The sequence below is a fragment of the Coturnix japonica genome, chromosome 20 (genome assembly GCF_001577835.2).
Source record: "Coturnix japonica isolate 7356 chromosome 20, Coturnix japonica 2.1, whole genome shotgun sequence".
In the NCBI taxonomy this organism is placed as follows: domain Eukaryota; kingdom Metazoa; phylum Chordata; class Aves; order Galliformes; family Phasianidae; genus Coturnix; species Coturnix japonica.
In genome coordinates, this window is record NC_029535.1 from 9,795,056 (window position 1) to 10,071,564 (window position 276,509).

At 43.0% G+C, this 276,509-nt stretch overlaps 9 protein-coding genes and 3 long non-coding RNA genes across 28 annotated transcripts; 5 read left to right on the top strand and 7 right to left on the bottom strand.

Moving 5' to 3' along the window:
• Positions 1–2,829: 2,829 nt before the first annotated feature.
• On the bottom strand, positions 2,830–21,498 carry ZNF831 (zinc finger protein 831). 4 transcript variants are annotated; one of them, XM_015881740.2, is made up of 8 exons: positions 21,122–21,498; positions 20,082–20,151; positions 14,107–14,153; positions 7,781–12,026; positions 6,810–6,952; positions 6,396–6,562; positions 5,579–5,730; positions 2,830–4,523 (listed from the first exon to the last, which is right to left on the bottom strand). In XM_015881740.2, the coding sequence occupies exons 4-8, from the start codon at positions 11,993–11,995 to the stop codon at positions 3,675–3,677; spliced, it is 5,526 nt and encodes a 1,841-aa protein (XP_015737226.1). In that variant the 5' UTR covers positions 11,996–12,026; positions 14,107–14,153; positions 20,082–20,151; positions 21,122–21,498; the 3' UTR covers positions 2,830–3,674. The 4 variants fall into 4 exon arrangements, with proteins under 4 accessions (XP_015737226.1, XP_015737224.1, XP_015737225.1 ...); XM_015881738.2 differs by having other exon boundaries at positions 14,107–14,244; XM_015881739.2 differs by lacking the exons at positions 20,082–20,151; positions 21,122–21,498 and adding an exon at positions 17,006–19,942.
• A 5,668-nt stretch (positions 21,499–27,166) lies between these two features.
• On the top strand, positions 27,167–31,822 carry PRELID3B (PRELI domain containing 3B). The gene is made up of 6 exons (XM_015881750.2): positions 27,167–27,345; positions 27,626–27,794; positions 28,117–28,206; positions 28,543–28,613; positions 29,065–29,167; positions 29,772–31,822. Exons 1-6 carry the CDS (start codon positions 27,314–27,316, stop codon positions 29,889–29,891), a joined length of 585 nt encoding a protein of 194 aa, XP_015737236.1. The 5' UTR covers positions 27,167–27,313; the 3' UTR covers positions 29,892–31,822.
• An 86-nt stretch (positions 31,823–31,908) lies between these two features.
• Positions 31,909–35,598, bottom strand: LOC107323055. The gene is made up of 4 exons (XR_001559141.1): positions 35,516–35,598; positions 34,350–34,427; positions 33,518–33,713; positions 31,909–32,787 (listed from the first exon to the last, which is right to left on the bottom strand). It is a non-coding gene; the product is annotated as an uncharacterized LOC107323055 (long non-coding RNA).
• Positions 35,599–39,138: 3,540 nt separating this feature from the next.
• Positions 39,139–40,488, top strand: ATP5F1E (ATP synthase F1 subunit epsilon). The gene is made up of 3 exons (XM_015881751.2): positions 39,139–39,270; positions 39,352–39,494; positions 40,351–40,488. The coding sequence occupies exons 1-2, from the start codon at positions 39,239–39,241 to the stop codon at positions 39,473–39,475; spliced, it is 156 nt and encodes a 51-aa protein (XP_015737237.1). The 5' UTR covers positions 39,139–39,238; the 3' UTR covers positions 39,476–39,494; positions 40,351–40,488.
• Positions 40,489–40,673: 185 nt separating this feature from the next.
• On the bottom strand, positions 40,674–47,153 carry TUBB1 (tubulin beta 1 class VI). Of its 3 annotated transcripts, XM_015881743.2 has the most exons (5): positions 44,207–44,592; positions 42,920–43,028; positions 42,635–42,745; positions 41,417–42,509; positions 40,674–40,866 (listed from the first exon to the last, which is right to left on the bottom strand). In XM_015881743.2, the coding sequence occupies exons 1-4, from the start codon at positions 44,261–44,263 to the stop codon at positions 41,446–41,448; spliced, it is 1,341 nt and encodes a 446-aa protein (XP_015737229.1). In that variant the 5' UTR covers positions 44,264–44,592; the 3' UTR covers positions 40,674–40,866; positions 41,417–41,445. The 3 variants fall into 3 exon arrangements, with proteins under 3 accessions (XP_015737229.1, XP_015737231.1, XP_015737228.1); XM_015881745.2 differs by lacking the exon at positions 44,207–44,592 and adding an exon at positions 46,779–47,153 and having other exon boundaries at positions 40,674–42,509; XM_015881742.1 differs by having other exon boundaries at positions 40,674–42,509; positions 44,207–44,588.
• Positions 47,154–47,212: 59 nt separating this feature from the next.
• CTSZ (cathepsin Z) lies at positions 47,213–51,843 on the top strand. The gene is made up of 6 exons (XM_015881749.2): positions 47,213–47,390; positions 47,625–47,788; positions 49,070–49,249; positions 49,837–49,987; positions 50,278–50,440; positions 50,944–51,843. Exons 1-6 carry the CDS (start codon positions 47,254–47,256, stop codon positions 51,055–51,057), a joined length of 909 nt encoding a protein of 302 aa, XP_015737235.1. The 5' UTR covers positions 47,213–47,253; the 3' UTR covers positions 51,058–51,843.
• Positions 51,844–53,513: 1,670 nt separating this feature from the next.
• NELFCD (negative elongation factor complex member C/D) lies at positions 53,514–60,768 on the bottom strand. The gene is made up of 15 exons (XM_015881741.2): positions 60,620–60,768; positions 60,226–60,341; positions 60,012–60,121; positions 59,732–59,841; positions 59,306–59,413; positions 58,616–58,768; positions 58,212–58,342; positions 57,609–57,774; positions 57,169–57,303; positions 56,669–56,808; positions 55,922–56,036; positions 55,561–55,656; positions 55,188–55,328; positions 54,792–54,921; positions 53,514–54,423 (listed from the first exon to the last, which is right to left on the bottom strand). The coding sequence occupies exons 1-15, from the start codon at positions 60,683–60,685 to the stop codon at positions 54,389–54,391; spliced, it is 1,752 nt and encodes a 583-aa protein (XP_015737227.1). The 5' UTR covers positions 60,686–60,768; the 3' UTR covers positions 53,514–54,388.
• Positions 60,769–62,432: 1,664 nt separating this feature from the next.
• GNAS (GNAS complex locus) lies at positions 62,433–185,077 on the bottom strand. Of its 7 annotated transcripts, none has more exons than XM_015881746.2 (12): positions 184,743–185,077; positions 138,227–138,299; positions 107,820–107,874; positions 107,619–107,738; positions 93,473–93,570; positions 70,936–70,990; positions 69,484–69,557; positions 69,049–69,107; positions 68,242–68,362; positions 67,598–67,728; positions 66,960–67,027; positions 62,433–66,283 (listed from the first exon to the last, which is right to left on the bottom strand). In XM_015881746.2, exons 1-12 carry the CDS (start codon positions 184,999–185,001, stop codon positions 66,137–66,139), a joined length of 1,260 nt encoding a protein of 419 aa, XP_015737232.1. In that variant the 5' UTR covers positions 185,002–185,077; the 3' UTR covers positions 62,433–66,136. The 7 variants fall into 7 exon arrangements, with proteins under 7 accessions (XP_015737232.1, XP_015737233.1, XP_032304478.1 ...); XM_015881747.2 differs by lacking the exon at positions 184,743–185,077 and adding an exon at positions 141,627–142,854; XM_032448587.1 differs by lacking the exon at positions 184,743–185,077 and adding an exon at positions 141,391–141,611.
• Positions 69,140–74,968, top strand: LOC107323057. 3 transcript variants are annotated; one of them, XR_004309397.1, is made up of 4 exons: positions 69,144–70,528; positions 71,609–72,124; positions 72,257–72,354; positions 73,150–74,968. It is a non-coding gene; the product is annotated as an uncharacterized LOC107323057 (long non-coding RNA). The 3 variants fall into 3 exon arrangements; XR_004309396.1 differs by having other exon boundaries at positions 69,140–70,528; positions 72,257–74,968; XR_004309398.1 differs by having other exon boundaries at positions 69,156–70,528; positions 71,973–72,124; positions 72,257–74,968.
• A 14,708-nt stretch (positions 185,078–199,785) lies between the features above and the next one.
• On the bottom strand, positions 199,786–208,943 carry NPEPL1 (aminopeptidase like 1). The gene is made up of 12 exons (XM_015882037.1): positions 208,748–208,943; positions 207,831–208,016; positions 206,600–206,770; positions 206,047–206,136; positions 205,304–205,385; positions 204,970–205,112; positions 204,387–204,464; positions 202,624–202,724; positions 202,123–202,246; positions 201,522–201,698; positions 200,983–201,093; positions 199,786–200,698 (listed from the first exon to the last, which is right to left on the bottom strand). Exons 1-12 carry the CDS (start codon positions 208,895–208,897, stop codon positions 200,540–200,542), a joined length of 1,572 nt encoding a protein of 523 aa, XP_015737523.1. The 5' UTR covers positions 208,898–208,943; the 3' UTR covers positions 199,786–200,539.
• Positions 208,944–210,149: 1,206 nt separating this feature from the next.
• Positions 210,150–219,006, bottom strand: STX16 (syntaxin 16). 4 transcript variants are annotated; one of them, XM_015882039.2, is made up of 9 exons: positions 218,723–219,006; positions 216,349–216,393; positions 215,409–215,516; positions 214,898–215,038; positions 214,470–214,632; positions 213,479–213,570; positions 213,121–213,264; positions 212,556–212,636; positions 210,150–212,192 (listed from the first exon to the last, which is right to left on the bottom strand). In XM_015882039.2, the coding sequence occupies exons 1-9, from the start codon at positions 218,801–218,803 to the stop codon at positions 212,088–212,090; spliced, it is 960 nt and encodes a 319-aa protein (XP_015737525.1). In that variant the 5' UTR covers positions 218,804–219,006; the 3' UTR covers positions 210,150–212,087. The 4 variants fall into 4 exon arrangements, with proteins under 4 accessions (XP_015737525.1, XP_015737524.1, XP_015737526.1 ...); XM_015882038.2 differs by having other exon boundaries at positions 216,349–216,360; positions 218,669–219,006; XM_015882040.2 differs by having other exon boundaries at positions 216,349–216,360; positions 218,723–219,005.
• A 25,155-nt stretch (positions 219,007–244,161) lies between these two features.
• Positions 244,162–245,961, top strand: LOC107323045. Its single transcript, XR_001559140.2, has 2 exons — positions 244,162–244,911; positions 245,725–245,961. It is a non-coding gene; the product is annotated as an uncharacterized LOC107323045 (long non-coding RNA).
• Positions 245,962–276,509: the final 30,548 nt, after the last annotated feature.

The following is a 276,509-nucleotide window of genomic DNA, read 5'->3' on the forward strand; positions in this document are numbered from 1 at the left end:
AAAAAATACGTTCTTGTCATCCAAGCTACTATTAAGAAAGACACAGAGAAAATTTGCAAATAAAGGTGGGAATAGGTCTGAAGTGAAATCACCTGAAACTAGGTGATATCATGAAACTCCTTTACCTTATTGATCTATCGTTATTCAGTGATTTCTCATGTCTTTATATAAGACTTTGCTCTTTAGCTGTTTTTTTTTTTAATGTAAAACATTTGATTGTCGTCAGTTTACTTGAAGTATGGACATCCTCATTGCAACTTTGTAAATGTTTGTACGAGACTATTGCTATCCAGTGGATCTAGAAAGGAGACACAATATTCAAGTGATTTGTATTAGTTTTTCTCAGCACAATAAAGTAGCAGCTAAAATCTGGTTGGGATCAGATTTGGAGAATACTTTTAACTGTAAGACCATGATACTTCAATACTGTATCTGGTGTTGTAGTGCAAGGAATCTCTTTTCTTGAGGTTAATTTATTTATATGTGTACATCAGTGTGACTCCTCTGAATTGAAATTGCTTCATTAGTAAGGATGCTTAACATTTTTGAGTGAGGAGTGGCCGTAAATACACTTGTTTCTTCACAGAAAGTAGAGCGTGTTCCTTTCATCTTTAGTTTGAGTTAAAACAGAAATATTGGCTGCACCGAATCTCAGGTATGCACTGCAGCTTGTCAGTCACAAGCAGAATCTGTTAAACATGATAAATGAAGATTTGTCACACCTCTGTTATTTATGGGATGCATAAATAGTGGGGGCCTGTTAGTTCAGTGTGGTTTTCCAGCCTCTATTTTTGAACTGAGTTTACTCCATCTGAATCTCAACAGAACTTTTTGTATTCTGTGTGTTTGCAGTTGGTACCTTTTTGGATAGCGAACATCCTTTTTTTTTTTCTTTTTTTCTGTTTATATTTGCTGTTGTGACATAAAGCTTTCTGGATTACTTTAATACCATTTCAACCTCTCTGAAATAAAAAAGACAGGGATTGCATCCTTAATTTACTATTCTAGTTTATGGATGGCAACCATCGCATTCTTCAGTCAGTTGGAGTGACTGGATTTTCTCCTTCTAAATCACGTTTGTTCCTTTGTATTTACTGATGAGGTACTTGAGCAACTTCTTCTATTCTGTGTATTATCACAAGATTTTTGGCAGTCTTTATGTTGACATCTCTTCCTTCTCCCTCTTCTCCCTTCTTTCCTCTCTTTCTTCTCCCAGTTGGATTAACATTGTATTTTTTTGAGCTCACAATATTCTCAGTACCAAAGATTCAATGCGAAACTCCCTACTATTTACAGAACACTGATGCTGAACAGAGCAAGAACAGTTTAGTTTTTTCTTTGATCTTTCTTGTCCTGGTAATACCAAACTTAGTGAAACTCAGCAAATTACGATGTTGTCAACAACATTCTCTAAGAGGTTTCCAGATTAACACATTAGTTCTCATGTTAAATTTTGATGTAGACTGAGAAACGTAACACAGTTAAGACTAAAAATGATTGAAATTCAGTATGCTTGAACTTGAGTAGTAATGGTGTTTTTATTAAAATGTTAGATTTTGTGTAGGGTCTTTGGTAAGCTACTCTGAGTTTCTACCAACAATTAGAAACAGGAACTGGCAACTCATTGGTTATGTCCATGTTTGTAGTTAAGAAAAGATTTGCTTGTGAAATTCTATGGATAGCAGAGCGCTTAGTATGTACTCTGAGAATAGTGACATTCTTGAGCTCCCATCTCTGTGGTTGATTCTATAAATTGCCCTTAGTAACTAACAGAAAATTAGTGATATTTTGATCTTAGTGTTTTATTTTAAGATTAAACAACTTAGCAGTATAAAGACAAAATTCTAACAATACAAAAACAATCTAGAGCTGTATCAAGTCTTCTTCAGCTGCATCACTCTAAATTAAATGGTATTTTCATACTGTTTCTCTGGACAACAAAACACACCATTTACAGGGCCATACCACTGCTGATGCCATTCATTCTTCAGATACACACCCGTGCTTGCTAAGCTCTGAATCCAAGGCTTACCAAGTTAGGTAAGATGTGATGTCATCCTGTGCTCTCGTTGTGTGGCACATGGAAATACAACTGAGGTTTACAGAAATTTACACTAACGTAGGGCAAGAGAACAAACTGGTTCACTGTATTTCTGTGCTGCAAATTGTGAGGTTTTACATCCTCAGCACTGAGAAAATGAGAAGTAAAGGAGGAAACTGAAAATTCATAATTCCTTAAAGTAATATTCCTCGATTCCATTCTGTGTAGTTTTGGCATCAATTATTTATGTAATGCTGTTGAAAATTCTGTGTTAATTCTCTTGTGACATTTTTAAAAGGGGAGGAAACTTTTGTGGCTCATTCTCAGTTCCAAAAGAGTAGATTTTTTTTCCTAACTTTTTTTACATTAGAAGTAGGAATTGGTGCAATGCTTTGTCGCTGTTTTTACTTTCTGTACCGGTATGCATTTATCAACACAAATTGTGACTACCTGTTAAGTTCTTGTGGATATTTTCAAGAACTGTCCCAATTATAAGACAGGAATTTCATGGGACTCAAACCTTGGTTTTGTCTCTGTTAGCCGATGCCATGGGATGTTTGGCATCCTTTTTCACCTGTAGTATTCTAGATCTGTTTGTGAGTAGGATCTATGTAAGTTCAGTCCTGCATAACTAAAGTAAAAGCTACTCCACGTATTCCACATAGGTTTATCTATAAAACCCTATATGTGATTCACAGTGTTGAAACTGGTAAATGTTTAAGTAAAGAATTTGACTATGGTGTAGAAGTGGGGAATGCTTATTGGTTTCATCAAGTGAATACGCCTGGTCAAGTTTGAATTATCTGATTATTTATTCACATAAAAAACAGTAAACTGGGGGGTTGGTCACACAATATATGGTACAGCTTTTTTTATAGGTATATATAGTTTCTTTGCTGTCAATAAAATAGCATCATTGCAGTTACATCTAAGAGCCTGTCAGATGTTTTACCACAAGGAAATACTAATAGCAAACATCCATGTTTTCCAACTAGAAATCAAGAATATTTGAGTAGATATTGGCATAAAAGGCACAGAACACAAACCAAAGCGTGCTTGTGTCATTTGTCACAACAAAGCATTGATGTTTGTGCAACATGGGGGAAGATCGGCGTTTTTGCAGACTTTTTCAGTATCACATACACTCAGGGAATGTATTTTCCCCTCAATGCCAGTTTGCCACTCCCAGAACAAATAGCAGTGACTACAAAAAGAGAGAGTATATTAGGAGTATGTCCATAACCTTCCAGGCAATCTTAGCTGCTGCTACTGTTGGTGTGTGTATTTACATAAATACACTGCAGGCTTTTAATAATACAGCCGCTGGCAGCTAGTGCTTCTAGATGAGACCGGTAATAAGGTTAACGGTGCTGGAAACCCGTCGTAAACACAAGCTTAATATTTGCATTGAAGTATACAATGCCAGCTTCCCCTCCACCCCCCCTTTTTTTTTCAGTTAAGTTTTACTTTTAAAGTTTTGTGTCCTTGGAATAAAGGACTCTCTTGAGAAGGGAACGCTGTGTGTTGCACAGGGGAATGGCTTTTCTGATCCTGAAGTGCTTCAGAAATACAAACATACCTGATATTTCCTTATGTAATAGGCCATCATGCAAGCGTGTAACTAGCAGCCTATTTATATTTCTATAACAAGCCTATCTTCATCATCGCTACTGGTGTCATCATATTCAACTCTGGTTTGCTTCCTCATCATCTCTAAACCTCTCTTTTTGTATGACTTGGAAGGTGTTTCTGAGTAATTATTGAATTCAGGGGACCTGAGTGTTACCGAGGGCTTTTTAAATGTAGAAGAAGCTGTTTCATGCTGCCTCCCATAGGTCTCTGTCTGCTGGTGGGCCCCATTCTTGTCTGCAGCTCCATGAAGGTGAAGGACTTTTTGTGAGTTCTCCTGCTCTGTGCATTCTGTATGGGATAGTTTAGCCATAGAGACTGACTCAAGATGAGATGCTGCTTTCGATCCCAGTGAATGCAAACATCCAGCTTGGGAACTGTGGGTTGAGTTTTCCTTGGAAGATGAGCATGTATTTTCTTCAGTTTGCTCTTCTGCTCTTTCTGAAGCCTGAATCATTGAGTCTAACGTACCAATGCTTTGATTCCCTAACTCTACATTCGGTCCATTTTCTTGGCTTGCCTCTAGACCTAAGGAAAGAGGACAAGTAGTCTCTGAGCTTGTGCCAACGGATTGGTCACCTTTGATTGTATTTGTGAGACTGAAAGGACAAGACCAAAGAGAAGATGCCATTGACTCTGGCTGAACGTTTGCATGTGACTCCTCTGGAGCTGATCGTTGAAGCACAAGTGGTTGTGTCACTAAACGGCACAGTTCCACATCACTGCTGACCTCCTGCATGGCTGTATTTACTGAGAATGGAAAGGGTTGAGCTGCCATAGGTACTTCCGGAGGTGCAACGTTCTGAAAAGAGAAACTTGTTCTTGTGTGTTCCCTGATTTTCCCAGAAATGTCCTGTAGATATTTGGGAGGGGAAGAAATTTGCATAAGACATTTTCAATCCAAAGCAATGCTGTCCTTTAACAGAGTATGATAATAATGTCAAGTATGTCAGCAGAAGGCTTTTAGCTGTGCAATAACTTGTATCAACCGAGTAGCTAAGGATAGTATCAACCTTTATTTATATAACTCTGATTATATTTGCACTCATTACTGCATAGCAAGTTACTCATCCCTCTTTTGATGAGAACACTTTTTTTTTCCTCACAGTATGTGAGGGAGGTGTACTAAGAGATGTATTTCTTTCCTAAGGTGTGGTTAGGTGACAAATATGCTAATAATTTTCAGGTAATGGGGCCAAACATTTCCTGCTATGTGTACTGTGTAGGGATAGCATTTTGTTCATTAAGATATTTGAATAAATATATTTTGAAGATGTTTGTGCAACATTGAGGGAAAGTTTTAGGATGAGTCTTTAAGAAATTTGATGTCTGTGATTGTAAGATAGGAAATAAAATTATTTCCTACATATAAAGAAGTCATCAGAGTTTGGTTCCTAAATGTTTATGCCATGTGAGGAACTAGTGCTCCTGCTACTCAAAACCAATCTGGCTCTGTCAGTAGAGCCTAGCCTCATCTGTCTTTGATTGAGGCTAGTCTATGGAAAAGTACAACAGTTATCACAAGGATATGGACTGTTTCTCCTGGAGGCTCTGCTGACACTGCATACAACAGCATTGTTTGCAGCATGCACAGATGTGTCTAAAGCCCCATTGAGCTAATGCAGCTTTTGGTACTACTGAAACTATAGTCACACAGACTTACCCAGAGGGCTGAAGAAGACGTGATGCCATGCTGGATGCACATGCTTTTCACTGCATGTGTCCCTTAGCATCCTCCCAACTTTCCCAGTGATAAGCTATTAATTTTAATGCATTTTTAATCAAAATCTGTGATATAAAGTACTCTCAAGTTGAATTATATATAGCAGTTTTAAACTTCAAGTTTTAATTGCTAGTACGTTTGGTTTTCCTCTCATAATAATCAGTCAGATAAGGTACAAAACCTACTTGTTTATCCTCCGTGTTGTTTTGCTTAACGTGTTTAAGGTTTTCAATATGGGAAAATATTCCTGAGTTATTTTTTCCTCCTTTCTTCCTTACGCAAAGCAGCTTCTCTGAGGCAGAACAAGATGAGTCCTTTTGCTGGTGTAGATAATTTTCTGTTGGAAAAAGGTCTGAATAAGCTTTTACTTCGACTGTTGTTCCCCCACGTGCTGGAACTCAGTAAATTTCTCATCATTTCGCTGAGCTAACTTCCATGTATTTACTGCTTTCTTTAAACTTTTATCCTAAACCTTACACATTTTCCCAGCTACCTTTTCTCACCTTTCTGTTTTTAATGGTAATTAAGGTGCCTTGCATAGTAACAGCTCTTTGTATCTGCTATGAAAAAATACAGGATAATGTCTCTGCTTCAAAGGTGGTCGCAGCACAAACATTTCCATTATTACCACTCATTTAAATCAAGGGAGCAGAATATTTTCAACAAGTTACTGAAACCAAGTCCAGACACCAGACTCACTTCATACAGCAAACATACAATCTTGCTTCAGAAAATGATAAATATTGATCCTAAATTGTGCAGACTCCTAATGGAAGGTTATTTTGTGTCATTTGTTTTTAAAATGACCTCCTAATTTGCAAGTTCACTTATCTAAGTAGGTGTATGAAAGTCATGTGTTTATCTTTTTATTTGCAGAAGATACTGAAAGCCAAAAGCATTTTCACAGCTCATGTGAAGCAGGTACATATCAGAAATACTGCAGACGTTCAACCTGTTCAAAGCCAAACATTCAATGCACTCAGAAATATTTGAAATGCTTACCTTGTACCTTTGACTGAGCAGAATGACACTTGTTCTGGTTAAGTTTGCAGGCTCGTGATGAATAGCCCTTTTTCAAAACATCCAGTGTTCTATTTGGAAACCAAAGTCTCTTGTTCAGTCGGTTCATTTTCAGCTGAGTATATCCATGTATGTGCCTTCCTCCGTACCTATATTGCAAATGGCATTGAAAGGCTGAACAAATACATGCTCTTTAAAACTGGCCATGGGAGAATAAGAATAATACCACCCTGTGTCAGTACAGGGAACAGATCTTTCAATAAGATTTATTTTTTCCCCCAGTTTTGACAGGGTTGAGCTTTGGGAGTGGCTTTCTGTGGACATTATTACACCCATCACAGCAAAGTGATGTTTGTGTCCAGGGAAGGTGAAACCATATGGAACCGCATTCCTTACCATTTGGGGGGGACTTTGATTTTGTTCTGTTTGTGGCTCCTCTTCAGTTTATTTGTTGCTGGTTTTTCCTTTTTGCAAACTGATGATTTCTTCTTTTTCTCTGATACGTTTTTGAAAGCACAACCAGGAGCTGCTGAGCAGGACTGTTAGAAACATGGAAATAATTGAAAGCACGGCAAAAATTGTGAACCACATTAACTGAGATGGTAGGAATCTACACTCATAACATAGTTGATAGGATTCTCTGATATTTTTTCTTAGAATTTTCCTGTTAGATTTTCCAATTTCTTTGTCCATCTGATTTTATAAAGTTTAAGCAACCCATTGCTTTTGTCAACCTGTATAGAAAGTAGTGTGTGTTCTTTGTCATTCTTCTCCCTGCATAAAAAAAACAAGCTGAGTCCTATAGAGCTGTTCTAGGCTCTGTACAGACCAGTCTGTCTTCACTTACTTAAAACTGAAAAGCTTTCAGGCTTTAAACACTTACGGGATATTAATGCAATTTGATTTTGTTGATGTTTGTCTCTTACCAGGAAGCATCTAGTACATAGCCTGCCTTTAAATCAAAATATCTCCTAGTAAAATAAACCCCTGAACTTGACCATCTCATAAGTCCTACTCTAATTCAAATATTAATTTAAAATGAAAATTGTGAAATACAAATACTGTCACAAAAGAAAATGAGAAATACCCCAAGGGGAAAAACTGAGAAACAAATTATGGTCTTCTCACTAGACAGCATTCCTACTGAAATTCTCAAGTGGAAGGTATGTACACAGAATTATGTATGTTTTAGGCACCAAACAAATAGCACTTATCTTGTAATGATATAACTGATAAATTCTGCATCCACAAATGCCTGCAAATATCTGTAAGCATTTTGTTTCTTAATTCTCTTGTTCTACCATACAGAATGTCCTTGTAAACAAATTACATCCTTTTGAGAAAGGGAATAGGATCCTTAGTCTTACCTCCTGCATCTGTTGTCCTTGAGAGAAGGACGAAGGCAGTGCTTTTAAGCTCTTGTTTGTTAAGCCATAGGCCACAGTCTTGCTAATATTTTTCATTTTGAAAATGGAAATATCGCACTTTGACAGAGTACGCTCGCTGCTGGATTCCTTGTGGGTGTGCATGGAGGAATAAGCAGAGTCTGCATTCCCTTTCTGCTCAGCAGGCAAAGGAAGGCTCTTTGTTAAACAGCACCAGGTTAATTGAGTTTCAGCATTTAGTGATGGGAAGGTGCTCTTGGTGCTCAGTACTGTAAAACTTTCAGAGTAGGAGGTCGGGCTATTGCTGCATAGCGCCGGGAATCCTTCGCAGTGAGTGGTGAGAGCGTGGCAATAAAATGTGCCAAAGGAATGGCACAAATAAGTGAAGCCATCTTTTGAGCTCTGAGACTGCTCCATATCCTCTGATGTTGGTGACATGTCCCTAAGAATACGTGGGCTTCCACCTGTGTCCCATCCCATGGCTGTTGACTCTGCATCCTTGCTAGAAGCTTCCCTCTGGCCTGATGTTGTCATCAAAGAGTCACCTCCTGAGCAAAGTTGATGTAAAACTTTTTCTTCTTTGATGTTGGCTGATATGACAAAACCACTCGAATACATAGAAGTAAAGCATATCTTCTTCTTTGGGGTCTGTGCTGATGAAGTAGTTACGCTTATCCACTTTCCTTCTGTTTGTTTTTGATAATTTAATTTGTTTTTGTTCTGTTTGTTTTTCCAAGCCCCTCTCATAATCTCCTCCTTACAAAAGGTGCCATCTGCTGTTGTTAAGATACTTGTTTCTGAACTGACTGGTGAGCACAGTACTGGAGTTTTCCAGTTTGCACGTACATTCCATCGTAGTTCTCCTTTGCTGCCTTTTGGTCTCACTTCAAACTTTAAAGGGGACCAAAGCACATCATAGGAATGAGAACAGGGTGATCTGCTGTTGGAAGAGCAGGGTGGGCTGGTTAAGGAATCTGTCACAGAAGTACAAGGTGTAATCTGTTCGGATTGGAGCAGAATTGACATGTCAGTGTTTCTCTTGTCTTGTGGCAATTTAAGGATATATTTTGGAGAAAAGGCATTTTTGGATGGGACTGGAGTTAACTGACCAGATTGCATCTTCCAAAATCCATCATCTGCATTAGCAGCGTTGTCACTGAAAAGTTGTACTCCTGTTTTCACAGGACGTGTTTTGACATCTTTGTCTGTTGTGTTGTGCAAAGCAAAAGTATCGCAATCGCTTCCCCTCAATTCAGGCCTCAGAAATCCCACAGATGAAGCTTTTGAGATCCCTGCTGAATGTGAAAAAGGGTTAACTTCACCATAAGGAGCAACTTTAGCGGGGAGTCTGGTTGTTTTTGTACAATCCACGTCCTCAGCACCTCCAGCTGATTCATTAATTCTTGTGCTTAATTTTTGCTCCTCTGCTTTACTGGAGAGTTTCACTGGTGCCGTGGAAAGACACGGAGTGATAGTGCAGCAGGCATGCTCTGCTTCTTTTACTGCACTGCTTTCACTACAGGGGCTAGGGCAGCACTTGGAAATAATGTTTTCTTTCTTCTCCACTTCAACTTTCAGCTTTTTTCTTTCTGATGGTAAATTCTGGGATTTCCCTGCGGATTCTCTGTTGCTGCAGTGGACCCACAGGGGCATCAGGGCATGCCGGCCAGTTTCCTGATTCCTGTTATGGTTTCCATAATTGTTTGAAGTGCTTTTATAATCTGATTCAAATGTACTGGATTCTTTCCCAGGACTTGATTCCTCCCATTTGCTACTCAGTACTGGCAAGCAGTTATCCTTCATTCTGTTAGTGTTGGGTTGACACTGAGTATTTTGCAGCCTGCACTCAGAACTGTTTGGAGCTGGTAACGTGTTGTTGTTGCCACCCATGTGTTTGTCTGTGTTGCTGCCACGGAAATCTTGGGACGTTTTGCTCACTGCAATATGTGCGCTCACATTTACTGAATGTGATGTCTCCATTCCATAGGTTAAACTGTCTGTGGTTTCCTCTGAGGACTTGTTGTGTGGAATATGGTTACCATTAGCACCGGTTTCTGATTTAACAGTGTTTAATTTTGTTGTCACAAGGGAGGAAGGGCTGTCACTTACAGAGCTCCTGACATCTTTTTCTTCAACAATGTGAGTACTGCTGACTGACTCCTTTGAATCAGAACTGGAGCCTGTAATATCTGTAACATTATTCCCCTTTTCTTTGACTTTCCTGGCATGTTGACTGCTTTTCATTTTTTGGTAGATTTTCTTAAAGGTTTCATCTCCGTACATTTGCCATTTTTCCTCCGAGAACATCTTTAGCTTCCTTTGACCGTGTTTCTTGTTTTTAGTGCTGACTGTTTCTCCCGTCCCAAGCCTTGTACTCATCTGCAGCTCCTCTGAGAGAGGATGATCAGCCACGTTACCTAGTGGCAAATCATCCACTGCTGTCTGTCTGACCAGAGCTCGAGGATGGCTGCTGGGAAAATCCACCGAATTCACCACGAGATTGTTGCTAGGCAGCAAAGCAGCAGCACCTGCATTTACAGACTGCTTAGTAAGAGACAGGGGTTTTGAGCAGCCTGCTTTGTCATGCCCTGCTCTTGTGCCTTCCACAAATGGCAGAGAGTTGCTTCGTGTGACAGGCACAGCATCGATCGTTGTGGAGAACTGTGTGGGGACTGAATGAAAAAACATTGGCTTGCATTTCTCTACGGGTGCTAAGGTAGATTTTGCTGAACAAAGAGAGATGTTCTTTTTCCTGTTGGTGTCGGAAGTCCTGATGTCGAAATGGAAGGAGTCTTTGTATGTATAAGGCATTGGCAGATCTATGCTTCCCTGTTTAGAAAGGACAGTTTTTCTGGGCCTGACGTTGTCTAACTGTGTGTCATCCACCACAATTTTGTTATGGGAAATAAGTTTTGCAATGTGTTCCTCCAGCCTCTTTTTCTCTAGCATCGAGGCTGTAGCTTTCTCAGCTGGCTCAGACTTTGCACTGCTTCCGGCCATGCACCTTGAGCTGCTGAAGGCAGTTTCATTTTCCAGCTCAGCGCTGTGCTCACAGAGGCTGTGCAGCGGGCTGGAGGATGCCAACTGTTGTTCCGTGCTATCAGAGCGTGACAGATACCCTGAGTCAGTGCTCTCACACTTCTTTAGCTTGCAGTCAAATGGCTTGTAATCCCACTGTTTTTCTGAAGAGGTTGCTTGCTGCCTTTGCAACTGAACATGTTTGTTGGCAGCTGGAGCTCTTTGCTCCTGCATCTTCTTTACGTGGCACTGACCATTTGGCAAGGCTGGAAATGATAAACTTGGAGGTTCTCTTTCAGAAACTTCCTGATCTGTCTTTAAACTGAAGGACTGATGAGCTCTGTCTTGACTTTCTGAAACTACCAATGCATTGCTTGTTGTCAGCACTGAAAGGTCAAGTTTCTTACTGTCTTTTACAGTGCTGGTCTCCAAAGTCACCTGTTTCATCTGCATCCCTCGGTCTTCACAGCTGCTGCCATGTCCTTTGGTGCCTTGCTGTGACGTGGTGCTCTCTATTGCTTTCTCACTTTGCTCTGCTGTACCAGTGTTGTCAGAGTCTGAGGGAAGTTTCGTGTTGTTGACGTGTGTTTGAGTTCTTCTGTGTTTGTACAAATTACTTTGAGTTTTAAATGCAATACCACAAGTGATGCATGGGAAAGGTCTCTCTCCTGTGTGAGAGCGAATATGTTTCTCAAGGACACTTGGCTTCAAACAGTCTCGACCACAGTGTTTACAGATATATTTCCCAGCGTTTTTTGACTTTCCTGGGCTTCCAATAGGTGCGTTGACAGAAGAATTTGGTGATGATAAAACTGGTAAAGTGCTCACTATGTTCAGTGTTAGAGTTTGCCCGAGTTGTTTCTGAAACACTGACTGGGGCTGATCTGTGCCTTCGGAAGGAACAAGTGGGTTCAGGATCAGAGGTATGTTACTGCAGTCCAGGTTGCTGCAGCTCCTGCCGGCCAAGAGCTGACTGCTTGGCTGGAAGCATCCTGGCTGGACAGGCTGGTACAAGGGTATGGTGAGGGCTTTTAGATACACAGGTTGAGACAGTGCTTGTTCCTGTGGAGGAACCGCGCTGCTTTGGCTGAGAGCTGAAGGACCCTGTGCAGGCTGGTGAGAAGAGTTTGGAAGTGGCTGGTCTGCAGCTGTCAGACCAGGATGCTTCTGGGCCTCCATTTCAAAGGTTATCTGTCAGGTACTCATGTATCTGTAGGGAAGGGGAAACAAAACCAGTAGGAGTCTTCAGATGGCTAAATAAAATAAACATGTTTTTATTGGTATATATAAGTAAGTCAACCACTGGACTTGGAATGCTAGCAAACAATAATATAACAAATCATATATAGTAGTGATAGTCTGTGTAATGCCTATATTTTCCAGTTAAAATTCATTCATCTTCCCCTGCTAAGCTAGAAATGAAAGAGTTCTGCATAGTGTGAAGAGCAATAAAGAATGCACTTAAAACCTACAATAGACACACAAAATATTAGAAATAAATCTGAGTATCAGATCTCAGCCAAATACAGCCAAGCTGGCTGAGCTCTGAGGTGCAATGAGGTCACTCTGTGTTATTGAGGCTGGATTGGAAAACCATTGAGGGTAAAATGACTTTGGGCAACTCATTCCAAACACAGGGCATTAAGCACGGCTGTATCATCCGAGTCTAACCAGATATGGCTAAAATTGAACCGATGTTCTGTTACACCAATGAGGTTTACATAAATACGCACAAAGTAGAAAAGATGGTATCACAGCAAAATAGAAGGATAAATTAAAGCTGTCGTGTGTAGCCCACATTCACTTTAACTAATTAAAGGGAATAGGATGGTACACTGTTTATTTTCAGATGTTGTCTATAAAATATTTTCAGCTGGAATTAAAAAAGGTTTTGGATGAAGTGAAGCCATTCTGATGAAAATCTGTCTAAATATTCTCAGGGTTGGGGCTGCTCCAGACTAAGCTTTTTCTAAACAAAAAATTTTCTTTCCTTTTTTCTTCCCCCTCTTAGAAATAAACTGTTTGAAACAAGCTATCTGACAATTATTGTTAGAAAACATGGTAGACATCAGCCTCATCTCATTTTGCTTTGGGTAACAATTAGAAAGTGATCTTTGAATGCTTATTCAAATTATTACTCTGCCATATTCACAGCTACGTATTTATTGCTTGTTATGAATGTAACTGCTCTTGTGCAAACAATCACTGTTAACAAACACTTAAAATAACATCAGTGGCTAAATGTGAAATATGCAACCTGTTGTCTTACTGGATAGTCTGTAACAGCACTGCAGTACCCTCTTTATATAGTTTTGATAGTTAACTACTACGGGAAAGAGTAATAAATCCTTACCCCAGACATGTTCTCTGATTGGTGCCATACAATGTGCAGGATGTTAGCATTATTCAAAACAAAATCTCTTTTGCATGTAGTTATTGTGAATTTTCTGAATGATTCATATGTAGAAATGGAAAACTCAGTACAATTGTTTTCAAGTATTCCTCATTTACTGTTTGATCTCTTGATAGAGCTGGTAAATTGACAGCTGGATGAAAATCCAAGAGAAGTCCCACTACTTCGTAGCTGAAAATGGTAGCATCTCACACCACATGAAATAATGGGAAAATAACTTTCTATTAATTATTAATTACAATTAATTACAACCTGGAAAGTCCTTGCTGACTTTCAGGTATGTGCTGTAGGTAGGTCTGGAACACTACAAAGTCAAAAACTGGGGTATTTTCATATGACAAATCAGCATAACAGAAGTTGCTTTATCATATTAACAGGTAGAAAAGAAGACTAAATAGATGTGTTCCCTCTTTCTGTATACTTTTTTTCCTAATTCCAAATAGAGTTTATAAAACCTGCCTCTTTTATCAGCAGTGTTATAATAATCTTGGATTATGCAACCAAGTGATGTTTCTTATCTGCATGCCACACATGCACTGTCAGTTGTCCATTAGAGTTAATGACATTAAATGAACTTGTAACTGCTTTCTTCCTGTATCTATATGTTACTTCTTGGTACACCATTAAGAGGAGCATTATAGTCCTTGAGTCCAGATGCAGTGTTAGTTCCCTGGCTTGGTACAGACTGTAGACATAATAATTAGGTTATTTTTTTTACCAGACAGATTTTCAACACTGAACAAACAGAATGGCCTGCACTGTCCAAGGAATCCTTGCATTTTTTAAAGCTTTTGATGATCCCTACTTTAAATATAATATCATAAAGCATACAGAAGAGGAATCCTCTTTAGTTTGTAAATAGTTTTAGCTTGCATACCTGTTATTGGGGCATACATCTCAGCAGAAGTCTCACGTCTGTCAATACTTCGTACAAGCAGAGAGAAACAAGGACAAAGACTTGAAACAGATTAGAAGTAGGAAGTATTTTTTTTTACATCGGTGTCACAGTAACAACCTTCAGAAAACAGGAAGAGATGAAGCAAAAGAAAATGAAGTAGCGTTTCGATCTGCTCTTATCATTTATTCACACAGGAGCCCATAAACAGAAGCAGCTGCCTCTGAGTACAGGCATTTGGTACCCTGCTTTCAGTGGCAGCACTCTGTGAAACACACTGGCACAGTGATAGAAATATTTCTTATTTGAACCATTTTTCCAGTTCTATCGCACGTATGAAGCCAGTTATATTTTATTCCACTGTGAGTCTGACTATCACTTGTAGTAAGGACTCTAAAAGCTTTTAAAATTAGTTATTTTGAGCAGTCAGTAGTGTATCAGATTCTAAACGGTAAACTTGGAAACTACTTATCCTGAGTCTAAGGATAGTTAAATAGAGCAAGTTACAACTAAAGCAAGCGGCTGACTGAATTCAGCCCCTCTCACATGGTTTCAGGGCTTAGCAGAGACTTTTGAAGCTTTATCTGATATTCCTAACACTAATACAACTGAGCCTGGAATCAGTGATGCCACCAGTGTGATGATCCTCATGTATATGAGTGAACAGACTACTCTAAGGGCTAAATGTCAACTGAATGCTTACTGACAACTAGATACTATATTAATTCTCTTTGAAATTTATTTGAAACTAATTATTTTTGTTTTCTATTTTTAGCCACTCTCTGTAGGTGTTACTAACTCAGAATCTCTGTGCAAGAACGCTTCTGTTCATTTAAGTTCAAACCATTATCCTGCTCAAGGAAACCCAACTAATTTCAATTGGCCAATATAGAGCAAAGTAGCTGGTTTAGCTCTGTGTGAGGATAAGCCTACTGCCAGGGACAGGGCGGGGTATGTGTGGTGCTTACAAACTCATTTCATACTTAATTCTAGTCTTAATCAGGAATACTAGAGAGAAATCCACATGCCATTGGTGTGCATTTTAAGTGTGGAAAGGGCTTCTTGACGGGCATTTATAGCCTGCATCTGTCAAGGATACCTGCAGGAGTTTAGTCAAAGGTGTGACCGAGTGAAAGTGGCAATAAGCCTGCTTCCTGTTGTAACAACAGCCTATCAACCACGTTTTAAAGCTGAAAATGAAGAAAGTGTCTTAAAAATTGTTAACTATTCATTTTGTTTGTGAAGACAGTAGTGCTGAGAGCAGCACATGGTATCTGTGCATAAGAGGCAGGTGCTGTAATTATCATTCCCAGCTGCTAGGCTACCACTGATGGCTAGCAGGAGGTGTCCATGTTTACAAAGAGCTGTCTTAATTGACTAGACAAAACTATTTAAATAGAAATATAATGAAGTAATAGTGAACTATAGAGCCAGAAATAAATGTCACACAGGTACATCAAACACTGCTACTTTAATGGAAAATAGATGTTTACGAGTTCACCCTAATGCTGGAGCTTTCTAGATCTCAATTCAAGTTTGCAAGCGGAACTGATACCTCTTCTGATTAGCACAGAAATGAAGTCCTGTTTGGCTTACTTGAAAACTGCTTCCTGCCTTTATTCTTTTCTCAGTTTGACTTCGTACCTCGAAATGTCTCATAACAGAAGTTCTGACTTCACCTTTTTGCTTGTTTTTAAGGGATGTCTCTGATCTCACAGAACTGCAAACTGTACCAGCAGCCTGCAGACTGTGTGTAACTTTATTAACAAAGTAGGGAGCCTCAGTTCCATGAGGGATTAGGATGAAAGTATGTTATTTCCTGATCATCTCAAACTATTATCATCTTTCATCATTTCTTGCTCCAATTCTGACTTTTGGAAATCTTGCTGCTCATTAAGAAATAATTATTCCTGAAGTTTTGCCCTGCTTTGTCTGCTGTAAGAGTACAAAGCAATTAGAGAACACTCTTAATGAACTTTGAAGGTCTGGTGCTTTTTTTTGTGGACAAACGTTTTTGATACTTTACTCCACTGTGTTAAATCAGCTGTTTTATGTGTTTTATTAAACACAGAATATGGCATTAAAGCCTTCTAGGAAGAATATGATCTGCAGTACCTTTCCTTCATTCTGAAATAGCACCAACTGTTCTGATCATTATTAAATATATGGTTTTCTATAATTCCAAACACACAATGTTCATAGTAACATTGTTAGCTAAAATTTTAGTGTATAAATAGATGTTATTTTGGCCCTTTGGAGCTCTTAATGCAATTAGTGTCAGTGAATATTTCCTGTTCTACTTCTTATGTTTCTGCTCTTCCCAGCTCCAGTAATAAGAAATGCTTTCCAGTTTATTATATGCCTTTATTTCAAATCTACCACTGCTTGCTTAAAAATAAAACAATCAAATCTAAACCATCTGTTGGTTTTGTAACACTGTTAGTGACTTCACAGTGAAAAAAAAAAAAGGATTGCTAGGGCTTAAAAAACAAATGCACCCAAAAGCCTCAGAGAATTTCCATCCTTTTATCCTTTTATCACATTTGCTGCTGTGCATTTCTCTGGTGAAGAAAGAGTTAAACCTCCAGCCAGCAGTCTGCAATCAACAGGTTGTTCTCACAGCAAAATAATAACCCCTACCCATCTTTTAAAGTTTAGAAGGTTGGACTAAATGGCGAAAAAATACTGATTAAATCCCCTTAAAAACAGAAGTGGGGCCAGAACTAAAATGAAAGGCTTTCTGTTTGAGTAAAAAATCCTCCTCGTTCCCAAGTGAAAGAACCGTTACATTAAAACAGATATAACTTAAAAATATACCTCATCATCCCCAGAACTTCATTAATCTCTGTCAATATAGAATGATAACAAAACACTTGCTAACCTTTAGGTGGCCAATTCACAGGCAGGTGGAGAGGTTCAGGTCTCCCTGGAATAGCGTTGGAACAAAAGCAGCATCCTGTTTCCTTTTTTCAGTGTCTTTCTCTTCTTTTTTTTTTTTTTTTTTTTTTTTTTAAGCATTTGAAAATGGAAGGGTGGGTGGCGAGGAGGGGGCGAAGGCAGCCCACGCCTGGGGTGGGAAGAGTTTTAATGGCCGATGCTGGTAATATGGTTTGCCTGCTACAGTGTCTGCACTACTGCAGCTCTGTGTGTGGGCGTAAAGAAATGACACGACTGGGTTTCAAACCATTACACTGAAGATTTGCAAACAGTTAAAAAAAAAAGAAAAAAACAACGCAAAAAAATGCACAAAAAAACCCCCCATGCACAAAACCACCAGGCACCAATGAAAAACTGTCACTTTATTTCTTTTTCCCTATTCCTCGGTTGGGGTTGTTGGTTTTTGTGCTTTTTAACTGAATAGGTTTAACCTAGCCAGGTTTCCTCATCGGCCTTTAAAATAAAAAAGGTAAATTAAGTATTTAAAGAAGGTTCTTTTATTTGACGTAGTGAGAACATTTTGGTATCGTTTTTGCAGCTGAATTTTGATTAACCAAATAAGTGCCCATATTCCAAAAGGTGTCTGAGGTTTCATGGTAGAAGTCTCCAAAGCACGCCTGTATTTCTGCCTCTGAAGATTCTAAATCCTGGTAGCACGAGGCAGAATGGGGCTATAGACATAGCAGCTGCCCCACAGCCAGAAAGGCACAGCATCTTAAACCATGATTATTGCCTTGAACGTTCCACAAAACACAGCCAAGACAAAAAGGGATGTTCTGGCAACCCATTTCTGTTCAGTGCTCTTGCAATGTGTCAGGATTACTGATCCAAATCCAATTCAGACAGAAAACAATCTGAATGTTTGGTGTAAGTACTTAACAAAACGGGGGCCAACAGCAAGGAGACAAAGGGATTGCTCTGTATAATACCATGGGGAAGTAGAGGAAAATGTTATTTATGCTAGAACACAATTGCTGGCACAAATGGGAATGAATACATGTGGGTATGAACACAGCACTGTTGGGAAGGACAGGGAAATTTTCTGTGAGATGAGTGAGAGCAATTTACAAGAGTATTGTTGACCCCCCAAAAAATGAAACAGAAACAAAACACTTTCAGAAAGGAGACTGAAAATTTTGAGGAACCTTTGTGATTCATCTGCTCTATGGCAGTGAGGGACCAGCACTTGTTAAATGTATTTATTCGTATATGTATGAGACGAGGCATCTAGACTGAAAATTGTATGCTTGTACCCAGAACATACGCATTATTTACTGCAATGTTTCAGATGTGTATTTTAGTACTCAGATGAGTCCCAGATGCTTCCAGGTGCATTTGGTGGGTTTTTTTGCTATTAAAGAGCAAGACGCCTCAGCAAAGCGGGATGGCAAAGAGAGGATACCCAAAGTGCTACATAGCGCATAGTGTCACTGACAGTTCTTCACCCCATCCTGGCCACTGTGGTTCCAGAGCTGAATACAAAATCAGTGTGTTTGAAATTGAAATTGCTTGAATCAATTCAGTAAAGCTTCAGGAAAAGTAAAGTTTTCCTGGCACTGTGATATTTTTGTGTGTAAATAAGAAGATGGGTTTTTATCTCCTTTCTTTTTTGTGACTTTCTCTAAACTATAAGTTAATTATGTGCACTGTGTGCTCTGTGATAACAGTTTTGGTCAGATACACATTGTGTATTATGCATAAGTCCTTTAAATTGCAACTTTCATGACAGTTTGAAAGAGTAGCAACAAAATGCAATGCTTGAAGCAGTATCTTTGACAGGGTCCCATTGCTCACGTTGTATCTCATGGGCACTGTGCAGTGACTTTGTCAGCTGTAGCACTTCTGTAGCAATCGTCGTTTCTGCCATGGTATCATCAGCCACTGAGCTGCAGATAAAGTGGCATCTGAAATGTCTGAATGCACCTCGTCCCCCTCTGAGGACTAATCCACATGAACAATTATTGTGTAATAATTCTATCAGTTATCACAAATAGCCACATTTACACGTGTGAACTCTGAAGTTTAAATGTACAGAACTTGATTGCCTACAGAGCTCCCATTTGACCAAAGGAACACTTAGAATATGGTGCTTCACGTGATGTATTTCCCCACAGAACACAGCTCTATAAATTGACAGTCTCTTAAAGCAAGTATTAAAAATTTGGAAGTATTTGATCATAACAAAAAAAATGGAAAGCAGGATTAATGAGGGCATTCCAGTAAATAGGAGGGCTAAATATTACCCTAATAGCAGTAATGAATAATGGCTACTGATGTTAATGTGGCACTTTTGTATGTTTTTGCTAGACAGCAAGAACTGCCACCCTGAACACGAGTGTGATCCTCACGTATGTCAGGCCAAAAAAAAAGAAAGAAGTCCAGGAGAAAAGAACTTGAAGACAAAAATGTGCTTGAACAGCAAAAGGGAGAAACACTTTCATTAGGAGCAAACGTGGTTCTGCTTGCCAAAGAAATGCCAGTACAGGGAAAAGAACTAAAACACAAGGCATAAGTAATAGATCCCATAGGGAAGAGAGTCAAGGGCTGCTGAGAAAACACTGAGGCAATCATGACCAAAGTGTAGCTGGTTATGCATGCAACCAAAGTGTTTCACTAAGGACTGAATTTCTGCTTTAAAGTGCTCGTGTGCTTTTCATACCTCAGCAGCAGGGCTGTGCATGTAGGCACTCACCTGAGGAAAGGTGCATATGTATACAGGATAGTCGTAGCCTCAAGCTGTCTCCCATTAAAAGTTACAGACATTTTCTTTTTCTATAGCATTATATTTAATGTGCTTTAGGTAAGGTTGTAAGTGCTGAATCATCGTACAGAGTTGACTTGGGGCTCCACTTCATTTATACTTTTTAGTATTAATTCAGCATGAGCAGTTCTGGCAAATGACTGATTTATGCATTAATTCATAAGGATATTTCACAAACATCCCCCCCCCCCCCCCACAAACAAAACTTAATACTGAGAGAAACAACAGGCCAGCAAGTTGAGAATTGGTCCTAACGTACCTGGAGATAAGGTGGGAATGAAGGGAGCTTCATTTACTCCTCCATGCTCAAGTCATTCTTTTCCTGATAGCTGAAAGGATAAAAAGTGGAGGACGTTAATGCTGCATCTTCTATGAAATAAATGTTTTGCAGGAGGAGTATGAAGAATCTTTCCAGGTTTTTTAGATTGCTGCAGTAATGAGCTATAGTGTTTTCAGGCATATCATAAAAATGAGTAATTACAATTATGATGCATTTAAAAGCCATGTAGCTTTCAGAGGAACAGTTGCTTCGACTCAGAAAGTCAGGAAGGTTAGTTTTTTTTTACATATGCACAGACTACTCATACCAATTCCTCCATCTGTTTCTTGTTTGTCATAGAAAACAGATAACTTCAGAACTGCTGATGATATTCAGAAATGTTCTAAAAACCAACAGCTACATTAACTTAAACGTACTTTGCACAAAACAAGACTGGAATTTGACAGGGTCGTTCATCACGTAAATCAACTTTCGGATCAATGTCATAAACAATAAAGGAAAACATCAGTAACTGGAACTGTAGAAGCACATCACTGATTCCATGCCAGTACCACTCACATGGCTAAATCCATGTTCCACACCATTCTGCCAACTCAACTATATTTTTTTCTTATTTTCTCCATAAGCTTTTATGTAGTTGTGTTTTTTCTCAACACGTTGTCAAGGAAGCCCTACATTCTTGTAGCTCAGTATCCAACTCTTTATTGCTATAAACACAGCACGATGTAGGATTTTGGACTGATTGATGTACTTTCCAGTATGAAGAGATTCTTCTATAAGTTCAACAGGTTCAGAGAAAGATTTAAAGATTTGTTCCTACCAAGATATCAGGGTTTGCCAATTAACTTGACCTCTTATTTACCTCTGTCACAATTCCTCTCGCATTTTGTTGTCTTTGAGCAATTCTGAATTCCTCTAACAAAAATACTTTGAATTGTGTGAGAGGCTGCCAGCTAATGTTTCAGTGGTGATAATAAGGTTGAACACTACTTGTGTCCTTTCCCGTGCCATAAACTTACCTTTATCATTTTTACATGCCTTCTTGCTGGGATAGGAGGTACTATATGTGCTCAGAATTTACGACGCACTCCAAAGAACAACTATTCTTCAGCTCTCTGATGAGAGTCAGTGTCTGCTCAGCCCAGGGCTAGTTCTCTCTAGAGTGCAGCAGTCACATCCACACTGCACGGCACTTGATCTGTCTCAGGTTTGGCGCTTACTGCTGACGTGACGTGACCACTGTCCAAGTAGTTCTTTCATGGTTGTGTCTTCCTGGCAGAGCGCTTTCACCTTTCCAAGTGGTGTATGTTATTGGAACGGACGTGAATTTCGTATGTGTATCATGGTTAAAAGTATTCCTGTCATTATCTCCTTTGGGTTTCATGGAGCTATGCTTTCCTTCTGTTGTCAAGGAAACACCAGTTTTTTCCCCCCTTGCTCATTAATGTCTGCGTTTTTGTTTCCATAGCTACAAAGGATCCTTAGTGTTTTAAAATAGCAGTAATTGGATTACCTTAATTTTTTTAATTTGTTGGCACCATTAATGGCTCCAATTTTCAACAGCAGGTACCAAAACTGGATCAGTGGTTTTTCAGCTACTGATGTTGAGTGTCCCCTTGTCCTGAAATACTGGGTATGTGCTGAGAGAAATCCTCAGCATCCAACCTCAGGCTCTACACATGGTACACTGGTTTAAGTCATTGAATTCTCAATCTCTTGTTGTATTCAAATATAGTTTTCTACATGTACTAATAAGGTATATGCAAAACTGCAGAGATTTTGCTTATTTCTTCTCTTGTTACTAGTTGCTTAATATTCCCTCAATAACTATGTTGAAATGCGACCATTATTGTTTAATTAAAGTTTCCCTCACCATGTCTGTACCTAATGACCATCTATCTGGAATTGGCTGAATTTCCCAAAACCTGTTTGGCACAAAATACGAGCTGAAATTACTGAAAATAGTCTTTTCTTTGCTCTGATTTCTGATAGGAGCCTTCTGATATAAGTTCTATGCTGAATTTTCTAGGCATGAACCCCAGCATTTCACATATTCCTGAACCTTTGTATATTTGACTTTCCTTTCCTTTTTCCTTTTCCTTTTTCCTTTTCCTTTTTCCTTTTCCTTTTTCCTTTTCCTCTTCCTTTTCCTTTTCTTTCCTCTTCCCTTCCCTTTCCTTTTTTTTTTTTTTTTTTTTTTTTTAAATAAGAACACAAGCTAAAGAGGGTCTCCAGCCTAAAAGTAGTTACAAGCAAGCTGTAAGGAAAATGTGACAGAAAGGAGCTAGATGCTGATCACTATAAACAGGGAATTCCCATTAACTTAAAATACTAGTTCCTGCTTTTCATCATGGATTTTCTTGCATCCTTGAGGCAAAGAAACAGTATTACCATAGAAACAGTATCCCGTGTCATTGTGGGCCTTTCTGGTGCTGTGTGCTGTTATGGAAACAGACATCTTAACTGCTGTCCATGTGTTATCTATTTCAATCATTGTGTTTGTAAAGATATGTTATTAAACTATAATTTCAGGATCCATTTTAATAACAATGAAGTCTCTGAAGTCTTCAGCAATTTACAAAGCACCTCAAGGCTTCCCCATGTTAAAAACAGCATTAAAACAAAATGTACAGTAACAGTGCTCTCACAGCAGTTACAGGCCTGTCCAAATTTCTATCGTGTCCAGCCCTCCAATCACTTGTAAAACTACTTTGGGTAAGCAGATCCTTAACCTATATGATCTGTGAAGGGACACGTCCTTCCTGCATGTGTACGTGGAAATGAAAGGCAGAAAATTCAGTGAGAAATTGTGACTTATTTGGCTGAGCTGGGAACCATGAATTCTGAAATGTTAATCCCTATTGAACCATTCTTTTGTCTTGGGAAAGACATCTTTGATCCTGATCTTGGGCTTATTCCTGAGCATTGAGTCCTTAGAGCTTTGAGAAAATCTCCTCAACCTTTTTGTCTCCATAATATCTGACATACAACTTATTTCCCTAGAGTCTGGCAAGCGACATTATTTCTTAATTCTCTGGAACAAAACCCTTTAAAAATCTGTGACACAATTACAAGTTTTTATGGCCATTCATCATTTAACTTGTCAGTTTTAAGTGGCTTCCTGGCCAATTATATTAATTATACTTTTTAATTACTGTAATTCAAGAAGTCTTAGTGTGCCCTTTTTAAACTTCATCTTTTATCTCTTTATCTTTTATCTGATTATAATCATAATCATCTGTACCAGGAAGGTGATACGCTGCCTCTTTTCCTTGCAGTTATTATGGCTTGTAATGGGAGTATTTCCTAACATTGAAAAACTGAAAAGATGTCAACTACAGATAGGATTGGAACACGTAAAGTGAAAACAGCCAAACATAATGAATTCTTTGGTAAAATTCAGGTGCCTCCACTGCGCTTCAGGGAAACAGAAAAACAACATGGAAATATGTCAGTTTTGAAAGTTGTCTAATTTTCCTCTTAAGGCCAGTGATGCAATGATGCCTCAACAATATTTGTATCATTTAAATGGAGCAATGTTTTATGAAGAGCTTCTAATTTAGCATTGGTTCAACTCCTTAAATGTTTTCCCAAACCAAACTACTGAAGATGGTGTTCTTGTATTCAGCTTACAAAAAGAACAAGTTAAGGCAGCCCATCAAAACTCCCCAAAAAAAGGCTTTCAAATTGGAACTGTGAGCTCATTTCTTGTATTCATCTCACACCCGAAAAGAACCACAAAAAAACAACAACAACCCCCCTGTTTCACTCTATACTGTCCATAAAATTGCAAAATTTTAAAAAATGTAAATAATTTAAATATATATATATATATTATATATATATATAATTATTATATATATATATAATTATATATATATATATATATATATATATAAATGCTGCACCTTCAGGGCTACAGTATCTTGCAAAAACTGCTCCTTATTAAATCTCTTTGCTTACCACAAAAAACAAAGTGACCTCAGAGGTCTCCAAATTACTTATTCTGATTAACTTTAAAAAGTCTTGTAATTCATTTAATGAATGTTACAACTTCTTTTGCAACTACAAGACCAAGACCTTCTTGTTATACCGTGCTCTGAGTGGGACAAGACACCTGGTTACTCCCATCTCCGAGACGTGCAGTGACCTGCAGTGATCTCCATAGGCTCCAGCCCTGTGCTGAGTTGAGTTGGTTGATGCTCCTGGCTCAGAACATCATTTTCCACAGGAAATATAAATCCTGATTCCTTATCAAGGACTTACAGGCCAGGGCAAAGCGACCCTTGTCTCAGCATATGGGAAGAGCCTGATGGGAGGATGCCGCCACCCAGGTCCCACCAGTGGTAATGCACTGGCTGGAATAGGGGATCCTGAACACTGAATATAGTAGAAAAAGAAGCAAGTGTGGAGCAAATGTCTTTGCTCCATGCCTCCAGTTTCGTGTGCTGATATGGTGAGATGTGGAAGTGTCCCAGAAAGCCAAGTAAGAACCAGCCAAGATGGCGCTGTGCTGTGCTGCCAGGCGCGCTCAAAATGGCGGCAGTGTGTGGAAGACACGGCCTTGGGCCGGGGGGCTCTACTGCCACAGGGTTCCAACCTCACCAAATAGCATCCCTTGGTGCAGGGAAGCTGTCTGCAGAGGGCTGATGTAGTCAGGGGTGTGCTGTAATGAAGGTGATGGCACAGGAGCACATCACATGGAGACCTGCAATGCTGCAGGTGCCTCAGAAATGCACGTATCTGTGGTCTGAGGCTGTGGTCACCCATGAAAACAAAGGGGCTCTCTTCCAGGCAGCTGTAGGTATCTTGTTTTTGTTTGGATCCGTTCAGGTCCCTTAACGTGTGTTCAGATCCTTTTGAAAGTGCTCCTTTCATTTTGAACATTAATGGTAGATCTGTACGGTGCACTGGAATACATGTTTATAACAGTAGCAAACACCAATGTGGAAATAACTATATTAAGTACGATTTTGGGGTGTTTCTTTTACTTCTTTATTTTAGCACATCTGAAGGTTCTGTGTTTACTGAAGCTGTGTGGGGGCTTCTTATTAATATCATTTTTTACTTAGACCTCCCTACGCCTGCTGATTCCATCTCTAATGTCTCTGGCAGCACCAGAACCTGTTTGAGTCCATATGCACAGGGAAACTTTCAGCTGTTCAGGCAGTATTTGTTTGTTCTGTTCCTATGGTACCCATACCATCGCACATTTGGGAGTCCCTTATTTAGAAGACACATGGTATTCATATCTTGGTTAAAAAGAAAAGCAGCTGTAGCTCCTACTTGCTTCATTTTACCTTTTTATAGGCTTCAATTTCTAGCAATTATTGATTTACAGTGTTTAATGTATTGCAGAGTAGTGTATCCCCTGAATTAGCCGCAGAATATATAATAGAGCAATTCTTCTTTCTGAGCATTAAAGCCATACACTGACATTAACCAAGAACTCCAGTTTTGCCATCTCATTGGTCATCATCTCGCTGACAGTGATGTATTTCCTCCTGACTTAGTGCTGTAGAACTGACGTGGATATTAAGATTCCTTATTAGAATCTTAGGTTTAAAGGACAATAATAAAGTGAAGCAGTTAGTAAGAAAATACATTAATGATTGCTCTTTGAGAATACTAAGTCACTGCTAAATCTACTTTGTACAAATAGATATGCAATTAATTTGTATTTTTCACATGTTTAATAGCCTGGTGTGCTCTTATAGGAGATGCTGTGGTCTTTAGAATTAAACAAGGATCAGATATAGGGAAGGAGCACAATTATTTCCAAACAACAGCAGATGATCAGAAGCTTTAAAGTACTTTAAAGCATCTTTAATTGTGCAGTTATTGTGCTTGCTCATGAGTTGTGGGTGATAACGTGAATTATCACCTGCCCACCTGATCACGCGCACATTTGTGATGCCTGCAAGTAGAAACACTGTCTGGCTGGTAGTTGTCATATTGCACAGAGTCCAAGGGACTGTTTCCCATATAACAGCAGAGTTGTGCTACATCCACAAACTGCACATCGTTGTGTATCTGCGCTTCAGTCAAACACCCGGTGGCAGCTGCTGCTCCCACTGATGGCACGGACAAGATGCAGCTCTTTATATAGGCAGATACAAACCCTTTGATCTACGCAGGTCAAAGAAGCTGTTGGTTCATAGACGTGTTGTTTATTTCTCAGACCACGTTCTACCACCTGAATTTGCTTGGACAAGAATTTGGTGTTGGTGAAGTGTCATTTTTAGCCTTTCTGGGTTTCCCAATGCCAATGTACTGACACAGGAAGCAGTGATGAGAGCTGTGTTTGTGTAGGAGGTGACTGCATGCAGCACAAGGGTTTGTTAGCGTGCAAATAGTGAGCAAAGGAGGCTGGTGTGACTTAGTGCAGGACAGGCACCTATTGGAAATGCTGACTGTCACTGTAAGTGATGAGCATTAGTATTATAGAACTAATGTACTATAGAACTAATGTACTATGTACTTCTATATTATATATAGAAGTATTACTTTTCGGAAAGAGTAGTCAGGCACTGGAATGCACTGCCCAGGGAGGTGGTGGAGTCACCGACCATGGGATGGAATGCACTGCCCAGGGAGGTGGTGGAGTCACCGGCCATGGGAGTGTTCAAGAAACGCTTGGATGTGGTGCTGAGGAATATGATTTAGCCTGGAAGTATTGGTGATGGTTGGACTAGATGACCTTCTAGGTCTTTTCCAACCTTGATAATTCTGTGATTCTGTGATTCTGTGAGCACACAGAGATGCTGCGGGATGGTTCTTTATGTCCGTGTCATGTGAACACTTGTTTCTCCTCTCTCCTATTGCAGGAAGGTGCTTCGGAACAGCCCAACCGGCCGCAGTTTTGTAACGGGCTGTTATAAAATCGCTCTCGTGCTGCCCACGCGTTACAAAACGCTCGTGCCGCTCCGTTATCTAATAACAGCGCTGCCCCCTGGCGGCCGAACCGGGCGGGTCGGGACCGCGTCCAGCCCTCCGTGACTCCCAAGGGCTCCGCGACCTCCGCGTCACCAACGCCATGTGCCGCCATTGGGCGCCGCTCGGCCCCGCCCCGCTGCGCAGGCGCTGCTGCTGCCGGCGGCCCGTCCGCGGTACGGTACGGTACGGTACGGTACGGTACGGTACGGTACGGAGCGGAGCGGAGCGGCACCGGTCCCGGAGAGCAGCGGCGGTGCCGCCCCGTGTGCGCAGCCATGAAGATCTGGACCTCGGAGCACGTGTTTGAGTGAGTCCCGGGGCGGGGGCGGTGGGAGCGGGGCGGCTTCTTCCTTCTCTTCTTCCTTCTCTTCTTCCTCCTCTTCTGTTGGGACGGGGCCTAAAGCGGCTCTTTCCCCCTGTCCCGGTTCGGTGCCGGTTCCGCTTTGTGCTGGGGGTGTTTGTAGTTAAGGGTCACACACTGAACTGCTTTAGAAGCCCACCCTGACCGCTGTGTTGGTTCAGCTTTAATACAGCTCCTGTTCCAAAGCTCCACTATTCAGCCCTGTGCTTTGGCTCTGTTCTCACAGCCACCCCTGGGAAACGGTAACAACAGCCGCCATGCAGAAATACCCGAACCCCATGAACCCCAGCGTGGTGGGAGTGGACGTCCTGCACAGACACATTGACAGCAATGGGAAGCTGCACAGCCACAGACTGCTCAGCACCGAGTGGGGAATCCCATCCATCGTGAAATCGGTGTGTGCTGCCGGGGAGGGGCAGGGAGGGGAGATGGTGAAGCAGGATGTTGTATAGAAACGTGTGACTCTTAATGAGCTCATGCAGGTGTGTATGAGGAAGTCTGTAACACTGAATGCCATCAGCCGACAATTGGCCAGGTCTTAAATTGCTTCCAGGTGCAAAAATGACATCTGCCCCAACTGAGTAGCTTTAATTTTAACTAAGCCTCACTTGTCAGCATCTGTTGGATACAACAGCTGCTACCGGTGCATTTAAAAGCACTGAAGGCCATGGCAGTTGTTGAGTATAATTAACTGTGTGTATCCGTGTCTATCTCCAGCTCATTGGCACGAGCAGAACGAAGACGTATGTACAGGAGCACTCCATCGTTGACCCGCTGAGAAAAACAATGGAGCTGAACTCCAGTAACGTGAGTACTCCGGTTCTGGTTCTGCAGTTTAAGTAGATTGCAGCTTATAGTGATGCCTTAGAAATGATCTGCAGGGTGCATTAGAACAGTGTGTTACACCTTTAAGTATCACATTCATGGCTGACCAGTTCTTCTCCAAACAATCTAAGATTGTCTAAGATCCAAACAGTCTGAGAAGACCATGAGATCAGCAAATGCCGAACGTGGAGATTTACTTATTGAGTTTTACGACCTCAATGCTTGTTTAAATCTCATCTGTGTTAGTTTAGTACCTGCAGTTTAATGTAGCATTTCTGCACTGTTTTAACTGAGGGAATCTTGATTCGTGTTCTGCAGATTTCATTTACAAACCTGGTGTCAGTAGATGAGAGGCTGGTCTACAAACCACACCCTCATGAACCAGACAAGTGAGTACCTTGTGCTTCTGAGGCTGCCCTGAGGGAGGACAGGCCTTGGCTCTGTAAGACGCAGTGATGGGTTGGTGTGACTTCTCTTGTGCTGCCTTGTGTGAATAGAGACAGTGCGCTGCCACCTCAGGACTGCCTGAAAACCTGAAGTGTTCCACTGTGCTATGGCAGCTCTGGCAGTCACATTCCCTGCAGTGCTCTGTAGGAGCAGCGTTGCAGTGCTGTGTGTGCTCCAACTGCAGGCTGCTGGTGTTGGAAATAGCCGAGTGCCACAAGGGGTCACTTGGACCTGCTGGGACTCTTGGGTTTTGTTTCATGTGTAGAAGCAACTGCGACAGTCGTTGTGTTACCAGCAAAGGTGATGACCGTGTCCTTGCTGGGGGGAGCAGGAAGCTTCTGGGAAATGCAGTTTTAACCTACTCTGGACAATTTATTTTCTGTTCTGTTTCAGAACCGTTTTGACACAAGAAGCAATAATTTCTGTGAAAGGCGTCAGTCTCAGCAGTTACCTGGAGGGATTAATGGCAAACACCATTTCCTCCAACGCTAATAAAGTAAGTGTGACCTCTGTGTAACGTGTGACCCCTGGCTACATGGCAGTACAAATCTCTGTATTACTTTCTGGCTCTGACAGCAGTCTTAGGGTACATGGAGTTCTGCTGTCTGTACTGTAGACTTCTGAAGGCTTAGCTTGTTGAACTTGCACTTTTTTTCTCCTTCCAATGTGGATAATAAATACTATTGGCCAGTGCTCTGAATCTTCATTGGGAAAACATTTCTATTTGCTTAAGTCTGTCCTTCCTTTGCTGCCCTCTTGATGCCATCTGTTTGCTATTGGAGCAGTACACACCGGGGCACATCTGCAGCAGTGCTGTGGAGCAGTGAAGTGGTGTTTGAAGGGTCGGTCCTCGTGAGTCTTTTCAGAGTTTACCCCTTGAGTTCAGCCTCGACTCATAAAACACAAACTGAATAAAAAACCACTTAGTGCTTTGTAACACAGCGCTGTTGGCACAAGGAATCTTGTGGTGTGTGAGCCAGCACATCTTTCTGTTAATTGGGTTTTTGAAGTAAAGAATGCCACAGAGCTGTGTATTTCTGTACCTCTGCTTGGATCATTGCTAGGATTCATATGCTAAAACTTACATTTGTAACCCGCAGGGCCGTGAAGCATTGGAATGGGTAATTAATAGACTCAACGCTGAAATTGAGGAGTTCAAAGCTACAGCAAGAGGAACGATGAGGAATTCAATGGCGGCAGCAGCATTTGTAGAGAAATGATAGTAAATTATATTAGTGTTATTAACAAGGTTTAGCAATCTTAAAGCTTCTCTCCAAAAATAAATATATATATTTGTTATTTAAGGTCATACCTATGTATTAGGTATGTTCCAAATTTAATTTGGAGAAAAGCTAAGCTCTTACTAATGAGGCTGATTGGCAAAACTTAATTAATATATTGGTTCAGCTGGACCGAACTTCAGTTGCAGATGATGGAATAATTTTCAAGCGTAGTTCCTGTATTTACATGAACACCAACCTGACTTAAATCCTTTCAGACGTGAAATGGCCTCTAGAGATGAGGCTGCATGTGTTGGAGGACACTGGCATGTTTGGTTGACTTCTGTGGAACTTTTGTTCTTGTGACTCTGGACTACCTCCTGGGACCAAGCCCAAAATTAAGCAGAATGGTTTCTTCCAGCATTGTCCTATTAGTTAAGTATTGACAGTTGTACGATACAACTTGGTTTAACAGAAACTTTATTACTTGAAGCTTGAAAAACAAAAGAATGTAGAAGATATTTTTGATATGCTTTTTAAGTAGCTTGACTAGTTGAGCTAACCTGGTACAACACTCTTATTCATTCACTATAGGTAAAACTTTCTGAGGTGTCTCTTGTCTGTTAACACCTGAATTCTGTTCCTAAGTTTGGCGCTGCTGGGCTGGGCAGACAGAAATGAGATCAAAGTTAACCTGATGGAATAACTCCATTTCTAAGAGCCCATTAAATAAAGGGGTACAATATGCACAGAGCCTTAAAGCTTCATAAGCTGCTGGCACTTCTGACAGTAGTAACTGTTCACTCCAGAATTTCAAAGAATCATGTAAAGGACTAAAAAATATTGCTGAAGCTGGATAGAAAGATAGCTGAACATAAAAGGAAGTAATATTAAGAATACTAACGATATACTCATTAACTTGATCATGCTTTGGATGTAACTTGTTATACATTTTGTTGTCCTTTAAATTCAACACAGTGTTCTAAATTCCACGAAGGTCCTTTACATTTTAGGCATATTTGCTCACAAAACGAGGCTCTTTAAATGAAAACCTCAAGTTTTCTACACTTTTGTTTCCTGGTACTTAGTACAGCTTCTTGGTACTGCCCTCAGTGATTCACTGTGGGAACTTCAAGCTCAAACCCTGACATCCATACTTAAATAGTTTGCTGGTAGTCCTGTTGGCTTCAGCAGAGATTGCCTGTCCCATCTGACTCCTTCAGGGTAAAGAAATAATGGGAAAATACAGCCCTGAGTCAGCTTGACCTTCGTTCTGATGCCAGAGACATTTCCTACAGCTTTGGTTCTAAGCTTCCAAGTAATCTCCAGACACTCGTAGCCTTCAAGAACTGCACTGTCACCTCTTCCAGTGTATTTTCTATTGCATGCCATTTCTGTTATATGGAACTGCCCATTGAATAGCATCTGCTATCTAAACAGCTTATTTTAAGTGGGAAGCTTAGAGGGGGAAAATAATGAATAGGGGGGAAAAAAAGAGCTGTATATATGCACCTTTTAAAAGTGTAACTAATCTAAATATTTTTCTAAAAGAAACGATTTGAAAATACCTTTATAAACAAAAGATTGGGGTTTGTTGTGCTTTTAGATTATTGCAGCTGAAATAAATAAATAGCATTTCAACTGCAGTGCATTTGAAACATCTGCAAAGCTGTACTGTAACTTCTGATTGACAAATGCAGTGCTTGAAAGTGACTTCAGACGTTTGTTCAGCCTTCAGCATCACTTGCCATTTTAAAGTCAGTTTGATCTTTTCCTAATCGAGGGCCTATGCAGTATGAATTCAGTTTGTCCTTGCACTGAAAAGCCTTTGTGAAAGATGATGCTTTTCTTTGTTGTATTTTATTTATATGCCTGCACTCTCATTATTCCAAGGGATATTGCGTTTTTAAATAAAACATCATGTGAGTTCTGCCTGGCTCCTCAAACTGTGTTCTGTTCCTTTAATTGCTAGGTCAGTAATCTGGGTGGTGTGTGGAGATGAAGGAATAGTCGAGAGTTGAATTAATAGCTTATTTTATTCAGATGTGCATTTTCTAGTGTACATTTTTAAGTAGCAATAAATCAAACCTATTTGCAGCTGCTGTCTTTCTTGCTCTCTAACAACTCCCTGTTTTTTTCCACAAACCTGACACATTAACTTGAAACCAGACTTCAGTTTGCTAGATCCCATGGGAAGGTTTTTCTCTGCTTAGACCGAGATTTGTGTACTACACTTCAACTGTTAAGGTGTGTTTCTCTCTGTGCAACCCGGTACTCATTGTTAAGAGCAGAAGGGCACTTTTGGAGCCTGTATATTCACAGAACAGTTTGTTTGTTTACCCACAGTGGTCATAATAGGAGACCTCACCCCAAGAAACTTTGTTTCTTTTGGCGTGGTGGGCTGTGCAGCAACTAGAAGCTGTGTTCTGTGTCATAAAAGGAAGTGCATGCACTGCTAGCAGTATGCATGCATGTTCAGATGGTTTATTTGCCAGCTGCCTGCATAGCTGTGTCTCAGCTGGCAGCGCTCAGATGAACACAGTGTGCTATGGCTGAATGCTTGGATGCTGCAGTGAATGGGATGTACACTTGTGCAGAGCAGCCGTGTGTTCTGCTGGACAGAACAAAGGAGGCAGATGGGAAATAAAATGGGAGTTACAGTTAGAGGGACAAAATTTAAGGATGAGAAAGAAAGGGGCTGGGGGGAGGGATAGAGAAATATGATAAGAACAAATCAGCAGTGGGGGCTGGTGAAAACTCTTTCAGCTTACCTAAGCAGACTTGATCTTCACCTCACCTGCAGACGCAGGCCATTAAACTGGACAAACTTCAAATTCACCTGAACTTCTTCTCCAAGAAATAGAAGCGAGTAAGCTTTGAGCCAGAGCTCCATGGCCTGGAGAAGGTAAGATGACTTATTACACTGTTAAAACTTTCATTCTTTTATTGTAACATTCATTGCATTATTTCATCCTTTTATTTATTGTAACAGTAAATGACTTGTGTCTGTGCGTACACTAAAAATAATGGACTTTTCTGTTAATGACTGAAGTCTAAGAAAACAAAAGGCTTTGTTTAGCCAAAAATATTTCTTCTTGCTAACAATGGGTGACAGCACCTGTTTGTTGACATAGCAGTTAGCAACTGATTTACAGCTTACTGGGGGGAGAGGCAGAATTAACCACAATTGCCTACACATCCCTGCTTCGTCTGCTGTGGTCTGTATTTGCAGTTAAAGCATACAGTGAGTTTCTTTCCAGTAAGGTAAAGCTAAACGCCCACTGTCTGCGCTCCCTTTGCACCAACAGACACTGGGTTCAAAGTAAAAGATCAGCATCCTGTTGAGGTTCAAAAGTGAACAGATGAACTCAAGAATGCTGATAACACAAGTTCGTCTGAAAGCTCTGAGTCATTTTAGAACGCCTGTGTTCTTCAGGGTGTGAAGTTTGTTCTTTCACTTGCGCAGGACTTGTGGCAAGATCTAGTAGACATTGTGAAATTAGGAGTAAAGAAACTGTAACACCATAATATGATGGAAAATACAGCAATAATAGCAGGCGGCAAAGCCTGTAGCTGCAGCAAATGAGAACAATGAGAACATAAACAAAGGAAGAAAATTTGCTTACCTTCAGATAGGCCACAGATACGCAGAGATCTCCAGCAAGACCCCCTCACTTCCACTGCCAGCCCTTAAATAAGGGGTGGATCCTGGCTGCAGCCCTTCCATCACTCAGACACATTGCTTACACCTGAGCTGCCCTGGGCTGGCCCTGCCTTCCCACCAGGTGCTCCATCACTGCTTCAGGCCTTGACTCAGCATTTCTGCAATGCAAACTGTGTGTCAGAACCTGTACTTGGGACTTAAGTCATATTTTATAGCCACCTTGTATTCTAAATTATCTAGCTGAAGAAGCAGAAACATTTAACTTTCTTAGCCTGATATTCCATCCAGTTTTATTTTCTGGTTTTAATCCTCAGTTTTGAGAGGCATTCAGGAAGCTGCATGATTTCCCTGCTTATTTCTTCTGGGCAGGGGGGAGTGGAGTATTGCACAGATTATTTCCTAGTCTGTAAAGTGAAGTGCAGTAACTTCTTTAACTAGTATCACAAAATCACAGAATCAGAGGGGCTGGAAGGGACCCCCAGGGATCAGAGAGTGCAGCCCCCCTGCAGAGCAGGTCCCCTACAGCAGGATCCTGAGTCAACCTTACCTTTCAGAGAAATACAAGCACCTCTAAGACTTGAAACCCCTGTTAAAGTGCCCCAGCCCTTGCTGCCACCTGAGCACTTCTAAAGTTTTGTTCAACATTATAACCGACTGTGACAGAAAGTTTTAGGTTATCATGCTATTTTATTAGAATACTTAAGAAATAATATAGGTAACATAAAAGAAAAAGCTATTAAACACATCAAAACATGTACGAAATCATGCACAACATTCTCAGACCTTGAATGTACCTGAATTCTCCTCTGCTGATCCTGGGCTCCTCCAGAGGCTATTTATTCCCAGATGGGCAGCTGAGAACTTGGCAGACCCTGCAAAATATTTTCTACTTGAATCCAGGTGTCCAAAAGTTAAAAATAAGTTTCCTCATCTGCTTCACCAAATAACCTTCAAAATGTAATAGAAAACAACACAGAAGTGCTGCTTTATTTTAAGATTAGAGCTGATTTTGGAGCATGTTTTCTGCTGGTGCTCTGTGCTTAGTGCTGTGTTTAGACAAAGAGGAGATTTAATAGGAGATGACCTTTATTGTCATCAGCATGCCATGATTTCCAGTAGCTGTGGAACAGATTAGGGTCATCAGCAGAGAGACCAGCAGAGCATTAGCAGCATAGCCCAATACGGCTTACACAAGCAGAGAAAGGAGATAAATCCACAGCTATCAAAGGTAGGAAGTATGACTACTGATCTGTATATTTTATACAATAATAACCGTAATTCCATATTTCTTGACAGTGTTATTTCATAGGAAAATAGGCAATAACCTTATGGAGCTAAGGCAGAAAGAATGCAGTGAAGGGATAAAGGCTCTTATAGCTGCTGGAAATCGTGTCGATACTGGCTTTTCTTTCTACTCTAACATTCCTTCTGTACAATTATTTTTTGTTCCCTGTATGATGAACTTGAGGAATTTTATAAGATTAGAGATGAAGTCGGTCATGAAGTGATGCAGTTGTTAAATAACAAGGGCTTGTTTTAAGGGATTACTTAATGTTTTCCTGTGAGTACAGGACAGCATCATAGGATGCATCAAGAAAGATTTGTCTGCTCTGCCTTCTCATCGGCAAATATTGAACTTTTGAGCTCTATGATTACAGATACATTATGAATACACATTCAGGTGCATTCATGAACTATTTCAGATCTTATCACTGGTACATTTCAGCTCTTTCCCCCCTCCCCCTCCCCACAGTAATTTTTGTCTTATGTTAAATCCCCCTGTTTAATATTTACACAGTAAAACATTATTCCTGTCACCTTCAGTCTGTGTTCAGCAGACACCTGCTGCAGCTAAAAGGTGACCTCGGTGGGAGTGCTATGCCTGGTGATTATGCTAAATCCATTATACATGCATCAGGACATCAGTTGTGTAATCACAGCAGAGCCTGGATGTATTCACCTGAGAAAAGGCAGCCTCCTGTTGCGTATATCCTCTTCCTTGGCCCATAATATACTCATGGGATGACTTTCTGAAGATGACTGGAAAAATAACAGGATTCAACCACTGTTTTACAACACAGACTTGGGATGAGAAGGCAGCAGCTGCAGATCAGCCTCTTGATCCACTCGTACTATAATTAGGTGTACCTTTTTGAACTAAAACATAAGCTGTTCCATTTCCTTTTTAATTAATGCCTCCATTCTATCTCTGTAGTGTCATTCATCAATTCAAACTAACCACAACCTAAAAACTACTGTTGTTACAGTTCAAGTTTTATGCCCAGAGGCATGATATGAAAATAATAAAATAAGACCTCGCATTACCTACATCCAAGCAGAACTGATATCACTGCATATTTCTCTACCGCACCATCACTTTAGCATAATACTGGCATTCAAAAATAAATCCCTGTACTTGCTGTGGAAAAAAATCAGTTATTTATTTGCTATTTTGTTAGCATCATCAGGAAGATCCGCAGTTTTAAGTTAGATATTATGAATGAGAAGGAAGGAATCAATCACACCTTTATAGTGAGAGGCTGGGTTTGACTTGAAGCTGTTGTGTACACCTGTGCATCTTTCATTTTAACCTCTGTCCATAAGCAGTAAGCAGCCCGGTGTCTGAATATCCCATGGTATCATCTTAATTTCCATTCCATTGCAGCTGTTTTATTTCAGACCTCCAGAGGGTACCCTTTGTCAGGCTGTCATAGATGCTAAAATCTCACTGAACAGGGAGAGCCAAGACACAAAGATGGCTGCTGCTGTAGATACTCCCCTGGATGTGAACTTCTACACTGCTCCCCTGGGAAGGAGCAATATTCTAAATAACAATGTGAGCTCTCACTATTCAACTTTCCTGCATAAAATCAGCAGCAGTGAGAGAGACAAGGATTAGAACTGTATGTTTAGTTATTTTCAAAACTGCTACTTTTTGAGTTTCACAGTATCTTTTCAAGTTGTTCTGATGTCATTAGAGATCTTTAGTTACAAATATTTCTGATTTAAAATGGGTCATGTTGTGAATTTACTTGGCTTTTCAGTTTCGCCTCTCACCTGGACCTTCCCGGTCTCACTTTCTGGGCTCCCTGGACCCCTCCAGTGTAAAGACTTCAGCCTCCTCGGAACTCTTAAAAAAAATCCCCTTTTCAGATTCTTTGGATCTCTCCAGTCTGAGCTCTTCATCCTCCGTGGAATTTTCCAGTCTCACTTCTTCATCTTCTCTGGACCTTTCCAGTCTCACATCTTCAGCCTCTTCAGACTTCTCCAGTACATCCTCTTCAGTCTCCTTAGAGCTCTCCAGTATCACCTCTTCAGATTCTTGGGAGCGCTCCAGTTTCACCTCATCCATTTCTCTGGACCTATCAAGTCTCACCTCCTCAGGCTCCCTGAACTTCTCTGGCGACAGTTCCTCAGTCTCCTTAGATCTCTCAAGTCTCACCTCAGCACCTTCTCCAGATTTCTCCAGTCCAACCTCTTCATCCTCTTTAGACCTCTCCAGTCTCACTTCCTCTCCTTCCCTAGATGCCTCTGCTCACACCTCTTCAGCTTCCTTAGATGATTCCTGCGAAATCCCTTCGACTCCAACATACATCTCAGAGCAAACCTCAACCTCTTCAGAATCACTAGATCTCACTGATTTTAATTACTTCATGCTTCCGGGATCCTCTGAGTTCCCCTCATCGGCTGCTGGGGATGTTTCTACCCTCATCTCTACACCCTTCACAGATGTCTCCAACGTCTCCTTCCAGGATTCTCCGTCCCTCACTCCCTCGGTACCTTTGGACATTTCTAACCTCACAACTTTAGTTCCCACAGATGTATCCACTCTGACATTTCTGGATGTTGCTAATCGCAGCTCTTCAGCTTCTCTTGATCTCTGTATTTAACTCTTTTAATATATCCTTCCTTCTCTCTGTGAACTCACTGTACCCTTCTAAGCTTCCCTCCTCTTTAAGTTGTTTCCTATGCCTCTACAAGGTTTTATCTGCAGGGAGATCCGGTACAAATACATTCTAGCATTTAAACAAATTGAACAGGGCTTGAAAACAGTTTGTAAACTCTGTAATGGTGCCTTGTTTACAGCTTTATAAACATCAACGTATACCCAGGAATTTTTGTAGAGCTCAATTTCAGACATTAATTTAATTTCCATTCTGTCTCTCCAAACGATTTAACTTTTAATTCATTCTGAGAATTCGTCTTTCAAAATCTACACATAGTAAATAAAGCAAAATGTGCAAATAATCGCACCCACATCGTGTATCTCCAAAACAGACTGAAACCTGAGTGCACAGAACTGCAGAGCCATTTCACATGGAGAAACAGGGAGAGAAGATGTGGTGGGGGGAAAAAACAGCTGATTAAAAGGAGGAGCGGGTGAGTTCAGGTGGGGAGAGGGAGCAGAGGGACTTACAGCAGGAACCTGGTGTCAGTTTCAGCTACGAGAACTTCTGTTCAGCTGAGCCACGTTTATGGCCTGGGCAGCTCACGAGGCTTGAATTGCTGGTCCAGACGGAAGGAACTGCTGTAGGAAACACTGATTTCAGCACAACAATGAGTGAGATCTCAGCAGAGACAGCAACTGGCGAATAAGGACAGGAAGTTCTGCCTTCTACTCTCCCTTCCTGATTGCTGTTCCTATTAATTACACTAATAAAGTCATCTCCTCTTACTGGCTTATTGTATCCTGGAGACAGATGACAATGAACCTGGTGAAAAACTGTATTTTTTTTTCCCTGTAAATCTATACTGTCATCATTATTGTACAGACTGATAGTTGCAATGGCCCTGAGCTGAGATCTCTAATAAAGAAAATTAATCTGTGCTTTAAATCATTACCATCAGTCCAACCATCACCGTGCAGTGATGGCAGCACGCTGTGATCCCAAAGGAGGCTGCACAGAGGACAAAGTCAGCCCAGGACCCACAAAGCTGCCCAGGAGCCCAGCAATGTGACGGGGTTTGGCTTTAGAAAGGAGATGTAGGGAAAGAGAATGAGACGTGTAACCTCTTACCTGAACTCCTGGATCACACAGAGCAGAGCTCACATGGAACCGACACACGGACTCTGTGACCAGCAGGACAAGCCCTGTGCCCGTATCACACAGAATCACAGAATGATCAAGGTTGGAAAAGACCTAGAAGCTCATCCAGTCCAACCATCACCAATATTTCCCAGTTAAATCATATCCCCCAACACAACAACACATAGGACCCCAAAAGGACCCCATAAAAACCCTATAAAACCCCATAGAAACCCCATAAACCCAGAAAGGACCCCATAAAGACCCTATAAAACCCCATAAAAACCACTAAGGACCCCATAAAGACCACATAGGACCCCAAAAGGACCACAAAGGACCCATAAGGAATCACAGAACGATCAGGTAAATCCCTGTACCCGTATCACTGATGGCGCCCGGAGGCCTCCGCCCCGGGTCACGCACACGCGTATTCGCGCTCTCCGTCCAGCCTGCTGATTGGTCGCTACCAGAGGGCGGTGACTGGAACTAGCGCAAACTACCAGTTACCATTGGCCAGTTTCCATGAGGTAACTCGAATTCCGATTGGAATAAAGATCACTCTTGGTTGCTGATTGGCTAGCGGGCAGCAGGGCGGTGTTTCCTGTTCCTGTGGGCTCTGACCTCGGTAGCGCAGTGTCGGTCCGTCCATTGCAGCCATGGTGGCGTACTGGAGGCAGGCCGGGCTCAGGTACGGCCGCGGTCACTGAGGGCAGATCGCTGCCGTTACATTGTCCGCTTCATTCTCCTCCTTTTTCCCTTCTGTTTGCAGCTACATCCGCTACTCCCAGATCTGCGCTCAGGTTGTCAGAGCGGCCATGAAGCCTCAGTACAAAGCTGAGGCCGAGAGGGCGGCGACGGCGTCCGTGAAAACAGTGAAGGTCAAGAAGGAATAACGGGAGGAACCGGCGGAGGGTGAGGAAGGGACGGGGCTGGGCCGGGATCAGTGCGGGGCTGTGGAGGCCTTACAGTGATGGGGCTGCCCATAAAGCACAGCCCGGTACCTGTCCTGCAGCTCATCCAGCTGGCAGCAGCTCTTGGTTTTATACAAGTTGTTTTAATTATGATCAGGAATGATGGTGTTACACAGCCAGAAAGAAAGAAGTGGTGATAATTTGTGGAGCCCTCAGTATAAAAAAGACATGGAGATTTTGGAAAGGGCCACAAAGATGATCAGGGGGCTGGAGCAGCTCCCCTATGAGGACAGGCTGAGGGAGTTGGGTTTGTTCAGCCTGGAGAAGAGAAGGTTGCGGGGTGACCTCATTGCAGCCTTTCAATACCTGAAGGGAACTTACTGCCAGGAGGGGAGTAAACTCTTGGAAAGGGCTGACAATAGCAGGACACGGGGAAATGGTTTTAAGTTAAAAGAGGGAAGATTTAGGTTGGATGTTAGGGGGAAGTTCTTCACTAGGAGAGTGGTCAGGCCCTGGAACAGGCTGCACAGGGAGGTTGTGGATGCCCCGTCCTTGGAGGTGTTCAAGGCCAGGTTGGACGGGGCCATGGGCAACCTGATCTATGGGGTCTCTATGGGGATCTATGGGGTCTCCTGGGCAACCTGATCTAGTAAATGTGTATGTTTGGTGGCCCTGCCAGGCAGGGGGTTGGAACTACATGATCCTTGAGGTCCCTTCCAACCCGGGTCATTCTGTGATTCTGTGAACTTTAAATGTTGGACAGATCTATTGTTGATGTGAGAATAAGTTTTGTGCTGCTTGAAGTCTGCCTGCGTGTGTTCTCTCTTGAATTAATTTGTATTTTAAATCTCTCATAGGAACTGCTCTGGATGCTGAACAGCAGAGTGCAGGCTGCAGGCAAGCTCAAGGCTGCAGTATAACATCAATGTTAACTGTAAAGTTTGCCCTTGTATATAAATCAGCATGTGAATAAACTTCATTGCTGAATAAACAAATGAATGTGTGGCAGCTGTTGTTCCTTTTGAAACAAAGTCCTCCCTTATGCTTATCTTTCATGTGTGTTAAAATAGATGACTTTTATCACACTACCATTTGTTAGCAACAGATATTTACTGTCAAGGCAGATCTTGGATTTCATGCTGATGTTTCAGGTCTATTAATAAAAGAGATAGAACTTCTGTTTAAATTTTTCAAGTGTTGCAGTATTTTACAGAACGCCATATATTTTTATTTCAAGGAATATTATAAACGCACTGTTCAGTCGGTGGCTGTGGAAGGCATGTTTTTCTTCCTCGAGGTGTTTTTCTCGTTTAGTGATTGCCATTGAACTCACATCACTTATTGAGCTGCAAACCACTCCATCTGTTGCTGTACTGAGTAACAGGGAGGAAATTTACAATAGTTACTACATAGAAAGAGGGAAACAAAACCCAGAACACCACACCAGAACTGTTAAACACTGTTTGCAATGTGGAATGCGAGTATAACTGAAGCTATAGTTTGAAACTGAAATAAACCATAAAATGAGTACAAGCTCTGCAGTAATGCAAACCAGCAGCGTGACAGGGCTGCTAACATAGAAAAATAATAATAGAAAATAAGGAAATTCAATGAGTTTATAACATCATCTGCTATTGTTTGTGATCCCAATAGACACACACAGGCTGTATAGTACATGCAGCATCTAGCAATAATATTCCAGAAGAGAATACATTTACAAGACTGTTACAAGGGAACCTGTCTTCATAGTGGATCTTTTCTGGGAGTGATTTAATGTCGACAGGGAAGTAGAGCACACCTGCTGTTCATTTCCAAAGCACTGTACTGTAATTTTGGAGAGGAAAACTATCTTAAGGAAGGTGTTACTTCTGATATGCGGCTTGTGGCTAATGCTTTTCCTTTAGTGCATGACAACAGGCTTACTTGGAGAATGTTCTATACTGCCATTGTTTTTATGTTTCCTTTTCTGGGCTTGCTTCCACTTCTTCATATTCCTCAACATCTGCAGTGGCATCTTGGTACTGCTGGTACTCAGAAACAAGGTCATTGGTGTTTCCCTCTGCTTCAGAAAACTCCATCTCATCCATGCCTTCCCCAGTGTACCAATGGAGAAACGCTTTTCTTCTGAACATAGCTGAAAACTGTTCGGAAACCCTGATGAAGAGCTCCTGAATGGCCGTGTTATTGCCAATAAAGGTAGCTGCCATCTTCAGTCCTCGTGGCGGTATGTCACACACAGCCACTTTGACATTGTTAGGGATCCACTCCACAAAGTAGGAGCTGTTCTTGGTCTGGACGGACAGCAACTGTTCATCCACTTCTCTGGTAGACATCCGGCCTCTGAAGATGCACGCCACAGTCAAATAACGCCCACGACGGGGGTCACAGGCTGCCATCATGTTGCGTGCATCAAACATCTGTTGAGTAAGCTCTGGCACTGAGAGGGCTCTGTACTGCTGGCTACCTCGCGCTGTTAGTGGAGCAAAGCCTGGCATAAAGAAATGCAGGCGAGGAAAGGGCACCATGTTAACAGCCAGCTTCCTCAGGTCTGCATTCAGCTGACCGGGAAAACGGAGTGAGGTGGTAACACCGCTCATGGTCAGGGACACCAAGTGATTGAGGTCCCCATAGGTGGGATTGGTGAGCTTTAAAGTTCTAAAACATATGTCGTATAGTGCTTCGTTGTCGATGCAAAAGGTTTCATCTGTATTCTCTATTAGTTGATGGATGGAGAGGATGGCATTATAGGGCTCTACAACTGTGTCGGATACTTTGGGTGAAGGAACAACGCTGAAAGTGTTCATAATTCTGTCGGGATATTCCTCTCGGATTTTGTTGATGAGGAGCGTGCCCATACCTGAGCCTGTACCACCACCAAGCGAATGGATCAGCTGGAATCCCTGCAGGCAGTCACAGCTCTCACACTCATTCCTGACCACATCCATGACATTTTCAATCAGTTCAGCTCCTTCTGTGTAATGGCCCTTAGCCCAGTTGTTTCCAGCACCTGAATTACCTGGAAGCAGAATTACAGAAAGGACAACCACATTAACAAGAGTAGGCTTTTTTCTTTTTAAGAGAGGTAAAGGCAAGTTGGGACCGTTAGCCTCGGTTTGTTTGCTAACAGCATGCTGTACATACCATGGATAAAATTGTCAGGTCGAAATAGTGGGCCTATTTTGCTAGATCGTACGCTGTCCATTGTCCCAGGCTCCAGGTCCACCAAGATAGAACGGGGCACAAATTTATGGGCTAGAAAAAAGAAAACAAACAACTACTGTTACAAATAAGAGACAGGATTATAATGTATTCCAAAGAATCCAACCCACCCACAGGTTTTGGGGAAGGAATCTCTTTAATTCTATTAATTTTTTAACCTCCCTGTTGGCCCTGCAAATTGCTGACTCCCCATTGCTGTGCACTTACAATAAGCCTCGTTGAAGTACACGTTAATTCGCTCAAGCTGCAGCGATGCATTCCCACAGTAGTTTCCAGCAATATCGATTCCATGTTCATCACTTATCACCTCCCAGAACTGGAAAAAGAAAGAGGTTCAAAGTCATAATTAATACATTTTTTCAGGGCAATGTGTGCAGCAGGGGTGTCTGTCATGTATGAGTGGGGCTGTGGCATGGCCAAGCTGCCTCAGGCAAGTACTTTTTATCTTGACGTTCATATGGCTGCCCTGTGCTGGGGCTCTTATCTTGGAGCTGCCATAGCGGTAATGTAGACCCACCCAGTGACTATAATGACCCAGCTATTCTAACTTTAAAGGTCTTTTGGTTTAACTTCCAGTCTCATTTTAACCATACAAACACAACACTGCCAACATGTGCCTGGTATGTTTTTGTATTGTGTGCTTTCATATAGGTCTTGTTAGACCTAAGTGGTTCCCAGGGCAAATACAACAGAAAAATGATTAACTGTTCAAAATGGCTGCACTTAAACTGTCTAGCATTACGTTTCCTGGCCATCCACAGCTTCATGTGTCAATAAAAGAAACCAAGGTGAGATTTGTGAGAGCAAGAAGTGGAGGAAGAACACAATGGAACAACACTTCAACTACCACGCTACCACCATAAGATGCTTTAGACATCAAACAGCACAAAGCAACGTTTGGGCTTTTTTCCTCCTTGTACATAAAGTCAGCAGTGACTGACCTCTCTAAACCCCTGTTTCACCTACAAAAATGCACTCCAAATGGCACAGCTGTCTCTCTAAGCAGGCAGGAACCCTTCACTTAGCAAAGCCTCATTGTACACTGATAGCACAGGTCACTCTGCAGAATAATACAGTCCCACACCAATGATCATAATGTGGCAGTCAGTGCTGTGCACCTGAACTAAAGTACTGCCAGGGCAAATTTACAGTCCAGAAATCACTGGCTCCTTCACTTGTCCTGGTCATTTGCAGGCTGGATTAATGCTCCTGGGAGCACAGTCCCAGCAGTAACACTCTGGAGCACTTACAAACACTGTACTGCAGTTATTGCAGATGTTTCACTCTTTGAGTTTCAACCTTTGCATGAAGAGCAAGTCCACCTTACTGTGTTTACATCAAAATACTCATGATCACGGCTGGCATTTTCTTCATCCTATCCCTGAGTCAACAAAGTAACTGTCCCTCCTTCAAAATCCCCATCTGTAACAATGTTTGACTTGGTAGCAATGATAGCACTTATTCCTAATTAGTAATATTGAAAGGAGACCATACCTTAGCTCCAATTTGGTTTCCACACTGGCCAATCTGAAGGTGCACGATCTCACGCATTTTGTGCAGTTTAACTGTTGGTAGCTACAACTCAGCACAGGTTTTCTATCCGCAGGCCCTGGGAGAAGCCCTCGTTCTGCTGCTGTATCAGCTGCACCCAGCACAGTCTGCCCCTCAGGGCCCTTTTATACTGCGGGGACTGTCACTCAGCCAGCAAGGGGTGTAGCTGACTCCGCACAAGTGGCTCATCAGATGTTTCACAAGGAGGCAAAGCACCTACTCACTGCTTGGAAGAGACCGTTGTCACATACACACAACACTGAAGTCCAGTTCTTTGTGCAGCAGCGTGACTCAAGGCTGTGCACACCGTATTTGTGCATAAATACTTTATGCATATCATACGTAGAAATACATATTCATGCAGAAAGAGTACAGCCCAAAACGAACAGCGCTAAGTACCTCAGCTCTACCACATAAACTGTACACATAATGAAAGTCACACTGTGCAACATCCATAATAAAAACAATAACAGCTCCCGAGCATTAACTCCCTATAACGACAACACCAGCACACTGCCTGGCAAACCTGCAGTTCACTTTGAAGCATTATTTGCAGTGCACAACTGCATGAAGAAGAGGAACACAGCCAGCAAGAAAAAGTACCTTGTAAGACCTGAACATCACAGCACACTCCCAGTTCCCCACATGCTGCTCAAACATTTAATAAGAATCCATAATTTTCAGCCAATCTGAGAAGTGGATCAACCAGTGATTAACTCGCAGACGCTCTCTCTGTTCTCACTCCTCCCTCCCACCACTAAGAAGGCCAATATTGCTTATAGAACTTTTCTTATTTCTTTGTATCTGAGGGGTAGCATCGGAATTTTCCAGGAAAACACTAGAGTGAAACACCAGTTCCAGTGCAATTATAATGCCCACAGTGCAAAATGCTTTGCTGCACTTGAGGAAATAATACAAGGCTGAGTGAAACGTTACAGGTTGCCTGCTGATAAACAGGGCCAATATCATCGAGCAGCAGAAGCCCAGGATGGACTGTCTTCTGGAAACACAGCACTTTGTTTGTGTCATCTGACTGCCGCTGCTTTGCAAGTGTTATTTTTAAGGACAGGAGGAAGAACTATAATTAGGAAAAGCACTTTGGGTTATTTTGAAGAGATGGCACTGGAAGGACTGGGCTTTTTGAAAGTAACTTTTACCACATTATGGGTTCCCCGTGATAAGGAATCCACGAGCTTTCATTTTGTTACAAGAGAAAAATCAATGGGCTGCAGACTTCCCCACCACAGCTGACTTCCACTTTTCCCACCAGCCAATGCAGGAGCAGATAACTACTGCTAAGACAAAGTTTAGCACCACAAAAAGGAGCTAGGAAATGCCCTGTCACCCCCTGCCAAGCTATAAATTGTCTTCATTAAAAGCAAGATCTATAACTGAGGTCAAGGCTGTGCCCACCGCCCTTTGGTGCAGAGGCTTTTCCCAACATGCAGCCTGACCCCACCCCAGCTCCGTGCCCTTCTGTTGGGTTCTGACTGGGGGCTGCAAGGACCCAAGTGGTCAGACAGCAACTAAAATATCCAATGTATTAATTTATAATAGCTACAAGTAATGAAGATGCCAAAGACCCCAATTCTTTGTCCAAAATGTTTGGCAACATAATTTCATCAGCGCTCACTGGTGGCATTTCACAAGCACAGAGGAAGAAAAAAAAAAGGAAGTGAAAAAAATATGCAATATACAATCACGAAACATTGCTTTCTGTCTCTTGCTAATAATAGCTCCTGGGAGTCATGTTCCTCCTCTGAAGCAATTCCTAACGCAGTCTTTATGATTACTGTATGTGACACGAGGTTCCCCAGTGCTTTGAAGTGGTTTTGTGCCTCTTTTCTGGCTCTTCCCTAGGAGAGAGAGTCCCTATGCGGCCCCGCATCTCTCTTCATACCAAACCTGTATGAAAAGCATGTTCCTGTGTAGGTTTGTTTGTTTGCAGGTCTGCCATGCTTCACTGCAGAGAAGCCCCAAGCCTGTCAGCTGCACAAACACACACTTCCCAGGGACAGCCATGTGAACGCGTGCTGCTGCAGATTAGCAGCGTGTGTCACAAGGGAAAGAGCAGGACGTGGTGGTAGGGTTGGTTCTGAGCAACTTTTGGCACAGCAGAGATTAGGGGCAGCTCGGCACCGAGCCCAGCTGTTACAGCCTGTCCCACAGCTCCCGTTATCAGCCTGACCAGCAGAGCGGGCCCAAGATACCACAGCGTGGTGATGGGCGTAAGGAAGGACCACAACCAACCCATGTTTGTGGTTGCTGGGTTGGGTGGCAGTTTTTGTTTTGTTTTGTATTTTTCTGGCTTATTTTTTTCACTTTCCACCACTCCAGCACACATTAGCAACAAACCCCCCACACAGGGGGCATTCTATGATTCTGGGATGCCTTTTTGTTTGTTTTTTTTTTACAGAGTTTCCTTACAAGGAACCAGTTTTTTCACGGTAGCAGAGATTATGTTTTAAATTTGAAATGAAGAGCCACAAACGACATCCTCAGCGCTGTAACTCACCTTATCCCTGTCCCAGCCGGTCCGTCCTTCCCTGGGGCTCTCTCAGACCTGGCTCCATTGCTGGGCAGGCAGTCACGGCTCAGTCACACAGACCCGGCTTTGGGCTGCAGGGGGGGTTCAGAGACCCGGCTCCTCCTGCCACAGCCCCGCTCTCGCTCTGCTCTTGGTTTTGTCCCCTTTCTCCTCAGCGCCTCCGTTTCTCTGACCATTAAATGAGGATGATCGTCCTCGGACCTTTTGCAAAACGCGCTGAGGACTGAGGAGGAGCTGCCTGTGAGCTACTAACCATACTAACTAAGCACAGCGGGTCAGCTGGAGGCCCCCAGCAGCACAGCCTCACATCTCAGCCCATCTCACGACCACCCCCCCAGCCCTACACAGCCCATGTAACCGAGCGGCTCCGCCCCGCCCCGCCCCGCCCCGTCTCTCCGCCCCTCCTGCCGGCGCTGCGCTTGGTTCCGTGGTGCCGCTCATCATGGCCGGTCCGGCGCGGCGCCTCGCGGCCTTTGTGCTGCTGCTGTGCGGCTGCCTGAGCTCCTGCCGGGCCGGGCTGTACGTCAAGGAGGGGCAGCACTGCTACAAGCCGACCCCGCGCAGGACGCCGGGGCTGAGGTGAGCTCTGCCGAACCGGCGGTACCGGGACCGAGCGGCACCGAGGCGCTGCCGGAGCTGCGGTGTCACGGGGCTGAGGGAAGGTCAGCGCCGGGCCGGGCCGTTACGAAATGCTGTGAAGTGCCGAGTTGGGGTTTTGTTCTGGTGTTTTTGTTGTTTGTTTTTGGTCTCTGAATCCCTTTAGTTTACACGAGGATACGATCAGCCAGAGCCGCGCTTCTTGTCTCCGTACAGAACATACCCCCGGCCTCACGAGTACCTGGACATCGCCAAACTCCCGCAGAGCTGGGACTGGAGGAACGTCAATGGCATCAACTACGCCAGCACCACCCGCAACCAGCACATCCCGCAGTACTGCGGGTCCTGCTGGGCACACGGCAGCACCAGCGCACTGGCAGGTCCTGACACCAGCCAACACCCTGCCCTGAGCAAAGGCCGCTTGGTTTGAGCTTAGAAAATAGCTGATAGCAGAGCAACCAGAGATTGTGTGAGGGGGGAACACCGGGATGGTTCAAAAGCTGTTTGCAGAAGGATTGTATCCGTAGTGCCTGCAGAGCTGCTATCTAGAGTAGGAATCTAGTGTTCTGCTGAAGGAAGCTTATAAACAGGAGGGAGACTGTTTACATGGCCTTTAGAGTAAAAAGACAAGGGGGAATGGTTTTAAAGTAGAAGAGGAGAGATTCAGGTTAGATGTTAGGGGAGGAATTTTCACTCGGAGCAGTGAGGCTGTGACAGTCCTGCCCAAAGATCTGGGTGCCCCATCACTGGGGACTCCCTGGGGACTCCCAGAGCCAGGCTGATATGGTGGGTTGGAATTGGATGGGCTTTAAAGTCCCTTCCAACCCAACCTGTTCTGTTATTCTTCTTGGAGGGGCACCGAGGGTAGAAGCAGGTACAAAAGCAGTCAGTGTGTCCCCATCCCTTTGTTGGTAGCTCAGCTAAGGCAGCAAAGGGCCCTGCTGTGCTGCTCTGAGACATGAGGAAATGAAAGAAGTTTCCACTTCTGGGAAGGGCCCTGTTATTCAAATGAACTGACTACCAGAGCATGCAGACAGAGCTCTGTCAAAGTGTAGCTAAATGTCACAGGTCTAATAGGGTTAGAAAAGCTGCAACAGTTGTGTCAGTTGAGATTGTTAATGCCCTGTGGAAAGCACCTTGTAAATACTGATTAGGAAGCCTTTCTGCCAGGTAAGTGGCTATTTCAGACAAAATAAGGCAGCAGGATGGCAGTACCCATCTGAGACAGCAGAATGGTGAGATGTTTACACAGCAGCTTCTTCTGGAAGTTACTTCTGGGAGTTCTTGAACTGCTTTAAGCTCGTGACTGCTGTTACCTGGAGCCAGACAACTGGGCTGCATGGGCTTATGACTAGCACGCTGGTTCCATGATTTGTATTTTGATTTGAATTAAGAGCTCCAGGGCACTTCAAGGGTTTGAACAGATCTTATTATCTGCATATTTTTGCTGAGCTTCTAATGGAAAAGGCTTGTAATGAAAGCCCACAATCACTCAGCCTGCCCTGTGCTATGTGCCTTGCTGCAGTTGAGCCTTTTCCAACCACAAACACTGCTGCCTACAAGTAGTTACAGGTTCGGTGAAGGAGACTGTTTTAACACTAGATGCAACGTGTAACAGCCCACATGCTCCACTAACAACTACCTACTGCTTATACTTGCAGATCGAATCAACATAAAGAGAAAAGGTGCGTGGCCTTCTGCCTATCTCTCAGTGCAGAATGTGATTGACTGTGCTAACGCAGGATCCTGTGAAGGTGGAGACCACACGGGTGTCTGGATGTACGCCCACGACCACGGGATTCCAGACGAGACCTGTAACAACTACCAGGCTAAGAACCAAAGTAAGATGCCTGTTTGCTTTGTGGTGGGGTTTCAGGCTGAATGTAGAAGATCCTGATCATTTCCTGGCTTTTCCATTACTTGTCCCTGCCTTTCAGCATAGCACCTGCTGCCTGACTAACAGAACAGGTTTCTGTGCCTTCTACTCTAGTTAGACAGCATAACATGAACCGTGTCCAAACAAGCTAAACCACCTAAACTGTCTAAATTTAATCTCTTCAGTCTGTGATACATAATCTCTAATGTACCAAGAGACGTAGCAGTCCCTTCTCAGCCTAAAAAAAGAAGAAATTAAATGTTTGTTCTAGTATTACTGGAGTGGTTTCTGTTTCTATAGAGAAGCACACTTCATCATCAAAGCACTTGTGCCTATTTGGAAAAGAACAGTAACTGATGATGATAAAGGCTCCAAGTATAATTACCAGAAAAACAATTAGTTCATTAGAGACACGTATCAGCAATTTTTCCTTATAGGATCTTCCTCAAATTAAGCATAAAAGGGAAAAAAATAAACGAATCTTAGTATGGTATCATTAATTCACTTGAAGAGAATAATTCTCTTGTGGCCATTCTCTCTTTTACTTTGCAGAGTGCAAGAAGTTTAACCAGTGTGGAACATGTGTCACGTTTGGAGAATGCCACGTGATTAAGAACTACACCCTCTGGAAAGTTGCTGACTACGGTGCTGTCAGCGGAAGGGAAAAAATGAAGGCAGAAATCTATGCTAATGGACCAATTAGGTAAATAAATACATGTCTATTAAAAGGTAGAAATAAATAAGGAAAATGTTCATGTGTTAGTAATATTGGACTGAAATATCTGGAACTCGGTCTAATGACTGAAGTGAATTTCTGCCCTCTAGCAGTTGGTAGCAGCTCTGCACTGATGCTCACTGCAGCTCGTTTGTAGATAAACTGAGCTCTGGAGTCAAAATGCAAAATAAAAAGGGGTGATTTCTTTGTTTTTCCTTTTTAGCCAGGCCTCCAACCTGCTTCCTGTCTATAAAGGTGTTTGCTCTGTTTCATTGCAGCTGTGGTATAATGGCTACTGAGAAGCTGGATGCTTACACTGGAGGACTCTATATGGAGTACAACCCCTCACCCACAGTGAATCACATTGTATCCGTGGCTGGCTGGGGTGTAGAAAATGGAACAGAATACTGGATTGTTCGTAACTCGTGGGGTGAACCCTGGGTAAGGAAACACGGGGAGAAAGATGCTTGCAGAATTACCTTAGAGGAACAGTGGAGTTTTCTCCTCTCACAGAGGTAGTTTTTCTACTTGCAAAAGCAATTTGTAGCTACATAAAACAAAACTTTCTTTGAACTCCATTTTCAGTTAATTAAAAATGGGAACTACCTGAGCTGAGGGCTGAGATACTTGGCCAAAGGCACTTAGCTAACATCTGCTCAATCTCAAGCACTGCCCCTTGTTGGGCATTCGCCATCTGTTACAGGCAGCTGTATAGGTTGGCTGTAAGCAAAAATCAAGTCTTGTATATAGGATATTTATCTGAAAGGGATATCAATTCACCTTGAACAAGATTGTCCTGTGAACCTACTGCAGTGCTTCTTTAGTTAATTTCTAGGTTCGCTTCTAGATCATTCCCATTTAGAAAACAGAACAGATTCAGTAGCATAACTGTGTTTTCAAAGTGAGTATCTCTGCTTATACTGATGCAAATTAATTCTCTACAGGGTGAAAGAGGGTGGCTGAGAATTGTGACAAGTGCATATAAAGGTGGAAGAGGAGCAGAGTACAATCTTGCTGTTGAAGAGGACTGTGCGTACGGAGATGTTATACTTCCTTGATTCTACACTCCACATCTTCCTTTTTTTTTCCCCAATAACTTTGGAATCATCCCAACAAAACCCTGATCTGCTTAAAGAATAGCCCCAAACTTCCACAGCACAACCCCATCATGCTGTTATGCAAAACTAGTCCAGGTAATACCACACTGAGTCTCCAAAGTAAAACCAATACAAAGCTGCCTTCAGATAATTACTCAGAATTTAAAAATTAAAGAAGTAATTCACCTATGAAGGTTCTCTGCCTTGTTGCACAGTATTGTAACCATGCTCTCTTCCAGAAGCTGTATGTAAATCCTGGTGTGTGTATATATACTTTTAAATAAATACAAATTATGTAGTGTACTGGGACAGGAAAAGGGTACACAGTATTTGGGTCTAGAGCTTATACCAAAGTAACAATTGCATGGTATTTGCTTAATACTTTGTTTTTAAATCTGCATAAACTGAAGTCTGGACATGATATACTCAAAAACTAAATCCTCCCAGTGAGAAAATGTTTCTGTAAGTCTCATTGCTTTTATCCAGCCAAGGCAATAACAGGGCTTAAATCTTATATTTGCTCTAATTCCTTGCCTTAATTTATGACTGGCTCTGGTATTTTGTTTCTAGAGAGGCAAAGCATAAATTGCTACAAGCCAGAGCTCTCCTCCTGTTCACTAATATGAGGAAAGGCCATAAATTCTATTCCCTAAAACTGAGTCAATTACTAAGTGGCAATCAGTGCCGTATCAAGCATCACTAACTGGCATTGTTAATTGTATGTAATAAAATGACAGTATTACCTTATGTGATTGTATGTAATTTTAAGAGTTTCTTAATACTTGTTTATTGCTGTACCTAACAAGAAGTCTTACGCGGCAGACTAATTAGCTGAGGTGCTAATTAGTACTGCTTTAATTGAACTTGTGAGACGGCCACAGTATGCGGTGACTATGATGTTTTGTAAAACACCTCAAGTGAAGTTATATTACACACACTGGAGCTTGAGCTACAGCTGAGGAGGAAACTGCCAAGGGATAACCACGGAACAAAGAAACATTCTGCTGGTGTACAAGACAACTCAGTAACTGATCTCAAAAAAATACTGTGAATCAAACTAACCTATGAATTATGCCTCACTCAGGCCTACAGGTAAGTTACAGCTTTTTACTCATCTAGACAAGAAGCAAAACAGTTTCCGCCATCTGTTACCTCTCAGTGGGTAATTTCTGCAACTTACCTTGGCTTTATCTGTCAAACCAGAGGAGTCTGCTCATCATCAGAAGTCAGGGCTGGCAGAGTGGTGAAGACCCACAGATGAATAAGGCTGCTCTAGAGTCAAGGGTGAAATTAAGATTGTTTTGCTGTTCCGATTCTCTTTGGTATCTAAGAACATGTTTTAGGCTAGAGATTAGGCCATGTTCCATCAGGCTGGGATACTTCAAAGCCTGTCTCTTTCCTACATATAAGAACTGTACTCAAAACATCAGGTGCTGATCACCCACCATTCAACTCTTCAGCATTAAAGATCTGGGATAGACATTTTAACTCTAGACAAAAAGACAACCAAGAATCTCACAAAGTGTGTTGGTTAGTTCCACCTGCCTCTTTGCTTTACCTTAGTAAAGCGACTTCAGAGTGCCACTAAGGATTAAAGCTGTTGAACTGTAGTGCCTATTGTAAGTTAATTCTCAACCAGCAGAAGAACAAGGGAGCGTAACAGTACTGACAATAGCATAGTTAAGTATTAACTAACCAAATACACTTAAGTGAATCCAGAAGAATTCAGATGTTTAGCGGAAGTGATATTAAGCTTAAACACTGAGAAAAGCAGAAGTACGATTTGTTTGAACAGCTGGCAAATTTACAATGGAGGTAGGAACAAACGGCTCTTCATTATCACTAAGAAAATATATGAGGCAGGGCTACAGCCTAAAATGAAGATCTGTAGCGTAAGTTGTTTCTGCAGCTGTTAATTCAATTAAGAGAGGAAGTCAGGAACCAAGTATGTACGATCATTCCATGTAAATATTATGAAGAGAAGATCTAATGCAAGTTTAAGCGCTTAGATGTCTACTCAAAGATGTGTGCAGAAAGGAAAGCTTGAAGCTGTGCCTAGGAAACCTGCCAGCAATGGGAGGGAAGGGCTGAAGAAAGGAAGGATGCACTGCTTTTACGGAGGAGCAAAGAATCTGTACAACCAACTTCTGTCTCAAGCTGCCATGGTAGCCTGGAGTTTCCACTCATAAATCACTGACAGCAAAAAAGAGCAAAATGATTCAGTTTCTAAGTTTATAAGCACTTGGACTTAAAAGTACCACCTTTGTTTTTTGGAAAACAGGTTTTTCAGGAAGCAGGTGTGCTTGTAAGGCTCACCCAGGCTTTTCTGTGCCCCTTTTAAACACTTTACATCTCCATCTACATCTGGAGAAATCCAGGCAGGTGAGCAGAAACAAAGAGTGGACTCTGAAACTTGGTAAGAAGTCTCTGGAAAAGAACAGACCTTTATTTAAAGGTACATTAAAATCTTGGGTGTAATCCCCCATTTTTTAGTATCGACCAGGACAGAGCAGAGATAAATATTAAAAACAACAAACCAAGCCACATCACAGTAACAAAGTTTTTGCACGCATTTTTTAGACAGCAACACAACTCTGATGTGGTAATGAAACTTACCAGTAACAATTAATGCATCTGTTTAACAAAAATAGATTCTGAAGGATACCACACTCACATCAGAGTCACGTGTCAATACAAAACTAACCTCGATTGTTACAGCTCCATCTGTATGACATAAAAGGTGTTTTTTTTCATAGCAGTACTTGTGTAGGATATTTAGAATTGTAATATAATGCAGAGGTGAGGGAGAGGTGTCACAGATTCTCTGCAGCACAGAACTAAGTACAACAGTTTTTTCCTTTTTTAGACTCACAAGATGAAATCCTACAGCATTCACGATTTAATTGTCAGAGAACTGTCTGAACAATGTTTGTAGTGGGAACTACCTGCCCGTTCTTCAGCTTCATATATACGTATATATTACACAGAGTCAGAGACAAGTTCTGCAAGTAACTGAAAAGAACTCCCTTTGAGACAAGTCTGCCTCCTGCTGCCCTCTTCAGAATGTTCAGATTTATACTGTTTATACTATTTGTTTAACATTAAAAATTCCTTCAGTATTATTTCATCTTCCAAATTACATTAATGATCCTCCGACAGAAGGCTCAAGGTCACCACGCAAGTCAATCAGTCCTTTCTTCCTTCTTTTTTTGTAGCTGAGTTGCCCAGCTACAGAACCTCACTGGTGGAGAATATGTCAGAGCAGTGACCATGTTCTTGACTCTTCCGCTGTTTAGTTCATCACAATAAAGTTAGATTTGCAGTGAGCTTAAAAGAAGAAATGAAATAAAGTGTTCAGTACATTACTCCGATTTACTTGCTTGCACGTGGATTTCTCCATGGTGTTATTAAGTAGGATTTTAAGAAACAGATCATTTTAGTCCAGGAAATGGGTGTACTATGAGAGACTACTTCCTTCCTTTACTTTTCTAAGACAGGAGCACCTCTTCAGAAACAGCATTTGTCTTTAAGCTCCTCACTACTACTCAGATTCCTAATTAAAGAAAAATTGTAAAGCGCAGGCCCATAAAAATGAAATAACCTATTGCAATATCTGGCAGGCATTCCTGTTTTAGCAATCCTGCTCCTAAGCACGTTTAGGAATTGTAACAAATACACAAAGAAGCACGACTTACCTATGAACTCAGTGACGGGATCATGTTCACCTTCTGTTTTAATAGTACCTGCAATACTGTCGTTCTCCAGGATTGGAAGAAAAAGCTGTACGAAGTCTGAGGTATATGGAGGAGCAATCACATCCAGCACCTGAAATGGCAGACAAAACAGGATCATTATTCCAGGTAGACAAGGCAGTATTTAATTCACAGTCCTCTCAAAGGCATTCAAGTAGTAGCACTTTTAAGACCTTTCTTCTCCACACAAGTAATCAATTACATATTCTTCTGAGCACATACATTGCTCAGAATCTGCTTTCTCACCATCAAGGATTTCTGATTTGAGGCAAATCCAAACATAAACATCAAATATTAAAGCTTATTTCTATACGTTAACAAACAATTGTTGCTGCTGACCTCTGTAACAAAGTATCTGATGAGAGAGATATCCGTGTCTAACTTCTCTAGGCATTTGCGGATATAGCTGACAACAGGTAGGACGTATCCTCGACTCAGTAAGTGCACCATTCTATCCAAGAGAGTCTTCTTCAGTTCCAGCTGATAAGGAGGGAAGGGTTGGAGGGGGAAAGAAAACCAACAGGTCAGGATTTATTCTTAAAATGGTACTATTTTCATCACTCTTTTCCATGGATTCAGTATCTACTATGATGCTTGTTATCTGTGATCATATCCTAAATTAAACTCTTAAAGCTTCTGTGATAACAACTGTTATTCTAAGCAATCATATATAGTACAAAGGAACATAAAAAAGGCATTCTCTGAGAATCACCTGCTCCATTACGTCAAGCTGCGAATGCTCTGTTTCAAAGAGCTTGACGAGAAGTTGTAGAACTTGTGGATGAAGCAGCTGATGGCACGTACTGATCTGCAAACAAGATGAGAAAGTACGTTCATCAAAACTTCACTTTAAAACCAACGTGCCGGTCCTAGTAGAAAAGTCTGCACTCATTCACTGACAGAGGTAAATTCTTTATTAAAAAGTTATTCCACTACACAGAGCTGACAAATCCAAATAACTCTGAATAGAAACAGATTCATCTTTGTACATTTACTGACCATGAACTGGATGTCATTGTAGTTACAAGGATAAGAACTGCTTTTGCTCTCAACAGGACTTTGTGCCTTTTTACCTCATCCAGTAATGCCAGATGAACTGGAGTGTGATCAGTCTGTAGCTGGAAGTACCGGGGCTCTGACACTGTCCAATCCACCCACTTTAATACACCCATTGCCACCACTGGAAACCTGCAGAGGAAGAGATTACTTTAGAAGAGGACAATCCAAACAACCACCTGCCATCTTCCAGCATATTCTACTGATTGCTAGAATGTCATAGTTTAACTTAGGCCAGAATTAATAAAATTTGAAAAGCTTTGATTGAAAAGTTGTCATCACATCAAGGCAAGTCTTGTCACAAAAGAAGAAAATAGAATGGAGAAAAATTCTTTTTATAAGACACTTCTTGCTCAGCACAGAATGCTAAAAGCAGTCAACATAATTAACATACACCCAGAGTTTGTTCCAGTTTGTTCAATATCTGCTATTCCATAACGTTAAGAAGAGATGATATATCTATTGCTAAGAAGGCTTTGTTAGAAAGACAAAGCAATCTGTCATCCTTTCCCAAAGGCAGAGCCAAACGTGCTCTGCAATGTGAGAGGGGCAACTTGTCAACGTCAGCCAGAATTTATGTCCTCGTGTAAAGATTCAAGAAGTCAAATGTATAATTTTGAAAGCTGCTTTCATACCTCATCTCATTTGTTCTGAACTAAGGATGTTCTCACAGAGCTGCCCACAAAGGCACTTCCCTGTAACATTATTCATAAGTAGCAATCTCCTTCCAACAAAGGAAAGTTGGGACCGGTTTCTCTGCTCACCTGATACACTGATAAAGAGTGCTCAGCTCTGCAACCAACTCTGATGCGCCTTTGTTCTCATTGCAACACAGATTGTGAACAGTTTCAATGGCTTTTGAAGTTGATTTCAGCTCATCCTTGTTGATGCTCACTCTCTTGTTCTGAAAAATGCGGAGTTTGAATACAAAACCCACAAACATACAGGGAGTTTCTGGTTATTTAAGCAAAGGAATTGTAGCTTGCCATAACCCCAAGATCACTTTGTATGTCTCAAAAGTCTCATAGGCAAGCTTTAGAAGAAAAAAGTAACTATGAACTGAAATAAAAGGATACTTGATTTATAATCCTAGATCACTGGTACTTTTTTCTTCTAAAAAGTTGCCTATGGATCCTGAAACATTTCTCACTAAAATAAACAAACCACGGCATTTTAAAGTGATCAACTTAACGACTATGCATTTCTTCAGCACAGTTAGACCATAGGGTGAAAAGGATACGTTATGATCAGGACTGAACTTTACCTTTTTCCACATCTCTACTACACTAGCTGCATATGCCAGTATGTGAATGTATTTATGCTTGTGGTCCTGGTTGATCTTAGCACCTGGTTTAAACAATGACTGCATGAAGAGGTCCAGAAAGGCAGGTACTCGGATCTGAAGAAAACAAACATCTTATTAAAGTCTGAGAATTAAGAGAAAAATGTACAGTTTTAAAAATTAATTTATTCTGCATAAAAAGACAGCTTGAAATAATTTAAAAAGTAAGAAATGCAAGGAGCCAATGCAAAATATAATATAAATAAGTCACACATTTTGACATCACTTAAAATGACAGAGGGATGAGCCACAGTATTAACTTCTGTTCTGTGGCAATACATTTAGCACAATAAGATCTCAGAATTTTGAGTGCTACTGTAATAGAAGAAGTTTACAGATGTGATGAAGAGACAACCACTGACCAGTTCTACTGGAGGCGGGTCCATGCTCGTAAACATTTTGAACAAGACAGTAATATCTGCTGGATTCAGAGCTCCTTTGGACAGCATTGCACCGAGAGCCTGACAGGCACGAGGGTAGGAGGCTGCAGTACCCAGTGCTAAAGTGATCTGACTGGCATCGTGGCCTCTAGGTGAGCAACACAAACATACAAAGCAGCTTATTTTCTTCATTTAGACATCTTGGCTGTAGCCCCGCTGCATCAACAGGGCACATGTGATGCAGTGTATCCTTTACCATGGCTAGTTACAGAAACAAGCCTGTATTTCCCATGTTTGATTCTAAAATGTGCATCAAATAACAAAAATGATTATTTTTAACAGAACACCAAGAGCTGATGATTCTATTTCATATCTCCTAATACTTGATATGGAATGTATCTCATTCTATGGACTTTAAGTCTACTGAAAAAAGTGCTCTATTGCAAGTGATTTCACTCTACCACAGTGTGAATAAAAAGCTAAGAACTCTCCTTTTGCTGGTCTAAATTAAGCGTGAATGACTAAAAGAAGCAGTTTACAAATTATGGTGACCTATATTTGACTAATAGACAAACAAGCACTTACTTCTCATGAGCATATCGCTGAACCTCCTGAGCGATCCGCCGCACAGCAGAGCCTCCTTGCTCTTCTTGAGCTAATATAGACATCATGGATTGAGCAAAAAGGTAGGTGTGCTCTCCATGGCATACCATCTTCTGTGAACACATACATTGAAAACGTTATCAGACAATGAGAAATACATCTCTGTGGTTATACTGCCTTAACAGCAAAGCCAACCGATTAGACTGACCTTGAGATCTTGCATTAATGTAAAAGACGACAGTACTGCTTTTTATGAGGGCTGTTCTGAAAGTAATACCCCCTATTTTATGATGTCAGCCCACCCACCTGAGGCAGATGCTGAGACATCCTACCTGGACAGGATCAGAAAACATTTTTCCCCACCTAAAAAGGAATCGAGGACTTACAGCGAACTCTGGGAGGTTTTTTTCAAGGTTCTCTTCTCCTCCATCTAAAATCGTTGCCAAAGACGTACGCAGAACTCTGGAAAACACCTCCAGCTGCTGACAGGCTGTTGAAACGCTGGTTATTTCTCCTTGATATCCAGCATCAGATATAAGCTGTAACAAAAATAACAACAACAAAAAGTCACAGAAGACGTATTACATAATATTTCAGGTATCTCAGTGAGTCTAGAACACACAGAACATGAGATTTTCATCTGCATGCATTTCTTAGACTTCATGTTCATTAGTAAGAAAGAAAGTAAACCATAATGTGCTGTTCTGAAATAGACACAGTCTAACATTTCCCTATCCCAGAGAGGTAAGAAGCTGAAGCGTTCCATTAAAGCACAGACTGACAGGGATTTGTGGTTTGCATAGGAAACTACATGAATTATACATTCCATATGAGGTAAGACTATCTTCTGACACGAGAGTTTGTGCCAACAGTGTCAATAAGGCAGGATAAGAACTAGTATATTTTGTACTATTTTGTATATTTTGTAAGGCAATTCCTCCCACCAATACGTGCTCATCCTGCTGTGACCTTTTAATAAGCAGTATCAACAGGAACACATGTGAATTACAGGTAACACTGCAGCCAACAATAAACCTGTTAAATATATTCTTATGTGTTACACTTCAGTGTATTACCTTCACAGTAAAATTAAGCATCAAACAGTCTGGATGGGCTTCTGCCAACTTGTAGAAGAGATCTCTCCATGTTGTATGTGCTATCATTTGCTCAAGCCAAGCTGGAGTCTGACAGATCAAAGCAATAGAAACAACTGTAAGAATTTCAACTTGTGAAGATGGCTAAAAGTAAGCTTTTTGTTTCTGAAGAATCCAATGAGTTGCTATGAAGGACTTTATTATACCTGTATAACTTTCTCAAATTATCAAAACCTCTCAAGGGTCCAGCAAAATACAGACAGTTTCCCAAATGCAGTTATTTGTTAAGTAAAGCGCTTAGAAGACGCAGTTCCTTCACCCACCACCTCCTGGTCCATCACACAAAGTCATCTGCATAGGCACAAGTGGATACTCACATAAAGGTGAAGAGACAGATTTCATACACACCTCTCCTTCCTCTGTAAAGATGGAATCTGCTTTCCGAGGGTCGAAATGCTTGATAAGTAAGCTCTTTAAATGGTTTTCTACTGTCTCCTGAACTTGCACTGGCTCAACACCTGTATAGAAGAGGTGGAGGGGGAGGAGGAAAAAAGCTTTGTCAGAGCAATCTGATCAAACTTCTTACATTTTCCAATAACATTCTGTTATGAGAACAGGAGGAACTCAACAATTTAACATTAGGCAGGAGATGGGAATAGAGCCAAGTTACACCACATCACCCCCGTACCCGTCTGAATGAGCCACTCTGCCAGCAGGTTCACTGTCTGCGCCACCGCCGTGTAGTTTTCAGACAGAAGCTGGATAACGTTTTCTGGAGAACCTCCTGCCTGGAAATACCTGAGGGGAAGATCAGGGAAAATTATGTTATTTTCTATTAAAAAAAAGCAAAATTCCCACATTTCAATATAAACCATCAGCACCGCACACTGAGCTGCACCCACCTTTTCAGCGTGTTAAATATCGACGGCTCCATGATGTAGTCAGGGGTTGAAAACTTCTTCAGACACTCCTGCTGGACTTCAGCATCATCCTCTCCCTCTCCATCCTCATCATCTTGCTAGTTGCAAACACAACATCAGCCACCTCTGGTACTTCAGGTGCACCCCCTGTATTTCCACACCCAGGCCATTTTTGGGCTCACACACAGAGCAGCACACGACCCGTTACCCAGAACAATATGTTTTAATGCATCATGCACAATCCCAGCCCCATTTCGCTGCTGTTTCCTTCCTTTTGACGCCCCTCCGAGCCCCCGTCCCGCACCAGGGGAGGCTCCCACCCGCCCGCTCCGCCTCAGGCCCGACACCGCTCCGCCTCACGCCCCCCAGCTCTCACCGCTCCTCCGTCCGCCTCGTTGCCCCACTCCGCCGCGCTGCCCTCGAAGTAATCCGCATCCTCCATGGCTCTGCGGCCCAAAGAACCGCGGCTCCAGCCGGAACCAGGCCGCGGGCCGCCCCTGGGCGGAGCGGAGCGGAATGGCGGGCCGGGCTGCGGGGCGGCGCTGAGGGCGGGGCGGGGCGGGGCGGCCACACAACGCACCTCCCACCCAGCACATCACATCACATCGCACCGAGCTGCTCTTCCCGAGGCGCTGGGGAGCACTGAGTAACGTTACAGCAGCCGCTGCCTGCACAGCAGCGGGCATTGGGACTCTCAGACAGACCTTCATAGCCCAGCAAAGCTATGGGAAACAGAAGTCTACAGAGACTACAAACACTGAGATACACACAGATCATCACACACACTTCACGAGAGACATGCGGCCTCCTGTGGCTCCAGGCCAATTCAAAACACCTTTCATTAACACCAATGAGTTTCACATGGACACGTATTTGGTCTCCATCCAAACTGGAGTAATAATAGATTATGAACAGAAGCATCGCCCGCTCATTTAATACCACAACAGGGTGAATTAAAGTGAGGAGATACATTCACATGTTAATTCGCTCCCATTTGTTTACTGGTTCCTCAGTGTTACACAGAGTATTCCTGGAGTTGGCATCCATCCTCTCCCTCCATGTTTCCTGTTCCCTCTGGGCTGAGGATGGTGCCTAAAGCCTTTATTTTTTCCTGTCATTAAAGGTTTTTGAGGCCAAATTCCTAAATGGAAAAAGCTGTTGTTTCTATGTTAACTTGTTCTGTAAAATCAAAGTCATGTATCTGGCTGGTTGCCCTTGTCATTCAGGTATTATGCCCACCGCACTGAGCTCACTGCTTATGACTGGGATTCCATCAATTCCCTCTTGGAATCTGTCCCGTCATTCAGCAGAGATTTCCCAGTGAAAGGCTTCCATCAGTGGAGCTCCAGAACCCCCTTTGCAGCTCATTTATCTCCTCACAGCTTGTCAGAAAGGCTTCTGCCAGCACTTCTATTGCTAACAAACCATCCTGCTTTGTAGGCACAAGGAGCTGCTCGGGTTGGTTTCCACTGACAGCTGCCTGTGACCCTGATGCTGCTCCTTGCTGTTCTGCTATCACCGAGGTGCTGGACTGGTACTGACCACATGGGTTGACCTCATCTGCAGTCAATTTCCTCTGCAATCATACTCACAACCTTTGTTTTTCCTGGTACATCATTTTTGACACCTGAAAACAGAATACAATAGAAAATATCCCAGTCGTTCACAGGAGCACTGTGCCACAATAATTACAAGGTGCTCAAACTTTAAAGCAATGGCTGTTAATATTTCCATGCATAGATTTGCTGGGAAAAGCAAATCATGCTGCAGGTATCAATTATGTGCAACACACTGAAGCACAACTAGCTTCAGCCCCTCCAAAGGCAATGGTATATGAAGGTTAAATCCTGTCCTCAATGCTGCCATTCAAAATACATCCCAAATGCAGATACTCCCTTAGGGCCGCTATCTGGCAACTGATGCAGCTCACCGTCTTGCTTTTGCACCAAATCCTGCTTCCAACAGCTTACAGAGCTCAGTCTGAGCCTCTAACAGAGCCGGTTTGTGATGCTTTCAGAAGCTGCTGAACGTTTTTTGTTGGCTTTGTAAGCCTACAGTCCACTTCTGTCTCCACATCATTCAAGGCCTTCAGGAGGTATCGCTAATCTGATGCATCACGTTGGGAGCACTGATACACAAACCACTACAAATTCTTACATCGAAATAAGTTACTGCGAATGCACAGCAGCTGATTTTGAAACCACAACATCTCTACAATTTATTATTATTTTGTACAAAATTCCCAAGGTGATCAGAGCACTGTGTAGGTTACTGGCTTGCCAAAGGTTGTGTTTTGAAATCAAAACCATTTCTGAGTTACAGAAGTGCCAAAAACAATCTTGAACCAGTATTATTTTTTTGCCAACCAACCCCCATCCAACGGAACAGCTGTAGAACTTAAAGCAGAAACAAGAGTTTGTGTTGGAAACTGTTTAAAAACCAACCCACCAAATCATGCTCCAGCAGGAGCCTCTATGGCGAATTAGTTTAGGGCCGTTTAGTGCCAAGATATAGACCCTTTATAATGGAAATACTGACACAACCTCAACTATAGTGATGCAAATATGCCCTAAAACACTGTATTTGCTTTTATTAATAAAAGTGGTAGTGTTTACATTTGCAGGTATCTTACACTTCAGCATCACAACGAATACTGAGTAGAATGAGTTCAAATTTTGGCTGTAAGGTCAGAAGTTTCCAAACAGATGAATGAGACAGAAGCGAAAAGTCCTCAATTATGAAAACAAGAAGTTCAAATAAATAAATAAAACAAAACTAGGAAATATGGGTAAGCATTAGGTTGGAATGGTTCAATTAACTGCAAATTATGGCCACTAAATTAGAGAGACAGAAGAAAACACAGTAACTTATTAAATAGCGAGCATTAAAGCTTTATGGTTTTGTATTTAAAAAAGAAAAAGAAGCTGTTAAAAATAAGACTTGCATTTACCAGGCCACCAAACTGCATGGACTAATAAAGAGACTAACAAAGGCAATACTGAGACATTAAGACGCACACACACACACACTCCGTACTTGTGCAACTCAACTCTATTCAAACAATTGCCATCCCCTAAACAATTCTGTTCACGTAAAGCTTTACAGGAAGGTTTCTCAAACTGTTACTGCCTTCTGTAGCTCACTGTCATGATGAACCCTTCTCCTTATCGGAAGGAGTCGGTTTATTTGTTGGTTGCTTTAAATGGAGGAGCTTTGCTTCTCTCAGGTGAGAGATTCCATTCCTTACACCACGGCAGCTTCTCCCCTTTTATAAACTTGCTGTTCACACCAACTCCTCCCGGGCTCAAGAAGATGAAGGGTTGGCACTAAATTAAACGTTTTGGCTCCTGTAACTAAAATTAAGGCTCACAATGGATTTCCTTTTCCCTCTGCATGTCCCATTTTTACCTCCCTTAACCTACAGGCACTGGATACATTCTGAAGTGACCGAGGGCCATTTTCAGTCACGTTCTCCCACGGTTCTGCCAAGTTCAGGTGACAACTTTCTAAATGCATGAGCAGGAAAGATAGTTCTCAAAAATGAAGGTCAACTGCAGCTGACATTTTTAGATGTTTTAGTGTCTTCTGAAATGTCAACGGTAACTCTGAATTACGTGGAGCGACTGGGACGTGAACTCCATCGGATCCCAGCTCTTCACATACGTGAACATGGACTAGGCCATCCATTGCCTTTTACAAGTTCAGCCACAAACACAATGCGAACTCGCAATCCTGAACAGCTGCAGTCTGAGCACTGAAGGCATCTGATACCTGAAACAAATGCAGCTGCACAGACATCGCTGAGCACAGCCTCATTTTAATTGAAACTGGACCTTCTCCCAAAAAAGAGTCGCGGGATCTCAGATGAAGGGAAGCTACTGTGAAAGGCAAAGAGGCAAATGTCTGTTTTCCTTTTGTTTTCCTTTTAAAGTCACTGCATTAAGATCCAGATCAGATTAGGGGTGTAAATGAAAGGGAATGGGGGTGTTTGAGTAATATAAGCTAACACTGTTCTAGATGTGTTATTACAGTTGTAATTTCTGACTCTGTACAAATTGTACACGTAGGTTTAGACACATGAAAAAGTAACACACTCACAGAGACATAAAACACCTAGGTATAAAATATAAAGCAGTGTAGTAGTTACTAAAATTACATGCTCTCTTATTGCTACAGTGATTTTTGCTCTTTTTCTTTTTACTGTACCACATGTTGTTCTAAGCATATAATTTGCATAAATTATTCAAGTTTAAGAAAAATCCACACATCTTCACTTTAAGCTACTTATATAGTTAATATAAAACAAAAAGGTTCTAAAGTATCTCTTTATTAAAAGAGAAATAAAAATGTCATTTGAAACTGGAATTCAGTGGCCAAATCCAAGGGCAGTGCACACCTTGTCGCTCTGGTAGTATTATGCCCACGCAGTGGAAGTGGAGGTTGGTGGGGTATTTGGCCCAGTCTAGAGATGGTCACCAGACCTGCATGATGCCCTACGTGTCCGTTATTGTTCTGGTTTTGTCTTTAGCAAAAAAGGACTATGAATGACCAAAGACTAACATTTATAATTTGTAGCAAAATTTGGTTTATGTAGAAACAAGCCATGTTTTGCATTTGGATAGAGATTTAAATGAATTAAAGCTAAAATTAAAAAGCATGATGCTGCAACATCTGGTCACTTGTTGAAGACCTCACTTTTAAAGTGGTTAAGTTTGCACAATTTATACTTTTTTCTTTTTTTTTTTCCTTTTTATCTTTTTTTTTTCTTTTTTTTTTTTACTAAACAGTATTTTTCCTTCTTTTATAAACCAGAAAAACTAAACTACAGATAAATTTTCCCTACCTTGAGCTAATGCTGCAGATAGGGTTGACAAAGCTGTACAGCGCAATCAAACATACTTACATCTTAGCTCATTGTACAGGTACAGCCATAATCAAGGCACAAAGATCTTCTACAAGTTATTTTTTTTTTTTTCAATAAAGTTGTACAAAATAATACATTTTACAGTCTGTACAAGAATAATAATCCAGCAGTAAAATAAAAAAATGAGGGGAGGGAAGAAGAAAAAGAAGGGAAAGACTGTGAGGATTACAGTCCGGATAATGATTTTTATAGCAGACGGGATCATCAGTGGACAAACTGAAAACAGTGTGTGGTTAACTCTTTCTGCGATCACAGGCCATATGCAGTTCAATTCATAAATGTCCGTGGTTGTCTTAAGACCACCAAGACTGGTTTTAAAAATACCCTTCTGAAAGGTAGCAGTTGGTTTTTGCACTGTCTAGGTCTGTTGGAGAATTGTCAGTATTTCCGTTCAAAGCCACAGTTCAGTCAGAGCCAAACTCAAGTGTCTGTCTTCAAACTTGGTCTGTGACTTGGCACCTTCTTTAGTCTGATGCAGTGAATGGTACAACGTGGAGATCACGGGTTATATGATTATGCCCACAACAGTGCTAAATTACCTAAAGTATTCTCTCCCCAATTTTTGTTTTATGCTTTGAATTTTAACCCCCAATTCTTTCAGGTGCTCCACATTCAGGGCTTTCAATTCATTCCTTTCTTTCTTCCTTTCTTTTTTTTTTTTTTTCCTTTTCTCTCTCTCTCTCTCTCTTTTTTTTTTTTTTTTTTTTTTTTTTTTTTTTGTTGTTAATAACAGTGTTAGGGAGTCCTCATGGAAATGGCCTTTAAGTGTTAGGGGCCATCTCAAACTGTCCGAGGGGTACAGAAGCAAGCTTAGAAGTGCTGCTATTGTCCAGCAAGGAGAAAAAGTTGAGGGGTGCAAATCAACGGGAGATTCAAACAGTTTTCTTCCATCCCTTGTGGGCAAGGGTGTTTTTTTTTCTTTTCTAATAAGGAATAAGGAGTCCAAAACACAGAAAAAAGTGCTGTCCATCACAACAACTCGTATTGGCGAAGGTGCATGCGCTGAATAATGTCCCGACAGTCATTGAAAACCCTCCGGATGTTCTCTGTATCCACTGCACATGTGAAGTGAGGATAGCAATAGTGCCTTCCATCTCCACTTGCTGTGCTGATTCTCTGTTAGAAGTAAGAGAGAGAAACAGCGGGTTACAATAAAACTGGAGAAAACAAAGAGCAGTCTCAGACCTCAGGTGAATGAAGGTTACGGTAGGTGTGTGTTAGCAAATCACTGCACATAGAAGTGGGGATGTGTCTCACAGTACAAACCTCTTTAGCCCCATTTTACACTTAAAAAAGCCTCCCTCAAAATTTTTTCTTGTTCCAATATAAAATGAGCCCACAACTTGATTGCCACACCATTACAACTGAATTTAATAATATATTAAACCCCCTGTGTCTAGTATAGCTTTAGCTGACTAGTAATGGAAAAAAGTACATGAAAACATATCAGTATTTTGCAGATGGTGCATCTTTTCATCAGTCTTTGTCTTTAGAAGTGATGAACAAAAGCCTGGCCCCACTAACAGCAGCAGGATTTCACTTGTTATTCTCCATTTGAGGTTTCTTATTTCTCATCAGTGCTTTTGCTATTTAATTATAGTCTGTGTCAATAAACATACCTTCAAGAGCAACTAATAAAGTGCTGAGCTGTAAAACGTATCTGTTTTGTGCAGTGCAGACATCAAATATAAACTACACAAGAACCGGTAGCACTTTTCAGTATTAATAAGTGCCTAAAACCTGAATTTAAGAAGAACCACATAATTCATATTGAATGAAAGAAAATACTTACAAGAAACTCGTCTCTAATAAAATACTTGGCCCTTGTAACTCTGGGATCCTCACCAGGCTCTGGTGTTGCTGATTAATAACAAAATAAGCATTTCATTAAAACACATTTTTTTTCCTGATAACTCCTAAAAATCGTAACTTGTCCTGTTTTCTGTTCACATATGATAGAAACAAATGTATTTTACAAACCTGACTAAGAAATAAAACAAAACATAATATTTATTATTTATTTATTGAATAGTTCATTTGGAAGGGACCTACAAAGATCATCTATCTACTCCAACTACCTGACCCTTTCAGAGCTAAGCCAGAGCTAAAGCATGTTAGAGCATTATCCAAATGCCTCTGACTACAGACAGGCATGGGGCTTCAGCCACCTCTTTAGGAGACCTGCTCAGGTGTTTGATCACTCTCACGCTAAAGAAATTTTCCAATTTTCCCCAGTGTTCAGTTATAACCTCCTCTACCACAGCTTTCTGCTGATCCCTTCTGTTCTAATTCTAACATTACTGCTTGGCTGAGAAACAACAAGAATTATTTATCCTTGTGATTTTCAAATCTTACTTGAAATTAACAAAAACACTGCAAATGCGATTAATAACAACATTATAAATAGCTGATAGAATTTTAAAACCTTACCATCATCTGGTGTAGTGTAGCGAGCAAATTCTGGGAAGTAGTCTTCAATTTTAGATTTCCCTGCCAAAACTTTCTCTGCTAGCAAATCTTGTTTATTCAGGAAGAGAATTACTGAAATGGTCCGTAGCCACCTATAAGAAATTGAAGCTGGATAACTTGAGATGGCACAGCAAGGATCATTTAGTAAAAAGTAACATAGTCTAGTTCTGAAGACAGCATGTCACTATGATGAAATACAATAATTGAGAAAGGTGAGTTTTACACGTGAATTCAGCAGTGCAATTCAGACTGCACACACCCTGAGGGCTGGTTTATGTGGTTTCAACACAGGCGATGAAATTTACCCTCCTTTCTACTGTGAATCCAAACACAACAAATCAGTGAGGTTACAGCAGTAAATTAAGAAGTGGTTATCACTGCTTTAATTACTTAACCCTCAGCACAGCAACTACCAGTTTAGTTTGTAACTCTCTGAAGTGTTCTTCAAGCAGCTGAGTGCATGAGACATTAATGTAACAAGAAGGCAGCAAAGGCCAGCTTAAACAGGGCCATGAGAAGCAAATCATACAGGTTACTCTCTAACAAGTCTTCACCAGGACTACTTGTTAATTCCATATTTAACAATGAAACTCCAACTCACAGACCTGTTGTTCCAGATACTCTTGAAGAGATTTAGCGCTTCTTGAAGCCGATTGGTCTGATTGTCCTCTCGTATGACCATGTTGTAGCTACTGCTGGCCACCACAAATATGATAGCGGTCACATCTAAATCAAGAAATACTCATCAGTTAAAACCAACTTTTGGAAGAAACATCCAAGAATTTAAGAGTTCACAAAAAAGTTGCCAAAGTTTCAGCTTCATTAGGAGATAAGGCTAGAATGCTATTATTCACAGCTTTCTAAGTACCAGAAATCAAGGAAGGCCTGGAGATACTCATAGGATTACAGAATTCAGATTTCCGTGTTTCTGTGTGGCTGTGCTGCTCCATAACACTACGCTGACTTCTAAGATCATCTGCCTCAGACACCAAGAGCAGAAGAGATGAGTCAGATCATGCGGTAACAGGAAGAGGAAGGAGCAGAGGTAAAAACCAAACAAATCTGTTATAAATAGCACAGAAGAAAATACTGCACAGTAGTCTCACATATATCAACAGTGTTCAGCTGATCCTCCTGTGACAGCAACTGCAGTGAAGTGAGATCTAAACTGCATTCTAACTCATCTCTTCTGTAGGATCTCACTACAACTCCTTTAAAAAGAGACAGACTTCTGCATGGATTCATAAATATCTTGTCCAAAGAACAAGAGGAAAATATTTTCATCAACTTTAAGGAAACTTGTGCGGAGAAAGGTTTCACATCTTAATACAGAAGTGAAATAAATGGCTTTAGTGAAGTGAATATTAAAATGATACGGGTGACTATTTTATAAGAACAAATTCTAATCATACCATTAAAACACTGGATCCATTTTCGGCGTTCATCTCGTTGCCCTCCAACATCAAACATACTGGGGGGAAAAACAAAGTGAGTCACAGTACTTCTCAGGCAAATGAAAACAGCACATGTAAGAAACTTTAGGACTTCCATAACAAAGAAACTAAACGAAAGCAAGCATTATGAGAACCTTAGCAGGTATCTACTGACATATGCAAGCAGGGCTTTCCCGACAAAACAGAACTGTGTGCTCTTGCTATTGCCTATAAAGAGTAGGAAATTCTGGTGTATGCACACTGCAGGTTCATTTTCATCCTTACAAAGACAACACTGAATGAGGCCCTGCAACAAGTCATTCGGAGGTATTACTTCCTCCCACTTATCCTGGTTCTTCTGCCCCGTATTAAAGAACTGGGGAGGAGGGGGGAAGCAGAAGAGAGGACACTTACTGAAAATTTACTTTGTCCACTTGAAACTTGGTTTCAAAAATTCCTGATGTCAAAACTCTGCATCTGAGAAGATCCTAGAGCAAAAAGGAGAGCAACTGATTCAACATATACTTTATAATTCTTCATGTATCCACCAAGAAAAAGAAAACTTTTTACTTTGTTACATCATTTATCATAAATCTCAGCTACAAAACACAATGTTTTTAGTCATCACCGTAAGCTATGTGTATTTGCCAGTGATAAAACATAGCACGCATGCTATGGTTGTATAAATCTGCACCAGTGGAGGTGAGCACTGTTTCATAGGTGCTACGCTGGCACTGTTGCTAGGAAAATATTGTCCACATAGTCCATCTTTCATCTGTATGAACAGATGGAAGTTGGACAGTGTCAAATCCAACCTATATAGTGGGTGTGACAGGACAGTCCAGCCAAGACTGACAGCACGCTCCATGGTCCTCAGACTGGTATGGAATGGAGTCTGCTATTATTGCGTTGCATAGTAAAGGCTGTCTTCTTCAGATGCAGTTCAATGGTAAAATACCACTCTGAATTCACTTGAAGACTTTATAACTTAGGACTTAAAGTTTGGTGTTCTCCACAGCAGATCCGAACAGCCAAACTGTAATATCTGGAGTACGTAGGCAAGATTGTAAAATAGAACAGATTATACAAAAATGTATGTGCACAATACAAGCTCTGTTCTTAGCACACAGGGATCAGACTGGTTAGTCAAAGTCAAAACCACACAAAATCCAAAGGTTATACAACACTGTTAAATCATTAAACAAAGTGGCTACATTTTAACATCAGTAGTAAATTATTGTTGTCTGGCTATTTTAATACTCATATTGAAATACATATATTTAAATATTGCTCTCTCTTGATCCCTGGGTTTCAAATAGTTTGAAAATTCTAATGCTGTAAGACACAGAAACAAGTTTGGAAAAGCGCATTCTCTGGAGTTCTGCACCACTAGAAACCAAAACAAGTGTGACAGGAAAACAGCCAACCAAAATCCACTGCGTACCTCAGGAACAAAAAGGTAAGGAAGCCATTTAATTATTAATTGCACTCAGTAGTTATTAGAACAAACACGTAACGTCCCAGAGGAAAATGCACATGGCCCTGTTTTACTATAAGCTTGCATGGAGTTTGGACGCAGCCAGTGATCCCAAACAAGGGCCATAAGTAGTTGTTCTCACCGTTATTTACCTGCGCAGTACTTACATACTTACCCATAAGCAATTACTCCAAGTGGATAATAAGAAATGTGCTTAGTTCGAGACTCAAACGACATAGTTTATATTTACTGGAATACTGACTATGTACAGTACATGGTAACGACTACGTTAGTGCCAGAAATGGGAACTGGAAAATTAATAAGAGAGAGTCCCAAAAAGACAGAGTGTGCAGATACGCTGTGTAATCCCTTAATGAAACTGTCCTTACCTGGTCAGATGGTGTATACTCATTTTGTTTGACTATGTCAATCTTGTCTAGAAAACTGGGGAAAAAAAAGAAAAAAAAAATCTTTTAATTCGCAGGAAAATTAGATGCATTTATTAACCAAGGAGCGCCATATATCAGTAGATAAGCTTTAATGCACTCAGATGCACAAAGTGCTGAATACAAGGAAAATGCTCAGCACCCCCATGTCAGCACTGGGAGCACACAGCCCTGCAGCAGCCAGCAGAGGGCTGCAGCCACAGCTGCACACAGCGGGCGCTGCCTTTGGGTAATGCTGCCCCACCACCTGAGCAATGTGAGCTGCTCCTGCTGGTGGTAACACAATGACTCCAATAAATTACCTGCATGCAATAATCCCCAAAGTTATATTTATATGTATGTTGTCATCAAGTCATTCAGTAAATGAAACGCCTAAAGAGATTTCATTACAAGTTCAGTTAAGTGCGAGAGAATGCTGTATTTGCTGTCAGCTGAAGAGAAAGGTTTCTCAGTTGACTTTCTGGAGAAGCAGTACTAGTAGATACAGATATAAATTAGGTATAGAAAGATTTTTCTTCTTCCAATTTATTAGAATTTAAATAAAAGCAGGTATTGAGTCTTTTTATTTTTTAACCAACAAACTTTAACCTCTTAATTATCTTTCACCTTAACAAAGAGCAAAAATCTCTAGGAACCCATGGGTGAAGTTTGACTGCAGTGTTGGCACAAGACTCAGACACCACAAACCAGACTTCAGAACTCAGCCCTGATGCTTCCAGGCACCTTCATCACCTGCCCCGTGCCAAGTATGAGGCAGTATGACACAGGCCCCAGACACCTTTTATTTTCATATTAATAGGAGAGTAGCTGGAAATGCTTTCAGTTAACTTCACGGATAACATTAATGATTAATGAGTCTTCAAACGAATATATTTTAGTTTCCTTTTCAATTCCTGTGCATTTGTTTTATGAAGCAGAAATGACAGTGAAAGGGGAGTTTTTCCTCCTAATCTCCATACAAAGTACTTTGTTAACACCAGTTTCAGAATCATGTGGAGATTTCAGAAGTTGGATGATGCCTCAAAAATTTCACACAGAACATTTCACACTCATAAAGATGTGGAGGTGATCACTGCAACTTCTTGTACTGAACTCACCTATGCATAACACTTCATGCAAGCTTCCACAAAAGGTTGGTTTCTCTTTTGTTTTTAAAGATGCTGCTAATCAGCTTAATGGATTTTGGAAACTAACAGAAAATAACAACACGATATTGCTACAACCTGGAACTGAAAGTACAAACCTCTTACTGTTGTTTATGCAGACTATTTTTAGGCCTATGATTTCCTTGAAAAAACATCAGCCGTGTAGGAGAAGCAGTGCTGCACTTGAGATGAAATCCAACAGCAACGTTCATGCCAGGTAAAACAAGTTGGAATGGAATAAATGTATCTTCTTCCCCCCAGAAATGAGCTCCAACACTCACTAACATCTGATGCTTGTGACAATACAAGTTCAAAAAGGAAGTCTTTCACCATGTGATAGTTACCAGTGAACCTACACGGCTCCTCAGTAGCATTTGAAGGAAACTAAGCAAAGTAATAATGCTAAACGAACATTTCCTCCTGTGTGTATCCCTTTTAATTAAAAAATAATCTGCTCTATCAACTTTAGAATGGGATAAAGACATTAAAAAGTTTGATTTTTCTTTGCACGAACATTATAAAGAAGCATCATTCTCTCAGTTGAGCAACTGGAACAATAAATACAGTCTAAAATAAGCAGCAGTAGTGGAGCACAAGAGTTCAGAAGAGTTCAATACACTCTGTTCAGAGATGTTTGTGTCATTGTTAGTCAGGAGCGAATAACTTATCCAGTAAATGAAACTAATAATCAAGTGAGGTGAGAACAAAAGCTTAATTCAAAATGAAAACAAATTCGGCATCATTAATTTTTATTTTTAGCTCTTATTATGCTCTACCCAAAACAGAAGTACTACCTTGTGTGCTGAGTTCACTGCTGTCAGATTGTGCTAAGCCTGCTGGAGAAATGCCCATCCACTGTGTCAGCAACGAATTCACAGTGAGAAACATGCAAGTGACCTTGGTGAAATAACTCACACAAAACTACCAAACCATGAAACCCAATTTTATACTGAGAGTAACTTTTGCACCAAGATACAAAGTCCCATTTTTTCTTCTTGGATTTTTTTTGCAGAAATTCTATGGGAAAGCCGTTTTCCAGAACGCAAATCAATCATTCAGCACTGCTGCCAATTCTCACTTAGGGCCAGATTCTGAACGTGACTAAGTAACAGTTACTACCCTGCAAAACCCTGACACGCAGGATGGGAGCTTCTGTCTGTACCACTTATTAAAAGAAAATACAATTACTGCTATGCTGCCAAGAGATGTGTTAATAAAAGAGATTCCAGGTCATCTGTAGCCAGCAACGCTGCCGAGGAAGCAGCGCTAGGACAGCAGCAGATGCGTCCCTGGGATATTAAAATGCAAGATATTAATAAAAATGTAAACAACCCGAAATTAAAGCCACATTTTATTTTTGGATCCTTTTCCTCATCTCAGGGAGAGAAACAGACAAATGAGACTTTGGACAATGAGACTTTGGACACACAGCTTTGTAAGAATCCAGTTCTGCTAATTGCACGGGATGTGCTCGGAAAGCAGGACTCACACGGGCACACAGAAGCTTTCTTTAGCTCCCCCGTAATGTAATTAAGTCATACTCATACCACCAATTATTTCAAATTTTTAGCAAGTTTATTACGCCAAAACTGCATCCCAGTTTTCCCTTCAGTTATGGAGCTTTTCTCATATAGGAACAAGTGCCCCGGTTTTGCTTTATTCCTCTTTGGGGGGAGCTTCCTGAACCACCAATGCTGCCGCAAGACCAAGAGCTGCAGCGTGCGCTGGAAAGGCTCGTAACACATTGAAACCTCAGCCTCTGGAAACAGCAAACTTCCCCACACGGGGAAGAACGGGGAAGGGGAAATCAGAGCACCTTTCCTTGTGCATTTCCTGACAGTCTTCTCAATACAGAATAACCCGACGTTCCAGCCTTTGTGATTTGATGAAATGGTTGACAGGCAAAAACAAAACTTGCTCTGTCAGGATGGGGTTTTGTTTTCAGCCTACGGTAACAACAGAAATGTCTCTTCAATCTGACAACACACCTATACTCAAAAAGCTGCATTTCCATCAGCTTCTTTTTTCTGTCAACATAACCTGAATTTGTATACAAAACGTCTCTTCTGAGACATACTAAGATCCCATCTTTAGTGCTGGTAGACGCTGCACATAAATTCAGATTCTCAAAGCCAACTAAACAGAACATTTGTTTGTAAGTTCCTTCCCCCCGCAGCAGTACGGAATGCTGCCTTTGTGAAGCTTCTTGCCTCTGACAGCCTTGAGATACTCTACAGACAGGAAATCACACTCACAAGTTCTGCCAGCCTTAATTCCCACTGCACTTTCTGCATCTACCATTGCATCCCAAAATGCACATCTTAGATTCATCTCATCTTAAAGACAGAGGAAAGGGGTGGGGAAAAAAAGACCAACAAAAAAACCCAAGGCACACGTGGAGTCTGTCAGTTGCCCAGAGTCCCTCAAGTCAGTGGAAATGGAATTTTCACTTCCTCTGAGTCATGCGTTTCTATCAAGATATTACTAAGAATTACCCGCACTCACATCTACCCTGATCACCTTTAAAGCAGCCTTTACAACTCACACTTCTACTTCTGAAAATAAATTGGTATTTGTTCACTGATCTTCCTAAAGAACCAACTGTACAAACGAGGGGCAGATTTTTATTATTTATTTACACTCTCTCAGGGGCTCCAGAACGGATCCCAAGCTCTCTCAAAGCTGAAGTTTACCTCAATATTAATAGTGTTTATAAAACAAGAGCACATTTTTAATTTCTCAGAACAGAACATGCTTAGTTCTACTACACTCCCTTTTTAGTCTTTGCCATACTCCACGATGTGCCTAGAGAACGGCTTTCTAAATGCTCAACAGCCAACTATCTGATAAAGCCTTTTGTCTGTGCAGAAACCAGCCACAGGATCAGCACAAAGATGCAACGCGCTCTTTAAAATGGGGATTCAGGCTCAGAAATATATCACGTACGTACTGTAACTTTAACACTGTCAAAAATAAAAAATAAAACACAGAGGGGTTTTCCAAACCCTGGAAAGTCAGCTCTGTTACAGTGTGAAACCACAGCTGCCCATCAGGCCAACGCACTGACAGCAAATCCAGGGCACAGCATTTACTTTCTGTTGCAAGTGTGTATATCCACATCGGCTGCCCCTCAGCTCGTTCTGTTCCTGCTGTTCTTAGGAGCAAGCAGGAGACTGGGGGTGTGGGGGGGACAGTCCCTCTTAAATCAATGATAAAGATTTCTGTGACATTTCAGCCAGTTTATTTTGTAAGCGATGCAGAAAAGCAGGCAAAGTTTCAGGCACGGCATAAATACAACAAACAAACATTTGATCTGCTGGTATTTACGGTATCCTGCAATGCCATATCCGTCCATGAAACCAAACCTGCCATATTTTCTCTCAAAGTGCAGTTAAAATTAAAATTGAGGCATGAGTGGATTTTTGTGTTGTTCTTAAGGCTACGCTGCTATTTTCTATGATTTGCAAAGCTGGAAGTTCTACTGCTAATGTGGTCACAAACATCCTCCCGGGTCATTTACAGCACTCAGAAAGGCAATACTCCTCCAATACTCCTCTTCCCCTAAACAAAGCTAGACATGGAAATAAAAGCAAATAAAGCATCTCAAAACCTTTGGGTGACTTTGACTACCCCCAAAATTCAGGAGTAATTAGAGAGAAGCACATTTGGACAGCACAGTAGCAAATACGACTGGCAGCTCTGTAGCACACATCCAAGCCCTCAGACACGCTGCTCTTGTACCAACGTTCGGCTGTCAGGTCTCAGACGCGACACCTCCCAAAGCCACATTTATGTCACGCATGAACTCGGATATGCAGCCTAAGGCTCAAACAGCTACAAACCCAAAGGCAACTCGTTAAGGAAACTTCCCCCCAAAGCTGCAGATCTGTTTTATCTCCAGCTGGAAGCCAACTGCTCACTGTGACCTCCTGGCAGCGGCGGAGGCCGAGCGGGTGAGGCTGAGGCCTGTCCGTGTGCACGTGGCCGGCCGTGCCGCGTTCCAGCCGCTTGGAGGCGGAGGGGCACCGTGGCTCTGGTTTTGTAGCAAATAATGAGAAAGCTGAAAAGTATGACTCCATATATTTGGAATCGTCTTGTGGTAATCAAGGTTACAGTTCCTTATATGGCGTGGAGAACATGAAGCACGCATTAAAAAATAGAATATTAAAACTATGGAGCATAAAGAAGTGCAACTGATGCAAAAACCCCTGAGCGTACCCAGCCAACCAACCCGCGGAGCCCCGTCTTTCCGAGCTGCCATGGAACACAAACCTGGCTGGTTGCACGCCCTGCTTCCCAACCTGCTCCATTATTAGTGCACAGCTCTCCCGAGGCCATGAGGCATGAATGGATTTTGGGCAAGTGGGGCTGGATGCAAACCCTGCTTTCAAAAATCGCTAGCGACTGTAAAGCACAAATGGGGAAAAGGCAGGAGAAAAGGAAAATCTATTTAAAGAAATGGTGGTTGTCTCTTTTTTTTCTCCCTGCCTGTCTAAAGTTAGTCTGGCTCAGAGGATGCACTAACTTTCCCAATCAGTTTTACATTACAGCACGAGGCCAGAAATAGCTCCCAGCCGCCTTGGCCTCCAGCATGGTTGCCATGACAATGGAACCACAGCTCTATAAATAGCTCGGCAGCACCAAATCTTGTGAGACACATCTGGAAGGGGGCCAGCCCGGCCCCAGCTCTGCAAATAAAAATAGGCACAGGCACATTCAAAGGCTGCAAAGGTACAGTGCACCTCGCTGGGGCAGGGAGCGATCCCCACTGCTTGTTAGCACAGGGTTTATTTGATAGCTGACTTAGAGAAGTATAAAAGTTACTTTATTGCGCACTAAACCGTCGGCTTTTCTCTAACATCCAGTTCCCCTCCTTTTCCCCCAGCCTGTAGCAAAGCCGCACCACTTATGAAACCGTAACAATGAAGCGTTCTGCCTACAAGATCATTAAAGTAAGGAAAAACAGAAGGAAAAGCATCGACAAAGCTCTCCCCGCTAACTATCGCTGTAGATTTTTAGCTTCATGATATTTAAGCGTTTATGTGAGCGTGACAGTGCCTGGCTGGGGCCCTGGGAGGGCTGAGGCCTCGCACAGCTCCAGCGGGTGCCCCGGCTTCCGCCTGCAGCCCTGCACCAACCCACAGCTCAGCACCAGCACAGCCGGGGCCGCGCTCAGACTGTGCCCATAACCCAAAGTCAGAGCTGAGCCGTGCCTGGATCAGCGAGGCCCAGCACAAAGCCTGCTGCTCCACGGCTCTGCTCAACAAAACTGCCTTTTCAACAGGCATTTTCTTTCACCCTCAGTGGGTGAGAAAATGTTGTATTTTTAGCACGGACTCTTCATCAACCCATTCAATTACATCCAAATTATCTGTGTGGGAACAGAATGTTATGTCAAAAATGTTATTCAGTGTATTTGTCAATATTACCCAACAGTAGACATTTGTATAATCAGGAGACTCAATATTTTCTGCAGCATAATGAAAGCAGCGGTTCAGGAGTAAGACTGAAGTTGTACAGCTTTGCCTTCAGATATGGGCAATAGCAGCCCGTGTGATATAACACAGCAAACACGACTCTCCAAACATACATTCTGTGCTGCTCTATCAAAAGCCAATAGTGACTACAGATGGTAATCAAAATACTGCAACTATAATAAGCACTAAAGCCATGGTGAAATATCTTCCGTATGCCATAAAGACCCCAGAGCACGCGTTGAACACAGACCGCACCATCAGCCCACAGGATTCCTTTAGGTCCCTCCACAGATATTTTCACTTCCAAAAATTGTAGAGCAGTTCCCATCCAGGCTTAAATCTGGATGTAAACCTCCCTCCCCCCCTTTCACCACTCCCAGCTCACTCCTTCGCTGTTTGAACAACGCAGACTTCAGAAAAAAAAGCAGTTTTCACAGAAATATTTTTGCAAAGTGTACTTTATACCATGCGGCGTCATGCAATCCCGAACGGATTGTTTTTCATCAGGGTACTTCAAGATCATTTAAGAGCCCATAATCAATGGTAAGTTTTCATTTAAATAACATAAACAGCCCTAACATGCAGATATTTCTTGCTACAGAAAGCAAAGTCACAAATAAATACAAGACCCAACTTGCACAACACACACACGCTCCCAGCTCGGTGCTGCAGAGGGCCGCAGCTCCTGGGCTTGGCCTCCCCTCTGCAGCAGCTTTGGAAGGATGTTCCCCCATTTGCTGCTGCTCTGCTCCCCTGACCGAGGGCACGTTTTAGCCCAAACACCACTGATCGCTGTTTTTCAAGTGAAACCCTCTCCGAAAGCTTCCCCTATCGATGCACAAAACAAGGCCCAACGCTCCAGGTTTTTCCAGCTGCCTTCACTTGGACTTTTAATCCTTGTAAAAAGGTACTTTCGCACCCTCACAACCACCAAACCAGGATGATTAAAAACAACTTCCTACCATATGCCTCCAAGGCACACCCCACAATACAAGCCTGTATATGTTAAATAACTCCAGAACGGCCCCTCACCCCACCCCAGAAACCTTGCCAGGAGGAAACTTAAGCTGATCTAAGGCTAAGGTTGGGTGGAGAAATGAAAGGTAACGGAATGAATGAGATCACTGTGCTGTGATTTGATTCCAGGGCAAGCCTGAGGCAGGAACACTGTGCTAGGGAGTAGGAACGTGGTGCAATACCTATTAAAAGACGACAAAAATGACATGGGAAAAGAAGCAGCAATTAAACATTCATGCAACTAAATTTCTCAGCTCGCTTTCCTTTCTCTTCTCCCCCTAACCTCTCTTCCCAAATTTCTGCAGGCCAAAGCAATGAGAGATTCAGAACTAGCTAACGATTCTGTTTGCTGCAGAACACTACTCATCTGTTGCTTCAGATATGGGATACAATCTCTTCTCCACAATTTAAAACGAATTTGTTTGCTTGTCATGCTTAACTCCATTTGTGAATTAGCGTTTAAAATAAAACAAGAACTGAACTAATTGGAAGTCAAATATGAGACATTTCTGAGTAATTCATGTATTATTGGAAGCAGAATGAAGGTAAATGGCGTGCTCAGCCAGGGAAAACCATACCCCACAGTATTGGGGTTATCAGGAGTGGTGGATGTGAGAACTGCTGAGGCAATCTGCACCTCCAGGTTCCCAATGCTACAAAGCTGCTTCTGTGCGTTACCTGAAGAATTTTCTGCCTTTCCTGCTGTTTAAAATAGTTTTAGCCATGCATGACTCTCAAAGACTGTCACCTTAAAGAACTGAACTCCTCAGCACTCCATCGAGTTCTGTACTTTCACAGTTATTTCAGTAGCAGCCACGAACAAAGACTACAATTTTTTATTTGTATAAGGAATTAAAGCTGAAAGGTTATATCCAATGATAAGAAAATAACAAATTCTGTTTCCATGGTCTTTGCTGTAACTAAAGCCAGCAAGCTGGAATAATGAGAACTCCAACAAGGCTGATTGTTACTAACCCTCCTATACCTCCTTCACATGAAACGTCCATAGTCTAAATATGTTTTTGTTATGCCTGCTTTCTGGAAGGTAGAAAAGGTGCATGGCTACAAACAAGGCTGGTGATTTTCTGTTGTAAAGATGTTTTGAACTGTAGATTAAGGTCACAGACCAAGACCACATACAGCAGAAGATGCCAACACAACAGCATCACATGCTGCGTTACTCCTGCAACTGAACCTGAAGGGAAACTTCAAATTCAATTACTATTAAAAGAAACCAAAACAGTCTGGTATGGCACAGAACAGATCACTCATACAGGTTTGGAAACAATGAGGTAAAAATCATCATTCACAGAATCACAGATTCGAGCTGTGACTTCACAGTACGAGATACAGGCATTCACGATTCAGATGCTGCAAGATCTAAGGCACTAACCCTCTGTGCTTGTTTCCCCATTTAAAGAAATGGAGGTATCTTCAAAAAGACAAATCAAACCAGACCATACCTATGTTTTTCTGCTTGTGTGCACAGTCAGTGTAAGTAACACTGTAGCTTTACTACTCAGCCTAAGAGCTGAAAATGCAGAACCAGGCACTTCCCCAACTGGTATCTAAAAATAGGCATCACCATTTTTAACAGAAACTTTACAAAAGGAGGTAGGGGGAAAAGATTTATCTTACACGATGGAGCAGGAATTCTGCTCCCAGGATCGAGCTCCCGCAGGAACCGGGGAAGCAGTTGTGAGGCAGAGGATGAATATGGACCCCAGATGAGCACAAACAATAGGAGGACCAGCAACTGCTCTGCTTTGTGAGCGGTGAGAGGGATGAATTTATTGCCTTACTTAAATATACTTGTACAAAGGTCTTCAGAGAAACAGCTCACTTATATTTAACATGTAAGAATATAAATCCAAAAATTCTGCCTACTTTAGCACCAAAACAATTGAGAGATTTTTGCTCTATATTTTAGGTTCTTCTGAAAAATGCAGTAATTTTGACAGCTCTCTTGCTCACTGAAAGCTCCACTCTTTCATCTCTTTGATGCCAGCATCACACGTGATGATTGCTCCAGGCACTCCTGGCTGGTACGGCAGGCAGCTTCTTCACAGAGCTACCTGTCAATACCTGCTCTGAGCCGACAGTTTAAGCAATTCACAGCAGCTCACATTTCAGTTTTTCCTTTTTCTCAGGGGCAATTTTTTTTAAATTATTTTTAAATACATTCTTCTTTTTCAAACTTGGGGAAAACAACTCTAGGCCTCTGTAAAAGGAGGCAGACAAACTGGCATCTGCAAAGCGCACACCTCCTCGTACTGAAGGGAGCTGGAATATAAAGTTACTCTTCTTTCTTCTTGAAAACATTCATTTGATCGTGGAATTTAATACCACACATACGTTTAAAAATTGATTTTAAAACAAGCAACCGATACAGAACTGCAACAGCAATTTCAGACCTTTAACTTTGAGGACTACAGGCTACTGTGAAAATCATTCCCTGCAAGTGTTTGTTCCTGCATTCTTCAGCCATAGAACAAAATGAAGAAGTCAGATGTGAGTGGTTATCTCTCACTGGTATATATTGCATTCAGGCAGATAAAAGGAACAAGAAATCAAGCTGGAAGCCAAATTTAAAGGAAAACAATAATGGTGGAGATACCACTTCTGTGGGAAAGCCATTCACAGGGAGAGACCACATTGCTGAAGAAGTTCAGCCCGTGTTTATTTTCATATAAATTTCACACATCAAACAAAAAGAACCTCAGTCATCCTGTTTCATGATTCCATTCTGCTTGGATGTTCAGAATCCTTTTTCACTACTTCTAAAAGGAAAACCAAATACAGACCCTTCAGCTTCACTCACTGAAATGCAGTTTGTGGTAACATCAGCACACGGACATTGACTATGGAATATCTCCTCAAACTACTTTTAAATATTTATTGTTCTTAAGTCCCAAATTCAGTGGAAATCTCACAGAATATCCTGGCTTTAAAAAGGCTCAGGAACTGCCTGTCATGATATGCCACCAGAGAATGATTTAAATAGAATGTTGTGGCCCTTCCCCTTTTTTTCCCCACAGAGCTGCTATCTCTGCTCAACTTATCCTAAAGCACAATTGTAATTAAGAAAAATACAAACTCCTTCAAGTCTCATCTTTCCAGACCAGAGGATAACAACGAGACCCTACAAATGATGTTAAAAGCTCTACCCTTAAAGTGTCTGCAAAGCAGAAAGTAGACTATTCCTTATATTTACAAAACCTATTTTAACACTTTCAAACATTTTTTAACGTGAACTTCTCCAGGCCATGTGCTTTTCAGACTAAAGAAGCAGAGAATGTAGAACTGAAGTGTATGCAGGAAAACTAAAAGTCCTGACACGGCACAACTTCAGCCTATTTTCTCCCTTAGCCAAAAGCCATGTCTGCTGGTTTTGGCACAGAGAGGATTTCTACTGTAGTTTAAGTGACTGCTCAGGTATCAGGAGCTGCAAGAAGTGGAACAAAGAAAGGCCTGGAGTGAGAGCATGGAGATGGGGGGTGATGGCTGCGTATGTGCAAAAATGAGTGCTCAGGGAAAAGGAGGTGAAGGGAAAATCTGGATGGACTCTAAAAACAGCTTCTAACTTAAGACAATGCTATCATGAGGAAGTGATAACACAGTTGCTTCAGGTAAAGTTTGTTCTTTTACACTAGCTTTACTGAATCTAGTTATTACAGCTATATAAAACTCTTTTAATTACCTAAATGATTACTAAACATATTACTCATAGAGCATAACTATTTAAGCATTACGACTCTAAAAACCACCAACAGCAGAATGACTACCTCTATCTTGAAACTGAACCTTACAGTGAGGAGAACAGGGAAGGCTGGGCAGGTGCTAAGGGTGCTGCTTTGGTGACACCTGTGAACCGCAGCTGCAGACTCATCATCCAAACGGAATCCTTTCGGACAGGCTTCAGAGGGGCCACGGAGTCAGAAAGGCCCAGGCAATGAGTTTTTCCATCCTCCTCCTCTAAAGTTCTCTGCAAATTCAGGCAGTGCAGAATAAAATTCATCCTCCCTTGCTCTATGGTGTACTATACAAAATTCTGCCTAATTGCTGCCCATTTCCCAGTGTTAGCCACTCTTTTCTCAGGAAGTGGGAGCAAAGGGGAGGGCGAGGATTTGAGCCATGGTGGTCATGAATCAATACAACACAGTGCTGTGAAGCCTACCTATACAGGTAGTGTGAAACAAACACATCTGAGATGTGGAAAACAATTTCATCTCAGCAAGCACTAATTCTGAAACTCCACTGATGCTGTGCATGCTGACATCATTAATTACCTTATTACCCTGGAAAAAAGCCTCACAAAGCTCAGAATAACAGCTCAGTGCAGCACCACGGGTGGGCGGCCGCCCCTCCCCACCTCAGCCCTGCCACCGCGGGCAGCAGCAACACAGGGAGAGGAAGGCCAAGCTGCAGGTCATGCTGGGCATCCATGTTCCACAAACTGCTCATCCCAGATCCCACAGGACAACTTAAAGCCGTTTCAGTAGAGAACACGCACGTACCTTGACAGTCACTTTGTCTGCAGAGGGCAGTGTCTCATGTTTGCATTTTAAATGGCTGAAATCTTAAACCTAAATTATTTATTATCAGATTAAAAAATTTCTCTTCTGCATGAAAGGAAAGTTTCTCAAGGGAAGAAGTGAACAAAAGCAGATACTAAAAACCATGGGCTGAATTGCTGCAGGAGAGATGAGACTAAGAAGGTTTCTCTTATTTCTCTTAATTCTCTTCCCCACATGGAGTGTGTGTTCCCACATCAACATACAAGAGGGGCTGTGAACCCAGCCAGGACTTTGGCTGTGCATAATAATTGACTCCATTATTTTGCATAAAAGACATTCAAACAAGAATCCTCTTATAATGTCTTATTGCAGGGAAGCACTGAAAGACTTTGCAGCCTTGGCTCAAATATCTGCCCAACGCTTAGAAGGCATCTTACTCTTAGAACCTGCATATCTAGCAAGAAATATACAGTTCAAAACTGCTAGGAAGCACGGGCACATAGCAGTGGTACCGAAATGCTCATGACCCAGCTATAGTCTGTGCTGCTCACCTACAGCTCTGATACCTGTAACTAGATGCTATGCAACTTGAAATGCACAAGACAATTGCAGGATTTCCATTTGTTCTGCATTACTATAATTAGAGTTCCGGCTCACGGCTTACACTAAGAACAGCAGCAAGAACTGGGAGGTGGAAGAGACTGAAATCAGGTGGGGCAGAATGGGAGAAAGTCTAGAGAGAAAGCTCACTGTTCCTGGAGAAAAAACAGGCGTGGTCTTCCATGACTTGCAGTGTATCAGCTGCTGACACATGGCCATCATGATTAGAGACTGTGTCTGTGTGAAAGACAGCTTTTATCGCGCTGCAGCACTGTAACTCCACTTCCTCTACCCAGCTGTGAATTACTAGATTCACCACAAGAAAGGGTACCTAAGTGCAGCAATTGGTACGTTGTACAATAGCTAATAACACGCAACTACTAAAAATAGCAATTTCCTGTTCATTCTTCTGTATTTGCCAAAGACATTTTCACCATGTCCTGAACACACCAGCTGCCCTGTGCTTACTGGTGTGGCCAGAACCAGCGGCAGGGCTCTCACACGGCATTTCTCCCTTGTGCCACCCAGGTTTAGACCCTACAGCTTCAGCCTGTAGAACTACAGCTACCTTCTTCCTATGAATGCACAGCAAGGCCAAGGAGCAGAACGCCAACAAGCAGGTGAGAAAATGTAAAAGATCGTGACACTGTTCAATCATAATCACATTCAATCACTGTTCAATCAATTTACAGTGCATGTAAATACAGCTTCTAAGGGAACACAACTGGAGTAATTCTGCAGACAAGCATATCCTGCACTTCAAAAGATTCCCTCCTTTGATTGAGTCTACTTCAATTAGAGAGACCTACATTTAATTAACACATCTTAAGTTTTCTACTTCTCTGTTTAAAGACAATAGAGTGGTGAGGAAGGCTGATATAATTGACATTCCGGTCACTAACTCTCTTGATTGTGGCTCCAAACACACCAAGCCTTTATAAACAGGAGAAAAACCACCACCACAACCCCAGACTGCTCTGCAGCACAGCTCCCTCTTGTTACCTACCTTACCTTACTAAGTGTGAGTTACACACGTTTAGTGGAGTTACAAAGAGCATCCCAAGGAAGAAAAGAAACAACCACAGCTGACACGATGACAGAAGAATGACATTTTTCTAATGCAGGGCTGATTTCCAGGAAGTGACTGTTCAGGGAAAACATGTCAGCACAGACATACCTGCATCTAACTCCAACCCATCTTGGCTTTCTGCACATCCAGCATTACACTGTGGATGTTAGGAATACATGTGAAACAACTCAGATTTTAGAACATACACTGCTTAAGGAGGGATACCAGAACCTTATTTGCCCTCTAATCCATGTACGTATAAAAGCAACAAGTGCTTGTATAGATCTGGATAATTACAGAGCTCTGTTTCAAAAAAAAACACACAAAGTTTCATACAATATAAACACAGTAATTGTCACTTTATCTCACAATCTACACTGTGATTTTCATTACATACAACAAAGGAGCTACTCATGAGAACCAAACTAAGAGGGTAAACTGCACCCCTCATTACTGTTTGTTTTTAAAGGTATTTGTTGAATTATTACAAACAACTCTTGCAGTTTGATGAAAGAATAGAACCATACTGGGCGCAGCACTGATCTTTCATTTGTCTTGAGGGAAATCAGTTTCATACTCTTTACCAGCACACGGCTTTATCAGAAAACCACATCGCACAGGTTTGGGGTAATTAGCAGGACCTTCTAAAACAGCCCAGAAGAAAGCTCTGAGGGAAACAAACACACTTCACATCATTAGGAGCTGAAATGGAAGTACAGTACCAGCAGCCCCTGCTCGCAACCACAGAAATCCTACCTATTTTTAGTTCACAATTCCAATAAGAAAACAGCTGGGAGTCCAGTAAAAATATCTTGGTGACAAATTTAATGGACTGAATGCTAAAGTTACTATTTTAAAATAAAGTTCCTAATTATCTTTCAAAACAAGAAGCAATTAAGCAGCGGTGGAGCTACAGCTTCACAAGAGTCTGGTAAGGCTTGGTTCCAATCAGACAAACTGGGAAACGGTTCAACACCTTTCTGATCCTATGAACTGGTTGAGGGCCAGGATTCTATTTTTAGGGTGGATTTTTATATATTTATTTACTTATTTTAATAAAAGCCATGCTGCTCTGACCCGTCCAGCCCTGCTGTGCCCCGTCCTTCCCTGCCTGTCCCCAGTCACCCTTTCTTACAGGCAAGGGACACTCCTTGCTCAGCATCCCACACACAACAGGAGAATGCTGGAAGGGAAGCACAGAGCTCGTGGTACCTGAAGAGAGCTTGGGAAAATGCTCTTTGCTAACAGAGTGCATGGATCCTGGAGTAACTCAGCTCCATGGAGCACAGGTGGACAGTGCAGCACTCCAAAGGCAAAGGCCAAGGATCTCACTCTGTGAGAGGGAATCCACAACACGAAGCATATGGATATTCATACATTTACAGGATGATTCACATAAATCACAATAAAATGAGTTACAACCTGACATGTTCTTCTCCAAAACTCTCTCTAAATAGGTCTCTAAACAACATGACATTTTAAGTACTGGATCCCTTCATAAAACACTGAGATAATAATGAACACATTATACCTGTAAGACACAAGGCCACCTCACGCTCCACTCATACAGCACATGGTAGTTTCAAAGCAAACTGTATTTAGCAGGATCCCAGCATCAGGAAGGCCCAGCTGGGGAATGTATCATCCACACTGCTAAGACAGGAGGAAAGACCTCCAGGTTTTCCTCTCACACCTTCAGCAAAACCATTTAACTGTACCAAGACACTTGATGATACCACAGTACTTCTTCATTATCACAAAAGCCTGAACAACAACATTCTTCTCTCATTTAATACTTCACACTCTCCAAAATCATCCAAGGATTCGTTGATAGGAGCTTCTATACTCTTCCTCAAGAAAAAAAGCTGCACCAATTAACAAGTGGGGAAATGAAGCTGCATCAGGTCTGCTCTCCTGTAACAGAACACATGGATCCTAAAGCAGCTGGGCTCGGGGGAAGAGGTGAGTGGTGAAGTTCTCCAGCAGTAGCAGTGGGCAGAGGCCATTAAGGGCAAAGACAGGAAAAGAACTGAGACTTAACGCCTTAAATGCAACATCTGTTCTTCACCGAGCACATTGTGACAGGCAGAGCAAATGAACAGATCACAATACAGCAGTCAGCAGACTCAACAGGATAAAGCTCAGCTCACTGCTGGGGCTCTGTGTGAGGAACAAATACCAAAGAAAAACAGTCAAGCTATTTACAAAGAGAAGAGCTCACCTCCCAGACATGAGGCTTACAAGGCACCTAACTCTTTCTGACAGTCACTGATTTTAGAGCATAAATAAGCATAGCTCAGCTGAGGTGCCTTAGCAGCAGATGTGGTGGACAGGGCAATCCAGACATGATCTTTAACAACTTCTCAAGCACTACCTGCATCGGCAATATATAGTAATATAGCAGTTAACACTATTCACATCTAAATCTCTATTTTCTTTCATTTATAAAACTCACATGGGCCTAAGCAGTTGTTGTTCTTATTACAAGGACGCAAATCTACCCATCAGGCCCACACAAAGCCATGCAGCCCTCCGGAATGCCCCCTTCTGCCCCAGCTGCAGCCCCTCGCTACAAACAGTGCTCTGCTGCTTGTGGTAATGGGGCTGTAGTTTATAAAAGTACTTCAGGTGGATGGGAATCTTGCAGAGTATCCAAGGCACTTAACAGCCTTGACCAAAAACTTACTGGGCAGCCAATATGTTTCAAAGTGTAAATTACAGTTCAGATACTGGAAACCCTTCACTTGCATGATGAGAGCACTGTAATTTAGCCTCATCTGCAGATATCCTTGAAGACTTCACTGGTGTACCATAACACAAATATGATTCCTTGTTAACTGTATTTAAGTATGATTAAATGTAAGTATAACATGTTCCAGATACAAAAAATCAATGTATAACATGTAACGGAGCAATCAGTTCAAAAGCAGCGTTTTAAATCTCAAAACCTATCAGTGAGAGCCTGCCTACAAAACTGTCCTTAGTCACACCTGAAATCAGTCGGTGATTTCTTGGAGTTCATTTAGGACTCAGTCACACACTGTAAGAAATACTTCATATGATTTAAAGGAAATCTGATTTAGTTTGCAGCACAGGCAGTGCAGTAAACAGCACTATAACAAATTACACTGTGATATTTTAAATCCAGCTTCAGTTTGATAAACCCACTCACCTAACATGAGTTTAATCCATGTTCTCATTCTCCGCCAGCCCCTTTGGCAGTAAAGCCTTTACAACCATGTTCTCCGCATGCAAGCACATGGCCTCAATAAAGTTCTCAGCCCGCTGCTACTTTTCTACCCAACGCAATGCAGACATTGTTGTCAGGGATCTATCAAAGACAATAAATTCAGCAACACCTGCAAATGCAGGCAGGCACTCAGACAAAAGTGTCTTATGGTCTTTCTGCCAAAATAGATCATTAATTCCAACATTTTAATTATTAATGTACCTAGTTCTTAAGACTCAAGCAAGCTACCCCACAACACCTTTCACTTTATCTGGCTTCATACTGTGATGTAATTTGTTTCAGAGACAGAGAATTTTGTTTGGGGTTGAGTGTAGGTTGAAATTGTGAATTTATGATTAGCTGTGACAACAGTGGGAACGTGTTGGATTCATAATCCATTTATTGGCTAAATTTAGGTAATCCTGTCTTCAGAGCACTTGCCAGCAGACACATCCCTGCTACAGACAGGCAGCAAGAACAGGCAGATGCTTGGAGTAGTTGATATAAACCAACCTAAATATTCAGGCTCCTTTTGTTGGTAATGACTTGCTAAAGCCATACAAACTCAGGAGGTACCGTGCTTCCCATCATCTACAGCAATCACTTTCTGCACGTAACATCCCAGTGGACTGTGGAAAAAGTTTAACTCAGGCTGTATTTTCTTCTACCTGAATTTAACTTCATTTAGAACATGAACGTCTGTTCCCTCAGGATAAAGAGGAACAGGGACCCTACTTCAGTGACTGGCCAGTGTTCTGGAACAGTGGGTTTTACAAGAGCAGGAATGAGGAATCAGGGTCTACTCTTTGGCTTGCCAAAGAATTCGTGCAGTGGGAGGCAAGCTCATCAGTGAGAGGGGACATAGATATTATTCTTCATCACAACAATGTTCAACAATTTAACTGTTAATGTCCATAGGAAGCTCATATGTGCCAGAATTGCAGGCCAGGGAAATCACTGTCCTGTTGAACAGAAGCACTCAGAGGCAGCACTCAGAGCTGGAGAATACGAGGGGAACAGCTCTGCCAAAAACACATTGAGTGGAGAGAAAGTAAAAAGAAAAAATAAGTAATAAATAGGAATAAGAACCCAGACTAACAGCACTACTGATAAATCAGCCACTATTTAAAAGGTGAGACTTTCAGCAAACACATTTTACTGCACGTTCCCTGAAAGGAACTTTGTTGTGAAGTGAAATCAACGTGGAAGAAAATCATTAAGTACTCAGATCGGGGCTCTTAATTGCTCTTACAAGTCAGCAAATCCAGAACCAAAACACACCATAAATCTTAATAAAAACATAAAAAATTTACAGCCCTTAACAAATCAGATATTAAGAAAACAGGACGTCCACATCTGCTGATCCTTTAGGAGCGCTGCACGGCAGTCAGCTAATAGCTGCACTCTCCCCTTTCTTTGATAAGCATTTTAAAAACAAACATCTTAAAAAATACTTCTCATAAAGCTCTTCTGGAGCAGCCTGGCACAGTTTCAAGCTATCAGAGTGGCTCTGCTGGTGTTGAAGTTCAAGAAATACAGCTCGCTGCACCTCTACCAGCAGCCTGCCCGTGTTTCCTCCGTCCATGAAATGGCAGACGGCAAGAGAAAGCACGGCGAGGCTTTCCAGCAGGAAATAGCATGAGAATAGGCTCCCAACTGCTACTTCCAGCCCTTCCTGATAGCGCAGGGTGTGAAATGGGTTGCAAATGCTGTCTCTCACATTATTTCCTTTTCCACTCCAGCCAAAACCAGGAAGCGTCAGCTGGGAGATACAAAGCGAAAGCAGTGTAAAACAAAGTGAAAAATCAAACTGGGGGCCAATGAAACAAGCTCAGCCAAGGCCAGATAAAGCAAAAAAATCAAGTATTTGTGGGTACGGCTTAATAGCTGCAAGACTAGAGAAGAGCCCTAGGAGGCTTATGCATCCAAGCTTTGTTCACGACTCACTACAAACAGTGTTAATTGAAAGGCTACCGACATCAAAGCAATCTTCTTCAGGACATCCACAGATGTTGCACCAGGCCCCACAGGACTGTGCTGGCACCCTTCAAACCTCCGTACCACCAACAGCCCATTGGTATGGGAGAGATCCTGCTTATTCCAACTGTAGCTCCTGCAGAGTGTTTGGGAGGCTTTAAAAACAAAGATCCTCCAATGAAAACTGAGGCTGAAATATAGCAATGACAGCACTTCAAAGAGTTCGTGTTTGTTTATACTTGACAGAAGGCATAGATCTGACATGCAGGTTTTGGCACACTGCAGTGGAGATGACTCCTAAATTCTTAATATTAAGTAACATGTTCAGAATAAAATGAAATCCTGCACCTGCAGGAAAAAAATACGAAGGACGGTACATCACTTACTACCACTCGGGGGTTTCTGCATTCTAGACACTTCTGTGTTCTTCTGTTTATTATTAGTCAAGAGGAGTATCACATGGCAGCTTCAGTAAAAACATTTGTTCTCTTCTATACACATCCCCAAAACACACAAGAGCAATGAAATCTGCTCTCTTCTCAGATGCTGCTCCCTCTTCACAGTTAATATATTCCCCACAGACAGAAAATGGTGACAGTCTCCCAGAGCATGCTGCTCTAGAAGCAGAATTGAAACTAATTACTTAGTAAGTTGAGCTAAGAAAGGGAAACAGCCTCCTTTCCTTTCTCTCGAGACCATACAATATGCCCCGGCAGGAAGTACAGTAAAGCTCACGACAAGCAGAGGCAGCTCTTCTTCAAAATGAACAGAGTTCCTTAGGAGTGACATTTTCATTAAGCCAATAAGCTTGAGGATAAGGGGTGAGATACCAGAAGGGCTCTCCAATAGATGGGGCTACTGCTCAGGTCTCCCAGCTTTACACCTGTGATGATCACAGATGCAATCAAGCAGCCAGGCTGGTACCTGTAGCTGTCTGACAGCTTTCAGTGTGAGCCACTTCAGGCAGGACTGCAGGGAGTAACAGAAAGTGCAGACAATGCTACTGCCAACTTCATGTGAGGAAGCACTGCAAAGCTGCAGCAGGGCATCATGAAGAACTGTAGTTACTGCTGGGCAACAGGTAAACAATACCATTGCTGAATGGCTAGAATCTTAATAACAACATCAGTGTCACAGAGATACAACACACTATGTTGGGAATTATCTTCATTCCCACTTCTCTGCCGAAGGACAAGTAGCCAGAAGTGACATTTCCCCCTTGCATTCATCTAAGAGAATTCCTGACTTGCTCCCTGTGTTAAATGACTCCTGAACAAGACAGGCTTCACACTAAGAAATCACCCTTCAAAATTAAATAAAAGAAAGAAATAGATACAATTACAAAGAGCAATAAAAAGAAACACTGCTTAGAATTTAAAGCTGTTCTCCAGACTAAGAATCCTTTCGCATTTAACTATTTAATCAATTTTTAAGAGCAAGACAGGATTTTTTGGAAGCTGACTGATTTTGAAAGAGAAAAGATATTTTTCTGTTTTCCATTTTAAGCCGGCTTTGCTTGTTCCAAACAGGCACCTTCAAAAGTGGAAAATGCTGAGGACAAAGGGCTCTGAAGGAGCTGACTGACTCCAACACTTGCTCCGCTTTCTCTCTTAACTCCTATGAGCCCTAATACGGCAGTTTGCACATCCCAATTAAAAGCCCGCACTCCATACATCTCAGTAATGTTTCACATTTTGCCTCTGCTGCATTTTTTAGAACGAGCTCCCGAGGTTCGTTTCAAAGGATCAATCACAGCTGGTTTAACTGGAAGCAATTTTTGTCAGGTCTCTTGAAAATTTAATATGATAAAAACAAGCACAGAATTTCAAAGCACTTCACCTCCAAGCAAACATTCTGCCATTACAACACTCTGCATAACAGAACACGCAAATTAAGAACAGCAGCAGTGCAAGGCCAGAAGTGCCAGAAAGTGCACAAACTACCAACAAAAATGACAAGAAATGGCCTTCTGCTTCCTCCCAAGGAGCCAATGCCTTAAATTTACAACCAAACTGAATAAATATGACATATAATGACATATTTAGAAGACAGCAGTGGAATCTTAGGTAAAAAACCAAAGTACTGTCAGCAGTACAACATTTAATTTTGGTTCTACGGATCGTGATGTATCATCCAATGTTCCACTAGATGGAGCAGGATGGTAAAACCATCCTAAAGGCCATATCCCTCGCTGATCCATGAGAAAGTCAGCATCCAGCAATCAAAAATGGCAGCAACTTCAGCTTTTAGGGAAGACCAAAATTGGATCTTCTTCTAAAAACAGAGCAATGCAACCAAACCTTGGTGCTTAGCAAGACTTACAACTGTGAAAAAAACACCTGCTAGAAACACTAAGAGATAACCAAACACTGACAGAAACAACGTGATCTGTTTCTAACTTCTGTCAGCTTATAAAGACTAAATTTAGTGGACAGTTGACAGAAAACAAAGACCTTGTAATATTTTTTCATTTAGTAGCAAATGAACTTGAGAGGAGATCCATGCCAAATGATCAAACATTAGTCACCTAATGGAAAAGACACTGCTACACATCAAACAAATTCACACTAGAAACAATGGCAAAACTTCAAAGGGCCTTTGAAAGACCTGGAGCTGAGCAAGTCATAGACAAATGATCTCCCTGGTATCTTCAAACAGAGCTAATTGCTGATTTACCTCGAAGTCTACATACCCAAACAAAAAGTGAACCTTACAAACTTTATTTCACCAAGTGTTCCTTATGATACTCAGCAGCAGACAAACCACAGTCCTCCCTCATCATGTGAAATGAGGAAGCTTCTACTTCCTTGACCATTACAACTTATTTCCATATCTCCAAAAGAAACGGAGTGTAACCCAATAAAGTGCAGTCTTAGCAATTAATTTTATAATTTGCAATTAAAAAAAATAAATCTGAACCATACTGTGCTGCTGTATGTAATAAATAACTGCAAACATGCAGCAGTCCCTCTCGGGACAATATTAATTATCACAGAGGTGGAAATAATAGAAAGGAATAAATCACGTTCAGATATGCGCACCAAGGTACACAAGCAGAAGTCTTGGTGACTCTTCACAGGTTGCTTCCTATGAATGTTGCTGTCATTTTTGTTTTCAGATAAAGAAGCTGCATCGAAAGCAAAACCTACACTGTATTTTCCAAGACATTAAAATTTGCTGCAGGATCTGAAGTTGACTGTCACGTGGTATGAATGGGAAATCTGATGTCAGCCTATGTCAAAGTACTGGCAAGGTTTTCAATGTAGACATTACCATTGAACTGAACACCAGCTGGCTAGATCTCTGAACGGCTGACTAGTAGGAATGCACTCATTGCACCCAATCCTGATTTTCCAACACATGGAAAAGGAAGCATCAGGATAATCCAAAGGAGTTTGAAACAAATTGTATCTCAGAGTCAATATATAGCAGAACAGAACAATACTTACTACTGTGCACAATCAATCAGCTGATATTCATTAGATCTCTCATAGCAGGCTTTCACACCGTCATCTTGCCAAAGCGTTTTTGTGTGTTCATAAAACTCCTAAAGGGGAAAAAAATATATATATATTTATTATCAGGGGAAAAAAAATGGTTATACGTGAGGAGAATAAGCAATGATAATGCATCTTTACCACATTTCAACACACACACAAAAAAGCATTAAACATCTTCTAGAAGATGACAGGTTTTCTTAGCTTCTTAGACTTCAAAAACTGCCTATCAAGTACTCTAAGTCCAACTGTGTTTTGAAGCCTTGGAAGAGGGGTGAGCTTTTTATTAATGACAACTCTGTTGGCATTTTTAGTAATCCATATCATTTGGTAACAGTTGCTCTTTAGCTCCAGACTTCACAGGATATTATGTTTCTTTGGCTGTCAACATTGCTTTCTTCTTCAGCGAAACACTGGGTCTCAGTAATTCTTACTTAAATCTAGAAAACGATCCTTAGTTTTACACTGTTTTCCATTTTCCAAGTTAGTGGGGCTCTGTGGGGACCACACAGACACGTGAGTGGCACTGCTTCTATCAAGAAATTTGTTCCTTCACAGTGCAACTGCAGAAAGAAACTACAGATAAAATACATTGGCACAAAGCTCGTACTGTGATGGCATTAACCTTAACAATTATAAACAAACCATGAATTTGATCTTACTTTCATTGCTACTGAATGTGCACAAACAACAGCAAATGCAATATTAACCCCTGTCCTCAGTTCTCTTTCTCCCACTTCTAAAACCACGGTTATGGGATGCTTTGAAAGCTTCCTATTTTTTGGTAGTCTGGGAAGCCTTCAACCTCTGACTGTATCAGAGTACAAAGAGGGAAATACCTTTCCTAAGCAAAAATCAGTAGGGAGAGAAAGTGAGGGAGAGGGAATGGTTTGGAATTTCACGTGTTTAAACCAAAACCAGTTTGAGCCCAGAATCACCCGTATTCCAGGCCCATTCTCACACATTCTCTGCCAATGGCCAAGACCAGCAGCCACTCTGAGTTCTGCTGCTGAGGTTGACATCGCAAACATCACATCAGGCACAAACGCAACATAAAAATGTTCAGATCTTAAGTTGGGGAGTTGAACCATCTGACAATCCCTCAGCTTTAATGACCCAACACTCTGTAGAATACCCAGCCTTTGAACTGCCACAAAAATGAGGCTCAGAAGTCCTTATTCTCTTCTGGTTTTTACTACAGCTACAATATTCCATTAGAGAACTAGAATAAAGCAATTATTCCAAACAGCTTATCAACTCTGTCATAACTCATGAAAAAAATATTTGGAGTAGTTTCTGCAATCAGACTCTTAAGTGGGATGAAAAGTAAATCCAGTTCCTGGTCCTCCCATAAACACATCGATAATAAAAAGTCTGGGATTTAGTTTAACAGAACACTTATATAGTTCCACAAGGTCCTCTTGTGCTGCAAGGACAGCTTGGAACTTCCAAAAAGAACATGGATTACAATAATCAGTGTTCCTGCCTTGTTCGGCCCCATCAGTAATAAAATTCTCAGTACTGCCTGGATGTCTGTCCTGCTAATCTGAGCTACAACCAGCAGCACTCAGACAAGTCCTCTAACATGGCTGTTAACTGCCCATGCAGGCTGGGAAAAGAATTCAAGTCCACATTCTTTGAACTTTATATTGGCATTTCAAAACCAACATCTACAGAAAGTAACGGGCAACAGGTTATACCAAGAAGCAGTATGGTTATTATTACTTCATTTCGGAGAGATCTATATGACTTGTGATGGCCAAATATGAGATGCCTTGTTAAGCAACATTTTGTCTTTAGGCCACACCAAAAACATCTTCACGTAATTAGGGACTGCTGCTGACCCAACTTACACATCTGTAGATGAGAGAGGTGCTCAGCAATGAAAAGCTGGAACCAGATATACCGAGTTCAACTTTGTACTTGTTATACCAAAGTTGTTGCTTTATACTAGTTATGCTAGATTAGTGATTTTGAAAGTAAGACACATTAGCTAGTCACAAAAACAAAGCAAAACAGAAAACCCAACCAAATAAAGAAGACCCAAACCGGATTCCCTGCCCTCCCCCCCCCACCAAAGGAAAAAAAAAAATGTACACCTACACTAACCACAATTCTGAAATAATATTTAAGAAAAAGAATAACAAAAGGAACCCTCAACATCCCATCTGAGTCATGGAATGTGGCCTAGGGGTTCTCTCAGGGAAGATGAGCAAAACCACAAGATTTGTAAAGTATTTAGGTGGAAAAAGGGCTTCAGACGCCACCAGAAAAATCAAGTCAGTAACAAGGTTCTAGGGTTGTTTTTTTTTGAGTTAAAGAGGTCTAATTTGTACGAGTTCTCTAGAAATAATGAGTTAGGAAACAAATTAACCAAAAATTGCAGGCAAATTTCCTGAAAAGAAATAGCCAGAAAACGAGTCCTTACATGTCTGCTGCTTGTTTCCTCAACACTGATTCACTTGCTGGCACTTTCTAATACAGACTCTACAGCCACATTAACACGGGTTTCTTTTGCACTAATAATGGAATTCCTAATAAAACAGCTAAAATAAACAAGTAACACTAAATAACATTTTGGTTTGAGATGATATTCCACAATAAGCGGGATTTAAACATTAGGTCAAAAACAATCTACAGCATTTGACAAATACAGTCCTATTATCCAGTCTTGCCCAGTATGTATTTAGAACAACAAAAAAAAGCCAACGATTCCAGTTATGTCATTTGCCATTTAAAAAATGCTGCGGTAACATAATACACACCCACAATCCTGTTTAAACTACAGCTGAAGCTGTGCAAAGCAACAAGAGTCAACACAACCAATGACAGCCAGCACGGTGTCACCAACCAAAGTGAGAAGTGAATTCCTACGAAGAATTTACACTCTTGGAAGCACTAATATCACCCTAAACAGGGAAAAATCCTTGCATAGAACACTTGGGGAAAGTTATGCCAACATAATGCAAATCTGAACAGAACAAGCAGGGCTTGAGACTGAATGTGTTCAAACCAGGCAGGGGCACAGTCTGAATTCCAGGCACAAGCTGCACCTACCAGGTACAAAAAACAGTCTGGGAAACCTTCCCTACTCTTACACAACTGAATTATGAAGGATGATGATTTGCTGATTGTAGGAAACCTGCAATCTCACTACAGCTTAACACCATAAAGCTTCAACATGCGCATGTGAAAAGAAACGTGTTGAAGTGCTAATGTTTTATTTAGTAGAGGAGCCTCCTCCACCTTCTGAAAGTTTCCCCACACAGTGAATCAAAAGGTAACACTTGTGACCTGTCCATATGCATTTACAGGAATGCAATCAGACCTCAGGAGGGAACACCAGTGGAAATTGTCATGTAAAACAGATGCCTGGAAAACAGCTCTTTGTTCCAGAAAGATCACACAACGCAATCCTGGTGCAGGAAAAGGGCGATGCACAGCCTGACCGAGTTAAAATCCTACTGTGTTAGAAACCTTCAATGAATTTAATACATGGCAGCAGGTAATGAGTGGTTTTTAAAAGTCAACCAGAGAAGGCGTTAAAGAACTCAAACATTTTAAGAATTTGGGGTTGATTAATAATAATAATAATAATAATAATAATAATCCTCAAGAGATAAAGTCCAGGCCTGGGAAAAATAAGGAACCAAGATTCATTTTTGAGAGATATTCTAAAAGGATAAAATATTAGCAGAAAACGAAAGAGAAAAACTGGACATACTGTCTACATGGTTTTGTTCCCTCCAAATATATAAAAGCTCAAGAGACTTTTAAAATATGTTTATGAAGCAATGTTTTATAGGCATTAGGATGTTGGCAGGGAAAAGCACTGGCACAGCTATTGCAACTGTGATACCACGTCCACAGGAACCTTAGCACGGACATGCAACGCTACCTTTTCTTTGTAAAATATAGGGTGGATCTGTCAGCAGAGCAGCTTATTTACTGCCTTCAGTTAAAGTCAATGCCACTGAAAAAACCTACCTGCTAAAAGGTGTGTGCAACCATTACACAATGTTGTGGTTAAAACTGGGATTCAGTTCCTGGGCAAAGTTCAGTGTCCCATGAAGTTACTCATTTCATAATAAGAGTTTTAAATATGTCATCCACTTAAAACCTAATGATTAAAGGTCAAACTACATCAGCTTCTAAATGTAAAATTGTATCTTGGACAACATCTGCTTTACTTTCAGGACAGATGGATGGTTCTGCATTCCCTATGAACTGTATTGGAGCAACACAAGGCCACAGTGCTGCATTCCACTACAAACTGAACAGGTTGATTTTCTCCTTCCAGGATAAATACGTAACAAATAGATTTGTTTTTCATTGTTCATAACTGAAAACAAGCACTTACGGCTGACTCTAAGGCCACTCAGCTAAGGAAGCCAATGGTGTCCTGCCATTCTCCCTGTGTTTGGGCATGGATTCTACAGTGTGTTAAAAATGTGTCAAAGAGGACAGTTTAATAAGCCACTTACTCGAACAGGGAAACATCTGCATTCCTGCTGGTGCGAACAAGCGTTAACTATTGCTTGCTATTTTAGGGAAAATATGCCAATGATATCACAAAGGAAATGCATACCTACAAACAGTTGAAGATATTCTCCAGTCTCTGGCACACGTCCAGAGCGGAATACAGAACTCTTTGGGAGAGGCCACAGTACTCAGCACTTCTCATAACTGAGTCAGATATTTTCAGCAAGGACTCAGTCTTATTATCAATAGTTCTTCGTGATTAGAAGGAAGAATAAGGATGAAATGTTTGGGGTTCTTAAGCAATTTTCACATTCCTCACAGAACCAAAAAAAGATGTGGATAAAACCAATGGACAGTGTGAAGATAATTTCATTTAAGAAATTCTTGTCAAGTTTGAAACTCCACCTTTTCCCTCAGTTAAGAGTTTCAAAGGCCATGCTATTTGAGAAATGCTGCAACGCACAGTTTTATACCCATTCTATACCAGCCCCTTTGGTCAAGAGGCCTTAATAGTGCATCACCACATTATCTCCCTTTTATTTTTCTTGCACCAGAAGTGCAACATGATGAACATCACGATGTAATTCTTTCATAAATCCCTTATTTAAAATGCATCACCCTTCTTAGAGAGGAGGAACTCCTCCTGGTACGAGCGCTGAGATGGAAGCTCAGCAGATATGAACTCCCCATTTTGTCAAGACTTCTCTGTAATTTTGATTAGACGTGGAAAGAAAGCAACTTGTCAATGAATTAAACCTATTGATAGCATGAAAGTCTTCTGTACCATCTCAGCTCTCTCTTGGGGCAGCAGAGAGCTGTGACAGAGACCATCCAACCAGGAGCTGTTTTTGCAGATCTCTGGCTAGGAAGGAAGGTTTAATAAAACTCTGTGACATCTCCTTTGAGCCTTAAATTAGAGCTTGGAAAATGTCTTTTGATACTGCGTGATTTTATTGCTTGTTGTGTAATGAATATAAGTAAATTTAAAATGAGCAGTTGAACCGAATTGCCTTAATACCTTACGGAACTGCTGAGAATTAATGCAACTTCAAACAACAAGGTGAGCATGGCACCACACTGCAACACCCTCCGGGCTGGAAACTGAAAGTCTGTTTTTGCCACTAACTTCCACCAACAGAAAAAGGTAGCTAAGATAGTTCCTTCCTACTCTAAATTATGACAAATGCCAAGAAAAGACCAATAATTATCATACAATCTTTCTGAAGAATCAGCATCTGTGTTGGCGAAAGCATCACAGACTGCAACTACTGCCTATGTGAGCACTGAAGACACATTCCAGAAGGGTGCTGTTAGAACTATTGAAATCATCTGAACAACCCTGATATTCCAAGAGTGCTACACTGTATGATAGTTCAGCAACGTGCTTAAAAAGAATTGCTATTTTTTATATATCCAACCTGAATTCCACCCCCCTTCATCTCATATTACAGACAAACTGAAATGAATTTCATTTAGCTGGTTTTCCTGAACTGAAGAAAATCCCTTTGGGAAGACAGCAAGAAACAAAATACTTAGATCCCAAGAAGGAAAAGCCAGCGTTACTCTCAGTTGGAGATGCTTTCATTGGTCCTACCACAACAAAAAAGGAAAAACGAAAACCTGGAAGGCTTCTGAGGGCTTGTACTGTCCCAAAGGCAAGCTGAAAACCCCGGCAACTTGCTGGTTTGCTGGAAGGTGGGACTCTACCAAAGGCTCTACTGTAGTTTTGTTGTATGACGAAAACTACATCCACAGGGCAATGTGCACATTTACTATATTGCCCAATCTTAATATAAACCATTACAGAAATGACTGTCAAGCCACAGCAATACCAAGCAGGCTCACAGATGAAATTCTACTTCATCCATGCATACACCAATATTTTGTGATAGTGTCACACTGTGATTAAAACCAGAAAATGCTTAAGAATTTCTATATTAAATTTATGCCTATTTCCTGTTCAATTCAGCTGACAGCTCTTCTGCTTTGGCATAAATTGAATTAATCTGTTCTTGTTCTTCAAGACTGCTCTGAAGAAAAAAAAGAAGATGTATCAAGAGAAATTAAGTCATCGTTTCTCCAAATGAATTTCTAAATGTGAACTTATGAACCTACAAGTATGGTATGGTGGGAATTGATTCAATAAAAATACAAATGCAGAAGAAAGCACTGGGATTTACTTCAAATGTTAATCAAATATATTAATAATAAAGTGTTTTCGTTGTTGTTATTTTCTATACCATAAAAATGACCACACTACAGGAAAGATCTGCAAATAATATCACCTGGAAGCTCTGCATTGTAGATTCTCCAATTTGAGGAAATACTGAGTTTTAACTAAACTACATGAACACTTCAGTCAAAACAGAGCAGAGTTCAATGGATGCTCCTTTAGTTTTCCCAGTTAGTAACAACTTCACCTCATACTCAAGATGTGTTTTGGTTTCTGGCACATTACAAACTGAAGCATAAGAAATAAAAGCGTCCCCATTTTCACTGCAGTTAGAAATTGCTGTTAAGGGCAATAAAGTTCAGTTTACTGAAGGTGAGAACAGAGTTGTTTCTGCAGATGCTGCCACATTTAAGAACTGAACTGGGTGTAGCTGGAAGAACTGCAGCAAGCAAACCAGGAGACCAACCATTGTATAGAAAACAAGGTTTATTATTAAAGCTGCTTCACCCTTCTGTTTCGTCTCATTTCTGATCACAGAACTTAGAAGGGAGACTTCTTTCTTTCAGTACACAGGTAATCATAATTTAGGCTGTCTTTCAACTCAATTAGCAGAAACAGCAAGTAAAGAATACCTCTGAAGATCTCCTATCATAGCACTTTGCTGACACTATTTCTAATACTCTCCATTCCTTCTCATTAACAAGGTATATTTGCATATCTGCCTTTTCTAACACTTTTGCACCTTAGGATGCTTAAATATATGTCCAGGATGTATTACCAATATTTTGTAAATGACAAAACATACAAGAGACTAAAAAAAGCACACAAGACAAGTGAGGTGATTTGCTTCGAGTCATAAAACAAGTCCGGACACTTCACTTGCTGGTAGCTACCAGAATTCCACAGAACAGTATGCAGACACCCAAGGTAAACAGGCTCCATCCTCACCTCCCCAGCACAGCACAGCTACGCCCACCAGAGAAAGTGCTTTCCCTGTTCCTCACCAGTGTGTGCCCAAATGCAGAGTCTCACGAGAAACACCTGCCATTAGAGGCAACGTGTTTGTTGTTACCTCATAAAGTAGGTTATGCTGTCAAACCAGAAAAGCTCTCTGCCTCTTCCAGGATGTATTTAGATATGAATAACGAGGTATCTATCATGATACAGATCGGGTTGGTTATCTGTAGGGAGAGGTAATTTTGCCTCCATAATTAAGGAACACTTTCAGCAGCAAACAGATCCTAGTTCACAGCTTTTGTTCCTTAGACTGTGCTCTCGTCTTCTCCTGAAGATGCTGCCATTAATGTTTCCACCTTCTCCTCTGTCCTGACTGCACGTTAATGTACTACATGGTTTGTATTGCCTCACTCCTACTGCACAGTGCATGGGAGTAAAGCAGCCCTCTAAAACTGATTCCAGGTAAAAATAACCTCCCCAGAATAGATGAGAGAAGGAGTAAGGGTTGCTGGGGTTATTTTTAACATGGAGCGGTTCAATGCTGTGATTTACTTGGGGGACCCGACGAGGTTTTTCTGGTGCAAGGAAGAGTGGCACACAGCAGTGTGGTGGGCAGAGGGCCGGGCTGGCTGCGGGCAGACGGGATGTGAGGCCGGCTTTGAGGCCGAGGCTGGTGTGTGGTAACACCAGGCCTCAAAGACACCACTCAGAAACCATAATAAAACCATTCAGCAGCGCTGGCAGTGGCAGATCCAAAATAACTACAATGGTGTAGTGTAATAAAAAATAAACAGGGAACCAAAAAACCTGCAGACAATTTCACTGACACCCTAAAAACTATCCCATCTCTTCTCTAGACCCATTTCCCTGGATCTAGAGAAGCATACAACACAGCAGTGCCACAGTTATTTCGGATTTCAACAGTGGATATTCTGGATCTACTGCCAACTGAAGTTACTACAGCATTTTCAGGAGAAACATCTCCAACAACTGAGTCTGCATCAATTAAAAATAGCTGAACAGTATTTACTTCTGCCTGTTTTGACTACTTTACTGAGGGACAAAGACTTGAAATAAATAGATTTTGTTTGGCAGTTTGGTTCATGCTGGTTGACCATGGATAGAAAACTGCTCATAGAATGAAAGCATTTCCATTCTTCTTCTAAAAATAATAACAAAAAGAAAGGGGTGACAATAAAAGCCACTATGATGGCTGGCACGAGGGATGGATAAATATCCTAGCCACTGTCTGGTGTGCAGAGCAGGGGCACAAATACCACCTCCATAACCCAGTCCATCCAGCATCACCCTACAATTGCGTTTTATCTGTAATGAGCAAAATAGTGACAACAGTGACTGAAAAGCCATTTGAAAGCCTCATCTATGATCAACTTTTGTTTTTATTTTCTGTTTAAACTAGGTGTAAAAACAGCCTGAAATGTTGCTTTGTACAGTCATAGTTCTTAGACACCAAGTGTCACTCTGCTCACGTGGAAAATGAAACACCAAAATTAATCCTATCTCATGTGAGGTATCTAAAAATGCAGCACTAGCATTAACTTGGGATATAACTCAAACATACTGCTCAAGCAAACTATCCTTCCTGCTTGTTTCATTAGATGGTCTCACTGATCAGCATAGTTCACTTCATAACTTCTAAGCCATCTGCAAATTACTTCTTTCTTAAAACATTACTTACCATGGCATCATCTTAAGACACATGTCCAGTAGCAGTCATCACATGTGGGCATATAGATTCATATGAGTGCACTGATACAGCAAGATTTCTGCCTGACTCCTAAGGCTTTAACTAATGCACAATTACAGTCAGCTCAGTGATTAAAATTAAATCCTTCCACTATCTCAGCTGAGTTGGTTTGATTAACTTGGGAGGCTTTTTTTCAGTTTAACTTCCTTTTTCCTTGCTTAAACTAATCATGCTGGCCAGTGACAATTGAATCACATGATAAAAACCCAGCATTAATAAAGGCAATGATGAGGGTCCTCCTTAAAAAGATAATCTTTCATTAAAAAATTGGCAGTGTAGCATTGTAGATAAAGAGTTCTGCTTTCAGTGCCGCTCCACAGAAAGCATGATCTCTTGCTTGTTCTCAGTGCTCAATCACACCAACAAGGCTAGACATTCTTGGCAAGGTTTTGTCCTTTCATGTCCTGTCATTTTAGCAAGGATATGTTTCCCAGTGGTGCCAACAGAACACTGCATGCAATATTTATCAGTGCTATCCGTATTAACAATAGATTACATGGATCTGATTAGCATTGCAATTTCTTACACTGGATTTGCTTATTTTACTACAGCAAAAAGGTCTTCCAGATTTTACCAGGTCAGTCACCAAGTTGAAGTTTCTTTAAGTAACTGACACTTCAGAAACTGCTGAGAACACACTGAAGACAAGACAGACTGCATCCCCAGCTACAAGGGCTCTCAGAACATCTGCTTCTAGGTTCTTGCCAGTGGTGCACACAGTGCACTGACACAGCACAGAAGGCATTCTAAAGGAACTACAAATTTGATTTATTAAATATTGCAATACTTCAAATCACCAGCACGACTGTGTGGACAGAATTCCTTTCAATACTCCTCTTTCCCCTTCCCAATATGCTACTATTTGTATTCAAGAAATCTAATTGCTTAATACCAAGTGTGATGAATTACTGTCTCCAAAAAACACACCAATTTTTCAGTTTCAGAGGCAATGTTTAGCCTAGCACTTAACTGCACCAACAAGATTTTGGAGTTGTGTATTTTAATTCAGTGTTACACAATGCTACGCAAATGACAAATATTTCCTCTAAGTCAAAAATTGCACAGCAAACAGATGGAGCCACAGATGAAGAATTAGAATGTCAGATTACAAAAGTTTTTCTTTCAGTCCTAGAGCCAGACCTCTAACACAACCATCACACTCCAACGCACCCGCATCTTTCCTTTCTTCTGCCTTTCACATCACACTGAACCTTCCTGCCAGGAAACTTTAGTCCCACCTGCACAGCAGGTAACTACAAACACAAATATTGGTGTGCACGTTTAACTTCTTCATTTAAGCCTCAAGCATATGTAAGAAGGATGAGTCCTCACATTCTAAAGATCTTCTCTGGTTGGGAAAGAAATTAAGGAATACAAAATTATGATTCCATTTCAGTGCATTGCTTGCTGGAGAGCTTTCTGAATTAATTTTAGGAAAAGAGGAGTGGGTATTTACAATGGGATGAAAAAGGCTTTGTATCTTAGGTACTCATGGCCTTCAAACAACATCTCCTTTGTACATGAGCATCCTTTCTACCTATCATCATCATATTCCTCCTACAGCAGAGAAGATCAGTGTCAAATATAACACTGAAAGTTATGCCTTCATAACAGCTGAAATACGATTCCCCATGAAAATGGAAGAGAGAAAGAAGTTCTAGACCTCAAAACATCACAGCACTACCTGCTGCTAAACCTTGCTCAAAAATCCCCCTCCCTCCTCCTGCATTAGTATGTTATACAGGAAAGGTTTTAGCTGCCAGTTGATGAAAGTCTCCTGACAGAGAGTTCTGGAGGAGAGACTGGATAATCAAGATTTCCTTAGATATAATGTGTAACTAACATAAGGCTATTTCCAATTACAAAAAATGATACCTCTTTCAAAGTGCTTTTAATTAATCCATAGCGAAGTCAGCACTATTTTTATAGTGGTACCCAGGGATTATGTATGTCTGCTACTATACATTGAAATCTGGCATTGAGGGGATTTCTAGATCTCAACCTGATTTAAAATACATAATTAAAATGCAAGTTCAGTTCTTCTTGCATCAAAGAACAATAACCTACATTCTGACAATCTCAGAAGTCAGATAAATACAAACTTACATAATCAAAGGCAGAAGGAGCCAACAATCCTACTTCTAAACCAGTGGCTAACATTAAAACCTCAACCTTATGAACAGTTACCTATGAAATACTTTCTAATGGCATTTAATTTTGGAATTAGAAAAAGTTAAGCACATGTCTAAACTTCTGTAGACACACAGTACCTTTGTTCAGTGAAAGAAAACCCAGTTTTATTGGAGCACAGTTATTCCTCAAGTTTCATGTTATCCAACACACTTCCAAAGACTCTTCACTGGACTTGCAATTATTTATAGACCCGGTAAGCGTGTATCTACTACTTTACACAGCAACACAGCACATAAAACACCAGACATCATCTAGTCACAGAAGCCGATGACTTACGTTCAGAACCTCAGTCCACTTTGTTGTCTCTCTTATCCAAGGATCTCAGAATGCATTGCAAACGTAAAAGAACAGACAAGCGCAATAGTACTGATCATTGCAGTTGCTAAAAAAAACCCAACAACTTTGTTTTATGAGAACCTCAGGCTATTACTAATCAGTGTAAGTTAGCCCAATTCTATAAACAGACAGGGCCAGGCTGTTGACACACACTTCCCTGCTAGTAAATACAACTACAAGAAGGCCTTCACTTGATTTTGAAGGGCTTGCTGCTCTGTAGGTTACCAGAAATAAAAGATATGGAATATTTATTTTCATATTAAAAACAGCACTCAGAGTAAAAAGAGAACTTCCCGAGCTGCATTTAAGAATTACTTTACATTCCTAAAAAAAAATTGAGGGCAAATCTGTCTGTTTTGGGTTTCCTTTGAAGAAACACATTAAAAATATTTTTGCTAAATGAAAATAGCCGCAGTCAGCACTGAATTGAAAACATATTCTGATTTATACTGAAACTGAATAGGAAATGTCAGAACTCCTCATTTGTCTTCAGTGCACATTTGATATGAATTAAAGCAACACACATATCCAGCACATACCTGCCCGGCCTGCTCCCTTACTGCTACACAACTAGCCCTTTCAAGGGAAAGAAAAAAAAATCATCAGTGTATTCCAACTGAACTGAAGAAAAAACTCTGATAGAGGAGATGAGGGAAGAAGTATTTCAGTAAGAGACAGGTCACGGGAACTTGTCACAGCACTGTTACGGATCGCAAACTGAACCATCATGAGACAATGGGCAGCAGGAGAGCTGCAGGCACCTGGCCAACTCAAAAGCGTGCAGGATGGAGTACAGAGCTGCTGTTCTTTGCCTCAAATATTCTCCTAACACTGTCCTTAAGGTGCAAAATTCTTTGTCCAACTGGCAGAGAGATCTTCAATAAGCTGACCAAATATTCCTGCAAATAACACGGAGAACTATCAAACAGGTATCTTAGGAGAAATCTCAAAATGCCTTAATTTAGGATCTCTTAAGGTAGAATCATGAAATGGCCCTAAAATGATTAATATTACATTCTATGTGCTACAGACTTCCTCCATCCATCCATCTTTCTGTGCCTGCTCATTGCTAACACAACACAACACTCACAATGCTAACAGAATATTACTTTCGCCTTGTACACAAAGCTAATTCCTAGCTGTTCTTCTCCTTGTAATAAAGGCTGACTGAAGCATTTAAGTTCCCAGAAGCAGCAGCAGTTGCAAAAGGTAACTTGCTGGCTTCACAGACTAGCTTGTTCAGTGCTGTTTATAAACCAGTTACGAAAACCTTGCTGTGCTGCAAAATATCCCACATCTGTTTGCACTTGCACTTTCCTTTCGAGCACCTGAGACCAACTACTGCTGGAAACAAAACCGTGGTGTAAATGGATCCCTGATTTTGATATATCATGATTTCTACCCTCATTGGAACATAACACAGAAAGTGATACACTCCCGTATTACTGCAAGTATAAGATGTTTCGTGGCAATTAATGACAGTAACATCTCAGTATTTAAGAGTTCAGTAAGTGCAGACTGTATTTTCATGGGTTTCTGCTGCTTTCCTGGTTGAGACAGATACAGTAGAAACTAATCACAGTGAGTAGGGACAAAGTTACACCACCAAACAAGTAATTATACTTTCTGCATTTACTCTGGGGCTGCTGGGATTTAGAATCATTAACTAGGACTGGCAAGGGCTGGGGCAAGGACACAGTACATGGAACTTCTGCAGAAAGTCTGGCTGACACAGCTGTCAGAAAACATCTGAATCAGCAAGAAAACACTACTATTTTTCCAAAAGAGAGAAATACAGTATCACTAAATGTCAGCTAATTAGCAACTGGGAAATAGAGACTAAATACAACAGAAGAGCACTGAATGCTTTAGGCTCTTCAAATATTAAGTCCACATCTCCCCTCTTTTTGGGTAGGGCAAAGACCCAAACATCACTGCCTGCACTGCTCTTCTTAACTGCAGGTGATGTCTGCAATAGAGCATAAGAAAGGAGACAAGGACATCTGCGTTCACAGACCTGAACACTCTACCCATGTTATTATATACTTTAATTAGCACTGACTCACAATACCTACAGTACTAATTCCCAAAGACCAGTTTGCTGTTTTTGTAAGTATTTACTACAGTGCAGTGAAAAATAACCATTTGCAAAAAAGCACAACAGCAGCCAATGAGGGTTATTTACTTACCGGTGGGAAATCGAAGTCTATCTGGTTAGCTAAATTTAAGATGTAGTCGATTCGAAACTGGTTCTCTGGATTGGCTAGTTCCACTGGAGGTGCCAAGTTGCCCATTGCTGTCACTATTGTCTGCAGAAAAGTAAAGAACATTGCAAAACGTGTCTGCACACCTAACTTCGAATAGTTAACAAGAACAGCTCGTATGCTTACCTCTATAGCTTCTTTAATATTGTTCTTAATATCCTGAATTTTCATTTTCTTTTCCCTGTAATTAAATACATTATTAAATTTGTAGACCATCAAAGCAAAGCATCTTTTTGAAACAGAACATGAAAAATTCTAACTATATTGTTAACACTGAATAATTTCCTCAGTACTGAGTATTTTGGTAGAGACTCTGATTAAATACCTCAAATCTCTACTTACACTGTAAACATCTATTTGTTTCCAAAATTGGACATTCAATGATGCATAAATAAACACCATTGCTGTCTTTGACAGCAACCAAGACTTCCTGCAAAATTAGCAGATCTTGATTCATTTTAATACAAAATACTAGAAATGCCTTTAAGATATTTAGAAAACATTAATAGGAAAGAAATAATAATTAAAAAAGAGTAATTGACTGTAAGTAGAAATAAGTGAAAGGAGAGCAGAGCACACACACACAAAAAACAAACAAACATAAAAACGATGTCAGCAAAAAAAGCCAGAGCAGGGAACTCAACCTAACAGACATCCCAACAGCCTGGGCATAAAGCCTACAATAAATAATAAAGCTCTAAAGTGAATACATACAATTATTTTCAGCCACAAGCACAACTGTAGGTTAGAAATCCAGACTGAATGCTGTATGTGAGCATTAACATTTGGGATTAAGTGCAGCCAAATCAAAACGTGTAACAGGATCAAGCAAACAAACTACTGCCCCTAATACACCTGTGAGGAGTTTTACCACACGCCTTTTGTTATTCTGACAGCAGCTGTTCTCAATGCTAAATAGTACCATCAAAAGAAATGCCTGATCACAGGCCTGGAGCAGCCAGGCATTCACCTCCTGGAGGTACAGCTGGTATTAAGTCCAGGAACTAGAACTTCACATAAAGCACTGGGATGAAGCTTTTACATTATTCATTTCTTGCTATGCACAACATAACGTTACTGCTTTGAGGTAAAGCAGATTAGCCAAGTTACTGAAACAAAAAGACAACAACCCTGAATCATCTGACTGATCTTTTAATCTCATCAAAATGTTTTGCAAATCACTTGTGTTATTTAAATACACATCATTTATTTCCAATATTATTTATTTTGAAAGCTCACATTTTCCAGAACAGCATCTCAAAGGCTCCAAACTACAGCATGATGCTTCTTTATTCTTTAAAAGGTAATGGTCACACTTCCAATTTGCTAAGTACAGCTTCTCAATCTCAGCTCACCTAATTAACTAACTACTCATACTGTAAATGCTTTCTATCACCTTTCCCTTTCTGTAATTACTCACAACCAACAAAACAAAACTGAAAATATATTCACCAACCAAGAGAGCAAAACAGCAGAACATGAAGAACTGCTGGAATAATGTGGCAGATCATATAGAATCATAGAATCACTCAGGTTGGAAAAGACCTTAAAGATCATTGAGTCCAACCCCAACCCAACCATCCTACCCTAACTAACAGCCCTCCGCTCAATCACGGCCCTGAGCACCACATCCAAAGGGCTGTTAAACACATCAGGGATGGGGACTCAACCACCTCCCTGGGCAGCCCATCCCAATGTGTGCTTAACGGTGCTTTCTGTAAAGAAGTTTCTCCTGATATCCAATGTAAATTCATCCTGGCGCAACTTGAGGCCATTTCCCCTCGTCCTGTCACCTGTCACCAGAGAGAGGAGACCAACCCCACTGTGCTGTAAGCACCTTTCACGTATTGGAAGAGAGCAATAACGTCTCCCCTCAGCCTCCATTTCCCCAGACTAAACAGCCCCAGTTCCTTCAGTCTCTCCTGGTAGGCCACATTCTCTGAGCCCTTCACCAGCCTTGTTGCCCTCCTCTGGACCTGCTCCAGCACCTCCATGTCCTTTCTGTACTGAAAAACTCAACCCAGTACTTGAGGCGAGGCCTCACCAATGTCAAGTACAGAGACGGGATGACTTCCCTAGTCCTGCTCACCACACCATTCCGGATACAAGCCAGGATGTATCAGCCTCGGCCACCTGGGCACACTGCTGGCTCATACTCAGCCGACTGTCCATCAGTGCACCAAGGTCCCTTTCCTCAGGCAGATTTCCAGCCACTCCTCCCCAAACCTGCAGGGTTGCCTGGGGTTGTTTGTGACCGAAATGCAGGACCTGACACTTGGCTCTATTGAAACTCACACAGTTAGACCTGGCCCATCGATCCAGTCTATCCAGGTCCCTCTGTAGTGCCTTTCTCCCCTCTGGCAGATCAACACTCCCTCAAATGCTGATGCAGCAGTCCAAGGGTGGGGGGAATTTTGATTATCTCATGAAAGATTAATTTAACTGCTGCAAAAGGTAGGTCACTGAAAACAACCATGTGCCAGCTGCACAGCACGCTGCCTCACAGGATCCCACCATACACACTACCAGAAAGCACATCTGCAACACAGGATCTACAGACACAAAACGAACAGCAGCACACGTATGAATCAGCAGCAAAACCCTACCACAGAACAATGCGACTGTCCCTAAACATCAGCCGCTTCCCACTGCCCATAACAAACGTGCTCTCAAAGCACAAGGAAAGGCAATGAAGTTTGATGCAGAAAGGAAATGAAGTGACCAGCAGTTCAGAGTCAGTTCCCAGGTCCACTAGAGCTCCTGACCCACCTCGCAGACCACCTTACAGCCCATATTTGTACCCAAGGACTAACGGTTTTGTCACTGCAAGGCAATGAGCCTGGACAGCCCAGATGTACTGAACAAAGGAAGATACTTAGTCAGGAAAAAAAGAGGAGAAACTGAGGGTTTTTTATCCTCTTCCTCCCCATCTTCAAGTCTCTCCAACTGCTGGCACTGAAAGTGCTCACTGCACTAACCAAGTCTTACAGTAGGTGTGTTTCTTGGTTAGTGCACACACAGCTGCAAAAAGCCACTGTTTGGGTTTTTGTTTTATTTATTTATTTAAAGGTCCATTATTAAAAAAGAAAAAACCCACATAAATAACGCTGTGACAGCAGGAAACGTTTCTCACTGATAGTGCAAGCAAAATGTCTGGCTTGATTTTGCCTCCAGTTTTCAGCTGAGGTCATGAACTCAAGGAACACAGAATCCAAACTGCCCCATTGAGGTCAAAAGGACAACTGATATGCCCAGGGTGAAGCAAAGCACCGGTGTTTTTAAAGGACTATGTAAAGTTACATTCAGTCATTTGGCTTTGTTTTGGAACAGGCATTTAGAAAGTCTCCTGGTTTTTACGTGAACTGCAGTTCAGATTCTCTTCCCCCTGGAATTCTTATGGCTAAATTTCTCAAAGCATCAGCTAAGCACAGTTACCTGCCTCTTCCACATCAGACCGAAAAACGCAGTATTTCTGTTACAGGTTCTTGTCAATCTTCCATATTTACACCTCTCCACAGGTCCTGAGTTAGCAGCAGCTCTGGAAGTGATAACGAACTTGGAGCGATGTAAAACTCCAGCAATTAACAAACTGCTTGACAGCATCACCGTCTTTACAACAGGAATGAACACTCAGTGCCTATTTCTGTGTCTGTTGCCATGGCCCTACAGCGTGCCCAGTAAACAAGGACTCTTATTACACAGCAATGAATGCACCATGTCATTTTGTGTTTGGTAACGTTTACCGAGCATAAATTTTCCATGACAATGGGATATGTAATTCTTCCGAAGCTCAATGTGTTCCTCAGTCACTCATCCAACAGCTCACCTGCACCTGGATCTTCCCTTTAAAAAAGGGCAATGGATGTCAGCCCGGGGCTCAGGAAGCGCAGCTCAGAATGTCAGGCACCACCTCAGCCATCATCCCTCATCCGTCTAAGAAATCTGTGGCACATTGCACCTCAAATATACAAAAGCGACTGAACTTCATTTCCTCCATCCATGAAAGATGAACCTTTGGAACAGATCTGTCCTTCTTTCCTGCTCCAGGTACCAACACAACAGCAGCGCTGCCCGCCCTCCCCACTGCGGTGCTGCCTCGCGAGCTCCCAACGCCCGTCGTGTATCTTTACGTGCCATGGGTTAATAAGGTCACATTTTTAATCTCATTTAAAACTTTTGCTTAGGCTGTGTAGGGTAGGCCAAACAAAGCATTAGACTCTATTAGTTGAGGATTATAAGAAAAATCTCAAATCCTGCTGTTTTCAATATTTAAATGGGCCAAAGGAAAGCTGCACATAGCTTTCAGGGAAGCAAATAAAGTCTATTTTAGGCACTATAAAAAAAAAAAAAAAGAAAAAAAGATGACATTTTAATACAAGAAACATGAAATCAGAACGACATAAAAGGTCAGGAAAATCCAATATTCCTTGAAAACAAACTCTGCCCAGAGAAGAGCAACCCCCACCTGTGGCAGCAGTGTAAGTCAGACTCAAGCAAACCTTTATGTGAAGAGCAGGCTGCCAAATGGATTATTAATTTAAATAAAATAAAAATCAAACTATTTTTAATTTAACACTCATTTCTGATTTACCTTCCAGATAATACGAACAACCACAATTTGGGAAGTCTCTTTAATGCTTTAAAAAGAACATCCCAGCAGGCCCAGAGTCACCTTGCAAGTAGAAAAGGGGGGGAAAAAGTGGCATTGAAATGAATGGTTGAAGCAAAACATGTCACAGAACTCTATTTTAGAAAGAGAAAACTTAGTCAGAGATCTTGTGACCCCCTTTTATCGTTTATCTGGAAAGAGGATTTTGCATTTCTTCACTGGTCTGGAAAGGTGCTGTGTGCTCTGCTGAGAAATCTGACTGAACAGGCAGAGTTGTGAGAGGACTGAAAACCAAAGCACCAAGAACTGCCCGGTTCTAAACCAGAAGGGAGCACATCGGTCACTATTTTGCGTACAAAATGAATTGACAGGTTTTTTTTCCTACAAATACATGGTAAGGTAGCTTTAAAAAAAACATTCCAAAGCTTATAGAGTAAGTGGTAATATAAATATATATATTTAAAATAAAGTGTGAAAATGAAATGAGTGATCAGATAATGATGTAGAAAATAAAGTTAAAATTACAGTTCAGTAGCATTTATGTTGCACGGCTCTAACTGTGACCATTTCTGGACTATTTCTGAGAACTCAGCTGTGCCCTGAAGTACCACCACTTCCACAAGTGATGTAACACACGCACAGGACAATGTATTGCTGTGGCTTTCCTATGTTCTCCCCTTCAAATGCTGTGAAAACTGCTTTGCTTTCATTGTTTTAATACACAATAATATTTACCTACAAGAGATACATGCACTTCTTAGTACGTGGCCATTGACAGAGAAACATGATATGAAAAGTAAGAGCGAACAGACACTGTTATTCGTGGAGGAATGGAATCATTCCCTACGTTACAAAGCAAGAAACACAAATTACTGAAGCTCTGATAAAAACACACCACAGCTGTCTCAATAAAAGTTACTGTCAAGAAATACACTGAAAAAGCCCACGTGCTGAAGCAGTGGGGTGCTCAGGCCTGGGACTTCCTTATTTCCCAAGGGAATAGTGCCGTAATGCGATCACCACACAACTCAAACCAACCTGTAGGTTTGTTTCACCTGTGCCCACTGCACTGCCCTCACCATAGAGGTGAAAGGCCACCAGCAGTGCCCTGGGGGGAGCTAAGAGGAGGGCTGCCCACCAGGGACCCTTAGGGCTGCACAGCAGGTGACTCTCAGGCAGGACCAGCCCAGGGCCCTGCTCAGTGTGCAGGGTGGGATGGCACAGCCGTGCTGCTCTGGCTCCAGGCCGTTCTGGGGCTCCCCTTCAGCTCTGCAAATTCCTGCATACAACCAGTTTAACTGGCTTCACAGTCCCTTCACACCTGTAAGTATCACAAGGAGACCATCACAGACCCAACATTAAGAAGCATAATTCTGCTTACATGGCTCCATTTGCCTCAGTTAATTAACAAGCAATAGTTTAGGCAAGGAATGACAATAAAACTGTTTACAAAGAACTCTGTGATGGATGAGGTTGATAAAGACCCTTTAATTTGTACTGTACAATTAAACACCTGTGTGAATTGCATACTGGATTTCTCCTTCTTCAGGCATGCATACACAAGATATCACACCAGTTTGTCTTCTTTGCTCCAAGAACAGTTAATTCAGCATATTAATAAAAAATGTTCTTAAAAGTTCACTTACTGTATCAAGAAACTCGATACAGTCATTTACAGGGATGCAATTTTCACAGCACACTTTGTGATTCTTCTCTTTTCTGGCACTGAAAGAGGCTGACCAGAAGCAACAGGAGGATTCAAGTCAAACTTGCTGAATCATCTTGCCTTGTACAACTCGCTATTTTGTGATAGCCATTTGCTGTCAGGAAGCATTGAAGATGTGGTGTTTTTTTTTTCCACCTCCCCCACTGTGAATGTGGTCTTTAATAATGGGGGGGAAAAAAAAGGAAAAAAAAAAAAAAAAAAAAAAAAAAAAAAAAAAAAAAGGCAACATGGAGATCAGCAAACAGCTTTTAGGTGTGTGACTGCGCTGTGTCCGGACAGCTCTGCACTGCCCCAAGCTGTCTGCTGGTGCTGCCCCACCTGCTGTAGGCTGTGGGGTTGTGTGACTGGACCAGTCCATCTCTCTTTCATTCCCAGCAAAAACCCCACTACGTTGCCAAGTGTAAATGTCCAGACTCCAGGAACTTCCTCAGCCAGTCCTGGATACAAAGCTTTCCAAAGCAGGCAATCAGGTCCCAGACCCCTTCAGGGACTCACGTACAAGTATGAGGGGAGCAGCTCCTACAGCAGCTAATGACTTCACTGCTACTTCCAACTCAAGAAGTACACAGCTGGCTACACGCCAACATTAAATGGAAACGAGCCCTAAAATAAAATGGCTGAACACTGGGTGCCAAACAGAAACACTCAGAAATCAGCCTGAGTGAGATGCAGAGCGGGAGGGGAGAAAACAACTGGGCAGATGAATTACAAATCTTTTTGGTGTGGGTGATCATGTTTCCCATTATTGTCTTAAACACTTCAGGCACGCGATGCTGCAGGATGGAGACCTGCAATGTGCTGCCTCCAGCACTGAGAGAACCCCAGGCTTCTGTCCCAAACCCTGCAGCTCAGCAGGAACACCCAGATGCTGGAAGGACAACAGCACAGCAGGAAAAAGAGGCAAGACTGAAACTGATATTCTATCAGAAATGAGGTAAGCTCTACAAAACATGTTTCTACGTGCCCCTACAAGCTCGTACGGTCATCTCTGCATGAATCACCTACTTCTAGAGACCACTAAAATATGCAAAGAACTTGCAATGTGATAATAGCTTCCCTATTCCACTAATAGGGTTAGTTGGCATCACTACTTGTGGGCATACACCTTAGTTGTCAAAAAGTACTTCTGAAACATAGACTTACCAATACAGTATCAGGTAAAATTGTTACAAAGTTCAAGTAGGCTCAGAAGGATACAAAGTTAAAGCAATCAGACCACAGGAATTCCTTGAGGTAGTTCCCCAATCACATCCCCCTCCTTTTTCAAAGTTCAATGACATTAACAGATGCCCAAACTGTTGTTTTTCTTCTGAATGTTGCAGATTCAGTATTGCCAGCCTCTAAGCGAAGAATACAGTCCAAAGAGGAAAAGCAGTTATGAGAGTGAACGTAGATCTTAGCACCTGAACAACAAGCAAGACGCTGGAAAGGAACCCAGAACTGCGTATTATTACAATACGCTGCCGTCATCCAATGCTGACCTTCATTTCACTGAGCTCTCAGAGGCAGCTGTTTTGATCATCGAGCATTTCTTACAGCAGTGCTGCATTGTTTTCACAACCAATTATTTGCACCACAGCCTTAAGTCAGTAATTTCTGCCACCAACACACTCCCTCATCTGTCCCCAAGGATCAGGCACTGCCGGGTGGGTGCTCCTTTAAGCTCTGAAGAGCTTCCTGAGTACCTGCAGTCACAGGGTTAGAGCACAGAACCACCCATACTGACCCTCGCTTTTGGGAAGCTCCAAGTGCTGTCGTTCCAGGCAGTGCAGTGTGCAGACTCTCCTCTTGTGAGCTCTTAAACATAAGCCATATTTCTACAGTGATTTTCATTGTACCCTTCCTTCAAATCTAGATTTCAGCAGAAATCACTTGTGAGGAACATGACGGAAGTTGTCCATGTTTCCATGTAAACTCATTAGTAGAACATTCCTACCGAAATCCCCAGGGGAAAAAATGGCGAAATTTGTCGAGTGCTGTTAGGCTTTAAGAGTTACAGTTGTGCATTTATAGTTCCAGCCAGCAGATGAATTTACTATGACTGTGCATGTAAACTGCATTTTTAGCATATAGGGTAATTCAATATTGGAACAAACAGATCTGAAAATGTGTCCCTTACAGCTCCAGACACACAGACAGGCAGGTGCAACAAAGCAAGGTGCTGACAACTTTGGCTCTAATCCATCCGAGCACTTAAGCACATGTTTAATTTTAAGCACATGAGTAATTCTATCAACTTTAATAGGGCTACTCATGGTTTAAGTACTACGATGGATAGGGGCCAGAATGCGCAGAACCTTTAAGAATGCTGCATGGCCTATGTTATATGAAATAGAAATGGCATTCTTCCACCAAACAATTAAGTTATAAAAGCATTAGAAGCAAAATATACCGTAAGTTGAGCATGTCTCTCCTTATGTAAATACAGAGATGCAAGTTACTCTGCAGCCTTTGGAGATAAACCAGTGTAAATTCTCACATGTAAGATGCCCGCGTACCTTTAGTCTGCCCTTCTTTCTTTGACAGCTTCATCTTAGTGCCACATGTCTCCTATGCCCACCACACCATGTTTCCAAACATGGGGTCAGTTACAAAATCAGACAGAAAAGACCGACGTATCAGCTACGACTTCCACTTCCTTTCTGAAATCTGATGTTACAGGCTGGGGTTTGAAATCACAAGCGCTAAAGCCTTTCAGACATAAGGTGTCTGTGCAGACACACGTGTGGCAGTTCCAATGTCACTGGTTAAATCATTTGTTATCTCCTCCATAACATCAGTTATTATCTGCAGTCACAGCGTTACATCCACTGGTTTCATACACCTCAATGTGACAAATTTGGATGCTTTAAATAAAAGGGAGAGTTCTTTAAACTTGAAGTATTTTACACAGTCAGTGTTAAGGATGTTAGAAAGCACCAGCTCTGCAAATTTCTACCAGGACAATTGCTGTGGAACAGAGGTGACTGATTTGAGCTCTAAAGCACCCACTAGAAAAATTTCTATCCTGTTTTAGCTGAACATGGCTCCAAAAATTGTGACCAAGTTTTAGAAAGCAGCTTTCTAAAAAAGGAAGAGAATGGAGCAATCAGGGACTGCAGGAGCTCAAATCACTACAAAGAAAGGCCCGAGACAACTCGAGATTCCTCCCTTTCAGGCAAAAAAGCCCCACAACATTTCTGCTTCTGTAATTATACTGTCCCAAATGAAAAATGAATTTTAACAGCTCCTAATGAAATATCAAATCATACCTTCTCTCAAAGGAGAAGTCAAAATCAGTTGAACTGCTCCTGCAGCCAGGGACCAGCTGCCCCCAGGCCCCTCTAGTCCCCTCGGAGGTCCAAGTTTCCATCTCCTCACTACTAAACTCAGGGCAAACCAATGCACCAACCTTTTGTTCAACATTTCAAGGACTCCAAATTTTTTGTTCTGATCAGACTGGAATAAAACTGAAGTTGATTATTATCTTCTTTCCTTCCCACATTGTATCACATAAGCACCGTACTTCATCTTGGGAGCTTCGCTGTGTTCTCACAGCGCCCAGTAACGCACTGATAAATGAGGGCTCTGATTTTTGTACCAAACTGAAATTTGAAGCATTTTCTTCTTTATAAAAGATGATTTGGAAATAATTTCCCCATTGAAACACACGGATTAGCACTCAGCCTCATGCTTATAAAGCGTAAGTTTGTTAACACTGCACACATACAACTTGTTCATTTCAACACAGTGAGGAGCAGCCACGTCATTACAAGAGACAATGGGAATTAGAACGAGCAGAACTCAGTACGAGAGCTTATTTACATTAGAAGAGCATTTATAGCACAAAACCAAAACGCCTGCATACAGAGTTTCAAATAACCCAACTGCTTTGCTATTTATATAGCATCTCCTGTATCACTAATGTTACTACTACATTTTTGCCAAGAGAAGCTGCCAAGACGTGAGCTCTTGAGCTCTGAGCTCTGCTGCCTGCAACCGGTGCGCTGCGAGCGCCTGCACCAGGGCTGGGCTGGGAAAGGCCAGCACGAGCCCATCGCTGCTCTGAGCATAACCCCAGGAGCAAAACATCTGATGTCAAACAGTGATGTTCAGCCCCGTGCAGACAGAAACTGCAACAGGAAAGCTGTTCTAACACCTCTGGGCTCCCTTACCTGGGTGATGCTTTTCTCCAGGAGAACAGAAACTTCACCCCTTGGACTAGATTGCTCCAGTCCTCAAGCTCTGTGATACAATAGAGTTGGCTCAGATATAATTCACAGTCAGTAACGTAGTCAAGGCTGCCTCCAATATAAGGGAAAAGGTCAATTTTACATCTGTAAAGTGCATAACCCAAGTGTTCATACCTCCTACACAAATCAGCGAAAACATGTGGTTGTTAGTCCTGAACAGAGAAGTTAAGGAAGCACATTTTCTGCTGATTAAAAAGCAGTAAGCTTTAAAACCTGACTTCCAGTATTCTGCAGTCTCCTACAAGCAACACCTATGCCTCCTGAAACTGCAGAAGCACGGGAGGGAAATCTTGCCCATGTAATTGCCAGCATTCTCAGACAACCAGTTTCAGTTCTTGGAATGTTTCCTCCGGTCTGGTCCCTCACAAAGTAGCAACTGGAGTGAGAAATGATCTTAGGAGAGACAGACTAAGAAGTAAATCCAAGTTAAACTTCGGATTCACTCAAAACTAAATGTTAGCACACTTTCTTCAGATGTTCAGTGAAGCCCCAATATATTTGCAGAGACACCCAGCACTGCAAGCTAAGTTAATTCCTGTGACTCAAAACCAAACACAGGAATTGTTTCATTATAATCAAGTTTCTATCTGTAAGAGACCAACTATGCTCAATTTCAGTGCCATCAGTGGAGAAAAGAAGGAAAGTAAGCACAAAGCAAAAGTGTAAAGAATTCTGCATTATGGAATTACCCAAAAGCAGCTCCCATCAGAACTCACCTCAAAGGCTGCAGCACTCCAGGAACAAGCCCAGACTGTGCTCTTTTATTACTGTTTATCTCTAACGGTCTGGATTTTTTCCCTCTATCTGCAGGAGCTATGTATGTGCCTTTACAAACCTTTTCCCACAGCCATGGTTGTAAGGAAACAATAAATTTTTCCAGTATTTATTTGCCTATGTAATTGCAATCAAAACAGAAAAGGGCAGCAAATCCAATCGGAACCAACTGTTGCTGGTTTCCATGCAGCAGAGACAGGAGGAGAGCAGTGCTGCCCCTCACCTGAGTGCTGGGACATGCTTGCTATTACATTATTTATATCAGACAGCAGAGGAAAATGAGGAGCAGGTAAAGTTTATCGGCTGCAGCCTCCTCTCAGAACATTCTGTACCTCTCCTTTTTAGCTGTACTTTCTTTTTTCCCCTCAATAAATAACCAGACAAAAAAATGCCTGTTTGTAGTTCAGCCCCAGTGTAGCTGCACACAGCTGCAATGTGCAGACTCAGTGCAGACTCAGTGCAGCCCCTGCAGCTGCTGCTAATGCTTTAGTCAAATCAGCCTAAATGCAGAGCCTGAATTATCTCTGTTTTGATCTTAAGGTGACTGAATTGTCGCAACTCGTAACGAAGATGACTCACCGTAAGAAAAGCAACCCAAACCTAAACCCCCAAACACACAACCAACCAACCAATTCAAGCCAAGCAAAAACACACAACCAAATCGGTCCCCTTGCTGGAGTTTGTTAGATGTCATCCTGCTTTCTACCTAGTCTGGCAGGGAATGCTGAATAAAAAGTCAGATGCATAAGCAGTTCCTGAGAGCTGCGTGCAGGTTATTCTGAAAGCAGATCAGCAAAGGTTCAACACGGATCAGGCGAGAGCTGCCTTGGGAGTACCGTGCTGATATCTGTAATTATCTTGAATATGCTATGAAAGCTTTTCAACTACTTTCCAGTTATTAAAAGTTTTGCATGACCAGGAGCTAAGATGATATACAAAAAATGTTTGGAAATAAACATCAAATATTACCAGGAAACAACAACAAAAATATCCTCACTTCCTTCCAGGCACAGATACAGTCATCATCACATTAAAGCCATTAGTGGAATTCTTCAGCCAGTGCCAGGGAGCACTGCTGGGCTCTCAGTTGCACCCACCAGTGCTGCCTTCCTGCCTGGCTTTAGGAGATGCTGACAACTGAAGAACGTGAGAAACATGGGACTTTATTGCCAGCTACTTGTGGCTTTATTTGCAGAAAAGTTAGGATTCAATTTATTTTCAAAAGTGCAAATTTCTGTGCAAGTACTTCTGAAGTGATTCTGCTCTTGGGCAAATCTTACTACTTAAAACTGCACTGCGAGTTACCTGCTGAAATGGTAAGTAAACCAGTTCCGTGTGTTTAGCAAAAGAGAAAAAATTCCTTTATTGCAGTGGAGCTGTAGAAATGACTTCAAGAACACCACCCAAATTCCCCTGATGTAAATATTCCATCTCCCACGATGCCCATTCATTTGAGCGGTGTAGTAAGAGAACAATACTTTCACAACTCAATTTTACAGTTCCTTGACTGTGTCACGGTAAACTATTTTTAGTTACAGAAGTGAAGTGAAGCCGTCCTGCAGCACACACAGTACGTAACACGGACAGGACAAACGCTGAGCTGTAAGTCAGCCCAAAGCAGATGGGTAAACACTGACACTCTCACTTCTCAAATTCTTCCCTCACGTACCTTATGAAATCACCCCTGTGCCAGCAGTTTGAATCACACAACACACGACTTCCTAAGCTTTTTTTTGAAGCTGGCAGAGCAGCTTTTGCACACGAGTTTCCCCGTATGCAGATTACTTCCCAACAAGCATGAAGAAGCCGAGTTCTCACTTCTCACGGAGGTATTTCTAGTCTCTTTCGTGCAAACTTAAAGATGAATGCGTGAAGTACAGAACTAGAGAAGACTTGAAGTGCTCAGGTTAACACATAAGCTTGAAATATCAATATTAAAACAAATTCAAAAAGAAAACACGAAAGGCTCAGAGCCTTGTGCGGTCTGAAGCTGAACCACCAGGCGGCCTGAAAACCTGGGCAGCCAGAGCTGGGCAGCACCCACAAAGCTCAAGAGCTTTTCTGAATCCCTTTCTCAAAGCTGTGGAAGCCAGGAAGCCCCGCAGCACTCAGGATGCTGCCAAGCCCAAACGTCCTGAGCAATCCACCACAAACCCGGATTTCTAGGGAACCCTTCCTCCAGCACTAGGAAGGTTCATTTAACCCATGATGCTTTGGACAAGCATTCTGTATCCGGATTAGCTGTCACCAATGGAACACAAATTAACTGGAAAAATTCCAAACCACGCTTGCTGAGAAGTCTGGAAGTCACAAAGGACGCAGTATAGAAAATTTCACTGTATTGTAATCAACATCTACGTATATTTGGGCTCAACTTGTAAGAAGAATGACCTTTCACCAAGTTTAAAATTGCAAATTAATTATACCCAAATAAGCACATTTATTATCGTTTCCTTTGATAAAAGGGAAGTTATACTGCTGTAATTTAAGTCAAACCATGACAATGGCACAATTATCATGCCCTGGCCCTGACCTGACATTTCTAAATGGGGGGGGAAATAGATACAGCTCACACTGACAGTATATCCTAAATAAGGATGTTAGGACAAAATAGGTATGTGAGAAATAATTTGCTGATATTGGAATATATAGCGCTTTGCTATGATTACTTTCACAACATACGGTCCCTTAAATATTAACAATGCTGTTTAAATGAGGAACTTATTCACAGCTGATGAATATAACCTCAGGAGAACACACAAACTGCTAGAAATTATTACCTTGCGGATTATTTTAACAGTATTACTTGGACATAAATATCGATCCAGCTAAAGAAACCATACCAGAAGTACTGAGAAACTGGAGAACGCTTGTTCCTATCTGAGTCCAACTGCCCCAGCAGCATTCCAGCTAATGCAGAGACATCAACCAGGCAGCACAACTGATGTGCAAGATTTGCTTTCTAAGCTTCTGTTCACAGACAATTAGATGGAGGTAAAAAAAGAGGAAACTTCTTAAGGAAAACAAGGAGAAAAAAAAAAAACCAACACCATGCAGAACGTGACAACTTCAGAACTTCTTATGAATCCTGCCTGCTTCCAGAGCTCCTAAAGCACCAGTGGCAGAACCTGGCAACAGCCCTGAGTAGGAAGCAGCGTCAATCTTTCCCTTACACTTCTTCCCTAATCCTCTAAAGTGCCATTTCTGAGCTATAATATTGGCCTGCACAAACCATCCATCTAACATAGCACAGCACGATTCTTACAAACAATCCTTCTGGAAACTTCTGCAGACAGATTTTTATTTATTTATTTATTTATTTACCACCACATTACAGAAAATATCTGCTCAGTAATACAAATTTGCATAAAGCAATAAAAAAGAATTTGAAAGCAATCGCCAATATCTCTAGAATTCTAAAACGTATCATTTATCAGATATATGGGGGAATATTTCATAGTCATTTCTTCATTTATGTAAGAAACTGTGATTCTCAGTTTAGCAGTAAACCACAATATGGGGAGGTTAGAACAAGCAAGAGGAGAGAGAAGAAAGAGTGAGGAAACACAGCATGTCCCCTGCCTTCCTTTTTAAAAACGAAACAACCTGCCTTAGTGTAAGAGCTCAAACATTTCTCTTTGGCTTGTACTTTTACAGATGTGACCAATTCCAGCTCACAGTGCGCTGCTGATCTTGTTGTGGATGCTGATGTAACTCAGAGCAGTGCTGTAAAACTCACCAAAACAGATCTCTGTTCATCAGCTTTCTGAGATGGCACTTCTCAAACTTAACTGTTTCTCTCTACCTCTGCTTTAAAAATGAGCTGAGGGGGACAGTCCTGGGAGGAGAGGGAAAACAAAGGGAAGAGCACACCCGACTTTCAGGATCATTCACATACAGGCAGAAAGACAAAGCTTTCCCCTAAAACGTTTACTGTAATGAAACTATTAAGAAATCTCCTTCTCAGGTTTAACAGAAAGCGAAGCCAAGTCTATTCCCACAAGTTACAAGTGCTATGCAAACAATATGCAGAAATGCCATACTAATCAACTGCTTGGAAATCAGATAACAACAGCAACCTACCTACACCACAGTGCTATTCACCGCCATCTCCAGACGTACTTTCATACAGAAGTTCAGCAAGACTTCTCAGCAGCTCAAACTTCCTACAGAGCACAGCGTAACCAACCGCATATACTGTGTCTTCCAAGCACATTTATGAAACGTTCAATGTATTTTGGTAGGTTATTAACAGTTGGTGTTGGCGGAGAAAGGACATATGCATCTAAAAATGCAAATCACGTAAACCTGGTCATAACCATTTTTATGACTAGGCTTTCTTGAAGCACTGTACTGACATTAGCTAGTCAATCCTCAACCTTTCCTAAGAAGCAGATTAAGTATTAAAGTACATCCAAGGTGTGGCATCATGTCAGTTTACCTTTAGTGGCAATTACACAATTAGACCAAATTCTTTGTCAGTTTCATCATTCGAAACCATTTTTAGACTGCATGAGCATTACACAACTCGTAAGGTATGGAGGCAGTGCCATCACTTGTCCCTAATGTGGTGCTTCAGAGAACGTGTCAGATACTTCCCTGACCCAGCTCTGTGTTCACCATTTCTCCAAGGACAACTGATAAAAAATGAAGAGGGGGACAGTAAGTGACTGGGTTGGCTGGGTAATAATTCCATCTTAAGCAATCAGCATTCGTGTCCAGCATTAATATTCAGGAAACGTCCCAAGTCTCAATCATTAATGATTAAGTATCACCACACCCAGGAGTATTTCACTTCATATCTGTATTGAAATCACAAGATCCAAACTTCAAACGTAACTGCTTGCCATTTTAAAGGCTGTGTTGGAATGGAGGGATGCTGGTTACAGCAGCCTGTATAAAACCCACCTCAGTGCCAAGGCATTAAAAAGTGCAGACTAACAGCATCCAATGTTTGAGGACATGGTGGGACATTGCTGAACGTGAGCAATCATCCCTTGGAAGACTAAGGAAGAAATGCATGTCTGAGGTTAGAAAATTTAAACCTTTGACCCAGAGGGACTCCTTAATGAGAAGCAATCTCCTGTTATTTCACCTCACCATCACACATCCACCCGGCTTTCCAAAATATTAACACAGCCACGCTCCTGAGCTTACACAACCCAGCTTTCAGCAAACAGAAATTGCTTTGGGGATGGATCAGTCCACCAAGGCAGGGATCTGAGCCACACCTCAACACCCTGCAGGGCTGCCACGTGGAAACCCTGGGCAGCAGCTCCAGAAGTCACTGCCTGGCCCCACACCACAGTCACTGCCTGGCCCCACACCACAGTCACTGCCTGGCCCCACACCACAGTCACTCCAGCCCTGGCCCCACACAACAGTTTCCTCAATAGAGTTGGAGAATTCAGAAGCTCGGTGACATTCAGAGACAATTCCACTGTAATCTCTGTTATGGTATTTTCAAGTGAAGCTTCTTAAAAGGCTTATTTTACAAAAATCTAATCCAAGAACAGATTTCAACATTTAAATGCTTATCATTTTATGCACGTTATTATTTTTAAAATACTTCAGGAGAAATCTGAAACAAGTCGTGTATTTGCTTGAGTTTCACACCAGCACATCCATTTTGATGACAAAGGTATTTTCCTCAAAATAATTGGCTGTCCCTTCTCACTGAAACAAAAGCCAGGCAAAAAGAGCCACAAGAAACCCAGGAGTGCTACCGCATGAGATGGCACATGTACCTGAAACAACGCTTAAAGCACTGCAGTCATATCTGCACCATCCCACATAGAGCTGCTGCACGAAGGGTTAACCTACACCACGCAGCAGTTAATGGCCACAGATAACGACAGTTAGAGTTCAGTAAACTGGTAGACAGATTATAGTGCAGTTTTATTACCGCCTCCAACACGTTTACTGATGTGCTTATTATTTTTTTATAGCATACTGCTCTTGAGCAACCAGTTTATAATATTTACCCTTTACAAACTAGGTATACAGGCAATACATACATATACAAAAGGGTAACCGAGTTTACATGGCAGTACTGGTGCAGCAGCTAACACGTTACAGATGTGCAGCAATCACACACATCTTGCAGGGACAAACCTATTTATAAGCCTAGAGGCAAAAGACAGCTGCCAAAATTCACGCTTTCTATGCATTTCAAACAAACAAACAAAAAAACCCAAAAAGAAAACCATGAACTAGGGCTGGGCATTCTCTCTTAGAGGATTAAGGTAAAAAAAACCACCACAAACAGTTTACACATACACACCACACACACACAGCTCTGCTTTTCCAAGTTACCTCTATTACTTGCAATATATCAAGAAAGATTTTAGTCCAACACCAATAAACCGTACGTGTTACACATGGTAAAAATAGTACATACACTGGGATGGCTTTTTTTCATTATATTTTAAACATTTCCTAATGCCATTCTTCTGTACGACTTCATTAACTGAATTTATCCTTTAACTCACAATTACCCAGTATTGTTTTCAGTCCATGCACAACAAGGAACCAAACCCCAGCTGACTGCAATTCACTGCCACCACAGTCTGCTCACAACGTACCGCCCACCTTGCACAGGGCAAAGCAGCCCCTCCCAGGCATGCACCAATCTGCTCCGTGATGCAGACAATTAACATCCAGACTGTAATTCAAAATACACACATCCTCTTTGTGACAGTCTGAAGTATGGTACTACCTCTGAGACATCCCACGCTCCTCCAGAAGCAGGATAGCAGGTAAGTTGCCTTGCAATGATAAGCTGTGAACGTGCACATGGAGCGTTCGGTTCATTTGTTGTGTTTATCTGTGTCACACAGAGAAAACTCCTCCCATATTACACTGCTGCCTCTTGTCCACTTCATCCTCAACAGTGGCAAACTGGGAGCCTCTGGACAACAACACCTCAGTGGATGTGCAGCCTGACAACACAGACATAGCACAAAATGCCTCATCATGTCCCACTTTCTAACTTTTCCTGCACTCTCAATAACGTTGTTATAGACCATCCACCTGTAACATATAAAGCTTTCTTTCTGAATTGAAATGAAGCTATCATGCAAACTTCAATATCATTTTTACAAGTCGGATTTCATATTCATCTTTATATCCTCGGCTGCTCAGATCGCATTTCACACAAGAGACAGAATACAAAAATAAGCTCTATTTATTGCTTTACAAGCACTGCAACATTACCCAGTAGTAAAGGACCTACACACTATCTATCATACTTCTAGTTTGGAAAGCCTTCAAGATGATAAATATTTTAATGAAATTCAATACACTGTAGGTGCATCAGCGTGAAATGAATGGATAGTGATATCTATTGGATATAATGAGCAAACACACCAACAAAAATCTCCCAAACCCTTTCAGTTCATTTGCAGTCCAATTAGAAACACGTGAAGCCCACACAGGTCAGAAGAACAAATACAAACACCAAACTAATTCCTTCCTTGTAGGGACCAAACCTTGCCTTCTGCTCTATGAAGCACTATGAAGCATTGGGCTTCACTCACTGAAAGGAAAAAAAGTATTCTCCATTTAATAACCTTATGATTGCCTTGAAAACAAAGGGCACTACCAAAGCACTAAATATTAATGGCTTTTTCAGAACACCAGCTCCAAACGCACCACTCCTCATTTCCCTCTCGTAACTGTTTTCATTCATGTCATCACAAGGCATCTTATTTTCAGCCACAACTACTCACTTTTATTTTTATAAATGCTGCTGGATGTGCAGAACTACTGTTGAGGTTGCTTGGCAACAAGTGAGATGCATCAGAACGACAGATAAGGTCCACAATGAATGGAATTGAAGAGAACTATATTTGGTTTCATTCAGACACACTAACACACCCAAACCATAACAATTTGAATTTTCCACAATGAGGTGAAATTCTGCTATTTCTTTCAACACAGACACAGAATTGCACTGAATCCATTAAGCCAGCTTCCCAGCCTGCCTACACAGAGGAGTCCACAAGGAGGGCTTTAATCTGGTTTAGTGGTTTGGTACAGAAAGGAACCCTGACATGCAGTAAATATTTGCAAGACCTGTAGCCCAGAGAAGATAGCTGGATGCTTTCAGCTGCCTTTCAGAGTATTACAGCCACTGTGCTTCCCCATATCCTCCCTATTCCTGAAGGTCACAATTAATTATATGCTACATAAAAGGTACAGGCAAGAAACTAGATGACACTGAGCACCTTATACAGCAGAAGATGGAAATATCCCTATCAATTCCTAGTCAAAGAGGTTCGTTCTTAACTCACGCTCTCAATCAGTTTTATCCGGATCACACGAGAATCAACCAGTCTGGCACAAAAGACAGTCAGGTCCCATCCAATCCTTGAAGCTTCAGAAGGAAGTCAAAGCAATAACAACATACAAGTAGCTGATTATCTTGATGGGGAAATACAAAAATCAAAGAACAACCGTCCATCAGTCCCCACCTCTCTGGCACCTGCAGGCAACCACAGCACTCTGAACGTTCTGAGGCTTCCAAAACTACAGCAGAACTGCATCCACAGCAACGATACCCAAGGCTCAGAAACCAAACAATTCTTTTTTGCTGCAAAGGAAGCAGATGATCTACAGTACATGAAGCAGGCTTTGCATCTGCCAGCACCTGCACGAGCACCAGGAACAGGTACACTTCTGTCAGGAAAGCCACATCTCCAGAAGCTGCATTAAAAACCACTTTAAAAATAAACCTGTCCTTAGCTCTTAGAGCTCAAATGAAGTTTCAGCATCTCAACAAATTATCAGGTAAAGTATCTCTACTGCTAAGGGAACTAAAGCTCGCTCATGCCTTCATATTTTTGGTATCCTTCTCACACAGCAGCGCCTCTACGTGCTAATGAAATCCCACTTGGGCATCCTACTTACAGACCTCCTGCAATTCCTGGGGCAGTTCCTTTAAATCCTTCCCAACAGCTCCACATTCTTCATGACACGAAGACACCAGAATAGGACAGACTATTTTAATAACTCCCTTATCAGCGCTGAAGACCACTTTATTACTTATGCTTCACTCTCCCTCTTTTATACATCCAAGTTACATTTGTCTTTTTGCCACAATGAAGCACACTGCCATAATTAACTGACTTTCAAGCCCTTTTCCAATTTTACAGATACAATCTACATTCTGACTCCCATGAGATTGCCCTGCATTCAGATGTATTAAAACAAATTTATGAAGTACAACTTTTAAACATGTTATTCAGATCTCCCCGTAAAGAGTAACCTGACCTCCCCAGCATTAACCACTCAGCCAGTGTGCAAAGAGGGCTCTGCCACTGAAGCAGACCAGAAGCCTAAAGACTGACTTCATATACTTAACCAGTAGTTCCCTGCGAGCTTTCCAAGTGGTCCCACTCGTTGCCTTTATTATCCACTGCACTGAGATCTATCCATGAAGCAGCTTTTACAGTGCCCTAATGTACACACTGTTAACTCTACACAGCGCAGTTTTAAGAATCAAAATACAATGTGAATACATCATACTGGGGAAGCAAAACACTGATATCAAACCAGTTAATTTTATCTATCAGATCTATAATCTTCCCAAAGAGGCGTAAGTTGACTCAAGAACATCCCACTAGATACGAAGCTATTGCTGACTGTAACGTTCTTCCTATGCAGCCTTGTTGTGAGAAGCCATAACTTAAAAAAAAGGAGAAACCTGGCAATCTGGGCTCCCTCTCACTTCTTGTTTCAAAACCTGCCCATTCTAACAGATGCTCCTCATATTTATCTTTGCTATGGGCTCTAAGCTCCCCTCTTCTGTTTGCAGAGTTGTATAGGACAGATGCATTCTCCTCTTGTTTGTAAGGAATAAAACACTTGCAGAATATTGTCGCTTTCTCTAAATAACAATGTATTATTTTACTTTCTATTTTCAGTAATAAATCTGTGCTCAAACAAGATGATTAAAAGAAAACTATAAAAAAGTATATATTTTTAATAAGAGGTCCTAAGATTGTGCAAAAAAATCAGAAATGCTTCACCAAACTCAGATGTTCTTACTTTCTTCTAGCACTTCACTTTCCAACGGTGGCAAAAAGACACCGAGGTCACAGAACACTATGAAGTTCTTCAGGAATAAGGAAAGTAAACATACTATTGCATAAGGTATCATTACATAAAAGGACAACTGTCCAATTAGGTGAAGGCAGAGTACAGAGGCAACGCTGGGCATCCCCAGTTCCCAAGGGCTCACTGAAACGATGGCCCAGTGACACAGCTCAGCCTCACATTCCAATAAAGAACAAAACTGAAAGACAAAATAGTTACATTTGCAGTTTTTGTGGATGTGTACAATTGTGTATCTCTAGTTATAAATCTTCGTGCTATCTATAAATGCTCAGTGTAAGCAGGCTGTGTTCCTTTGAGTAACCATTTTGAAACAATATTAATCATTTTTTTACGAGCCCGAAGTGACAAGTTGCATCTAATTTGCAGGCATATATTGCAGCAAGGCTTCAAAACCACTACAGAAAACCCACGACTTCCCACTCTGTAGAAATTTAACAACAAAAAAACTCCATAAAGCAAATCTTCCAGAAAGTTGCATAACTTGCTTTCATAAAATACATTGAAAACATCAAAAACATTTAACTTAAAACCCTCATTGGCACTGACCCCTGCAGCTCTGCTTCCAAACACTGGGAGCTGCAGACAGGTCAGGATGTGGAGCTGGAGCTGCCCGCCCTGCACAGCTCGGGGTATCACTGCCCCTCCTAAGCACCCCACGTACCCCACTGAGCCTCTCTTCCCTGTTTTCTCATTCGTTTAGCAAGAAGAACATCTCAGCTTTGCACCATGTGTTCTTTTCCAGTTTTGTTTTCTCCATGAAAAGTACCAGGCTGTGTTTCATAGACCCTCCGTTCAGACAACCAAAATCATTTCAATGAATGCTTGTGTCCTTGTGATAACGAGCTTTAGCTGATTAATAAAACAACAACAAAGTTTTTACCTTAATCTTAAATGGTCTTAAACCATTAAAGCAACATAAAATATCTGAAGCTGTACCAATCCCTTCTGCAATTGAATTAAAATTCAGGAAATTAATTGGTTAAATATTTCTCATTAATGACACTGTAAATCAAATTTAGCTAGCAGCTTTACTTTCAAGCTATTTCAGTTACCAAGGTTAAAAACAGACACAGCTCACTGAACTTGCTGCACCTCAGCATCCTTTCACACATTTTTTAACTGTTAGAAAGCAATTAAAAAAAAAAATCAAGGAAGATTGGAGCAAGGCACACCTTACTGCAACCGTGAGGAAGAAACTCGCTTCTCTAAGCCTGGTTTCCCTCTGGCATTTTCTAATGCACACCAATATTTACACTACTGAGACATGTTAGAATAGCAGAAGTGAGATGACTTCATTTTGAAGGAACAAAGCCCTACGTGTGCATACAGCCATGCAGACCAGGTTGGGGTATTTAGAGCGCAGTGATTAGGAAGGCAAACAGAAATCCCTCAGCCAGCAGTTAAGCTGCCATTCGAGGCTGAACGTAACATCTGCTGGGACCACAATGAGCCCTGGATGGAAACCTCCACACCTCTGCTGCTCCAGCAGCTCAGCCCCAGGTGAGCAGAAGGCAGCTCCTGGGAGAGAGGATTATTTTCTGGGGCCTTAACTGAAAAGGCAAGCGAACTCAATGCTCATTAAACAGCCCTTTGGAGAATGTAGTCAGCACCAAGAGTCTAAGAGATAAGGTCACAAGCCTTCCCATACCTTCACAGGAACAAACATCTTAAAACATGTCATCTCATTAAGACACTCCATTGCTGCATTCCTCCAAAAGCAGTTAATTTGGTCCCTCGGCTGACACAAGCATGCCTTGATGTATCGCTGTTCCTGTGTAAGCAAGCTCACCTGCAAACAACTAATTCTAATTATCTGTATGTTTATATCAGAGTACAGTTGTGAAAATACTGTTTCAGAGCAGGTGTGGCTACAGCAGCACTATATCCTGAATGCTCTTATATGCGCCATGAATTCAAGATTCAATTGTCGAAGTAAGACAGAGGGCATATTATTTTTTATATGTAAGGATTAAAGTTACATAAAAAAATCCCTCATCAGTGGAAATGCTCAGTGTCATCTATCCCAGCTCTTCATCAGAGATAGGACATGGGCAACTCTAATACACAAATGCATGATGTATCTAAAAATAAAGGTACAGATAAATTTGCCTGTTGGATTACAAAGCATCAGCTATGTCTGCCTCAACCTAGTAGACACTCTGAAAGGATGCTGACAAAACTGGAAGCAGCGAAGTGTTTTTCACTATTAAAACCAATAGTAATAGAAAAATCCTCTGGGAGAAAAGAAATGACACAGCACATCTCTGCTGCTCCTGAGCCCGTCCCACAGAGTAACAGCAATGCAGGAAGCCAAGCAACCCAAGAAGCAGGACCAAGAAGTAAGACTCATATCTAGATTGCTAGGAGCTGAGCATTAATTAATAACAAATGAGAACGTGGGGCAAAAATGTTAGCATTTAACATAATGAAACAGGAAAAAAAAACACACAACTAAAGGGAGATGACTGGCAACTGATGAAATACAGCTCTGTGATGAACAAAGGGAACCTCGAGGGAACTCAATAATATGAAGGCACAGTTTTAATACAAAAACGTAACATTTCATGAGTTTAAGACAATGAAAAGAATTCTGTTCATTTACAATGAAATGCAATCACCCACCTGGATAATAAAAGCACTTTTACTGGGAAAATCAGAGTAATGCCCATCCAAACTGCATGGAGCTGAGGAAATTCAGTGAGATGCCAGGATAGAAAAATTCACACAGTGAGACCGCTCCTGCACAGCAGCAGGGGAAGGAAATCACTGCACAGTGTGTTGGAGAAGAGCTGGGGAAACCTGATGCACTGAACTTTGTTTTTTTCCCAGACAGAACACCAGAGCATGGAATACAGATGGTGCGTTTTGTAGATTCTGAACCGAATTGCCTTTAGGAAGTTATCTGAAGTTTTATGGTGGTTATTTAATACAGTTTGTTATTTACCAAGTAATGGGTTAAATAGAATGAATATGTTGCACTGGTTTATATTAGTAGGTATTTGCCTCCAATCAGAAAACAGAAAAATACACCACTTCCACTTTGACCCATGAACACATCGAGCACAAACATTTCAAGAATTCGGGGCAAATAGAGGAAGAGTTCAGACTCTCCCTGTGATACTGCTGTCCAACTTAAACCAGCCTTTATGCTGTGGCAGAGAATAATTTCCCATAGAGAAAATTAAAGGCTAAATGGAAGAGAGACCAAATTTAGAGCTCTAACGAGGAAAGGCAGGAGCGCATGCAGAGCTACACTAGACACAGCACATAGCAACTTCTGACCAGGTGGCAGGAAAATAGGAATAAAAAAAAAAAAAAAAAAAAAAAAGATGATAAAGAACAGGATGACATGAGAGTGTTTAAGGATTGCAGGGAACAGCAGGGACACAGATGAGAACAAGGTCTGTATCGGTCAGAGGAAGCAGGAGATACTCTGAAAGCCCCAGGTACAACAGGGAGAACATCACCCATGTCTATTCCCCTCACTGGTCACTGCCCTCCAAGCTCTCTAGAACCACCCTGCAGCCCCCTACACCACACTCATAGCTGCAATTGCACATTTTAAAAGCTTCTGTTGAATGTAAACCTCAAAACAAATATAATCACTGTTGTATTTTTGGCCAGTCCCTTTACATGCCAAGTCATGTCTGCGACACGCATCAACTCACTGTAAGGGAAGGTTTAATACTGTTCTGGATGTAGTTAAAATCAGAAAACGGAACTATTTAACTGAAAGCACAAACATCCAGTTGCAATGTCAGCACAGTAATTCTGGGGCAGAGAGGTATCGGTGGCAGCTGAAATAGTGCTGCTTTGCTATGAGAATGCAAAGCTTCCCTTCACCAGCACAGACAAGATGCACGCTGTGCTACAAGCAACACCTAGTTCTTTTTTTACAAAAAACACAAGCTGATGTTCAGTTCTCATTTTCCTTCTCTCATCTAAACATGAGAGTTTCTTGAAAAAGCACAAACACACAAAACAGCTGCTTGAAAATAAAGCACTATGTAAAAATGAAAGTCTGTGTGTTCTCATGTCTGCACTTATGGTCAGCCCGAGCTTACCACGAGTATCTAAAAACAGACAGAACAAACCCATTTCTTTCTACTTTCCGATCCCTTCCTGCATCACTCTTCTGTACTACTTTCAGGAAACAACATCCCATTGTTTTGTACACTGACAAACCAAGCAGGACACCTGGCTTATCCCTCCACCTATTGGAACATTCAGGGCTGCGGACATAACACTGCCAGGCAAGGCGCAATGCTGCCATTATAAATAGGGAGAGCGTTCTGCCAACTCCCCCTGCAGAACTCACACACACACCTCAGCAGAGATCTGAATCCCTTAGGAAAGGGATCACAATAAACATGAGAGATTCAAATACTGGAAACTTTTTTCATCTCATTTTCCTTCTATAGCATAACTCACTACTCACACTGTTCCATTGAGTTCAGGCTGACTTTTTTTCACAGGAAAACATTTTCTCCCCCTTTTTTCCCCAAAAGATAACTTCAATCACATCAACACCACAGCAAAGTTTCCAGCTACTAAGGATTCTTTTGTTTTCCCTTAAGTTGTTTGACACCACCAGATATGACTTCCAATTCCCTTCAAGTTGATGGAAGACAGTTTTATTTCATTTATGTAAATATTTGATGGAACTATTACAGTCTACATGCAGTATTCAGTTCTTAATTACAGCACTGACTCGGTGTTGGTATAGTCTTGCCTTGTAACAAAACTCAGTGACACAGCTGTGCCAGCCGTTAGGACGGGACCCAAACCAGACAGCGACATGCACCGTTCTCCTCCTCCCACCCATACCCTGACTTCATGTTCTGTGCCACAAAACTCTCTGAAATCCAGTAACTGCTTCTTCAGCCGGACCAAAAGCACTCCTAGTCCAAATGAGCACACAGCACACTGACAGTACAGCGACATCCAGTCCGTGTCCTGGAACGGACACTGAGAAGAAAACGCTGTCAGACTCCAACCTCCAGGAGCCTCCTGACACACACTGTGGTGCACAAACACACACTGAATCTCCCTCCAGTTTTTCAGGGTTACCCAAACACCAGGAAAAAAATTAAATAAATAAAAGACGGGATCAGTTAGCAGAAGACAGGCATCATTTCAGACACAGAAGAGACTGACAAAGTCCAGTCTTCCAGCCAACGCTAAGTACTGGTTTATGTGAAATGACAGTCCGACTGCGGCTCCTTTTCACTACATCAGATGTATAAAGAAAATATTTGAAAGCATCCATGACTACAATTCCTTCCTCACAAAACTACTGAATCTAGGTGAGGAAAGAGGAAGAAAAGTGCCAAAGCTTCAAGGGTTGACTTGGCTTACTTAATTTCACTACTAAGAGCAAGTACATTTTCAAAGTACATGAGAAAAGCAAATACAGTTCTCATCCAAGTCCTGAAAATAAAAGCTATTCAGTTCTGCCTCTGCCATTACCATCAGCGGATTTCATAAATACATAGACTTGTATTCAATGCTTAAAAATATCAGTTTATGAAATAAGGTCATCATTATACAACATTGTTTGGGCAACTAGGGCTGAGAACAGTTATTTGAAGTTCCCTATAACCTCCAGACTTCCTGAATCATAAATACTATTCAAACTTACTAATCACAAAGGCATATTCCCCTTATTTGTCAATCTTTGTAGTGGGTTTCGTAAGTTACATTTCAACCATTTATTTCTATCTAAGATATTTCTGCCTGTCCCAGTTTTTCCCATGACACTTGAAAATTGCCTATTTCCCTTTGCCAATTTCCCACTTTCTAAAATCACGCATGACAATGACCCTCTATCTTTAGAGTCTGTCAGCCAAACCCACAGCGATCGCAGAGGGGAAAGATGACTGGAAAGAAGTCAGTGAAAGGCCGTCATCTCAGAAGCCACGTACCCTGGCCCCAAAGTAACATAAATTTTTCCCCCTCTCTTCAACCTGAACTATCCTTACTCCTCCTACTTAGCCCCTTCCATGATTAATCTTTTCTGGTTCACATAAATTGGAATATGAACTTCTGCACAGTCAAACACTGAAGATTTTAGCTCCACCTTATCAGGATGTTGACAAAACTCGCTACATGACAGCCAGCCTACTTGACTGGAATAGCCTCACGAAAAGACAGTTAAAGCTTTGGGGAAGGAGGGAAAGAAAGGAAGGGAAATCACAGGCTTCCTGCTACTACAAGACAATTTTAAACCTTCCTTCATCAGAAGGGGCCCTACCATTGGCAATAACATAAAGAGGAGAAAACTTTGATACCATGCCTTCATCACACTTAAAAGGCAGCTCTTCCATGTTAAAGGTTAGGCATGCTGAAAGAATACCATGGGAAAGCACGCTCCTGTTAATTTATGAAATTGCTGTAGGAATGCAGGAGTTGACACAAGACCAACTGGAGCCACCCTGCAAGAGCTGGCAGAGGCAAAGCCCCTCTAACCCCCTGCAGAAGGCAGGCAGGGACCAGGCCTTGCTGCTCCAGTGCTTCACTCCGCTTACAAGCACCACCATGCTGCTATGAGCCATGTGCCACCTTCCCAACAGGAACCAGAGAAGTATTTCTGTCTCTAACTCAATTACAGATTATAAAAGATTACTGATTTTTTTTAAGAACAGCCTTTACTGTAGTTAACTTAGCTAAAACTTTAACCACCTTCAAATTCACCCCAGCACTGTTAACTATTAAGCACTTTAATTACCTAGAACACTTGATTCCATACAGTTCCTCAGATAACTAATTAGCTAAAACGATCAAGGAATGGAATCCCAAAGGAAATTCTTCTGCTTCCATAGAACTGCACAGGTTTCAGCTTGCTAAGGCTACACCTCCACATGAGGCCAATTTACACACAGGTGTAGGACAACTGTCCCTTCATCTGTTTACAAGCAAAATCTTGAAAACGAAAAGTCCCCACATACTGCAATGGAAGCCAGTGCATTTAGCACTGCACAGCCTGTGCCGCCACCAGAAACAAGGAGTTTTTGAGTAACGCTGAAGAAAAACCTTTGATTCCCTTGTTTTTATAGCACATTACACATCACAACAGGTATCCTCTTTCTGCTTCAAAGGTCAATTATCAGAGGGCAACCAAATCAAAGGCAAACAAGTTTTAGATAGGACTTCAAGCTAGATTTCTTTCAAGCCACATGAATAAGCCGCATCAAGAGGAATAATTCAAAACTACATCTGTGCACATGGACTCTAACACTGAAGACTGTCTTCATCTCCAGCATACGAGTCCCCACAGCCTCTCTGCTGTTACGCATCACAAATATGCTACGTGATTGGCAGCAGGGCTGCGCTGGCATAGGGGCTGCAAGGTAATCCCAGTCCTCTGCTAGGAGAAGACAGAAGCCAGCAGAAGCTGCTGAAGCCAAATTCGCCACGTTGCCCTGGAATCCAGCTGCATGTTCAGCTTAGCCCAAGCCTACAACACAGAAGTGAGATACTTTGGAAAGCAATGCTGCTGCCAATCTCAGTGTTCCAGTCACTTGCCAACTCTGCAGACTTTGTATAATGGATCCCTGAGATCCCAGTCTCACACAGACTTTGGTATGCAGCTCACAGGCTTGGGACAGTTATCCACCAATGCAATATATCATTAACTACACACCAGCACCATCTCTTTAACAGCATTTGTATGCTTAGTAAATGCAGAACTCTGTTGGTTAAATGGAGTGACAATTTTAAAGGTACCAAGGATGCCCAACTTCCACTTTCAAGGATGAAAGTTACACTTCAGCAGCAGATTTTGCGAGCTGCTACATCAAAAAAGTCATCTCCTGCAAAATTTTTTAAGTCATGCAAGTCTTTTAAGAGGTCTTTACTAAAAAGAGCATCCAAACAATGAAGAACACTCAGCAGAAATCAGATGCAGGACCAGGAACTTAGGAGAAAGAGTTGTCTTGAGTTAAGAAAACATTCCCTACAAAGAGGAGCTAAAACCACCCAGCGTACCATAGAATGAAGCTTATTATGAATCAGCCTGAAGTTTCTTTCAAAACACTGTGTACCTTATCCTACACCAGCATTTGGGGATTAGGAGAAAGCATTGTCAAGGCTCCTTAGCTAAACATTTACATCAGACATTCTTACTAAAGAACTAATACTGCAAGACTAGTGAAAGCTTAATCTTCCCAAAACAATAGGACACACAGAATAAATTAAACTGACTTTAAAGGCAGGAGAAGCTGACACAAAAATATTGTTTGAAAACAAAAAGACAGAAATATAACATCATCTAAAATTTGTACATAAAAGGAATAAGGTGATAGAATTTTAGACCTTAACTCAATTAGAACTGCTTTAGCAGGTTTTGGTACACACACAGATGCTTGTCACACCAACTAACATCCAGATCTCTTCCGACTCCCTACTATACTTAGGTGAAAAGTCTGAGGAAGATTTGTTTTCTAACAAAGAATAGATTTCCATTTTTCATATCTTAAAATGCCATCCTCATAATGATCAAATAACCATATGGATCTCAAGCATAAAAAGAGAATCCTTTAGAAACATAGATCACAAACACGTGGACGAGCAAAAGCAACAGAAGAGAACAAAATCTGACCTGCTGTCCTAGAAATACATATCCCAGTCCTACTTTGTCAAGACAGAGAAACCCTGCTTGCTCTAAATAAAAAAAAATTGCATTCATTCTGTACACTAACAGAAGGTGTTTTTACAGCAGGACAAATCAATGCGTTGCAGCAGAGGTAAATTAGTGCCAGCCATGTTGTGAAAGAAAGAAAGCGTAGTGAGAAAGATAAAAACAAAAAACATCACAACACAGAACCTGAGCCTTCATCAAATCAGCCACACTGAACCTGGATGCAAACCGCCCCACACCATCAGCTCTGACTTCCTACTGCTGCCTGACTTCAAATTAATGTCTATCAGTCGCATATAAAAATACATAACAGATTCTACAGAGCATGGAACAGCAGAAAGAAGAAAATATACTGGGATATAAAACAAAACCACCTACTGGGTGGAACACAGACATAAGGTAAAGCATAAAGAGAAAAAAACCAAAAGTACTTACTCAGCATTAAATCCATTCACATGCAAAATCCTCATCTGTTTGACTATTGTGCTTTTACCAGATTCACCAGCACCTAGAAAATGAAAGTAAATCAAGTTGAGAAGGAAACGTGAGTGATTCAGGACATCATTCTTCCCTCACAGTAAAATCAAGAAAGTTGGTTTTCTCAGCGCAAGAGTGAAAAAGTGAAAGAAAAAGAAGTAATTGCCACTGGAAACTTCAGTTGTAGCTAAAAATAAACGCCCAGCTCAAGTCATGTGTCAGATCTGAATCTTGGATCATTTCACTGACCATTTTTCCAGTGTCAATGTTAAAAGCAGACTGCGAGGTCTGGAAGGAATAAGGACAACTTCAATGCTTTGCAGAGGACAAGTCAGAGAGCGTCAAAATCTGCTTGTCTCGTCAACACTATCTGATGAACAGAAAGACTGAGTGTAGTCCAGCTTAAAGAGAAGTGCTTTCATTAGACCCTTAAAATACATAGTTTGACTGCAGTTATCACTACCCAAAAGACTGTAACTTAAATCACAAGAAATAAGATGTATGGATACTCACGACTGAAAAAGAAAGGCATCCCCTTAAGCCTCCACCCATAAAGCCACAGAAGTCTCCTTTCTCTAATCCGTGTCTTGGAAGCAGCCTCCCACCCCCTCTATGTGCTCCAAACCGATCCCACACCCAGTGAGACACTCAGGACACCTCTTGTGGCTGCGTGCTCCAAACAGGCCCCCACCGCTCTCCTCTCAATTCCCTCATATACCTGAAGTACAAAACAAACAAATAAATAAATAAATACTCCACTTCCTCTGATTTCCATAAGTAGTCGTATTCTATTTCTGCTGCGCTGCATGGATGCCAGTGCACGAGGCAGCCCATCTGCCCGTAGCACCCATTTTCCCATACACACGGAGAAGACTCAAACAGCAGCCTTTAACTGAGCTGCTCCACGCTGCCAGATCAGCTTTCTATATAAAGCAAGCATGTTTTTCTAAGAGTAGTATCACAACCTGGTAACATTCAGCAAGATTCTCTTCTGCATCTCCTGCTGCTTGTTTATTCCTCTCCTCACCCTCTGTCTCAGCACCAGGAACCCATGTGGCAGATCGGGCACCGAGGCACAGCCTGTGCTCCAGGATGCCAGGCCTCGGTAGCACACACTGACAGCACAGCCTCCATTTTGAGCCTCATGCTCAAAATCGTATTTTAGCAGCTACACTTCAAAGTTCATTTTCTGACAGATGCACTCCTCTCCACTTTCTCCTTCCCTTCCCCCTCATGAATTCCTAGCAGCCCTGCTCTTCTCTCCATAAAATCACTCTGCTCGCTTTACCACAATACCAAAGCCCCACTCCTTTTCCTTGCCTTGCTGACTGGTTGGTAAGATGCAGGGAGCAGGGTTTGCCTGCAGTGCTCTGCAAGCAGCACGTCCCTGGAGCCACGGCTGTGATGGATGCACTGTGCCCTGGTTGCACCCCTCGGGACCACATCCCACATCAACATCACGGTGGGCAGCGACACTGAGCAGCTCCGGTGGGCACAGATGGGATCCTCTTCACTACAGCCAATTGCTCAGGAGCAGTAACATATGCTAAATCCCTATTTCCAATACTAACAACATTTCAGATGTGACTTGAAATTATGTCTGCTAATCAAAAGCGCTTCCAGCCAAGACCTTGATGTTGCTAAGTCCAAAAATGGAGACTGCTGCTGCTGCAAATGCATACAGCTTGGCATTGGCATACCTGGCTTCTTTGGATCGGATACAGCAACAGCGAACCAAAATTAAGTGTTACAGCCACATTTCTGAATAAGCCCATTTCCATAACCAGCAGCCCGTTACAGCTCTGTTCTTGCAAACAACGATGCACACGTTTTAACTTCACCACCAAGGATAGTTCCGTGAATTTCTGCCTGCGGACGGAGCTGGGCCTGTGTGCTGCGGGAAGGGCTGCGAGCTCACCCAGCTGCGATTCCATGGCGTTATTTGAACGTGCTGTGAAAATACTGAGACTGCCCTGCACTTTGACAGCACTTGGCGTTTCCATGTGTCACACAAAGCAAAAGTAACACCACGGAGATGTGAGCTTCACTTCTTGCACGGTAAGTTTCTGCTGCAGGCTGCCCATAGCGGCTGAGCCACCGCAGCCACACGCACAGAGGAGCCGACAGCCACCATTACACACCTGCAGGATTTTATTTGTGAACATCCCAACTATTTTTCAGTCACCCCAACTGAAGAAAACAAAGAGGAAAAATCCAAGTGAACCCTCGTGTGTCACAGAAGTGACCCAGCTGCTGAGGAACAGGCCGGGCTGCTCCCTGAGAGCTGAGCTCCAAACCGCACTGCTGTTACATCGCTGCTCCACGCCGATCTACTTTTCAGCTTCACGGGTATCGCTGCAGCTCCAGCACGTTACACCTCCCTCGTTAAATGGGCAGTTAAAGCCGCTGCCGGTCGGGGCACACACCGCAGCCCGTTCCCCGCTCGGTGCGGCCTGGCCTCCGCCGCTCGCCGAGCCCCGCGATGCCCCCATCGCACCTTATGTTCAGATACTCTGACACGCTTCGAAGCTCGTACACGCCGAGCATTCGCTCTCCGACAACCGTTCCGGCCCGTTCTTTCCCGTAACCCCCATCCTCGTTCCGGATGGCGCTGCCGTACCGCACGCAGCCGGCGCGGATCGCCGCCACCTCCCGGTCCGCACACGGCCGGGCCCCGCACCGCCCCGCACGCTCAGCCCCGAGCGCGGCCGCCGCCGCTCTTCCCTCCGGGATCAACATCCTCTCAGCGTCCGTCCCCCCCCCATCAAGAATTCCCCGACTTCCTCCTTTCCTCTTCCTCCTCTCCCTCAGCCCCCGAGGGCAGCGGGCAGCGCCCCGGGCCTGCCGAGCTCCGGGCCGGGCCCCGCCGTGCCGGCCTTCCCCTGCGGCGCCCTGCCCTGTTTACCTCCCTGTCCCTCGGGCACGGCGCTCCCCGCCGCCCGGCATCCCCGCCGCCCTCCTCCCGCCGAGGCCCCGCTCTCCGCTCCAGCCTCTCGGCCCTCCCGCCCGCCGTACAACGGCTCCCGTACCTGCGAGGCCGGCCCGAGTCCCCCGCGGGCGGTGCCCGAGAGCCCCCCCCCAACACACACACACACCCCCGGCCCCGCCGCCTCCGCGCCCACCTCCCCCGGTTCGGCCGAGCTCTCGGGCCCGCCGGGTTGCAGGCGGGTTACAGGCCGCCCCCGGCCCCGCGGAACGGGTGGGCCCCGCGGATCCGCTTCCTCGGGCCCCACCTCTCCCGCCGGCCTCCCCGCGCCCGGGCAGGGGGCACAGGGACGACGCGCGGCCCCACCGCCCTCCTTTTCCTGCCCTCCTCCCCTCCGTCCGCCACGGAGGACGCGGCCCCCCGGCCCCTTACCCAGCAGCAGGAGCCGGTGCGTGGCCCTATAGACCTGCTTGTCCTTCTGCAGCTGCTTCTCGATTTTCTTGTTGGCCTCCCGCTGCGCCTTCTCCTCGTTGCGTTGATCCTCCGTCTTGCTGTTCCCTAAGCAGCCCATCTTGGGGAGGGGGAGGCAGGGGACGCGGAGCGCGGGGACGGGAGGCGGCCGGGGCTGCCGGGGGGAGGGAGGGAGGCACTCTCCCGAGCTGCCTTCTTCTTCCTCCTCCTCCTCCTCCTCCTCCTCCTCCTCCCCCCCTACTCGCTGCTGTGGCGGCCGCTGCCCAAAGCCAGAGACATGGAGAGAGCCGAGCCCGGAGCCAGCCAAGGGGGGGCCGATGGCGATGACTTTGCTGCTGCTCCGCCGGGGCCTCCTCCTCCCCGGCAGCTGCAGCTGCTTCTCCTCCCCGCCCCCCCCGCTCGGCCCCGCTCCGATCCCTTCAGCGCACCTTTCCCCGGGGGGGGGCCGCGATCGGAGCGCGCTGCGGAGCGCTCGGCGGTGATGGCCGGGCCGGGCCGGGCCGCCGCTCCTTCAGGCGGAACAGAAATCGCGCCCCCCGCAAAGAACGGACGGGAAAAAATCCAGCTGCGGTGCCACCCCCCAAAAAAAATTAAAAAATAAAAATAAAAAAAATTAAAAAAAATTCCGAATGCTCCTCAGCTCCGATCCTGCCCGAGCTCAGCTCCGATCCAGTCGCGCTGCGGGCACGGAAACCTCCCCAAAGCCGCGGCGGGGGAGGATCGGGAAACGTCTCTTCCTCGCCTGTCCCCGCGCGGCTCCGCCGCTCCCCGTCCCTCGTCGGAGGCTCCGCGCCGCTCCGCCGCTCCTTTCCTCCTTCCCTCCTTTCCTCCCTGCGGGGCCGGGGGGCTCCGATCCAAACCGACCCCGCTTGGTTGTTTGTTTTTTTTTTCCTCCTTTTTGCTGCTTTTTTCAATTATTTTTCACGCTGTTTTGCAGGCAGCTGAATCCTCCCGGCTTCTGCACAGCGCACAGTGCGAGGAGAAGGGGATTGTTATTTTAAAGGCCCCTTTCGCGTCTCCCCCGAGCAAACGCGGTGCCCGAACGGGAGGCTTCGCTCCTGCCTTATTTTCCTGCTCTCTCTCGCATTTCTCCTGGCTGCCTCTTTTTTATTTATTTATTTAATTTTTTTCCTTCCCCCTATTGAGCCGCTCGGAGGAGGCAGAGCGCCGGGGTGGGGCGAGCGGCCCTCGCTGAACGCTGGGAGCGGAACCGCTCACATGACGGGCCGCGTCAGCTCGCAACGCCGCCGGCGCCCTCTTCGAACCGGGCCGGGGGTCCGCACCGAGCCGGGCCGGGGCCCAGAGCGGAGCTGAACCGCAGCGAGATGTGCTGAGCGACAATGGAATCAGCTGCGGATCAGAGCGACCCCGAAAATAACTGCAGGGGTTGGAGGGGGGGAGAGTTAAAAGTCGCAACGTTTGGAATCGATTTTTAACGGGGCGGTGCCCGGGGGCACTTTATAGTACGCTTCAGGATAATTCCCGCAGACCTCGCTGCGCTGAATATTAATGTCCGCTTGTGCTTCCACATCTGATGAACTTCAGAACGTCCGCCCAGTTCCCTACAGAACCACCGTGCAGACAGTGGGGTGACGCTCCTCGGTGCGGTGCTGCTGAGCCCGGGGCTGGGCTGCCCTCGCCCACCCGGGGCTGCCCCGGGACCGGGACGGGACGCAGAGCCGCGTTACAGCTCAGTAACACAGCGAAGCACACGGGCTGGGCACAGCTGAGCTCGGTGTGCACTGCGCTCCCACCCGCGATCTCCCCAGCCACCCGTTTTTTGTTTTATTTTCTAACACAGTTTTGGTAACTTCATCCTATACTCTGCACGGTAGTTTTCATGCAGAGGCTTATCAGCTATGCTCAAAACCCAAAGATTTCTGCTTTTCCTGGCTCTCTAAAACACACAGATGTTGTTCCTCTACCCCTGAGATTAGTGAAATGTCCCTTACATAAATTATTTATCCCCACTTGCAGCATTCAATTATCCCCGACGCTATTCCCATGCACACACCTTCTTACGTCACCTGGTTACTATATTTAGAGCCACCTACAGTAAAATAATTACGTGAAGAGAGCAAACAACCAGAAGGTCACGTTCAGTGTCAGCAGATGCATCTGTTTCGGTGCTGGGAGACGGGTGGGCCTGCAGGGAAGCAGGGACCCCCACGGCCAAGCCTCGGCCACAGAGGATTTACTGGGACATTCCCTGGGATTTTAAATACTGCAGCCTTGGGGAACGCAGAGCCTAAGAGATCTGGAGACTCCCATTGACTTCTTTGAGTGCTTTACACCAAGGCAATTTCCAAAGGACTCAGAGAAACTTGGCTCAGAATTGCCCCCGTTGACTTGAAATAAAGACTATAATAATTCCTTGTATCTGTTACGGTTTTTGTATTGTATCGTTTCCGTGTACTTATTATTAAAACATACTTTAGCTGTGACATTTACAAGACATAAAAGAATCAATACCGCAGAATTCAGACCGAAAACTATAAAACCTTCTGGCTCTCTGATGGCAGCAGGTATGGAGGGAATGCAGCACTGCCAGTACCTGCCACCTCGGGCAGCGGGGAGAATCTGCCCCAGCCCCAGCAGGAAAGGGGGAAGGGAGCAGCTCTTGGGCCTCCAGCAGTTCACAAAGGAATCCACAAACAAGATAAAAAACATTGCTGGAGGTGCACAAAGGGCTCAAATCTTCACAAGTGGTGAGCAGAGCTAGAGCAGGGAAAGGGGAGCAGGAAATACGCTGTAGAATTCACTGAGTCCTGCTGTGTAGGTGCCAGGGGAGCACAGGGCGCTGTCTGAGCACAAAGCAGGTCTGGCTCTGCCTGGTGAGACTCCAGCAGCCGCCTCTGGTTCACCTGTGCTGATGTGCTTTGAGGCTGAGCAGAGCGTGAGGCAGCTGGAGGAGGAACACAGACAGCTCGTTTACAAAACCCCTGTTTGTTGTGATGGGCGAAGATTTAGATCACTGCATTTCACATGTTATCCAAGTGTGAAGAGGGCTGTGAGCTGTAAAAACCAACAACCCCTCACCCCCGAACTGTTAAACCTACTGATGGTTACAGACCTCTGAAAGACATAACACAAGATGTAAGGCACTGATTGATCGGGGACTCATTAATTGCTATGGGGTTTTTTTTTTTTTCTGCTGCAGTACTAATTAAGAAAGCACCACTTGAATAGCAAGCATACCAAAACATTAATTGTCCTCATACTTTTTACATGCTTAAAGAACACAATGCTGCTGATGTGTCCTCAGAGGAAACCATGGAAGGAGTGGCATTAGCTTCCACCTGGTGAAACTCAGGTTCATGGTCATTTACAGCTCTCCTGCCTTCAGAAGGGGAAGCACATACAAAGCCTGACCCCTAACTCCATGCCCTGTTAAAGTGCAGAGCCTAAGCGATACAAATCTATCTGAGGACTGACAATACTCTGAAGAGTGTGCCAAAGGACACTGCTGCATGTTGGGCAGAAATATTTTCCAAAAATGCAAGATAACGTGAATGTGGAAGTGGGTGAAAGAGACATTCAATAGGAGACTGAAGTCTGCTGGCTCAGACTGCACTATTTAAATGAATGGGAGATTAGACTCTAGGCCACAGAGTTGCGAGCACTGCATGCTTACAGATGAAATCCAGATCCATGGATGGTCTTCTGGTTCTCACAGGAGCAGCCTCTGATTCCGCTGCAGGATTTTTTTCAGAATAAAGTAAAAACAAAAAGCAAAGGCTGTGAAACACTGACAAGCACAGAGCCGAAGGATTGCACAAAAAGAATGAGCAGATTGGTTGTGTGAAATGATGTTCCGTTGTGTCATTTCTCAAGGCAGGGAAGTTCTCCCAGGGAGAGACAGCAGAACTGCTTGAAGTGAGGAACACCTTAATGTGATGCTGGTGGAGGCTGTGCATCAGGGGGTTACATATACCTATAACCCCCTTCACTCAGTAACTTCACTTACTTTTTAGCCCAACTGGCCTAACTTCTACATTCTAAGGATGAAAATCCTCAGTTCTTTCTCCTATTTTAATACATTCACATTTTAATACATTCTACAGACTGTTGCACACAGCTGTTGTAATGCATTCTTGTGGAAGTCTGCCTTCCTGCACAGCACGAGGAACCTGAGCGGGTAAGAGGGAATTCACAAACACAGGCTGGACAGCACACACACAGCGGTTGTTCTTGGAGCTATTTGTAAGTTCAGATTCGGATATTGTGACAGATGACACTCGGTGCCTCTCCATTCCTTATTTAATTTGGGTTCACTAGTTACCCTTTGAGCTCACAGGAAATGTGATCAGGACGTTCATCTTATAACACAATGCCTCCTAAACCCACCAGGGTGACAAATACCCCTGTTTCCTACTGCAAACAATCCACATTTGTTGGGAAGCTGAAAGTACTGAGCACTTTGGATGCCCCAGCCTACAGCAAAGCCAATCAGCCAACTACTCTTCACAGTTGCACAGCTCCTTACGGGACCACACTGCCCACAGTGAACACGACCTCACAAAACTTTTGGCTGTGAGCTGTGGGGGTGGAGTTGTGACCAAACCAGTGCGTTCATTTGGAAGGGAAGACAGAGACTACATCACGCTTGAGCATCCCTTAGCAACCAGAGTCAAATGGCACAGCAGCTCTGCAGAGGCTGTCAGCCTGTCCTGTACTGGAACAGCTTCTAGTGCAGTTCCCACTGCTGAACAGAGGACAACATTTCCAGCTCAAAAAGTAAAAGTGACAGTGGGGATCTAACCGTATGATTTCCTTTGTTTCTGTTCATAGGAAACAGCTTATCTTCAGCAAGGCTTTCTAATGGAAGGATAGGGAGCCCAGTTAACCTGGGGAACACATGAAACAAATGGCTCTTACAGCAACACTTTCATCTCTGATTTACTTTAGACATTTTCCACTTAAAAATCCAGGCTGCAGTTGGTAACCTCCTTCTCTTTGCTGCCAGGTTGCACCTACAAAGAGCCAGATGTATGTGGAAAAAGAAAACGACACAGAAAAAAATACTCTCCTATTTGAAGCTGTCAGGTGTGGGGATCAATGTACAGCAGTTCCCATGCACTGAGGCACCTCCTGCACCCACTGCGAGCCCGCTCCTCACTGAGGAGCACGGGGCAGAGCTGCTGACCACAGCAAGGTGATGTCCCAAGGGGAACAGAGCTTCACCTGCTGTTCACCGAGCATCCGTGACCCCGCAATGCCCCCACAGCTCAGCATCTGCTGTTGCAGAATCATGTTCCTGCCTTTTTCTTTTAAATATCTGCCCTTCCCCACTGTGTGATCCATTTGAAATCCATTATCTTTGCACGGCCCTGTAAAAAAAAATTAAGATTTTAGAGAGCAGGTTTTTCCTTTGTTTGTTAGGGCTGGTTGGTTTGGGTTTAGTGGGCTTTTTAATTAGTATTTCTTTCCCAAGGATTTAAAGTATTGGGAAAAATAAATGAGTAATCAGTGAGTGAATTAATATTAGAAAGGTGCTGAAAAAGCACCTCTGAGGATTACAGCCTTTTGCACAAATAGCTGTGATGCTTTTCACGCAGCCCACACCACTCGAGGCATCGCTCTGCTGCCCTGCAAGCTCCTGGCGCCGGGCTGGCAGCCCTAACAGACCTCCTTCTCCCAAACGTAGCAGTTATCTCTGGGACAGATGGACTCCTTCAGTTAAAGGACAGTTTGTAGCAGTGCACGCTGTATGTTGGTGCTTTGCTGCTCTGAAGTCTCTCAGTGTTTCTAGCTTTGGGAAAGCAGAGCTGTGGGCCTTTGCTGAATGTCAGATCTAGTGATCTCAGTGCATTTAATCCCCAATAAACTCAGTCTTTTCATTAGTGTTATATGGGGATTAATTAAGGCTCCGGTTCAGACTTGGATCCATTTTTTCCCATCTGTCTGAGGCCCGGCAGCGGCGCCGTGCAATGGATCTGGGCGGCAGCTTACGCTTTCCTTAGAAGGAGGCATCTCCTCAAGCTATCAGCCCGCAAAATCCTTTGGACTCTTGGAAGAACAAAACTTGGTGATAAAAAGGGAGACAGTTTCAAAGTCTCCAAATTACCCTTTGGCCTGCTGAACAAGGAACCCTTGAGTAATCCCAAGCCTGTTTAAAGGAGAAACAAGCGAATTAAAGCCAAACAATAATCTAAAAAGGAAAAACAAACCAAATGATTGGAGTTGGAGTAAGAATCCAATGTGGGGTTTTTTTTGTTTTTGTTTTTTTTTTTGGTTTTTTTTCTGCTTCTCCTGCAGTGACCAGAACAAAAATCACTTTAAAAAGTACTAAAAGGTAAAGAAGGTTGGAAATTAAGCCGTTATCAATCAAAGAATGGGAGGGCAAAGTAGGGTCACCAAGCAGAACGACAAGTCTGTCTGTCGTACGGGAAAGAGCAAGAGCCTATCGGAGTGCAATAAAACCAGCATTGTCAGGAAGAAATTAATGCACCACTAATGCATTCAATAAAGAACAAACACAAAACATTTAAGTACAGATACTCCAACACAAACAGAACGAAAACGAGATACTTCCCTCTCTGGCAAAGGAGAAGAATGTTTCCATACAGAAATTCTAAACTTGAGAGGGGGTTTTGTTTTGTTTTTAAATAAAAACAAGCCCAAAGTCTACTAACAGAATTAACCGAGGCCTTCCTTTAAACCAGAGAAAAAAAATCGCGCCTCCCTCCTTTCACTTCGAAGCTTTTTCTCAGAAACATTAAAAGAGACTTTAAGGAACTCCTGGGATTACGGAAATAAAATACTGAGTAACAGCTTTTCAACTACTGGCGTGCCTCGTTTTCTTGCAGTTTTTCTCATGACACTCCTCACTGCTCGTGCATTCTGCACCGCGCTGTACAAAAAAACCCCAGCAGCTCTTATGTAACAAAAGGACAAGCAGAGCCGAGCTCCCTGCATAACACATATGGAATGCTGATTAAAAAAAATAAAAATTGGAACATCTCGTGTCTGAGATTTAGTTTCAATATTTGTCAACATTCACACCAGACCTGCTTCTTTAGGAAAGAATGATTCTGTTCTGATTCTTGCGATGCTCAGGTCACAAAGCCCACAGAAGCAGCAGCAGTAGAGTCTGACATCTGCTAACTCTGAGGTCCCAGACAGCTCTGAGAGGCAGCAATCAGCCCCAGCTGCCCTCCAGCCCGAGATAAGCAGGGCAGGAGGCTCCTGGACCCAGGGCAGTGCCAGCAGCCCGCAGTGCCCAGCACAGCCCCAGCAGCACTGTGTGCATAGAACCAACAGCACGCTCTTCATGTTATGGAGAGTAACAGGAAGGGGAATAAGAGGATTGTTAAAATAGTTTGCATTAAGTTATCACACAGGATTTAATGCATTGCAAACATTCCTCTCCTTTTTGTTTTATTGTTTGTTTCATTTTTTTTGTTGTTGTTGTTTGTTTTTGGTTTTTTTTTTGTTTTTTTAATAGAACGATGCCCATGTTTTCACACTCAGAATGACTTTACATTTTAGTCCTAGCAAACCACAGCAATACTTCCTCAATACCAGGAGCCATTAACAGAGATGGTCTGCAAGGAGCAGCAGAACCTTGATTTCATTCCTCCTTCCCTGCACTGTGAAAGGCCTGAAAGCATCCCCTTTCAAAAAGGGTATTTTCCCCCCATCATTTTCTTTACATAGGAAACTTTCAAGCCTAGGATCTAAAATTACACATAGATTACAAGTACACAGTTATAGAATAGGGGTCTCTTGTACCCTATTTTTCCTGGAAGAATCTGACTGTCTGGCAAACTAACAGCATCAGTACTTCTTAAGTGCCTTGATGTTAAATTAGGGTGCCCCACATCCCCTAGGGCGGTTGCAGAATTTAGACCCTTTTCCTATGCTCCCTCTAAGTCCTTCCGGTGGTTTTATCTAGATTTTAGCAAGGCACATAAAACAAGCAACTGTCTGACAGCCTTTAGGTGTGCGAGGGAAGACTCTTCTTGTTGCTGCAGCTCAGACACCGGCCAGGGCTGCGGTAACCAGGCAGCAGTCCAGGCTCTGGTCCCAGCCCCGGGAGCCCCATTCCCAGCACATCGCCTCTGCCACATTAAAACAAGCAGCCGTGCAGGGCGCTGCTTGTGTACAGACCCAGCACAGGGCACATCCTCAGCATCCCTTCTGCTCAAACACAACATCTGAATTAACAGGCCTGCTCAAATGTTCACAGCAGCCAGCAAAAATGTCCATGGGAAAGAGGTGAGCTCGGGGATCAAACAGAGGGATGAGATCCAGAAGGGCTGACCTGGTATGAGCCATTTGATCCAGCACAGCCATCCCTCCATGTGTGACCCTGCAGAGCCACTTCCCCCTCCTGTGCCTCTTTCCCCAACTCTCTTTTATCTGCCTCTGTCACATAGGTTGTAAGCTGTTTGCTTCCGACATGTCTGCACAGAATCGAGAACCAAGGGGCCCTGGTCTCACTTTTGACCTTTAAGCCCTTCAGTTATACGTTTCATCATACAGAGATTATTCGAAAAGGAAGCGATTTTAATAGACTGCCTTCTTTTTATTAACACCTATTTTAACCCAGACATTCCCAGGAACATTAAATGAACAAGCGGCCTCTCTTAGAACACTGCTTTTCTTAAGGAAAACGCTGAGAAAGCTGCTGGTATTCTTTGAGCCCTTCTCCCACAGGCCCTGCAGCAACATCAGGGGAAGCCAGAAGCAGCATGCTCGCTGCAAAGTATCAGACAAAGATACTTTTTATTTTGAAACTTAAGGGGAAAAAAAAAAAGCCTGCACACTTCTCAATCTTTCTTTGTACGCCCTAAAGTACCGAACGGGGCAGAATCCCAGCGGCGCGCTCTCTTGCAGTTCAGCTCCAGGTTTGCTTTATGCTCTTTGGTGTTAAAATAACCAATTTGTTTTTCCACCGCCCCATGCACGCTCTCCTGTCTGAGCGCCCGATCTGCTCTCTTCAAGCAATCGGCTCCTTACAGTTTTGCCTCTGCTGAGCGAACAGCACACAGCTGAGCCCTGCTGCTGGCAGCCAGCAGCACACGGCAGCCCCACATCAAGGCCCTCCATCACTGCCCCATACAGAGAGCCCAGACCCATGGGATGGCACCCAGGCAGCACACCGAGCAGAGCAAGGCCTGCCCCCCAGCCCAGGCTGCAGGCAAAGCCCTCCCGCATGGCTGAACTTCACACCCTATACAAAAAACACACAGCCAGACATTTATCCTGAAACATTCTTTCTGCAAACAGGCATTACTGAGGCATATACGAACTCCAGGCATTACTGAGGCATATATGAACTCCATACATGTGAGTGTTAAGGAAGATTCTGTCCAGGGAAACTCTTCCAGAGGAAGCACCGGGCAGCCACGTTATTTGTTTTGTTTAAAATGATTTCAGTCTCGATAATGTCTCTTTATCAAAACTACACATGTGCTGAGCACGCACAGCACTGCGTGTCGAGAGGCACGCAGGAAGGGGTGGATTTAATTTATTTCTTCATTATGAATATTGTGGTGCTGTAAGGAGAATCCTGGCTGATAGCATGAAGTAAAGCCAAAGCGTACGAGGATATTTTGGGGCCTGAAGTTCCTGTGCTGCCTTTTCAAAATCCAGTCTTAAATTCAGTATTCCAATCCTCCCTTCTGTCTGCACCATTTCATGAATGGACACGGGTATCACCATGGAGCTGAGCAGGACCCCAGGACAGTCACCATTAATATTCATTTGAAAGAAAAATGGAGTCCCAGCTTCATGTTTTCGCTTTCCTCAAGCAAGGAGCTGCATAGGGAGTTCATAAGTCACAGTTCTGACGGGCAAAAGGGATAACAGCAACAGCACACCCCATCTAAACGAGGACTCCATTTTCTGTTGTGAACAGCATGTTGGCAACAAGACTGGTTTGTGTTTGTTTTATAGCGTACTCTCTGTGGCAGACTAAAGTATCAGCTCTGCTGGAGAGACTCCGTGTACAGTCAAACAATGCCAGCCACAAAGCGGAAACAGAACTACCATGCTCTACCAATGCAGACCACCTCCCAGCTTTCAGCCTGGAAATAGAAGTAGTTTCTTCTCCATCCTACAAGCTGTCAAGAAGAAAACAAACAAAGAAATCAACCAAGAATGGATTTCAGACTCAATGAAAGTGACTCAACCTGCACCGGACAAGCCAAAAGCTGGGAAGGCTTTGCCATGCTGGCTCAATCTGAAATACACAAGCTACAGAATCAAACCATGCAGTAAAGACAGGAAAGAATGCTATAGTTTCTGAAAACTATACAATCAAACAGATTTCAGCGTACAAAGTGACAAGGGCTACAAATTCCCTTGTCTGAAACTTACTTGAGTTGAACAAAGGAACTCTCTTAGTTTCAGCTCTCTGGCAAAGGAATTATTACATCGTGAAACAAAGAATGCAAAGTGTTGAAGCACCACGCTCACTATCCAAGAGAATGGACTGCAGGATCTCACTGCCCAGGAGCATCTTTCTTTGTAGAAACATCGATTTGAAACCTGCAGTGACTTGGTGAGAGCTGGTAGAAGTGCACATATTCACTGTCTGGATCCCAACAAACCAAACTGGTCTGCGCGCAGACAGGAGGATGGGGCAAGACGTGACAGTAATAATCTAACATGACTTGAGACCTCCTGCCCTAGTAACAATTATGTAATTGTTATGGTCTCTGAATACCTGAGTAAGAAATCTTTTTATTGCATCAAGTTCTCATGCCTAGACAGATACGCATCACAAGTGAATCATCACCAACTAGCTTTGAAGACCCGAGCCGAAGCACACCCCATCATGTAAGCCACATATCTGGGCACATCAACACTTATGGCCCAATTTTCTGGAGACAGCTCTTTAGGTACATCACCCCAGGGTATACTGGCTGTGAGAAACTCTGGTTTTCCAGTAGCATCCTTAAAAGATTAAAAAATAAAGTAATATTGGTTTAACAAAGGAACCTCTCAATCATAAATAACTGAATTTAAAAACAAAAAAACCCTACCTCCTCACAAACAACAACAAAAAAGCCAATTAAACCATAGGCAAGGAAAAAAATACATAGAAAAAAAAAAACCAACCCAAACAGGCTTGAATTCACCTCTTGTCCTGACATTACCTTTCCTAGCAGCCATGAGTCCACCTCTGCCCTTGCCAGAACATTTTGCTTCATTGTGAGTGTCTCTGCCCTTCATAGTTCAAACCCCTCTTCTGCCCCTTTGCTTTGGTTTCAATGGCTCTTTGTTTTGTTCCTTTCCCACTCATCAACACCTTTGCAAAATGGTCGCTGTCTTAGAAAACTGCCCCTTGGTTAATTCCCAGCTTTTTAATGTGTCCTCTTGGAGGTGCACCTCTCCCTCTCGAGGATGTGGGGCATCTCACACGTGGGCCTATGTGTTAATTCAGCACAGAGGTTACAGCACAGGATGGATTCAGTGAAGGTTAAGGTGTTCTCAAAAACTGTGTTCGCTAAACCACACTTTGACTCACATATGCCCCCAAACAACCATACATTAGCAATTATAATGATCTTTAATTAAAAAAGAAAGAAATATGCTGCTGTTCTTACAGATAAGAATCTATAGAAATACTTGTATAGGTGCCATAAAAGTCTGTTTTTCAAACTACATTTCAGTGAGGGAATATTTAACTACCTTACCTACATTGCTTGAATACTACTCCACAATGAACCTCTTTGAAGGTTTCTTATTAAAAAAGCTTTAAAAATTAAGCAGTTTGAATTATTTTTCTATGAACCACATAATCTTCTTAAGTAGTAAAAAGTTAACTTTAGCTCAAGTCATTCCACTTGGAAAAAATACGATAGAAAAGCAGCAGATTCATGTGCCTGGCCCTGAATTTTCTCTAAATGTAACATCTAACTCCTGATTGTTATAATTTTTCATGGTAAAGCTTTCTGAGTGTTTACAGCAGCAAAATCTGGCTTTTAAACCGGAAAGTCTGTTATATAAATGTAATTTTCATTTATGTCCTCACTTATAACAAAGTCATTAATGCAGCTGATTCCTCAGAAACCTTATATTTTAGTAACCAGTCGTAGCTCTGGTACTGCACAACGTAAACACATCCAGCACACAGCACAAGAATATCTCACCACGGAGACGCTACGTTTTCTTAAAAGCAGAGGTAGCAGCTACCTTTACACACCGCTCTTGTTCTAAGTATCAACTGCCAGAGAGCCAGGCTTTATCTCCAGAGAGCCACAATCACCTAACTGCATTTTTTAGTCGCATGCAAGTGATTTTGTATAGTATACTTATCAAATGTTCGGTACAGACGGACAGAAAAATGACGTTGGGTTGCGGCTTGGATGCTAAGGTCATATAAGACTGGAATTTGGGTTTAGATTCCATTGCACTGAAATTGCTCTGCAGAGATTCCATCTATCTCTGTTGCAACCAGACCCAGAAAAATCTCCTCTTCTGGTTTTTAATCCTACTCAAACCAAAATATTGGAAACAGCTTAAGATCTATGAACTAACAGATCTGGCCCCTTGCCACGTGCTGTATTAAGATGCCATATTTAGCTTCTCCTCCCTAATAGTCAGGCATTTAACCTGCTACCTCCAGCCCTTTCATCCACATCCAGCATGCTACTAGCCAACATGGTTTTGCCCCTTTCTCTTCCTTCCATTTCTGTTAGCTGTTTTGCATACAATTAACGTGGCCAGCCCGTAGCACAAGGGAAAGTGACTGTTAACTTGTGCTCCCTCTACTGTCTGATTTGCTTTGCAGCAATAGCATAAAGAAATTGCAATTTCTTGTTGGAAGCAAGGTCCATTTTTTACTCCAGTGTTTAAAGCGACTCTGTTACATTTATGAAGATGCATACTTAGAAAACCAACTTTCTACACATCACCTATCCAGAAACCCACGTATTACAGACAAGCTGTAATGCACCTCCAGCAACTCTCCAGTCTGAAAAGAGAGAGAAACGAAGCTAGGGTAAAATACTTTACAAGCAGCCACAACACCCACCACAGTCAATGTAAGCCACAAGTTCACCCCCCTTTTAAAAGATCAGGCCCTTTAAATTGTGGTTATTAGACTGGAGAAATCCTAGTCAAGAGAACAGGAGGCTGCGTTCCAACTTCTGACCCACAGATTAGTGCTGTGCTTAGACCTGCAGCTTTTGCTCGACATGGCTTCTCACTCCTCAGCCAGCATGGAAAAAGCATCTTTGTGTTTTACAGTGGCAGTGCATCTGTAAGGTGGAGAGAGGAGGAGGAACAGTAGAAAATTTGGTGACTCTTCAGTGGTGATTCCTTTTCGTGAACAACATGGATGCTTTCCACAATGCAGAATAGCTTTAAGTTGCCATTAGAAGCAACCTGCATATTCTTGAAGGGTTTTTTGTCACTTGCACATAAAACAAAGAGGCAGGGGACTTATTTGAGACTCCTTGAAGAGGGAGACACTAAAGCATGCAAATGGATGGGACAGAGGAACACCATCCAGCCTGGGTTTCTGGCTATTCCTCATGGAAAGAGGGCAGGCAGTTTTCTAAAGATTGCTTGCATCTTGCCTGTGACGTGACTCTTGATACTTTCACTGAACCCTCTGTCTCTGGGAAGCAGCCTGCTGCAGAACTCTTGTGCTATAACATTAGTTGCCATCTGATGCCAAAGGTAACCCCCCTTTGTGGCTATGCCTCTTCACTTCTGAAAAAGACGTTTTCAGGGCTAAGAGCAAGGAGGGGCTGTGGGCACCCAATGACCTAAACAATGCTCTTGAACCCTTAAGGGAATGGAGTTCTTTGTCTCTCTGCTTGTTGGAGCACTCAGTGCCCACAGCCTGGGTGCTAAATCTATCACTCCCATGGGTGAATCAGCAGCAAAGAATATTTACCATTGTTTAACACTGCGGGGTTCTACAGATTTGAGCAGGGCACACTTAGGACTCATCAGAAGAGACAATGAGTAGCAGAGAATATTACAAATGAAATGCAGTTTTTTACAAAAGGCAATATTTTATGCCTTTTGATATCACTTTTAAGAGAGAAGCACTTGAGAAGAATGAAGTAGAGACCCATTCGTGCTGTCTTTAGAAGTGACAATTTTAGTTGGCCACTTTCAGAAACACTTCAGAAACGTTCGGAGCACTATGAATGAACTTAAAGTTCACATTGGATTCTGTCTGAACTGCGTATGGAAATGAATTCTAATAAAAAAAATAAGCCTTTAAGTCTTTGTTTATATTGGCAAGTAAACTGGCTGAGTATAAAAGCCAGTGGTATGACTGAGTACCTTACCTATGTTACAACTCTTACTCTAAATAGGTATTTTAGAATTTACTTCCTTACAGAAGGATCCTTAAATAGACTTTCTCACAGGGCTTAAAAGACAAAAATATGTTTCCTGTTTTTTTTTTTTACTGCTCTTAATTATAACAAATTAAATTGACTTTTCCTTAAACAAAGATCCTAAAATTGAACCTCAGGAGTATGGAGAAGATCACAGAAACCCATCCTGAAGATTTTAATACACTGAAATTGTTTAACCAATACTCACAAACCTCTAGAAAAAAAAATCAACAGCAAACACATTAACCTATTATTATTATGGGTATCTTTAGCCCTTAGACATAAAAGGCACAGCTGCACAAGTCCCAGGATGGAAAACTTCTGCAAGTAGAACTCAGGTAGTAAGTGAATCCCAGTTCATTGATTAGTTGTGCCTGTTATATTCTTCTCTCTGTTTTATATATTGAATGTTATCAACATTCATTTCCTTCTACCTCCTTGAACACTGTGAGCAGTGGCACAAATTCAAGTAGAAGCACACAGTCTGACTTTCGATTGCCAGCACTCAGCTCTGACCAGCAGCCTCCATACTAGTGGTAGTTACACCCACAGGTGTGCACCCAATCCGGTACAGTGAGAAGCTTGAGATGGGACTGAGTGCTTTTAAAGAAGCTGTGAGCTGTGACCTTACTTCAGTTTCCAGAGCTGCTACGTGAGCAAAGCACCTTCCCAACACTGCCCACAGTTCCCCTCTGCTTTCAGTACCGTCTGTCAGTTATCCCCAGGTGCCAGTTATGTACCTCCCTGACCCTTCACGTGGGCTTCCCAACAACTGTGTACATTTCTTATTGTTTCTGAATCAGAACTTATTCCTCCTTCCCCCAGCTGCAGCTTTCATTTACTGTTCCTACAGAGAGGAAAAGCGAGGACCGTCAGCCCTCCTGCTTACTTTACGAGGTCAGGCTCTTGTCTTATAAAGCTGGTTAGAATGGACAAGCCAATGGCGTTCTACTGAAGAACACCTATAAAAGTAAAGAATTTTAATCAGACATCACTTGTGGATTCCATTTCAGTTTGATACATTGCAGGAATCCATTTGTGCTCCCACAGCACAGTGGCAATCAGTCAGACAAGGCTGCCTGCGTCCCTGCAGTGCTTTCCAGAGCTGTAAGTGGGGCTTCTACATGGATCTGAAGAAGGAAGGTTTACGACCTCTCCTTTCACTGTTTGCACATTTTAAACACGCACCCACTAACAGATACTTGGGAAGATACTTCATTGGGAAGTTTACACGCTACAAGTGCACAGTATTCATGCACGGAAATACTAACGCTCTCTATTTAATAAATCTAAACAGTAAAAAAAAGCACCTGCCTGCAGGCACAGAAATTTTGTTGTCATTTCAAAGTATTATTTCTTAATGGTTATGTTTGCAATTGGTGGTCTGCTGTTTATTCATATTTTTTTACCTCCTTTTTCTAGAACATTTGAATTCAGACCCCTCTGCACAATAAGTTATGCTTTCTCTCCCTTAAATGATCACTACAAACCTTCTGACAAACGTAGTTCAGAACACAACCTCTGAGGCACGTACATTTTGCTTTTGTTAGGAAACGACTCTAATAAATGTGCATGGATTTACCCATAACTGCAAATCGAGTCCGCCCAGAGGGGATCCAGCACTCCCTGAGCAGCCAGGGAGCAGACAGCAACGTTCACACCAGAGCTAAACAGCTGTATGTAATCCCACCGCAATCTGCTTTATCTACAAGTAATCTGTTGTAGCCATCATCCCTTTCAGAATGCTGTGATTTTTTTTTTTTCCTTTCTGTAGCTCTTATTTTCAGATTAAAGGAGTGGGGACTCATTACAGAACCTGTGAGCATTCGCTGCAAATCAAACCAGCCCTCCCGGCAACCCAGCCAGAATCCCCCAAACTGCTCTGAACTTTGCCTTCCTTTCTGCAGGCTGCCTATCTTTTGCAAAGCTGCCATCATCTGCTTTCTTGCAAATTCATGCTTTTCAGGGGCTTCTTGTTTCTGCTGCCTTCTCAGATTACAATTTCTTTTGTGTTAATTAAGCTGAAAAATTGAAAGAATGTCGCTGACTCTACAAAGAGCACAAAACAGGCTTGCTTGAGAAGCTAAAAATAGATTGCTCTGTTCAGAAGACAGACTACTCAGTCTTCAAACTATTTGTACAATGCGAATTAATTGCAGATGGCCAATTCATTTATTTAGACCTCTGTGACAGAAATGAAAGTGCTACTGTGAGTGACTACACGCACAGAGCTCCCTTCAGGTGGTCGGGTCCAATAAAAAAAGAATACACCACCTCCTTGTTGATTTTCTAAAAGTTCATTTGTCCAAACGCTTTGTGATTCTATTCCCTCTCCCCACAGCTCGTATTTAAGCCATGGCACTGATGTACACAAACTGAACATTATGACGGCCAGCACACATTTACTTGCAGCACTCACAGTGCACACTACAGAACAGTGACATCCCTGAGATTCAGAACATACTCCATAGCAATACACACGTTGCAGTAGAGACCACGGACACTACTGGAGTTCTCTGAAATTAATGCTGCTTTTCTTTTTATCCTGTTTGTTTTAAATAGTACTTTAATTATCCTTTATTTCCTCCTTCCTCCCTAAAAGCAAAAGAAAATTTAATTTTAAAAGAAATTGTTGGTTTAATGGGAGAAAATCCAGGAAAATCTAAATGGAAGCTGATATTCTATCCTAGCTTTCATTGTTAGATAAATGGGAGGTTTCCAAAAATACCACACATTACGGTGTACAAACTGTAGCTGCGAAATAAAAATATCATTGAACGAGATAAACTGTTTGGGAAACAGAATGATCCGTACCAGGACTTCACAGCGGATCCTGAACACTGTGAGGCCTCTTTCGTGCTAGTAAACTAGAAACGTTGTCATTTGGGAGCCTAAATAATGCCAAGAAAAAGAAACTAAATATTAAAGCCCCTTTCCTCCAACTCCAGTGTCTTTCCTTTGCAATTTTACTACTTTGCAGTCTCTCCATCCTTGTTCGCAACCCCAGTGGCTTGGAAAAAAATGCACAAAAGTTGATCCAGGCAGGATCTGAGCTAACAGGGCTGTAGGAAAACCTCCCAGAAAGCTTCAGGTGCTACAATGTGATACCGAGCATATGCTGATACTGTCACACATAGCACATTTTTCTATTGCTCCCTTTTAAATAACTGAATGTTGCTCTCCGCATTTCTAAGTGTTGATATTGCACCCAAAGTCTTTAAATAAGGACTGGTCTTTTCAAAGGCATCCAAGCTTAAACCAGAAATACAGCTTGGTGCAGAAATGAATTAAATTTTCTGCCTAGACAAGTGATAGTAATCTACTGGAATTAAAGTACCAGTCTTCTCCACTGTTTATGCTCCTTCTGAGATGCCTCACATAAAATACTCTCGCTTATCAGTTATGACAGGTTCAGAAGGGGCCAGACCACCCTACACCATATTTTAAGCTATATTCCTTTGCAGCAATTTCATTTGAGCTCTCATCAAGGTCAAGGGAAACAACTCGCTTTCAAGCAATATATAACTAGCTATGTGGTTAAGCTGCAGCTTAGATGCACCTTCCTTCTGTTTTCATGAACTACAAGAAGTTCAAACAGAGCTACAAGTTTCCTATCAAGAAACAAACCCTTTCCCATGGCTTCACAGGATGCCCATAAAGAAAAAAAATCTGTTCTGTTCATTTCATGCATTTCCTGGAAATGCAGGTGACACTTGAGGTGGAACAGAGGATAATAAAGCTGCTGAACAGCAAAGGTCACTGCCTTCAGCTCCATCCCCAACCAGGCTGAGCCACCAGGTCAGCTCAAATCCAGGTGCATATTTACTGAGGGCCTGGGAGGGGCCTGGTTCGGCTGCTTTATAGTGAAGTTACACACGTGCCCCCAACGCTCACAGGACTTACAGCACAGCTCACTCACCCTGACAGAGGTCCACAATGTCCTCAAACTGGTGTTTTTGCTTTCAACCCCAATGTAAAATGAAGACCTGGCTCTCAAAGAGGGCACGCCACAGGCAGCACGTGCCTGCCACCCCGGGTCTGTGCCATGCCAAGATGCTCCTCCATACAGCAACACAGCATCACTAACTGCTTTTTCTTTTAAAATGATCAGAAAACATTGAACTACCCACTCACAAGCACTGGGCCCATTTACTTTCACTAAATTAAAGGGTGATAGAATGAAAAAATAAATAAAAATAAACTGACTGCTGCTTTTGGAAGTGGCACAACCCCAGTAGCCAGTGCTCAAGCAGTCACTGCAACCTCAAGCACAAAGCACGGGATCAGCGCTGCTGCAGCGAGCGACCACTTTCTGCCTTCATGTTTCTCTTGTCGCACCCTGCAGAGATTATGTGCTGGGTGACAAGGTGACAGAGCAGGGCTGTGGCCTGGCAGGTGCCACACACACACACACACCCCAAGGAAGGCTCCTTGCTGGCTCAGCCCCCAGCCCCGCTGCTGTGCCCCCAGCACTTGTGATAAATCCCAAACACCACACAGCAAAGCTGCAGTCTGAAAAGTGGGCAGAAAACAACAGCAGTCTGTGGGAGCACTTGAAAACGAATTGCAACTAAGCTCCTTTCTTTTTTTCCAAACTCTCCCACTATGGATTTTTTTTTTAAACTTTATTTATAAACCGTGGCGGTGCAGGCTGTGGGGATCATGTCCTTACACAGGCACATGTTACCTTCTCCCAAAAGAGAAACATCTTTGTTTACTTAAACTATTTTTGTTAGACCTAGGGTTGGGGTTTTTTTTGCTGGTTCTGAAGAATTTTGCCTTGCTTGCTAAGTAAACACCAACATCTTTGGCAGAAGCAGCGCCTCTGAGAGCACGCAGTATCTGGGTGGACCTCACAAAGATGATATGTATATATACGCTCAGTGCTCGCGGAGGTGAATCACGCCAGCCCAGGTCTTTCTAATAAATAAAATGCTTTCAAACATTTTCTATTAAAGATGTTTAAAACAAGACCATAAATACAGAAATCCACACAGAACATTTAACTTTTCTAAGCATGTGAAAAAACAGACTTGCTGAACCCTGGGCTCCTCAGTGAACACAGACACCTGTGGCACAGCTCCTGCTGTCCTCCCATAACCGCAAGCCTCCCTGCCCTCTGAGTGCCACTTCTCTTTCAGAAGGAAAATGGATTCTTTGTTTTTGTTTCTTTAATTTTCCTTTCCAATTGCCTTCGGAGAGAATCTTGGCCTTGGATGAGAAAAATAATAGATTTCCCTTAAGAAAAGGGGAAAGACACGTAGACAAGTGATGTAGATCACCAATGCCACAGTTACACCAAACACAACCCCATTTCTCCGGTAGCATCTGTTTTGCCAGCAGCTTTGTAGTGGTGATGATCACATTTATGCCCCTTGACTCCTACAGGAACTGAGCCTCCAAACAAGGTTCACACAACACAGAGACACATTGTATCATGTCCTACCAGCACCACGCTGAGAACAAGAAGACATCAGGTAAAAGCCAGGATGTGCACGAACAGCAGGGCTGCAGCACAGGCTGGACCCCCGAGCAGTACATCAGACATGGGTGCACTCAGTGCTTTCCATGTCAGAACAGATGCAATACCCCAAACACATCTGGAAAGATGTTCTCTAGAGTCAGAGATGGCCATAACACAATCAACCAAATCAACCCCACTGGCCCATGGGGTGGTTCCACTTTGGGAACACATGCCTTACTGAAGACCACTCTAAGTGGGTTGGAATTTCAAGACAATGCACAAAATGCAGGAAAAGGCAAGCAGAATATCACCCACCTACAACAAGTTGTCTTCCTGCCACTAAACACCCAAGAGATGAACCGTTCTGTGCCTCTTGTAGTCAAATAAGTGCAAGAAAGCAAGGAAAGTAAGCAAATTGTTGAAATATCATTCCATAAGCTAAATTATATTTATATATTTTACAAAGGTATTACCACATTTCTCTGATTGCAAAAGCTGCCACAGATCTGTAAGGAGAAGAATGGCTAAGTGTCCATAAGGTCTTCATAGCTTTATAGGATGTCAGACGAAGGCAGGGTTTGCCTGTAAGCAGACCGCTCAGAAGACACACCAACTCACTTTCCAGCAGCAGCTTCTTTTTACAAAGGCAAGAAGTTATTTTCTGTTGTATAGATGCATTTTAATTATAGAACATGAGATATGCTACCGTTACTCCTGATAACTGAGGACTTGCAGCACTCCTGCTCTCACAGGTTGCTCTCCTGTTGTCATGTCATTGTCAGGTGACAAGAAAAGGAGCATTTTATCTTATTTTGAGGAAAAAACAATAAAAAACATCAGCATAGTTAAACAAATCCATCACCCCATTAATCTTTAAATAACTCCATATAGCGATATGTTTTGAAAAATACAAGTTTCTCATCTTCTGTAATTCCAAAGCAGCCTTAACCAATTACTACAGACTTCTCCCCAAATGAGACACATCTCCTTTGGCTCAACATTTATATGAGAATTTTCAAGCCAAAAGGGATTCCTTCCACAGACAAAATTGGAAATGAGAGATTAAAATCACCCTAATGATAGATACTCGGTTATGCCTTTTAACTATGGGCTCATGCCTGTATCTCTATAATTGTGACAATATTTTTCCAAGCAAAGTATCGTGTTGTATGTAACATTGAAACTTCCTGGTCTCTACTCCTTTCTCTGCTGCATGGTTACCATCTTATTTTTATAAGCATTCCATTCTGGGGCTGGCCCTTTAGCTCTGGCGGAGCCAAGCAGCTTCTGCTTTAGAGCAGCTATTTTGCAACTAGCTGCTGCTTGCTGCATCTTTCGTTTCCAGCCAGCAGGTACCTGTAATGTTTTTCTCTACAGCTACAGAGAAAACAGCAGTTTCTCACAGGTGCTGCCTCCAAATCAATGTGCTTTTTGGGAACAGCAAATGGTGATCTGGACCGTGCAGGGAATTATCAGGGTGGGCTTCGTTTCTGTTTTGTTTTTGGAAGGACTGCAAAATGGCTGCTTTTAAACAAGTTCATAAAGCAAATCCTAGATTCACACGATGTTCCTGCTGGCACTGCAGTGCTGGACTAGCAAGGTCTGCATCAAAGGAGAGATTTTACCTCCAGTCCAAATCAATGGATAAACATCATGGGAGCCACGAACACCACCACTAAGCACTTCTGACCACTTCTGGCTCAAAAGCAGCGGCCAGCAGGGCAACAACAGCAAACTAAACAAATTCTATATTTTAAGCTAGTTAACTATGGTAAAATTACTTTACTTGGGCTGCCCTGCAGTGACACTCGAGCCCTTTATAAAAATAAGGATTAATGTTCTATTTTCCTTTCCTTAAAAACAAAAAACCTGAACGAGTGAATTGTGAGCAGCCAAAACTCTCTGTAGTGCTCAGAGGGGAGGTCTGTCCGTCCGGGCTGTAGGGATGGAGGCTTTTCCTACAACTAATTGCCATAGAACAAAGCAGCTACCTTGTCCTAGAGGAAGATATGGTTGTTCCCTTCACATCATGTTTCTCAGCCTTGGAATTGTAGCAGTCAACTGTCACACTCTCTGAAGCACACACACACAGGTGGGCAAAAAGCCTCAAGCGTGGTCACAGTCCTAGGAGCACCTCAGCCCTTTGATGTACAGAAGAGCCCTCAGAACATTTTTAGCTAATCTTCACTCGAGGACAGACATCTGCATCAAGGCAGTACATCACGGGTTTCAGCTGAAGTTACTTGCTGCTCTGGCAGGCAATAATTAGATTATGAGAATTACAGAAATGATGGGCTGGTTGTCTACTCAGCGTATGGGCAGCCTGGAATGGCTCGGATAAGAGCAAAGCATTCAGATTAGAATATGAGCTCAGTGTAAGTCCAAATAATACCAAAATAACGCGTACTAATGCACAATGCCTCTGAACCAACATATTTACTATTGCAGTGCTTACCCTTACCTTCCACTGTCCTTTTTCACTGAAGTTCCACTGTAAGATGGACTGTCTAGAGGGCCTTATACTCATTTGCTTTTCCTACGGCACCTCAGCATCACACCATCCCCACACCCCACCCCTGGCTCATGCTTTATTTTAATACTCCTACAGCAGAGCAGAGTTCATATCCGAGCACTCGTATCTTCCATGGGCTCCTGCAACACATCTGTGGAGTGGAGGCTGGGAGGGGGAAAGGGACTGACCAGCCCCTCAGGCTGCACAGTGGCCCCACAGCTCTACCCAGACCTCTATCATCAGCTGGGGGTGGACTTGGGGAACATCATGGAGTTTTGTAAATTGGCAGAAATGCCAGAGCAGGAGGGCAAAGAAGGTACAGCACAGCGGGAAGGCTTCCCTGTGACTGGGCACAGCATCTGCCACAGCTGTGGTAAAGGACAGTGCATTTAGCAGTCCCAGTCCTACAGCTTGTCTGATCACAGCACTGTAACTGCATGAACAGAAGCGTGTATATATACACACTTATATAAACTCCATGCAAAACAAGAAAGAACAAAACAAAACAAAAAAAAAAAGCAGGATACACGGGATCGGGGCTTTCAGGCTGCAGTTCTGGCTAATCCAGACAGCTGCTCTGTCAAAAATGCTGAGAGAAACTTCATTTCTTTGTAGGGAATGCCCCATGATGGTCGGCAGGAGTCTGTTTAAGCAGCTACACACTGCCCAAGGGAGACATCTGAGAGGCGATGTTTAAGAGCCCAGCAATATGCACACTTGATACCTGGCTGCGCATTCATTTTTGATTCAGGGAGATTTACAGAAGGAAAGGAGAAAGTCTGAGGTGTGGGGGACAAACAAGGAGTTCAACAATTTCAGCTCGCTTTTCAGTCAGGGCCACCAGGTCACAGGAGAACCTGTACAATCTGATGGGAGAAACTGAAACAGCAAGTTGCTGATCTCCCTGTTTGGGTACAAGCACAGGAGCAAGTAAGATCTCTTGGTAGCTCCTACATCTGAAAGCCTTGCATCAGTTCAGCAAATGTTAATTGCATCAGTGGTTTGCACTGCAGTGAGTTTCTCTTTCCAGTTTTCTAATGCCTAAGGAATATTTCAGAGGGAATCCTTCCCAAATATGCAAACACCGAGTCAATACTCAGTTGGGTTTTGTTTTTGTTTTGTTTTTTTTTGCCAAACTGCCTTTTTCCTACATTGCTCACTAAAAAAAATAATACCATTAAAAATACTGCCATACAAACAGAAAGGGACTGGAGCTCAGCAGGTCCAGCACAACAAATAGTTACAGATAATCAAAAATCATTGCTAAACGAGTCATACATTTCTTTGTCCAGCACGGCCTTCTGATGATACGTACTCCCTTTTAATAAGAAGTAATTTCAATGTCTGCTCCTTCTAATGCACACAGGAAAGTGCAGAGCAGCACTGAGGAAGCAGCATCAGATCTGCAGCCCAGGGAGTCTCCTGGTCTGAGACAGGATTGGGGGGTTTTAATTATTTGTATCACATTAATAAAAAATTGAGTTTATGATCTTTAAAACGGACCCCCCACCCCTTCCCCAGCATTTTCTTTGTTTTAATTAACTTTCCTGCTGGGGGGAGGAGTGTGCAATACTAAGGATTGGTAACAAGTTACATAATTAGCATCTCATTAATTGCATTCTTTTGTTTATTTAGAAATCCCATGCTACAGCTTCTCAGCTGATGAGCTTTTCATATATGATTTTTTTAAGAATTTACAAAAATGCTATTAATTAATTTTCACTCAGCTGCAGGAATTTTAATGTAATTTTTTAGAGTTCAAAACCAAAATTATCAGGTATTACTTTATCCCAGCATTTAAGATTCCTGAATTCCCATTTGTGGTTGCAGCTCTCACATTCCCCACCCGTCCCTTACATACACATGTTGCAGCTGAAGCACTACAGAACAGTTCACGCTCAGGATGAAGTTGGTTTCCCAGTGCTCAGCCAGCATAACTGCACACAGGGATCCTCAGATACATGCAAAGCAGTCTCATGCAAGCCCACGGCTTTCAGCACAAAGTATATTAACAGCAACAGAACTAAGTATACTAATTTGAGAAGCATGTAATGCAGCTTATGGGAAAATCTGGCCAGCTGTAAGTCATTAAGAATATGCTATGTCTAAATTATGAAAATTATTAATTATATCTATATTACTCTTAAAACTTAAAAACGTAAATACTGAGCTCATGTATTGTTATGTATAAATTAATTGCAATAAAGGAGAGCGTATTATCCAACAACTTAGATTTATCTCATCTCAAGTGTGATAAACTCAGCATTACTTGAAAAGAGAGGGGGATGTTTCCAAGCAGAAGCATCACAAAGGTCAGCTCAAAGTGCCCCCTTGTTTCTGTCCTCACTGTGATGGCATGCAGCAGCAAAAGCTCACCAGGAAAAAAACAAAAACCATCAGAGAGATTTTTTGCTTTGCAATTATTTTCGTTTTGTTTTCTTTCTTTCTTTTCTTTTTTTTTCTTTTTAATAACCAAGTGCCATTATTCTAAAGAACAGAATGGAATGCCCACCGTGCAGCCAAAACCTCCGTCTGCTCCTGCAGAAATCATTCTGAACAAACAAGGAAAGCACGACCACAACCGTGACTGCTCCAAAGCAGAGTATCGGTGCTGTCAGAAACCAGCACTGCTTGTGCTCTCAAAGCTCTCCGTACATATTCCCTGCATAACAAATACAGTTTATCTGACATTTTAATAACATGTGTTGTTCCTTTCAAATAATATCCTAAACAATTACTGTACTCCTGACTCTGATATTTCTATATATTTATTATTATTTTAGAGGGTACTTAAAATACCAAGAATGTTGATGTGCGTATGTTCATGCTCTATAAGCAAAATCCTCACCATCATACCACTGCAAGGAGCTTAATTTTATTACCTACAAGTAACACAATCACTGCATTGATTTCTTCAAAGCTCAGTCAAATGAAACCAATGATTGTGGAATTTTGTCATCTGAAATAACATAATCCTAGGAGTTAATCTTACCTCTCTGGTATCAATTGCCCACATGAAAAGACACATCGTCTGAGTCCCCAAAGTTGGGAAAACAAACATTAAAGTAGCTTTAAACAGAAGAGTAACTCAGAAGACAAGGCTAAGAATTTAATATCTAACAACTTGTTACATGGAAATACAGGAATTTTGTATATCACATAAAGCCACACTCATAGTACAATAATGAGACTCCTCACAGCTGTACCATCAAGGTAATTTGGAATTAGATCTATAAATTCAAGAGTCCACTAACACCACTGAAAACAATATGTGACGAACCAATACTTCATTGTTTCTGAGAATCAAAAGTTCTCACTCACACTAGGCAGTGAAATACACGTATCTCGTGAAGGACTGTGAGGTTCAGATACACAGGATTTATAACCTCAGTTTGATTCCTTTGCAGACTCCCAGGGGACCAATCTCAGTCACATCTGAGCTGTTTTCATCCAGTTCAGACTCCATGAATTATGGAGGGCAACAGATATTCAGTATGTGAAAAGGTAACCGCTTAAAAAATGACAATTCCTGGAAAAAATGCTCTTTAAATGTTAAATTCCCTGAAGAACAGAAATGGCCAAGATGTGTTTCAGACATCTGACCATTAGTCAACTATTGTTAAAGTGATCCAATTATTAAATAGGCAAGAATTATTTGCTTTACTTATATAAACTATCCTTCCTCGCTGGGTCTGGAATAAATTAACACATCCACATGTTTCTTTGCTTACTGTGCCAAGGAGAATGACTAATATTTTTCTATAATAATATTTTGATAAGAAAATGAATGTTCAGTTTAGATTTATAATAGGAGTTGCTGTGTACTTTTTATGAGCTGAATTGAATATGAAATGATCAAATTAGAAGGATCTGAACAACCCAACTTAAAACCAGAACAGCTTTGCTCAAATACAAGTAGGTTTTTTTTTGGTTTTTTTTTTTTTTTCTTTTGCTGCTCTACCAAATAAAAGCATTTTTGGGCTGTCAGAAATATACTGGTTAAAGGATTCAGACATGTTTCATACGTATTATATTTAAACATCAAAACTAATTTCAAGTGATCCAGAGAAACAAGCTGTGGAATGTCCAATCCTTAAAAAAGAAGTAATTAATGCTGAGGGCTGAGCTTACTAAATACAATTAGAGCCACCCTCCTCCCTTCTCCCTCTGCCAGATGGAACGTCCTCGCCCAGCCACAGCAGAAGCACCTGGACCACACCTGGGATCACACACCAGGACAAAGGCATCCGTCTGCAGCTTAAAGGCTATAATTTCCAGCTGTATTTGGTAACATATCAGCAAAGAATCTAGAGCAGCCTCTCTCCTTAAGCATGTTTCCTGTGATGATCAGCTCCAGAGCACGGGCACAAGGCGATAGACAAGGCAGAAGCTGCAGGGCAGGGACGAGCTGCAGACCCTGCTGCCAGTGACCGGGGCTGTCAGCACAGACACTGCTGCAGTGCCCTCAGCCTGGGTGACAGACTGCCAGGTGGCCAGATTGAGATCTCTCGCTTAAAATAAAGTATTAAAATTGTAGCTGTTTCTAACTCAAGGACCCTTATCCGTACCCTGTGGCTGGGGCAGCTTCAGGAAACCAGCCCGGCTGTCTATCACAAGTGTTGTTTCTGCCTCAGTTATCTTGTCCAGTCAAAACAAGTCAAGTTCATAGCCAGAGCTGCAAGAGATTTCCAACCAGACCTCTGTCAGCCCTGCAGAGAGCTGAGCATCTCCACGCACACAGCCCAACCACCACCCTCCTCCCGCTCCCCAGCGCATTAAGAAATGGGACCATTCAGCCTCCTAGCCCAAAGAAAAGCCACTCAAAGTCTCCCTGCCTTTCCCTATCACACAGCTTGCTGCTTCCTTCCTTGGCCATCACGCAGTGCCCTGCAGACAAGCCCGCACCTTCCCGGCTGCGGGGAGCCCAGTGCCCGGCAAGTTTGGGGCCCCAGCTGCCTGCTGCCCTTGAGCCGCAGCTCTGAGCGGGATTTATAATCCATCTGTCTGCTTGCTGCCGCTGCCAGAGCCGAGGGGCCGGAATGGGATGACAGCACTGAGGTCTGCACTCCCAGAGGCGACAGAGGGTCTCAAACATCAGAGCAAGAGAACTGCTCAAAAGGTACAAAAAAGCACCAAAGGAATCCACGTACCAAAATAATAATAATAATAATAAAAATTAAAAAGAGTAGGTGAGGAAGAAAAACGAAAAGCAGCCCCCAAACCTTCTAACTGGTCTGTCCCATGACTGTGCAGGAAGCTCAGCGAAAGAGGAATTTGTTGTCCCCCACATCTGGCACAAAGCTTCAGCACATGCAAACAACAACAAAAAATCCATAAAAATTCCCAAAGTGCCCAAATCTCATTTTCTGCAGCGCACGAAGTGCTTCTTTTACATTTTCAATCTGCAGAGGGATTTGCTTTGGGATTTTTAGCCAGAGAAGGCATAGGGAACAGGGCAGGAACGGATCAGAAGGGAGAAGTTCCCATGGGGGTTTCAGAACTTACTGCACGTTTATTTCACCAGCTGCTATTTTTAAACCCAGCAGTTGCTATTTTTACAAATGTCAGTGTTTTCCATTTGCTGAACTCTGTCCCCACTCAGGCAGCTCCACTCCTCCCCACGCAACCCTTTGCCCACCACCCTCACTCCCCATCCCACTCCCCATGTCCCACCATCCGCACCTCCCCCCTCCCACCCCCAGCTTCCTCCCATCCCCTCCACATGGCCCCCCACTCCCCCTGCACGCACACGGCCGCCCTCCTCCCTCCTTGCTTGCATTTCATTTCATTGTGTGCAGCACTTTGGGATCTCTTTCAACAATATCAGAAAAGCCTGTGCTCCCCTCCTGCTGCCCCTCCTCTGCACGGATATTATATATTTTAAAAGCTGTGTGCTGTGCAAAGTCCAAACGCGATCACCCAGCAAATCTCCTGCTTTAACTTCATTCCTGTCCAAACACATTCCTGCCAACGGGGAGGGAAAAAAAACATATATATGAAAAAAAAAAAGAAAAAAAAAGAAAAGCAAACAAACGCCACTGTTGCTAAGTTTTGCACTTTATACCCTTTTATATTTACAATCCTCTCCTGGCTAAAAATAGCAACACATGATCCATTTATAACTGGCCGGACATGCCCCGAAGCCGCTGGCGGGGCCCTGGCTGATGAAAGGAGCTCTTTGCGTTCCTTCTACCTGAGCTCATCTTGCACTTAAAGGGCTCAGACAGCTCTGTTTCCACAAAGCACGCATTGAGATGACTGTTGCTTCCAGGGGAGATCAGGATAAGGGGAGAAATAAAAGACACTAAGCCGTACAGGCTGCACTGTGCCCTTAAACTCAGAAAAACAAGGAGAGAGCAGCAAAGCAGGGGCAGTGCGGGATGGGAATGCTGGGCTGGAGCGTGCCCAGCACTCAGCAAAGGGGCTCCAGGGGCAGCTCAGGGCCTGGTCAGCGTGGGACCAAGGAGTTCCTCTGGAACTCACCTGATGTCCTACAATTGTAGGACACAGCAGACTTGGCTTGAGGCAGCACTGGGGCTGCAGAGGCACCCAGAGGTGGTGGCTGGGAGGTGGCCCCAGGTGGTCCTGCTTCCAATGGGGCAGCGCAGGACACAGAGGTGAGGGCAGCTCCAAAACCAGGTCAGCTCCCACAACCACCAGAGGCAGAAGTACACGGTTCTGCTTGCTGTGATCGCCTACAAAGGAGGTTCTAAAGTTGTGGGACTTTTGCTCTGTTATTAACATCTTTTGAATCCCATGTTAAAAGTTTCCAGTAGTACCTGGGGAGGATTCACAGACTGCAATGTAACATAAACAGCTTCGGGACTGCAGGTAATGCCACAAGGGCTGGGCACAGAACCTGCTTCAGCAGAAGCAGCAGCTCCCATCAGGGAACTCAGGTGCCACATTAATGCCATTTCCCACCCACTACCAACAAGCTCCTACATCTGCAGATTTCCTCTCCAGAGCACAAGATTCCTATTTTTAGTCTCCTGTTGCAAAACCAGCCCCTGTTCCAGGGCAGGGTGACAGGTTACACACCAGGGAGAGCTGTAACGAAGCACAGCGACCTACAGTGCAATGGAACAGCATCCCAGCGCCATGGAACAGCATCCCAGCGCCATTTACCACAAAGGTGCAAATCTCAGACACTACAAAAATGAGTTCTCCCAGAGTTACGGAACTTCTAAGGAAAACATACGTTCCAGTTACAAGTTTCTCAGGTATTTGAAACACTTCTCAGTACTTCTAAGATCTAGATAATGCAGTATGTTTGGGATGACAGCAAAGTTCTGTGCCACTATGCCATGGATTTAGTCAAAAAAGTTGTAAATAAAAGTATACTATGCTGAAAAATAAATTATGCTAGGGAAAATGAAACAAATACAACAGCTTTCCCATGAACACAATGTTTAGCATCTTCAACATCTGCATTCAGAAACTCTACGTGAAGTACTTCACATACTACCTTTGTATCATAAGGAGACTGCTGGGTGTCTCATCCAGAGCTCTACCCATAGTAATCAGGAGCATCTCCCTCCAGCCTGTAGTAGCCAGCACCAAGTTAGCCACTAGCATGGACTGATCCACAGACCCCAGCTCATCCCAGCATTGCTCCGGACTGGTAAGGCCTCCAGGGAAACAAAAGCAGTCATTTTCTTTTGTGCAAATCAAAGTCAGCACAAGGTCACCTAACAACAGAGCGGTGCACAACTGCATGTAGCTGAGAGCAGCACTGGGGCCAAAAACCTTTAAAACCTTCTTTGTTTTTTGTTTTAAACCCAAGTGATCCTGGGCTGCTGGATCCCCATAGAGCCACTGATATTTAGATCTGTTTGTTTTAAAGATGTGTCACTATTTTTCTCCTATCAAATGACTGAATGATTTCTAAATTCTCTTCCTTCTGACCTCTTATTTTCTTCCTGTTTGATTCTAGACTCAAATGTTGCCCAAATGTTGCAGTTCTTCATTCCACAGATTGCAATCACTATCACAATTGCTATTCTCTCTGGATCTGGAGAAACCCACACAAAAGGATGCCATGAAACACACATCTGAATAGTACATGCAAGGAATATAAAATAGAGACTTTGAAGTATCTTCATAAAAACACCCCTTAGGAATTAAGAGGAAAGGGCATTTTTTTAAATTTTATTTTTTATTTTTAATACAATGGGAGAATTATAAGGGATGCCTTCTCTCAGCAATGCCTCAAATGTTCATTTTGTAGATCTAGGTAATTATTAGGAGCTATGATTGCATTACCCCTGTGGAATCGTTCTCAAGCTAAATTCACTTCTGCAGACAACCCGGTATCACTCAGCTATTCTACCTTTGCTTCTGAACAAGGCTGACTTGACCTGCTTTGATCAGACGTGCTGGGAGACAAGAGGTAGAAGCTCCACTGAAAGGGATTCTGAAGAACAACGGAAATCACACAGCCAGTGCTGTCAGCCAGCTGAAACAGATGCTGCAATTTTGGATACGACTGCAGCTTTTCTGCTGAGAAGCTGCAGAGTGAGCTTGTCACCAGGGCTCCCTGCTGCAGCCACAGCCAGGAGAAGGGGAACTCTGCTCACAAAGCTTCAGAACGGTAAGAAAAGCTCAAGGCTCCTCACTCAACCACAGTAACACCAGTTTGTTGTGATGGTCCAATACCCCCAACACTCTGCACTGCCACGAGTTTTATTCGGACTTACACCACTACAAACAGTGTATTAGTTAGACATCAACTACCTAACAGCTGTGGTTATACCAGTACCTAGTGACTGAACACCACAACTAAACCCAGCAAAATCCTTTGTTAAGGCAACGTATCAGACCAGACAGGACTCTGCTCCATCACATGCACAACCTAAGTTATGTCTAAGGGAGCTGAAGGTTTAACAGAGTTTGCACTTGGCTCTGCTGTCACTGAGCACCCTGAACTACAAACTGGTATCGTGTGCAACCTGGCTCATCCAGAACCTGTCTAAAGGAAGCTCCTGCACCCAGGACTCTTTCTACCATCACTTCCACCAAACTGGTCCTGACAAAAGCTTCCTTACCACACAGCCATTTAAGAAGAAGCCCCAAACCAGCACACCTTGTTTCATGCTGCTATTTACTCAAAACAACCTCACAGTTTCCAGCAAGCACTAAACCATAATAATGTATATGCTCTTACAGGGCTAAACATGCCAAAGCATCATGCACCAGCTAATGAACCCCCAGTGGCATCCTGTGGGAGAGACCATCAGACCTTTAAATTGTACCAGCACTTGAGGGCGCTCCTGCAATAAATTTAACTCACCCTAAAATCCACCACTTTGTTTTATTATTAATCAGAGTCTTCTGTTAAAATATCAGCAACCCACGTTGACATCATATGGTTTTCTCAAAGAGGAAGACAGAGAACACATTTCTCATTAATACTGACTGCTTAACAAAAAAAGAATGTAAGGAAACGCTCAAGACTAAAAAGAAGTTTTCTAACCTTTTATTTTTCCTGTTCCTGCAGTACTTCCCCATCACTTTATTCAACAGTCGCCAGTGTCCTTCAGAATACTTTAGAACATCCTTGTCAGCGTTTTAGAGAGTGAGTTAATAATTTTAAGAGAGCAGGAACATAACAAGGCAGCTGTTCTTAACAACACAGCCTAAAGCACACAGACTATCCTGCCAAAGCTTAGAGACAACTACACCATCAGTCCTGCAAAAACACACTCATGTAAGTGCTGCTTATACGTCAAAATTCATCTGCAATTGTAAAAAGGCACAGGCAAAGTTGAAAGGGAAGCAATCAAAGCCAGCTGCCCTATAAATCCACGTTTGTCAACAACAGATAGACAAACAAAAGTAGGGTATAAATTAACTGAGAGCAGTGCTTCTGCCTGCAGTGAATCCTTCTGTAGTGTTCTGTGATCAGTTCGGAGTAAGAAATAAGCCTTTTTTAGAAAAGGGATAGCTAACAGTACACACCCAGTTTTAACAGTTTCTCTAGCTGGTACACACCACCCCCAATGAGGATATTCATCAAAACCAAGTGTGTGAATCAGAAATTGGGCAATATCTGCCCATCCTAGAAAGCAGACACTGGGATGCTGCAGGGCACAACTCAAAGCTGGTTCAGGGCCTTTCACTTGATGAAACTAAAGCAAAATAAATAACCTGGAACAATCATTTTGGTATACAAACAGTCCTATCAGAAGAACTGCCTGAATGCATTGGAGTTCAGAGCAGACGTGCCAGGGCAGACTGAGAGCATGAGTCAGGAGAATATGGGTTTAAGCTGCAAACTCAGCCTCACAAGCAGCAGATAGATCCCACAGTCTCCAAAGGCTCTGAAGCAACATGGGTTCAAGTTGAATAGATAACTGTTGCCTGTGCCAGTAGTGTTACTGGAATCATCATTCAGCACTTAATTTATTCCAGAGGAATTCTCAAGTCCAACTACTTAGAAGCTGGCATTCTGAAACCTACACAGGAGCTTTCTAGAAGTCAAAGCCACAATTTCACCATCATGAAGATTATCAAACAGGAATTCAATTTAGGCCACTTACATCAGGAGTTTATAAATAAATCTTAGATACGAACTCATAAACATGAATACATTTATTAATAACAGCAGAAGCCACCTAGGAGGAAATATGTGATGAACCAAGCTTTGGCCTGTGCAGTTCTGTCAGGTATGGCAGACACAGCAACCAGGAAAAGCCCAAGGTAGGAAGACAGGTACCAATGAATTCAGCAGTCTCAGTAATCAGAAAACAGACGAGTGAGACACAGGAGATCTGAAGTTTAGCTGGTGCTCTGCACCAAGAACAGTGGGAAAAGAAGACACCAAGTATTCGAGCACCATGCTGAGCCTGTTGAGTAATCCACACTTCAGCTGAATTAAACACAGTTGTGACTACTGCCGACATCTGTTTACAAGTGGAATCTAGATATTAGCAGCTAATTCCACCTCTCTGTGACATTCCCTGCCATATGCTGGGTGATAATCTCAACAACCAACAGGGATTTTCATCTCAAATCCTAACAAATCTGCTCTGCAGGGCTTTGTGATTGTTCCTGTGTCATTTATTAGGCAATCCCTCTCAGTTGTTCCTCTCTGCTCTTTTCATACCTCCCATCTACTGTTTCACATCACCTGTAACTTACTTGCTAAGTGACAATTTCTTCATGCTGTCCTAGGAAAAATTCCCTTCTTTGCCAAAGGTAAATGCAATATTTACTTCCTGGATATACACACATTTAGGCTTGAGCGCATTCTGCTGCAGATTCCCTTTGCACCATCACCTTGCACTCAATGAAAGACAGCAGCAAATTGAAGCAAACGTGAAGGAACAACGGCAGACCAAATCAGGGTGGGGAGAGCCATGAGGATTTTGTCTCCTGCCAGCCCTCCTGGAAGCAAGCAATCTGACAAGATGTTCCTGCAGCCCCACAGCTTTCACCAAGGCTGTGGAGTGATTCTGTAGCTGGCAAGGAGCAGCGTGTGGATGGGATATTTTTATCTCTTCTTTGCTCCCATCTCTCTCAATCCCAAACAAGTTCCAGCTAGCTAAGTGGGAAGGACGGTTCATAATGAGACAAGGATTCCCCAGCTCAGCCTGCATATCACCGCAGGATGAAGAGGGTACACGCCACTGTGGCAGCACAGCTGCATCACCCCTGGTTTCCCAGCTTCCAGTAACCTTCCAGACTAAAATAGCAGACCTACTGCTTGATTTTTAGCAGCTGAAGAGCAGCAGTAAACCGCATAAGTATTATGTAAAATGATCTTTTTCTAAGTATATGTTTATTGTGCACAGAAGAAGTGGATTTAATTACAAACAACTGGAAGGTTTTAACAGTCTAGATTGCCCCCTACTCCCCTTCTAAAAACTAAGGCTTGGCAGCAGCTTTTGGGTTTCACTGCAAGTCTTCTAAGTATTTCCTTGGAAAGACTTTACACTTGGTCCCAGGCAAGAAGTCAAAATCAACATTTAAAAAGCATGCCCTGCATAATTTCCAGGATTCGGCAGCATTAAGGTATACTTATGGAGGCTGGGAGGAGAACTGCTTTTTGTGCTCTTTGACTTAGTGCATAAAGCTGGTCTTCAGACAAGGAAGTTTATATTCCAAATAATATTTTTAACTACATGTGGTCAAGTGCATAACTTATCAAGACTTCCCTCATTCCCCCTCCCAAAATAAGCCTGAATCGTAAATGTCTCTGCAGTGTTTAGGTTTTACTTAAACCTCAACTAGAAGCAACAGATTCTCAAACCCTCTAATAGAGAATTGTTTGATAGTAGAGGAGGCTTCACATACCGTGGGTTCTCAATTCCTCCGCACAGTAAAACTACAGTTTGGGACAGATAGTGGTAATCAAGATGAACTGGGTGGCTTTGAGGAGGATTAAGAATGATTTTGTGATCTGTAACGCATGTTGGCTGGAGTGCAGTGTCACACAGGTGAGAGCTCTTGCTCCTACATTGAAACCACCACTTTGGGTTTGCAACACAAACTCTTGGTTTGATGCAAAGCCCAGGAATGGAATTTCACCCATTTCGTCAATTTGATCATGAAACAAGCCTTTGCAAATTGCTTTTGCAGTAAGCTTATGGATGTAACAAATCTACACATGTAAGAAATTATCACAGATTTTATTTCAAGGGATATACAAGACTAGAACATTTTCTTTATGAATATCTGAAGTATTTAAAAACAAATGTGAACTCTTCCGAAATATCTGGGAATTGAGACCCACATCACTCACCACCTTTTCAGGTGTCGCAGCACGAAATGCTACAGACAAGTGAAAAGCCTTTCCAGAAGCTGAAAGGAATGAGAGAAGTGAGAACACTGGTGGCATTAAGGAGTCAGGTTTAGAGCAGAAAGTATTTCTGAGCTTTCATCTAAAAGGTAGTTCTTTTACATTTCTAATCACCAGAGAAAAACTGGGACTATCAAATCACGAATTTCCTGTGTGGGAAGAAGGAAGGGAAAACATCATGGGACTATTTATGCAGTATTTTTCTTCCATGCAGAGAGTTTTATCTGGTATTTATAGAAGAACAGTCTAGATGCAGACTGTCAGTTCACAACATCATGCCCTTCTTCCTCAATGTCTGTTTCCTCCCCCTGGTAAAGCCAAAGCTCCACAAATTCCCCAGCGTTCCAGAACTCCCCCCGGCTAATCAGCAACACTGAGATTTCAGCATGAAAGCCACCGAGAAAAATGCAAAACCAAACAAACACGGCCCTCAAATGACAAATGGTGCTGGGGGGGGGCAGGAGGGGCAGTGGAAGAGGTCACAGTGCCAGGCACAGCACAAGTCTCATGGCAGCGGGGCCCACCACAACTAGACTGGGATGGTCACAGCACATCATCGCCTGTGTCGCACAGAGATGTGCCAGCACTGCTGGTGGCTGGAACTAGCTCTGACAAGAAGCCTACAAGGGAGGAAACAACAGTGTCTCTCAGTGTCCCAGTCAAACTACCATAACCAAAGAGTCAAAACGGACTAATGCAAATCCTCACTTTGATGCCTGGAACTGGTCTCCTACAGTGCAAGTACAAGAAGTTCAAAATAGTGAGTTTGTACCAGAGATGGAAAGGACACACCCCATGTGCAACTCAAGAAAACAGATGCCTTGTGCCCATCAGCCTGAACCTCACGCTGCAATCGGAGCCCAGAGGCTGCACAGCCTCACAGCTCCTCTTGTCACCCAGCACAGGATGGAGGAGGTGAAAATGGAGCCCCTTCAGGCTCAGTGGGGAATAAAACGACAGCTTGGTCCCCAGGGAATTCTGCTGGTTTTAGCTTGACAGAAAAACATGATACTTACAGTAAAAAATGTAGCTCTGAAGTTATTTTTATTCATGCTGATGAGAAAACAGAGCTGGGTTCTCCACAAGCACATGCCAACTCATGTGGAACAAAAAGCTTTACAAATTTCCTGTAAACTGCAGGGCCAAAGACAGGAGAATTCCCTTCACTTGCCTTGGGTTGCTATGCATGCTGGCACACAGCAAATGCTCAGAGGCTCACGTGTTCCAGGCTTTGGAAGCTCCCTCGTCGATTGCCACCTGCCCCCTAGTAGCCAGTAACACACTTGGTTGAGGTACCACTCCCACTAATCAAACGAATGTTCCCAAAATAAGTCTTAGATTTTGAAAGCAACTTAGTTTGGCACAGCTAAATGATAAAGATAAAGATTAAAGATGGAGAACTGCCCCCCAAGGTGGGGAAGAGGTGGGAATGCAGCCCCATGCTGGGCTTGGTTCACACCTGAAGCTACTTCATGTGAAATCTTCGGTAAAAATGCACATAAAAATACTTCTCCCGCTTGAACTACACTCACATCCACCCTACAAATAAATCACCTTCAGCACACTGGGGAAGCAGCAATGGCTGTGGCCACAAGAAGCTCTTGCAGCTCTCTCCCACTGGGATCACAGTAAACGCCATCCCCACACAGCATATCCACACGTGGGATGGCAACAGGTTGGGCCCCCTCTCCATTTGTTTTTCCACTGAACCCGATATACTTCCTGGAGGTCAAAGTCACAAAGCTGAGGAAACACTGCAACGTGCAAACAAGCCTGTGAACCTGTGTGCAGGCAGGAGTGTGTGGATTCAGCTCTTTAAAACAGTGCTGGACACCGGGACAGCCGTGTGCCGTGCTCAGCTTCAAGGGTGGGCAGATCAGGATATTGGAGACATTGGTCTATTTGGAGCATTTGCCAAGTTCTGTGCAAATCCTTCCTTGCAAGAATGGTTCACTGTGCTTAGGATGAAGGAAAACAAGGATACTTCAGTCAGAAGAAAATCTCTCAGATTCTTCCTCCACTGCGCAAACAGAAATTAATCGGGTCTTCCCAGGATTTTCAGTACTTCCCCCACTTCCACTACAAAAGAGACAGGAGAAGTGGCTAAGCAGAGCAGGACCAGGCTGTAAAACTGCTTCTTTCTCCTTACTGGGAATCTCTGTGCATCCTCCTCAGCATCCCCTTCTTTCACTTGGAAAGTAACTAGTAGCAACTTTCTGATGCCTGTTTGCTGCCCTCCACACCCACACTTCTCAATGCAGCGAATACTCAGGTTTTTCTTTTTGTGACATACAAATCTTAGAAGTGCTGCTCATACACAGACTTTCTCTAGACCAGTTACTTCACCTCCAGGAACACACCAGTCCTCCCCAGCCCACCACAGATGCCCCTTCAACACAAGCACAGCTCCAACACATTAAAAGTAAACGCTGGGAAACTGAGAAGAGTCTGAACCTCATTTCTATAGGCAGCTCCAGTAACTTCACAAGCATGTCACACATCAGACAGAAGGACTTTGCTTCCACTTTATTGCAGCGGTGTAAATTTGAACTATAAATAACATGAAGGCACTTGGTACTCTCTCCTTTTCCTGTTCCCTTTTTCTATTTATTTTCAAAGTACATTTTCTTTTAAGAGACATCAGGTTGGGTTCAGTCCTCCTCTCATCTCCTCACTGCTGGTGCTTCCCATGAGCTACTTCCAGCCATGGCACTGCCAGCCCATCCTAACACAGGGAACAGCTCAGTTTAAGATGCTTTACTGCAGAAGGAGGTAACAGCTGCACAGGAGCAATCAAGAAATTTTTGTCTTCTCTGGAAAGAGTGCAAGTGAAAAAGTGCTTCCCACTTCTAAAGGAAAACTTCATAGGAATCACCTGCCCTGACAACACATTTTGGACTGCAGCCAGCACACATGCTGAGTAAGTTTTAATTTCTTGCAGGCAAGAAACATGGTGCTTTCACTCAGGTATAGGCAGCTACCAGGAGGTACAGCAGCCATCATTCCTCCACAGGAGGAAAAGAAACACTGCTGCCTTCCTTCAGAATAAACAGATGCAACGAAGAGCTGGAAACAACCAAAACCAGCACACACTGGGGTTTGTCTCAGTTTAAATAAACAAAAACAAAACAACAACCCTGAAACGAGCTCCCTGACTATACGCAAACATGGCCTTCCTTCAGTAACATATTATGACCCCCATCCCATCAGGCACATAGTGCGTAAAAGAAATCACCTAAACGATGGAGAAGAAGAGATGTATGTCTATAATCACACCATGCCTGTATGGCTGCAGCTGTCACTGGGGATCAGGGAATCCCTCAGACCTCTCAGCCCCTTCCCCACAGCAATCCATGCTTACATGCACAACCCCATAAGCATTACATGTAACTGTATAAAGCAATTATTTTGCCAGTTTTGGCTGGGACCATCCTAGCAACAACAGCATGCCACCCACAGCAGTCCTTCATCATGACACTTTATAGCAGCACTGCTGCATGTTTCTTGACACCTCCCATTGCCAGACCATGTCTGAAGGAGCTCTAACTTTGCTACACTTCAAACATGCCAGCTGAAGCTTTCCATGCCATGTGTCTGCCTGACACTAATGACTTTGTTTTGTTTATATGGAGATGATACAAAGAAAAAGCTAGGGTCGGGAGTATTCAAAAAGATAAAAAAAGGCAGAGAATGAGGAGCGCTTGTCTTGCTTCTCCTGTGAAATTCTAAATAGCAAAGAGCAGAACTAATGTAACAACTGATCTAAAGCACAGAGGTGCTACTGTTGAAGACACAACTTTGTTCTAATGAACATTCATCAAACTGCATCACAGATCCCAGCGGCAGCACATCTTGCATATTGGGTAAAGCCTACTTGAAGTCTGCAAAGCTTTCCAGGTATTTTTCTTCAGGGTGAATATGCTCCACATCCAGAGGATGTGTGCCATAGAGTGCATTCTGTGTACAGTGGTGGGAACAGAGGAGGATTTGTCTTCATTATGAAGACACCCATAATTAGCATACCACCTCCTGGTGTCTGCAGCAGGATCATCATGCCTGCAATGGAAAGTACCCAACAGATGGAAACCACAGATTCCCACATACAAGTGTTTTTGTAGTATCTGGTAATTACTGGGAGCCCCGTTGGAAAAAAATCATAACTACTTCACCACTAATGACAGCCCATTTGGAACAGTCGTGTCCTGCCACCTTCTGAGCCTGTGTGTGCGCAGGAGGCTAACACAGCAGGGCAGCCTGTTATGAGGCACTTGTATTGCAAGCAGCCCATTGGATTGAATCCAGTTTTTTCCTTTTCCCCCCTATTCCTTCTTTTATTGAAGAGGAAAAGAAAAGCTAACTTGGTATAAGAAGGTAAGTTTCAATAACCCCATTCTCAAGAACTAGAAAACACCAGAACACAGATTCTCTTTATAGTTTTAGTCTATTTTTCCCCCCTGTCTTTTCCACACCTTCCAATAAGGATCATATATTTATTCTACCAGGGCTTACACTCCCTTTAGTTCACAAAACATCGGGCACAAGAAACAATGGGGGAGCTGTAAGCAAATGACACTATTGTCTACAGGGACAAGCTCACGTGAGATGGAATCTCCCCAAGCACCTAAACCCACATTTATTTTTATAAAAGAATATCTTCTTCAGTCTCACCTGCCTGGCCCCTGCAGGAGGCAGAGCAGCGCAAGGATGCTGACAGCAAGGTAGGAAATCACATGAAGGATGATTGTGGGTGATGCCATTAAATACACCCTGCAGAACCAGACCAGCTTTGTTCTGGTGCTGAGCTACTGCAGCACAACAAGCAACACATGTTGCCCAATGCTGGCACTAACCCGTGCCTGGCACCTCCTCAACTGCTGTTAAAGCATCCAAAACTTGCCCTACTGAGCCTCCACAGCCATGAGATACATGCCCTAAACACATGAAATTAGCATTAGACGAAGATGGGGCATACAAACTTTATTGTAACTTCAGACAGTTTTCACTTTGGTCTTTCCATAGTGGCATTTTCCCTCTCCAGCATCCACAAAAGAAGGATGATGCCCCTCATCTCACAGCAGAGCCATGCAGTCACAGTCACTGACATGGAGCATTCAGTCCCTGCAGTGATCAGGGCTGCAGAAAAGCCCATGAGTTCAACAGTTGGTTATTCAGTACAGGGTACGGATGGTGCGCCGTAAATAGGGCACGGGGTGACACACTGTATGAGGAGGATAAGAATATTGAATAGCTGCTCATTCACTGCACAACATCCATCTTGTGCACTGAATGAAGTACAAGTCTGTGGAAAAAAGAAAACACAATGTAAACCATACAAGACAGTCTTTAATTATATGGTACCCAGGGGCTTAACAAGCAGCACACACACAGAAAGGGGGACTGTGGTTGGTACTTGCACTGATATTTTCTGGCTTTAAGTAGTTTTTTTCTTCCTGTGCAATATATTCCTCCTACAAAAACTTCAGTTTTGCATTGCTTGCATTTGTATTAAAGTATTTCTGTTAGAAACATTTTTACTTAAGAACTGATGTAGGTAAGATTCAGAACAGCACTTAATCATTATACTGTAGTTCAATAAACTGCAGTTAAGTACCCTTTATGACAAGTGCATCTATCCATGGTGGTGTATAAAGATAGCCAAGTTCCCTTTTCCATTGTGGAAATAAACTCAAAGTACTTCTCGCATGGGTGAGAGTTCAGCCAGAGAGGGAGGACCTGCAAAATGATGCACGTGGATTGCAAGCACGCCCAATGGACAGACAGGTTCTCCTTACAGTTAACTAGGCTACAGAACTGAAGGAAGTGCAAGGTAGAGCCACACACACACACACCAAAAGAGCTGGGCAGGTTTCTGACACACAGCATACACATGGCAAGGTTAAAAATCCTTTCCCCCATAAGCATACGCTTTAAGAACCAAGATTGTCGTCATTACAAGAAGAATGGCACCCACGCTCTGAAAAAGCACTTGGTATAGAAGTAATCCTCAGCCACGCTGCCATTGCAGTCCTGACTGCAGCCCGGTATCACAACTCGGTAGATCCATATACAGTGCATTAAAGAAAATCCAATGAGATTACATCTGATTGTGCATGTTCCTTTCCTACAAACAAAAGGCCCCTATTTAAGTTTTGTCACTCCCAAAGAGCAGCCACATGCAGAGCACTTCATTGCTCATGTCCATACTCTGCACAGGAGCACATCAGAGCTTGGAGCACAAGCAGGAAGCCACGAGTACCTTCTGAAGCTTTTGCCACAGAACAAAGAGAGAAAAAAATCCCCGGTCCACATTTCTTCAGCTTTTCTTACCCACCCTGACTCCATTCCTTGGAATAAAGCTCAGCTGCTGCTTTAAGTCTGAGCTGGATGCTCCTGATTCCTCAGCCAGCTGCAGGACAATGTTATACCTTGCACAGCTTGCAGGTGGTGTAACCCATATGCATCTGGGCTACACCTCAGTATGCAGACATCAGCTACTGCAGCAATACCTGCAGATGTGCATGAAATACAACCAAATGCACTCCAAGCTTCTTGTTCCAGCTTAGAAAGAGAGAATTCCAAGTAGCATTAACAGTGGGGTACAGGGAGACAGAGCAAGGGAAGGAAGCCAACGGGAACACTGTCCATCTGCGCAAGGAGCAGGGAAATGGGTCTCTTAGGCATCCCGAGATGTACAAGAGGGCCAAAAAGTGACTTCCTGCTATTCAAGTCCAGGCTGAAATATAATAAACCACTGCCAGCATAACACTGACTCATATCCATCAGATTTATAAATCAGTACTTTGACAGAGAATGCACTCTCTGTTGGCTTCAGCATAGATAACTCCGAACTACTCAGATCTGTTGTTTAACCCACTCCAAGTTGAATGCTATTTCTGCCAGCACCCATACGGGAATACAGCCCACTGAAACGTTACCTGGGGAGAACACCGAAGTCTTTTGGACAACCTTTAGGCCACAAAGACAAGCAGATCAACATCACCATTAGTTTATTGGAGTTTTTTTCTTCCCAATTTAATACGGAAAAAAAAATAAATCCTATCCCAAGTGCTTGTTCTTCAAGCACTTCACTAGAGAACAGACTTACAGAATTACATGAAGAAGCTACAGAGCACAACGCCTCCAGCACAGCCTGCCCTGCTGGGTGAAGGTGTGATCCCACACCCACAGGCTCGCAGCAGGCAGCTCTCACTGCTTGTACAAGCACCGCGTTCCCCCTCCCATCAGATGGAAACGCATCTTTGCAGACTCTCCTCAGCACAGCTACAACCACGTGAGCCGAGGCAGCGTTCCTGGAATCCAAACTTTCAGCACCAAGACCTGCAGGATCCCTCAGCAGCCGGGAAGCTCCGGAGCCACCGGCCGAACTTCCTCCCCGTGTCTATTCCGAGCTGCTCACAGCACGGCAGCCCGTTTGCGAGTGACAGCGCTGACAAAGGGGGCTTTGACCCGCGGCTGCAGGCCGGCACCCCCCGGGGACAGCGGTATAAGCTGCGGCCTCGGGGTTCCCTCGGGAAGCGGCCGCACCTCCCGCAGGTGCCGAGCGAGCCTCGAGCCCGGCCCCGCTATTTCGGGAGCAGCAGCGGCGATGCTCGGAGATGAACGCACGCGGAACGCATCGCGCTTCCTCCGCACAGAACAACCGCACCGCCGTAACGCGGCGCCCTTCCCCGCGGTGTCGGCGACTAACGCGGCCGAAGGGACGCGGCAGCATCAGCCATCAGCCCCGACAGCGGCTCCTCGGGGTGCGCGACCCCCGCTCCCCGCCCGCAGCCCCGGCCCCGCCCGCCCCGCGCGGAGCCTCGAGGCGCTGAGGCTCCTCCGCCACGTGAGCTCGGCCCGGTCCAGCCCCCGGCAGCCGCCACCCACCGCCCGGGGCTGACGAGCTGCTCCCGCCGCCCACCGCGACGCCGGGCCGGGCCGCCCCGCACCTGCCGGGAACCGCCGGCTCCTCCCGCTCCCCGCTCACCGAGCAGCAGCAGCCGGTGCGTCTGCTTGTACTCCCTCTTCTCCGCCTTCAGCGTCTTATCGATGCTCTTGCTCCGCTTCTTGTCCGCCCGCTCCTTGGCCACCAGGTCCTGCCGCAGCCGGTGCCGCACCTGCGGGTCTCCGCACTGCTGCTGCTGCTGCTGCTGCTCCGCCGCCGGGTCCGCCTCGCCGCGGCCGCCGTAGGGCACGGAGGGGTGAGCGGCGGCCAGGCGGGAGCGCAGGCTGTAGCACAGCCCCATGGTGCCGGAGCCGCCCGCTGCCCGCCCTACCGCATGCTCCGCGCCGGGCAGGGCGAGGCGGTGGCGCCCGGCGGCCTCTTAAAGTGGCCCCCGCTCGCTCCGTTGGGCTGCGGAGCGCGGTCCCGCCCCTCCCTCGCTGTGTCCCCGCTCCGCGGCCACACGTGATGCGGACATGTTTACCGTATTCTCTGGAAAGCGGCCCCCGCCCGCCCCCTCCCCGCGCTGTCGGGGCGCTCCCACCCCGTCTCGCCCCGCCGCCCGCCGCCCTCACGTTTCCCCCACGGCGATTCGCGATGCCGACAGGCGATATCCCTGCCCCGGGTGTGTCGCGACATGCGATAGCCCCGCGCCCCCTGCCCGAGGTGCTGCCGAGAGGTCCCGACTCGCCGGATGCGGCACCGCGACGGCCCCTCTTCTCTGCCCCAGATTCTCTTCTCTCCCTGCCAAACGTGTCTGTGGGGGCGGCTTCTTGTGTTTTCCATCAGCACCATCATCGGTGGGGACGTTAATGGTGACTCCTTGCTCTCCTGCTCTGCCCCTCTCCTCTGCAGGCACCGCATCTGTTTCTTTGTTCACAAGCGAACCGCACATTTACCTCCCGTGCTGCAGCCGATGTACCTGGCTGGGGCTGTACCTGCAGCCGGGGCACCGACCCCTTCCCTGGCAGCGCCCTCAATGCACGGCGCTGCCAGCTCTGTCACGCTGCACTTCACACTCATCTCCTGGCTCTGAGCATTCCCTTACAACATGACTAATGCTCTCTGGGGCCTGGCTACACATCCTGCCGCCGGAGTCAGACCTCTCCAAGCAGCTCTCGGTGCTGCAGCGTACCCCTGCTAACAGCCTATGGCTGCTTGTGGCTGAAATCTCACTTTCAGTGCTTTCTTGTCAGTTGGGCATCTTGATGGAAATCTCTCTTTGCAAAGCTGACAGTCTCTGTAAGCAGAACACACCCATTATGAGCTGCTCACTTCCTTGTTTCTGCAACACCCAAGGCTGAGCAGGTCACATACTGCAGCACAAGCCTGCATCCCTAGCGAGGGATCCCTCAGCCCCATCCCACAGCTGCTCCACCAAGCACCTCATTGGAACTCTGCACAACTGTGTGCTTCCAGGAGCAGTCAGCGATGGCAAGCAGGGCTGCCAGAACCAAGTCAGGAAACGTTTAAATGATCTGTGAGTCTGGGGTCAGGCAGGGTTATGAACAAGTGCTTCACAGCCCCAGAGAGATTGGCACCTATTTAATCAGAAGACGCTGCGTGCCTGTGTCCATTAAGGATGCCAAGTATTGCAATGAGTTTATTGCTGTTTCACCTAAGCCAGGCCTAGGAGCTGGTGGTCTGATCCTTTCCTCTCTGGTCCTACATGTTGTGCTTAGGAAGGTCAGTAGGTCTGTTCCTGGAGCACAGGGAGAGAACACCTACTTCTTTCTATTAATTGTGTTGCCTATGCAGCATACGTTGCACCTAATCAATACCGCGCTGCCTGGCCCTTCCAATAATTAGTAAGTGTACAAATTAAATCATTACCAGGTGGATAAGTTCACTTTAAACATGACTGTGAACCCAAGATTCAGGAGCAGTTGTGTTGCAGAAATTAATCAGTCTCACATTGTGCTGAAGATGCCCACATGACTCACTTTCTGCCTCCACCGCTGTAATGTCTTTTCCTCTGTGACGGAGAGTTCATCCTCTGATGAACACACCCCTGAGAATGTAATATACCAAGAAAATGCAAAGGTCAGACTAGAGGATTATTAATAGCAGTTTTCTTCTTCCTGTGTGTTTTGGAGAGGTATATGAACAAGAGTAAGGTCACACTCAGCAACTATGTGCTCTGTGACGGGGATCTGTTGCTGCTGCACAAGGAAAGGGGGCTCGTGGAGAAAAGAGATGTCTAAACAAAGCCAGAAGGTAAAGGGAGAAGCTAGAAAGAAACAGTCAGCCTACGAGCTTGTTCCCATGGCTCTGCAGTAGACAGACGTTTTTTTTCCTTCTTGTCCAGTTTGGAGCAGGACATGTTTACAATCATGTTTCAGTTTCATCACTTCAAAACCGTTTCTGGTTCAGGTGGCAGCGCAGTGCAGCACACAAACTTATCTTTGCTGCAGTGTTCGTTCTCTTCTCAGCTTGATCTAAAGGAGACACCTGAGTTGCAAGTAGAGCCAGAGTGGAAGACAGGCTTCCTGTCTTCCTATTACATTTCAGAATCCTTAGAACAACTCATAAATGTTGTGGTTTGCTCCTTTCAGGAAATCAGAAATTGCACGTGACTTCAGTGACAGAAATGGTAAAGCCATTTATTTCATCTTGATAGAGAGGGTGACACACTGACAGTGTTCTGAAATCACACAGTCTCAGAGGTAGCAGAGGAAATCACCTCTAAGATCAAACCATCATCTGCTATTTACATGCCCTGTTCATCCACACAGCGTTATACTGGGCACAGATTCAGGCTTCAAAAGCATGGCTGAAGTTTGTTGCACAAAATGCACTTAAAGAAAATGTTTCTCAGGGTCATGGGCACACACTGTGTATCCATCCTACCCCAGCTATGCAGGGTAGCCTGCACAGCTCCTGTCACTACATTCAGCTTCTGTCAGCCTCAAGGGGCAGAGATTTGCCTTCCCCAAGTGCCGGGCTGTGGATCCCTTTAATTTTTTATTCTGTTGCTTTTATTGTCTGCAACAGTGGGTGGAAAAAGTGGAGAGGTGAAAAAGCAAACCAGGCCATCTGGGAGTACAAAAAATACAGGGGAACAGAGAAAGAGAGACAGTAACTACAGGACTGCGGCATTAAAAGAAGAAACATGGGCACATAAGAGAAAGAACTTGGATTAACACCAGGAAAAATGTCAGCAGGAGAAATGTAAATGAGTAAAATTTGCATTTATTTGTGCCTTGGGAGGGAAACTAATTGATTGAACTCAAGATATCCTCACAGAACTCCCACTCCCATTACTGTAAGTAGCCTATACATGCTGCATTCATTTCTTGTTGCAAAACGCCGGTGTGTCAGAGCTGCTCATGAGCATCCTGCTGCTCCTCTCCCACAGCTCATCCTCTCTCCAATGCACTGGTTTGCACTCAGCTTTATCAGTGCAGGTGGCTGTGGCCTGGCACCTCTGTGGAAGACATTTCAAGCAGAGAAGCGAGCTACTCGCTGCAGCTGCAGCAGCAGGGGCTGCTGAGCACACCCAACAATGTCTCTTGGCACCCAATGGCAAAACAAGGCCCTTAAGGCACAGCTGTATGAAGTGATGTTTGTGAAGTTTGCCCAAGGTCTGTTTGACCAAGAACCCACTATAAGCTGTGAGCTATTAACATTAATTTTAGCTGAAGTAAGTTCTGTCTGGTCTCTTCTTTTGGTCTTTCACTTCAGGTCGATAGGTAGATGCTCTCATTACCCTATTTCCTGGACTAAAGATTTAAAAGTGAGTAAGCACCTTATTTCTGTCCTGGGTTCCATATATTTCCATTTATATATTGAGCTGAACTGTTAACTGCTTGTCTTCTTCCAGAAACTTTGAGAGCCAAGAGTTCCTAATATCTGTAACCACAAAGTTACCAGCAGTGGCTTTGCCAAATCTGTTAATTTAAAAGACAGTTTATCTGCAAATTAAGAATTACGGCACTCAGATAAGGGATGAAGGTTAGAATTAGTTACATTTGAGTTGTATTTCTAACATAAAATGTCAAATGTGATGCTGAACTTTCAGTCAGAGGACAGTGTTCTCAAGACATGGACAGCAAATGCTGTATTGCTGTTTCAGCACAGCAAGCTTCTAGCTTCCTGGGCTCATGAGGACACTGGATGAGCAAAACCCCCTTCATCTAGGAAGGTATTCAAGTCCATTCCATGTGTGATGAATGCGAAGTCTCTACACAGAGCCCAGAGCATATGGGTATGGCTATGGGCTGTGATGCCCGCTCTCAATGCCAGCCCTGACTCCCTCCAGTCCACCCCTCTGAACACACAGGGCGAAGTCCTGGGCTGTGCACAGTGTTAGTGCAGCTGAGTTGGTGAGCTGCCAGCTTATTAATATCCTGACTAATTTTGTGCAGATGTGAGCTATTCCAAAGTGATTGCCATGAGATCCTCCATCACCTCATTCATCGTTTGTCTTTTCCACAGTCCCAGTAGGGGACAGAAGATGGTCTGTGGCTCAAAGAAGGGCATTCAGAGATGGCAGTTGGATATGGATATGTGTATCTGAGAGTACTGCACTATGAGCTCAAACTGACACAGTGGGTATAAATTAAAGTGTGACTCTTTGCTCCTGGCTCCATTCCCCTTGCCTGGCTTCGGGTGGTTCTCATTTAGCTGCTGTCCTTCAGCAGTGACGGCAGCCTGTGCTCGGGGGGTGGAATGCTCACGGGCAGGTAGGGTTCACTGGGCACAGAACCAGCCAGTGTCACCATCCAAACTCCAAAGTACAAGCTTCTCACTTCACTGAATACAATAAAACTTGCTACCTTTCCACTTGTCTGTCATTTTGGATATTCATTTGTTTTCAGTATTGTGCATCACTTTTGCTTCAGGCAGACCAAAGCATATTCCCCATTTTTTATTTTTTTTTTTAATTTATTTTTCTTTACCATATGTGCTGCTCTCCATAAGTGGCTTTTTGGGTCTTAGAGATGTCACCTGAAAAAATATCTATGACTTCAAGCGGCAAAAGAATAGAGCACGTTGTAGAATTCCTTCCATTCACAAACTCCGGGTGACTTACCCCACTGTGCTGCTCTCACTGGCTTCATTCACACCTCTGCTGTCTGTGGGTGCCCTGAGCTGGGCTACAAAACCACATGAAACAGCAAATCAATATTCTGATTAAGCAGTTTGTTTCCATTTCTTAACTGTCCGTCCCACTGACATGTCCTGGTTCCCTTCTGTCCCATTTGTTGTTGGGAACATTGTAGCACCTCTGGCAAGCAAGGGTTGTCCTGGGACTCCCTGCACAAACAGAGCGGGTTTTCAAGGATAATACACAACATAAATGAGCAGCCTTGTTCTGTCAACAAAAGCCTGTGTGTTTATAAGGACCCTCGAATGTGTTTTTAAAAATACTCGGGTGGATATTTTTAGCAGTGAGAGCCTCTCCAGCCTCCCCTAAAGCATCAACACTGTTCTCAGTGATGCTCTCCCCTAACCCTCCTCCCCCCACCCCCCCGCACTCAGGGATGCTCCTGCACAGTGCAGCCCCAGCAGCAGCAGCCCTTGTTAATCGGGCTGCACTGACATCTGTTGGCTCTTATCAACAGAGGTAAGAAAAAAAACAAAGCCACTCAGTTCCATACACTGAGACAGCACTCACAGGCAGAAACAAATACCTGGGTGAGTGACCCTGCGATAATGCTGCCTTGGGTCCAGGAGCAATGAGCTGGCCAGTGGGCAGGTCATACAGGTTTGGAAGCTGAGGGCATCGTGTGCACTTGGCAATGTGTCCCACACCTCATGAAGCACCTCATTCCCAATGACCGTCCCTCCAGTTCTGTGCTGCTCCTATAGGTCATCTCCAGCCCTAGAGCTCTGGGCTGAGGCTGCAGCCTGCCTGCAGCTGTGTTCCCCCAGCGAGCTGATCAGTCCATGTGACTAATTAAACCAGAGGACACACACACTCATTTCTGAATCAGAGTCTGAAAAGATCACACATTCTTTTGGAACAGAACAAGAAAGAACTGAGCAAACATTTCACTTGAACCAGTGCAGCCTTAGTTGGATACACAGCACTGACAATCCAAGTTTAGTTGTTCAGTGCAATAAGCAAAGAACAACTGGATGCCCTATAGTTCAGCCAGCATGTTTGGTTAAACTCACCATCCTCAGAACTCTTATTCACAGAATTCATAGAAAGCTTAATCAAAGTAACAGCGCTACCCACTTCTGTCAGGCTCAGTGATGGAGAAATTACCGGCCTCTTTCTAATGACTGCAGCCAGTTTCACTGGGAAGCCCACTGGGAGCACTCCTGGTCCAGGCACTGACAACAAATAGTACAGAGGTACTGGGGCATGGAGGGGAGAAGCACTTGGGTTGCTGCAGAAGATGCCCAGCAGCTATTTGTACCTGTTGTATGCACATCCCTTGTACCCAACCCAGGCTGCAGCGAGGAGATGGAGACTATCATCAATTTCCCTTTCCAGTGGAAACAATTCCAGGAATCCTTCTCCTTGCTGTTCTTCACAAATATTTGTTAAATGCTTGAGTCAACAGCATTTAATTTTGGCCTTACAGAGTATAATCTCTTCTTAAAAAGTCAGGTCAGCCCTTTGGTTTTAAAGACAGTTCGTGGCATTTAGGTTTCAAAGTCATTTAAAATAGAATTAGGTTATTTTACAGCATTATAAATCTCTGCTGGTTGGCTCCAGAGTAAGTAGACTGTTAATCCTACCAGTAAAGATTTCATAATTTCTCTGAGCACTGCAGTTTAATATTTGCCATGGAAGCATTGCGCCAGGCTGACTCTGCCTGCTAGACTTTGTTGCTGTCATGTAATTTCAAAGGGGGAAAACTGCAGAGAAACAATGGATCTACTTTCTTGGGTGGGAAAAAAAGTGGTGAACATGAAAGCATTCATGGCCACATGGCACAGGGGGGAGTAACACGGTGGAAAAGCCCCAGGGCAGCTCTGCCTCTGAGCATTTGGTTCCTGCCAAGATGTGCAGGAGCCAACACAAGGAGCTGGAGCTGCCAGGGCGATGAGGCTGAGTGCAGCCAAGGCTCTGAGCTTCTCCTCACACCTTCTCTGTGTGCTCTCTGTAACGCCTGCATCTTGCCTCTCAGTAGGGCTGCAGACAGCAGGCATCCATTCACTATAGCTGCAGCTGTGGCCATAATTCTGATTGCTTGTTCACTGCTTGCAGGGCCTGGTCCTGCCAGCGGCCAGAGGGAGGGCAGGGAGTGCTTCTGCAGCACAACAGCACTATCTGCTCTGCATTGCACCTGGCACTCTGGGAACAGGGTCAGATTCCCCACATGCAGCCTTCCAGTAAGTCCATTACAGTTCTAAGTAACAGATTTCACTCCTTCACCCACATCTTGCAGCAGTATGGCTTGTGCTATTAATTAATGACATCTGAAGCTGCAGCGAGGGCTGCAGGATGATGGGAGCCCCGCGTTGTCTCAGGGGGCAGCTCTCTGTGCACACAGCGTGGTTTTGCAGCGTTCTCTCCCGTTACATCACTGAGAAATTGGCTGAGCTGGCAGCTGCAGCGCCGTGCTCGCAGTGCAGATGCAGGCACAGCCCGTCCTCTAGGTGTCCCCAGCGCCACGCTCAGCCCGCAGTGCCCGCACCGGTGGGCAGCGTTGGAGCCCTTCTCGGGTCTCTAACGAGGTCTCAGTGTGAACGCCAGCTCTGTTACAAGATAAAAACAAACAAACAAAAAGAACAAAAGCGCTTCTTTCGTTTCGCACTGCTGAGACCGGCACTTCCCATCTCGTTTTCCCACCTCCTGTGCTCTGCTCTGGATGTGGAAGCACGTACTGCCAGCAGATCCTGGCTCTGAGCTGCAAGCCAGAATCTCTGTGTTCGATGCCAAGGAAATTATTTTTGCCAAATCTGCATCTGTGTTAGGAGCTGGGCCGCTTCTTGCAGAGTTAGTCAGAAAACTCCAAAATCAGATTGTTGCAGGGCTCCATTTTCTCCAGTCTGGTTTTGTCAGAGAGAAACGAAACCCTCAAATTTGCTGCAGTTCAGGTGTTTCTCAGCCAGTTTGTTCCAAATGTCAATGCAGCGACCAGTGACACACAACATGCCCACGATGCACAGAGACGATGCCTCACTGAGAATTTATGCAACTTGAAGTTCAGAGGTTGCACCTTCCTTCCAATTCCTTGTTTTCCACTTCCACGTAGCCATAAAAATCGACCCATCCATCACTGCAGCCTCTGCTTTTAACCTCCTTGAGACCTTGAATCTGTTTCCAGAGATGGAAAATTCTTTGCCAGGATGCTGGGAGGGCTCAGCATAATGCTTGTGCTCCTTCTCCCCTTCACGCTGTCAGCAGTGGCAGGGCACCATCCCAGTCACAAACCTTCAGTGCAAAGAACATGGGCTGCCATGTGCTGCAGTGACAGCAGGGCAGAACGGCCCATTCATTTCTGCTACCTCATTGAAAATACTGTATGGGCAAGGGAAAATATTTGTATCTTGGGTTAAAACATCTCCCTATAGTTTTAATCATCCCTTTGTTTACTTAATACGACAGGGTTTGTTTTCAATTCCATTTAAAAATGTGCTTTCAGAGCCACACTGATAAATCTGGCAACAGAACTCACATCCCCACCATGTATCCTCCACTGGGCCAGTTACTGGAAAATCATTAGCAAAGGATGACAAAGAAAGTTCACAGTTTAAGTAATAAAGGGCTTTAGTAAATAATTAATATGACAAGAAGAGGATGTGCTGTGTGCAGCAATAGCACTCCTGTCACTGTATCACCTTCATGGTGCTCCACCTTGCTAATTAATCCTGCTCTGAGTATTACTGGGAATACCAACTCAGGTAAAGCTCTGCTGATGTGTTGAGCACCGCCTGCATCCACCTCAGACTCAAAGGTCAGACTTCTGAACAAGAAGGAAAAAAAGAAAAACAAAATTCTTCTGTTCTGTTTATTTGTATCTAAAAAGAAACCAAGCAAAGATACTTTGGAGAGAAGGATCTGACCGCTGCCTTTAGGGATACTTATTCAGCAGTAAAGTGCCTGGATTAAAGTGAAATATAAGAGATCAATAGTTCCCATTTCAGAGCAGACGAGGATGGTTGGACAGAAAACAAACTGCAGCATTTAGGCTGATGATTAGAAATGTGTACACAGCAAGGTGATGGGGAGGGTGGGCTGATCTTCCTAAAGGGATCAGCTAAAGCTCAGTGAAGAGGAAACAGGGTTTAAATTGCAGCATGTCCTTAAGAAGTAACTAAATGTGATTAGAGAGAAGAATTTAAACAAAAAGAAGGAATTTAGTGATATGATTTTTAGGAGCCCCGTTTGCCTCAGACAATCCCAGGGTGCGGGAGGGTGAGGCAAGGACCGGAGACAAGCAGCAGGCAGATCTGCAGGGAGGAGCTCCTCAGCTCTGACACTTTTATTTGTCAGAAATTTGGAAGTTGTTTTTTCCTCAGAAGAGTTTTTTTGTAGGTAAGAACTTCAGAGAAAGGCGGGGAGGAGAGCGATGCTTGGAAAGGCAGAGCTGCCATAAACATGGCTTGGCACAGGGACACCCAGTTTACCTCACCTTCACCAGTGGATGGATTTCTTTATTCACGAAGGATTTCTTCTCACAGTTTTACTCATAAAATGAACACGGTTACAACGTTCATCTGTCACACACAACTTCATTTCTCCCAACTGATCGTTAACTGTGTGTGGGAGGATCGCAGCAGGTGAAGCTCTCCTGGAAAAGGACCATTTTCCCATTGCTCACTTGTCAAACATTTCACAAATGTATATTAAATTCCAATCACTGTTTTGAATGACCTGATCTGAACTTGATTTCTTGCATTTGGTATCTTTGGAAATCCGTTTTGAAGAATATGCTACATAGCACACCCTTGGTTATTCTTTACACTTAGAGAGTACAGTCATAGTAAACGTTGCAAATAATAGTACAATTTCCCATATGAAACAGTTGGAAAATGAGAATATATAACCTAATTGGTGAATGCTGCTTCTTTTTCTGGCACAACTAACCAAACTGAAAGCAGCACTATTAGCTTGGCAATGCCTGCTGTGCTGAAGCGTTTCTCCTGGCTATCTTACTTCATAGATAACTCAGGAACTGAACGCACTTTACTTCAGCCATTACTTTCAACACAAAGTCTTTGAAGAAGTCAGCAGACTCACAGAGTCATTAAGGTTGGAAAAGACCACCGAGATCATCTAGTCCAACCATCACCCTCCTGCATCCATAGAGATGAATAAAAGACAAAGTGGCAGCGTTGCCCTGGAAGATGGGGATAGGAGTGTTGGATGGAGATGTGTGGACAATGACCTGCAGGGATGGCACAGAACTGCCCATGTCCTCATTTGTCAGCCTGGGAGCTGCGTCACTGCCTCCTGGCAGCGCACACACAGACGGCACTTGGGCTTCCCACGCTGGAACAATGACGCTCATTTCCAGCTTCGGCCAGACCTGGTGAATGAAACTTTCTGGATGGACAAAGATGGATCAAACACTTTGTGTTATCTGCAGCACAATCTCACAGATGTTTCCTTGCAGACATCTTAAGCAGAATACCAAATGTTTTACCATCGCATACAAAGCTGGTCCAAAGCCAAACGTTTACAATGCATTGTGTTCACCTATACTATTGCTTATGCCTGTCAGAGCTGCTTCCTGTTTTGGATATTAGATCTCAGGATGGAGAGCTTCCAAATACTGGGCAAGCCAAACTCAGCTGTGCTCAGTAAAAATACAAAGAATGATATCAGAAGAAGTATAAATATTCAGATGAAGAATTGCTTCTTTATTATTTCCTGGTTTGCAAGCTTACATGTGTTCATGGGGGGGGGGGGGGGGGGGGGGGGGGGGGGGGGGGGGGGGGGGGGGGGGGGGGGGGGCAGTTTTAAAAGATATACACTAAGGTGCTGCTGGCTGCAGATGTGGAGATCTCTGTTACTTTCAGTGACCTGACATTTCACATGTCAAAGCAATATAAAAAAAACACAAGCATTTAAGACCCATTCATCCTCATACGTACACTGTGGGTACTGGGTTAGACTTGTGAGCTTGTCCACTGCTAAGACTGCTGAAGACAAGTACATGATGCTCATGGAACTCAAATGGGGACACGAAAGGGTTCACATATCGGAACTGCTCATGGAGTGACACTCAGAGAGAAGCACACTGGTGGGACACAGCTGTGTGAGAAGGAGCGTGCAGGATGGATAAGGAAGAAAGCCATGTGTGTGAATGGGAATATCCGTAATACACAAACGAGTATTTTAAGCACAAAGCCTATAATTAGTGGCTCCTTGGCTTTACTTTCAGCCCTTGGGAAAAAGTACTTCCAGGTCTGTTAATCCTGGTGTATTCATTGGAGTTAGTTTGATGGGAGATTAAAAATGTTGTAAAATAAAACAGAGAAAATAAAAGCATGTGAGTAGCTGTAAAAAAAATGAAAGCCTGATGCTTCAGGCTAAAAACTGAATGTTACTCACTTAAGGAAATTCCAAATCAAATCTGAGTTTTCTTATTATTTGAACACTCAAACCAGGATTTCCAGCAGTGCACACAAGGCTCACAGGCACAGTCCTTTTGGATGCTGGGGCACAGCTAAGTCTCTCAATCCCATGTGTATCCCTGAACTCCAGCTCCTTTTGACTTGTTTCAGTGGTTCAGAATGCAGGAAAAATGGCATCATTTTGCTCCTACGTACCACATTTGGGTATCAAAATCCCAACTCTCTGCTGCTTGCTGGTGGCGCTCCTGCAAGGCTGCTCTTAGAGCCTGGCAAGGGAGCGAAGGAAGTCAGGGAGCTGTCAGTGAGCAGACAAGAGAAACCTCAAAACAAACCCACCTGTTACTGTATTTGTGTTCCCTGGGGACAAAAAACAACCCAAAAAATCTTGAAGAAATATAACAACTCTGAATAGTTTCCAGAGGCACGTGCCTGCCCGGGATCACAGCCTCTGCCACTGTTATCAGCAGCACCACACGCAGGAACGGATGCTTGTGTTCACACTCTGCATTGTGTTTATGGCCTTAAAAAAAAATAAAAAAGAAGAAGAAAAAAGTTCGACAGAGTAATTTGGCAGCAGTTTAGTGCCTGTTTGATGTAAGCACAAACACACCCTGCTAATTGAGGAGGGATTACAAAGCAGGTGTAATTGAGATCATTTAACTTGTATCCTTTCAGTACCTCAAAATCAGCCCTAGGATCCTGGGGTGGGATTTTCAGTGCCTGATCCAGAACAGGCTGTGATGCGGGGCCGGCTGATGAGCTGATACAGCCTCACGCCTGCAGTTCTTCAGAGGTTGCATTATGCCATCCCCCAGACTGATTTATTTAACTGTCTGGGTTAGAAATGTGTCAGAGCAGCCCCACACCCCGTTTCCTAGAAAGTAGAATTGATTCATTTGCTGATATTTTTTACTGTGCCTTGGGATATTTCACAGCAATGAGAAAGAAGGGCCAGGGGAGTTCTATCAGTGCCGGCACTGTGCTGTGAGCTGGGCTCTGCTTCGTGCCGTGCTCATGGCCAAGTCAGGAGTGCTTCACTATTCTGTGCTCATTCAGAACCACAGTTCCTGCTCCAGCCCTCACTTTGGTTCTGTTCATTTTCTCATTTTCTCTTCTGGGTCATGTTATCTATTCCAAGGCCAGTGCAATCCCACAGGATGGCAGCTATTATTTATGCACAGGTTCACTTTTCTTACCACTGCTAAACATTTTCTGAGTACTGAAGTGAGCAACTTTGCAAACAAGATGCTTTTAAAGAACAGTGAGCGCCCCTCCAGACCACCCATCTGGATTAGAAAGGCTGTAAGACTTAAAAAGCTTTTCCTCCTAAACTGTAGACAATTTCTAGACTTGAAAACATGAACTAAAAGAGTAAAAAGAAAAAACGCTTATCCACCACTAGTTTCATTGGCACTCAGGGCACTGCTTTTTCCTCCAGAGCTTTGAGCCATGAAGATCTCCTGCTGGAACCACTCCATCTGCATAAAGACCTGCAGGTTCCTCTGGGAATACTCACACTCCAAGAACTGGTGCCTTCCAGCTAATCAGGGTTCTTTCTTTTTTCTCCCTTTCTAGGGAGCAGCTGTCAAATAACGTCCAGTTTGGATTTTTTCCCCAGACCGTTACATCACATTGTGCCATCAGTGCAGGAGAACCATTCGTTCTGCCAAACATCGCAGAGTTGGAGAGGAAGGTTGGCTGCACTGCGACCCCATCCAGCCGCTCACCTCCTTCCTCCCTGGCCACTCCTAAAGGTAAATGCTCCTATATAAGGAGAGAACGTGAGTGGTTCTGTTGTTTAATAAGCCTGATGCTTTTTTGCTGCTGAACCAAACGCCACCAGATGTTGTCTTTGTTTTCCTATAAATCCAAAATTGTTCTTTTTTTAATTTTTTTTTTTTTCTAAGAAACAAAACTTTGTTTCAAAGGTGATTTGCTGAAATGCAACAGCCACAGGCACACAGATAAAGGAAAGCAGCTGCTTACCTTCAGAAGGCTTCAGAAATGCAGGGACCACCAGCAAGACACCCTCACCTGCACTGCCAACCCTTAAATGAGGGTGGAAGGGGTGGATCCTGGCTCCAGCCCTTCTCATCACTCAGACGCATTGCTTACACCTGAGCTGCCCTGGGCTGGCCCTGCCTTCCCACCAGGTGCTCCATCACTGCTTCAGGCCATGACTGAGCATTTCCAAAATAGCTTTCAGGAGAAAAGTTCTTCAGCAACTCCTATATTCTGCTGACTACTAGGAGACAACAGAAACCCTGTTGAATGCATTGGTTCACATCTGTTGGACCATCAGACCAAGCACAGACAGCCCAGCTGTGCCCCGGGCTGTGATCACACACACAGCTGGGGTTGCACTGACCCTTCTTTATCTCATTGCTAAGTAAGGCTGCGGCAGCTCCTACAGCAGTGTGAAGACTTGCAGCCCCATTCCATCCAGAAAGGAGCAGCCATACAGCCCTACTATGGGACAGCTCAGGATACTGCAATTTATGGACAGCACATCAGAAATTATTGGCAGGAAATGAGAACTCAGTGAATGTGACTGTCTGACCCCCTGCACCAAACTTGCTGCTTACTGCTATGGAAAGCCTCTCCTTCCTTTGGAGAGGACTGTTATCATCCTAAATAACCCCTCCATAAGGATCTCAGACACACGGGCTCATTGCTGGCAGCCTCCCCTCCGCTCAGTTCTCCCCGGTGCTGGAACAGCTGCTTATTCCTCCAGCTCAGGCCTTTGAGATGTAAATAGTGTAATCCGACTTCAAGAGGCAAGGAAATATTAGCAGAATGTAATGTAAATATTGTATAAATCATCCCAAAATAGCACGGCCACGGGATGAGCCAAAGACACTAACAGAAAGTTAAACAGGCTGAGTAAATATAGACTAAATATATTCCCCTCCTGGAACTGCCACTGGAATGGATCCAGACAGGAAATAGGTTAAAATGCAGCCTTGTGGCAGCGATGTTAAAAAGCCATTGGCCCATTTGGTGACATTTATAGTGAATTTTATATACTCCATACATTTTTTAATACATGTTGAGTTAAATATTATCAAATCTATAAAAAGGTATGGAAAAATGTCTGTTTTTATATGGGCGGACACTGCCCGGAACTCTCTCTGTGGGTTTTGTGTCAGAGAAGCGTTTGAAAGAAAACATGAGAGAGAAAATTAAGTCCCCACAAGGGCAGTTTGTGAGGGCTGTTGTTGCCCCTCCATTGCCTGAAGCTGCACAGCAAGGATCCTGGGGGACAGCGAGGCTCCTACGGGACAGCAGGAATAACAAGGCACAAACTGCAGCACTGCTGGGATGCATCATTTCCATTGGGTGCCCAAACCAAACCACAGCTCTGAGCTTCCACAAAAACTAACAGTATTCATCCCTGATCACTGCTGAGCCAAGTGAAGTGAATAAGTGGAAATTCTTCAGAACTGCGCTGCACTAATCAGCATGTGCTGGTACTGTATGAAAATCTGTTTTTAGATGTGTAACCCCAAGGAAAAGAAACCCAAACAGAGTAATGAAATCGCACACAAAGGTCTGGAGCACTGTGTTCTCTGACATGTAAATAACACCACAAACCAGCACATGGGATACGTAAGCTGCTTTAATAATAATAATAAATTTGTTAAGTGGCAGGAAGCCACTCTGCTTTGTAAACCGATTTTATACAATCACGATCCCCCTGGCTGTTTTTTTTCCTTATTTAACATGAATACATTCTGTCATTTGAACGTGAAAGATTTAAGTAGAGATAATGTTCTGAACAGCTCTCATTGATTTTCCTGGTCAGAAAAACATTAAACATGCGGAAACAGCACCTTATTAAAACTAAAGGCCTTTTTCATGACATCTCCTTCGCTACTAAGCTGAACTGTCATTGAAGATGCCAAGCCCAGAGGTTGTTTTTCCTTGTCCTGTGTTTGGAGATGCAGTGGAGCCTGCAGAAACGTCTGATAAAACCTCATGTAAAATATGTAATTCAGAAGGCTCTGTAAGCAAAAAACTGCAGTTGCTGCTTCAGAATAGGGAGAGCTTCTCATGCATTAATGCACTTAGTAACTGTTCTGTGAGGTGCTTGGAGGAGGACGTGCCCTCCTGGTACAGGCAGCTGAGTCTGAAGTCTGCACCACTGATACTGTTCAGCAACCGTTCGCACCAATAATTTAAAAAAAAGAAATAACAATCAGGCTGTTTTCATCAGAAATAAGAAATAAATCTTATCATAATAGTAAAAAATAAAATAAAATGGCCATTTCTGATGTGTGACATTTTCATTGCTTGAGAATGAATCAGTGCAAAGTGAGGTAACACGTGCACCCCGTCACAAAGGGCCGGGCACATCAAACCAGGCGCCGCCTTTTGGAATCCCTCTCCCTGTCCTCAGGGGGAGAGTCTCCATTGCAGCCCAGGGGGGACACCATGTTTAGCAACGGGTCTTCAGATGCCCCTCCAAAAAGGGACAGCAACAAAGCCACGCCGTAGCCAGTAGCTCGTTCACCCTGGAAAAGAAAACACACACAAAACCAATCCAAGTTGTCAAAATCTACAGTGATGAAAGATGTAGCAGATTAAAATGATCTTTAGAATATTTTAAAATCTAAATAAAGAATATGAACAGATGAAGCTCCCAAAACAAAGAAGCTCCAAGCAGAGACAAAGAGCTTTCCAAAAGAGTTAGATGGAGAAGAATTCTTTCTTTGCATCCGATGCCATAGAATCCAGAGCATCTGCACTTCCCTTCCTTTGCAAGAAGGGCAAAACAAACCAAGTGAGACACACGTACCGCATGAACAGGGGCAGCAATGTCGATGTGAACCCAGACTCCAGGCCAGTCAAAGCCGATGTGAGAAGCAATGAAGAGACCAGCACAAGAGCTCGGAGTATTGTCCCGGTCCTGCAGAAACAATAAGAATACAGTTGGTCTTGCAAGAAAAGAGAACAATATTCTCTTCTTAACTACAGAAAAGACAGGTGTACGACTTTAATTCAATGACTAATGAATGGCTTTAAAATCCAGTCTTGCTGGTCAATTATACCATAAACACTGAGTAAATCCCTGGTAGGAATCTGGCCCTACTCTTATTTTCTCTCTGGTCCAAGCTCTTTTCTGCAGCATTTGTGGAACTTATTGCACACTGCAACTCTCAAATGCTGCAAAAGCAGCTGCAGAAAACTGTCCTCGATGTCCTGGCTTCTGCATTAATTTCTAGAAGATCACAGCCCACAGGACAAACTTTCATACAGCCATAGGTCAACACAGTGAGAATACATACAAGAACACATGTTTATGTAATCAGTGAAATGCAAAGGGGAAAAACTTACTGCCACAGAGTTCTTCATATCAGCTACAGCAGAGGTAAATTCACTGAAGTGGAGCTCAGGGCAATACACAAGAGGATGGACCAAGTCTCCACAGTTCCTGCCAGCTTTAACACAAGCCTTTTCCCACTCTTCGTTATTGGTAAGGACAGCAGCATGGTACTTCCCTGTAGCAATTCCCTGGTGAGATACATGACAAAATCAGGAATGATTCATTTCAGTGCAACAGTACTGCACAGAACCATCCTGTACTGCTCCCTTTCAGCTGCTTTCCTCCTAACAGAACCAAGATGAAACATCTCAGAAGTAGTTGACAAAAGAAGGTAGTGCTAAAAATGTAGACAGAGACACTGCAGCTACTGGTGAATCTTTTAAAATTTCTCAAAATCCATTCTGCAGTAAAGTCCACATTTACCTGCACTATTACTGGAGTACCCACTACTGGAGACATTCAAAGTAAGACTGGACAAGGCTCAGAGTGCCCTGATCTTGCTGTAGATAAGCCGGTTCATTGTAGGAGAGTTGGACTAGATGGCCTTTAAAGGTCCCTTCCAACTCAAATGATTCTATACACCCCTGTTCACTAGATGGTCTGAATCAGTACCTGAGCTCCAGTAAGAGTGGCCATATCAAGAATGATATCAGCTCCAAGATCTTTGCATGCATAAGCAACTCCATCAGCCAGTATCAGCCGACCTTCTGCATCAGTATTATTGATTTCCACAGTTCTAGGAAGAAGAGAAGGCATTTAATACAACACTGCTTCAGCCTGTAATGCTCATCTACCATGACTAAAACACCGAGTTAGAAAAGTATATCGAATCTGCTTCCAAAATTAACTCTGCAAGTCTGTACTGCTGCTTTTTTAACAGTTGCATGGAAACGTTAAGCAAACTTCAGGTCATGATATGTACTTTGACGTACACTTACATACCCAACAGGACACTCTAAGCACACAGAAAACTCACTGCTATAGCTGTCTGAAATCCTATTATCAATATTTAGGGAAGCTGATGACGTTCACAATCTGAAAGGTATTCTGACAAATGGAATCAAAGATTGTTTCCTCTCAGTGTTTCTGGGAAAGAGATAGGTACAATCTTACTTTCCAGAGTAAAGAACATGAATGTCATCGGGTCTTGTTGCACGTGGTCCAACTGCATTCTCAGCCAAACAAAAAACAGCATGAAGATTGTCTTTAAAACCCTGTAATAACAACAAGTGAGGAATCAGTTTGGATTAACACCAAATCCATTTACTCAGACTGAAATCAATGTGAGATTATGATTTCTTGGCAGAAATGCCACTAATTACATGAGAAATCTGATTAATGTATGGTGATTTTGTTTGTACAACTACTACACTGTGTGGGGAGATTCTATAAACAGAAATGTAGATAAGCAGCAATTGTCCAACAGCATGCAGGCAGCTGATAGTTTCTGGAGGTGGATAATAACCTCTGCCCCTCTTCCCACTGAACTTTCCATTCAACAGAAGTTCAAACTTCAATCCTTCCAACAAAGTAATTTAAACTTCCTCCAGATTTATATTACTCTTAAGAGCATAGGAAAAAAAAAGTCTTGACACAGTGACAAGGACAAATTACTTTTGCTGCCTATCTGAATACATTTTCTACAGGGTTGTTAATTCAACAGGTCTTGCACAGGGTTTTAATATTAAGCAGCAATATCATTCTTTTGGTTTTATATGTGATGGCACAGATTTCTCTTAGTTCACAGTTGTAATAATTGCATTTGAAATAGCCAATAACTCACATTCACACCTATTGTGACTGTGAACGTAATGTGTCAGTGCAGATAATTACATGCACACATACCTCTAACACAAGGATTGATTGAATCAGTGCAGACAATTACACATACCTCTAACACAAGGATCAACTGAATCACTGAAAGAAGACAGCACATGTAAAACCCAGACTCCCAAAGCACTGCTTTCAATCCTCACAAATGTGTGATCCAACTTTCTGCAGGACTTTGTTATGGGAAGGTAGTGGGTTTCCTATAATGCTGCTCAGAAATGTGGTTTCAATTTTAAGTCTCTGCAGATAACTGAAGTTTACAATCCTTCCACATCAAACATGCTGCTAACGCCAAGGCACAGTGTTAAACTGTTGAGAAATAGGAACCTAGCAGTGATCATCTCCTGGACAAAGCTCCCATCAGATCTACATGTTCATCTGCAGCGGTACAAGGTCTCTGAACTTTGGATACTATTTGGAAGCAGGAGCTGCTCTGTCAGCGAGATTCAGTGACTGAACTTGTGGGGAGGGCAGAACTGAATTGGTATCAGCCACTCTGCTTCCCCAGTTCATATTGTTGAAGTATAATTCTTAATAATAAAAATAATTCTTAAGAATTCTCCATAGTTCAACGTTTGGCTTCTTCTCAGCTCTGTGACTACTTTCTGACCACAGGAGCAAGCCAACAAGCAGCTCCTGATGGGACCTGAATTGTCATCTCCCCATCAGGTTAAGATTAGAGCTGGAGAATGATGCAGAACATACACAGACTTCATACTGCAGAGCTGCACACCCCCTTCATTGCTAAGGGGACAACAGCTGCCCCAGATTCCAAAGCTTAAACACGAATAACTCAGTTATGAATCTGATTCAAGGAACTACAATCAACTCAGTCCTCAAAACAGACCTGAAGCTCATAAAAGACACTTAGAAAAAGCTTAGCACTGAAGCAATTTCTCACCATTCCCAAGCAAAGACTTGAAATACTTTTATGAAACAGCAGAAAGAGCAGAGTGGCCCAAGAACTCCAACGGCAAAGGCAGGTCAGCCAAAAGTCATCCGGGTACTGGCAGGCTATGTGATATCAATTAACACATTTTACTTACTTGCTTTACAGTGGCTTTGAAGGCACCCAAAATAGCAGCTGCTCCACCACAGTCTCGTTTCATTCCTGGCATAGTAGTCTGTTTAAACAGAAACAGATTTCTGAAGCAAAAAACCCAAACAGTTTTGCAGTACCACCTGATAAAGCTACTATTGCTGGTGCCTCTCTGTCTCTGGTCTTGCCAGTCCTTAGCCATTACAAGCACACAGCACACATACATATCTGCTTTTTGGTAGATCTTGCCTTAAAACAGTGAAAGCACTCAAATTCTGCTGCTCATTTGTTTAAATAGAAAAAGCAAAGATGTTGATTATAAGATAGGCACCGAGGTCAACTCAGATGGGCTTTGGATCTGCCTCCAAAATCAGTAAGGAAACATCTTTGTTTCTAAATTTCTACTAGCAGTGAGCAATACTTAAATGCAAAATGTTCCTTAAATTCTATACGTCAGTCTGTGTCTGTACAGATGACGGCAGATCAACGGTTTACTCAAACAAATACGCTTTGGTTTCTATCAACATTAATCAAATTATTTCCATTAGGAAATTACATAGTAAGCAAAAGCAAGAGAAGCACTGCTGTACCTTTCCCTTAATGCTGAGTCCTCCAGTGTCATACACAATACCTTTCCCCACCCATGCAATGGTCTGTGTAGCACCATCTGGAGTGTGACTGAGAACTGCTAAGGCTGGAGGATGCAGAGCAGCCTTGCCAACTCCATAGATACCTGGGAGATGAGAGAATTGCATCACTTGTGGGCAAGAAAGACCGTGGAAAGTGATCTATTTTCTGCAAAGCATCTTGGAATATTATGAGCAATAAAACTCTTTCAAAAATGCATAAATTAAACTTTAAAATGGAGATGACACAACATTCCAATTAGCCGCTACAAAGAAAAGATGGATTTTAAGCACACACCTCCAAAGCCTCTCTCTTTCAGCTCCTCATCTCGAATAATGGTAGGAGTAATCCCGAGATCCTTGCCAACTTTTTTTATTTCCTTCATCATCAAAAGAAAAAGGACATCAGTAAGTGATCAGAAGGACACAGCGGAGATGCGCTCATGGATGGGCTTCAAGTCATTTTTGCATGTGTACACATGTAAACATTCACTGTTTCAGGAATGGCACTGGATTCCTGTCACCCAGCTTCACTGAGATATCCTTGATGATTTACTACTGCATGAAATGCAGATCTGACCCTTCAGCTCTGCCAGGTCAGCAGTAAATGCCAGTTGTTCATTCTGTTGGACTGTGATAAAATAAGACAGGAGTATTTTCATTCTCAACATCTTTTCAGATCTTTACAGTAAATTCATTTGTAAGTGTGTCAGCTTCTGTTCAGTTTCTTTCTTCAGAAACTTATCAGCACAGGGTTTAAGAAAGCACAGGCCAAGGAGCCAGTACTGTGACCAAATCAAGAACTTGCCTCTCCTCACTGCAGTTTCCCTACTCCAAGCTTTACCCTGTACCTTCTTCCCACTTCAAGTTCTACCAAGTATTAATGACTAAAGAAATAGCTTAAACATCCTTGGACATGTTCTTTCATATGTCCCCTACCGCTGACTAAAAGGTTTTGCTAAGAGATGGAAACACTCATTATCGATTAAAGTAATCGGGACTTCCAGTAAGTAACTCTTACTCATCATGTGTATTACCCACCTCCAGGAAGTTATCTGTATTCATCTCATTGCATGGGGTGTCCACAATTCGAGCAGCCAGCCTGATTCCTTCTGCAGCACTTGCCAGACACTAAGAAAAGAAGTGAGAGCTGGTGAGAGCTGGCCTTGGTTCAGCTTTCCACATAACTCTGTATCCAGTCCTACACAGATTACATTGGATATTAGGTTTCTCTGGAGTCTAACTGCAAAGCAAGAACAGGAACAAAGTGCAAGGTGCATCTAAGAAGAACATGGGAAAAGAGAACCTTTTTTTGTACTATTTGTTTGGTATTTTCCATTCCTGAAATCTAAGTTCTGCAATAACACCTGCAGCCTTTGCGACATCAATATATCCAATCCTTCTACTCACATGTGCTTTGAACTGAACAGATAACTTTGATCTAAGATCATGTCTTTAGATACAATACCTATTCCACATCCAGCTTGAGGCACACGTTCTTGTGTGTGCAACTAATCCAAGGAAAAGAAAAATTTCAGGGAATACTGAAAATAACCTGATAATGGGGAGAAAAACCCACAACACCAAAGCTTACTTTCAGCGTTGCCACTTCTATGGGTCCGTTGTTTTGTCCAACCAAGAAAAACTCTACAGTTACAGTTTTCTTCTCTGTGCGTCTCGATGCGCTGGAGCGATGTGTGAACAACGGGAAAGCCCTGGCCAATGCACAAGCAGAAGCAAAAACTTCAGACCGCTCACAGACCATCTGAAACATCAGCCAGAAGACAAACAAGTCAAGTGACAGCAGAGACATTGGGAGACTGCATTTAAAAGGATCCATTAACTGAGATAGTATTGGCAAAAAGCAGAAGAACTGATGTAACTGTGACATGCTGACACATCACACCCTGCACGGATGGGCAGCAGTACAGACAGCACCACACTGAACTAACTGGTTCAGTTCGTTTCCCACACGGAAAAGAATTACATTACTGGACATGACTGTGCAGGTATCATCAGTCCTTCTAATGGATCTGGACTGTCTTAATTATACTTGTCTAATTAACACAGGTCAGCCTACAGATTGAGACAAAAAAGCAAGGCAACTATCAATGTGTGTTCAGAACAAAGTGAGAGATCATATGAAAACATGGTTAATATTAACCCAAAGCTTTCTAACACGCCGAATGCTCTTCTGAAGTTCATTACAGAGATTACCAGTGGGAAGCAGCTTTAGTTAAACATCTCGGAATTTAACCATAAGGGAAAAATACCGGCAGAGCTGTAACTCTTGGAAACAAATGCAGTTTACAATTAGATTTGTTACATGAGCTTTCTCTACTAAGCTGGAACTCAGAGTCTGGATGAATCAGAAAAAAATAACAAATTCATTGGAGCAGAACAGTGCAAGAAGTTTCCCTGCACACGACTTCTGCTGGAGCACTGGTGTGCACTGAGACTTTTAAACCTCACCCCCTTAACTGGGTTATGTGATACAGACACCCTGTACTCGGTACACAGTCCATGCCAGCTTTCTACAGCAGGACACATACCGCGAGCTGATGTCTCAAATCCTAGTTTGGAAAAATCTACTACTGCTTCCCTTTGTATAACAGCACCGGTTGAAAACATTCTGCACATTGTCATCTTTAATTCCCTTCAACTGTCCGAGCGTGCAGAAGCTTTATGTCCCAGCACAACAGCATTTATAAACACTGATATAATTACACAGATAATACCTGCCCACCTCCAGACTCCTCAGATACAGCTAAATCCTGCACAGCCGACAAACAGTTCACCAGAAGCACCTGCAAACTGCCACTTACCACAATGCATCTGTTGACGCCTCCTGGGAGGCAGTTCCTAACCAGGCGGGTGATGAACTGAGCTGCAGACGGGCTGTTGTGCCGGCTGACCCGGGATGGCAGCGCGGCCACGGTGGCGTAGTTCAGGTAGAGTGGGCAGCTGTCGGTGGGGTTTGGGTTCAGGGTGCCCAGTGCAGACTGCCAGAGCTGAGGAGAAAAGAAGAAACTTAAACTAAGAACTGCATTGGATTTCTCCTTCTGACCACAGTCTCACTGTGACTCCATTTAGACAGTCTTGAACCATAAGACTTCAGGTGTTGGAAACAAAGATTTTAGGCACGCCCTTATAAACACAACAACCTCTAGAGCGATGAGATGGGAAATATGGCAAACCTTTAGTAATTAGGCAGCACAGATGTGCTACCCATTGCATGGATCTCTTTTAAGCCTCATGAGCTGTAACTTAAAAACACAGCACTAAGAGCCAAGGCTGCTCCGGAGGCTTTTAAATCAAGGCCATCTCGCTAGTGATAAATGAATGGACTGATTTACTAATCCCAACTCATTCTTTCACACAGATACTTAATTAAAAACAACAATAAAAAAAGGTAACACATTGTCATAATACACTCAGTAGCCCCAAAATCAAACCACCAAGCATGGCGCATCCTAAAAGCTGCGATGCAAAATATTTCGCGTTTCACCACAACCCACTGACACCCCCAACATAAAAACAGGTCTGCAAATTCCATCGCAGGAGCTGAAGCTGGTAGGGGGCACAAGGCAGCGCATCCTTCAGGCCGGGGCCGGCCCTGCTGCTCCAGCGCTGCGGGACACGGCGCGTTGTGGATCTAATGTTCCAGCACCGCCGCTCCATGTTTCCCGTACAGGCCCCTTCCCTCCCCCGGCCGCTGCAGGCCCCGCCGCTCCGGTCTCACCTCCTCGCTGACCCTCGGCTGCAGCTTGCCCCGCAGCTGGGCCCAGGGCAGGCGGTGCAGGTTGTGGAGCTGCCCCAGGACGAGCAGCGGGCGGTTCTGCGGATCCGCCTCCCCGGCGTTCGCCTGGAACTCCAGCTGCACGTTCGCCATCTTTCTGCCCCCGGCCCGGCCCGTCCGCGCGGCTCCGCCCAGCGCCGGCTGCGAGGGGCGGGGAGACACGGCGGCCCCCGGTGGTCGCACCGGGCACGGCAGGACGGAGGGCGGCTCTGCGGGCCCGGATGTACGAGGAGCCCGGAGCCGCCGTCCCTCCGCCGCTCAGCGGGCAGTGGTGGCACGGAGCGCCCGCAGCACCGAGGGGAAGCACGAAACCTGTGTTTCCCATTCTTCGTTCCATTCAAGGATTACAGATTACAAAATTACAGAGGGATCCCAATGGAAAAACGCTGCGTGAAGCCAAACGACAGACAGAACGTGCTTCTAGACAGCAGGCGGCCAAAATACACTCAGAGCTGTAACACGGGGACTCACACGGGGAAGCAGCGCTTTCCAGGCTCCAGCTTTAACATCGTACATGTGTGTTTTCAATGTGTTTTCAATTTGCTTATCCTCACGTTTTCACGCTTGTCGAGCGCCTCCCGTGAACGCTGTGTCAGCGGGGAATGTCTGAGCACCACGAGGGGAGTGCGATTCGTTTACACTGCAGAAGGAAATGCAGATGGAAACAATGGAGGCACATCTAAGAAGGAAATGAGCGTTAGGCTGAGATCCAGGGAAATAAAAAAGGACAAAAAACTTTCTTAGTCTTTTCTTACTGGGCCCCTGAAGGGACATTATGGGAACTTTATTGCCCAACGCCTTTTAAAGTAGCCAGAATTAAAGGTCTAACAAGATCAGTTGCAGAGGTCAGTCGTGGCTGGGATAACCCCATAAACAAGTTCAAACTGCAGTGCTCAGTAACACTTCATATAGAGATATGAAAGCCAACTTTTATGAGCCTAAGAACATGAGCTGTTTGGGGTTCATTATTTCAGTCAGTTCATATGGACAGTGAGGGAAATAGGAAAGAAAATAACAGAATTATTTCAGAATTGAGTCTTTCAAAGGATTCCACCAGGCAAAGCCCTTGTCATGAAGTACGTTCTGTTATTCCTTCTGCTGCAAGGGTCATAATACACCACTGACCCCAGATCTGCAGAACCTTGAGGAAACAAAGCAGTAGGCAATTGCCATCTAATCCACGATCATTAAGGGCAGCAGAGCCCCAATAATGGCAATAAACCTGACCTTCCCCATCATTCTATCTATAGAACAGAAGTTTGACAGAAGATACTACTGGCATTTCGATGGTGACCTCAAGGGATGAAAATCACTTGACAATGCAATTATACTACAGAATCAGATATTTCATGTCACTGCTGCTTTTATTTAATTTTGAAGAATATATGGAGACATTGATGACATCACACGTATTTGCTTCAGTTTACACCATTTTAAGAAAAAGGAATCGACCAATTAGGTTGGAAGTGTTTTATTACTTCTTTGAATCCTTCAGCCATGATAAAATGTCAAAAGCACCAGTCAAGACAGAAATAAATAACACGTTCTCATGTTAGAAAGTTGCAAATACAGTATATTAAATTATAGCAATACGCTGCTTCACACCAACTGCTGTAGCCAGCACACTAGGGAGACAGTAGTTTTACTCACGGTCATTGAAAAGATCTATTACCAGAACAGGGGACTGCACACCCAACTAAAAGCATGTACTTCTTTCACTGACTTACTGGATGAATTTCAACAAGGGCTTGAACTGGCAGCTTTGGAAGTTCAACATCCCCTTTGTCTGGAGGTAACACAGTGGTACAAATCTCTCCGCAATAACCCACAGCTTACATGTTTTTGTAGCCTTTTCTTTCAGGCCCGTTCCTGCATCGAGTCTGTTTAAACCCACATCTTAGGAGCTCCGCAGTACATTGTAAACACAAGTTCAGGGCAGGTGCAACATTAAAATCATAGCACATATTACGAAACTGCACTCCAGGGCATTTAGCAGAACACCTCCGCAAGCTTATGGGGAGCATTGCATCAGTCAGAAATGGAGGAGATTCAGTTCCAGTCTCTTTGGGGAAGAAGTCCGTACAGAAGAGCCATATTAAAAATATTAAGGCAAGGCCTCTACAATCACACGCTACTGCAGGCCTGGATTGAAATATGAATGCTCTATTACTTGGATGTTTCTCTAATTCCTCTTTTATGGCCTACAGGCAGGTTTTCCACTGCAAGAGAGATTTGAAGGAACAGGTAATTCTCCACTGAAGGCCTCCTAGGACACATCACTTGCACAGCATCTGCCACAGTCAGCAGGAGACCAGAAATGCATCCTTTTCTAGGCAGGCATTTGAAAAAAAATAATTGGTATGGGAAAATGGATCTAACACATATTGTAGTAAAGTTACATATAAAAAACCATGTGTGGACAGACGCACTGTAAAACAAACAGCTTAGAAAACAGCTTAGAGCCAACAGCCCCCACGGCACGGCAGGTCACGTAGTGTAGGAAGCCTAAAGGGAAATCTCTGTTTTTCGGGTTTAACTTCATCTCTGCTTTGATGTAATGACAGAACTCTTATTCTTTTCAAAAGCACATAAATAGACACCATCTTTCTGGTAGAAAGAAGAAAAAAAAAACCTTCTCATGATTGCTCAAGCTCAAAAAAATATTAATTAGCTAAATGTGTTAAATTACACCAGTGATTAAATCTTGTATTTACAAGATCGTATGCTATTTTGATTCTTAGTAATGCTGCAATATCTAAATTAAGATCACACGGATGGAATTCGGCTCTGCCTGTTAAAAGCTCTCTTCTTCATCTCCAGTTCCTCTGAGTTTTCGAGTCTGAAGAAATGAAGTCAGCCATTTTTGTGCCTTGTGCCTCAGCTCGAGTCCTGTGACTCAGGAACACGTTTTAAATGTGAAGCCTTAAGATTTGTGGCAGTACAGAAGACAACGCATTCTTTCTCACTGTAACAAACTAAGTACAGAACTCACTAATAAATAAGAGTTTTGTAGTTATTTAAGAATCGTGTTTCCAAATACCTCTGGACAAAGAACCACATGATTCACTTGAGAGCATCAAATTTCCTGACGTTCTCCATCTCCTCTTTACCAACACCTCACCAATCACCAAACTGGAGCTTCGAGGAATCCAGAAGCATTGCACAGACTTTGCACCATGAGGGCGCGTACATTCAAAGGCAGCTTTCTTGAGTGCGGGTCCATCCATTCACATTGGGGAAAAAAGTTCACGTAAACTCCAAAAATAAGAAAATTAAGTGAAACCTAGTGTGACTTTACACCAATAAGAACAACAATGAGGACAATTACTATAACAAACAAAATTAAAATCACAAGCATCTTCCGATTCTTCTTTTGATATTGCTCTGCCTGTAGAAACAGGAAAGAAAGAGTTAATACAATAATTACGCCAAGCTGGGGTTTGCTGACAATTTATTAAATACCACTAAACTAGAAGTAGCACTGATTGATTGCAACTGATTCATTTATTTCCACTTCAGCTTGTGTAAATTGCTTGCAACTACTTTCAGCCTTGTCTGACAGCAAAACCACCACCATTAAAATCTGTATCCTGACAGATGTTAAATAGTAAAACTTCCCATTAAAAACATGAGGTTGAACTTAACTTTCAACAAATGTTACATGGTAAGAAAAAATATTAAAAATTATTCTTGCTACTCATGCTGCTGAGATAACCAGATGTGCAAAGCAGCACGTGTATTACCAGCTTACCTTATGTAGTTGTTTTAAACCCTCTTCAGTTTTGATACACGACTGTTCAACATTGTAGTCAATTCTATCTAGAACTGTTCCCTAAATGAAATAGAGAGAAGGACAAAGCTGAGCCAAAATAAACTTTGACAAGATTGTGGTTATGAGTAGCAGAGTAATAATGCTTACAGCAAACAGCTCATTAGAAGATATAGTTGGAATATCTTGAAATGACCTTCTTGGTTTATTGCCTAACTGGTAGTTCTGTCATCTCATCTCACAGTCTTTACTAATTGCTAAGACCCAGCTCAGATGCTTTTTCTAACATATTAAACCTAAACTTTCTGGAAGAAATAATCAACAGAATCTGGAATTCTATAGTTTTTCTAGTTTAATACCCATAAATGGTTATTTTTTCTTCGTTAGTTAATCTCCTTGCAGATTACAGAGGATACCTTAGCCTGAACCAGTGAGTTCAGGACCGTGAGGGGTATATGAAGACATCGTATTACAATGTGAGGAGTCTGTAAACCTTAATGCTACATGCAGTCTCCCATCTCTCACTGACACTGTGGTGCTGCTGTACCTGTTCTACTATCATTGCTCCCAGGTCCCGAAATATTTCATTGAGATCAGAGATTGACTGTACAATCTGACGGATTTCTCGTTCCCGCTCTTCCACCAGCAATGTGTTTTGCTCCACCAATGCCAGCTGGTCATCTGTAAAACCCTGGTGAAATAAAAGATTGAATTGTGAAGAAGTTACCAATAACGACAGCATTTATAAGATTCTACAACATAACGTTCCTTCTGAATGTCAATAGTAAAAAACTACTCAAAAAAGCATCTTGCTGTGCTTTATAAGCAGAGTTTTAGGGTCACTAAAATAACTTGGTACTTTAAGGAGTTTCTTCAAATTGAATTTGCTTACTATCTTAACTTACTCTGTCGTAAAGTGTATCATCCTCCCCATCATCCATCAGTGGGACTGAGGTGTCAAAGAAGTGTTTGGATCTTTCTTCTCTACTCTTCATGCCTGTGAAAGACAAACTATGTTGGAGCACAACGGACTCATACTGAAGTCAGTCAGATTTTTTATCATCTTTCAAAAGTTGTAGGCAGGAGAGTATTTTCCAACAGCTTTTGGAGGAAACGTGACACATAAGGGAGAGAAAGAATGAGGTCTGAAGCAATGGGTAGAAAAGTATAAGAAAATCTCTGATGACAGTGTCTGAACTGTAACTGTCCCATAAGCTTACTGCTTAGAACGTAACAAATGCAACCACGCTTACAAAACAGATTAACCCAGTGATTTTAAGTCATTATGTTCCATGAAGTTAAAGAGTTAAGAGCCTTAAAGTACGATCACTCTGTATTCTGTGTGAACAGAACGTTCTGACCCTCATTCCACCACAAGAAGAAATTGCAATATTATGTCTGAAGATTGGATACTGCATATGAAGTTGAAATTGCTTTGCCAAAAAACAACCTAATATTAGACTTTAAACAGAATCTTCAGTTTCCAAGCTGTTTAAGGTTGCAGAACTTTATCACAGACCATCTTCTAAAATGTAATCTATCACAAGCTACCAATCATCAGCAGGCATCATTCTGAGAAACAACAGCTGCCCCACCAGCACAACAGCAGTAGCTGGGCAGACCACAATTTGAGAAGTAATATGTTAAAAGAGTAAATGGCTGAAACACGATGCTTTCATTGATAAATCTAACTGACATTTTTGCTTTAGCAGTATGAAATAAAGAGGTAATGGCTGTGAAGCAGAAATTGCTGAATTCTGATCTCCACTCTATTATACCTTTTGTGATCCTGGGAATATAACTTAAGTTCTTTATACTTTCCTAAACAAGAAAATAAGCACACCTTAGTGCTCTCCACAAAAAGTGCCCATACATCACTGTATCTTTTATGCTTACGTTTGAGATAGTCAGACTGTGCATGCCTGAAGTTGGTGGATAGCTCCTGAAGGGACTGTGCTAAGGAAGACACTACATTCCTGAGAACCCGTGCTTCTTGTGCTGTACAAGTCCGTGACCTGCTCTGCAAGACCTGGACTGCTCTCTGACATCTGTGAAATAACTGAGAAAACAATTCAGTTAGTTAAAAACATATAGCAACTCACGCATTAAGTATCACATTGGGTTTACTGTTGCCCAGTGCAACGTTTAAAAGGACACAGAAATAGATAATATAGATGAGCATTGTAAATCCAACAGGATAGCACAGTAACACAGGTACTTCTGATCAAAGACATTTGCTTCCTTGTAACTGCTTCCACTGTCTCACCACGTTATCTGTCAAAGATACATCAATCTGTAGGTTCAGAATTGAAAGTGCTCTGTACCTGTGTGATCTCTTGGGTTGTTATCTCTATTGCACGTTCTTCTTCACTGCTGTCATCTAGTGTTGGTCTGTTCAGATGTTTATCATGAAGACTGGCTAATTCTTTCATCTTTGTTTTCACCCTGGCAATATCATACTGAATCTAAAACAGCAAACACAATAACAGGGAAAGGAGAGTGAGTAATGGTACAGAGGAAAAGCTCCTGACAAATGCTAGGCAAAAATATTGAAAGTAGCCTCATAACAAAAAACAGACCAAAGATCATTAGAACAAAAACCCACAAACAGCTCATCTCTTACTAACTGAAAACTTCTCTGATTCATGGTTTTTAAACCTCTGCTTGTTAAGACAAGGCAAGAATGCTCTTCTCAAATACGCTTTACTGAGTTGCAATACTACACTGATCATTATATAACATAGTAAGAAAAGTTTATCCAACTATTGAAAATGCAAATAAAAATTCAGGTCACACCTGAAAAAAACTCAGTGTTGGATTTGCCATACAACTTACTTCATCTGCTCCATCAACCCATTTGGGAGGTAAGCGTTTTGTTACACCAATTGCTGCCTCAGGATCTAAACTTATTCCTGACACCAGGGCCATACGATCATCAGCAAGCTGCAGGAGATAAAAGAAATCTTCTTAGACAGACAGCAAATCAACATTACTCAAAGTAGATGGCAGTTCTTGAGGAAAAGTGCTTGTGTGCCTTCCCCTCTCATATACAGGAACCTCAAGCACGTGTTTGCATGTGATGCAGGTATAAATTATTGAAGACAGGCACACTGCTGTACAGCAGCACTGTAGCAGTTGTGGAGGGTGTGTTATGCTTCTTGGAGACTATTTTGGGGATCAGAATCCATTTTGTAGGTTGAAGTACTAAACGGTTATCAATGAAACTGGGAGACAGTAAGGTTTTTTTCAGTTGGAGCCAGCTTTGTAATTCCAGAGATAGGATAACTTCATCTACTACAGGCAGAAAAAAGCGGTATCAAATGATACTGCTTAGAACTCAACTAATTATTGCACTGCCCATTCTTCCAGATTTCTTATTTTCCTCCATCGGGCCTGGAAATCTCCGAGGCTCCACCTCCTTTAAAATCCAATCCTTCCTCCTTCCTGAACAATTGTTTCCTGAAAGCCTGTTCTCTATCCTCAGCATTGTTTCCTGACCAGAGTTTATATAATTCATGCATAGCATAAGGTATTGTGAACAGCTTCACTGTGCCCCGCATGGATACAAAAAGTCAAACTGGATTATAAATATATACATAGAAATGTGGTACTGTAACCTCACAAAATGCTTGTCTCCTCTTGGCAGTTGTGTCAGACTGTACACAAATACATCTCCTTCTATATAATGAGGTGGAATAAGCTAGCATTGCAAAGAAAGGAGCATTTTTGCTCGGTGATGTGTGCTTGATGCAAAATAAGAAGTGATAAGCAATACCTCATCCAGCTCCTGAAGTGATTTGTGGATCCCATCAGCCCCATCCAGTTAGAGACAACGAAAGGTAACAGGGAACAGAGACACAGAGGACAGATAGAGGGTATGGTCAGTTGGGAAAATACCAGTAGCTCGGTGTTGTTGTTTTAAATGCAAAATTGCTTACAACAAATAAAACAAATGGACTTTTAAAACAACACTATCCAATAACAAGTACAATATCATGATATATTTGAGACAGTCTTTTGCCTGGAACACAAAATTTTCAGGTTAAAAACTGGTTTGCAAAAATTTCTGATTGAAAACACTGAAATATATTCAAACATGACAACGAGAGCAATTTTACTGTATTATTAACATCTATGGGTGAGTTAAAGGTTTCACTAATAGGAGAATTACAGTTCTCCAAACAAAGCTTACAAACCATACAAACTTTATAAGCACCTCAGTTACCACAGTATAAAACAGACAGCAGATGGCAAAAAGCAAAAGCAAGAGCAGCATATGTTCCCACATGCAAACACTGCAGTTTCAGGTAGCATCAGTACACATGTGTGCACGAAACCCCTCGGTTGGCATCTGCAACTCATCTGCAGCTCATCACTCCTTGTGCTGCTGGGGTGTGTTAGCATGTGAGATCTAAGACAAGGACATCATGCTTGTGGTTTGCCAAAGCAGCGAGCTTCAATTAATCTCTGTTACCCTGCACTCAATCTCTCAAGTACAGCTGTACTGTTAGGAACACTATTTCAGCTAGCTGAGCTTAAGGAGTGCTTGACTGTCAGTGTGAGTGCGCATCTCCCAAGGCAGAAAGCTGCTTCTTACACAGTGCCCTCATAACTAAATATTTCTTGAGAAGTTTGGAGAGCAAAGTAAGATCAGTCCAAGCACTATGAGCTACAGACTGCAACATGGCCCTGCTGGTGTGCAGCAATTCTGCTCCGGGGACACCATCCAAAAGAAAAAGTAATTAGCTATTACAGACAGTGATAAGCACCTCAAAAACGTGAAAGTGAAGAGTTCATGTTGACACCTTCACCCTGCTCACTGTGTTTACAGTAAGCAGCAACTGTGGAACTTGGAAGTGCCCACAGCTGAACCACTGGCCAACCCCAGCAGCTGCTCAAACCAGGACCAATCTGCAGCCACTTGGCTTCGGCAGCAAGCAATGACCATCCCAGAAAATGCTTTGGTTCAGATTAACAAACATGAGAAATAAACATTCCAAGCAAATGTGAAGTGTTCCTGTGCTCACTGCAGTTCCACTGCTCAGCAGCCTGCATGCAGTGCAGCTCTCATTGTCTATTGACATTTAGAGAATTCCAATGATCAAAAATGCTACTGATATCAGCAAAAAACACCCCAAACTCTTAACAGGAATCAAATGCAGTGTCAAATTAAACACTGCAATACACACTGTTATTGATGCTTCCTGGTCTGTAAATAAATCCAATACACAGCTTGAATAGATACAGGTGCAATTAAATGAACAAAGACTGCTCAGGGCCAACTCATCAGCTGAAATCAATTTAGCAGCATTGCTTTTCCTCTAACCAAAAACACGAATGCAAAGCAAGGCAGAGAGATGAGACTGCAGGCAGGTATTTACTGGATGCTGTCCCAAACAAATGATACATCTGAAGAAGCAGCTTAAGACCCTGGAAAGCTGAGCTGCCCAGCAGCTTCAACACTACCATCAACATGATGTATTAGTATTAAACACTGCTCAAATTTCCCCCAGGAAACTGCTTTGATAGATGCCTATTTTGGGAAGAGCTATTCTGAAAATTCTGGTTTCAAAGCGCTCTTCTGTTTTCAGGTTTCCCACCCCAGTGTGAGCAGCTCAAAACACACAAAAAGCCACAGAAGGGGCCATGGAGCGATGGCTTTTTGAAGGCATCACATCAGCACCTCCCGGCCTCACAGCTTTCCTTGTGTCAGGGGGGAAAGGTATCGGGTGTGAGGGTGCACTGCGGACACATCGAGCAGCGGGAATAACCCACAGCACCGCGTTTAACAGCGCCCACACGGAGGCGAATAGAAGAGTTCCACTCCACGGAGTAAATTCGGCTCTTGTCACTGGGGAATCATAACACAACCAGTGAGCAGTGACCTCTCGTGAAGGCCAGAGCCGCGTTATGCGGTAGGAGCAGCACAGAGCTCGGGAGGGACCCGCACGGAGCATCATGGAGCATCATCATGGAGCATCATGGAGCTCTTCTGTTCGCCCCACGCGTGGGGAAAGGCGGGGTGGGGTGGGGTGGGGGGTCGCGGGGCAGCCCTCGGCGCAGCAAGGTACATAGGATGAAGGGAGGAGACTCACCGCAGCAGCCATGCTACGTGAATTCAGAGGGCTGGAGGAGCCGTAACTACTCACTTGCTCGGCCAGCAGCTGCCGGCTCTGCACCGCGTTGTTCCGCAACAACAAGAACGCGTCGGTAAGACGCCGGGTGGCCATGGCCGCCCCGCCCGCCCGGGGGACCCCCGCCCCGGGGCCGCTCAGTGCCGGTCCGAGCTGAGCCCGGGGCCTGCGGGCAGAGTCCCGCTCACAGAGCGAGGCCAAAACCCCCCGGCGCCGAGGGGCCGCCAGCCCCCGGCATCCCCTGCATCCCCACGGATCCGTCGGCGGCCCCGGCCGCGGCCCGGCTCACTTCCGCGTGGTGCATCGCTCCGTTCTTCCGCCGCCCCGCCCGGACCCGCAGCCGCGCAACAACGTTCCGCCCGGTTTGGGTTCAAAATGAAGTGCTGTAGAATGACCGTTTTGATTTCACTCCTTCTCTTTTTCGTTTATTCTTATCTGAATTCCCCACCACTGCCCCAAATTTGCTTTGCTTTCAATTATTTTTCCATTTAAAAACAACTGTGAAACACTCCTCCTTACCCAAGTCTTTCTGTCAACTCCAAGCATCCAGAAACCAGAACATCCTCCCAAATGTACAACCCATCGTCAAGGACAGCACTGGGTTTGACTTGCTGAACAAAGCTTTTTGATAAGCCTGTCCAAAAGGTTTTATTTTATTTCATTTATCCTTTTTCCCTCCACTGCTTTTTTTGCTCCTCAGTGCCATCAGCTCCACTACTTCATGTTGGAATCATAGAATCATTAAGTTTGGAAAAGACCACTAAGGACATTGAGTCCAACCACCAGCACACCCCGCCATGCCATGACCACGTCCCTCAGTTCCCCGTCTCTGCGGTACTTGAACATCTCCAGGGATGGCGACCAGGAGAATCAACAGCTTCAATTCTCACCCAAATAAAACAAGAATTGCTATTTCCACGTATGGAAGGAGCAGAGGCTGTAATTGCAACCCCATGTTCTGGAAATGCCGCCCCATTTTATTGAGCCACTTGGGCAGCCTTGTGCAGTGAGAAATGGAAAGAAGGATCCCTTTGCTGCTTTAAGGCATCTGGGGAGTTTTCTTGGGCAGACCTTCTGCTCAGTGGGAGAGACACGAAACTTGGAACTTAGCAAGGAAATAAGCTCCAGCCTTATGAGGATCACCACACGCATTTCATTCTTCGTGGTCTGGTGAAATGTGTTTTCACTTTGGCTGCCTTACAAAGGCTTTAAAAATATATGTATACACTTCATTTCTTCATGCTAATTTTTAATCTACTGTAACAATTTTTTATTCTGAGAGCAGTTTCAGTTAATGATCCTCCAGCCCTCTCTTGGCATTGCTGCCGTGGCTGTAAGTGGAGTGGAATTTCACATGCACCCAGAGATCCCTTAGTTCTGGATGGATATACAGAGAAAGCTGGTTGGGATCTCTCACTTGGAGGGCGGGCAATGTGAACCCCATGGGAAGCCTTCTGCCCCTTATTTCAAGGCACAGGGGCCATTTACATCTTTTGCTTGTTTTCTGACAGCTTACAAAGCTTTGAATGTTGGGCAGGCTGTGAATTAAAACAAAGGATATAAAAAGCATTTGGGACTGATACACAGTGGGATAAAACTCTGTAAGGAAGCAGTCCAGCGCTAACTCAGTGAATAACCACTTCAAAGTGGATGTTAGGAAAAAGCAAAGGGGCTGAAAGGAATTGGGAGAAGAAAAGGATTAATCAAAGAAAACTACATCTTAGAAGCTAGGAAGTGTAGGCATAAAGGGCAATCTGCCAGAAGCAAAGCTGAGTTAAACCTCGCAAAGGAAATTAAAACAAATAGCAAAATATTCTTCAGGCATACAGACCAGGAGATGAAGTCGAGAAGAAATAGAGGTGATGACAGAGGGAGAGGCAGGACACAGATGAATGCATAATATATAGTGGAAATGTACGCAGAGGAAATGAATGCATGGAGATAGGAACTATCTCATGCAAGTGGAACAAAACATAAAGATCATAATGGGACAATAATTTCTGACCCAGACACCTAACAGGACTTGCCTGTCAAGAATGTACCTGGCTGCATAACAGCATCACTGCAGGAGCAGCGGAACACAGTGTGAGAGCAGGAAAAATTATTCCAGAATTTGAATAGGGGAAAAATGATTCAAGCCTGATCCCACTAACATACAGGACTTTGGGATAAAGTTAGCAGGAAAGAATAATACAAGACATGATGACAGGTAGAAAAGAGTTGAAATACAACATGTGTTTACCTTCAGGTGGGTAGTGTCAGACTGACCTGATTGGCTCTGTAATGTGTTTTCTACACAGAGAAAAGCTGGTAGGTCTAATCTCCCTGGTGATGAATAAATGTAGACCAGAAATTAGAAGATATTTAACCTTCAGAGGACTGAGGTCACTCTGCATCTTTCCCACATTCAAGGCAAACCACTACATTATAAAGTTGCACTCAATCCATTCATAAAATTGATCGTATTTTCTCTCCCTAAGACAGCACCTATCCCTAAATATATCTTTCTAAGCATAAATTCCTAATATTTCGGGCTGTTGCTTCTTAGTGCTAGAATTCACTGCCATATATTTACTGCTGTCCAGAATGCTGCCTCTCTCATCGACCTCTGAACTGCTTTTTTAATGCCTGTGCTGTTCTGCAGTTCTTATTGAGCAATGAGATAGCAATGCAGCATGCATGCACACATTCCTGCACCCACTGCCTCCCACATCCAGAGCCTAATCCAAAATTGTGGGAACTTCATGTTTGCTACCGTAGCATTTGGATCAAGCTTACAAAGGGAGGCAGAAATACTCCAGATTTCAAAGTTCTATTTTGGGGTGGATAGCTAAGCATTTCTTTTTAATGGGAAGATAATCAGAGACATATTTCAAAAGCCAGCTTTTGAACTGTGATTACAAACTCCTTTCTCTCCATCCAGTTCCCAGCAGAAGGATCTCTGTATTCCCACTCTTCAGTTACTGAGGCTAAATCAAGGGCAAACAGACCCTATGCTCCATTGGTCAGATGAAGGTCAATCCCCACAGCATTTTATCTTGTGTAATTGAGTAGATACACAGAGGAGGTAAAATACTGCAGTCCTTGGAAGCCTGAACAATAGGCTTGTGCCAAAGGTAGAATTAATGGACCACTAAATGTATTTTGCCATGGCAAATCCCACCATCCTTGTACAGCTGGGACACTTGGCTGCCAGAAAATTTCTACAGGAAAGTTTCTATATTACAAATTGGCCAGGCAGCGGCTGGGGGAGCGCTGCCATCGCTAGAGATGCTTTTTCTGCACGGGAATCCTGGCAAAGTGGACAACATTATTTCCTTCATCCTGTAGCAGAATATTTTCAGGTTTCAAAGCTGTCAAACTCGCAGTTTCTAGTGTGTCTTAATCACGGCAACAAGATTTGTTTTCCCGTTGAGTTGGGAGCTCCTGAGTTTTGACAACGGATGTGATTCCTATGGCCTCTCTGTAGGTGGTGCTACAAGGCAGTGAGACGTAAGAACTGTTTGAGATACTTTTAAAGTCCGGTCCCTCGATTTCTTACCAGCTCCTTTCAGTTGAGCTTTCCTAAAGAAAATCAGCCAGTTTCCCATAGTTTCTTTATTTTGCTGTCCTATAATCTAAATGCTTCCAGTACAAATACAACAGGGGAGAGCTTCTATTTTCTCTGTGTTCAGACTGCTCACATTCTATATTCCTCCTGGAAATGCACAGTTGAACAAACCGTCTTTTCACATTGATCTAACTTGACTGAAAATTTAACACTAGAATGTAGGATATAAGGAACTGGAGAAGAAGATCTGAAAAAGAGTAAGTAGGAAGCCATGCAGAGACCTTAAACAATGAATGTTTAATTATAAGGGGAAGGAAATTTATGTCTCTGAGTGAGCTCTGTCCTTTGCCATACACTGAAATGTTTCCTTGAGTTCAGCTGCTCATTGCACATGCAAAAATGGTAGAAACAATTCTGCAAAGGTACCAGAACTCTTCCCCTGCTACTGAAAGTAATCAGCCCAGGTAGGCAGTGAATGCTGCTGTGTCTGTTTGGAGGGGTGGAAGGAAGGAAATTTGTAATAAAAATTCAGAGGCAAAAATTACTGCTTGCAGGCAGCAACATCCCATACATAATAATACAGGGAACCTTGTTCAAAGGCAGGTGTGAGAGTTACAGCCTAGGAGCTCCCACCCCAGTCTTGTGACAGGCCAATGATGTCTATGGTACTTATACAATGGAACAACTCTGTCACCTAATACTGCGCAAAATTCCTTCCCTTGGCTGGGCACTGTATTAAATCTTCTGTGTCACCACAGTGTCAGGTCACCTCTGTAGCAAAGATAAAGGATTACTCGTTATAGGCATCTGTATTTTTGATGATCCCTATCACCTCTCCAGCAGTCACATGAAGATAATGTGTTTAAAATGATGCATCAAATGACAATTTATCACTGGTCTCTGTCTTCTAAGATATATATTCAAACATATGTGATCAAGGTATTACTATTCATACTGCTATAGTGTAAGAACTGGCAAGAAAACTCAGGATTTATCACTACTACCATTTTACAGACGGAAAAACCAAGTCAGAGATCAGTGCTGGCTTGCATGAAGCTTCACAGGTTATCTGTAGGAAACCCAGGACCTGAATCTGGAGCTGCTGTGTCCTGGTCAGCAGTTTTCCCAAAGGAATCACTGAGGAGGTAAGTGTCAATGAGCAGCAGAACTTCAGAAAAAGGGAGACTGTTCCAGAAAAGGATATCTGTGTTTGTGTTAGAAAAAAAAAGCTTAGATTCCAGCATTGCCAGCAACTCATACCTATGTTCTCGTTATCCTAATTAGTGGCAATGTTCCACTTCCAGAAGTGTTTATCTCTTTAAGTCAGGTGATTTTTTTTCCCAACTAATAAAATTAGAGAAGGCAATTCATAAAGATATATTACAGTAGATCATGATCTGACTTTCATTCCAGCAATAACAACAGTTATCAAAGAAAGATCTTCTTCATAAATGTCGGAAACAAGTCAGGCTAATAAATACATGAATAGGCTTTGCACATTAAAATATCAAAATAATCAGAAAATAATCCAGCCAGAAAGCCTGTGTAATGAGTATTATCTTGCACAGAAGCAGTCTGACTCTGCTTGTGATGGGCAGCATTTAGAAGTAAATGATTCTGAAACAAGAGTGGAAAGAGTGACCCCACTAATTTCAGTGCCATTTGGGAGCAGCAGAGGGTCCATAAGAGCAGTTTCTTTCATTTCTTTCTTAACCAGCCTTCACTTTTTTTGTTGGGTTTTTTTTTTTTTTTTGGCCCGGGTCTTCCTGTAGAATCAGGAACTGTAAATACCTTTGGCGAGCAAATGGATATCCTCTAATGAAGGAATCATAGATTTCCAGGCAGGTTTTCCAACCTCGGATCACTGCCTGCAGCTGACGTATTATGCCAAGATACTGCCTTACATGATGTTTATTGCTATTCTCAGAGGTACTTAAAACTGGGAAATGCTAGAATCTGAGATAAGTACCAAGATGATGTAAGAGTGCAAGGAAGGAAACTAGACCAAGCAAGAGAAGGAAAAAAAGAGGTTTATTTGACCAAGTGGAGCAAGGTCGGGTGGGAGGTCAGAACTGCAGCTGAGAATGGCTATGGGGAGATGATGAAATCCCCTTTCTGCATTAAATAGCATCACAGTAAAAAAGAAGGACAAGCCATACATCTGAAATCAAAACAAATGGGTTGCGAGGAACAGCAGAACAGCAGCTCCATGACAAAGTGGTTTAATTTGTTTCTTTTTTCATAAATGAATTAGTGTGACTGTGTCTCTAGAAATGCATTTACCTCCAATTCTGTGAATTTCTACTCCATGAGTTACGGCCTTGTGGGTAAGCATGTTGTATTGTCTTGAGTCTATAAATGAGGAAACTGAGGCAAGGCAGTGTGATGCTGCTTTGAAAATAAGTTTTTCTCCAGGATATCCTCACCTGATCCCTCAGAAGTCATGGATGTCTGACCTTGGATGACTCACTCAGCCCAGATAGCTCCGTTATCTCCCACTGATGTCCTTCTGCCCAGCAATTCCCAGTGGCTGGCTTTAGGCCAGAAGCCTTCAGCTGCTTCTTGTGGGCTCCAGCTGGTCTGCAGAGGCAGTGAGCACTGTCTGTGCCCTGAGCTCCTCACTCACCCCCATTGCTGGGAGAGGATTATCCAGCTGCTGTGAATGGTGACAGCAGTGGTCAGTGTGGGTGGGAGCTATTTTGCTCTCTCTCCTTGGTGCTGCCACATGCAGGCTGGGTTGGGAGGCTCTGTGATCAGCAGGCTGCATGGCCTGGCTCTGTCCACTGCTATCCTGAATGCATCTCTGAAAAGACAGTTCAGTGCCTCTTGGCTGTGTATTACAGAGGTGGCCACATCTTCTCTAGCTTTGGGAGCATCCGTCATTGTGTACTAGAGTCCATGGAGAAAAGAGAGACCCATGTTTGAATATTTGAATTATTCCACCTAAGAGGGCTGGATGCAGCCTGTGCCAGTCCAGCTGCTGGTGGTTATCCTGACACAGCCACCTCCTTTTTCTAACATGGGTGTATCTGCTCCATCTTCTTGCTACTGCATCCCCCTTCGTGCTTCCCCATTGGAAAGATTCAGCCATCAGGAAATACAGTGTGAAGACTGTGGTGAGATTTAGGGTGCCTGAATCTGGGTAATTGTTAGTGCTTCAGTTTCCCAGGCAAAAGCACTGTCTTTCCCCATCACTGAGGATGGAAGCGTGTTAGAGACATCTTAACGTCAGTTACAGAACTGAGGTGCTGGTCCAAGTGCTGACCTGCTTTCCCTGCAGCATAGCTGTGGATGATGGTGGTCTGGGAGAAGTTAACAGGACATAATTTGGCTCCATGTATTTTCTTGAGGTATTCAGTCTAAGAAGGCTCAGCAGCTTTGCCTATCCGCATCTCAGTTTCCTGACCAGAGATGAGGTGCAAGGAGCTGAACTGCATTCCCTGGGAAGAGCTGATAGAGTCTCCCCCACCTCTTCCCTTCCTCTGGTGCTTTGAACCAAAACAGCTGCAAACTTCTTGTGGCTGGAGATGTGCTGAGTGGCCTGGCAGGGGTTCAGGAGGACGTAAAGGAATCCCACCCACCAGTAGTGAGGGCTCCGTGCCACCACCAGCCCTTGTGTGCCCCAAATCCCGACTTCCTGGTAACTGCTATCTCCATAAATATCGGCCAGGATGCAGGAGAGGGGACTGACATCACTGAGCTGCGTTGTATCACGTGAAATATGAGGTGACACCCAATACACTGGCATTAGGCACAGGAGTTGTCTGCTGATGTGGTGACACGCTTGAAGCAAAGCTGGAAAATTTGATCCCTTCCTGCCCGCGGTCTCCCAGGCTCTGTGGTGAGGCACGCTTGACTTGCTTTGCTTGGGTTTGGGGAAATGGGAAAATGTAGCACACAGGCCAGAACCATCTGCAGTTCATGAACTCAAATGTGTCAGGTTGGCAAATGCCCTGCAGGCCGTTCTGTCTGCTGCCATCCGGCCCTGTCGCTGCTGGAGAGCTGGGCTGAGCACAGCACGGCCAGCTTGGCCCCTGGTGAAGCTCAAGGGAGGTGAAGAATGCTGAGCTGCTTTTGGCAATGCTGTATCAGTGACGACTTTGGCCAATAGTCAGTCTGGCTCCAGACCTGGCTTGAAATGCCTCCCTGCAGCAGGGACTGCCCCGTATCCCTTCCTCCTCCCCCAGGACCACTGCCTGCCTGCTTTTCTGTTGAACCAGGGATGGAACTGGCGTGTGGTTCTTCTAAACATGTGGCCCAGGAGCTGTGAACCTTTCTGTACTGACCTGCCCGCCTTTGCAAATCTACAATATTCCATGGAGTGGGTGTGTACACACATGCATCTAGAAGGGTTTCTGCCTGTTTATATAACAGAAGCTCCTTGAAACAGATCTGTTTGCTCTGAAGTGCAATCCAAGAGAGGTTTAATGAACAATGTGCAATTAAATCCTGCGCATGAGACAGCAAGTAAGAATAGCTCCAGCTCTGCTCCCTTTCCAGGGTTCCCTTCACAGGCACTTGAAGTGGTGCTTGTTTAGACTAATCTATTTCTATTATTTCTGACAGATTTTTCATTGGTGCTTTACAAAAGCAGCTACAAAATTGTGCTCTCGTAAGGCAGATACCAGCTGCTTGCATGGTGCCCTGATGGGTGCCTGCCCTCAGGGGCACTGATGGGTCTGGGGCTCACACTCAGGACCAGCCCCTTCCCTTGGTTGGTTTCATGGTGAGTGTCCACCTGGCCATACTCAGCAGCTGCACAAAGATCTGTTCCAGCACAAGCCTCCTGCATGACCTCGAGTGAGCTGTTTAGGATGCGGATGGACAAACAGCCAAAATCTCCCTGGGGTGGAGAAGATGTAAGCCTGTATGTTCATAGCAGAAAGGGAGGGAGGCAGAAATGTCTGCCAGTTCTTCGACCTCTGTAATTCCCAGCAGGCCATATTGCATTGTGCTGGTGATTTAATTTATTGTGATGAATGCAGCCACATGCCTGTGTGTTGTGATTTCTGCAATAGCTGCCGAGCTGTGACAGCAGCTCCTGGGGGAGGAGCAGGGATCAGCCCCGGTGCCACTACCTTTCCCACTATGCAGGCCTGTTCACCTGAGTCCCCAGGGAAAAGGCTGCGTTTCCATGTTGCTTCCCAATCAGCACATGTCAATGGGAGCCCTTCGAGAAGGCTGAGACTCAATAGAATGAAGGTTTTCCTGAACTTCTCCATGTTGCCACGCTGACAACAACAGGTTGGGTGTAAATGGCTGAAAAGAGAGTAGGAAGAAGTAGGTATAATCTTATGGGAGAATAATAAACCCTGTACTACTGTTGACTGTAGAGAGGAGCAAGGAAGATCAGACCTCCTCAAGCTATGGAATCGTACTCTGGGCCACTGTTATAACTGTTTTATGGAGATGGATAACTCGTGTAGTTTCATGCTTCCTTTCCCTGCAATGCCATTAAATGGACATCAAGTGCTTTTGTATTTGTTTGAGGGAATTTCCTTCCAGACTCCGTAGACAGAGAAAAACCTGGGGACAGAAAGGAGCTGGGGCTGAGTTCTGCTGCTGGCTGGCAGTGCTGCATTGAGAGCTGTGCACCTCATTTAAATCCATAGCCTCACCATGAGCTGCAGGCCTGGAGAAGTTACCTTGTTTGAAGGATTGAAATAGCACATCAAAGAGCCACGTGGATCCAAGGTGAAAGCAACAGGCATTCCTGGCTGGCTCATCTTTCAGACATTCCTCTCTCCTTAGTTTCCACTTGGATCTGATAATACAGCCTGAACGTGGCCTTTCAAACACCTTCTTTCCTCAAGGCACAGGTGGCATGGAGCACGCATTTCCTTGTCAGCAGCTATGACTTTCTTCATAGCGTTGGGTATGATGCTATGTTTTGGCTTTAGGAGAAAAGCAGCATGGATAACACACCCATGTTTTAGCTGTTGCTGTGCAGTGCTGCAGAGAGCCAAGGACGTTTCAGTATTTCAGCATCTTGTACTGACCCACCAGTGGGGGGCTGGGGAGGTCACCAGGGAGGGAAATAATTGAACAAGGGGAAAGCAAGCTTTCATGAAATGAAATGGCTGAAATCTTTTTGCATATCTCACAGCTCACCCATGGTTAGGAGTCAGATACTGAACAGAGCAAATCACACAGTCACAGGACTTGCTGTTCTTAAGAAATATTAAAATCTTGTTCTCTTCTGCACTGTAAGTTCCTCCTGCAGTACTGAGTGTCAGGGAGAATCAGAGTTATCCCAGCATGAAGGAATAGCCTCATGACATGAAACATCTTGGATGTGACATTTTTACATCCTTCAGCCCCTTTCATTTATGTCAGAAAACCTCTACTGAGTAGTGGCTCTCTCAGGGTGGAAATCTCCTCTGATAGATGCTCTCAGCTGTGTATCCATTACTGCGGCTCGGTGTCAGAATCAATACATGTGCCTAAGTGAGATTTGTGCAGGTGTTGTGTTCTGGACTCAGAGCTTAGTACTGGTATGTAGGGCCCTAGCAAGTGCCTTTTGAAATCGAGACCCTCCTAGATCTGTGGGTTCATGTAATATGAAATACAACCCCATGTTAAAGCTGAACTGGATTCTTTTATGTCAGGGTTGATCTCCAAGGTTTGTAATGCTATTCAGACTGGCAGCGAGATGAACAAGGCAATTGTATACCTCCTTTTCGTACCCAAAACTCCAAAAAGAAAACATCATGACTCATTAGCTATAGAAGGCATGTTTTGTTCAGCAAGAAGCTTTGCAGATTCTCTGCTCCCAGATCTCCTTACACAATTCCATCCCACTGTTCTGGAAAAACTCCCACAGAAAGACAGGCAGATATTTTAATCAAGAAATGGCCCTTATTTCCATTAGCAACAGCTGTTTTCCTTTTAATTTAATTGTACGTTCTGGATTCTGTATATGAAAGCTGCCATTAATTATGTTTTTCATCAGTCAGTGTTCAGAGATGGCTAATGGCCCAGCACACCTAATTAGTCCTTCATGTATGATAATGTTTCAGCAAGTCTATAGTTAGTGTGTAGGGCTGACATCCGCTGTGCAGTGGAGCTGTGACTGGGGCTGTGTAAACTCCCCTGGTGTGTGTCACATCGTGCTGCAGCTGCCTTCCACTGCTGCCTCCAACATGCGGCTGGCTGTGGGCTGCTGTGACGGGATGTGATGATAACAGGCAGTGCTAAAAATGGCATCTGATGTCACTCAGAGCATGCTAACAAAAGGGTAAAGAATTCAAGCTGCCTTTGGAAGCTCTTTGAAGACAGGGAGCGCAGAGACTGGAATTACAGCTACTTTTAATTTTCTTTCAAATCATGCACTTGATAAGTGTTAGTGATGGCTAAACACGCTGTGCTAGAAGTGCTTTTCTGCAGCTTCTTCTGGGCTGAATCCTTCTAGCCAGCCTTGCTTGGGTGTTCTCAGCTGATCCATGCATTTTAAGCCAGTTCTCTAGTCACGTGAGCCACCAAGACCAAGCTGGCTGCTTGTGACACAAGATGTGTTGCCCAGACACTGGTATGACCTAACCATGCTAACCTGGTGAAGCTTACTGGCTTTGGCCAGGTATACAAAAAAAAAGTGACATGATTGTCCAGAGCTGCGTACATGACAAATAACTCATCTTTGTTCAACAAGATGCATGAGTAGGTTCATTGAATTCTTTGCATTCCTTAGAGGTGGAGCTGGTGTTTGTACATCAGGCTCAGCTGGAACTTTGCCTTCATTTTGAAGGTGTTTGTATCCGCAAAGAATAGGAGTAATTATCATCAGGTTGCCTCAGGTGAGAAACATTTCAAATGCTCCAGTACACAGATTGCTTTGAAAAATATCCTCATCTGTCACAACTGTGTATTAAATTCTCATCAGTGTGTGTACACAGAGCTGGCTCTGTTCTGTTGACCAGGCTGTCACCTGCAGAGTTCAGGGCATCGTGGAAAATTACACAGAGTAGAAGCATGTTTTGTTTATCTTGTAGAAAAGTGGTGCACCACCAGCTCAGGACTTGTAGTTGTTCATTGCACAAATCTGTCAGTTACCTTCTGCCTTCCTGTGCCTGGAACAGCTCGGTGTCCACGATCATTCTTCTTGTGGTTTCACTGTGAGCCCCAGGGGAGGCTGCAGGAAAGAAAAACTGATGCAGAAATATTTGCTGTACATAATCTTAACAGCATATGGCAGTGAAACCACTGTCTTTAAACAATGAGAGATACCCTCATATTCTGCCTGGAGGCACTTCTCTGTTCTGTAGACTTGCATCAGACTTATGCAGAGATCCTTAGGTGAGTATTCAATTAGCTGATTTCCGACTGTGTGACCCCACTAAGTTAAAACCTTTTGACTTCCAGAGGAACTAATCTGCCACGCTGCTAAACAGGCAGAGGACTTTTCACAAGGCATCTGCTTCCAAAGCAATTGCAATTTTCTTTGATTTTCACAGCCTGTTGAGAGATGAGAGCAGCACTCTAAAGAATCACACAGAGTTGCCCCAGAAACAGTTTAAAGGAGAATACAAGAGCACCCAAGGTGCTGTCATTTGAGAAGAGGATGAGAAAAGGCAGATGACCTGTTACAGAACATATCTTGTTCCCAAAGCCTACCACTCTCCTGTTCCAAAGGTGTGTAATTTGCAGAGAAAATAGGTTCAGACCCAGAACAACCCTGCATTTAGTATTACTCTAACTGAATGCATTTTTAGACAGGACGATCAGGGTAAGTATCCTACTGCTACTCATTGTTCAGTGGCCTCTTTGCGGGCTGTTTGATTACCTCAGCTAGGAGCTCTCTGAAATGTCTCAGCTGGAAAGTGCCAGATCTGCAGAGTGCTTGCAATAGTGATACAAGAAATGTGCTAGCAGGGTGTTATGGCCCGCTGTCAAGTCCTTCACTGGAAACCCAGAGGAACTCCAGGGCAGCAGATGGGTCACTGTCGTGTAAGTGAAGCAGCACTCAGCTCTCGGACCTCACCTTTTGCCCCCTTCTGTTGGCAAATGAACCCTGTGTAGTACTGCAAAAACACATCCTTTGAGTGCAAGTGATAAGAAAGACAAATGTTTGACTTTAGCCAGAGAATTTAGAACTCCAAGTCCTTTGAAGATTGCTGAGTTCTGCACTCTGTTAGTTGTCCATATCTATAGAAGAAAACACTCATTTCATCACAGCTGATGACATAAATTCAGACTTGTGAGCAAATGGCTAGATTGAGTTAAATCACCTCTCTATCTGCTAATGGCATTTTTCCCTTTACTTGATGATGAAGGTTATCTTACTGTTTGGAAATTATAACCTACAACTGTTGGATGGCATTATGTGGAGACTTGGGTGAGATAACTCGTATGAAAAATCCAGGAAATCTGAAGCTTATTGGCTTCCATTCACATGAAGCTGAAGTACTTCAAGACTCCAGTCGCCTTCACACACCATGTGCCTCCTGCTACACAGCAGAGAAAGAATAGCAGCTGGCAGATGATGGATAGCAATGCCGCAGTCCACTGTAGGGTTAGGAGTGACATCACTGATAGGAAGGGGAGCAGCTTGAGCTGTTTATAAAACTGCACTTGGGAAGTTTGCCCCGGACTGCATTAGCCTCACTTCACTGCCTACCCTGCTTTTCCCTGCTCAAATTCCAAGTTCCTTCAAGGGAAACAAACATCTGCAGAGACACAATGTTAATTGTTGTACTCAGCACTGCTGTTTACATTTTTGGTGCAGGCAAGTCAAAGCACGTCAAGGCCATCCAAATGGCTAAAACAAGGCAGAAATCTTGTTCTGGCTGCAATAACAAGGGGCTGGATTCTGATCTTGTGTATGGAGGCATTCTGCATTGGCCCCAGGGGATGGGAATCAGGATCTGGAGACCCAGAGGATGCGACCAAAGTAGCAGAGAGGCTTGGAATAGGGTCAGCACAGGAGAGCCAGGAGGGAAGCGTTACCAAGTTAATGTGGTTTTCCATTATCTGAAACAGTTGGGGATTACACCGCATTTGTAAGCTTAGAAAGGCAGGTTTCCCTGAGTTCTGCTCCCATCAAAATGCAGCCTAATGGCTCCTTATCAGGAATGATGAATCGCTCTTGTGCCTACACTTCGGTCCCTAATTTCCACTTTCCTTGTGTCTGCTTAGAGTCCTTTTTCATTTTAATGCATACAGCCCTCTCTGAGCCAAGTGTGGCCCTGGTGTTCAGAGGCATTCTGGTAATTACTGCTCTCGCCAGGTCCCTTTAGGATGCAGTTTCAATGGGGTGTGACTTTCACAATATTTTTTTTCTTGTTGTTGCTCGAGCCGCTCCAGGAAGGAGCTGTTAAACACGAGTCTCAGCAGGATCCATCATGACCGAGGACAGAACAGAATGTAACGATACAGGGTGAATACGTGTCTCGCTGAGCAGGATATGTTCTCCTAGTTATATGGTTGATAAAGCTTTGGCTGAGGTTCAAAAAGGTGTTCAGCTTTCATCTCTCTGTCTTCCTTCCTCCACTCCCCTAAATATTAATGGCTGCACTCATACCTCCCGTGTTCATGGCCTACTTAAATTGTTTACAGACTTTTAAAATAAAGGATCTGACCTTTTGCCTTTGCAGCTACACAAACCTGCCTCTGTCTTCATGGTGATGCCCCTTCAGTCACTGCTTGTCCTTGGCTTCCCCGTGCCCTTACAGTCTCTGTCCTGTGCAGTGTGAGGGAACAGACACTGAACCATTGAAGGAATACTAAAGTGGAGTTTTCCAGCTGTAAGGAAGTAGGGATGGTGTGACACTGAGCTCTAGTCAGACTGTGACCTTGATTGCACACAGCCACATGCAGGCAGCAGCGTGTTGGTGTCACTGATGCTCTCATCCAGCAGCTGGAGGCCAGCTCCTTTGATGACTGGTGTTCTGGCATCATGGGCTTGCTGTTTGAAATCAGACTTGCTCTCTTTTCCCCTTTCTGACTGGGTGAATGTTGAAAGGCTGTGTGGGAAGCTGCAGTCACACAGGAAGCCTGTGGCAGTGTGGGGAACTGAACTCAGATCTCCTGAGTCCCCACCTGGTCCACTTCCCTCATTAGCTGAACACAAAGAGAACAGTCTTTTTCACGTTATTTACTTTCTGAGAGAGCAGAGGCAGTTCTGTGAGAAAGTAACATAGCAAAGGAAAGCCAGAAGGATTGCAACCTGCCAGGTCATGCTGGGATAGAGGCTTCAGGAGGGTCAGGGAGTGGGTTACTGTATCATAAGGAAATAGCATGGCATCCAGGGAGCATAACATCCACATGTGTATCCATGCCAGTAGGAAAAGGAGGATGCCTGTCCCCTTCAGTGCTGCCTCCTTCCTGTCCCTTCATGGGATCCCATTGTCTCAAGACAGATTTCACAGGAATTGCAGTGGTTGGAAGTGAAGGAGTGGGAAAATCAATCACACTGTTCTGCTTTGGTTGTGTTGCCATGCTTTGTTCCTGGATCAGCCAACTTCTGATCATGAAATTCTCCTTTATCGTGTTTCTGGCTGTGTTTGCTGTGCAAAATTGTGATACTTGAGTTAGGGCCTGTGTTTATGAGAAGAGACAAGAATGATTAATATTAATGTCAGCATGAATCAAACCAGTATTTTTAATCTGACAGCAATTAATTACATCAGAGCAGTGACAATTAAGAGCAGAGATGCTCGATTAGGTACAAGCAACTGGAACAAAAAAGAGTCCATCTGATGTAACATGATTTGGATCAGACCCTTAGGAAAGAAGAGCTTTTGTACTCCGAATGGTTATTAATTTGATTGCTAGCAGAATAAGAATTTACTACAGTTTCTGGCCAGCCTGTTATTTCCTTCTGAAGAGACTTGGGTTCCTATCCTCTCCAGAAATTACTGTGTATATCTGCAATACAATTGTAAAAAGTTTTGAATGGAAAATGTCAGTTAAGTTCACATCATTAACGGCTGGCAAGGACTGTGTTGGGGATTGAGATAAAATTCTTATTTTCCTTCTGACTTCAGCATTGTTAGGGAACGAGCTGGCTGGTGCCCTGCTTCTGCCAGGGACTGAGGAGCAGAGCAAGTTGATTTGCAAGCAGCCTCTGCTCCTGGTTCCATATCCTGCTTGGTCCAGAAGAACTTGGGTTATTTCTCTCTCTTTAGTGTTGCTCAACCCACCATCTCAGCTTCTATGGGTGATACATCTGAAGAGCAGATCTGGAGGATGGGAAGATGTGGGAACTGGGGCAGAAGAGCAGGGCTGTGCTCTGAGTTGGGATTGCAGCTGTTGGTGCCAGGGCAGTCTGCTGGCAGAGAGGGCAGGTGAGCTGCCCAGCAACATGCAGGTTCTGGAATCAATAGTAGCTCTAGCCACAAAGTACACAGGAAACTAAAAGGAAATCATGCTTATGTCTGTGCTTTCATGGCTGGCTCTTTGTATCCTTCCTCTTTCTTGATCCTGAAGTGATCCAGTCTGCCTAGTGACTGGGATCTGAATTCTTTAACCTGGAAGGCACTGTGTGTATTATTTCTCAGCCTAAGACCAAGTCAAGCATCAACACATCAGTGATCTACATTTTCCAGGCTGGTTTATCAGAATGAAGAACAAAGGGCAAAGAAAGAGAAAAAGAAATAGGGGAAAAAACACAAATGGAATGGACATATTGGTTGAAACATCTCATTTCTTGAAAAACTGATTTTGAGGTATCTGTCAAAGCAATTCCTCTGTTTCTTATGTCTATTAAATCACATGGCCTTTGCGTGGTTTTCTGGTATTTCACGAGGACCACCCAGAAGCGGGCCAGGTTTGGTTATTGGATGTACTAAACAGAGCAAGAGACACCAAGCTCCTGCCTGCTATTCAAAAATAATATCGCAAGGGAAGCAAACCACAGGGAGACCACAGGGAGGTGAAGCCCATTTTCCACTTGCTGAGGGAGCTGCCCTTTCTTGCTGTAGACTGCAGTCTCCATATGCTGGGAATGATTCCCAAAAGCACTCTGTCCTTGCCGACTCTGCTTCCTTTCAGAAGCTGCATCCACTGGGATGTAGGGTAAGGAAGTGGCTCTGAACAGGATACTCTGGGGTGTTTTCTCTGTGCAGTGAGGTGGAGAGAACAGCCTGTAAGAGAAAACACCAAATGGTGTTGAACTAGAACAGAGAAAGCCTGTTTCTCCTTTTCAGTGAGTCTTGGATTTTGGATCCTGGACCACCCGATGGCTGGAGAGAGCTTTCTGGGGCTTAGCACACTGCAGAAAGCACTGCTCCTATGCCTTAAGGAGCTCTGTGCTCACCTTGCTGTTGTCCTGCTGCTCTCTTCCTGCCTCTCCCAGACGGATGAGGAAGAGGAAAGCAGAAAGAAAGGAGAGAACTTGCCACTCCCTTAGAAACCATTGAAATGGCATGCAGATAGCACATGGGTGCTTGTGCTGCGTAGGTAGAACAAATTCTAAGGGACTTGGAGGAACGAGAAAGCAGTCCAGTGTCGTGAGTGGTATTATGCACACGCTGAGCAAGGTTTTGCCCAGTGGAGCATATATTTGCCTTTTGTGGATCATTTCCATAAGGCCAGTAGGCACTAGCTGAATCATACTGTGTGTGTACTAACAGAGGTGTAATGCTGCTACATCCCTGCTGTGTACAACAGCTCAGTGAGAGAAACTGATGCTGAAACCCACAGGAAAGAATCTTTCAGATCCTGACCACTGTGGTCAGTGTTTTCTGGGATTCTTGGAAGAAGACAAATGACATTTTGTGATATCAGAAATCCTGGCTTACACTGGTGTTCGATGCTGCTATGGGTGAAAAGGAAGATGGCAAAGGGAGACCTTTAGCTCTCCATATACTGACTAACTATCTACATTTTAAAGCTGATCAGTACTTAAAGGGTTAATGAAAAAAACACTCCTCCCTGGCGACCTTTCACTTCCCTAACGTGTTTGTTGATTTCTTGTCCTCTAGGCATTATTTTTGTTTGGGAATGATATGTGCTTACTCACTCATATGCATTTATTACATAGACACCATGGTTGGGTACATCATCCATCAGTGGAAATGTCACACTGTGTAAAAGCTCTGTATCCAGAGTGACAGCTGAGTTAGTGCTGGTGTTGTGGAGCAGCCAGCCCTCTTGCCAAGTTTCAGCAGCTGGATGTTTTTAAACAAAACTCATTTACAAATAGATTCACAAGCAAATGAATCTGCAATGGCACGTTGCTCTTGTAGATGTTACCAGCTTCCACTGGTCACTAGTTACCCTGCAGGGATGCCAAGATGTGCAGGTGGAACATGGCCAGTGGAAGTTCACAGAAGGGAATGTGATCAAAAGCTGTTCTCAGCTGATCAGCTTTTGACTTCTCCTGCAAAATGACTCACTGCACTCAGCTCTGCTAAATAGATTCAAAAGGCACTTTTGCTAATTCCGCTGCTGAGCTCCAAGCTGAGGATTAAATGGCACAAGGACGTGTAACCACCATTTCTCTTGGATGGAGCTCAGGCTGGAGGAGCAGCCTTTGGTACACAGCAGTGGTGGCAAGCCCGGTTAGGCATATTCATTTCTCAGTGTGGTATTTTCAGCCCCTGCCTTTATTCTGTTGTACATATATCTAGACTTTTACGACGATTTGGAGTTTTTGTGGCAACAGCTGTGGAAGCCAATGGCAGTCATACAAGCCAAACTTCAAGAAACACTTTGTAAAATAGACAGCAATATATTTTGGTGCACCCCATCATTAATTAGAAGAGACAGGCCTGGTAAGTCTGGAAAATGTGATCTCTGGTGTTCAATTTTTTAAAGGGATTCTGAAATGGACATTGAAATTCTGTGCATCTTCTAACCATGAAGAAAATTGAGCTAGAAAAAAAATAGTTCATATACTGATTAATCTCAGAATTGAAATAACTTATTTAAATTAGTTACCAGCTGAGTCTGTTTGTGATAGTTTTTTTCTGTCTATAGGCTGATTAACTTAATTTGGTAATAATGAGAGAAGCAGAGAGAGGGATTAATACCATAGGGAAAATGAAAACCTGAAATTATCTTCCAAATGTATCCCAGTAATTTTGTGCTTATAACAAGTGGATTTGAGGTTAATCCATCTAATTTATAATACACATGCACTGTTTGTAATAGCAGTCATTTATGCAATATATATATCAACAATGATTGTATGCAGTTTGACACAGAGGTGGCATTATTTTGGGCCTACACTTTTAAAGACCAAGCTGGTGTCTAAACCTTGTGCTTCAACAAGTAGGAATGAATCCCATTGTCATGAATTTATAAGCTCCATTTTTTGTTTACATGTTTTTCACTTGGACTCTTTGCTAAGAGATTCTAAAGGTAACAAAATGTAAATGTTAAGTCTGCTTCAATTGCAAATATAATTAATACAAAAATCTGAATCTGAGACATGTTTGACATATTTTTTTTTATAATTAAAAAATAATGTTTTTCCTAATGTTGTATTTGATCCAACTTCCATTTTTTGCTTTGGAAACTTTTTTCAGTGAAAAGATTCTAACCAGCTTGCTGTATTTTTAATGAAGCAGTGATCACTGCAGTAGGGTATAATCATCTTTAGTTCCAAGATCTTTGAGCACACTGTGTTTGCATTGAAATCTGAGTTGGGATCTGGATCTTTCATATGCCTTAGGCTATAATTTGTGGAATTCATTTGACAGAAGAATTTCTTTTATAAGACACATACACACGAGAGAAGCACCACGATTTCCCTCGGTATGTGGGAGCATGCAACCTCACAAAAATATGTGTTGATTCCCTTTGCTGAGAAGATAGAGGAGCTCATGTGCTCCGTTTCAAGGATTTTGCTATCAGAAGCATCATCAGATGAGCATCGCACAGGTGAGGTTAAGGAACCCCATGTGCCATGGCAGTCATTTCTTTTCTTGCAGAAGGAATAATACAGCTATGAAAATGAGAATTTAAAGAGAGGAATGGGCTAAGAACAGTGCCACAGGGTTGACTGTGTTATTACATTGTTGCACAGCTGGCACAGATATCTATCTGTATGTGTTTCTCTGCACATTTCATTTGAATTTTCCAAACAACTGAGGCTGTATGTGGTATGACTGGAAACGATGCAGAAATAATTGCAGAAATTGACAAGTCGTTCAGCTGTTGTTTGAACGAGAAATGTCTGTATGCATAGGAGGATTCTCTGCTGAGCTTTAACACGAGTCCCTAAAATAGTATATCTATCTTGCATGCACCCACAGATGGACGGGCTCCTCCACAGGGTGACTCAAAGGGATGGAGCTGGCACCTACAGCGTGCCTCCTCCAGTCCTAAAGAGCCCTTCAAGAGTAGAAATGAAGCTCTGCACACATCTGCCATGTTCTCAGGACATTACTGATGTGCTTGCTTAGTTTGACTGACAGGTCTCTAACATTTCTAGTGAAATGGCTCATTCAGATGCAATTGGGGCTCAGAATCCCAGGTCTCAGTAAGGACTCCACCTTTCTCTGAGCTGTAGTGACACATTCCAGCTAACAATCAAGAAAAAGCTCAGATGAATGAGTTCTCAAACAGCATTTAGTATCTCCACAATAAAACTTTTCTGAACAACTAACCTAAGCACATCTCATGTGTCATTCCACCATCATTGCTATCACTGTATTCCTGAGTTGTTAAGTTTTAAAAAGAAAAGAAGCAGATTTCAGATGCCTGGTATATTTCTGTGTTATACCTGTCTCAAAGAACAGCCTCAAAGCTTAGCATCCTCTGTAATGCAAAGTGATTTCATTTCTGCCACATACTTTTCTCAAATCATTGTCTGTTTATACAGAGATGTCAGATGATAGAAGCAGTGAGAGGTAGGTGGGTGTGTGCTGAATGCTATCAGTTTTGATGGAGAAGACACAATAAATCTATTTCTACCAAGAAGAAAATTGCACAGTTGGTAAAATGGCATTATCCTGCCTCTGCCAATATGTTTTCACTTGATGGATCAGGGAATAAAATGTCAGTATTAGTGCACAACATATTTCCCCTCTGAGTCAAAGAGACGCAATGTCAGAAACACATGCTAAAAATGTCATTTGCATTCCTGCTCATTTCTCAGATCCAGCACCAGGCATATGCCCCTTATCTAATCTTGGCTGCTGCAGTTCTCTAATGTATACTATTCTACTTTATCCTTTGTATAATTTCAGATGTGGTTTCTATTTTCTTTGCACTTCACCAACATAGCATATAACTGCTTGGAAAATGTTAACATCTGCAAAGGGGAAAAAAAAATAAGAAGAAGAAAAAGGAAAGGAATTAATCAAAGCCCTGAGATTTATGGACTAAATCCTTGGACTTTGGTCCAGCTAGCAGGTTTCTTTCTCTGCTGAGGCAGCAGAAAGCAACTGAGGTAGAGCCATTGAGGACTGTCCTGTCCTGTACAGGCAGGGTGGAGCAGTGCTGGCATGGATGGATCTGCCTATCCCCACTGTCACACATGGGCAATGGCACAATCAGCAGCCAGGACAGCAGCTGGTTGCAGCAGGGCTCTGCTGTGCCAACCTCAAGGCAGTCCTAAGTCATGCTGGAAACCCTTTCAGCCCAGCTTCTGTTAAGCTGCAGGGAAACAGAAGCCAAGTGTGCAGCATGGTGCAGTTGAGGGCTGAGCTGGGTCAATGGAGGTGGTTCTTCTGTGAGTGTTGGCTTGCTAGGAACACCATTCTAATGCAAAAGAAATGTGTAAACCCTGATCCCTGGACATAACCCCTGATCATTTACTTTGGGCACCCCTGTGGCCTTGCAACCATGCCATATGTTGCTGCAGTGCCAGCTGAGAACAGTGAGCCTGCATACCATACTGCCATCTGCTCTGACACACCTAAAACAGAGAATTAAATACCAGAAACATCAATGCCCAAAGGAAATTGATGGAAGTGGCTCATGGCAGAGGTGTAGCTAAGCCCTGTGGACCTTGGTGGCAGCTATGTGCCACCAGAAGTGAAAACCTCTGAAGTGTTTGAGGGCTATACCCAAAGTTGCCTGTTGATGATATGGCTTAGTCATCAAATTCTCGGGTCCTTCCAGACAATGCTGGCACAATGAATTGTTCTGCCACATTCAGAAATCCAGTCACGCAGCACTGTATGACTGGAAGACACTTAACAGCTACTCTGACATCGTTAAGATTATTGTTGTTATGGTTATGCCTTTTTAGAGAATAGCAAGAAATTAAGATCTGAAGAGGAAAAGTCAAAGTTCTTGGGAATGTTTTACTGTTCACAGCAGATTACCTGCGTATTTGTGGTTTCACAAGTACCACTGGTACTTTAACAGTCATACTGTTACAGTCTGCTAGAAACATACATTCAGATTGGATACCAATTACTAGGAATGACAGCGGGTGTCTGGAATGGAACTTGTATGCTCTTCTGAAAGTTTCAGTTGTCACAATATGTTACTTGCAGCGTTAATATTGCAAATTGGAATACAATGTAGAAACATAAAGGGATTTACTACTACAGAACTGAATGTGTTACGTGATGGAGTGCTGCGATATTGAACAGCGTGACATTTCATGAATAAAACAAAAGACCTTACAGCGCTCCTTATAAAGGGATGAAAGGGCTCAAAGCTGGTTGCATTCACAGGGTGACTCTCCGAGGACTGCTTCAAAAATTTAATGGTGGCTTTTTAAAATCTAATTTTATGCTAACTAAAATTAATAAAATCCACAGGAGCAAAGATAGGAATTAATCGTATCAGATCCATGCATATATACTGATTAACAACGGTATTAAATATTTAAAAATCACAATGAAACACCATCTAAAGGCATGTGAAATCTCATTAATGGGACTTGAAAGAAAAAGTGCCACAAACTAAAAAAAGATACTTCTCCTTCTTAGATCAAACATTTTCTATCAGTCTTCTCAGTGTGTCCCAGCGGAGCCTTCTGCCCACATAATGTGTTTGGGAATAGTGATGTGCAGCCCCTCATGTCAGCTGCTCCCTTCCTTTATGCTGCTGAATGACAGAACCTGTCCGGAGTTGAGGCCTGCCCTATAAACCTAGATAGAAGGAGTCCCTGTGGCTACCACGGAATTTAGCTGTTTGTCCTGAGCTAGTCTTAAAGGCTGGAATGTCTCCTAACTCCCCAAACCTCGCATTCATTTTGTTGCACACGGATTAAATTCAGCCTGAAACAAAGACAAATCCGGTCTGTCTTGGGATGCAGATGATGCTGTCACCCTCTACAAAAGATCTCTGCTAATCTTGTCTGGCCAGCATCAATTGCACGGCACCATCCCGCAGGCAGATGGGGCAGAAGGAAGCAAAGAGCTTGGCAGAGAGAGCTCTGGGCTCCGTGTATGCTGTAGGAGTGCTGAAACGTGTAGAGAGCACACCAAGTTCTCCCCTCTGTGATGTGCCAGGTGGCTCACCCCAGAGCTGGCTCAGGCTGCTGCAGCAACAGAAGAACAGCAGAGCTGGCTTTGAGCCTGGCCTGGAGTTTATTTCTACACAGATGCAACCACTGTCCTTATTTGCCACTTCCCATGCAGGACTGTGTAAGTGCAAGGCATTATTCTTCCCATTATTTTATTACCTGAGAATCATTGCTCTTCACTGAGGGAATATCCTCATGGCTGAACTCAGACTCAAGAGTATTTTGGGCTCTAAAACTTTCACTGGTGTTGACATGGAATAATTTCCCCCTTATTAATCTCTGGATTTTGTGATTCTGCAGCTGCATATGGAAAATATTAAACGTGGTAGCCTGTCTGTGCTTTCTATTTATTTTTTGTTTAGAAAGGTTTTTATCCACGTTTCTCTGAGGCCACCTGTTCAGCCCGGGACTCTGAATTTGCTCATTGCCATTTGTGTGTGCTGCCTGGTGACACACAAACCAGAGCACACCTCTCTTTGCACAACTATTCTTTGATTGGTGATTGCTGTTACTCACATTAACAGACCTTGCTGGGAAATTACTTTCATCGTAAGTATTTTCATGAATATGTTGGAACCTCTGTTGGGATCTGGACCTTCAAATATTTTTCACGCTTATATTTTTTGCCTACGTACCCCCATGAGAACTGGTGTTATCCTTCCCACTGGTAAACACAGCTGGTATTGGCACCAGTGATACGATTAATATCATCAATGGCACTTAATTTCAAACCTGGGATTCCTCTTCTCTCCTCCACCATTAGTGGGGATGGAACGTGCTCAGAATGGTGCAGCAGCACCAAAGCAGAGAAGCCCTCAGGCTTTGACATCAGACAAATAAGTATATCCTCAGTCCCACTTCAGAGGCTCACTGCATACTGACATATAATTAGTGGGATATCTTCTAATTTTTTGATCTCGTGGTTCATTTTAACCATGTTCAGCATTTAAAAAAAAAAAAGGAGATGATGAACATTTAATGTTGCGGCGCGGTGCCAACAATGTAACTTGTGAGCATTCCTCCTCCTGATTTGTTTTGACAGATATTTCATTTTCTGAAGCTGCAGTTAGAGCAATAAAAACAAAACTCACCACAGAAAAACAAACAGCAGCTCCCCTTCCAGCAAAACTAAGATATTTCAAATGCTGGAAAATTGTACAGCTAGAGCCCATTGAATTTCCACAGGAGGTAAAGATCATTAGCAAACACATGAAAGACAGCAAGCAGATTATTGTGAGAAAGATATTTGCACAGTTACTTCAGCAGCACTTTATTTAAAGTTTCTGGTTGCTGGCACTTAGACAGCATGCGTGACCCTGGCTGTGCTGGTGACTGCTCACAGCTCCTGCAGCCAGCTGAGGGCTGGGGGAAGGTGCCCGGTGAGAAGGGGAAACGCTGTCATTTCTCTTTTTATTCCAGCAACAGGTCATCCATTAAGAAGGCATACGGAAGAGGAAAAGAATCCCTGGAGTGGGAAAAGGAGGGACTGCAGGGAGCATGCCCGTGGCTGTGTGTGTAAGGGAGGTATTTCCCATTTGCCCCCATCTGTGCTGAGCTGGTTGCCCAAAGACCTCGGAGGAGCACAGAGGCGCTTTCTGTTACAACTTCCTGCTCTTTGTTTAAGCAAATACATTAACTAGAGGAAGAGCGTTCTTACTAAAGTCCTGATTACTATTTCCTTCAGTTCCATCAAAGTGACTCCTTCCCTGCCCAGCCACCCTACCAGCCGCTCTCCCCAGCCCAGGGAATGTTCAAACTCCCTTCATCTTTTCTGCAGTTAATATTTCTCAGATTCCAGCAAGACTTCTGAGCTTGGGGCGTAAAAGTAGAGTTTAAGCAGTGACAAATAGAAAGCACATGCTTATTAAAGATACATTATACAACTCAATGCTGCTTTAATGTCATCTGCTCCTAAAACAACAAACCTGTGGGGACTTGTGCCTGTGTGTGTGTGTCTTGGAAAAGGAAGGCAGCTCTGAGGTTATGGTGACTCATGTGAACAAGCTGGTAGATAGATTTGTGTCCATGTAGTGTGTGCCAAGAGCACTGTTAGCTTGAGGACATCTGGGGGTCTTGGCAGCCACCTGATGAATGGACCCCACAGTGCGGCTCCTCCTCAGCTCCTCTTGGGGTTGGGTGCTGCAGACAGGGTGTGTGGATCTGCAGAGTTCCTGGACACCTTCATCCTCTTCCTTCTCCCATTTCTCTCAGTTGGTGCCTAACAGCCCTATTTTCAGCTCTCTGACTTTGTTTTACTTAGTCTGAGGCAGGCTTCCCCAGCCAAACTTCAAATCTCTTTGATTTGAGTCCCTCCGTGCTCTGCAGCACACAGCACAGAGCTGGTATGCAGCGCTGGTAGCGTTTGACTGAGACAAATGTTCTCCATGTGAACACAGGGGCTGTGTCTTATTTAATTTTGTCATTTTCAATTAAACTTTGCATGTACTTCTGTTACCGCTTTGAGTCCTGTTTAGTGCTAATATTTAATATACAAGCACATCAAAAGTGTTTTTCATATTTCAGCTACATTTTTTTAAACATTCCTTCAAAGATAAATATAATGTTTTATTTTAGCTTCTTGCTTTCTAAGTTGTGTTGCTACAGAAATGTTGGTGGCTCAGTCCAATTAGTATCACATCAGTATTTTCATATATTTGGAATGAGAAGGGAGGAGGACAGGAAAACAGTCTGTGACGGCACTGAACACTGCTCCATGTAAAACTAATGGAAGAGAAGTGAAATAGCATGGGATATTATCACCATACTTTTTTTTTCCCTAAAATGCCTTCTGAAGTTATCTGTATATTTTAAATTTCCCACAGTGATACACTTCAAGTTTTTAAAACAACACAAACATTTGCCTTGGCTAACAGCCTAGTGTAAAGAATAAAAATTATCAACACAACCGAATGGCCTTAAAAGACAAGGTATTCTCCCCATGGAGAAGAAGAGAATGTAAAAGTAATCTGTGCAGGCACAATTCTATTCACGTGGAGCCAGCAAAAACAAGTGTGTTGAGACAGTTATCTCTTTTAAATGGAGAGATTGCTTTGGCGACCTGTCCATCATCTCTCCAGGATGCTCGCATACTACCTGACCAGATTACTTTGAACACAATTAATATTTGTTCTATATCCTGTAGGTGCTTTTCCAGTAACGACATGACATTATTTATTGCTCTTCTTCATGAAGTAATAAAAAACCCAGAGATGCAATGGAGTCTAAAGATCCACTGGCAGAAGGTTGTGAGCAGGTTACCTGAACTGTATAATGCTACAAAGTTGGGTAGGTTTTTTTTATGATCTGGCCCTAATGCACCAGCACAGGTCTTTGAAGTCCATATTTTTTTCTTCTCTATTATTTGTTTTCCACTAAAGTACATAGGCTTTTTTTTTTTTTTAGTATAATCCACTGAAAATCTGTTGAAGTTAATGAGAATGCTCTAGGCTTACACAGAAGCATGCTTAACTACCTTCCAGAGGCATTAAACAGCTACCCCCATGTTGGCTGTGTTTTGCTAAGTCTGAAGTCAGCCTTCTAGATGCATTTTGCCCTTTTCATGTGAAATCACAAGCAAGAATATTTTGTGAGTGCCTTTGACTGCAAAATCCAGCTTGTAGATGTGTGGATGAAAGGCTCTGTATAAATGTCACCCTTTATTATTGTTACAAATTTCCGGCTTCTGTTATTAAGACATTTTATGTGGATCTTTTTGTGCCTCCCTGTCTGTGGGTTGGATGAAATGCCTTGCCACAAATCTCACTGGCATCCCGTGGAGGGGGGGGATTGCTCTAACTCTGTGCTCTTCTAACCTTTCCTTCTGTTCAGGGAATAAACCTCCCTTAAAAAAAAAGACCTCATAAAACCGGAGTAAACTCTGAGCTCTTTGTTTTTCTCAGGTCTAACCTCCAGGAAGACTATAAATTCATTTATTCTATAAAACACAGAGAAGTAAATCTTCAGCATAATGTGTGGGGAATTAGCCACTTAACTCCCATTAACATTAATGGGAACTGAATATTTATTTACCCCACAGCACATAAATCTTTGCCTTGTAACTTCTACAGTTTCTAACTAAAATGTTTCCATTGTTCCAAGGATCACCGTTATCCTGCAGGAGTGTTTACTGGATTGTCAGCCTATGGGAGATATATTGGATGTTTCAGCCCTTTCCCTTCAAGTAAGCTGTAAAATGCATTGGGGCTCTGAAATGTGAACTTTCTGAAACCTTTGTGCGATAAGCTCAGATGATTCAACCCTCCTCTGCTCAGTGCGGGTCCCATCACTCCTGCTGGGATCTAGAACTGTTTGACATGAATAAACCTTTGTGATGAACTGACTTTTGGTCTGTGCCTGGGGTGATGGATGGATGGGGCTGAGGCTGTCAGTGCTCCACATAAGTCTCCACCTCTTCCAGAATCTGTATTTCTTTCTCTCTTCCTTCAAGCTTGTGTTTACATTGTGAGAGAATTACACTCTCATCTCTTTCTTCTCTACTTGAAGTCAAGATCAGACAAATCAAACAAGCATGATATAACCTTGCTTTAAGATCTTTTCCCCTAAGGGAGGTGAAGAGTCCACAGCTCAGCAAGATCTACTGGAGGCTTCACAATTGTTTCATGCACCCATCTGGGAAACATTGAGATGCTCTCAGGATGGATGAGTGATGGATGCTGACAAAGATGTGAGGATGAAAGCTGCCAGTCACTGAATGAAATCCAGCCTCTGCTGTAAGCAATGGTAGAACCTCCAGGTTTAACAGGTGTCCTGAAGTCACCACTTTACATCGCATGAAACTGCTTTTCCCTAAAGCACACTGTAGAAAGTTATTGCTCTTCTGTGTGGTTTATTCGAACCACACCGAGGAAGCTAATAAATCCTCTCTATTTCTGGCTAAACATAAATAAGTAACTATGGAAGCAGAGTGGCTCCATCTTGCCTTCTATCGATTTATGAAGTATTTTCATATAAAGCCTTCCTCTGTGCCTGAGAGGATTGGGCAAAAAGCAAAGGGCTTAAACTACAGCTAGAGAGCTTTAGGCAAGACAACAGAGAAAGCTTCCCAGAGGTGAGGCACAGCTGCAGGATGCTGCCTGGGGATGGTGGGGAAAGAGCAGGGCAGAAAAGTGATGAGGAAGGACCTCAGCACAGTAATTTGGACTGGACGGCTGCAGAGGAAGGGATGGGAGGTTCCTTTGGGCACTCCCTGTCAGCTCTGTCCTGCTGGAGTCAACAGGAGAGCAAGTGATTTTCAAGGTTGTTGGTTTGAGTTGTTTTGCTCTGTAGGATTTTTCAGTGAACCAATAAAACTTTACCCAGTATCCCAGCCTTCAAATAGCAAAGACTGTGTGGGGGGCAGAAATTACTGTGGAATATGGTGTTAAGAAAGCAGAAACCTTGTGTTGTGACTGACCCATGGCTGAACTTGTCTTGAGAGTCCTAGCAAACTATAAAACCTCTGCAAAGAAAATGCACAGAAACCCAATTCCCAGGTCCAAGCTTCCTGTGTGAACCATTTTCCTCACCCTCTGATCAGGCTGGCCCAAGTTCTGCATCGTCATCATCTCAGGGGCTTGCACCTCATGCCTTCCCTTCCTGTCTCTGCATTTCCATGGGAGCTCAGTCCATGCAAGGACCATGCACACAGTGCAGCACCTCACCTTTTATGGCAGTTTTACAGCCAGACCTTAACAGAGCTAAGGGTCCAAGCTGCACATGATGCCTGCTGTAGTAGCATATTGAACCTATGGCTTTTATCATCCTGAGCAGCTCACTAACTGCACCTGTCAGGTTTCCCCCGAGGCTGAAACAAGAGCAGCCTCTGCATTTGTTTTCACAGCTCCAGAGCAGAGACAGGGATTTGTCAGGAAACCATTAAGCAATACTACACCATTTGTTGTGGATCCATTTTCTTTCCTGAAACCAAAGCATTTGTTTTTAATGTTCAGCATTCTGCTGTGAGTTATGTCAGTAACCAGTAAAAAGACTTCCAATTTATGCATTTTGCTGCATGCTAATTCACATATGAGACCCACATTTATCTCTGGTGCTCACATGGAAAGAAGGCTTCCCTGGCTGCATTGAGCATCTTCCTGGTGCAGCACATTTTACCTGGATACACTGCCGTACCCTGGCCAGGCTTATGCAAGGTAGCAAATCCTTGCTGCAGGTGGTATGGCTGTGTCAGTTACATGGCAGTGTAGGAGGTGGTTATGGTATGGAGTGGCACCACTGAACTAGTCATACTGATACACCTTCAGCAGAACAAACGCAAGCATCAGATATAACCGTATATATATATATATATATATACATATAAATGTATTTTTTTTTCCTAAAGTGCTGGAGGGATTTCCAGCAATAGATAAAGATCTTTTTTTTTTTTTTTTTTTTTTTTAAACAAAACTGAAATTCAACATTTGTTCCAGAGCTTGTTAGGTCCTGAAGTCTGTAGGTGGGGTTGGGAAAAAAACATTCTCAGCTTTTCGCCAGCAGCAAAGCTATTAGAGCCTTTGTAAATGTCATCCAGTTCAGTGCTGCTTGCACCATATTCCCAACAGCAAATGCAAGCATCATCAGGATCCAACAGGCTCCCAAGAATAAGACCAGCAATTCAACTAAAAATAATGAAACCATAAAAAGCAAAACGTCTGTAAGATTACCAGTCTTGCAGCTAGTTGGAATGTGCTAAAGAAATATTTTTGAAGCTAGTTGCAAGTAAAGTGTATTACATGGAGAAAATTGTGCCAAAATATCATAAGATAGATTTATTAGATTTGAAAATGGAAATAATCAAAAAATAGAAATAATTTTTCTTTACATTGTCAGATAAGTTGCTTATAAATACCCCCTCCTTTTGTTGGAACCAACTATCTGTTGTCTGGCCTAAGGTTGTGTTTGGCAACCTGTCAGACTGGAAGCTGGATAGCAAATTTGAAATGAGTGAGCCAAGAGATTTATCCATTTTTAGTTTGTTAATCCTTCGTTCTTACATTATTTCAATAATTCATGACTTTTATCACAACCCACCCCCTCCTGAAATTTCCACTTGCATTGTGATAGAAAGTACAGCAGAGCAGCTTCTTTCTGATACTGCTACAGGATGGTACCTGCACATACTCTCACTGTTATGTGCCCAGCAACAACTCGTGCAAGGGCAAATTGGTATCTGTGCCTGCATCCCTCCAGCAAGAGTGAACTCAGTCTCGATGTTCGGTAAAGGCAGTGGTTGCACTGAGCATCTCTTAAGAACTAACAAACACCTCAGATGTCTGCACAGTGCTTTCATTGGTGCTATTGGTGCATCTGTGATACCATCTCCTCAACAGTTTTGTGTTTGTTTTTCAGATAAATTTGTTAGTGTCCATTATAACGAATTCTTTGCTTGCTAAGGGTACAGGTATGCAGGAATGTTAATGTGTTAGGCAAGTGTTAATTGCACAAAATAACAAAACAAAAGCCCAACTGTTGACAGGGTTGGTGGGCAACTAAATAAGAATCTGACAGGGAATTCATTAGAAATCATGTCACATATGCCCACAGCAGAGCCACTTCTGGCAATTGGCTTTGTTGGAACAAAAAGGCTGAGCCCAAATGTTGCTGGAAAACTCCCTGAGGCCATTTCATTTATAAAAAGACCAGGCTTCTGAGAGCATATAATTATCCTTCATCCCTGCCATCTTATCCTGCATTAAGTTTAATTGCTCACAAAACTTGGCAACATTCTCACATGCATTTAAAGAAATTAAGTGGTTCTGTCATTTTTTAGCGCTTTTGGTATGAAAGTGTTTCAACGTAGACTACTGGTGACTAATTCATTCCGTGACAAGAACCTCTGCCTCCTCCCCTTCCCCCAAAATATACATTCTTCTTGAGAGAACTGAGATCAGAGGGAACAGATGGGCTAAAAATAGTTGATTTTGGCCAAGGCTGTCAAAAGTCACCAGTGATTTCCAGTGCCTCTATTTTTAGATATGAGTGCTGACCACTTTTTGAAAGTCACATTCCTATATATATATATATATATATATATATAAATATATATATATATATATTTATGATCCAGGCATCCCAAATCTTGCTCTTTCATTTCCAGGGAAATAGATGATGAGCAATGGGCCCCAAGGGCTGAGGTGGGATCACCACTAGGCTCTGCTCCCCCAGCAGGGGATGCTTCTCAGAGTTGCTGTGCTGTAGGTCTGACCCACTGAGTCCTTGACCCTGTTTCATTGTGAAAGCATCAGCTGCAATTTGACTTTTCACTTCACCATCATCTCTGAGTTGATCATAACTGTAGAGCATTGTAGAGTTAAATCTACTACCTAGAAATTAAAGACTCCTAAAATATGAACCAAAGAACAGTCCAAACGCTGTGAGCCATCCCTGTCCAAAATCTGTTGTGGATAACTGGATTAGGTCATTAAAATTGCCTTCCCTGGAAGATTAATTTGATATTTTCCTTCCTAATAAGTGAGGTTTTCTTTTTAGAGAGAACAGGTAATTTAAATACATTTCAATAGATAAAGGATGCACATTTACTACTCCTTTCAATAGATAAGGCATGGACTATGACAGTGCAATTAGAGTGAAAATTTTGAGTTTATTGACTGAATGCCTTTTCACATTTGCTTTTCATCTACAAGCTACTTTTGGACCGTGAAATGCAGCTAATCCATCACAAAGTCCTGTCATGTGCTTGGTAACTATATGTTTTGTTGTTCTTCAAATGAAAACAAGAGAACTGAGGCATTTGGGTGGATGGTGTTAGGCGGAAATTCCTCAAGATAAAGTACAAATATACTGTTGGCACTTGTAGCAATTAAAAAATTGTAAATAGGTTTGTAAAAGCGGTATTTTCAAAAATACTGAGCACCTACAGCTTCTTCTGTCTTCTATCTATCTGCATTCTGGACCTGACACCACACTGTATTAATAAATGTTGGGTTTTATGGCCAATGTGAAAGCAAAGAGCAGTGAAGCCAGATTTTCTGCTGTATTTGCTGATGATAAAAAGTATCTTGAGAAAAAATGTGTACATCTTCCCTGTTTCAATGTTAATATAGCCCCTTATCGCCTTATAAATGATCTGCATCCTGACACGGGAAGTGAGCTCCAGTCCCAGAAGAATTACAAATGAGTGACTCCCTAATATTAATAAAAGCAGAAGGATGGGCCATGTAGAGCACTCTAAGTGCAAGAGCTGGAAATGGGAGCCAGGAACTTATCTCAACTTTGGAAAGTGATCTGCTTTGGAGTCTGGTCCAAAGCTCGGTTAATTAAGTGGGAATCTTTCCAACAATTTCAGGAGACTTTATCACCCTTTATTAGGGCTACCATATGTCCATCTTTTTCTTACGTTTGTCTTTTTCTGCCCTTGAGTCATTTTCCACCAGATTTTTTGTGAGCCCACGTCTAGGTTTCCTCAGCTCCTAAAATATGTGTGAGTGTAGGCGTGGATTTGGTTCGCTTCAGTGGACAGATGCAGGATATTAGTGGATGCAAGTGGCTGATGGAGGTGGGAGGTGATGGAGGGTTGGGGCAGGGTGAGAAATGTTGTGGGTGGGCAGAAGGACCTGTACTGGGAAGGCTGATGAGAGAAAGATGGTGGGACCTAAGGAAGAAAGAAATTGGTTAGGGGTGATAGGTGGAAAAAACAGATCGTCTGAGGACAGAAGGCCCTGGGAAGTGACGGAGAGGATGAGGGGTGGGGGACCTGGGGTTACTGCCACAGAAGTACACAAAGGGCTCTGAGAGGGATTCTCATGGACTGAACCAGACTGACATTTCTGCTTCTCTGACTTTGTCCAGTCATGTCTTCCAGGGCAGATGGAGATGGCAGCTCTGCTTTGTGGCATCAGAAATGTCCCAGTTTTTCCCACAATGCTTGTGCAATGAGGTGAGCACCACAAATACCTTCACTTCTGGGAATCCATAATGTTCAGCTCATGTCTGCTTTGAGGGAAGAGAAGGTGGCTTATAACATATACTCCAGGGTCCTTGTCATTGTTTGTGTCGCTCTTCCCTCCTGAGCAAGGTATCTGATTACTTCAGCCCTCCTAAAGGATTTCCACGGTGTCACAATTGAACTCCAAATCCACACATGTGTGGAACTGGGGCTATTCTTTCCTTTGACAAATTGTTCAGACCTCACACCTCTACAGCTAAACAAATGTAATCCAAGCATCAGATCATAAAGTCTTGGAAAAAATTTATTTGAACTTCTGGCATGGCTTCTAGTAGCACACTGGGGGCAGCTCTCCTTTCACGTCTCCCCAGAGACATGTAAAACATTTCACTCCTAGTAACTGAGCTATAAATGTAGGTCTCGAGCAGTGCATGCTCCATATTACAATGTGAGAAACCTGTGGGCTTTTGCTTTTTGTACAGGAGATTATCAAAGCACCTTTAAAGGGAGCCAGATTTCCTGCCTCACCTTTCCTCGCCCATTGCTCTGACATACATTCTTCAAGAAACCAAAAGGTGTCAAACTTTCTTCATCATGTACAAATGAGCCACACTGCCTGGGCAAACTGAGGGGGAAGACTTGGGTCTTTTTGCTGGCTGCTTTGCAGGCAGGTAACAGCAGCCATACTCTCTGGCTCTGTGCTTATATTAACCAGTTACAGCAACAAGGAGATGAAGACACACTGCTAGCCATGGGTAGACACAGGCTTGCCTCTCTTTAACCCCCTAATGCTAGATTGCTATGAAGCTCCATATGCTGGAGCAAACATGACCCCTCGTGTTTTAGGGGAAAGAATGTGTTTTTGCAAGTCAGCATTCTGCTTTTTCCTCTAGTCTCCAGTGGTGTACACCTGGACATGAAGTAATAAGAACAGAGGGCATAACATAGGTTCAGTCTTCATTCCTTACCCAGGTCTCCCAGTCACTCAAACTTTTATTCACTGACTATGAGACATTGTTATCAAATGCAGACTTTTGGCTTGTCTTTGTAAATGAACTTGGGAATTTCAGATGTGCCAGGGCTGATGGATGGGCAGTCCTGGAGCTGGGTCACAGAGAGGCTGGAGAATAAGGCAGTGAGTCAGCAAAGGTTCATCCCTATCACTCCAGGTGCACCAGCACCAGGGATAAATGAAACAGCAAGTCATACGCTGTGAAATCTGCAGGTGTCAACATTTTTTTTCTTCCTTAAAAGAAAGAAATCAAAAACCACTGTGTTTTTTTCTTTTTTCCTCAGAAAAATTATGGGAAGTGTTTTCTTATTCGGAATGAATGCCTGAGGCACTAGTTTATAGAATCCATCTCTCATAGGGTAGAAAACATTGGTTAAGGTATCATGTGACAGATTGGTTGAGGTGTCGTGTGAAAGATTTTACACCACTTCAAAAAAAAGGACTTAAAAATAACTTCTCATAGTGCAGCTGATGGCTCTGGATACTGGATATTGTCCTGGGTGAGTAGAGCATGGGAGACAGAAAGGGATACACTCCCTCTCTGCCTCCTTTCTCAGCAGCTTCCCACTTTGTCTTGAATTAAATTTGATAAAAAACAATATGTTTGCACAAAGCCCTTCATTTTTAATTGCCTGCCATTTTTTAGTAACACAAAACCCCAATTCATTGAAGACTTCCCAGTGACCTGGCTCCGGCTCCCACGGGTTTGATGGTGCTCATGACATAAGGCAGGATCAAGCTCAGCAGTGGAAGGATAAATAATCAATTTTCTCATGCTGGCAGAGCAAAATTTCAGGCTTTCATGCAAAAAGGCACCTGAACAACTAGAGGCTGCCGCTCATAGCACTGGAAAATTTGACTGAGAGAGGGCACTGAGCTTGAAGGAGCAAAGAGAGGTCACACAGCATTTGTGCCAGAAGACAGTGACTGCACCTGCCAGCTCATCCTAACGATGGCTGCTGGGGTGGGCGGATGGAGCTCAGGATGTGCCAGTTCTCTTCTGTGCAGTGGCTGTCTGCCCATCGCAATTACAAAATGAGGAAAACAGCAGTTTTGTGAAGAAAGCTGGCGACTGCCCAATACAGCCTGGAGGAATAACCGTACCTTGGAGAATCCTTCCTTTTTCTTTTTGGGTTGGGCCAAGATCTTTAAAGAAGTTTTACATTCACACAGATGTCTTCATTTCAAGATGCTCATTACTGATAAAACCTATCCCTGCACAGTTGCCAGCCTGTGCTGGTCTGAATGCCCCACACACTGGTGTGGGAGGTTAACCTGCTCTAAACACTTGTTAATCTATGGTGGCTGAAGGTTGGTTTCAGCTCTGATGTATTACTTCTAGAAAAGCTTCTAGGACATGACAGTAATCTAACTCTGAACAAGTTTGTTATCCTATATGGTTGCTGAACTTAGTTCTTGACCACAAACATCTCCTCTGTTGCTCAGTTATGACTTTTATTTGGATGTCATGTGGAAAAACCATCCTTGGGTCAGCTTTGATCACATTGCCTTTTTCTGTGGCTGGATGCACAGTGACTTTATTTTCTGTGTATGAGATATTAAGGACAAAGTTCTGCAGCTCTGTGGATCACGGTTTAAAAGCAATGTGTCTGAGTCATTATCCCACCCTGCCTATATCTCAGTCGTTATGGTATTTTTGTGGCATCCCAAGTCTTCCTCTGTTTGCAGAGCGATGCTGAAATGTCTTTATAGCCATTCTGGAGATTGCCGATGAACCCCGTATGCTTTATGCAAAGAAAACAAATACTGCAGAGAAAAGAGGTGAATCAAGGTTAAGACAATGTAAATAGCTTTTTGAGATACGGAGCTTTGCTTGAAAGAACTCACACCCTTCTTGTCATTTGTTCTCTCTGAACAAAAGTATTATATTTTAAAGTCAATAGATCTGTTTATCCAAGTTCACTTCATAAGAAAAGCTTTGGGGTTTTTTATTCTTGGTTCCAGGCAAAGTCATTTCTCTTTGTCTTTTTTTCTTTTTTTTTTTTTCCCCCCTTCAAAAATGTAATACATTTTTCACACTGAGAAAACAAGAGATTGAAAGATTACTTTTGGCAATTGCCACCCATGACCCCATTTGTTGCTTATGTGAGGAAAAAAACATGGGAGATGGTTCTTGCTCAGCCTGTACAATTACCAGATGAGTGCACAGAGAAGAACAGAGACTTGTTAGATTGCCTACACCCACCTTACAGCCACACTGCATCTAAAGACATCTGCAAGAGCACTGACCCTTTAAACACAACTGAGGCCAATGCTCTTGCAGTCTCCCCTGTTTACTGCTGGATTTCATCCTCCTGAGTATGTGGCTGCTGCCCAAAGAGGTAAAGGCATTCCTGCCAGCCCACTTCTGTGTACACAGCCAGCCCTGTGAGTGCTCGGTAGGAGCCACATCTTTTATTCAAGGGGAATTTTACGCCTTGTCTGTTTGCAATGCTTGGGCAATATATTTTCTCACAGCTTAGCTGAGTATGCCTTCCCAAAAGCAGCATCTCCTATCACAAGGCCTTTTGTTCCTTTTGAATCTCTCCTCCAGTGTAACTTATAAAGCAAATTGTGTAACACAAATTACAGAATTCCTGTTGTCTCCAGATGAGGTGAGCAGTTATCTCCTTTGCTCTGTAACCAGTTCCCCATCCATATATCCTTAACGCTGTTTGACTTTTTTTTTGCAGCTACAGTTGCCAATAGGTCAGTTTCCTTTTAAGTTTCTTCAGGAACTTTTCCATCCAGAATATATTTTGCATTTATATTGGTCCTTCTCAGACACGTGGCCTCTCATCTACTGACACTGAATCTATAACAGCAGAGCATGCAGGCTACAGCACTTTACCTTGATGTTCTCCCTCCGAAGGTCCCTGCTTGTTTTCCAGTTTTCATCTGTAACCAGCCTATCTTGCAAAAGCAGCAGCTCTGCCTTGCGTGTATCACGAGCTTCTCTTCTTTCTTTTTCAAAACTGCCTATCATTTAATGGGTGTCTGCTCTGCCTGCTGCCTGATAATCCAGCCCTTGTGTGGCCTGCAGGCCCTCACAGTAGAGTCAGTGAATCCTGAGTACCTCCATCACTTGGACATGACTCCAAACCCCACCAAAATCATAACAGACTTTGTTAAATTGTGAAGACAAAGGCAGAACTGAGCCCTGTGGTGATGCCTCAGGTTTACCTGACCATGGCTGTGTTTGGCAGTGACGAGGTCTATTTCTTCCTCTTGCAAAGCAAAGCAAAATATCCCTCCTGCTCCCTTTCTTATTGATATTTTTCACAGATCCAGACACAGTGGGCAGCCTTGAAGCAGACTCACAAAAAGAGCTTCTGCTTAGTTTGGATCATGAACTAGTTGTCAGAAAATGATGTTTTAGTCCTGGGAGATGCAATAAAGCTGTCCAGTAAGTTAGGCACTGGCCAATTGGAGGCAATTCTAAACACAGATTTCATTCTGTGGGTGTCCCATTTGCTAATTTCCCATGAATAATTCCTGATTGTCAATCGACCTTGGCCTTGAGGTTTGTAAAATTTTGTTCTGCATCAAAGTCTCTTGGAAATGTGGAGTTTTGCCTGAAATAAAGTAGGAAAGAGACACTCTGAAAAAGCAGTGCGATTTTGCACAGGGTAAGGTACTAGTGTCTAACAACACATTTTCTGTTGCTTCTCTGGACTGGGGAGATGTTCCTGGCGATAAGGTGCCAGATTTTAAGAAACATGGGATCAGCTTGTAGTTCTGAAAGCCTTGGACTGGTCTTGTAAATGCTTTGAGACTCAACTCTTCCCCTGTAAGTACGGACTTTATGTTTCTCATTGTACCTATTCATACAGCAATTTTCAAAGGGGCCCATGGGAACAGCTGTACAAGTCCCACAGAACAGTAAGTCTGTTCTAGTCTCATTAAACGCCTCACTGAAGCCCTTTCCTGGGAGAGCAGATCATTCACCCTGCTTTCCTACACACGAACCTGGCTCTATTTTCCCAAGCTGACAGGCTACCTGATGGAGCCATTATTCTCTTTTCATATATAGTCTAAACTATTTCCTCTTGCTGGGCACTGAGCAGCTTTAAATCAAGATTCCTTAGTTCATGGAGGTTGGGAAACAGTCTTATAAAATGCCTTATTTCTTCCTTGCTCCTATGTAAATCTATTTTATTGGACAATCGGAAAACATAACACTTGGCTTGTGTAGATAACCCCCCACGTGCTTCCAAATACAGTGTTTTTTTGAATAAAGTCTCCATGCAAGCCTGTTGCTTCCCATATCCAGGTTAAGGTCTGTGTAGAGCCTGATCTCAGCCTGAAACCTCACTCAAAATGCTTCTCTCTGCTGGTAACACACGCAGCAGGTGGTATCTCAGTGCTGGAGGTTGGGCTGCATTCAGAAGGTTTGTGTGATGTTAGACCTGCAAATACAGGTACAGCTGATGCTATAATCAATGGAAAATCCTCCAAGGGGCTTTGAATAATTCTCTGTTGCCTCCTCTGCCCTGCCTAAGGAGGTGTCTGAGCAGAACCAACGTGTGCGGCCTCTCCTGGCTCCCCCCTGCCATCCCCCGCCCAGTGTACTCCAGCACAGAGTTTGTTCTGGCCAGAAATTGGGTTTACAGAGATTAAAGAGACATCGTATGGTGGGAAGCAAAGCCTCAGTGCGTGAGGAGATAAAGGAGCTTTGGACACGAAGTGAGCACAGTGTGGACTGGGCAAGCCAGGTTACACGGAAGGAGGTTGCATGCCTTGAATGCACACACCACCAGTAACAAAGGCAGCAGCCTCCACAATTGGAACAAGTTGTGCTGGCCTGCTCCAAGCCCCCTTCCCTTCTATTGCCATATGTGTCTCTGCACCATGGAAGGATACAGTGCAACCGTTATTCTCTGCAAAACTACTTGTCAACTGCCCAGCAGCTATACAAACACCACAGGAAAACACTGCACGAATCTTTAAAATCATCAACAAGGTCCTTTAAGCCAGTGTCTCCCTTCTCAGGTTGAGATCTAATACTCTGCATTAAAAAATAAACAGCTGAAACACCACCTTGCTTTTACAGTCAGGAAATATCTCATGCTTATTGCCACTATCAAAAATGATTTTAGCTTAAACTGTGCTCCTACAGCATAGGACACAAAAAAGGAAAGGATTTACTGCCGAATGCTAAGTCATGCTCTATTTTACTATGTAAGGAGCTAATACAGTAATGTAATATAGACAAAATATACTCAAATAAAAGTTCACATGTTCCTGCCAACTCCAGGCAATTTGGCTTTGTGACTCAGGCAGCATAATTGTGAAATTGGCTCAGAACTCATTACACTGTTTTATTTTTACCTGTTTGTGCTGTTGTATGCATACTTCAAGTTCATTCCGTTTGCCTTAAGACTCCAGTTGCATGCTGAAGATATTTTGTATGCAAATTGATGGGCTACAAGGCTACTTTTTACTGCTGAGAGCAGAGATTTCCACACAACTCTCCTCCAGATTGGGGCTGTAAGTGGAATGTTAAGTGCCCCCAAACACACAGGATAAAATGAGATGCTGTAACCCCTAACACAGACTCACAATGGCTCTACCCCATCTAGCCACCACCCACCTATGCTGTTCCCCCACAGTGTGCAGAGGATATGGGATGAAAGTGATGCTCAAAATGCCTTAAACTTGTTTCCCGAGATGACACTGTGTGCGGATTCAGCTCACTTTGTCTTCAAAGACAGAAGAATGTGAAACCCAAAAACACTAATTACAGCGAGGAGACAACTTGGGTTCATGGCAGTGTGCGTTTCACAAGACAGTCTGAGGCTTCGTGCTGGTGCTGAGTGTTTTCAAATGTAAATCTGATGGCAGGCTGCAGCCCATGTGGTGTATAAACAAGCCGTATTTTTAAACGCAGTGTGAAATGTGGGGGCTGACGTGACCATTATCAGAATCTCATGCATGAGTTATGAGACATCATAAAATATGTTCATATTGCAACAATGAAAACTAAAGCAGCTCGGTGGTAGGCTTGTTTGATCTGATAGCTGCCCCAGCTGCCTCGCAGTGTCTAGCAGGAGGGAGGAATGTTATTTGAGGGCTGTCCTTCTGCATTCTGAGCCGTTCTCTTATAAATTTTTCTTGCAAAGAATTCTTTAAAAGGTTTCTTATGGAATGATTGATGAAGAAGAGAACCTTAAGACAATGCAGGGAACATTTTCAGGGACTGGAGGACATTACACCCTGAATGAAGCATCTGAACTTGTCACCTTAATCAGGCTGAAACAGAGATGCAGTGAGAGTGCAAAGAATTAGGTGACATTAGGTCACCTTAGAATCTCCTTTTATTAAACAGTTAATGAATTTTACTCTGAACATGAGCATCCCTTGGGCTTCTTCAGACTAATGCTGCCTAGCTGCATAGAGATAACAAACACAGCCACATCCTATCCTTCAGAATGAAGCTATCTCCATCAGACTTTGAGATTCCTTCTGCAAATTCTTACTGCCACAATTTCATTTTTCTTTTTCCTTTTGATAAATTCAGATGAGTGTATTTAAGCTTATTTTATTCTACTGCCTTCATTACATAAGTGATTATTTTTCCTCTTACTTGCACAGCCAGACTTTATTTTACAGAGTACCTGTCAGCTGAGTTTCTGTATGTTAGAGCTGGAGTCTGGCTATAAATAGATCTTCTAAAGCCTTACATTTAGTTTCCCCCAGTGATATTAATTTCCTGAGTGACCTTGAACTAATCATCTGATTTTGCTACGTTTCACTACTGCTGTGGCAGATATTTTGCAAATACAGACTTGGATGCCTATGAACTTCCTCAGGTTCCTATGAAAATCCTAGTTCCTATGAGAATAAGACTTATTCCTGCTTTTCTAGCAGATGCAAATGCTTCTTTTCATGGGATAAGGGATAAGAGGGGAAGGAAAGAGGAATACTACATCTGTGCTGCAAGCAGCAGTGCTGAGATGCCCTGCTCAACAGAGAAACAGGGCAGTCTGCCCACCCAAGTGTCTCAGGGGCACTTTGCACTCAGGCAGCAATGTCTGGGCACTGACTTGCAGAGCTGGCTTGGATCCGACCAACTCGGAGACGTGGCAGTGTGTGCCCTGTGCTGGAAGGGCTGCCCATGCAGACATATCCCTTGAAGCAGTGAGTACAGCTCTGTGGTTTCTGGCACTGCAGAGTGGCATGAGCCCAATGGAAGAGCTGAGCTCTGCAGGGCATTACTGAGAAACTAATTCATCTTCCTGTCATTGGCATGAGATTAAATTAACTTTTTCCCCTCTGTTTGTTGAAGAATATGATAAAATGTATGCAAATGGTTAAATATTCTGAACTATTTCAGCTTGGCAGAATATCCTTCTCTTCTTGTCTTTGCAGCATTTACTTTGGGGACACACATGCACGTTGAATTCATGTCTTTAGTGCTTTTACACCGAGCGGATTCCAGTCAGCCTAATCACAAAGCTGGGCAAAGGAAAAACTGAATTTTCAAACCGATGACACATTTATACCAGAATTGTAACTTTATAATATTAATGTATCATTTAACTTACATGTATACTTTGGAATGTTTATAACTCCTGTAAATCATAGGCGAGAGCAGCCAAGAGAGTGCCACACAACATTCCTAGCACAACTTGTAAAATAAATACAACAATCACAGAAGAACAACATTCCCTGGTACAAAAGGGGAAATGTTGCCACTCTGTTGCAGATGGGAAAAGTGCTCAGCAAAAGCTCCGTGATAGCCCAGGCACACACAGAGTCACTGGAACAGAGCTTTCCCCGCACTGCCCCCAGCATTGCAGATTTCAAAGGATGAAATGCCATCAGGTCAGTGCAAATGAAGTGTCCTGTTTCTGGGAAGTGACATCAGACCTCTGCTGGCTGTACCCCTTGGCATCACCATTCACGTCTGTGTGACAGCCCAGATTCTATGACTTCTCCCTTCCCTCCTAGTACAGGGTGACTGCTGAAAAGCCATCCGCACACCGCATGGCACACCATGACCTCTACCTTGCGAGTACCTTGAATAGAATAAAGCCCCACTGTTTCCTGGCCCATCAAATCCCGTGGCTGATTTCTGACCTATTAACCTTCAGTTTTTCATTTAAGGTTTATGGCACTTCTGTGACTTGACCAATGAACTGTAAAATACACATTTAAATGCATTCAACTCAGATAACAATCTCATCATTAAAACAGCCTAGCTTCTTTGTTTGAAGTTAATCACTCTCAAATTCCTCTGGATTCATCAGCACACTCACCAATACCTGTTCTTCTTCCCCAAAGTTGGCACTGTAACACAATGACACAATGACCTTAAAGCGATTGGAAGGTAGTATAAAAGTTTGCAAATCTTATGGAAAATTCTCTTCAGTTTTAGAGCAAAATCCACAGAAAATTCAAAACCCTGACTTGAATTAAGGACATCTTTAAAAGTGAATCTGAGATCCAGGTGAACGGATGAATGCTAAAAATACAGTTGAGCAATGAGCACAATGTGGTAACATTGCACAGGCAGCAAAATACCAAAATAACACCAAGGACAGGAGACCGTTTTAATGTACTTTCTGGTAAGTTATTTAACATGCTTTTGTTGGCAGTGCAGCTGGTTTGGGGCTTTGGATCAGGCCTGGATTACTTAGAGCAGGCGGTAGGCAGTGCCTCTCACGTAATAGTTGTTCCCAAGTACAGCTGAACACCAGTGTAACAGGACACTCAGCTCTGTTTCTCTTCTCTAACACTGACAGCACGAGTATCCCGGTGTGTCCCTCAGTTTGGGAGGAAAAGCCCCACTGTTTCACTGTGGCTGCAGATGCTGAACTGCAGCCCGAGGCCAGGACCTTGTCTAACCCAGAGGCCCCCATTTCTCCTGTTGCCAGCAGGAAGGATGGGATTCAGAGCTCTGTCCTGGGCTGTGGGAGCCAGATGAGTTAAGAGGAGAGCAAAGCTGATGTCAGGAATGGGCTGTCAGTGCCTGGGGCCAGCAGGATTTTGGCACAGCCTGGGGTGGGTGAAGAAGAGCTTTCTACAGTAGAATCAGCCCCTCTGGCTGTGTGATGCTGCTACTCAGTAACTTCACCCAGGAAACCTTTTGCCTGGTTGACAACCCCCAAACTGTGTTTTCTTTTCTCCCAAGTCGGATTATTTCTTGTTACAGTCAACAACAAGTTTCATTTTAATATATGGCCTAATTCATAATGGGTTCTGTCCATCATATACAGAAATGCTCTCTTTTTTCTTGAGTCAAATATAATTGTGCCTGTGCTCATACACTTTCTGTGTGCAGTGCTTGGCCTCTGCATTTAAGAAATGCAACCCCAGGAAGTGTTTATAGAAGGCTAAATATAGGTTTATCTGTTCTAGTCTTTCCATGAAAGATCTTTTTCCTTCAACACATGGAGATTAAATACACAGAGCAATATTAGTTAACACTTAAGTTATGGCACTCTCCTAAAAACGCCAGGAAATTCCGTTTTGAAGTTGATGTTCCAGTCCTAACTCCTGTTGACTTTGTATTTCTTTTCTCTCACAGGCATGAGCTGAGGATGGAGTGTGGCTGGAAGCAGAGTGATGCTGCCTCAGGCTGACACCTCACATTAATCTTGTCAGGTGAGCTATGTGTGTTTAATCAGGCCCTCATAGAAAGCAAGAGCAAACATCTCTGTTCTCAGCAGCCTGAAGCCCATCAAATACAATATCTGCCATTTCACTGTATTAACTCCTAATTACATAAAAGAAAATGAACCAAACTTGAGGGAATTTACGTCAGAGCAGCTGTTTGCATGCATCTTCTGCTGGTCTTAACTCTCACACCTTGGGCTTTCCTGTTAGGGTTTGCAATAACGTCATTGCATCATGGTCCGAGTGTTTAATATTCCCTCTTTCAAAATATGAAGTTGCAGCTGACTCCCTGTATTCTTCTGGGATAGACGCAGAAAAGACTTTACTTAACAGCTGCTATATATTATTATTATTACCTATTACATCATATCTTATTACAGCTCTATTACAAGTTTCCCCTAAAATCTAATCACTTTCTGAAATTGTTTACAGCGAAACTAGAAATGGACTTGAGACGTGAAGTTCACATCCCAGCATGGGTCTGAACTTTCTTGAAGTTCAGATTTCTGCAGAGGCTGCCTTTAACTCTCTTGCTCCTGGAAGATGGGAGCGATGTCTGAGTCTTTCTGCATGTGGCGGTACGGGATGAGGAGTCGGGCAGATGTGGAATGGGGACAGCCAAGGCAGGGTTGGGCTTTGTGCTTGTCCAGGCTCTGAGACAAAGGCAGAGGGATAAGGAGTGCAATTCCGGTCCTATGGACATGAATGGCAAAGCTTCCTCTGATTGCAACAGAGCCTGAATTTCCCTCAAGCTGAAGAGGCAGATGACAGATGGACAATCAGACAGACGCTGGTTAATTGAATCATTTGAGCTAAGCAGGCTTATTTGTTTAAAAGACAAGTGGTTGCTGATAGGAGTGTGTCATCATAGCCATTCTGTGCTGCTTATCGTACATGTCTGGGAACCTGAAAACGGAAGGAAGATCTAGATCGAGGCTCCCAAGGAATGTTCTGTACTCAGCTCTGACCACTGAAATGGGTTTGAGAACCTGCAAGACCCTCCAGAGACCTCACCCAGCCCTTGGGAGCTTCACCAGGATACCCAAACTTCTTTTTCTTCCACAGTTCAGCCCTGTGCTGTTAAGCAGCCCCTCAGAAAGAGCAGCAATGTTGTGGGAAGTGTATGTGGGGCTGCTCTTATGGGAGCAGCTGCTGCTGTGGTGCATCAGTCTTCACAGGATCGCTCCCCCAGCTGAACTGCGAACTCATAAAGGTGGAGTAAAAGCAATCAAGGTCAGCAGCCTCATCCACACACTGACATTTCTATAGGTTTTTGCTTTACAGCTCCAATATTAAGTAGTTTGGCTAACTTTTTAGAAATGTTACTATTTTCTCGACAAAATGTCAAGTAAGTTTTCAGGGGGGAATACTTCATAACTGAAGTATGTTTTCCTAAGGGCAATAAACCGCTAAGAAATGTACTTTTTTCCCACCCAGCCTTTGAGCCAAAACTTTCACATGTTTTTCAAAGAAATAAAATTATAGGTGTTTCTCTGTAGTAGGGTGAAGTACCACCTGGGTGGCAGTGGTAGAAAGCTGGGCAAACTTTATAAATCTAGAAGGGGGAGATTGTTTTGGCATGACTTAGGGTTACAGCTTGGGTTTCCTATGCATAATTTTAAAAGGAATTGCTCAAAGCATCAGGAAACTCTTGCTGGTACACTATACCCAGTGTATGACTCTTGCCTCTTTAGACTCATGGAAGATTGCCACAGTCAAAAAAAGAGAACTTTCTCAGCACAGTGAACACCGGAGTCAAGAGGAAAGCTTTTAGTTATTTCTGTAACTGACAAACCTATGGCCCTTTCACATGCTGGTTCAAAAGACCAGAAAAATAGGAAGTGAATTGGAAATAATGAGTTGGTCAGCACAGTGTAATGTGTTTCCTGTGCTGAGGTTGAGGTGGGTTCCCATAGACCCGCTGCCAGGGGGAGGGCAGAACTGGGCTGGTGGCTGGGGCTCTTTCACCACACTCTCAGCTCCTCAAAAGTGGTGGGTCCTCCAAAGACTTTTGGCTTTTTATAGTTAGTGCTAAAAAGCTGAGCAGCTGGAAATGCACTTTGGTTTTGGTCGTTTTGATCTTTGGCATCACAGTGCTTGGAATGTGAGCGTATGCTTTTTTCTGATTGAAATAATAGAGAAAATGAGTCAATTAAATGTCAGTTCATCCACAAACAGTTTGCATTCAATATGAGTAAAAGTGAAGGACAAAGACACTTCTGCTAACATGCCTAAGAGTGGTACAAAACCACAGAGAGTTAAGGAGTGGATTGATGGGTGGCCTGGCACCCTAAAGGAACAATCAAGGCACCAAATATTTTTTAAATATTAAAAAATAGGCCACATAAAATGTCCTGGAAGCCAGTCAGAGGGAAAACTAAAGAAAAGCTACAGAGAAAATCTTGTTCCCTGGGCCTCTCTGTGTGCTGGCTTCCTATGTGCAGGGCTGGGGAAACTCTGAATGCTGTGGAAGAAATCCATAGAGAGGAAGCAACAGCTATCACAAATTATAAAAGATGGGGCTGGTTTTAATCAGGGCTGACTCTTCACAAATAACAAATGGGGAGGAGAGGTTAAAGCAGGGCATAAGGCTAAGCCAATAAAGCCTTTTTTTGAGACAAAATAAGAAGGGCGTATTTCAATATGCCATAGTGAAGCAAAAATTGAATGAACTAACGTGTCTAGGGTGTAAAAACATTGTCTGATTGCAGGCATATGAGCTCGTGCATCTCCATAGCTCATAGTGAAAAGCAGGCTCCCAATTTAGGAGCTCTGAGTAACCTCATTGGAAGGTTACATAGTCAGGCTAGCTTTAATTGAATTAGACATCTAAATTTAGACAGAGTGAATGTCCACACTGCCTCCATCTCCTCCCCACCCCTTAGTATTCACATACATCATTTGCTCAGGAACATTCTAGCATTTTTTCGAACTTTACTGGGGGAAAACCACCATTTTGGAAATGTCAAATTAGTGAGAAAGGTGTGATTTATGTGTAATATAGATCCTGCAAACGGCTATTTTAACAGCCCTGCTGCAGCCAGCATCTAAAGGAGCTCTTAAATTGCAATGCTCATTTTGCTGAAATCCTGCTGTATTCATGGGCGGGATAACTAGGCTGGAAACGATGGAGTGCTGGGGAAAGAAGGCAGTTTCAGATCTCAGTCTGATGCACATGTGGGGCATTGGCACTAAATTGTTTAGTGCTGCAACACCAAGGCCAATAAATGATCCCAGCAAGCTGTGTAAATGCCTTGGGTACCAGCAGATGTTAGAGCCAAGGAAAAAAATCAGCTTTCTGGATTTCTATGACAGATATTGGCAACACGTAGAGCAAAATCTTCCAAGACCACAGTAGAATTTTCAGTGCTTACTGGATTTTATTTTTTTTTTTCAATATAAAGCTGTGGTTTGTGTGGGTTGCTCCTTAGTGTCTTTCAAGTAACTAGCCTGCTGCTATGCAAACATTTGGGGTATGCAGCGGCCTGTGTGGATGCCGTCTTGATTTATTGTAAACTTTGGGAAGAACTCCTATAGCACCTGAAAGCAATCTTTCAGCAACTCAAGGAAGCAGAGCTGACTTTTAATTCCCCAGTGTTCAGTAAGAAAGCAGGAAACCATACATATATATATATACATGGGAGATACAGGAGGGCAAGGGAGTTATGAAATAAGAAATAAATAAAATGCAAGCTATTAAAATGCACCTATTGCTGACTATGAAATGGCAGGTGAGATCTTTTCTGGGTGTTGCAATATATTATTGGAAATTTATTCCACGTTTCGCAACACTGGCTGCTCCATTAACTGATCTCACTAGGAAAAAATCATCTCATAAAATAAATATGACCCCATGGCGTGTGCTAGCCTTTCAAGGATTGAAATCAGTTCCTAGAGATCAAATGGTTTTCATAAGCCTGGAATTTTAAGGTCCGCAGAGGGTGAATCCCAATGTCAATAATCTTAAATCAGGGTCAAAATTAGCATAAAATCTGAAAGAATGTTTAAAAAACCCCACACTTGCTTGATAAATTATCTGAAAGAAATTAAATTCCCTAGATATGATGATTTTAATAAAGCAGATCCTAGTATTTACGTGGAAGGACGTACATGCCACAGCAAAGCATAGGTGGTTAAACAACACAAAATTCATGAAGCCAAGCAGAAAGTTACTGATTGTGCCACTTTATGCAATCAGTTTAGCAATTTACATTTGCATTAGACCACATACACCAATGACTATGATTTTCCCTAGACTGCAAATAAAGAGATCAGTTTCAAGTATCGCAGTTGCCCTTTGCTGAAGTTGATTTGGAACAGATCTTCCTAAGTACAAACCTTTCTTGAAGAAGAAATCATTAAAAAATGATTAAATGTGAGTGAGAATGTTTGCAGTGAGGCAGCACTGCTGCGGATCCCGAGGACACCAGAGATCACCCCTCTCCTTCACTCCCCATCATCTCTCCAGGTTGCCAGAACCCAAAGGTTTGACCTGGTGTGCAACTAATGAGGGATGCAAACAATTCTTGATGCAGAAAACTCATTGGTGTCACATTGTTTCCTTCAGTGAAAATAACTTTTCCAACCCTGAGTGTCACGATTCTTCACTCCTAAAGCAAATAATTTTCAGCAGTAATGGGAGGGACATTTGGGTTTGTATGGAATATAACTTTCATTTCAAAGAATGGCGTTGGCCAAAAGAAAAAAAGACTAAATCTGTCCTGAATGTAGGAATCCAGTGAGCGAGTGACACAAGCCAGTGCCTCACCTGTTCAGCAGAGCTGCTGCAAACCTCCTGTGCTGAAGGAGGTTCCCAGAGCCCTTGAACCTGCAATTTAGTGCAGCATGAACCAAGTTACATCCCCAGTCCAAGAAACTGCACTCATTCCTAGGATTAATCTGTATCTGCATCCAGTGCCTTAAGTACTTCTTTGAGGAGTTCCTCCTGTCCTCCCCTGACTTTTAGCACAGCACTGAGGAAGACATTCATCCAGCAACACCACTAATTGAGGTGGTGCCTCACATAGCTCCGACCCTTCCAGTCTCTAACTGGGGCTACACAGAGGGAAGCGATACTTCCTTGGAGGCAGTGGCTGTCCATAACACTACAAGTGCTTGTCTTCACCCTGGCTGGGAGACTTGCAGCATATTAGCTAAGAGCCAGGTATTAAATTAGGTCTCTGCTTTTTTGTGAGCTCAGGTCTGTCTCATACTGGAGCTCCAGTGCCCTGTGTGTGTGGAGGGCCAGCTTGGAGTTTTCAAGAGGGAGTACAAGAAAACCAGTCCTGGGGAGGAGAGCTCTGGTTTGCATTGCCCTAGTGCTCACCTGGCACCAAATCCTTTGCACCTGATATTTGCACTTGAAGGACTTATCCAACAAAAACCTTGGAGACTCACTTAGTCTCTACTCCCTGAAAAAAAAAATAAACTGTTTTGTGCTACTTCTTTCCTCTGTGAAACATGACGTGTGGCCAATGCCATTTGGTTTTCCATCCAGAAAGCCTGATCCCATGTTCTTAAGGAGTCTTACATTTACTTAAAAAGAGATAATCAGCAGTAAAAGTAACCCTCTTAGATATGCTGTATCCAGCCCCAGGTTCAGCCTGTCTGTGACTTCCCTATGCACAGTTTCCTCCAGGATTCTGTCCTAGACTGAGACCCACTGTGATGCAACACCACTTTCAGCAGAAGATAGGGTAATGCTGGCTTGACAGGTGAAATTAATTACTGCATTCCATTAATTTTGAGTCATGCACCCAGCCCATGGAAGCTAGGAGAATCTTGTGAAAAATAAACTCTCTACATTGTACTGCAATATTGTTCTTGGCCAGAGGCTGCGGCAGCTTGCTGGGGTCCTCAGCAGCTGAGCTCTGCAGTGGTTTCTGCATTAATGTAGGTAGAGCAGCTGCTGCCTTCAGAGAGTGAAAGGGAGGTTTGGTCTTCATCTGGGACCATAACAAGGACAGCAAGGGCCTCCTTGGGACCCTTACATGCAGATGTAACTTGGGAGGGCAGTAATATTGGTTTCTCAGGCTTTTGAGTGTTTAGCTGCAGTGACAAATTTACTTGCAATTGCTTAGCAATTGAGTGTTATGAGCATTTCCTGTGCAAAACCTAACTACCAGAGCATGCCATAGGCTTCAGTGGTGAAGTGGTTTTTGGTACTATTGAGAGCAAAGTGAGCTCTGTAAAAGCCCTGTGGTAGCCATGCGGCATCTCACTCCACAGTGTCCATCTCAAAGTTCACAGTAGCATCCTTCCACTTGCAAAACATAGTGTGACTCAGAGCAGAACACTCCCCGTCCCTAATGTTGTACTAAAAATTTGAGCATGAGTCAGCCACGTTCTCTTTGGGAACACCATGAGCATCAGCAAGGCCATGGGATTCTCCCATGGGAAGCTGTGGTGGAGTCATGCAGGCCTGGTGCTGCCCAAGCACCACCTAGGTGAGCCATGACTCATGGCGATGGCTCTTGCAGATCTTGACTTCTTCAAACCATGGTGAGCCAACTCAGATCTACCAGGTCTGAGGAAAATGGGGTACGTCAGAGCTTCCCAGGTCTATAAGGTTACCTCGTGCTAAGATGGAAAGATGATTTGACTCCTCCTTCAGTAAGGACAGTGGCTAAGCCTTGAAGAGACAAAACTAACAGGGAAGCTTCTTACAGCATCAGAATAGAGTTCAGACACTGTATCCACAGATTGCAGGCCAGGGCAGCATTTCCCATTTCAGTCCGTGTTATTTCTCTTCATTCTTCTTCCTGGCAGATAGATTTGGGCTGGGCCCCTGTAAGAACTGACTTCAACTCATTTGGCAAATAAACCTTTTGCCCCAGCTGCTCAGCAGCCTCCTGGGGCCCTCCCAGATACACTGCCTGGTTTTGGGCACACAAGCCTTACCCCTCCCAGAGATCCAGACCCAGCTTCCCCAGGGCCACCCAGGAATCTCTGCATTGCTGCCTCATTGCCACGTCAACAGAGCTCTTCCCACTCCACCCCTTTATCATCCATTCCCTGTCTCTCTCTGACAGATAATGAAGCCTGTAAATGCTATCTTGTCTAAGATATCAGTCTGGGGCATCAACAATCTTCCCTGCAATGAGTGAAGATGCTTTGGCATGGTTCAGGGGTAGATGTTTGCACACCACAAGCCACTGGCACACACAGCTTCTGGCTCTCCTCCTGATTAGCTGTCTGCTGTCAGGCTGCTCATGTTGTGTGGGATGAGAAATGAGGAGACCAGCAGTAAAGACAAAACTAACTGCGCAAGCAATGTTGAAAACCTTTCACTGAGTGTAAAGACAAAGCAAGGAGGACTTATCAGCAGGAGCACAGCTGTCATAGAAGACAAGAGAGGGATAAGGAGCCTCCTGCTGCCCCAAGTAGCCTCTTGCATGTGCCCTCATGATGAACTGGTGGATCAACAGGGGGATGAGCCCAGCTCTGACCCCTTAGCAGTCCTGTAGATGTCTGTTTCCTGTGGAGAACCTTTCAGTTGGCATTATTATTTCAAGAGACAAGATCTATTGTCAACAGAGACTCTTTCTGAGAACTGAAACATCTTTAGCCTCATTTCTTATTTTTTGAATATAAAAATTCTCCTCTGTGGGCACCATAGGTGGTTTGTATGACTACTTTGATTCACTTATCTTTGGAGGAGGAAGAAACAGAAACTTCCAGACAGACAGTTTCCTTCCTGGTAAGCACAGGAGCTTCTTTTTGCTTTCAGCGTCCTGCAACAAGTTTTGCTTCTAGAAGACACCACAATTCCAACTGCTCCATCCTCAGGGATATTGCACTAACACTGCAGGAGCAACACAGTGCACATACCTGCTGAGTGCACAGCAGCAGGATGCTCTTTGTGGGTCTGATTTTGTAGAAAAGCCTCCAATTGCATCAGGGTGAGTGATACAAAAAATGATCCTAAATTCTAGATTTCCCAGCTGAACAACTCAAAGAAAATCTCACATCTGGATAAAGTTGCATGCATTGTCTCCCATTTCACAGCCAAGAACATGAAGCTGGAGATGACAAACCCAAACCACACTGAAGACCAAAGCCTGTCTTCCCCCTTTCCTGCTCTAACCATGCAAATGGCAGCAGCCAACTCAAAAGCACAGCCTTGATAGGAAATTCAAAGTTACAGTGAGCTCAGCAACAGTAGGAAGCAACCCAGTCTTTCTAGAAAGAAAATATAGATAATAAATATTAACAGATCAAGGCTGTGAGAACAGCAAGGGAAAACAATTTAGAAACTTTTTGCAAAATCACATTGATTGTAGTGAAATTTTGTTTACAATAGTCGATAAAAGTTGTTCTTTTTACTGTTTCATTTCAGTCACATCAAAATGTTTCAGTTTGGAAAGAAAAAGCAGCTTTGTTTTAAAAGTCTCAGTTGGATTTGTTCTGATTTATGTTCCATGTCAATGTTAGAATAGGTACTTTTTTAGTAAGAACTGCAGTATCCAAAATTCTGAGAAAAATGTTATGTTCTGACCCATGTTCACAAGCTCATACTTAGTCCAGGGGGAGCCAGGACCACACTTACCCTGTAATTACAGCCCTAGGGCTGCCCCTCTGGGGCTGGAGCCAGGTTTAGCAGGATGTGCTGATGGATTTGGTAGCCATTTCCCCACATGCTGTGCAAACCACCACTGAGAACAAACCCTGAGAACAACCATGATGGAGTGACCGCCTGTTCTCTGAGGGCTCCACATAAATCTCTACAGCCTCTCCAACCACTGATGCAGACCATGCCAAGTTCTCATTAAGACCCTAGAAGTCGTCTTGGGGTGTGTGTTAGGATGTCAGGATGTCCCTTAATGCTTCCTAAAGCAAAACCCCAGCCTCTGTCTTGCTAACATTGCATGGACGCTACCATCTGCTGAAGTAAGCAGGAATTTGGCATACAGGGATCTCGTAAGGTCAAGGCTAAAATGGATTTTGATCCATCCTAGCTTCAGTTTTTGAAATGGAAGAGTCCAGCATCCATGTAAAGGCAGTAGTTCCCTGGCTGGATGGTTCAATAACATGAATGAGGCAGCACTTCACCTCAAAATGTTCATAAAGGTGACCAGAGCCACATGCTGCAGACCTTTATGGGATATAATCGCATTACACTGTTGTGCGAATGCAACTGATAGCAATCAAACTTGTTATGGTGGGAGGACAAAAATTTAGCATGTACTCGTGAGAAACAAATTTTAGAATGACACAGAGATTTTACCAAAATACTCGTTATTCCTAAGACTTGCAGAGAAGAACAAATGACCATAAAAGCCCTGCAGTGGATGGCACATTATCTAAATTTTTAAATGGTAGAAGTTCATAAACAACATTTTAAATCTTATCACTTCAACAGCATCATTGGTGCAGAATGGCATGCTATATTCATTAGCAGGTAGTTTCCTGGGATCACTTATCCAGGGACTGGGTATTTGGTGCAAATCTTTGACTATAACCGACTGTCTCTTAGACTTCTTCCTCGTGTAGATCAAGCATGAAAACACAGCTAATAAAGGCCAGATGGCTGCAGGCTCCTTCTCACACCCATAATATTGATGGGAACATTCTGCAGGGAGTGGATTATGCTTGAGCCTTTGCCTTGTGCATGACATGATGATAACCACATTTCAGCCTTTGTGCTGTCTGGTACTAACTTGATTCAAATGTTTCCTGGATGTCCAGCATATGAATGAAGTGCAGCTCAAAAGAAAATATAGCCAGTCCTTATTATAAAAGGTTGTACTTATCATATAGTCACATAAATACCTCATTTCTGACAGGGGGAAAATCCTTTTACTACTGAATCTGTTTGGAAAGATTTTGAATAATTCATTATAAAATTACATTAATCTCTGCCAGAACATAGAAAAAATAGCCAAAGTCCAAAATCTGGCCCCACTCAAGTCTATGGAATGTTTTAGATTTATTTCAATGGGATTCAGATTTGGCATGAAATGCCACAACTACTGGATACATAATTTTGATCCGGAATAAAGTAGCACATCTTATCTGCTACGTAACCTACTGAAGTATGCTTTCCAGCACTGCAAAGGTCTTGCCATTAGGTTCTGTCTGACTAGTCTATATAAAAGTCCAACCAATGCCAAAAAGTAATTCTATGGAATGCTGCAGATATCGCAGATACTGCATGATTGCACAGGATATTGCACAGGATTAGATGTTGTCTCTGTTGGTAAATTCCTCATGGTTAGTAATCTCCTCTTCTAAATTTCATTTTTAATAAGGATCTGCCTTCATGTTGAAGCCAGCTCTGTTTAAAACTGCAAGAAAGAAGTAATTAAATGTGACAGAATTCACTTACATGCCATATATTGCAGACTATCTCATGACACGGAGACCTGGTCATATTTTGTTATAAGGAGCTGATTTATTTTTGCAGGTATCACCACTAGAATCAGAGTATTCCCAAATTCTTAATTTCTTTGGTTAAATAAGACCCACTGCCTGTCTCTGGCTGGATGCTCTGCAGTGCTGCTGGCTGCACACTCTGTGTATGTTGACATGTAATGTTTTCAACATTTGACGTTTATATGTAGCTGGCATTAGCTTTGTTGCTTTGCAACCATCTGGTTCCAAAAGAAACTCATAAACTGATCTCGAATCATGAAACCACCAGACAGCAAACAGATAGAGCTGTAGGACTCTGACAGCACATTTATCACAGTTCTGTCATAGCTGACACAAACACTGCACTGCACTGTCTTCTCCTATCTCTGTCGCGCAGACCTGTGAGGGCTGCATTTTAAAGAGGATACAGTTCTCTGGGATCTTACAGCTTGCACTGACACTGGCACATCCCTTCAAGTTTTGCCCAAGAAAGCTCTGCACGAAACAGCAAGTGCAATGTAAGGCAGTTAAAAATTGCATCACTATCTCAGACTAATTCTGCTATTGTTGGCACACCCAGGGGACTGACAATGATGCGCTGTTATTCTCTGGCACCATTGCCAGAAGGAGGGGAGGGGAGCAAACCAGCCTGTTCAGGGGTTTCCACAGGAGAGATAACATTTTGGTTGGAGTATTCTTGCCACAAAAGCTGTACTGTTTATTGTTAGGTGGTTTACTCAGTGGATTTACTGATACATGAATGGAAAGTTTCTAGGAACAAAGAGTGTTCTTGAAAATAGAGCAGAGTGAGCGCAATTGCATTTTTCTTTCCTGTGGTTTCTTTAGGATGACAGTGGTTCCCCTGCCAATCCACTTTCTTGTCCTTTCATTTTTATTTCCATTCCCTAACTTGCTGGCACTCTCAAGACTTGTGTCCATGAACAAAAGAGACCACTTTTCTCAATAACTAGTACTGAAAAATGCAGGAAGACCAAGTTATTAAATCCTAAGAACTTCCACTCACACACTACGTAATACTGTTTTAAACAAGAATCTTGCCCTGTAATTAGATCCCCATAACTCATCATTATAACTGATACCTCCTCCTTCCAAATTAAACAATGTTTTTCAATAATTGGATAATATTAGAGCATTATAGCGATTTGGGATAAGATTTCATCATTGGAATCCATTTTTTGTTTTTAGCTTTTATGAATGTGTACACAAAGATGCCTCACACACTAATGTGAAAGATAAACTTCTACATTATAAAATAAAGCAAAAAAGAATAGCTGTCACTGGAGGAAACCTGCCTGAAATTCTCACCTGGCTAAGCACGTGAGAAAGGAAAAGTAAATGCTGAAGATGACTGCAAATACTTCTTATCTAATTCCTGACTTTTTCTTGCCATCCCTTCCATTTTCTTATTCATCAGTATGTTACGAGACAGAGAGTTTTTTGTTGCTTCAGCATTCAAGTCTGTTGAACGGACAGTTAAAAGTTCCTGTGAAATATTCTCACCATCTCTCCTTCTGATGACTGGGTAATCAGGTATGGAGCTGCCCAAGTTCAGTCAGAGCACTGACATCAGCGCTTGCTCTGCTCATCATTCTCATGCTAAAGAATCAAAGGAGAACAGGGGCTCTGATGTGCAAAGTATTTCAAAGATTTAGAATAAGAAGCCATTCCTGTGCCAAGCATCCTTATATGTACATAGACAAGACAGCAAAGGAGAGGATGGATGCATAGGCAGTTACAGATGCAAACCAGGAATGGAGGTTTAGATGCAAACCAGGAATGGAGCTTTGTTATCAAGATGGGTCTGAACTTGACAGAGGCAAAATTCTTCAGTGCCCTTTAAAGGTATTTGCTCTTTAAGAAATGCTTAAAGCTGTATCTCTGCAAGGGGTGGATAAAAAGAAAGGCATTGCAAGGAGCCAGGGAGCCACATCCAAGGCCTTTGCTTTGTTTCCAGCAGCCCACAAGAACGCTTCTTTGCCTTCTGCACTCCTGCAGGGGCAGCTGCCTCCTGCCCAGGTCAGCAGAGTGGACAGATGTTGCATTTTTATTATTTTACATCATCAAAAAGGTGCAGACACAGTGTCACTTACTGATGTTCTATGTTACACAGGTGTGGAATAACACTCTGTGTTTAGTTCAGGTAGTCTATGAAAAGTGGGCTCTGCCAAATCTAAGTCATGAGAATGACCTGTTCTGTTCTCTGACGTATCCCTCCAGCCTCACTGAGATGTGCAGTGGGCATTACTTGTGCCCACACAGCATGAATTGCTATGTGCTGTCTGCGTACTTAGAAGACTACGCTTCACTTAGCTTTATGAAAAGCACTAAGAAACAGAGATGGAATGTGATTTAGGGCACATTACTGGGTACCTGCTTCTGTGCGAGTGCAGCTGCTGGGTTACTGTACTGCAGCTGCACTGATCAGCAGGAGATTCAAGCCTGGCTTTTCCCAACACAACAAAGCCTGGGCTCCTCTTGCCCTGCAGCCCTGTGCTGGAGCACCTACATTTCCCTCTTTTCTACTTTCTCTACCTTTCCCTTCTTCAGGTGATGCTGAACAATTTATTCAAACACCCCGTGGTTTGGTAACTCCGTGTGAAAGCACACAGCAGAACTTCCCTGGCTGTGGCTTATCGGCTTTGGTTCTCATCCCGCTCACACTGTGCTGAGAATATCCTCAGCACCACTATATGGAATTTCTTTCCTGGCCTCTCAATTTACTGCAAACCATAGGTGAAATGCTCTTCACAAAGAAATGCAATGAAATTACTCTCCACAGGGAAATTTTTCCTCTTTATAAAAACAAACTCGAAGGAAGAAGCTGTGTGAAGCCAAGCTCTGGAAACCATTCACTCTGCGGGCAGCAGCTGCCCTATGGTTTGAGTGTTAAAATTATCTGCAGGCAATGTGGCAGATAGGAGCAGAAGGGATACAGGAGAACTCTCCTGGTCCATTTTCCTCTGACCGCAAGCACTCAGCTACCAGCCACGAGGAGCCCACACTCCTGTATGTGGGCAGGTTGTATGGGCTTTGTGCTGAGCCCTGCTCTTCTCAGGGTGGATACATCTCAGAGGTCAGGCTGAGCCCATAGAGGCTGTGAGATTTGAGGCCTTATAGCCTGCAGCTCATGGGCACCAAAACACAACTGGAGGGCAATGCAGGCCATGAGGAGAGAAAAAAAGAGCTGGCTATGTATGGTATCAGGGGCATTCTGTGTTATTATTATCTCACTCCCTAGCTGACACCTTTCATCCTTTTCCCTCTTGTGTATTTTCATTCGCCTTCCTATCTTTTTCTTGTTTTATATCAAAAGCAAAAGACGGATAATGATTGAGTCTCCAGTAACCCAACAGTATATCTATGCACACAAAGGAGATGTGAATTCCAGAATTTGTGATCTTTAAAAAGGAAAGGCTGCAGAATTTTTTTACAAATAGTTCTCATTCAAACCAGCCCATACAATAGTCATTCTTAGGTAATATTTAAGAAGATATTTCACTCAAGTTCTGAACAATCTTGGAATGTTTTCAAAGGAGAAAATGAAAGAAAGTCCATCATTAACAGGCAGTTAGAGGAATGTTCAGATTACTTTCAGTTTCTTACTTATCTTGGCACTCCATTAAGATCAGTACATTTGCTGCAGTAACAGACAGATTGATTAGACAGAAAATTTCATTGTTAACGTGTTTAACATTATATTTATCCCACTTAGCAGCTTTAATTCAGAGTGAGACAGTGTGTTGAGTGCACAACCTGAACAATAAAAAATGGATAGTCATTCCTATAAGGAGTCTTCAATTCTAGTAGCTGTGGTGTAATCGTTATAAAGGGCAACTCTAGTTTAATCTATCTCTTCTTGAGAATAGAAAGATTTTAATTATTACTTGGAGTCAAGATTCCCAGTCTAGCATGAAGGAGTTTGTTAAAGCTGGGATTTTAAAAGAGCCTTAGGACTTGAAATATGACCATAAT

Bases quoted from the DNA above. Each gene is read 5' to 3' on its own strand.
- ATP5F1E (XM_015881751.2), top strand. From the start codon at position 39,239: ATGGTGGCGTACTGGAGGCAGGCCGGGCTCAG. The intron at 39,271-39,351 runs GTACGGCCGCGG...TTCTGTTTGCAG, and splicing joins TGGAGGCAGGCCGGGCTCAG to CTACATCCGCTACTCCCAGA.
- TUBB1 (XM_015881743.2), bottom strand. From the start codon at position 44,263: ATGCGTGAGATCGTGCACCTTCAGATTGGCCAGTGTGGAAACCAAATT. The intron at 42,746-42,919 runs GTAAGTGCACAG...TCTTTTTTCTAG, and splicing joins GTACTTCAACGAGGCTTATT to CCCATAAATTTGTGCCCCGT. The intron at 42,510-42,634 runs GTATGTACAGCA...TTCTGCTTCCAG, and splicing joins ACCTGACAATTTTATCCATG to GTAATTCAGGTGCTGGAAAC.
- CTSZ (XM_015881749.2), top strand. From the start codon at position 47,254: ATGGCCGGTCCGGCGCGGCGCCTCGCGGCCTTTGTGCTGCTGCTGTGC. The intron at 47,391-47,624 runs GTGAGCTCTGCC...GTCTCCGTACAG, and splicing joins CGCAGGACGCCGGGGCTGAG to AACATACCCCCGGCCTCACG. The intron at 49,250-49,836 runs GTAAGATGCCTG...TTTACTTTGCAG, and splicing joins CTACCAGGCTAAGAACCAAA to AGTGCAAGAAGTTTAACCAG.
- NELFCD (XM_015881741.2), bottom strand. From the start codon at position 60,685: ATGGAGGATGCGGATTACTTCGAGGGCAGCGCGGCGGAGTGGGGCAAC. The intron at 57,775-58,211 runs GTAAGTGCTTGT...TTGCTCACCTAG, and splicing joins CAGCGATATGCTCATGAGAA to AGGCCACGATGCCAGTCAGA. The intron at 56,809-57,168 runs GTAAAGTTCAGT...CGCATTTTTCAG, and splicing joins TAGTAGAGATGTGGAAAAAG to AACAAGAGAGTGAGCATCAA.
- ZNF831 (XM_015881740.2), bottom strand. From the start codon at position 11,995: ATGGAGGCCCAGAAGCATCCTGGTCTGACAGCTGCAGACCAGCCACTT. The intron at 6,953-7,780 runs GTAAGACTAAGG...TGTTTCTAACAG, and splicing joins AAGGACAACAGATGCAGGAG to TCCTGCTCAGCAGCTCCTGG. The intron at 4,524-5,578 runs GTAGGTTTTGTA...AAATATCTACAG, and splicing joins ACAACACGGAGGATAAACAA to GACATTTCTGGGAAAATCAG.
- GNAS (XM_015881746.2), bottom strand. From the start codon at position 185,001: ATGGGGCTGTGCTACAGCCTGCGCTCCCGCCTGGCCGCCGCTCACCCC. The intron at 107,739-107,819 runs GTAAGCATACGA...ACTTTTCTGCAG, and splicing joins ATATTAAAGAAGCTATAGAG to ACAATAGTGACAGCAATGGG. The intron at 67,028-67,597 runs GTAAGGTTTTAA...GTTATTAATCAG, and splicing joins CTACACTACACCAGATGATG to CAACACCAGAGCCTGGTGAG.
- NPEPL1 (XM_015882037.1), bottom strand. From the start codon at position 208,897: ATGGCGAACGTGCAGCTGGAGTTCCAGGCGAACGCCGGGGAGGCGGAT. The intron at 206,137-206,599 runs GTAAGCTTTGGT...TTCTTTTCTTAG, and splicing joins TAGAAGTGGCAACGCTGAAA to TGTCTGGCAAGTGCTGCAGA. The intron at 205,113-205,303 runs GTGTGTGCTTAA...CTCATCTCCCAG, and splicing joins GAAAGAGAGAGGCTTTGGAG to GTATCTATGGAGTTGGCAAG.
- PRELID3B (XM_015881750.2), top strand. From the start codon at position 27,314: ATGAAGATCTGGACCTCGGAGCACGTGTTTGA. The intron at 27,795-28,116 runs GTGTGTGCTGCC...GTCTATCTCCAG, and splicing joins TCCCATCCATCGTGAAATCG to CTCATTGGCACGAGCAGAAC. The intron at 28,614-29,064 runs GTGAGTACCTTG...GTTCTGTTTCAG, and splicing joins CACCCTCATGAACCAGACAA to AACCGTTTTGACACAAGAAG.
- STX16 (XM_015882038.2), bottom strand. From the start codon at position 218,803: ATGGCCACCCGGCGTCTTACCGACGCGTTCTTGTTGTTGCGGAACAAC. The intron at 215,039-215,408 runs GTAAGTTGTATG...TTGCTGTTTTAG, and splicing joins GGGTTGATGGAGCAGATGAA to ATTCAGTATGATATTGCCAG. The intron at 212,193-212,555 runs GTAAGCTGGTAA...CTGTTTCTACAG, and splicing joins GTTTAAAACAACTACATAAG to GCAGAGCAATATCAAAAGAA.